Source organism: Acanthopagrus latus, chromosome 9, assembly GCF_904848185.1.
Source record: "Acanthopagrus latus isolate v.2019 chromosome 9, fAcaLat1.1, whole genome shotgun sequence".
Classification (NCBI taxonomy): Eukaryota; Metazoa; Chordata; class Actinopteri; order Spariformes; family Sparidae; genus Acanthopagrus; species Acanthopagrus latus.
The window spans coordinates 12,646,633-12,879,548 of record NC_051047.1 but is presented as its reverse complement, the minus strand read 5'-3'; the positions used below and the strand labels follow the sequence as shown (position 1 = coordinate 12,879,548).

The 232,916-nt window shown below is 43.4% G+C and overlaps 6 protein-coding genes and 2 long non-coding RNA genes across 12 annotated transcripts; 3 read left to right on the top strand and 5 right to left on the bottom strand.

Annotated features, from left to right (window-relative positions):
* Positions 1–29,053: 29,053 nt before the first annotated feature.
* On the bottom strand, positions 29,054–42,595 carry LOC119026297 (dentin sialophosphoprotein-like). Of its 3 annotated transcripts, XM_037110559.1 has the most exons (16): positions 41,875–42,590; positions 39,641–39,931; positions 37,604–37,867; positions 37,083–37,181; positions 36,716–36,745; positions 36,026–36,109; positions 35,259–35,333; positions 34,817–35,011; positions 33,274–33,540; positions 32,832–32,870; positions 32,661–32,744; positions 32,219–32,413; positions 31,463–31,558; positions 31,187–31,300; positions 30,813–31,035; positions 29,054–30,674 (listed from the first exon to the last, which is right to left on the bottom strand). In XM_037110559.1, exons 1-16 carry the CDS (start codon positions 41,933–41,935, stop codon positions 30,452–30,454), a joined length of 2,340 nt encoding a protein of 779 aa, XP_036966454.1. In that variant the 5' UTR covers positions 41,936–42,590; the 3' UTR covers positions 29,054–30,451. The 3 variants fall into 3 exon arrangements, with proteins under 3 accessions (XP_036966454.1, XP_036966452.1, XP_036966453.1); XM_037110557.1 differs by having other exon boundaries at positions 29,054–31,035; positions 41,875–42,595; XM_037110558.1 differs by lacking the exon at positions 35,259–35,333 and having other exon boundaries at positions 29,054–31,035; positions 41,875–42,594.
* Positions 42,596–43,225: 630 nt separating this feature from the next.
* On the bottom strand, positions 43,226–54,360 carry klhl6 (kelch-like family member 6). Of its 2 annotated transcripts, XR_005077170.1 has the most exons (8): positions 53,890–54,360; positions 53,645–53,810; positions 49,521–49,970; positions 48,132–48,369; positions 47,472–47,674; positions 46,462–46,675; positions 45,341–46,192; positions 43,226–43,417 (listed from the first exon to the last, which is right to left on the bottom strand). XR_005077170.1 is itself a non-coding variant. In XM_037110954.1 (7 exons), exons 1-7 carry the CDS (start codon positions 54,144–54,146, stop codon positions 45,894–45,896), a joined length of 1,827 nt encoding a protein of 608 aa, XP_036966849.1. In that variant the 5' UTR covers positions 54,147–54,360; the 3' UTR covers positions 44,825–45,893. The 2 variants fall into 2 exon arrangements, 1 of the variants encoding a protein (XP_036966849.1); XM_037110954.1 differs by lacking the exon at positions 43,226–43,417 and having other exon boundaries at positions 44,825–46,192.
* Positions 54,361–56,666: 2,306 nt separating this feature from the next.
* LOC119025481 (immunoglobulin superfamily member 2-like) lies at positions 56,667–65,596 on the top strand. Of its 2 annotated transcripts, none has more exons than XM_037109056.1 (10): positions 56,667–57,028; positions 57,324–57,487; positions 58,885–59,259; positions 59,370–59,786; positions 59,934–60,335; positions 60,914–61,279; positions 62,495–62,869; positions 62,992–63,384; positions 64,654–65,046; positions 65,136–65,596. In XM_037109056.1, exons 2-10 carry the CDS (start codon positions 57,415–57,417, stop codon positions 65,333–65,335), a joined length of 2,994 nt encoding a protein of 997 aa, XP_036964951.1. In that variant the 5' UTR covers positions 56,667–57,028; positions 57,324–57,414; the 3' UTR covers positions 65,336–65,596. The 2 variants fall into 2 exon arrangements, with proteins under 2 accessions (XP_036964951.1, XP_036964952.1); XM_037109057.1 differs by lacking the exon at positions 56,667–57,028 and adding an exon at positions 57,103–57,241.
* A 25,111-nt stretch (positions 65,597–90,707) lies between these two features.
* igsf3 (immunoglobulin superfamily, member 3) lies at positions 90,708–172,903 on the top strand. The gene is made up of 9 exons (XM_037109055.1): positions 90,708–91,872; positions 112,837–113,217; positions 141,872–142,291; positions 146,246–146,632; positions 150,169–150,576; positions 154,139–154,564; positions 165,094–165,504; positions 168,612–169,058; positions 170,102–172,903. Exons 1-9 carry the CDS (start codon positions 91,830–91,832, stop codon positions 170,350–170,352), a joined length of 3,174 nt encoding a protein of 1,057 aa, XP_036964950.1. The 5' UTR covers positions 90,708–91,829; the 3' UTR covers positions 170,353–172,903.
* Positions 172,904–179,601: 6,698 nt separating this feature from the next.
* On the bottom strand, positions 179,602–184,539 carry LOC119025294. The gene is made up of 3 exons (XR_005076770.1): positions 180,184–184,539; positions 179,987–180,039; positions 179,602–179,872 (listed from the first exon to the last, which is right to left on the bottom strand). It is a non-coding gene; the product is annotated as an uncharacterized LOC119025294 (long non-coding RNA).
* A 364-nt stretch (positions 184,540–184,903) lies between these two features.
* Positions 184,904–188,178, bottom strand: rpe (ribulose-5-phosphate-3-epimerase). Its single transcript, XM_037110911.1, has 6 exons — positions 187,976–188,178; positions 187,498–187,577; positions 187,240–187,379; positions 186,931–187,065; positions 185,660–185,746; positions 184,904–185,568 (listed from the first exon to the last, which is right to left on the bottom strand). The coding sequence occupies exons 1-6, from the start codon at positions 188,170–188,172 to the stop codon at positions 185,446–185,448; spliced, it is 762 nt and encodes a 253-aa protein (XP_036966806.1). The 5' UTR covers positions 188,173–188,178; the 3' UTR covers positions 184,904–185,445.
* A 19,728-nt stretch (positions 188,179–207,906) lies between these two features.
* Positions 207,907–210,457, top strand: LOC119025266. Its single transcript, XR_005076754.1, has 3 exons — positions 207,907–208,062; positions 209,032–209,163; positions 209,343–210,457. It is a non-coding gene; the product is annotated as an uncharacterized LOC119025266 (long non-coding RNA).
* Positions 210,458–219,459: 9,002 nt separating this feature from the next.
* On the bottom strand, positions 219,460–226,774 carry LOC119026430 (atypical chemokine receptor 3-like). Its single transcript, XM_037110821.1, has 2 exons — positions 226,578–226,774; positions 219,460–222,928 (listed from the first exon to the last, which is right to left on the bottom strand). The coding sequence occupies exon 2, from the start codon at positions 222,878–222,880 to the stop codon at positions 221,744–221,746; it is 1,137 nt and encodes a 378-aa protein (XP_036966716.1). The 5' UTR covers positions 222,881–222,928; positions 226,578–226,774; the 3' UTR covers positions 219,460–221,743.
* Positions 226,775–232,916: the final 6,142 nt, after the last annotated feature.

The window sequence follows — 232,916 nt, the reverse complement described above, 5'->3', positions numbered from 1 at the left end:
AGCATGAAATTGATTAGGCTGTAAAAGAACAGCTTAGACGTGCAATCACTGCAGCAACAGAGGCAAAAGGTTTTACATGGAACAGCAATTTGGCTCCACAGATGAATTAGCACCGGGATGATATGATATTTGTTGTTTTTTATTTTGTATGAAGGCGATGTGAATGCGTTAAAGGCAAAGCTGGCGCATGGCTCAGCAAAGCGCCATGTTTATGTAATTAATGTGGAGTATTTTATCCTGTGTGTGTGTGTGTGTGTGTGTGTGTGTGTGTGTGTGTGTGTGTGTGTGTGTGTGTGTGTGTGTGTGTGTGTGTGTGAGCGTGAGCGTGCATGTGTGCGTGCTCCAAGGCTAAGAGCTCATTTCCACCCTCGATGATCACAGGCACCATTGATTGTAATACTGACGAGCAGGCTCGCTCTGCCCGTGGCGCACAGAGGAATCTGGACATGTTTAAAGCACTAACTTTCATGTTTTTTCATGCTGGTATGAAGCTGAATTCTGATGTCGCGGGCAGCTGGCTCTCATTAAAAAAACATGATGTCAAACAGAGGGCCTGGCTGGCGAAAGTCAACCGCTCCGGCTCTCATGGTCGCCGTCGTCTCACGGCGGATGCCAGCCGCAAATGAGAAGGCCTCCAAAAAACGAGTTGCAAATTCAAAAATGGCCATCCAGTTAATGCCTACAGATGAACGACACGGTATTTATTAACCATTTACATTTAGGTATTTTAAACATTAGTACACTTTCACAATAAACAATTCATAATAAATTACTTATAAAGCATTTAATTGTCTGTTAGCTGTGAAATAACATTTATCTTAATTGCAAATCACAAATATAAATACGTGTAAATATAAATTGATTGTATTCCTCGCACTACACACCGTAATGTCTGGTAAGACTGATAAGAGGTTTGTACAAGTTGTTATAAATGGTTTTATTGAAGCTGCGTTCTGTAGAAATTGGCATTTTGTGAGATTTAGCGCCCACCACACCAACTATGTGGTAACTACACAAATCCAAGGTGTGTCACAGTCTGTCAGATGTAACGAAGGTGCTGACCACAAACAAAACTCATTCATTATAATGAGGTTATGTGTTGAAAACTTGCATTTTGACGTAAACATGTATGTAACATTGCGATCCTACCCTCTCACTCAAGTTACACAGTGCAGAAACAACTGACAGAGACACAATTCACCCTGTTACTAGACACTGTAGCATCAACATGGTTTCGACGCCGTTCTTTTCAGGTAAAAATTCACGTGATGTTGCTTTAATATATTGATTGCCTAAAGGTTTAAGGTGTCAGCCAGGAACTGCAAGAACAGACTCCAGTTTTCTTCTTTCTGGGGACATTCTGTAACTTGCACGTCAACCTACTTTCATCAGTCTGCGTAGAAATAACGAGACTTCAGACTTTCAGGTTGTGTGCACTGCTTGTGTCAAAGTGCAAGTCATACTCCAGTCCATTCCATAAAGCTCTGTGGAGAGGAAATCCATAGTCGGGTGATCTTCGTCGTGATGGTGACAAAAATACACATGTAACTTCGCAGCTTAGATAGGTTTAGGATAAAAAACGTAGGAGAAGATGATGTTACAGGACTGAAGTGAAATAATTCACCTCAGTTAACTGAGGACTGAAGGAGTTGATTTCTGAGTCTCACTCCCAGCTCATGAAATACTGCCGCTTTGTGATTGTAGGTCGGGTTGGCCGCCATCCCAAAGTGTCAGTATTTGACGAGTCGGGAAATCTTACAAATTGGACCTTTACTGACTTTTGGTTTCACACGGGTCACAGGCAGAAGGAGAGGCTGGTTATATTCACATCACACGGCAGGGAAATCGCATGACTGAAAAGGAGGTAACGCCTGCACGCTTGCTCCATTCCACAAAAGTGTAATAATGATTTGAGACATGATGAATTTGATGTAACATTTATTTGAATACAAGATGTAGGTTTGATGTTTTGATATTTGGCCTGGTGTTTCTCTTGCTCCTCGACTATTTACCGATTACCAAGTGGCTTTTGGATGCTTTTTGGACGTTGAGTGCTCAGGACAGTAACCACACCTGCCACTGTAGAGCTTGTAGGCCTATTGTTGTGCCATGATGTATAAACATGGGTGCGGCTTTTCCATTTCACAAACGGTTCGACCTGATGAAGCTCCAAGTGGGCTCGAAAGCGCCGTCTTTATTAAACGTCTGTGGCATGGAGTAAGTGTGCAGGCGTTAACCTTCTTTTCGCTCACACGGAGACACAAACACCAGTCTCCTTGGTGAAAGTCCTGTGATTGTTCGACCCGTCTATCGGCCCCAGTCTCCACTCCGCTCAGGCGCTCTCGCTCTGCATAACAGGTCACTCGAAAAGCTTTCATGCTCGGCCGCGCTCTTGCCATGCAAAATTGGACTTTGACAAATGCACTGCGCGCAGGTTCAAGTCTAAAATTGTATTATTTGTACGCCGATTGAGTTTCTAGATTTCTGTCATGTTCCAGCTGACCTCATAGAAAGACATTAAGAAAAGCACAAAAACACACCTGACTCTGGACGACTCTGACACTTGGGCCGTTGGAGTGGAATAACCCCAGTAAGCCCTCAGTGCAGAGTCACGTTACTACAGTTATACAAAAAAATTCACACTTTAGCAAAACCGTGCCGTTATTGATGTCTAAAGCACAATGATTACCCAAATGACCAACCATGACATTAAAAGGTACACCTTATCACTAAAAAAAGCACGGTTATTCCAACATGTAATACTTTCATGCCTCCAGTTTATGGCCTTCGGTGATGGCTGACTGTCTTCCTGTGCCTCAGAGCCTGGTCTTTGTTTGTCTCAGAGGGAGAGAGCGATGCTATATATGCCTCGGTCACACACCGCTGGAGCGTTTGTCAGAGTCCAGATTCTCACCGTAAATGACAGATTATTTGAGGGGTCGTACATCTGCAGAAGCTGACACAACAGAACATCCGCATCCTGGGACGGAGGGCGCGTCCAGCAACGCGAGGTGAAACAGTGACATCCTGGTCATAAATCCCTTGTCTAAGCGCAGCGCTGCGAGGGTGCTTTTTGGAGCCCGTTTGCGACATAAACAGTTCCGTTTGTGTCGAGGTGTTGAGTGGAGCCGAGATTTAGGTGAGCTGAGGGAATCCTGTGATTCAGTGTCAGGACAGGCCGCTGTGCCCGTGCAGCCTGTAACACGTTTACGGCACTCGGGAGGAGGAAAAAAACATATGGTATACATGTTAGGGAGGCTAAACGAGGGATGATCTGTCTTTTTCCACGCTTTGATGCTAAGTGGCTGTTAACCACGTCCCACCTTTGGGATAAATGACATTATCAGCTACTTATCTGATACTTTTTCTGGGACAATCTGCTTTTCATCTCTCATGACAGAAAACCTAGAGCGTATTTTCCAGGCTCAGTTCGCTCCCCCGTTTCTTTACACTGACATCTGACGACCGCTGCAACTTATTTTCGGGGTTATAATTGTTTGATGTTTGATTACTCTACACAAGAGAGCCTGTTTTAAGCAACATCAGCTGTCATTTGGCTGAAGCACCTCAAGATTCGCTGGGAAAAAAAGAAAAAAAAAACACACAGTTCCTACGAGATCCACATGTGCTAAACAAACATTTTTTTCTCTTCTCAATTCAGAAACAATTTACTGCTTCGTATGATTTGTGCCTTCTCCCTTCTCACGCCTGTGACTGCACGATGCTGCCAACGATCCCCCTCGACTCAGCTCATCCCTGTGATCATGTTCTTCTCATATTCAGAGTCCTTTAAAGTGCGGCTCAAAAGACAATGAAATATTGGGCCGATCTGATTGGAAACAGCTTTCCTAATGTGCAACTAGCAATCTCGCAGCCTTATGTCATTCCAGTTTGAAAACAGACTGTTTGAAACATCACAGTAATTTGATTAAAATGGATTGACAGCCCGGTGAGTTGCTGTCAGTGTGCCAGTGGGAAAAAGCGTGTTTCTGATTTCTCCTGAGGAGAATCCTTCACCTCCCCAGCAGCTCTTTTAATATCAGGGCGCCGCCTTTCATCTGCTCCTCCGAGCGAGGCTCTTAATGCGTTGCAGACTCTTTTCAGCTCTGACGATATTTCACCATCATCTCTTTAGTGGCGCTCTGAATAGCGTTTCAATTAATCTTAAGCAAAAGCAAAGTCATTACGCTTTGTTTTCGATGTTATATGAACAGTATGTGGAAAAGTGAGGCCATTACTAAGGGAGAGACTGCAGGATTTCAGATCATATACCTATAGGTTAAGCTCTTAACACACCAATACAGTATTTAATACAATTTCGACAGAGCACATCAGTCAGTTTCAGACTAATAACTCTACTGATGCTTTCTTGCAGAGAGTTAAATGCAACCTAATGATTAGGTTTATATGTATGTATGGCATTCCATCTCCCCCTGCCATTGCTATAACATCACTGTTGTTTGACTCATCTCAACACTGGACTGGAAATTCTACTTATGTCTGTTGGCAATCCCCAAAATGTCATTATGGTATATAGCCTGTGAAGCATACAAACGTCAGCATATCTGTAGTTTCCCGAAATGTTAACGGCAAATTTTCTATCCTGGCCACCAGGTTGGTCACGACACCATGCTAGATTTTGAGCAAGTGCCAGCTAGCTTCATGGCTTAGCTTAAAACCACCTGTGGAGGAAAAACACTTTGTAATTTTTTTTTTTTCATTGAGTTAGGACACGAGATACAACATGTTTTTTGGCAAGCCTCCGAGGTGCTTGTTGGCAGCTCTTATTATCTTTGGACACAGCCCGGCTAACAGTTACTCCCTTGTTTTCGTTTTTGGTTTTAAGCTAAGCTCACCGTCTCCTAGCTGTAGCTCAAGTTATTGCACGGTGGTATCGATCCTCCCATCCAACATTTTTACACGAAAAAGCCACATTTCCAAAACTGTCCAACCATTCTCTTAGCGAAACTGCTATGTTTAATTAGCGCAGCATCTCAGCGCTCTCACTGGTCATTCACTTCCTTGTTGTTTCATAAATGCCTCTAGGACCAAATCAACCATTTGCTGCAGGTAAAGTACAGTATGACCAAATCAGTATGACCAAATCAAGAACCGGAAGCTACAACGTGTAAAGTTAACACAAAAAGCAAACGTTAAATTAACTAACCACTGCAGTGGTTTGCTGCAAAATCCCCCTAGTAGTCCTCTGGCCTTGCTGCACGATCTGTCTCTCATAGACGACCAGCGCCGACTGCCAAGAATAGCACTCTGGCTGATGTGTCTGGCTCTTGTTAGTGGAGGATAGGTTTGTGTCAAGCACGACTTCTCCGCAGGCTGGGCCGTGTTGTTGTTGTGGTTTTAAAAGAGATCACGGGATCGTTGTGTGCAATCGCTCACTGACAGAGATGTCGGTGCTGCTAAATGACACACCTCCAATCAACTGATCCTCTGCCAGTGTGAGTCATCTCTTTCTCATGGCAGAGGCCCGCGAGAGCAGGCTTTGAACAGGTGTCCAAAGCCGTTGTTTTTCTTTCCCATCGCTCTTGTTCTCGTATATATATTATTTTTCTTTTTTCACTGTTTGTGTATCTGATCCCATCTCGGTGCACCCCTCCCGCTCTCTCTGACACACACACACACACACACACACACACACACACACCCACCCACACGCTCACTCTTTCTCGCTCTCTCTTGCTCTTCTCATACAAAAGAAATAGTGTTAGCCTCTGGCATTTATCAAGGATGAAATGTGTTCAGAGAGAGAATGTGCCTTTGAATTTGAGCCCATTCAACGCACTTTATGAGAAAGTATTGAATTGAGTTAAACTCACTGGCTGGGTTTTCTTTTTTTTTTTTTGTACCAAAAAAAGGGGGATAATATTTCTTTACTGCAAATTTTCTTCTGTATTCTGAGACGCTTTCATTTGACTAAAACTTCTTATGAATTTCCTCCAAGTGCAGTGTCACTGAATAAATATCCAGTGACTTTCCCTGTTGAAGGTCTGCCAGCTATTGAGGGGCTGCTTTTAATTGACTCATTGTCCGCATCACGAGCATTGCCACGGGCAGAATTTTCTTCTCATCAGAAGCTGCTGTTGGCTGAACATCTCAGATCTGAGGCCAGTAATTGAATAGATAGGGTTTTGATTGATGTTTAGAGGAAGTCCCTTTCCTATTTAAATATTCATGGGTCTGTAGCCTGCAGGGGTGAGACAGGAATCCAAAGCAAACCTGTGCACAACTGCTCAGAGTTCCTCCTGTCTGCTTCTCATTACAGTAAATACACCCTCAGAGCTACCATCGCCGCTGCATTCCTGCTCTCCGCTCCGCCTAACGGAGGGTATTTGGCCTCTGAAGACAAGCCTAAATGCACGGAATGAAAAGACAAATGTCCCGTCTTGTCACTGTTCTGGTAAATAAAGCTCACCAGAAACTCGGATGACAGAATGGATTTAGATTTCTCTGGACTGAACTGACCGCAGTGCTTACTTTTCTCGCAGGATTGAAAGTGACTGCAGTGCTGCTTTGTTTGAAACATGCAACTCATATTACAGGTGTTGCCTTTGGCGCCGTGTCTCCTCTCCTAATGCACTCACGGCCTTTCAATCCCACCAAATTCCACTTGAAATGTGTCAGTCAGGCCTGTTGCCGCTACTACAGAGCAGAGCGCCGTGGTGGACTCCCCTGTCCGCTGTGCGAAAACGATCCCAAGCCGTGAAACATGTGCGAGAGAGCAGCATTATGTATGATTTAGTCTGTGGCTTTCCACTCTTGGAACAAAACTCCCAGAATGATAATACAAGAGGAATGCCTTTAAAATTCATATCAAGTGGCTTTAAACAGTTATTCTAGGCTGGATTAGCATGTGATGACATCCAAACCATTAACAGTCACTTGAAAGCTAAATGTAAACTAAAACAGATGAAGTAACCTGCTCGAAAGACGAGAGAAGCCGCTTTGAAAGAGATTAGACCGTAATGTCCAGCAGGTGTCATGCAGAATAAGGCATCAGTTCAAGGTTGTCCACCATCACAACACCCCATAGTTTCATCTCAAGCAAGCCATCGATCCATCCATTTCCTTCTGCTAATCCGGGGTCGGGTTGCGATGGTGGCAGGCTAAGTAGGGTAATCCAGACGTCCCTGTCCCCAGCAACACTTTCCAGCTGCTCCTGGGGGATCCCGAGGCGTTCCCAGGCCAGATCAGATATGTAATCCCTCCAGCGACTTCTGGGTTTGCCCTTGGGTCTCTTCCCAGGTGGTCATGCCAAGAAGACCGCCAAAAGGAGGTACCCAAGAGGCATCTTGATCGGATGCCCGAACCACCTCAGCCGGCTCCTTTCGTGACGGAAGCAGCAGCGTCTCTTCTCCAAGCTCCCTCTAGATGTCCAGTCTCTAATGCTGAGCCAAGTTACCCCACAAAAGAAACTTATTTCAGCCCCTTTTATCTCTGATCTCATTATTTTCCTCAGTTCACGACAACAGATGAGAGTTGGGATTTTGATCAAACAGCCTGTCCTCATCAGAAAAACAACCACATAAAGTCGTAAATGAAAGAAACTCAGGATGACGAGTGTGAAACCAGAAGTCAACAACGAGTTCTTTAAACTTACCAGGATAGTGTTATGTCATGCACACTAAGTAACGTAACAGGTATGTTTGTAAAGGAAGTAGTTTTCTTCCTAACCCTAACCCAAGTTATATTCTTCCCCTAACCAAGTCTAATTCAAGTCTAAGACCATTGTCTAAACTCAACCAAATCGTTTCACTGTCTAAACCTAAACAAGTTGTTTTATTGTCTAAACTTCTTCCCCAAAACTAACCAAATCGTTTTCTTGCCTTAACCTAAACAAACTGAAAATCAACATCTTTTCCTTCTGGCTCAGCTGCTTTCTCACCCGAACAGCCTGTATTTCTGCTCTTTCAGCCCAAGCATACTCAATAGAAATTACAAATTTCATCCTAGCTCTCAAAAACAACCATTTTCAAGGCATGAATCAATAGAGGTGCTGACAGCTTCCAACAGACCAAGAATGCAGGCTTTTCCAAGGAAACATCTCCTGAGCAGATGCCTCATTAGTGATATAAAATCCACATTGTCAGATATGGAATCCTGGATGTGCTGAGTATTTTAATTGCTCGTATGACCCGGGTCTCCGTTTGACTGTCAGCTCAAAGCAGTGTAAAAAAAATCCACCACAGCCTCGCAAGAGCAGGAGCGAGGAGGGGGGAAAAAAGGCTGTTGGAAATAAATTCAGCCACTTATAAGCCAACAAACACAGACACAATCTGGGTTGGAGCGAGTGCAGCCGTCTTTGGGAAAACAAAGGGCCGTGAATTGTCTGCAAAAGTGTTTTCAGCACGGAATATCTCCTTTCTTTCCACAAACACATTTTCAATTGAGGATTTAATTAAGCGAGTGTGAGAGTTTGTTTGAGGAGTACCGGGAAGTGGCGCGATAATAAAAAGCCCTGTTACAGAGCCAGAGAGTCAAACAGCATGCTGCTGGATACACAGCTCACATTTCTCACCTCTAATTTTCCTTTCTTTTCTTTTTTTTTTAAAAATTGTAATTTGTCGACACATTTTAATTTATGAGGTCTGTAGGTGTGAAGCCAGCGTATTCCTGTTGATAGTGCTTGGCAGTGGTGAAATAGAGCTCCCTAAGTGGAATCAGAAATTGTGTTTTTTTTTGTTTTTTTGTTTTTTTTTATCACTGGCTGGTTTCTGGGGATTTGTTCCATCCTTTTGATAGAGAACACTTTACAAGTGTAAAATCATCCAGGGGTACTCCGACAAATATGTTATATAACCTCTTCGTTGCTGTGTTTTGCAGTTGTTCGCAGGACAAGCGAGCTCAGTGAAATATGCCAGTTGATTCCCAGCAGCGTCTTTGAAGTAAGAGACAAAGTGGAATGAAGCATAATATCCCCAGGGCCCCATTTAGCATTTGGGAAAATAAACATTTGCCAAGCCCGATCTTGTGTGACTGATTCTGTACGTATAGGTCCGGGAAAAGAGCCAGTTGTATTTCCACGATATAATTAAACTGATAGGTATTCAGGAGATGAGTAGTGATGATTTCATTACTCAGTCTCCAGAGACTCCAGAGACTGTACTGCAGTATGGTGAGTAATGCAGGCGCAGGCATTGGAATAAACACTGAGCTAGTTTAAATAAATATCATAATGTGATGGATTGTTTAAATGTTTTTCACCTTGTGGATTTTTCTCTTCAATTTCATGGATGGAAAATACAAAAAAAAAAAAACTTCTCATATTTGAAGAATGACGTCTGGAATTTGAGAAAACAATCACCATAAGGTCCATTTAATGGCTGGTTTGGAGCCCTCACTCATATCATATGATCTTCATCAGCAATCACAGCTGTTCAGATGTCCATTTTATTTCCACGAGAATAAAATTTGAATCCAAGGTGTGTGTATGGAAGAATAATCAGAGATAAAGCATCATAAAAAGATACGACGGCTCTCTTGTGTCGGAGAGGAAGCATTAGGATAATTACATCGGATCACTAAATGCAGATCTGAGGGGGGGGAGATGAAGTACGACGTTCCTGCCTCAAGAACTGACTCATCAAAGCTTATCTGCGCCTTTTTTTTTAATGACAAACTCGCTCCTTGGCATTCATTCAGGGGTCCTTTCCAAGAAAAGGAAAAATGAAAAAAGTTTCTTATGACTGAGCACATATTTTCTTTTTATCATTTTCCAAAGCCCACACTTCAACCGCTCATGAGATCCCTGCTAAACGTCCTGATTTATTACGTCTTCGAATTTCACAATCTGGGGACAAATTGGTCTCCTCAAAAATGCATGAACATGGCTGAGAAGCCCCATATTAGATGAAAATGCATTCCTGATGTTGCAACATGAGAGAATGCGGGCACGGTCGTGTCACTGCGGATTAAAGGAGATGCCATGTTTTACGACCTGCAATACTGTTACTAATTTGGGGACACTCGATACGGTGCGTTTTGCGAGAGGGAGACGCAAACGCAGGAAAGCCGCAGCGCTGGTTCCCTGAGCCCCGTCGCTCGCCGGGATCAAGGTGACAGGGACCCGCGGCCCACAGGGCGGTTGGGTTAAGCATCTCCTCTAACAAGAGGAACAAAAGCATTGTGAGGCGGAACAGGCCGTCATGCCAAAACACTCATAAAGAGGCATGAACTGGCAAGTCCTCCATCTCCACATCTTGAGAAATAATCACTCCCTTCTGGATGTGTTTATGAGGGCAGAGGGGCCTGTGCTATGACGCCTGTACAATATACCGAGGAAGAAGCGTACGATGCAGCTGATCTGAGCCTTGGACTCAACAAAGGGCATGCCTGAGGTGACATGGTGCCGGCGTCATCTTAACATGGCGGACGTGTTTTCCTTTTGGGAATCAATCGCGGAGGCTTTTTCAAAAATTGCAAAATTTGTCGCTTAAAATATGACACATCTATCTGCACTCACACACACACACACACACAAAAAACCCATCATGCATTGTTTGACTTTACAGCCACATTTTTATAATCATAGGTGCGCTCCACATGTGCTTCAGATCAAATCATAAAAGTCAAGCATACGTCCGCTTTTGCAAGAAAATCATTTATCCTCGCACAAGCTTATATAAGGTCTGCAGTTCTGGGGAATATTCGTCCCCTGGCACCGAGTTATTGTGAAGTCCAAGGAAAGAGAGCGGAGAGCTGAGTCCGGCTCGCTCTGCGACTACAACACCATCCAGTGAAAAGCTCTTTCTGATTCAAATGAATGGAGCCAAGGTCGGGGCCAAGGAGTCTGGACACGGCGCAGCATGCAATCACCTCTCAAAGCAGCACTGAACACATGTTTTTGTGAGAGACCAGGGCCCGGTTTAGAAATCTTTGAATGGAGGGGCCAGACTGGGGCACAGTTATGTAAAATTAGTAGAAATGTGATGAGACAGAAATCTTGGCGTAAACTGTCCATTATATACATGTACACTGTCGCTTCTATTTGTGGGCATTTCTGCCTCTTTTAATTTGTTTTGTGTCTTTTGGTATTCAATGTCTATGTTTTAGGGAGCACTTTGGACATTTTAGGTCTCTGTAGTCATTTTACTTTTCTTAAAATCATTTTCTTTCTCTAGACATTTTACGTCTCTGTTGTTAGATAGATAGATAGATAGATAGATAGATAGATACTTTATTGATCCCGGAGGAAATTCAAGCATCCAGTAGCAATAACATACATTGAACATACATGCAATATCAAAAAAAAACCCAGTAGAAATAAAAATATGGAATAAGAAATGTTATACATCTCTTCACTCACTTTACATCTATTCAAGCATTTTAGGTCTCTTTTCGTCGTCATTCGCTGTAGTTAATACCTATTTTTTAATCATGTCTCATCTCTTTTGTCATTATATGATATTAAAATACCATTTTGTCTGTGGAATATGCTGTATCCTGTGCACTGTGTTAAAACACTTTGAAGATATAGGTATAATACATTGACTGCAGCTGTGTCTTTAACACCATTGTAGCATCTAAAATGTTGTTCAAGCTTAGAGACCTTGGTCTTTTGTAACTCCATCTGTAGGCGGTTATGTGACTTTTTCAGAGGCAGACCTCAGACAGGGAGAGCGAATACCAGCTTTTCATCTGTAGTTCTCGACACAGAGGCAATGCAGTTTTTTTTTTGTTTTGTTTTGATTTTTTTGCCACAGACTCCAAATTTAACCATATTTCATAATAGCACTGTGACATTTGCAGGGCACCATATCGACTGTTCTGATTAATGACAACAATGACCGTAGGAGGGAGGTGAGGGACCCGTCTGTAGTTAAGTTATAATATCTCCCTAAATGTTGAGAAAACAAGGAAGATAATTGTTCATGGCACATCAATAGCGTCTCCTTTGAAATTGTAAAGAAGTTTAGATTTTTAAGCATTCAGGCCACAGACTCCCTCTCCTGGTCTCTAAACACCAGCCGACTATGCTTTCCGAGATGTCTTGAAAAAAAAATTCCATCTGCTGGTGCCGTTTGGCAACCTGACTGAACAAGAACACAAACAACTGTGAAGGACAGCAAAAAAAATGGCTTCAAAAGTCATAGGAACATCGCCACCGCCACAGCTCGAGGACGTTAGAGCCATCCCACTGCAGAAGGACACCAGCCGTCCAGCGCACAGTCCGTCCTCACTCCTTTCCTTCAGGGAGAAAACCCTTACAGAGTATCAAACCTGCTGCATGCTGGTACAAGTCAGTTTTTACACTTCGGTGCTCTGAATTATGAACAGTGGTCACCTCACATACCGCGCTGTGTTGTATTTCTTATTTATTGTTTTTATTACTTATTTATTTCCTTATTCTTCTTTATTTTAGTGCCCGAGATATCCAGGACACCAGTATTTCATTTGCTTTGATTGTGCATGGTTTCCTTTTAATCAACTCATTTCAGGCCAGCTCACCCAAAATCCTGAACTCTTTCCAGTTCATGTCATTGATGACTGATGATTTTCTTAAAGTAATTCATCTCGAAACTTCTTTTAAAATCCATGGCACCTTGCAAAATCATATAGTTGTATTTCAAATACCTTTTTAAGGCATGAATTCTTGAGCTAAATGTCAAGATTTTTAAAAATGTTCTTTGAGTGTGTATTCAAAGCCTCTCCAGTTGTTCATTTTACCCTGAATTTGGGTTACAGTAGTCAAATTAATACCTCTAAGTCATTTTTTTCATTAGAGCGAAGACTCTTTCCTTTTCAGAAATCTCCACCAGTTTTGACTTTCTTGCAACAACGTTATTCTTCTGTATTATATTATTTATAACATCTAGAAGTTATTTCGTCCTGCATAAAATAAAATGAGTGTCACAGATCTTGTTAAATATAGCTTCCCTGTAGATTGAAGGATTATTTTAATTTCCTTGAAACATTTTTTGTGAAAATGTTGATATTCATTGCATATAAAATCAAGGACCCTTCAACATTTATGTATTTTTTGAATGAGCATTTTTTTTTTGCTTCTTTTCACTGGCTGGTAGATGTTTGAACTGAGTCGATTTCAAGGTTTTTTCTATCTTTGTGTGACACCACCACAGCAATGTAGCAGCGCCTATAGCAACCACCATAGCAACGATATCTTACGTAACTGCCCCACCGTTTTCTGCCAAAATCCTGCAATAATCTTTGTGAAAACTAACAATCTAAAGACCACATACATTCAAGTGCATATTTCTTAATACAAAATGTCATCAAAACACATTTTAATGTAATACCTATCTTAAAATATTGCATGTTTCACTGGAATAAAAGGAATGGCTGCCATTTTCCCCCCCTCACAGCCAGAAAGTTGACGGTCATGTGATGTAGATGCAGGTAATAGAAAAGAATAGGCCTAAAAAAATACATTTAGATATTTTACGATTTGAGAGGCGTTGTTGTGAAACTACTACATTTTGCCCCACATTTTGGACCAACATAGCTATTACACATTTTCATGTGAGACTGGGTTGGTGACACCCATAGAGCCTATCACAGTTCAGGAAAGTTCAGGAAATGTTTCAAAGTGCAGCTTGTGATTGATGACTTGGTTTGTTGCAGACTGGATGATGTCACCCTGTTCACACAGTTTTAATCTTAGTTCCGTAGCTCTATTCAGATAGACCACATCACACATTTCACAACACTGACATATTACAGAAAAAACTTAACTTTTAAGTTGATAGAAAAAAAGTTGTCTTATTTCAACATCCAGCCGATATGGAGGAAGATTTGCATTCGTTTTAGAGTTGCGTCTTGGACACATAACTCCAATGTTAACTCATTCTTTTAGCTCTGTTTTGGTCTCCCCTTAATTCTGAGGGAAATGTCTGGCCGTTTAGCTATGGTCAGTGCACAGGGAGATTTTAGGGGTATTTTCTCTGTAAACTGTAGATGGAAATAAGCCCGATGAGAGTTGTGAACGTTTATCAAAAGGTTGCGAGGCGAAGAACCAAAACAAGCGCTGAAAGACACTAAACCGCTGCAGAGCTGAGGGGAACTGCAAGGACTGATCATAGCTCACAGTGGGTTCATCACTGTCAGCGAGCCCTTTCACAAACAAATCGACAGATATTGATTATAGCTGCGTCGACTGCTCAGTGTGATTTTGAAGTTCTTTGTTGTCGTCTACACCACACGTTAACAGTCCCGTCATTCAGTGGTTCTGGTCCATTGTCCGTTTGGTAGTACATCCATGAGACAATGAAACCCCTGTCCACCCCTCCGGCACCGTCCGTGTGAGAAACAACGGGACGGCACTGTAGAAAAACCACAATCTGTTGACTTTACATCGGAATTATGGGGAAGCAGATTTCAGAGGAATGACATAGATGACAAGAAAAGACGCTGAAACAGACTTGAGTGGGTATGAGGTTTGTCACGTGAGCAGCAGACTGTTTACAAGTCACCGCAGGATTAGGATAGGGTGGATTTATGCCCCTGCCGAGGTTCAAGTAATTCCACGTCAAATCCAAGGGATATGTATATTTTGTCCAGCCCTTTTAAAGCAGCTCTTTCAAGCTGATGGATATGGTGAGAGCACATGACATGGAGAGGATTTGCTATTCCCTTTCATGATCGCTGTCGCATTGTTTCTGTGTAAGCTTTGCGAGCCTCTGAGGACGTCTGGGGGAAGCCAGGCATGTGTTTGTTTGTCAGGAGCCCATTTATAATAGATCCATATTTCAAAACAAAAGCCAAACCATCAAAGTCTTTATCTTAATCATTACATCCTACTCAGGACAGCGTTTGTGAATTATGTTGCAATGAGGAAATGAGCCTCAGAGCATGAAGAGCAAAAGAAACTTCAGGACTTGGTGATATTTGATACGCTGGAGTACGAATTAGCATCCATTTAGTGGATAGTTGGTTCATAATCATAAGAAGGCTGCCTGGTTAGTCTGAACCCACACAGTTTGGAGACATTTAAAGTCTTTTCAAACCGCTCTACATGATACGCCGGTTACCTTATGATTTATTTTCCCTGCAGTCTGCATTTGCATTTGGGGGAGGAGAATTCCTCTGAGAGCCCTGCTCAGAAGAGTTGCATCAACCTTGTTCTCTGGATAGAAGAAGGGGCCTTTATGTGTCTCTGCGAGCTTGTTAAAAGGCAAAGGAGAATGTCAAGGAAAGGAACACGTGGATATACCATTCCCAGTAGAACGGCTCAGACTTTAAGAGAGAAATCTGCACCACGTCTTTTTTTTTTTCTTCCCCCCTTTTGCTATCAATATATTTTATTAAATATGAAAAGTTTAAGAACAAACTGTGCCAGTGACCTGAAATGTCATAAAACTTTCCTGGACTGCGACTCGGAAGTAAAATAAAAGTGTGTTTGTTATTGCTGGTTCCCAGCCTGCGCTATTGTTCGCGGTGTCATTGACTTTCGCTACCTCATCGGTACCCAACCGACGTTAAGATGATTTATTTCCTACAAATGACCTTCGCGTAGTATATTAAAAGGCCGTTACAAATAGATCCTCAAAGCCAAAGCTACGCAAGCGGAGCAACGGCACTGCCCAGATACTAAACAGTAACTGAGGCAGGAGGCCAGAGCATGTACTGTAATGGAATCCAGATTATGACCTATTTTTGTTTAGATTCACCTTCGTTTGCGTGTCATGTCCGCAGCAGTTTTTGTGCTGACAGTTACAAGGCCTGTGATGAATGTGAATAGCTGCTGCAGGCTTCATCTTCACATGAAGGCGGCAGGATAGGCCGTAACGTCAGCGTGTTCACGGAGCATCCTGACGGGTCTGTGTTGAAACCTAGTGACACGACATCCTGGATCTCGAGCTCCAGAGGTCTTGTAGCGCTGCGGGGTGACTTCCTTTAATTAGTTTCTTCATTTATCAATCAGAGCCAACGCCGCACACCGCTGTCTCAAACTAAGAGCTCTCTTTGATATGGGGGCAAAACAACTCGTCAACAGGCAGCTCGACTCAGACAAACGCCATTGATTGTAATGGTCGGCCACGTGAAGGTGCCCGCTCCTGTTACCTCTGATTTGACTTTAATCTGAATCTAAAGGTGTGATCGCAAACAGGCCGAGAATCAGCGGAGCGTTTCACGTGAACGCCCCTGGAACTCCTTTCTGCTGGTGTCTGGACCTCGCTGCGAGGTGTGGATAGGAAACAAGAGACAGCATTGTAGTGGCTACAGCTGAGAGGGGGATCTGTCACCCTGCCAACTGTCCTCTTCATACATCCCTCCTCGGCCTCAGATGAGAGCTTTAACCTGGAGGGCAAGGCAGCGGCGAACACATGCAAGTAATTTGTATGGAATAAATAACAGGATGGTCTTATGACAGTCAGCGCAGCTGCTCTGGGCTTTATTATTGGCCTAGAAGAGGCAGCTCTCCGGAGGCCACAGCCAGGCTTCGAGCTGTCACTGTGGAAACCTGGAGCCCTTTGGAAGATCGCTCAAGTTTAGTGGGGATTTACGCATCACTGAATCAAAACAGGTGGCACCATACAGGCTGGTTTTTACAGATCCTTAATATTTAGAGACTTAACATGGAGATGCTGTTGGTTAGCGAACAGGACTGAGTGACAAAGTTTACTTTTAGCCTGTTTGTGTGTGATGTTTCAACGGTGAGGAGTAAAAGAGATAATCTGGCTATTAATGAGAACTGATGGTTGATATCTGACCCAATGCTTGATAAACTGTTCAGTAAGTGTGTCAGTTAGATGGTGCTTGATATGATATGATACGATATGGATAAATGCTACTAACACAGATACACCTCCATGTTAATCATACAAAATAATAACTATTTGACAACGGATGAACATGTAAAGATATCATACGTAGGAGTTCTGCAGTTGTGCAGTGTGCCTACATCATCCTGAATGTGTTCAAACACCGAGAAATCTACAAGTTTACTCAGAGTAAGGTCCTGGGAAGCCAGCGAATGAGACTAACCTGAACGCGAATAAAAACTTTATTAACATTACCTCATCTGTGAACAAGTCAAGTCAAGTCAGATATATTTTTATTCGCAGTGGTGGTTGTTTAATGGTGTATTTACGACCAGTAAAACAAGTTTGATGGGATCTTTTCGCATTGTGTGTTTCAATTTCGGTCGACTCTCGCTGAACTCAGCACTCACCTGAAACTCTGGTTCTCTCTCCTCTCTCCCCCTCGCCTTTCCTGTAATGTCACATCCATGAAGTAAAGTTCATTACCCCTCAAGCTCCGGTTGGCAGTCGACGTTACAGTGCATAAACACAAAACAATAGATGTCACTGCTGCTGCAGTCAGGTTGATTAACAGGAGTGAAGATAAAACCACAATGCTGCGTTGCTTTCTTTTGTAAAGCTTCTTTGAGTATTTTGAGTGTGCTATGTAGGTTAAATGTCTTATTGTATGTATGTATAATCATTGAGCTTTCCTTCCATCTCCAAACAGCTCCAGGTCAGAGCAGATTCCAGTGTAACTGGTGTTTATTCCTCCAGAAGGTCTGGCTCTGCACTCAACCCTCTGCTGCAGAGTTAGCCAGCTCCTGCTCGGCCAAGCTCAGCCGCCCCCCTCAAACCACTTTGAATGTTGACCGGACATTCACACGTCTTCGTACTTTAACTTAAAGCAACATTATGTAACTTTCTCATACCTTAAAATAACTGCGTCAAAGCACATCATTTTCCTTTAAATAATGTATTCACAAGTATTCACCACTGGCCTGATGTAGGCACTAGATGGGCTTGAGGTCCTAGATATGACAGACCTGGCACATCTAGTACCTACACCAGTCTAAAGTATAGACTGAGACTGTTCCTGCACTCCTTTAATTAAACAGTCTAAGATGACAGAGTTATTATTAGATTAATACCCAGTTGAAATCCTCCATGGTGAAACCTGTCAGAAACTCTTCTTCTGCACTGCTGTGATCTTTGTTTTGATGTGAGGCAACTGATGTCCTAAGAGTTAAGTTTAATGTGGCAACCCCATTAAGTAAATCAGTAGTTTTCGAACCTATCAAGTTGTTGCTAATAATTACGGACTGTATGTGCCCTGCGAGCAGGGCCTTGGGATGGAGAGACATGAAATCTACGAAATGACCCAGACTGTACGTCATCCTCTCATCAAAGCTCATGCGTATCCTGCCACGCTTACCTTTTCTGTTGTGTATCATTGTTCTTTTTTCACTGAATATTTCATTGGCGCAGTTTGCCTGTTTGTAGACTTGGACGAGGGGAACAATACGATCCAGAGGGCCTCTATTGTACAAAGGGTAAAATCTAAGCGTGAAATTACTCACACACATAGTTAAACATGGCTTCAAATTCACACACCCTCACACGTGAAGGGTGGGGAACTACTTGGGAAATGTCTAACAGCTTGCGAGTAACGGATCATAAACTTTTGCGTCTGCGGCGGCATTTTTTTCCTCTCTCTCTCTTTTTTTGATCTTTGGTGATTCATGATATTGGAGAGCTCACAGATAGAAGAGGCAGACAGCTTTGCGAATGTTTTCTTTTAAAAAATGCTTCCAAAACCTTTTTTTGAGCACTGAGACATCTAAGCCAAACAAAAAAATCTCCTGGAAAGATAAGCCCTCACAGCAGATCGATCGCTGTCGTCACCACTGCAGATCAACTTGCCAGCTCAGGTAAAGATTATGGATCTACTCATTTCCTCCGTATGAGCCGCAGAGCAGATGGATTGCACATTAAAGGACTTCATCCGCGCCAGTGGCCATTTTTAAAGGCCGAACAAGTGGGAGAGAGGCGACATCCTCTCAGGAAGGGGAAAGGTTTAAAATGGCATGATGTTCCCAAGGCCTCAGTAACTGAGGAGCGGTTGGACAGAAGACTTGGAGTGAAATATCACCATCTTGATTTTGTGTGTATGGATTCATGACATTTCAGATGAATGAATACAGCTCAAGGTTTGGACACCCATCAAAAAGCATGGTTAAGGAGGATTAACAAATCACACCATGGGGATATTAAAGGTGCATTATGTAGTTTTGGGGAAGAATTTTTTTATCAGAAGAGAAAGATCTTCATTGACTGAATTATGACTAAAAAAAACTAAATAAACAAACTGTTTTGGTTTGTTTATATTTGGTGGACTCTTCCACCTTTCTGGCTTCAAACTTTGTTTTCTGCTGTGAAAGGCTTGTTTATTCAGTTATGGAGTGTCTGTTATGACCTCATTAATATCAATTTTATAAAATTTTAATTCTGTGTTTGAAATCCTTCCACAAAACAACACAGTGCCCCTTTAAATTAGGTGCAAAGGGATGGGTGCAACTCTGTTTATGGATAAATGTTAAGCCCACATGATGTATGGATGTTAATTCTTACCAGGACCTTATCCTGGCTCAGCTATCGGAAGGAAAACATTGCCTGGTGCTTTATAGAGATTAATAACAACCTTGGTCACACACTACATTTACATTAAATGGATGAGAGCAGAACATTTTATCAGACATCTGTTCATCCCAACTAATCTCAGAAAGTTGGAACCGGAGCTCGCCTGCAGAACCAAATAAAGCCGTGAACTGTTGCTAACACTGCGCAGTGACTGGTGGTGGACTGTCATCCAAGAATACCACATAAAACCAAATCATTCTTATAAAGCCCTGCTGTCCCCACGGCTTTGAGACGGAGCTTCAGGGCTTATAAAGGGGATACTAAATCCCTTTAAGAGACTTTGTGGCCTCGGGGTTAAGGTAACAGTTAATTGTTTCGCTTGTGTCCTGAAGATATTCGCAGTGAGCTCATGAATCAAGCATGTGACTTATGCATCAAGCCACATCCCCTCGTTCTCCTCGTGCAGCACGCAGCCAGTGATTTATGGCTGGACAGTGGCCTGCAGAGGTGTTGGATTCAATGAAATACAAGGGAGAACATCTGGGAAGCCTATTAGCTCCAAATCAGAGCGTGGGTTAGTTTGATAGCGATGGCTGGAACTGACGCGCCGAGGGGACGCTGCGTCTTTCTCATCGAACGGACACGTGTGAACCGTTCGTATTTTAAGCAGATCAATATTAATGGTCCTACTTAAAGCGCCAGGTGAGCTAACAAGAGCCTGAAATGAGCCTCTTCCATGTGTCTCTAATGTCTCCCAGATGTACTTCAGCCCTGCTGGCGTCCTTGGTTGGAAGCAAGAGAGACTCTTAATCTGAAAAATGAAAAGGCCTTGATAGGATAAAGCATCCATTCCAAAGCTGCGTGACACGGCCGGTGTTACACAAGTCATTCTAGTCAAGGATAATTGGGTAAGAAAGAGCATCGGCGGGGAGCGTCTGAACAAGGTACCCCTGCCTCCACTCATCTCAGCCCCGTAATAAGAGCACGGGGAGGTGTGTTGAAATACAACCCCGTCACTATTCATCCTCACCCCCTTGACGCAACAATGACTAGCATGCAGTCTGCTTTTCATTTAAGGGAATTACCTTCGGGAGGCCAGCAGACGTCTCCTGAGCTGCTCTGTGTGTGTTCTTCTCATCCCTGCAGAGCTGTCTCATTAACACACAACCCGGCATAGCATAGCCCCGTCTCTGTCCTGCTGAAACCTGCAGCGTGCTGCATGGAAGCTGAAAATAATGACTCACACACACATTACCGTACCGAGTCCCCCTGTGCACAGTCCCGAGCTCCAGCGCCGCTTCCCAGGTCGCTGCAGCTCAGACCTCAGGCTGTAATGTTGAGGCCAGTTAAGACTGTTAGAGCCGGGGGGGGGGGCTGGGTGTTATGTCGAAGCAAAAGAAGTAGCTTAATCTAATTTACGACTTTCACGAGAGGTTTTTTGACAGCTTGTGCAGCTTACCTAATGAGGGTTTGACATGGTACATGAGTTCTTATAGCTTTACAGCATGTAACATGACCTGTTGTCTTATTCCTTCATTTCCTCTGTAAAACACGTTTTACAGCCATCGAAAAGGCCTAATTATTCAATCATCAGGAGGGTGGCTACTTCCTCGAGAGCACTTATGAGTTTAGGCGTCATCTCACCGGGGTGTGGCTCATATCATTTACATTTCATTAGAGCACGCTGTGAGGCATCATTGATTTCTCAGTAAAACAGGAGTTTCCATGATGCAAGCGTATGGGTGGGGGGGCGGGAGTGGTGGATGTGTCACCCATCAGGAGCTGTCAGGAGCTGTCAGAGGACAGGATCCAGACCCTCGGCCAGGAGAGGCCAGGCCAGCCAGCTGTCACCTCTCTGACACTGGCTGAGACCATCCATCTGGCCGAGAGAGGCCCACCATGGGTGGAGAGGAACTCGCCAGATCCCAGACGACGTGCACAGGAAGGCAGGAATGCGCACACACCAGCAGACATGTTTCACGCGCACCAACATTTACGCACGACATACAAGCACCCCCTCTACGCATGTACAACACAGCATGCCAGGGCTATTTCGGGCAATCGGCAGCACAATCTGCGGCGCTGTCCACATGAATCACTCGCCCACAGACAGATCCGCGAATCAGAAGTGACACGCTGCCATCATGCCGAACAGACACAAATAAACAATCATACAATTTGGCGGCAGCACTCAGTTTCATATACAGTAGTACTCTATCTCGCAGTGAGCTTTAACAGCAGGACTTTTTTTTTTTCTCCATGTACCTATGCATCATTATAGAGTACATAAAAAGTCCTCTATAATGTTTGAATCAGTGGCAAAGCTTCCTCCAGTCCAAATTTAGACACGCTGCAGTAGTAGATCCATCTTGTTAGGTTTCACTGGCATTTTTACTGCTGCGATACTCGTGTGTAGTAAAACAGCAACATCATCGCACACTGGCCGAGCGAGGAGCACATCCACCCTGGCAGTGTTGAAGTAAGAGGGGTCAGTGGAGTTGCCAGACATATGGAGAGCATTTGGACAGATTCGGGCTGCGCATCGACCACAACACAGCCAGACAACAGTGTTGTACATCTTGTTTTGGTAACATCTCATTTTCACAAAAATCTTGAATGGCCACAATTGTCCGCAAAACTCTGGATCCGTTTTACTAGAATAAACATATTTAGCATTATTATTCATTTGCTGTTTTCTCTATTCTTTCACTGACGACTGTAATTCATTACGACTCAGTTTATTGTCATTTGGACATGTGCTTCAGATGAAAAGCATGTCACTCCCATAATAGCTGTTTGCAAATGAAAGGGGAATTTCTGTCTTTTGGGCCAGATCTTTGTTGCAATAAGGATTTATTCCATTAGTGAGGACTCTGATAAACCAATTAACTGAGGCACAGTTTAAATGTGGGTGACCTACAAGTCAAACCTTTGGTCTCTACCTGCTGTGCTGTAAAACATCTTGCCTCTTACTGAAAGGTTGTTGAAAGGCCTTGAATTCATCTGAGAACTGATTTAATACCAACGTTAATGCAACATTATGTAACTTTTGTACCTGACATAGCAGCTTCCAAATCATGTTGATGGTGTTTTGTAACGGGGTGAATGGTGTCTCTGTCGCTTGTTTCTGCCCTGAGAGGGTAGGATCACAGCATTACGTACATGTTTACTTCAACACATAACATTGTTGTGACAAACTGCACGTAATGCCAATTTCTACATAATGTTGCTTTAATATTAACCTAAATAAGGCACTGTTCCTGATCTGAAAGCTGCAAAAATGCACAGTGAAAAGCATAATATGTCAAACTGGCAGCCTCTTGAATTGCACTGCAAACAAATGCTAACCGTTGCTAGACTAGGAACTTGGAGTGGTATAATAGTAACACCACTAGTATACTATAACAGGCCAGGGCGAGCCGGTTAGCATGCTTACTTCAGTCGCTAATAATATTAGTGAGGCAACAAAAAGATTCTTATAAGTGACTTATTAGCCAGAGTTAAATGTGTTCATTATCTTTACCCATTTATTTCTATTGTTAATCAGCTTGATAAGTAGTCTATACTGTTCGCAAAGTATATTATGAGCAAATAATCAGTTAGTTAATGATGCTATTATTAACACCAATATAGTCTTATTAGTGTTGATACGCATCTTTTTAATTCTTATTACATATTAATTAATGCTTATTACAACCTTGATTAATGCCGTAGGGGAGAACATATGATATTTCATTATTTTAACAGTTACTTTATATACCTCAGGTTGTTGTGAACCCCTGGAAATTACAAGAAGTTCTCTAATTATGATTGCTTCAGAACAATGAACAATTAAAAAAAAAGTGATTGTACAACAGAACTTGCCCCAAGGTAGAGGGGCTAATTCAGATCCACGTTTCTACTCAGTTTCTGACCTTCTTTTGCAGCTTACGCTGAATTAAATGCACATGTAATAACATCTAACATAACTATTTTTATTCAATATACAGGACCGATAACTTGATGACAAGTCTCATTTTTCCTGCTCCATTTGCTCACCTTTCTCTCAGTGTGCTTCAGGCCAACATAAACTGAGTAATGTCAAGTGTGCTTTCTTAATTTGTGGTCAAATGACTACTTTTGTTTATGGTAACCCAGATACAGGGGGTGGCTCATTTTACCCACTGGCTCGACTTATCCTGTTGTCCCCTACTGATTTAATATTGCCTGCAATGCCCCTCGCTGTCAGTGAAAACACATGAATGCAGGGGGCTCTACGATTGTGCCATCAACAAAACAGCCATAAATACAAAACCAAACTGGCAACAGTTACCTACAGCTGTGTTCCCAGCACATCATTTCCTGCCATTATTAGCAGAGGATGTTAAGAATTAGAGCCATGTAAAGGAAATCATATTAAAAGCCCGCGACAAAAATGGTCAAGAGTGAATCTTAAGTGCACTCAAATATAGTATGAGGTCATCACGAGTTCTTATCACACTCAGGAGACGAGAGGCACAGGCGAGACATGAGAAATGTGAGTGAAAGCAGCACTGGGCAGGCTCAGGAAGGCAAAGACAGACAGAGGAGGAGAGCGGGAGACTGGGATCAATGATAATGTGATCTGATGACATAGTTGAGCGAGCTGTTCCCCTCTGGTGGTCTCTCCATCGACCAACCCCGACATGAAGAGAGTGAATTTTGTTTGGATTGGCTTTAATCTTCCCATCAGACAATACGAGGCAGGCGGTATGCTGCGAGTGTTTTCCATTTTGCCACAAGAGAATTGTGTCAGGTTCTGCAAGTGCACCAGCGCAGATACGTCAGCATGGCACACTGACAGGCAGCTTGTTCGAATAAAGAACTGACAAAGCTCTGAAGTGAGTGGCCCGAGTGTTGAGAAAAGTATTTACAGGAACACATGCACATGACAACAGCAAACAAAAAACAAAGTGATTTCCCTGTGCTGGTTCTCAGAGACTGTCTGTCCATGGTGCTGAAAGCATATATTTCAAATTGCTGAAAAGGGCCATGCATACTTTTTCCACTCCAAAGTTAATTACGAAATGGTTACAGAGTGGTTCAAAAAATGTGAACAAATGGAAAACATAAGCTTTTGTGACAGCTTCGCCTATGAAAAGTCAAGAGTGTTCAACGACTCGTGTGGAGCTAATCTTTGACAAATAGCGTCATATGGTGCTGGTTGTTTTTAGACACAAGAGCGTGAAACCAGATGATGAGTGGTGCTCACTGCAAGAGAAGCTGTATGTAAATCAAAATACTAATGTGTCTCTGTCAATTGTATTTGTCTTAAAGGACTCCACGCTCCGCAGGACTTTTTTTTTTTTTTTATCAATTTCACATAACTGACTTTCTTAACAAATGACAAAAGAATTCCAATGCAAATGACTGATTCTCTGTAACTGTTACATATGCTTATAGTCCTTAAGACTAGAGTGCGCAGCCATGTTTGCAGCTTTGCGCGGCTGTAGCTACGTACATGGGCAAAGTGGTGCTTTGTGCTGAATGCAAATATCAGCATGCCACTTTATAAGGATAAGGGTATCGTGTTTTTTGTTTTTTGCAAGCATTAACGTTTCCCTTGACCACCACCTTAAGCCCCTTCCACACCTGCAGTCCATCCCTGACCACCTCAAGACCGAGTACAGTAACATTGCGTGGGAAAAGTGCGCAGCAGCATACATCCGTCTGATGAATGACGCTTTCACGTGGAGCAAGTAGATCAATCACAAGACTCCACTGATGATGCACTTAAATACCCGACTTGTTTATGGTTGCTCTGCCAATGCGGTCGCCAACTTGTTACATACTTTACAAAAACGCTGGCACTAGATAAAAACAGCTCCTCAGACACCAAGTTAAGTCCAGTCGTCGGGACAAAACGTTGGCACTGCAAACCACTGTTAGGACCACATTTGTACAAGTCATAAGCTACGTACTACATTGACTTTTAATCAAAACATATATTATGTTCCATTACATGTTAATGACCTAACTTTCGTGTCTGGAAAGTGGAGGAGGTGGTGGTGGAGTTGCAGGCCAGAAGACTGCCAAACCAGTGACCACAGTTTGTGACAGCATTTCAACATTTGTAAGTGTGAGACCGCTAGACATCTTCCTCAAGGGACCTCTGCATTTCATCATTAGTATGTGGGCCAAAAATGTATGTTCTTAACAGGGAAGTCAGGATATCACCAGCTGTGTTTGTGGCAACCAAAAGAAGTATTTCAAGCCAAAACATGATCCAAACCAAGTGTTATTTTTGCGCTAAACCTAACCAGAGCACAAGTGCAGCGTTGTCACAACAGGAAATAGAAAATTGGACCTAGAAAAAGGCAAAGTGGCAACATAAAGAAATGTTAATCAGTTGTGTTGTAGAAATGTACATGGGGTTGCCAAATTCATGATGCAGCGTTTTCCATCGCGGACACGCACATCACAACCTTGCACAATTCTTCTTTTTCAGTCTGTGTTTGCAATATGTTTGACTGTCCCTTTCCAGCATTACCATAACCAAAAGTGCAAGACGCTCATGTTCCTGAATGTTGTATGTAGTTGTATTTGTGAACATCAGTAGCAATGACTAAAGGTTATCACTGTAGGAACTGTGTGTGAAAGAGGCTTTAGTTTAGCAATTAGCACTAAACACAAAGTATACCTAAGGCTGGTGGGACTGTGATTGTGGTAGTTTTGCAAGTAGGCCTGTAGTAAGAAGAGTAAATATAGCTGAGTGGCTTAACTATAATTTAAGGCAAACCATCCAATATTTTCTAAGAATTCTTTGAACGTTTTACCAAAAACCAACCTGCTGGTGAAGCTAGAAGAAAATCAAGACATCAATGAAGACATTAAGTTTCATGGGGACTGTAAATGACCAACCTTTCTTGACAATCTATCCATGTTGAGATACTTCAGTCTGGACCAGTCCTCCAGGTCACGGTCATTTTAAGTGCAGTTAAGGACACGTGTGAGCTCTGATGACTAGCGACTCTGAAACACACACACACGTCCTTAGCAACTCTGTAAGGACACTCCCACTTCAACAGCCTGCAACTCCCCTCTAGTTAGTTAGAACTTTAAGAAGCCTCTTAGATAAGAGGTGAAACATCTTCAAGAAACTGAAATGCATTCTACTGCTAAAGTCAAACTGATGTTTTCCAATGCTTGACAAATGAAAGACGCCTCCAAAGCAAATGCCTGAGAGAAACCAAAATCAAAACATGCAAATACTCCCACATTTCTCCTGCCCCTGCACAAGAAAATATTTACTCACTGACTAAACAATTCGTGTTTCGGATTGGAAATTATTCTGTTGTGTGACACGAGGATGTGACCAAACCCCAAATTCCAGTAAGGTTTCAAGGGGATGTCTGAGACTCTGTAATTAGCTTCGAGCCGTCCTGGTGTTGAGGAATCCGCCGCGGAATCTCACGCAAACATGGCTGCCACTGTGTACACCTTCGCTCAGCCTGGAGGTCTAATAACCAGTGTTTATATTGTGGTCACCAAATATGAACGTGGCAACAGGCGCTGCGTTTGATGGATGCTGTGTTGTTGAAACACAACTCAAACAGTAGATAACATCCTCTAATTAAGCTCCTTATTAGAGGCGTTGTGACAACATGATAGCTGTATAAATCTAACCGAGGATCTGATAAGGTGACATGAAGTATTCGGGACTGCTGAGATCATTTTTGGGTCAGAGAGTTTCTGTCTTCGACCCTACACCTACTTCATCTGTCCCTTTTGTCGCATTTAGGTATATAAGTAGTATATTAATAAGCATTTCCACTGTGTTGGTGGACCGCCATGGGGATAATAATCTTTTCCGCCTTGGGCACGGTTGAATTTTACATGATGACCAAATGTTAGCAGAAAAATAAGAGCGCAGAGGTTGTGTTGGAAGCCGACACGCAGTCATAAACATCATCACCCCAGAGGGAAACCTTGTTAAATATAGTATAATAATAACAATGACAAACAATGCTCTACTATCACCTCTCATAAAAGCCGAGTCCAAAGACAAATCAGGCCTTAATAGAGCTCTTTTATAGAGATAGGAAGGGCATATCATTTCATTATAATGTCTCCACCACACTTAACAATTTATCCACATAATTACCGCGGGCGCCCAGGTTGCAGTGTCACCGTAAAGTATGGCCCAGAAAAGAGCCAAGAACTTTTATTGAGCTGATATTAATTGATTTGTCCTGACCTACCCAGACCCGGCCTCCCCGGGCCTCGGCTTCCTCGGTGGAGCAGTGCCAAGGTCTGTCCTAACTGTGCATAAAAATAAATGAGAAGCTATGGGGCTAGTCTCTAAAGCCAGAGGATATTGTTCGATTTCACGTCAGCCCTCCAGGAGGCAATTTAAACAACCCAGCATGCTAATCAACCTGGTATAAAAGGCACTTCTGGAGGTTGGCCCATTCTCCTTTTATTCCCCCCACCCCCGCCTTTCTCTCCTATTGCAGCGAGGCCAAAAAGGACCTTAACAATCTCAGGAGAGGAGTGTAATTGGGCCCGTATCTGAGGGAACATTACACTCCAGTGTAATGTAACTCTATGATGTGGAAAAGGAAACAAGTACTCTTATGTTAAAAAGGCTTTCGCTAGCCATGCCGTCGTCATGTTTTTTTCCCTAAAATCTTGGAAAAACTCAAAAATAGTCTCAAGAAAAGAAAAACTGATGCTTACATGAAAAAAAAAAAAAAAAAGTTATATTGGCACCGAGAGACGGTTGCTCCACTGGAAGACTCCAGATGAGCCAGGACGACAGCGTCCCCCGCTGCCATCAACACATCAACAGCATCTCAGTGGAACCGCATCGTGACCCCTTGTCTGAGGAGCCTCGATCCCCACCAATAATTCAATACTCTAATATCCCCCTGGTATTTGTTGCGACCACAGAAATACGATAGCGTTCATTCCCTGCTTGTGCCCTGAACCCACGGGTCAGGTGGTAGCAGATCACAGGCTTCTCTGTGACTCAGAGGTTAAACTAATCATGCATGACTTTCCCACATGGCCCGAGCAGCACCCTCAGAAATCCACACCAGCTCGTCATGCAGCAGCGGGTGAACCTGCTTTAACATGCAATTACATTGAGTGAGCACTGAGCTCACCTCCAGTTATTCAGACCTGGATGTCCAGAATGCGATGCTGCTATTCAGTGTCTCTTTGAACGTGCACAGTCTCACACATTCCTGGATATCGCAATCACATAACATCACATACCTCCTCACAAACACCCTGCCTTGGACTCAAAGTAATATCCTTCATCGGTATGTTTTAGGCTGGAGATAAATGTTCTGCTATACATTCCTTTGAAACCACATTTGACCATCACATTTTTTCCACTGTGTATCAAAGCTCGCCTCTATAGCTGAAGATGTCCTCCAGCCACCTCCGTGTTAAGATCAGAGCTAAGAAGAACTAACAAACACTGCCCCCTATTGAGAAAAAGCTGTTCTTACAGTTATTTATAAAAGTGTATCACTCATTTCTCCCCTTGATTCATGGCTCGTCCCATTAGTACATTCTCTCTCCTTCGCTCAGCTTTACAGGGAATCTAAAAGAAAATACCACAACCATCAATAAATACTCTGGATGACTTTAAATGCAGTGGAATCTGTCTGCTAAATGCCCTAAATAGAATCTGAGCTTTTACTCTATAAGATAAAGAGAAGACAAAGGAATAAAACTGCTCACACTAGCATTGTCTTTATCAAAAACATTCATCACCGGTAAACAGAAGCTACACAAAATACAAATAAAATATAGCTTTAAAGGTTCTTGTTTGTAAGAAAAGCTGTTTTTTGAGTCTCATCCCCAACATGTCAGATGCTGACGCAGTGGGATGTCAGCCTACTTGTTTTACAATCCCAAAGCATCGGTATTTGATGATTTGAGAAATCAACTTGTCTTACAAATGGGACCTTTAGGTGTCACATTTCAAACACTGGCATATTAATTTGCAAAAACAAGCTTAATAAATGAGTACACAAAACACATTTCATAAACAAAGAACAACAAAAAATGGATCTTTCTCATCTCATATTCTCAGCGTGGTTATGATGGTTACTTTTCTATTGTAACATAATCACATGTGTGACATCACATGGATTATTCAGTCCTTAATTAATCCACAAGGATTATCTGACGTTTGTGATGATTTCACTCTCATGCAACACATTCAATAATTCTAAAAACTTTATACATCTGTTTTTGTCTTTGTCCCATGATGTCAGCATGATGTCTGCCTTTTGAGCAGAGATTTAATAGATTAGTGCTTCTTTCTGTTATACTGTCGGTGTCTCTTTCATGTAAAATTAAAAGTCAAAGCACGATATTCAAAGATTAATGCTATCACAGTTTTGACTGAATTAATTATACAATTTATATAAAATTAGTGATTATAAAACAAACAGACACATGTAGCTCCATAGATCAAAACTTTTTTGTATCATTTACAAAGGCAAGCGATAAAAAAACATAGTGTATAATGAATCTGTTACAGTGAACATGATAAATATCAAAAGTAGTGCAAAAGTTAAAAGTAGTAAAACCAGAGGAATCATAATCTCTGAGATTAATTTCTGATCACTTCCTTCAAATTATGAAGTGTGATTTCAGATTTACTCCACAGACCTATCTAGTTATCTAGTTAGCACAATGTTATTGCTGGTTTTAATGTCAACTTTTATAAAATGTTACTTTACATGAGAAACAGGCAAAGGAGATACGGCCATCTCTCCATAATATCCCTACAGCCATACAGCAAACACTTATCAGCCCTCAGACTATCTTAAACTGAAAGTCCTCCATATTCTATGAACTCTAAATGTACATGTTCTTATTGATCTGTTCGCTTTGTCTTTCTGCTATGTTGTATTTTCAACATCCGCCATACATACTCAGGCTGAGTCCTGATCTTATTATAAAGGTTAAAAAGCCCCAAATACTTGAATTTGTTCCTTTTAAAGTTTCTCTTTTCAGTTTGCCAATGCAACAACTTCATCATTCTTTTGTCCTCCTTTATGCTCACTAAGGCTCCATTTGACTTGGCTTTTTCTTCTTTTGGGCCACTGTGGGCATCATTTTTTATCTTGAACATTATCATCTTTACTCTCACCAGACTCCTCTGACTCTTTCGTGGTCTCACCCTCTCCTTGCTGACCTGGCTCTTCATGTGCAGCGTCAGGAGACTCTTGAAAGTTATCGCTGCTCCTGTTGTCTGGTTTTGTTGGCGTGGAGCTCTGAGGCTGATGGGAGGAGGCTGAATACAGATCTGGTTCTTCACTGTTACCTTCACTACCTGATTGTTTTTCAGCTGCAGAAACTGGTTTGTCCATTTCCTGCTGGTTATCTTCACTTGTGTGTGTTTCACTCTGTGTCAGGTTTGGATCCTGGTCATGTTGTGTCGTTTCTGAGGCTTTCTGTTCAGAAACAGGGGACAAATTTTCATCCTCACCAGAGGCACCCGATTCATTTGCTTCCCCGACACCTGATGTGTCAGTTTCTCCGTTGACCTGATTTGAGTTGGCATCTTCCTTTTGTCCACCAGTGATCCCCTCAGGAGCTATATTTGGAGAGTTCTGGGGTAACTGTGAACGTGGCTTTGGAACAGGAGTGACAACATCTGCAGGAGGAGACTTTCCTTCCTCATCCTTCTCTGAATCTGACACAGACAATAAAACAATGTATTAACAATGCACCTAACTGTTAAGAATTTGTTAAAGGATAATTGTTTCAGAGGCAGTCTTAGTTTAAAAACAGCTGCTTTTCTTGTGACTATTCTGAATCTAGCTCAGAGAGCGTAGAATCCAAACCTTGGTGTTCAGATGCAGTGGACGATTCCACGTCAGACATCGTATTTGCTGACACATCAGCTGGCTTTCGTTCAGATCCAGTTCCCTCATTCTCATCTTTGTTCTTTTCTAAACCTAAAAAATGGAAAACATTCAAAACAAAAAGAAAACTTCGAGAGATTAAACCAGAACAGCATTTTTATAAACAGTCCAGTGACGTTCCATGTGTAATGTCAACATAACATAGTACTAAACGATTGATTAATGAATTACAATGTGCTGTGCAGCAGTGGATACCTTTTACAGTGTCGGAGTCTCCCACATGGACAGGTGACTGAGGAGTGGGAGGTGTCACTGTTGTGTCAAGAAGAGACCACTCTTCATCATCCTCAGCTGTCAGAAAAAAAGAGACGACAGATAAAAGATCTGAGATGATATCATATCATCATTTAGCAAAACATCATTCATATCACTCATATAATTGATGTAACATATACAAGAGATTTAACAGTGAATGCTTCATGGTTCAGTCCATATATATCCAGCTACAAAGCAAGGAATCTCTGATTGTGTCTGTCTGTCCTTCTTGAGAATTTTTCATCTGATTTACTCCCCACTTAGCATGTTTGCTGATGACAACTGATGGACATGCAGTGTCAAATGTGGTGCAATTTGGATTTGGAGTTATTATAGCAGAGGGAGCAATGTGCCACCTCACATCAGAGGGATCACATGAAGTCATGGAGAACAGAAACTAAACTAAACATCTTGCTGTAGTAAAATACTGCAGTGAGAAAATAAAACAAAAGCAGCAGCAGTAAGTAGTAAGAGAAATTTCTGTCATTAGTATTATGCTAGTTAATGTTAGCCTCAAAGGCAGAATGTTTGCTGCTGAATGTAAAATGAACCACTTTCAATTTAATCTGAAATTTTCCAGTATTAAAAAGTTACCTCCATCTTGTTCTTGCATGTCTGTTTCTTTTGTATTCACCTGAGTTTTTTTTTGTGTGTGTGACTATTCTGAATCTAACTTGGAGAGGGTCATGTTCCAACCTGACTGTTCAGCAGCAGTTGAGGACATTGTGTCGGTTAATTCAGCAGCCGGCTCTGGTGTATTTTCACACTGTGGGACTTCTGTCTTTGCAGATTCTCTGAGCTTCTCTTCATCTGCATCACCTTTGTTGTTATTAGCAAGATGATTGAGATCCAGAGGAGGCCTCTTTTTCTTGTCTTTGTTCCTTTCTAAACCTGACAGAAAATATAAATGACAGGAAAACATTCTTTTGAGAAATGACAAACATTGCTGGTCAAATAAAACAAGCTCCTGCTTATAAAGGTGTCAGCTCCAGTTTTGGGAATGTCACATTATTTTTTCACATAGCTGAAAACATTATATACATTAAAGTGCAAATAATCCATGCATTGCGTGATAATGAAATCATTAGTTCTTGCTGTTAGTTAACAATTATTTTTTTCTTAACTAACAAGAAGGTACCTGCTGGAAATGATATGAACGGACTCTCGCCACGAAAGCTGGGCTCAAACAGTTTTATTGTGTTTCGGACTCTACCTGGAAAGACTAAACAGTGACAAAAAGCAAAATTAATCTATAACATCCTGAATACTATGTATAAGTTGTAACAAATAGCTTTCGTTTTAGACTTACCTTTTTTTGGCGTTTCATCCTGTGAATCTCCATCATGTTCTGTAAAAAAAGAAAGTGTTTAGACCAAGAATGTTCAGTGCTGCAGTTTATAATAGTTTATTTTACAATCTGAGACACAAATCGTTCCCTGAATTTTTCTCAATTTTATTACTCTGTAGTGTATACTCCCAAATAACAATATAAGCCATGGATATGTATCTACACCCAAAAGAGGTAAACTGAGAAGAAGAAAAAAATCTTAATATGAGTTATTATAATATAAGATTATTTAAATCCAACTGTTGTTACAATCTGAAACACACAGTAAAATAGTGTATTAACAATCCACCTACCTGTTAAGAATTTGTTAAAGGATAATAGTTTCAGAGGCAGTCTTGGTTTAAAAACAGTTGCTTTTCCTGTGACTATTCTGAATCTAGATCAGAGAGTGTAGTATCCAAACCTTGGTGTTCAGACGCAGAGGACAATTCCAGAGGAGACATCGTGTTTGTTGACACATCAGCTGGCTTTAGTTCATTTTCTTTCTCAGAATCTGAGGAGTCATGATGTTGGAGCACTTTCTCTGCAAGTTCGCTCAGCCGCTCTGCATCTGCATCACCATTGTCGTTACTAGCAGCATTACTTGGATCGAGAGGAGACTGTGACTCACTGTGTGGAGTGGAAGGAGGAGGTCCAGTTTCCTCATTCTCATCTTTGTTCTTTTCTAAAACTGAAACACAGAAAACATTTAAAACAAAAAGAAACACATTAAGAGATTAAACAAGAACAGTCCAATAAAGTTCTATCTACAATGTTAAACAGAATCAGAATCAGTCTCTGAATCTCCCACATGGTTACGTGGCTGAGCAGTGGGAGGTGTTGGTGTTGTTTCAAGAGGAGGCCTCTTTTCATCATCCTCAGCTGTCTCCTTATCTGACTCTAAAAATGATCGAAATTTTAAATTCAATGTAACTCACAAATCAGAAAAAAGAGACAGAAGTTAAAACATCTGAGATGATATCATATCATCTTTTAGCAAAACAATCCATTAAAGAGAAATGTGTGACGTCGATAACAAGCTGACATTTCACAAGAGAATGCATTGACTTCATCAATCGATATCACTCATCAATCATTGATATAAAATATGAAACAGATTTAACAGTGGATGCTTGATGGTTCAGCCCATCATCGATATCCAGCTATGAAGCAACACATCTCTGATTGTGTCTGTCCAACCTTCACATATCTTGAGAATCTTTCATCTGATTTACTCCCCACTTAGCATGTTTGTTGATGACAACCGATGGACATGCAGTGTCAAATGTGGTGCAATTTGGACACTCAATACACTCATATTAATAAATTCTCAATAAACAGAGAACACCACTCTGTGCTGCAGCAGGAGCATGTCTTCAGCGCTCTGGCTTTATGGCTCTGCAGACTGAAGCTGGGTAGCTGTAGCTCAAACTACAGGACTTTTACAATTCTAACCGATTTTGACATCCAGTTGTGTCACACATAAGGAGAACTGCAGATTTTCTTCACTCTGTTCTCTCTATAAAATGCACACACTACAAAGTTATTAGATATTGGCACATCACACTCTATAGATGAAGTTATTATGGCAGAGGGAGCAATGTGCCACCTCACATCAGAGGGATCACATGAGGTCATGGAGAACAGAAACTAAACATATGTTAGCATGGTGCAACATCTTGCTGTAGTAAAATACTGCAGTGAGAAAAAAAACAAAAGCAGCAGCAGTAAGTAGTATGAGAAATTTTAAGTTTCTGTCGTCAGTATTATGCTAGTTAATGTTAGCCTCAAAGGCAGAATGTTTGCTGCTGAATGTAAAATGAACCACTTTCAATTTTATTTGGAATTTTCCAGTATTAAAAAGTTACCTCCATCTTGTTCTTGCATGTCTGTTTCTTTTGTATTCACCTGAGTTTTTTTTTTTGTGTGACTATTCAGAATCTAACTTAAGAGTGTCATGTTCCAACCTGACTGTTCAGCAGCAGTTGAGGACATTGTGTCGGTTAATTCAGCAGCCGGCTCTGGTGTATTTTCACACTGTGGGACTTCTGTCTTTGCAGATTCTCTGAGCTTCTCTTCATCTGCATCACCTTTGTTGTTATTAGCAAGATGATTGAGATCCAGAGGAGGCCTCTTTTTCTTGTCTTTGTTCCTTTGTAAACCTGACAGAAAATATAAATGACAGGAAAACATTCTTATGAGAAATTACAAACATTGCTGGTCAAATAAAACAAGGCCGTGTTTATAAAGGCGTCAGCACCAGTTTTGGGAAGGTCACATTATTTTTTCACATAGCTGAAAACATTATTTACATTAAAGTGCAAATAATCCATGCATTGCGTGATAATGAAATCATTAGTGCTTGCTGTTAGTCAAGAATTATTTTTCTTTTAACTAATAAGAAGATACCTGCTGGAAATGATATGGGAAGACTCTCTCCATGAAAGCTGGACTCAAACAGTTCTACTTTGTTTCGGACACTACCTGGAAAGAGTAAACAGTGACATGAAGCAAAATTAATCTATAGCATCCAGAATACTATGTATAAGTAATAACAAATAGCTTTCGTTTTAGACTCACCTTTTTTTGGCGTTTCATCCTGTGAATCTCCATCATGTTCTGTAACAAAAAGAAAGTGTTTAGACCAAGAATGTTCAGTGCTGCAGTTTATAATAGTTTATTTTTACAATCTGAGACACAAATCGTTCCCCGAATTGTTATCAATTTCATTACTCTGTAGTGTATACTCCCAAATAACAATATAAGCCATGGATATGTATCTACACCCAAAAGAAGCAAACTGAGAAGAAGAAAAAAATGTTGATGAGTTATTATAATTATAATATAATATTTAAATCCAACTGTTGTTTTTTCAAGGGCTTTAGGATGGATGCCTGAGGAACAAGATAAACATTTGATCTTGTAAATAATAACATTAGACAGTCAGAGAAAAGGAGAAACAATGAAATTTCTTCATTTATTATCTATTTGTCGGACACAAGTTTTGAAACTATTTCAGCAACAGTGAGAAGATGTGATAAATCTGCACATAACTCAAAACAGGTACATGCAAGAAGCACAACAATCAGCATCCTTTATCTTTTATGATGTCCGGGTCTGAATTTGTGTCTTCTGTTAGACCTCTAGTATGACTTTGAGCTTCATATTCCTATTACCTTGGAAAAGTCGCTGAGTAGAGGGCATTGTGGGTGTTCTGTCAATAAGAACCTTACATTCTTCAGGTCTACCCTCATCTGACCCTGAAACAGATTGAAATGCAAATTATAATGTAATTCAGCAGTAAGGAAGAGAGACAAGAAAGTTTTTAAAAAGATGTTAAACAATATGAATTTTGATTAAAACAATCAGATAAAGAGCAGCATGTGATATTAATAAGAAGCTGATTAACTTTTTTTATTCATTTATTTTTTTAGAGAATCATCTACAGATCAAGTCATCAGTTTAGCAGTGGATGCTTTATAAATCAAGCAAAGCAATAGGTGTCACACAAGCCACTGCGCTTACATGAATTAATCTGTCACATATATCATATTAATTACTATCTCTATATGTTTTTCTTTTTGTGAAACTCAGGCTCCAGATGGATACACTAAGCATGTTCAAAACAGGCCTTATTATTATCTATTCACTGTATTAAAAGATTATTTAATGCTTTAAAATATCTTTACTCTCCACTATCTGTCTATTACTGTTTTAACTGACACCATTATTGTTTTGTATGTTTGTATTCATATCTTAATCTGGTTTGCTTTCTTTTTGTTCGCTTGATGTATCCCTCAAATGATTCTCCAAGTCTTTAAGAAAGGTTTCAATGAAAGGACAGACTGAAAATTACAGCATCATACCTTCTTGTCTGTTCCCTTTAGCAAAACACACTGGAAAAGAGAGCAAGAGGTCAGAAAAAGAAGGAGGAAACAGTATGTTTTAGTTTCATGCATTGTGAAGATCAGAGTACATACAATCAGCTGCTTATGTTTAACAATACTACACATATAGTTACAGTAAGAATGGAATGCAAGAATGTTTGATTTTTAAATGACCAGAATCTTGCCGCATGCACAACTTCTTACATTTGGTCGACTGTTATACAAAGAGTTGAGAATACTTTTACATTAGTGAACATATACTATGTATGTCAACTGGTAATCCTTAGTTGCTGAAAAATAAATCATCTTGGAGTGAATTTCTCTGGATAAGGTGTACCAACTGTACCTTTATTGTGTTGTTTGCAGCAGAATATACCCAGACCCATGACAAAGAGTGAGAGTACTGCGATGCCGACTAGAACGCCAATCAGCACTGAATTGTTCTCTGTGCAGAAACACAAATATCAAAATATGGCAGCCTCTGTTTCATCCATTACTAAACAACAATCAGTACTTTTACACTTGACATTTCAGTCTAGTTTTAACTCGGGAACTCTGTAATCTCTGTTGACACTTTAACCAAAGGATATATTCATTTTGAGGACATTTTTCAAACTCTGTTATTGAAAAGAGATCTATTAATACATGCAGTCTATTATCATTAATATCGTTGTTTATGTAAAGGAAACACCATTTGTGAATTGTATTAAAGTGCATGTTTCTTAATGAAACTTATGACTTATGTTGGATAAATTACAAAGATATGCTATGTAATTCAGTGTCTAACAGTACATTTGCTTGAAATGACAAATTCCACAACATGAACAATAAATATAAAGAGCAGCTGATGCCTGAGTGAAATCTTACCAGGGTAGCAATGCTTTGCTATGAATGAAGTTGTTTCTTCACTTAAAGGGTTTTGCACCCTGCAACTGTATTCTTCATCATCATATTCATCCCCAAGGGATATGGTTAAATTTGTGCCAGGCTGCACTTTTCCACGTGATCGCCACTCAAACTTCATTAAGGATCGAGGCTGTCTGGGCTCTGCAGAGCACAGCAGTGTTCCGGATTTGTTAGAGCCGCTGCCATCGTTCATCTCACAGGATATGTTGGGCTTTGCAACACGGTCTATATGAAGACACAGATGATCAAACAAATTAATACATATCTAAATGAATGATTCTATTATGTTACCTTTACAATATATATCATAACAAACATTACATTGATGCAGCTAAATTTTAAACATGAAGTTGGACAGTGGCTCTCAAAGTGGGGATACAGAGTCACTATGAGGAGGGGGAAAATCAAAGTGTCTCATTGATATCAAAAGCCATCATAAAAAGTGACTCACCATAAAATACATTTTATAGGTAACGTATTAAGAGTTAACAGGGGTCAATGTCTTGATCTCCTCACCACACTGAGTGTGTTAGAGTAGCACTGGTTGAATATCTCTCCTACAGTGACTGAAGGCCAATATGTGACTATGATAAATACATGAATTTAGGTACCAATTACGGTACGTCACCATGAAGAATGGCTGGGGAACATTTCAGGGAAGACAAAGCTCCTGGCTAGAAAATGAAACTGAAAACAACAGCGAGCAGCGTGTAGAAGTCAAAAGCTACAGCTGCTCAGGTTACAGCACACAAGGACTTATTTATTCTTTAAACTAACCAAGCAATACCCTTGATTGACAATGTTAATTGGAAATGTAAATCCAAAAACTTTAAGGAGTTGATTCAAAAGCAAAAAAGCCTCAACAAACCCTCGACCATGATGAAATGAACAACTTGAAAAAAACAGTGCCAAAGGTTGAGTGGCTCTAGAAATATTCCCCTACTACCCTGCCACACCCGTTCAGGTTTCAGTGCACTGGTGAGTGACAAACCTGTCTGATCAACAGTTCAGACTTGAGTAATGAAACCAAACCTGAAAAAACCCCTTTTGAACTGGGACACTTCTTGGGTCAATTCTAGCAGTAAAATGCCTTGATCCAGTATCATTATCAAACATCAGACAACATTTTCTCTGCTATATTTATATTTATTCAATGACTAAATAGTTTATATAAAACTCAGAAAGCATAAAGCGGTTTGCGGCTGATCTGGTCCATGTCACACTTTTCAAACCCAAACAATTTCCTGTTTGTAATGTACAGTAAAGTTCTGTGCTTGTTTGTTGTGCCTACAAGCCACATGGATGAAAGCAAAGTGCCATCCAAATGACAAAAAAAAATCACTGTCAAGTGTTTGATTGTGACACAACGGAATAAAGGATATGAAACAATATGCATTTACTTCTGTTATCACACGATAAACATCATCATATTGCATAACCATCGCCACCAATATGCTTCATGCTGCGTGTTTCTGCCACAATGTGGTGTGCATCCTTCATTTATTTATCTCCAATCTCTCCTGGAATACACAGCCGCACTATAATGCTGCAACAAGTAACCTAACGAAGCAGCAGCTGAATGCACTGTGGCTCTCATTGCAGGTCTGAGACTCTGACAATGAAGAACCAACATTTTTTGTTGTGTCAACAGAATCATTAACATCCAAACAATAAAAATGAAACGATCTAACGTTTCCTATTGAGACTGGCAGTCTGTTATGTGGTCTATTAACTATACGTATATATGTTTTCTTTATTGCCGGTAGTCTACTTTCTGTTTTATTGTGTGTTGCGTTTTTGTTGGTGCTGCACATTTATTCGACATCTTGAAACAACAAGTTGCAATATCCACAGCAGAGAAACAATTATATTATCAGTTATATGATCAATATATGATTTCCTCTAACCATACAATGCAGCCCTCAATTTAACCAAGTGCATTTACTAATGTTGATTAACTGTGCATAAACACTCAGAATGTAATAATTAAAAACTCACCTATGACCTCCAATTTATGAAGTGATATAGACAATTTTTTGTTCATGTATACTTCCAGTTCATAGTCTCCACTGTCTTCAAATCTGAGTTCAGTGATGTTGAGTTCTGCACTGTGCCAGTCAAGAGAGACCCTGTTTTCATACTGTCCGTACGCCTCTTGCTCCTGGCCGTTAAACTCCACCACCTTGTTGCCATTCCTCTTCCACAGAATATTTTCAGGGCGTCCAGGGATGTCTGGCTTCAAGCTGACCTTCTGACCCCTGAGTTCATATCTCGGAGACTGTCCAGCAACTAGACACACAGAATAGAGAGGGACAGAGAGAGGCAGCATAATGAGTTCAATCCATTTTAAACATCACAGTGGACAATGCCGACTGAAGCCTCCAACACAAATAAACCTGCAATAAATACTATTCACAATAAAACCTGCAGAGCGTTGCTGATTCAAATCCATTTCTGAGACTGTAGTTTGTTGTACTTGTCATCAGTTAAGATTACTGTTTCTTATATTTCATAACCTTAATGTATGTTAATGACGTCTGGCAAAATATCAGAAAGGCTTTTCATTAGAATTGTGAAAGATCATTCATGACCTTGAAAATGTGGTAGCCTGTAAATAAAATCTCAGTTTATCTTGTTTGCTTCTTGTGGAGCTTTTGAATGCACAGTATTTGACTCCAGATCAGATGGAGTTCTTAGGTTTCATGGGGACAGAAAAATTAGCTGGTTGTACCTGACTGACAGACTGAATGAAACTGGTGTTGTGATAAAATCTCCTCTTCCTTGGCCTGGCAGCTAGCACATTGTGAGCGCTCCTCTCTCTGCATATTTACTGTGGACTGTCTTATGACGGCAAACATGCCAAATAATTATCATAAAAATAGAATGATCAAAAATAGTAGCTTGCATGGTAGCTAAGCTTAGGTTATGGTAGATCTCACAGGGATGACTGGTGGAGAGGATTAGTCAATTAACTGTGATTCTTCAAGAAAAATGCAAAAATATTTAAATGTTTCAATAACTGACAATTTCTTTCTTTCTTTCTGCTGCATTATGTGATAAAAAAAACGGAATATCTGAACACTAAACAATTAGAGATCAAACATTAGATTAATCAGTGATTTAAATAACCATTAATACAGCCCTTGACTTGACCTGGGTTAATCCTAGGTTTAAAGTCCAACCGATACTCTACTTTTAAAACTGATATTGAAGAGGTTCAAAATTTCAGTAACAATACATTGGTCAATATACACATAATAATTGCAATGATCCTTCAAATTTGGTTATTGGTAACACAGACCTGCAATGGAGAAAGGATATTTTACAGATAAAGAACAAACTTACTGCACAGACACACTAACCTCATTCAGAATTTAATCATTTTTAAATTATCCCAAACATCTTTCCTTGCAATTTAACCTCTAAAAATAAAGTTTTCATATCGGACAACATATAAGTGATAGGCCAATATCAGAAGATAATATGGGGACCCTATATCCTATATCAGTCAGACTCTAGTTACCATTATGTTAAACATTGCATGAAAAAAACATGGTCGGGGGCTGAGTACATTAAACATCGAAAACTGACAACATTAGCTGTCAGAGCCAGCCAGAGGAGGTCCAACTGACCAGGAGTCATGCGGCACCACAGAGAGACCAACATATCATTCAAATATGATTCCAGGGACAGGTTGCAATCTGCTCCTAGGTATGTTCACCTTATCAACTGAATCTAGGTGCTGTATCGTGGGCAACTGCAGCCTTAAACAAGTAGCCTAGGAGCGTAGGAGCGTTCTCTGTCAACAAAATGATAACAGCTAGCAAACACATGGGAGAATAAATGCAGATCTGTTCCATTTGATGACTGCACAGGTGTAATTACAGATATTACATCCGTGTCGTTAAGAAAACTGTTACAACAACAACAACAACAACACATGTGTTATGATTACGTGGATTTCGTAGTATTCCCTAGTAATCAATATCTTTTATCCATAATAATCACATACTGACTAAAAATTAAACTTTAGGTCCGTTAATTGAGTTTTTTTAATCACAGGTGTTTAGAAACAACGTCAGTTCTAAGTCGTGCAATACAGGCCGCACACCTCAGAGACACCTTAACAGCTCTTACTCAACTCCAGATGATTCATTAACAGGCCTGTCAGCTCCTCACTGTACTTTACACTACACACAAGAGACAAGAACTACAATCTCAAATAAACTCACCGAGGCTGAAGAAGAGAATGTCGGACAGAATGACACAGCGCAGAAAATACCGACGAGCCATTTTTGAAGAGCGGGGGACAAGTCTCGGGAATTCTGCCTCCGACTACATTTACTTTCACTTCGACGTCGCGGCAGGTGTTGTGGGGAGAAACGATTGAACCGTCGTCGTAAAATCTCATAGGTTCTTCGAAATTCCTCGAACAAGCCGGAGCAGGATTGAAACCACAGTCTTTGATAGCAGGTACAACACCAGGAGGGTGTGTAATGGTTAGGAGGGAGGTGGATCTGGTACAGGTGAAAGTATCCCGTCCGAGGGGGAAAAAAAAGAAAAAAAAAAGAAAAAAAGGAGGTGCGCAGGTGACACCTGAGAGTTTCCGGTTTCCTTTAGTTCCTCTGCCCTTCACAGTAAGTTCAAAACCTGGTCATAATACAAGAACAACAACGAAGGTAGCCTGGGAGCTTTATTTAAAAAAAAAAGAAAGAAAAAAAAACAACTTATAATCTTTGTAAAATAGAACATGATATGAATAGAATATTTGTCTCACCAATTGTAGTGAAGCAAAAGTATATAGAGCCATGATGGAATGTAATATTGTGCATCTACTCAAGTGCTCTACTTAAATACAGTTTCGAGGTACTTGTACTTCATTTAAGTATTTAAATCATCTGCTACTTTGTACTCCACTTCACCACACTTTGGAGGCAAATCAGGCCCGGTTCTAGACTGCCTTGATTGGGGGGTGGGGGGAAGCCACAGTGAACAGTTATGAATTAGATGAGTGGACAGTTTTACTTAAATTGTGTTACTACTTTTAAATAAGTAACAGAGCAATCATTTTAAATAACCCTCACGATCCCCGTACAAGTAAACCAAATGTGTTCAGTCCTGAGAACATTTAGTGCTTTACAGACCAGTAATAAGTGCAGACAACAATGAGGCTGCATAATGATCATATTAACTACTGTAGCTGCTCAAAATGACCATTTATCTGTCTGCTTGGTGATATCACGGGCAGCACTTCAGGTATATTTCATATATATATTTCATATCAGCTGCTGGTAAAACGTTATAAACCTCTCACTGAGCTGCTGTTAGCTTCATTCATGTGATAAGAGATGGAGAGAGGCTAACTTACTCAGACATTATTAAACAACACATGGTTTCTAAATTCCCAGAATAGGAATAAATAATGAAGGTAATGGAAGCCCTGCTCTCCATTACAGGAAGAAAATGTATACATCAAATATAGTTAAAGCTTTGAAAATGCCACTGAGAGGAGACACTGGACTCCATCAAAAGACTCAACACGTGCTTTGAAAATCTATAAAAAAAAAAAAAAACACAGCAGAGTGTAATTCAAAAAAGGTTTTATTATATAAATAACCAGCAAAGACAACAGTGCTATCTGTCTGAGCAGGTAAAACCAGAGTCAACAAACAACTGCAGGACCCGAAGGAGTTTCATCAGAAGACAGATACTCAGTTTTCCTGCTTCAGGTCCTGTGGTGGCTCGTCTCATTCGTCTTAGCTGCTCGTCCGTCACCTGCAGGAAGAGAAAGAGGAGCAGTGGTAGTTTGATGTCTCTTTGTGGAGGTTTTGTGTTGTTCTATGTTTGTTTTTAGAGGTTTTGCGTCGTTTTAAGAGGTTTTGTGTGTTTGTTTTTAGAGGCTTTTGTGTTATTTTTAGAGGTTTTTGTGTTGTTTTTAGAAGTTTTTGTGTTGTTTTAGAGGTTTTTTGTGTTTGTTTTTAGAGTTTTTTGTGTTGTTTTTAGAGGTATTTGTGTTGTTTTTAGAGGTTTTGTGTGTTTATTTTTAGAGGTTTCTATTTGCTTTTAGAGGTTTTGGTTGGAAGAGGGTTTGTGTGTTTGTTTTTAGAGGTTTTTGTTTGCTTTTAGAGGTTTTGTTGGAAGAGGTTTTGTGTGTTTGTTTTCAGGGGTTTTTGTTTTTAGGGGTTTGTGTGTTTGTTTTTAGAGGTTTCTGTTTGTTTTTAGGGCTTTTGTGTGTTCGTTTTTAGAGGTTTTTGTTTGTTTTAGAGGTTTTGTTTATGTGTCAAGGTTTTGTTTTTGTGGTAGTTGTTTGTCCTCCACAAAGAGACGGAAGTAAATTTGAACATTTACAGGTTTTGTTTATACTGGGCTGAGACAACATGAAGCTAGTTATGTGGAGCTGCTGATATGTGAAGGAACATCACTCAGGCTTAATACCTGAGATCAATAAGTATTAACTATCTGTACACCTCCCACACAGACATGAATGCTCCTGTACTGAGCAGGTAACTGGACACACAAAGCAGATTCGTACAGAACAGTTTACTCACCATGTTCGTGTCCTCAGAGAAGAGACCAGAGTGAAGATCAGTCAGCTAAATATATACACGTCTAACTTTTTGGAAGGAAATGCACTAATTTCACGCGGGAAACGAGTGAGACCGCCCCTTTTGGCGCGCACCACATGGATGTGATTTATGTCATTTCAACCAGAGAATTCTCTAACACTTCAAAGTTGTTTATCTCTGTTGGTAGAGTGGGAGTTCTGTGTTCAGAGAATCTGCTTTTATCCTGAGTTCAAGTCCCTGCCGGAGAAACTCAACTGCATCATATTTACTGTAACTTCTCTTGTCAGATGTTAAGATAAAATTAATAGAACAAACACAGATAAACACTTGTTAACAGGATATACAAAAAGAGACTTTTTAAAAAAATGATATTTAATTTCTCTGGTCTTCATTTGTTATTAATCCAAAACTAACTGATTGTAATCAAGTTACATTACTTTAATATTGTAATCGGGTGCATACAGGTAATTTGGACACCTCAACTCAAGTGTTATTGATTTCTGTTCTGTACTTTTACCATAAAATGAATTAAATTAAATGTGAATGATGACTTCATGGGGATGATGTGCCCATGCCTACAACTGGACCTGAGGCAAATACTGTATTTTCACTCCACTACATTTACTTGATCACTTTAATTACATTTAAAAAAAAAAATAAAATAAAAATAAAAATGCTGACTGTTGGATCCAAGGCTGGTTATCAGACAACACATAGTGGATACATTATATACATATACACACCTGTAGGTAAATGGACATTAAATATAGATGATTTAAGTGTTTTACTCAAGTACATAGTCAGGTTATATTTTTATAAGTTATCTATACTTTTACTCAAATATGACTTTGGGGTATATTTTACAACACCGATATAAAGTAGCATAAATAGGAAGACAACAGTATGCAGCACAGGTACTTAGAACTTTTGCTTATTGTTTACTTTTGTAATTTATTGCTGACCTTCATATCAATATGTTTTATTTTGAAAATATACTGACTCAAAGATTTGTAAATTCTTTAACCAGATTTGGAGTGTGGACAAAAGGACAATCCAAGATTTGTTTTAGATGAAACTTCATATGTACATCTTCATATTTTTGAGTCTGCAGAATTGTTTGAAAAAAACAAACCTCAGAGTTATGTTGACCACTTGGTGGCAGTGTTCACTGGAAGATAGACGCACAGGCCTGCAGAATCACATTTGGCGTAAACACCAGGTGTTGTTGGGCTTTGGTTTGGTTCCTCCTTGAAAGTCACACATCATGTTGATGTGCATATTTTTAGTAATCAAAACGCATTTGATTATTTTACTCTGTCAGGATTGCTTAATTCCTCAGCATGATTAAAGTCGTCTCTCTGTGAACCATTTTTTACTGTAAAAGCCATGAAACAATGTATCCTGTTGTATTCATTCTACTAACATCCATCTGGTATTACTGTTTTAATTTGACTTATTTAATGTTTCACAGCTGCTACTGTTATATACCATTATATTACCAAAGATAAACATAGTAACTGACTCCTAGTATTTGAAAGTGACAAAAAAAACATGAAATTAACATACAATAACAATACCCTAAATAAAAAAAAAAAATAAAAAATCCTTTTTCATCGCTTTCTTGCACTCTTCCTTTTCCACCATCCTCTCAGCAACAATAATGTCCTGTTCACATGAAGTCTGTGTCATTGTGTCTCTGCAGCAGGTGTTATTCTGTGTATGTGCGTGTAGGACTTCATCAGTGTCACACTGCCATGGTGCGACACTCCCATGGGTAAAACACACTCCTCCGTCAACACCGCTCGGTCAACATCCCAGCACATCACCGTTGAGATGACTTGGTTCTTGTTATCCCGTCCACCGGTGATGAAGAGTTTGTTGTTACAGGCAGCGATGGCGCAGCTCGCCCTCTCCCCCAGCCGGGTCACCAGGGACCAGGAGTCTGACAGAGGAGAGTAGCAGTACATGGCATGCATGGCTCCACCTGGGTGCAGAAAGGTTAAGGTTGTGTGAGGTTGTACACAGTATACACATTGATTTCTTACACACTAAACCAGACACAGGTCAACAATTTCTTCAAAAACACTAATTGTTTGAGGTTTTCAGCCTTGAATAGGTGATATATGCCTATTTTAATGTTACGCTTTCACAGGGATGTATAAAGGAACATGAAATGAAAATACTCATGTAAAGTACATTTATGAGGGTACTTGAGTACATGTACTTAGTTACCACCCGCCACTGCCAACTTACCAACTATATAGATGCCGTTCTTGAATGTGACTGCATTAGTGCATTTGGTTTCGATGGGAATGGGCGCTCTTAGCTCCCAGCAGTCTGTCCCAGGCTCCCAGCACTGGACCTGGTCAGTCGCCAGCTTTCCATTTGGCCCTCCACCGATCACGTAGATCCATCTGTCAAAACTCGCAGCAGCAAAGGAGCTTACGCCAACTGCAAGAGGTGTCACCTGCCACAATCCAAGTAGATGTAATGAAGTTGAGCCAAACAAGTATATTGTGCTTTATGGAGCAGCAGATCTACTTTATAAATGTACCCAGTAACAGTACAGTAACTATAAAGGTTATCATATCCATATCAATGGCATCCATGGGCTAGTTAAAAAGCCATAGTGACATAAACGACTTGTGCAAGTGGGCAGATTGCAATAACATGTCAGTAATGAAACAAAAATCAAATCAGAGAAAATTATGTTATGTTAAACTGAATGTTGGAATAACTTTTTTTTAAATAATGAATTGTGTTGTGCTGATCTTTTTCGTTTAGGTGCACCAGCGCATCATTTAGGGGCATCTAATAATATATTTTCATTTCCTATTACTCTCTTCACGAAATTGCAATATCCCCAACAGTTAATGCTTAATTTCAGGCAGACTGGAGACACCAAGGAAACATCAAGTCACACCTGACACAGACAAACCAGATGCGTCACCCCTGCTGGCCATTAGAAAGCAATGCAGGTTTAAGGCTTTTCTGCGCTGGCTTTTCACTTTTCAGACCAAGAAACTCCAAACACTATTAATACAGTCGACTAACGTCACTAACTTTAGGCTCTTTACCTCCTAAATGTTCTACTTGTTCAGCACTTAGTCACTGACTTTGTCTGCTGCTTGGTGCTGGACAGGAATATTACTGTTGAAGCATTTAAGCTGGAATTACCTACATGGAAATGATGCTGATGAGAGCAATGAGACGGAACATTCAGTGTTAAGTTTCACAAAAGCACATTGATAAAGAGCACTTACCTGAGACCAGCGATTGTGAAAGGGGTCGTAGGCCTCTACACTAGCGAGTCTCTGAGCTCCATCAAATCCACCCAGCGCGTACACTTTCCCCCCGTGGACTGCCATCTTGTGCCTCCAGCGGCCAGTCATCAGGGCCTCAATCTGGATCCACTTGTCCAGGGCACCATTATATTTCCAAACATCATGCTGTGTCTCTTTACCTCCTGCAGTAATAGGAGCATCATAGAAAACTGTCACCAGTTGCACAGACTGCTTTCATCCCAAAACAGTGATGCTTCACTCAGTTTTTAGTAATGACTGTGTCTGTGTGCGCGAAGTTTAACATAGCTGCTGTAAAATGTCTCGATCCATTCTCAACTTTAACACGGTAGCTGAACAGTTAAAATAACCTTTGCTGAAGTGTCACTTCCTGAGATGCGAAACACCTAAAACCACAACAACTGTTGGTGCAGATGATGTCACCCCCTTCTTGTTGTTTTGTTCAGTTGCAGTCTATGGATTCACAGCTCAGGGCATTACAACATTTAAATAATAGAAGCCCTGAGACATGCACAACAAAAATGCACACTTGATAAAAAGGACCATAACTTGGCAGATGAATAATCAGCAGATTATGTGAACAATTTCACTTTCACAACTTGAACACGTGACTTCTCTCACCACAAATGTACACTTCATTGCGGAAGGTGATGCAGGCAAACTCCACCCATTTTCTGTTCTGGGATTCATCCTCCATCTCTGTGATCGGTAACCTGGCAACCTCCAGCCGGCTGCGTCTGAGGGGGTCCAGGCAGGTGACAGTGGAGATGAAGCGCTCATCTTTAGTGCAGCCTCCGATTATCAGGAACACCTCCGACAGAAAGTGATGCACACGGGGTTTGGTTCGTTCGGAGACAACCTGTTAAGATGTTAGCACCATAATGTAAGAAATCATGAAATACAGCGCAACATTTGTCACAAAATGAGGCCTCCACAAAAATGACTTTTCACTCTCACTCTCGTTCCAATTTATTACTCTAAAATTTTGGATGATTTTAATGGTGTTCCATGATTAAATGGTGACAAAATGGCTAAATAAATGTTTTTTTCAAGTTTTTACCTGTCAAAAAATATAACAGACCCCACCATGCCCAAACATCTGGGATTCTGAGAAGGTAGCTGCTTGATTGACAGCTCATTTGAGCAAATTGGAGTTTCTACATCCGCCATACTGCCTACAACAGACAATGAGTGGCTGTGCACTTCTTTCCCCTTTCTCCTGAGCCACTTACATGCCATCTTTGAATGAGATTTCAAACCCAGCAACATATAGTCTATTACATTTTTTAAAGTCCTAAACTTTGAAATTGTGCAAGTTTATATGATTTTATGCATTTTGCTCTTTGAATAGGCTGTTTCCCCATATTTTTCATATGCATGAGGTTAGTGTAAATAAACAAATGAAGATCTTTATGAGCTTTTGCCCCTGTTACTCTCAGGAAGGGGTATTTTGAAGTCACAAAATGGCTTCTTTTTTTGCCAGGAACCTGAATATTTACTCAGAAAAACAAGTGGCAAGTGTTCATTTTCAGTGATATTGGTTCAAAATTCTAACTTGGGCCATGTAAGACTATATGGTGTGGATATTTTCAAGCTAATAGAATCATACAGGTCATCTGCAGACTTGTTTTTTTTCATCCATCAATCTAGGCGAGAAAAATGAATAAATAATTCAGTGTGTTCAAACTCCCACAGATTAATGCCAGAAGCACTTATAGAGCTTGGGGGAAAAAAAATCAGCTTATAACATTTCAAAAGAGCTCAAACCATGCCTAACCCTCCACATCGTTTAACAATAGCTTTTGAATTTACTTTGGGCTAGACTACGGTAGGTGTTATAGGATACTTTTTCATTCATTTTCAGGAACAAGAGCCCTTAAAGGATAGTCGATAGCTTCTGCCAAGGATGGTCAAAGAGGTGCCTCCAAAATAGTGCACCAGAATATTACAAATGAACCTCACCTAATGTCAGATGTGACAACACATCTTTGGTCTTCCTTGCATACTGACCTCACTGCCGGAGAGGTGATACGTGCGGGCCTCTTGCAGCAAAGGAAAAGCCTCGCTGCATTGTCGAATCAGTTCATCCGACTCCACTTTTTCCACAAAGTACGCAGGTTCCAACAGTGGCAGTCGCACATGTGAAAGCAACCTGGCCAGTAGAGGAAAGCGCTCCTCCTGCTGGGCCCTCACCCAGCGCATGAGTGCCTCAAACACACTCTCCTCACACTTGACATCGAGGTCGTCCCTCTGCAGGACGGCCTCCAGTGACTCCGCCGGCAGCTCCAGGAAGTCCTGCTGCTGGACCAGCTGGGAGAACTGAGTGGTGATGTAGTCCTGAGCCCCGGTCTTCAGCGTAGTCAGGACGTGGCTTTCAGCAAGATTCAGGATCCCGATGCAGCTCTCCAGGTGAATGGACTTGCTCAGGAAGCCAGCGCATGCATCCACCACACGCAGGAACTGCAGGAGACAACATGGGCATTGTCATCACTGTTAACATCGAAATTGTGCAAGAACTCTGACTCAGGGTTTCACTGTGTCAAGCATGAGCGCATTATGCTACATGAGATTTCTAAGACCGTTTACTGGAATTTCAAGAGTGCAAAACTAAAACTGACAAGACAGCTTGGAAATTTGCTTTCAAAACCTTAAAAGATCATTTTCAAATTTTCAATGTTTAAGCTGTTTGTTTTACCATGAAGCACTTTGCACCTGTTTAGAAAAGTGCTGTAGAAATGATCACATGTATATCTTAAAACTGTACAACTAATCTTAATATGCCTGCAACTCATCATAGAGTTAAGTGGTGCTTTACTAATGCATGACTCACTATGTTTTAACGCGTTAATTAATGCAGGATGTATCATGACTTCCTGCAGAGGTGGCAAAAGTATCCAGATGCAGAGGGTCTCTGCAGAAACAAGACACTAACATGCCTTTTCTCCCCATTTCAGTCTCCCTCTCTGTCTATTTAGATCTTGTATGCAGTAGGTGGCTTACCGATTGGTTGACATCGCTCTTGTGATGATGGAAAAAGGCTGCATGTAATAAAACCTACATCAATTATTCCCCTCGAAACATTAAGACTAAAGTAATGTGCCTTTTTTTGAAAATATAAAGAGTAGAGAGTGCAAATATTTGTGTTGAAATATAGAGATAACATTTTAAAAGTCATGTAAAGTACAGATACCTGACAAATCTACTTTTGTTTTAGTACAGTTACGAAGTATTTGTGCTTTGTCATTTCCCAACACTGACTTCCTGTTAAAAATTCAGTTACTTTCTACATTCATATGTGACCAAATTAGCTTGATTACAGAAACATGAAACTTTAATTGAGACCCATGTGTTTGATGAGCCTGTTCTCAAATATCGAGCCTCCTTTTTTTTTTTTAATCAAACTGGTCATCAGATGCAAACATTTACATATTAAACATTAGTACATAAATACAGTTGTGTAAACTTTTATGGAACTGAGATCTAACGTGATGCACATCAGTTAATGCATGAAGTGCATGTGAATTAACATTCATTATCCGATCATCTATTAAGTGCAAACTAACAAAGAAATCATAGTGGCTTGATCATTTGTTAAAGGGTAAAGCCACCAATTTTACATCAAAGTGTGTTCACAGGTGTTGGGGAGAACGACCGCACGTGAGGGGGGGAAAAAAATATCATAAAGGCTTTTGTGGCTCCAGCTGAGGTAATCTGATAAACTGCCTCCAGTGATGTCACTCAGTGGATAACTTGCATTGTGGGTAATTCAGTTGCCAAGTTTTGAAAAGCAGTCCACTGGTCTGGCATTGAAGTTCTATAACACTGTTGGACTCATTATGGACAGTACAGAACCAGAGAACTCGCCTTTTTTATTCCACACGTTCTTTTCATAACATGGCACCTACATTACCCACAATACATTTTGCATTCATTAATGTTTAAATAAATCATGAATTTATGTCAATCATGAAGTTAATCTATACTATTTGTTCTCTCTCTCTGCCTGAACCTTCTCTATTTTTGATATCTAACTGTCACAAAAATAGAAGCCTAGGTACACAAACATCTGCCCACTCCGTTGACTCACACAGCTGTGTAGTTAATTTAAGCCTGTATGGAAAACTGATCCTGAGTGTAAACAACTGGCCAACTTTCACTTCCCTTTTACAACGACCAGTGAAATGTTTGTCACATGGGGGAAAGACAGTGTGTGACGAGAAGCACTGAACATTTGGGGGATTTTAAATGTAGTTCTACAGTACAGCAGGGCTGTATTACTGATTTCTGAGTGTAAATAAATCAAATATCAAGTTTTTGTTTTCTGCTGCATTCATTATGGCTTCTGCTGTGCGTTTGCTGCTCCATGGGAGCCAACTGACTGTTAATAATTCACTGACACTGACTTAAAATGCCATGATTATTAACTACATTACATAAACAGTAAGCTGTTAATGTTGGAGTTTGAACTTTATGACTATAATCTTATGACTCTAAATAAACCTTTTATGTCAAATCAGAAACATACCAAGCTAAAAGTAACAACTCTTTTATCATTTGTTGACCTATGTTTTTAAGGCCATTGGATTGTAGGTACTTTTCAGTTTAGCATTAGGTTTTTAGAGTCAGTGTCTTTGCATAAGAGAAGTGTTGAGGACTAGTGAACTACATGTAATTAATCTAGTAAAATTGTTTAATTTAGCAGGAGACTGCTGATAGTTCAACTACATGCTACAGTCAACTACAATGTAAACCAAGTAGTAAAATTGCCACTGAAGCTGCTAATAACTGGCAATAAGAGGCAAGAAGAAACCTAAATATATAAGGTGTCGCTGAGTCATAAGTATCGACTATTGGCAGATGATGTTGCTGCATGTTAGTTAGCTGACAGTAACCTGAGTAATCAGTGAACTGAGTCATCCTGCTGGGTATAATCCCCCCATCTGGACTAGTTTCTGGAAGGCAGGTGTCTCAGTGATGGCCAGTGTATACAAAACCAAAGCTGACAGCCTTCACACTTTCCCAAGAACGGTGGGGAATTTTATTTTTTTGGTTTATGCATGACCTGAAAGCACTTAGGTAGTTTTTTGCGATAAACTCAAATGAGGGGAATTTATTTCTGATGTGTGACCTTTTTAAATTATGTTTTGTTATAATGTGGCATCACATTGCCTTTTCTTTTGTTTTTGTTTTTTGCAAAACTAGTTGGAGCGAGGGTTGCCACAATATTTCAATATTCGCGATGATCGTTAGTAAGCAATTAAATACATAGTGTTAATAAAACACATGTGATAATATTGTGTGAATAATCCAGCGAAAATGTTCTGACTCGTGCATCTTTTGTTGATGAGTCCATCTACTTGACTTTTCATTAATGACAAAGCGCAATTGTTCTTTTTGTGCATTTTTTTTTTTTTTACAGTTATGTTTACATGCTCTCTCTTTCTTTGTCCATACACAATCAAATTTCTGTTGTTTTTTTTTTGTGAAACACAGTCCAAACTAGGATGGCTCTAAATAGAGTTCATACACCCAGCTGTCCCCTTTATTTCAGTTAAGCCTCATTCAGTATCAGACTTGACAGCCCTTTATCTAAATTGTAAACTACCCATAACTGCTTAACCATAATTTAAGATCATCAGATAGAGGATCTGTGTGAAATTTACTCATTCATTGAGACCAGCCACCTAAATACAACTGATTTTTTTTTTCATTAAGATGCATTCAAGCATTGTTCCTTGAAAAGGGAAAAAAAAAGCCCTATCGCAATCTTAAAGAAAGTAAGAAAACTTTGTGGATCCATCCCCTTTATCCAGATCTGCACCCAGACTTAACAGGGTCTATTCTGGGCTGAGACCCATTCTCCATCAAATTTTTGAGGAGATCCATCAAGTAGTTTCTGTGCTATCCAGGTGACAAACCAACCACTGAACAAATGGACACAAGTGAAAACATAAGCTACTTGGCAGAGAGAGTTATGTAGAACTTTTTGTCTTTCCCGGGGATCAGTTTGTGATTAAAAAAGAAAAAAAGAGATCGGGGCTGATCATGTGCTCAAGATTTACAGGGAACTCTGTGTGTACCAGATAAAGATTGTGCAACGTAAACTGATTCAGAGTAATACGCTGTCATTTTACCTGAAATTGACTGGCAGCTTCTAGTATTCTCTGGACATTTGAGTGTGTGATGAGAGCCCGACTGGTGTAGGTGTACTCCAGGAGCGATCTCATCGTCCCGCTGTCCAGCCCTTTTATTTCCACGCGCTCCTCGTGACTCTCCCTCAGGCCGCTGCAAAACATCGCCCTGCACAGAGAACACATTCGTTCAGTAAAACCAGCAGTGCCTTCACGATCCAGTTCGACGAGACTAGAATCAGCTTTACCTGAAGTAATGACTGGCAGCTGCGAGTATGGCTCTGTGGCAAGGGAAGTCATGTCCCTGAACACTGAGCACCACGTCAGTCAGCTCTCTGTTCACTCGCAAGGTCTCCATCCCCCTCTGAAGCTCCCCTGGCAGACCTCCATCTTCCCAGTGTAACTCACTCGAGGCGGTCAGGTTGTCTTTCTCCTCGTCTGGGCTTGAGGTGTCTCCAGGAAGTGGCAAGGGACAGTCTGTAGTCCTCTCCAGCGAGGCGCTCATCTTTAAAGTCACAAACTCTTCAGAAGCTCCTCTCAGAAGAACAGCGTACAGCTCCTCTAGGTGCACCTGCACCAGTAAAAAAGAGCCCTGTGGTCTACGCTCGCAACAGTTGAGCTGCGTCGAGATGTGGATTTGTTTTTTTCCTGTCCTCTTAATACTTCCTATTCCTGTGCTAAGAGGAACACACGTATCGAGCTTTGCTTTTTTCTAGACACTTCCCCTTCTTGTGTTTTGTTCCCCTAAGTTACCCAATTTTCCTCTTTGCTCAGAGAACCACAGACATCCGCTGTCCTCCCTCTGGTCACACCACGCAGAGAATCAAGCACAAATAACCGCCTGGGGAGTGTGAGAGTGTTTAATCTCTTACATATTTTTAGAAACTGCATGCTGTAATGAGTCTATCAATTCAACAGGAACTCACTTCTTGAAACTTCTTTAGATGTCCGACTCTGTCATTCAGACATCTAAGTGGGACATGACTTGTGATGTGGAGGTTGAGAGGACAGAGGAGGCAGATTTTCCCTTCACTCATCACCATAACCAAGGTGGTCCAGAGAAAGGTAGTTGATCACCATACGAAAGCCATTTAGGCTCGTGACCCTTCAGTGTGTCACTGTGTTTAATTGCAACACACACCTGTGGGTTGTGAGCAGTGGATGCAACTCTTTAATTGTTTAGTTTTGACCGTTTTTAGAGGGAAAGCAGCAGATTTTCTAGCATGTAGGATTTAGCGGCATCAAGCTGTGAGGTTGCAGGTCAGAACCAACTTGATCCCCCTCGTCTCACCCTCCCCTACAGTGGCACCCTCCCCATGAGGCCTGCTCCAGATCCAGTGTTTGGTTTTGTCCATCCTGGGCTACAGTAGAAACATGGCGGTGCAACATGACAAAGTCTGTAGAAAAGGTACCAATCCCTCTGTCGGCTCATTCTCAGGCAACAAAAACACGAAAATCATTCAGTTCATTCATCCAGTTCAATTCATATTCATTTTAATTATATTCTACTAATACTGAATGAAATTGCGATATTGAAAAATAAAACAACCTTGTAACAGGGGGGGAAAAAAAGGAAGGAACCTCAGGAAGAGACACGGAGGAAGGATCCCTCACCCAGGAAGAACAGGCATGCAATAGATGTCGCATTTACAGAACAGAGCAACAAAATCACACTTTACTTTAGATGATTATTATTGATACTTAACTCCCTGTAGCTACGCTTATGTTCTTGTAACCATGTTTCATGGTTCTCCAGGCCCTCTGGGCTGTGGACAGAAAGCAGGCAAACAATTTGTCTTTGGTTAATTTTCTTTAATCTTGTTTTAATTGACAAACCAACACGGCAGGATGGTGGACATCATACTTCACTCTTGGGGAGCACAACTCTTCTCTTCATCGTACATCTTACGACTCTAATACCTGTCCCTCCTCAAACAACAGCAGGAAGGAACAAATATTCACTCAGGCAAAGAGACATAAAGTGCAACTTGAATGTTACACATGGAAATACACAAATAAAATCATGGTTAAATAAATGATGATAAAACAATTGTTGTATTCCAACTTCATTTTGCAAGGCCAACATAATGCCATGGAATCATTCTTGCTAGAATAAAATAATTCATAATAATGTCCCGTTCAACTTAAAGGTACACTATGCAACTTCATTACAAGCCTATAAACACAAAAGAGACACAGCTCTTAGCTGTTTAACAGCAATTTGCACGAGCTGACATGAGCTTTAGATGTACTGTAAAGCCACATGTATATTGGTATTTATTGACATTAGAGCAACACCAGCTTGCATTTTGAGCTGTGGTGGGTTAAGAAGAGAAACAGCGCCAGCCATGTGGAAGTCCCAGTGTGCAAGAATACAGTACTTCACACCAACATTGTGCATTAAAAACACACACGACTTCAGTATGGGTCAAAATAATAAGCTGCAATCTCTATGGCCATTATTATTTTTTTGTGATGAGGAAGAGAGGAAAAAGTTACAAAGTGCACCTTTAAATAACAACAAACAACATGATGAAATGAACCCAAAGCAAATGTAAAGTGTACAACAACTGTTGTTATATCATAAAAATACTTCACACATTATGGCAGCCAGAGTTTCATCTCTGGAGTCTGGATTTCTTCTCCACAAATATTTGCACAATTCTCTTCCGTAGTCTGATGGTCATAATGTTAATTGTATAATATATTTTAGATGTTGCAGCCCTTCCTTTACCAATTTCCTATTTTATTTTTATTTATCTAGTTAGTCAGGTAGCTCCATCCCATCTCGTCTTGCATCATATACTGTAGTCTCCTCTCGTCTCATCTTGTCTTGTCTCATGTCATCTCATCTCATTTTATCTCATCTCACCTCATCTTCCTTCATCCAACATCTCTAGCAAAAAGAACAAAACAAAGACAGAAAAAATAAAGACTTCTATCCACTATTTGACCTATCTTTGTCCGACAGCACAGACATGTTCTCCAGCAGTCCTGTCAACGCTCAGCCGCAGCAGACCTGTTGCTCCCACACTGTCCACTGGGCGGCACTGTTGCCTCGTCGGTCCACACGTCGCCGCCGAGACACAATCACATCGAGCCCGCACTTGTTTCCTGTTTCAAATGCTTGTCTAAATAGGTCACGCATGGACCGAAGCTGTTAGCAAACAACGCAACCACAGGCTCTTCACCTCTGTCATCGTTTTTTTTCTTCTTGTTTGTTCATGGGAATGAATAAAAGCCGGAAGTCGCGCATGTTTTTTTATTCTGAAATCCAAGTAAAGTTGATGCTGTCAGGTATAAGGGGCAAAAACTCTCAGGCATGGAGGGATGTGGGTGTGTGAGGATCCTGCCCGCTGCAGAAAACGTCACCACACGTTATCTGAGGTATGGTAAAAAAAAAAAAAAAAAAAAGTCTAAATGAGCACTCACCCTGAGGACAGGTGCCCATGATAGCGTGCACATACAAAACCTGTATGTGGCACTGTGTTCTTATTTTTATTACCACTCCACCGCAGAACACCTGCACCTACCTGTACATGCTCTGAAACATGCATTATGTGACAGTGACAGATTTGCCATGCACAGCTTGTCGCGACTGTGAGTGTGCAGGAAACATTTCAGACTTCCTCTTGGTGTGCCTCCAGGAAGCATTCATAACGCTCTAATGTCTCTGTGACAGCGGACAGATTTGCACAGCGAGGCTGACCGAGGGCTCGGTCGCGACGTGAGGCTGGTGTGAACACTGTGTTGCTTCTAGAGGGGAGTTCAGGATGAGCCGTTCCCTGCAATCCTGCTCTTGGAGGACTAATTTGCTCCTCTGTCTGGGGCTTTTTCTGCACTGTGGTGAGTAGTACACTCAGTTCCTTCCTGCAGTTGGATTTGGATCCTGGTGAGTGATCTGTTGTTAAAATAAATAAATAAATAAAACAATAAAAAAAAAAAAAAAGACAAGGACACAGAGGAAAAAGTAATTATAATGTCAGCAGATTTGAGGGAAACTTGCTGTTGCCGAGTGCATTTTAAGTGGAACGTGTCTGTCTGTGCATCTGTAATTATGTCCATCTTAATTATCTTCATTTGATAAATAAAAAGAAATGATAATAACGCCTGAAATTGCATTTAGCCAGACTTCAGTGATTAAACCCAGTGAGTCATAACGGATGACTGATGTGTGTTCTTCCCTCTGACTTTCTTTTACCAACAATTTTAATTGATGTCAGCAAGCAAATGACTGAAAATCATTTTCACAAAATTGAAAAAAGGCAGCGATAATCTTCCTGTCTGTCAACGAAGATCAACGCTCTGCAGCAGTCCTGTTTGACTATTTACAGGGACTAGTTCTCTCAGATATTGACCTAATGACCTGTGATGTCATATAACTGAGTACATTTACTCAAGTACAATTTTGAAGTACATGTAGCGTACTTAGTATCCTGCTTTCTGCTCGTTATACTTACACTCCAAAAATATTGTATGTCTTACCACATTTATTTGATGACTTTATTAACTAGATACTTGCTTGTTCACATGGTGCATCATATCCAAAGTAGGTTTTTTTTTTAATTAGTATATTATATTATCAATTGAATAATAATAATGAAAAATTCCTAATCATCAGGAAAATGTTGAATATTGGATTGGATATAGTCTCACTGGCCAGTAATCAGTCATATATGTACATGTGAATTGTATGGTTTGCTATTCTTGTACTTACAGTACTGAAGTACATTTATTGCCAGATGTTTGCAGAGGAAACATTTATATCTATTGCAACGTGCTACACTGTGAAGTTGACTTTACTGGGAAAAAGTAATGGAGTAGCTCAGAATCACCAAGTAAAGAAGCCCACTGTGGTAACTTTAAATTGTACGTGCAATAAAACGTTTTAACAACTTAGAATTATCAGCCTATGTTTCTTGGTAATTTTGACTGTATTCTGGTAAAGTTACAGAAAAAAGAGGTAATTAGATCACAGATACATACAGTGAAAAGGGGGACCACTAATTACAAATTAAAAACACAGAATGATCACACGATTATTAACAGATAATGATTCACTGTATTGGAATAAATGTATGCAAGTAACCCTCCCAGCCCAGGTACAGAGTTATGCTTTACACGTCAATACTCAAACATAGTCTAGACACTGTTGTGTAGCACAATTATGAATGCCACTGAGTTTCTGTTCCCTAAATAAGTTGCGGTGGTCACTGTGTGTGTTTTGTCTGTTCTTCACTCAGGAGAGGCCAAGGTTCACACTGAAGTGCAGGCCGGGCCTCTGTATCGCGTGGTGGGCACTCCGCTCTCCATCTCCTGCAACGTGAGCGGCTTCATCAATCCCAACGCCAAGCAGGAGTTTGAATTCCGCGTGAAGAAGCCTGCGAATCCGATGTTTGAGATCAACATCATCAGCACTGGTGACAACGACTTTGGCTACGCCGTATATTTGGATCGCGTGAGGACCAAGGAAATCACTCTGACGCATGTATCTCCGACTGCTGTCGTGTTCGAGATACAAAGCCTGCAGAAAAACGACGAAGGGGAGTTTGAATGTAGTGTGAAAAACTCAGAAAACGTGTATCTAGGAACCTACAGCGCTCAGACAGTAGTGAAAGGTAATCCGCCTGCTTTAAGGCATTTTAATATGACTGCGTCGCTGTACGGTATGATGGTAAAAATGTGTGACTTTCTTGTCTTTGTGTCTGTCTGTCATGTGGCTCCACAGTGATTGACAACTCTCTAAGTGTTTCATCGCCTTCCTCCACCTCACTGAGTTATGACGAGGGTGATGCTCTCACTTTAACATGCCAAGCCTCCAGCAACACCGTCCAGCACACCCACCTGTCTATTGCCTGGTATCTCCGTAAAGACGGGGAGGGCGACCCTCGGCCCATCATCTCTCTGGACAGAGACTTCACGCTCAGCCCAGGCCCGGGGTTTGAAGGCCGTTACCAGGCTGGACTCGTTAGGTTAGATAAAATTGGAGAGGCCACATACAGGCTGAAGATGGACAAGCTGGAGGTGTCAGACCAAGGCCAGATCTACTGCCAGGCTCGGGAGTGGATTCAGGATCCCGACCGCTCTTGGTACGCTATCACACAGGCGGATGCGGCGGAGACTACCCTGATCGTCAGAGCCAGAGGTTAGACACATTCAAATGATTTTATCTATTATCAGTCACATCTTGATGAGCTGACACCTTCATTATCCCTCTTGTCGCTGTTGTGGTTTATTGGCAGGATGTGTGCATCTGTGTTTGACTCACTGTTACCTTTTTCTTTGCTTTAAGTGTTGCCAGACACGTCATCTGTGGCGGTGAGAATTTCGGCACAGCCGGCGACCCTGCAGGAGGGACAGGAGCTATCGCTGTCCTGTAACATAGACACGGAGAAGCTGGAGGAGAGGTTCTTCTCTGTGGCCTGGCGCAAGGGAGGTGTCGAGCTGGCCCGCATCGGCCCTACAGGCATTCTGTCCCTGGGGCCAGAGTACAGCGTGCGAGGAAAAGAAGGAGAGCTCAGGGCAGCCCGGGTAGGGAGCAAAGATTACCGTCTCATATTGCAGCCCGTCAGAACTGAAGACCACGGAGAGTATGTCTGCAGAGCATGGCCTCAGGACAGAGGCCAGGATGGTGCCTTCACACAGGGGGCAGCCCAAGACTCCAGCTCCCAGCTAGTCAGCATCTCAGCCGCAGGTCAGTCAGAGGATCCATAGTGCGTGAGACACAAACAAACAGATTATTATGGATTATTCATAGAGATATAGATTCATTCAGGGTTTCTTGTTCTCAGTTGTATCGTTTAAATGTTATCCTCTCAATGTTACCTGTTGTCTGGGGATACTGTTATCGTTAAAGGTGCAATATGTAATAATCTTAGTTGAATTAGTAAGAATTGACAGCTGGCCAATTCTTACATATTGCACCTTTAATATTAAAGGGGCTCTGTGAAACTTCTGTGCTTTGCTAGAAGCAGTTTATTAGTTTATGCTAGCAGAATCTGATGGATTTCTAGGCTAGTGTTAGCTACTGTTGATCTCTGCCAGTTAGGAGAGTCAGGCACTGAGATGAGGCTCGTATAGGCAGCTGAGAGGGATCAGTTCCAATGAGCACAGGTATGTCCAATAAAAAAGTGATAAATATCTGTAAATTGCTGCAAATAGTTACACAGAGCCGCTCTGATGAGACAGTTTATAGCATTTTTTCAAATACAGTGATTGTGATGTCTAATTTTATCCTCCCCAACATGTCCGTTGTCTGTTGTCTCATCACAGAAAGTGGGCTCTCACTTGAAATGCAAAACAGTGTGACAGTCAACGAAAGGGACAAGTTGGTGCTCACATGTAAGGTGCATGGGGTCAACGGTCAGCTCTCCGTCACCTGGCAACACAAAGCAACCTCCGCTGCCATCTTTACAAATGTCATCAGCCTGAGCCAGGAGGGTGTTATGGAAACTGCGGGGGAGTTCTCTAGACGCAGAGTGAGGGCGACGCGCCCGGCGACTGACACCTTCACCCTGGAGCTCGATGAGGTCACACCTTCAGATGCGGGTGTCTACCAGTGTGCTGTGTCTGAATGGAAAACCAACAGCAAGACCAACAGCCGGTCACAGACTGCCACTGTGACAGTGGCGCCTGTAGGTAAGTCGAGTATCTGTGTGTGTAGCAGAAGTGGTTGATGAGACACAGATGATGCAAGCTGCACGTTGACACAAAAGGTTCCTCTTATTACACAGATGGTTTGATGACTATCAAGGTTTCACAATGTCTTAGACGTCAAAGCATTTGACACTTTTGTCAAAACAGTGGCAAAACTAGGGATGTGCGTGTTGGTCAATCTGTCCGTCTTCGTCATAACAGTTTAGTCCAGAGAGAGATGCATCTGGACAGCTGCTGGCTGGATCGCCATGACATTTAGGCTGTGTCTTCATGGTTCTCAGAAGACAATTTCAAATGTTTCCCAGCCAGTGTTATCTTACCTGCAGAGCCGTCATCAGGCCAAAACCTGCACCTGAATGCAGGAAATATCTTACTGAGTGTGTTCATGCCCCACAGAAGATGAACCATTTCCTCTTCAGAATTTGAAGTTTGCACTCTTGACAATTCAAACCTTAAAGGAATTTATTATTCCCCCAAGATTAACCTTTTTTAAGATTTCAGTCAGCATAAACTAAGGACTTAAAACCTGACTATGAGTAAAGATTTTAGATTTAAGATTAATCTTTTTAAGTTGAATTCATTAAACTATTTTATGATAGATTTACTGGTTTGAGAATTTTTAGAAAAGGAAATCTCCAAATTCTCTGACTTCTGCTTCTTGAATGTCAATATTCTGCGGTTTCTTCCCTCCCCTATAACGGTAAACTGAACATCTCTGGGTTGTGGCGCAACCTTGGTCTCCGGGAGACACTGATCGACATTTTTCACAATTTTCAGACATTTTAAAGACCGAACAACTAAATTTCTAGTTTAACTATCAGCCTTGGTTCTGTCAGAAACTTTTGTTATGTACTTTAGGGTGTGATGAATATTGCAGAGAGGTTCTTTGTACATGTACATGTTGAAATGGGACAAACAAAAGTCTTTGGAAAGCCTCGCTGCATCATAAATGTATACAATGAGGAACATCTGATTCTCTTCAAAACATGTTTTTATGCTTTAATTAATAGATTTTACGTAAAGACAAGTATGTTGACTCGATGTCTGATGCATGAATGAACCCTTTGTTGTTTTAAAGTAGAAATGATGTTGAGAACAGACGTGCAAGTGTGAGAGAGTCATTTTTCTCATATCTGTTTTTATTTAAACTGCATAATAACTTCTCCTTTTCTAACTAACCAACCCTTTGTGTTACAGAATCATATGTGAAGGTGAACCTTATAAGTCGCAACAGCATAGTGACAGTAGGAGATGATGTGGCATTGATGTGCCGAGTCAAAGGGCCCCATGTGCCGATAACACTGACTTGGAGCCTCCAGCGGGACGCCACAAACCTCGATAACATCCTGACGCTGAACTACGACGGTGCCGTCAGCTGGTCTGCTGGAGTCGAGCAAAGCTACCAGCTCAAAGTGGAGAACACGGCGAGCGAAGTCCGTCACCATCTTCTCATCCACGGTGCGAGCCAACGGGAGGCGGGAAGCTACCAGTGTAGCGCATCGGTCTTCATTGAAAATGCGTACAAGAGGCTGCCTGCATCCAACCAGCTGGCTGTGAAAGTAAATAAACCAGGTAAACCCTGAGCTCTGTAAGGCAGCATGCTGTCTTTTGTACTATTTTTAGATGAAAGCTGCAGTGTGATCTATTGCTTTGTTTCTCAGCATATAGGACTCAACCTTCTCTCTTTCTCCTAGTGAGCAAGCTTGACCTGTCCTCCGCCCCCGCATTGACTAGTAACATCGACACCGACATAGAGATTAAATGCTCAGTCATCTCCAAAACCACTGCTTCCTCCCACTATGCCGTCACCTGGCTGCTCCAGCAACAGGCAGAGAAACAGATCTTCATAAGCTCGGACCGGGACGCCCTCCTAACTTTTGGACCCCAGGTAGAGCCGAGCCACAGACAGCGAATCAGCATGAAGCGCACTAAGGGCCCTAGCTTTGAGTTGAGCATTCGACAAGCTCAGATCTCAGACGGAGGCTCGTACACATGCGAGGTGGTGGAGTGGCTGCAGGATCCTCGCGGTGATTGGTATGAACTCTCGCCAGTGTCCAGGACTACAAACGTAACAGTACTTGAACCTGGTAAGTTGTCTCCAGATGAACACATGGAATTTAAAAGCCCTAAACCTATATTCTCAACAAGCTTGAAGTAGCTAGTTTGTCTTACAACCTGGACCTTAAAGGTAAAAAATTAAAAAAAAATTAAAAAATCTAGTACAAAACATTCAAATTAACTAAAATTATAAGAAGTAAAAGTTTTGATATTATGATGTCTATGAAGTTAGCATTCTAACCTGTCCCAATCCAAAAATCTGCTAGCTGCACGGCTCACTGAGCTAACTAGCTACTGGAAGCTACAGTTAACAGCAGTGAGCACTTTAGTTTAAGTTTGAGCGATGGGCAGTGGTGGCCTAAAAGTTAGAAAGGCGAACTTGTGACCTCTCCCTTGTTACCACCACTGTAGTGCCCTTGAGCAAAGCCCTGGACCTGAACTGTTGTTGATGTCAGGTGTGTGGATTTGATCAGGGCATTCCTGAAAACCCTCCCTAAATAGATAATGATTTATTTTTCTCCTAACCTAAGAGGAAGAGGTGGGGCCGACGCCGTTGCTGTGATTGACATTGTGTTTTTATGACTGAACCTACTTGTTAGGTGACCTGTCTGTTTCAGTGAAAGTGAAATTGAATGTTCATCAATGCAAAGTGGTTACTGGATTGTTTCGACTTAGTGAGCCAACTGAATCCTTTATAACTGGCCAGGTGCACTGTCTGTTCTGTTTTTACAGAACATTGGCAAGATGAGACATCTTACCTGAGGAACATAACTGACTGTGTGGTCTCAGTGACTTGGGAGTCAGGAGTTTTAATTGTTTTGTGAATATGGCCTCTAAACATTTTTTTTTCTAATTATTTCTTTCTGTTATCTTATTTATTAGATTTGCTAATTTCAGGGGCTATAAACTACTTAGTTTAGCTTAATGAATGTGGTTTGTACAAGGAGAATTTTCCAATGAAGTAAGTCATAGTCCAGTCATACTTTTATCATATGATGGCCTCTGTTTGTCTGCATACACTCGTCTCGCTTCACAACCATGCGTGGAAGCTGCTTCTCCGCAGAGTAACCACTTCCCTAATTTTGCTGCTATGTTTTTGCCAGTGGTGTTCCTTATGATTTTATGTATTTATGCACATCTGTCCTATTTGTTCAGCACTTTCAGTTGTTGCGACGTACTGTGGAATTTAATTTAAAGTAACATTGATCCTTTTTCCATGTTAAATTAAAGAGCATCTTTTTTACCACTGTGCTTATTTCTCCTTCTTTTTTTTTCTTCTTCTTTTTTTTTTCTTACAGAAAATAACCTGTCCATTGAAAAGAATGAGCTGGAGCTGAATAGGAGCCTGAGCCAGGATTTCACCATCCCCTGTCACATCACCAGTCGATCCAGCAATGACTCCGAGTTCCAGGTCACGTGGTTCTGGCAGGAAGTAGCAGAGACCAAACAACTCCCCATATTCATCGCTTACCGTGACGCCACCCTACACGACAGTTCTGGGATGGGTGATCGGCTAAGATTTAGGCACCCTTTGCCCAACCAGTTCAGCCTCACAGTCACGAAGTTAGATCTGGGAGATAGTGGTCTGTACTTCTGCGAGGTAGAGGAGTGGATCCCATCTCTGCCTCATGGCTGGAGGAAGGTTGCTGTGGAAAAGTCAGGAAATTTGACTGTTTATGTCAACGCGGAGGGTAAGTGTGTGATTTGCAGTTTCTCTCAGCAGTTTATCAGTGGTTAAAGGCCATGTTTAATCATCAGCGTTCGTCCTTTCCTTTTGCAGGAGATGCTAGAGCCGTCACTGAGCCTGCATGCAATTCGGGCATCTATATAGCGATTCTCGTGGCCTTTGCCCTCTGCGCACTGGTGGTCATAGTCGTACTGCTGCTGAAAATTTGTCGGAGCAACGGAGCAAAGAAGTCTGAAAAATCTCTGTGGACTGAGCAAGTCGCTCTAAACTCCAAACCCGGTGCGGAGGACTGAACATCGTAGACCCAGAGGAGAAGGGGAGAGGAAAATTGCGCTCAAATTTTTTTTGTTACATGTAATATTATGCAATAATGTTTTATAATTCCACTGTACATATTTTCCACTCATTTTTATCCAAAGTTCAGTCACTCTCGTTTTAACGAATGTGTTGATAATGTTCCGTTCCAAAATAATTGTTTCAGTGTTTTACTGTGCAGGCGGGAATAACTTTGCCTTCTATGAATTAATGAAATTCATTAAACCTTTAAAATTGAACAGGCACTTTTCATTTTACAGCCAAAAACTTCTTTGCATAATTGCCAGCTTCTTACCGCCTGCAACGGACAGTTGAGCGAGGCGGCGGATCGGCTCTGTGGCTTTGCACCTACAGAACAACGTGCTCTCGCTGACAGATTCCTTTTCATGTAGCAACATAGCAGGCAGCTCGATGCTGTGCCTTTGATGAGGAGAAGTCAAAGCATAGCATGTCTCAGGGAGCCGCTAAGCACGAAAGGTGGTAAAATGTAAAACTTCTCTTCATTAGTTACACAGGCGATGAATCAACCAGGAAGTGCTCTGCGGTTCTGTGCGAGCACAGGATGACTGTGTGGTCTGCTGAGACTTGAGTGTGACGAGCATATGTGCAGACAGAACGGTTTTAAGAGGTTACTTTTGGCCAACAGAAGTAGAAATGAGCAGAAAATCACTCATTACTCACTAGTCATGCTAAAGGTCGGTCATTGTTTCTGGTGAAAAGATCCTTAATGCAGATTAGAGGAGAGGAGAATATCACAGTGTCACAGTTTTAAAACAGAAGGTTTTCTCGGAGTTGAACAGACGCTATATTATCATTGCACAGGAGATCATGTCCTGGCATACGCATGAAACTTGAAATAACCTTGAAATATATGTACTTTTTATTCACACTAACACAATAGAATTCAATACCGTTGGTGAGAAAGTGAGCATGGTATGACAACTGGCAATTTTAATGTCACAGCATATCCTAAAACCAGAATTCCGCTGCAGTCCTACAGAGCCAGGACATTTTGGGCAAGAGAGATGGTCTTGAATAGCCAAGTCTATTTCCTATCATCATCTCAGCATGTGTTTCAAAAGAGTAAAGTTAAAAACCCATCCAAATATTCAAAGAGTTGGAATCCACTGGCAGTTGTCTGACAGTTTAGCTTCTGGGGGCTATGGACAGTTTGGGGGGGGGTAGAAGTGAAAATGTCATCAGAATAATAATGAAAATATATATCAAAGAATGTATTGAATTGTCTCGGGTAAGTATCAGCAGCATATATTGCACAGGAAATTATGGCTCATTCAGTTCTTTGATGGCACGTGAGTAAAAACTGTTCTGAAGTCTGGAGGTGTGGATCTTAAAAAGACCTGCAGCGCCTTCTAGAGGGCAGCAGACTGAAGAGGGGGTTTCCTACGTGAGATGAGTCCTGTTGCTGTGCCGTCTTCAACCAGAGAGATTAGGTTCCCTTGCCATGTGATTTTCTGGGCGATGTGTGCGCCCGGGAATTTGAAGGTTGTGACTCTCCACCATGTCTCCTTGTGTGAATAGAGAAGCAGGTTCATCTCTCTGTTTCCTGAAGCCAGTGATTGGTTCTTTTGTTTTGGAGGTGTTGATGGAGCACCGCTCTGTCAGTTTCTGGACTTCATCAGTCCCACAGCCGTAGTGTCATCGCCAGATTTAATGAAGACGTTTGTGCTGTGAGTTGGTGTGCAGTTGTGTAGTAGGGGAGAGGACTCAGGACGCAGCCCTGCGGAGCTCCAGTGCTGAGTGTGACAGACGAGGGGTGATGGGCGCCCATCCTGACAGCCTGTGACCGGTTTGTTCCGAGACTGCATCCCAGTCGCCAGGTTATAATGTTAGCCATCAACCTTTCTGCGAACCACAGACATGTTCAAGGTTGATTTTCGAATCAAACACGGCATATTTCAATAGCTGACTTTCATATTGGGAAATGGAAAGGATGCTGGAGGTGTTACTGAAGCCAACAAGGCTGCCAAACGGCCAACTGCAGTGTCACACCAGCAGATATTTTCAAAGACATCTGGGGAGATTTACAGCCATTATGTGGTTAAAATGTGGGGTGTTCTTTCAGGAGACCTGCAGACATCTCCATGCCTCTACGTGGCGACCAAAACATGCTACTTTCACAGGAAGTCAGATGATCTCCATCCATGATGCTGGTGACCAAAACAGGCATTTTAAGCCAACACATGTTTTCCTAACCCTAGCCAAGTGTTTGGGCTGTTTTTGTTTTTTTTTGCCTAAACCTAAGCAGTAGTGACAAGAGAGGATTAGAAAATTCAACCGAATCAAATGTAAAGTTGCAACACTAAGTCGGACCATATGTGTGGTTTTTCAGAAACGTATTTAAAACACAGTAGCCAAAATCAACCCAATGTTTGCTGCCTCTTTTGCTCTCCACAACTGCAACCAAAGCAGGTTAAAATACTCAGACTACAAATTTTTAACACTTTTGATACCATAATCATTTCCCCTTGCCTACAGATTTTTTTTTCATATGTAGATAAATGTTTAAAGAGATTAATCATCTTGTCATCGATTGCTAGTGATTTGCTACCAATCTGCATGTACTAAATTGTCCTTTTTTTTTTTATTTTGGTCGCCTTAAATTGGAACACTGCTCCCGAAGAAGATCTATAAATCCCACATGGTTTGCCTGATGTGGGTACAAACACCCTTAAAGAGATGAAACAGCCCCCACCGTACCTGCATGAGTTGTTTTGCACATGAATGCATGTAAGATTCTGAATCTCTGCCATCGTGCAGTTGCTGCCTTTTAACAGATGTTCCTACTCAACAAAATTGGATGCCGGAGAGTAATCAAGTTGAACCTAGAGGAAAAAAGAAAGTAGTGCCTCTCTGCCTCTCTCTCTCTCTCTCTCTCTCTCTCTCTCTCTCTCTCTCCCTTTCTCCCTGCATCAGCCCTATCAATGTTTAACACCCCATCTGTGTAAGAGACAAGAATAGAAGCCATTTCTTGCCTTCACTTTTGAGGAAACAAGCCTCAACATCACACAACTCCCGGACAGAGAAAGGCTCTTGTCCGGTGAGTGTATACTAGTTATGTAAAGCTTAAGGTAAAAGTAACAGCAGTTTCTAAAAGATGTGAGACTAAAAGAACAATGAGGAAGTTTGAGACAGGCTGTGGTCCTCTCGGCCCCCGAGAGATGCTCTAGCACTGCCTTTGGTCTTGAATTATACGAGCCCTTCACAGTCTGGTGGACGAGCTCCCTCTCGCAGCCTCCCTCTTAACTTTACTGTAATTCCACTCCCTTGTGTTTCCATGGCAATGCCTGTCAGAGCAAACAAAGAAACATTGAATTTGGGAGGGAAATCAATGCCTGTGCCTATGCAGCAAAGACTAGATGTAACAGGGACAAACTAGTGTCTACATCAGCAGCCATGCCAGACTCCCTCAGAAAGTCAAATCATTAGCTCTTCTCTTGACGTGCGATGCAGAGCATGAAGCGCAAAGTGGCAGTGATAAGACAGCATTCCTTGATCCTTCTCGTTCCAAATATCCGAAAGCTAATAGTTGTCAGAGGAGATTTTAGTTCTCAGTTTGCCAACACGTAGCTGGATTCTTGGAGCTGATTATCTCTGCCACTGTGATCTCATTCCAGATCTGATTTGGCATCAGCTCGATGCTCCGTCCTTCATGCGCCATGAACGGACTGGATTTATGGAAACCATGTAGCCATTGTCCCATAACATCTTTGAACTGCAGCTACTCGAACTGCAGGAACATTAAGGCTGCAAACACACGCACATATACCGCTCAGCCGCGACATGAAAAGGACTGACAGGTGAATTACAGCGATCATCCCGTTACGATGCAGTGCTCTGCTGGGAAACCTTGGCGTTCATGTCGATGCCACTTGACACGTAGCATCCACCCCAAACACTGTTGCAGGCCAAGAACATCCCTCGTGGCAACGGCATTCCCCAATGGCAGCGCTCGAGTTTGACCGCATGAATGATATTGGCACAGACCTGGCCCCCCAATTCCCAACGTCCCAGTCCAATTGAGTACCCGCGGGATGTGGCAGAACAAGTCCTGTCCATGGAGGCCCACTGTGCATCAGACTCGGCTCTGATCCATCGAGGTATGCACACAGGACCACAGTTGAGAATCCAACAAAAGCAGTCTTCTCTTATTCCCAAATGTCCAGTAGATCAATTTCAGTCAAATATTTAGTCTAAAACGTGGCAACAAGATAAAAAAAACAAAAAAACTCCACCATTTCGAAGCAAAACACCGTTAAACTGCAATACAGATTTGCCGACCTCTGACCTATTGATTGGCATCTCCTGTTAGAAGCATATATGCTCACCATGTGTCCTGCAACAGTGATACAACGATTTCAAGGACAGGAGACCCACTCCTTGTTCCATCCCCTGTCTCCTGAGCCACCTACACACCAATAACAACAACACATAATGTGTCAGCCATTGTGTAGTCAATGGCTGACACATTATGTGTTATAAAGCCCTTACTGTAGCTTGGAAATTATGTAAGTTTATGTCATTTAATGCAATTCTTTCTCTGTATAAGCTGTCCGACCACCTAAGAACTTGTATTTGACTATTTTATATGCGTAAAGATGGTTTAAATAAGAAAATAAAGAACTGTAATATGACAAGGGCAGTTACATGTCATATGCTGGCTTTTAAAAAAACATTTTCTTTGAAGAAAAATAAATATATAATTCAGTTTGTTCAAACTCCTATAGTAGCTGAGGAATTGACCGGGCTTCTGACCGTTTGGGGGGAAAAATCAGACTGTAACCTTTCAAAAGAGCCCCAAACCATATCTGTACTCCAAATGGCTTTGACTTTAGCCCGCAGTAGGCGTTTGATGATAATTTTACCTCAATTTCCCGGAATTACAGGAGTGAAAATGAAAGAAGGTCACTCATATGAAAACTAGAGCATGGCATGCTGTCCGGCTGGTTTATTGGCACACCTCAATGGCATGGGGCCGTCTTTCAAGTTTTTTTTATTTCACCTTTGTCTTGGGGAACAACTATTGGATCAATTTCTGCATTAGGTGCATTCATTCATGGAGGATTAATGATAATCGATTTGGTTATCTCTCGACTTTTACCAATTTTTATTTCAGATTGTGAAATATGTCAACATCCACAAGATGGATTGGCAAGCTTACGCACAAACATCTGTAGCTCCCAGGAGATAAATACACCAACCTTTGTCGTCAGCTGACTTCTCCTCTAGTGCCACCATGAGGCTGACAACCTTGGTACAAGTGAAACATCTCCGCTTTTGGATGGTTGAACTTTACACATGAACTTTGGTAAAGACATTAATGTCTCCCTCCGGAGGAACAGAAATAACTTTGGTGATCTCTCTATCAGCCGCTCAAAATGAATCCAATTATAATACTGAATGTTTGCAAGAAGAGACATTTCCATCAGTGCTGAACAGCAGCTAAAACTGTCACGGTCCTTAGATTCCATCGTCTTCTAGGGTTTGTTGCCCCATTTCCAGTGTTTCCCTGTTTCCTTCCTGTGCTTCTGCCCGGTCCGCCTTCCCTCCACACCTGCACTGCATCACCTGGACTAGACCTGTTCCTAGCGTTTTCCCACTCATCACCCTCACCTGTGTTTCTCCGAATCACTCCACCTGCACCTCATCTTTGTTTGTTTTTTAGCCCGGTCTTTGGCTAAATCTTTGTTGAGTCATCTGTTCTTTTCCCCTGATCCTGCTCCGTCTCCCCAATCCTGTTCCGTTCTTGCTGTTGTGTTTGCCTGTCCCATGTGTTCCATTGGTCTTTTCTAAAACTTCATCCATTGATCTTCCTCCTGCCTGCCGCCTGCTGCATCTGGGTCCGACTTACCTGCTCCGTTGTGACAAAAATAAGCTGCTGAACATTGTAAACATTATCTGTAAGAACATTTAGTGTGTCAGCGTCGCCACTGTAAGCCTGCGAGAACCTGACATATTTTTCTACCTTATTTTTTGGTTACAAGAAGTCAAATTGTCTTCTCTCGCACTCTTACCTGAAGCGTAAAGACTGAATTTGTGAAATCCGTGTGCATGTAACAGTGCCCTGAAGAAGCACACACATACACAAGGCAAAAAAAAAAAAAATCACAGCACAAGTGATCAAAGTTTTGCCTTAAAGCTCCCGAACAAGAGGATAATGTGTCCTGGCAGTGGTAGGGGCGACACGGAGGGGGGAGAGAGACACTCAAACTACCATCTGCACGAATTACGTAACGGCTCTCCTGAAATCTGAAAGTCTTCTCTGAAGCACTTTTTGATTCCTCTTACCTCAGCTCACTGAATCTCTTGGCTCATACCCTCAAGCCCCCTCTGCTCCCTCACGGCCCTGTCTCGCTTTTGATTTCCCCCCTCTCTTCCTCACAAGGAGAGGACACAGGCCAGACTTCTGCTCCTCACTCGCACCATAATCCTCACGCTTTCACTCCCCTCTGTCTGTCTCTCCACGTCAGTCTTATCACCTGTCAGCACTAGAGGGAGCTATTGTTAGCCATAAAGGACAGGCATACAGTGTAGGAGTCAACAGGTTAGCATAGAGGAGGATGAGTCAAGGTGCTTCAGAGCTCGCACACAATCTGAAAATAAACTTTGAAACTGTAGATTCTGCCTTCGCTTGCTGATGTGAGCTCTCTTGGTGCCCAGAGCCTGGTGAGTGTTTTTTTTTTATTTTTTATTTTTTATTGTGTGTGAGAAGGAGAATAAAGGGGGAAAAAAAACTGCCTACACAGTCGTGTGAAGACAAAGGTGGAGAGGCTGGAACTCATCTCAGACTACACACTGTCACCTCAGCGATAGCAGCCTTTGAGGAGGGAAAATCGAAAACCGAAGCCCGATGTGAGTGACAGCCGCGGTGTGCTCCACAGAGATGCAGAGAGGATTACCTCATTTATCCAACGCGCAAACACAAAGACGCGGCAAAATTGTAGACGACTCTCTAAACTGTTTGGAGCTGTCTGCCTTTTTCTTGCCGAGGCCTGATTGTTATCCCCAGAGATGACGCCGGCTGGCAGAAGGAGCTGGAGAGTCCAAAATAAAAACAGCTTAAATGGTGCAATATGAAGTAATAGCCTGTTCTGCTCCCTGTCAAGGGAGCTCTCAAGAAACTCAGCTCCCATTTCTTTTTTTTTTCTTCTTATTCTTTCACAGCTGTACTCTCATGTGCTGGAACTGCACAGATGAACACCCCCAAAGCTGCTCTATCTGCGCCTCTCCTGTTCTGACAATGTAACCCATATGCACGTGTCTTTCATGTGAGCGTGCGTCTACATGTGTATGTGCCGCCACCGCTCCCTTTAATCATATGTGTGGTCGCTGCAGATCTCCCCTGACAAGGGGGGGGGGATAGACAAAAAAATGGAGAGGATGATCATAGAGTCGGATTTCATTAGAGCAGCCCTGTGAAGCAGGTATTGATTCAGCCGTCACAATGAAATCAATCTCGCTTTTGTGTTTGGTTGTTGTTTTTTTAAGAATAATATTGCGCTGGTAGGCACATGAATAAAACAGTGAATCCTAACCGACTCTTGATTGAGCCTACTTTCCCCCTCGCCCATTCTCCACAGACAGCTCCATTTAACAGACAGCGAAGACGTTTCCATCTCTCCGACAAACAAGAAATAGATTTTTTTTCGTTCAGGGACTTGATTCAACATACTTTCGCGGCGCTGATAAAAATGAACAAACACACCGCTGGCGCTGACTTTATAGGACTGCAGGGGCTTCTTCCAGGAGACTGCCGCCTTCCTGTGGTGGGAGCCTCGCAGCGACTCTTGGTCGTTATCATAACTGTCATCATCCATAGCAGAGCCATTCAGAAATCCTCTTTAATAAATCATCAGGAGTTTATATCAAAGAACTTCCGGCGACAGCAACATGTGCCGAATGTGAATAACTGATGACATATACAACTAATCCCGTGCATCTGTTTGGCTTGCAGACGACGCGCTGGCGAGGGCAATCTGAGTTGAAAGTAGCATGGTGTCTGAGATGTCAGCTCGAGCGGGGAATTTTTAATTCAGCACAACTGTGATCCCCGACCGAAGCTGTTGGCGTGAACTTTTCCCGGGCGAGAAAATGGGAAAACAACAGTAAAGCCGGTCCAACGCTGTCTGTGTACAGTCTGGCGTTATCTGATTTTGGTACTGACAGAGCTGCCGCGGAGAAGAGGCCCTCTTAGCTGAGGGAAATGTCAGCCGCATCCAAAAACATCCATTCGCCGGTATCTCCGGAGCGGGGCAACAAATATAGCTCCTCGGCTATCAGGCAACTCTATCAGCAGAGGCCACGCAAGCCGCTAATCAGCCAATATATCAGCCCGTGGCACTGAAGGCTTTACTCACACACCCGGTGCCCGTCAGGGTCTCAAATCCACAAAATGTTTTCCTGGAGGGCAGAGAGGCGAGAAATGTCATGGTCAGTCCGACTCAATGGAATCAATGAAATGAGACCAAGAAAGAGATTTCTGCCACAGTTTGGCTGTTAGCTACGTGGAAAAACCGGAGTATGACCAATGTTTGCATCTTCTTCCATCTCCATCTCCATCGCCATCTTTGTTGGCATAGCTTTCATCTAATGTCACTCACTAAATGTCTGCTTTACCGCGTATATTTCTTATAACCAGATTGCCTTCTTTTCGCAGTTATAACTTACTAGTTTCTTCCATCATGTACAGCTACATCACTGTGAAACTTAACAGATAAATATTCTTTTTTCCATTATATTCATATTCAGCCTTCACACTGTCATGGTAACACCATAAATACAATGGGAGCCACCTGAAATCAAAAATGAATGAGGACTTTCAGTTGCCTTTGCTGCTTTAAGCCACTCAGTCCCCTCCCTGTGTGGATTACTGGTGTTTGCTTGTGTACCCAAACAATCCCAGCAAATACAGGAGGAAAGACGAGATCATATCAGACAGATCCATCAAACAGAGACAATCTGATAGTATTTGCTGTTTCCCTTAGTTTAGTTCTGCACATTTAACTAGCTATGCAGTGCCACCAGGACGCCATCGTCCCCACCGGAGGGAGATAATTGTGTGTTCACAGGCACAAATGCTTCAGCTCAGTGTGTGCATCTGACGATTCTTCTGTGCAATATATTCACGCCATAACGCCAGCTTTGATGGCTGGCAACGCCTGTGACTGAGCATATCTATGCGCGCGAGCTGATGTCTTCATTAGCAGTGGTTTGGTTGCTGTCACAGCCCCTCCTCTCCCTCAGTCACCAGCAACGACGCTCTGCTGCGCCCATCAGCTCCCATCAGCCTCTCTCTGCGTGTGAGGCGCTCCCCCAACTGCTGTCGCACTAACTCATGTTGCTAATTAGCTGACAAACACTGCACAGTCCGACCAAGGGCCTGGTGCACTTACAGCGCTCGTGTTTGCGTACAGCTGCAACTTACACACACAGATATCTTTGTGATGCACGTGCAGGGCCGTGAGAGGTTCACTTAAAGGTGCACTATGTAGTTTGGGGTAAGAATAGAAAGATTATTATCATCTGCTATTTTTCCGGACTGACTAAACTGGGTGAATAAACGAACCCTTACAGGACAACAACTTCATGCTGTTAGACTTTGTCTATGTGTGGCGGACCCTGCCACCTTTCCAGCTTCTAACAGAGTTCGTGGGACCTGAGAAAAGCTTGTTTATTTCTAAGTTTGTATTTCTACCTCGTTAATATTATAAATAATAAAATTCCGAGCTTAAATCTCTCCTCCAAAACTACACTTATACTAGCTATACTATTACTGTACTTGTAAATAGAAACATCCCCCCTTATCTTCCTCTCTTTTCACAGCACACAGGTAGCGATGTAGCATTCTGATGTATATCTGTGTGTGCACTCGCTTCAACAAGAGGATGTGGTGACCATCCTCCCATTGTATGTCACCATGTGGCTGCCATGGCAACCAGCTGCTTGAGAGTGTTAACTAAAAGTAAGGAGAAAAAAAGAAAAAAAACTTTTCGTAATTGTAAATGACCCCAGTTATGACTGACATTAATCTCTATTATATTAAATTTATGCTCCTTATTAGTGACATTTTTCCGTCCCGCTGGTCAAATCAGGTAAGTGGGAGGAGGAATATGCGGCTAAATGACTTTAAGTCAACATCCGTCAGTGTCTCTTTCTCTCTAGCTCATGCAGCCTCTCTCTTTCTGAGCAGCTGGCTGATGTGACACTGAGGCGGGCAGGCCTGTCACACATCATCAGGGTCTTACGGTGTGACACAGCAGACCTCGAGGGCACAGAAATGGTCTGGTCCAAGTCTACCTGTGGGTGTATCACTTTTTTTTTTATTCCTGCTCCAGAGCACAGACAGGCTCCGAGTCATGATGGAGGTAATGAGAAGTCCCATGATACTTTTATGCGACATTTTCTTTTATTCATCATCTGTCAGTCTCTGCCTAATTAAATACAGTACAGCCATCTCAGGAGCTGCTCTCTCGTTTTTAGTTTTTTTTTAGTTTTTTTTTTTAGTTCATTTATGATGTGCAGCCTTGAATTAGAAAATCACTTGGCAGGAACGTCCACAGGGTGCCTATTCGGTGTTCTTTTGCAGCATTTGAATTTCATGCTGCTAATGTAGTGCTGATGACTTGACTATTAAATAGATACATATATATATATATATATATATATATATATATATATATATATATATATATATATATATATATATATATATATATATATAATGTGAATACTGTTGTAAATCGGTTCTTTACTCTTAGTATCTTGCTTTTTAGTCAAAGGGAAAATCCACACTGATTCAAATAGGGCAGAAAATTGCAGGTTCAGAGACTCATCAGAATCACAAAATCACTTTAAGCCCCTGGCCACAATGCAATCACCAAAATAAAAGCCTGTGATTTTCTGTTTTGTAACTTTAAACAGCACTTTGATTGATTGACAGCGTTAGAAAGCTTTTCAGCCGCAGCTCTCTACCGATGAACTCATAAATTGTGGTTCTTTAGACGACCAAACTTTTTCAGGAGAGACTGATTTTTTTTCTCCCCCCGGACTTGTTTTCATGACCCAGTAAACTCAATACACAAACTGACCTTTAAAGGGGCACTATGTGACTTTGGATAACAAATTCAAAAATCAGAATCTTAATATATTGATAATATTAATGAGGTAATAATACAAAACATTAATTTGTTTCCTTATCTGAATAATTAATCTTCCAATTAAAATTGTCTTCGCCAAAACTACATAATGCACCTTTAAAGGACAACACAATTTCAGCTTGTTTATTCAGTTTGGGTGAAAATATAAATGTGTTTTACTACCTCATTAATATTGTAAATATTCATATTCAGAGTTTTTATTGTCTCTTCTCCAAAACCACAGTGTCCCTTCTAACAATAATAATTATAATAAAGGTGCCGGTATTTTCTACACTTTCAATAATCTGTTTACAGCAGAGACAGCCAGATCTGCTGCTGACACAGCTAACATGAAAGTAAAACCCATGGCAAACCTCAAACAGGAGACCAGTGTGTAGCCCGCTGGCACGTTTGTCACGCTCAGACTCACATTTCTCTGTGAAAGTGCGGTAGCTTATGCGAGTTTAGACCCCACTTTTTACGGTCACTTAACACCAGATGCTGTCCTTTTAATGAACCATACAGTAGTTTGTGAGCTGAGCGAGGGAAGCAATACAATTAGAAAGCTTTATCACATCATAATGTCAGCATTAGGCCCTTATAACCTGTACCGGTAGTCTGAAAACAAGCCGAAGCTGAGGGCTGAGATACAGGTTTACAGTAAGAGAACGTACAAGTCTTTCATCCTGAGAGTCTCTCTGCCACAGCAGGCCAATTATTCTTCATGATGCAGTGTGCAGTAATTGGTATTTCTGTTGGTAAGCAGCTACTTTATCCTGGAGCTGAGCCCCACGCTGTGCTGGAGACTGTCTGATATCAGAGCCGCAGAGAAGACATGACTGAACCTGTTCGTATCGCTCAGAATAACACCTCAGAGGACCAACAAACTTTACCAACAAAATTCAGCTAGATATTTTTGTTCGGAGAGATTTGGTTTGTCCTAAAAAAAAATTGCTCCCCTTCAATCTCGATTCTGATGAAGCAACAGTTCCTACCCAAAGGAATATCGGCGACTAGATATCCTGCCTGTAAATACTCAATAAGATGACCCTTTGCACAGCTAAAGGGGAAGTTCACAAATTAGCATTTTTTGTAAAATGCTCTGTGTCATCAAAATTGGTGGTTGGGTTTACGCAATTGGCAAGAGGGTGGTTGCCCCTTTGATGTGGTAATAAGCTGTTTTGATTTCTGTGTGTCAAGCATGTTTTAATGGTGAGAGGCATTCCCAACAGCTACTACTTCAAAATCAATTAAATCGCTTTTGCTAACAGCCCTGCCTGCTTCACAGAGAGAGCAAAACTAATTCTCCCCCCTCCTGCTCTCACACATATGCTCAACAGTCCGCTGGAGAATACGGACCAAGAGGAGTGAAGATACGGTGTCCTGAGGGATGGTGGGTGAGTCCCGGGTTCAGATTATCTTTAGCGCCTGTGTGCTGCTCACAGCATGCTTACAGTGAAGCTTGCGTGCGTGGGACACGGGCCAACTGGGCCAATACAGTGCCCCTTTTTATAATTATTTTTGCAGATGTTTGGATTTCTCTAATTCATGAGTGTATTTGCAATGTTGGGAGATGATGGCAAGTACAGGAGAGTTTGTTTTTGCCACAGCGGTGAATCTACAGTTTTCTGCTCAGACAAAAAGCTAAAAAAAACGGAAAAGTGAAGTGATTATGAATATAAATCCGCTCGTGACCGTTGTGAATCGCCCTGTTGCTAATCCTCATCAGCCGTGCGCTCCAAGCCAAAATGTGTTGACCCGAACCTGAATGCAGTTCTTTCCACGAAAACTATAAGTAGTAAGTATGGCAGAATGTGAACTCCAACCTCAAAAAAAATGAAACTCCTGGCCGCTAAACTTCAAACATGATTCCAGTGTTTCTCGTCTTCTAAACCCAAAAATCTCACCGATTAGCTCACTCTGCTCACCTGGAAAACGCTGCTCTTCTAAATGCCTCACCCTGATCACTGATTGGTCTCACTCACCTCCTACCTGTTTAAACTCAAGTATGAGAGAGGCCTCAGGTGAAAAAAAATGGAGCAGCACAGAGAAAAGAGAGAGGGATGAGGAGTTTGGGGGAGGAGGAAGCTGATCCATTATTGCTAATGATGTTTGTGCAGCTTTGGTTCAGACTCAAACAATGCTGCAGAATCAAAGTGGGTGTGTTAGCTTTGCTAGCTAAATTGCATCTTATCTATTCTAATACAATTATTACATCACTGCAACATTTATTCACAGTGTTCTATTACTACACTGCACTTATTTTCAATGCAGCAGCAGTCTTTATACCATATATATCAAAACATTTAACTTATTTTGGGACAAAAAAACCCCTAAATGTTTATAAAGGGAAACACTTTCTGCACAGTTTTATATGTCTGAACATGTGGTATAGCCTCATGAAGATACAAGCATGGTAAGTTTTAGAGGTGTTATTGATCACATTCAGCCACTAAATGGAGCTAATGGTGCAGATATCTGCCCTCTCAAGTGGTTGTCAGATTGTTGAACTAGCTAATGTTGCTAATGCTAGCTACCTAATGGTAACATTGCTAACGCTAGTTAACAGTTGCTAACGCCAGCTCATCAACATCGGAGCAGTGATGTTACAGTATTCTGGGCGCGTACTGTCGAGCTCAGCCATTTTTATTATGTTAATTACATTTTTTTTCCCCTCACAAACTGTTCACTACCAAGACTTTTCAATGCTACATACAGATACCACAACAGTGTTATATACTGGCTGACAAACCTTGTTATATGCTGGAACCAACTGTCAAAATTCTCACACAGAGAAGAACTAAATAATTATTTTTGACCCAGCAAAATCTTTAAAATGATTCATTCCCAGTCATGATCAGTGGTCAAGGGCAAGATATACTTTTATTCTGCTCCCTTTCTACAAGCTCTGCAGATGTATTCTGTTTTTTCAAAATGATTTGTCTGCGTAAAAGTGGCCTTTCAATTTTTCACACCGGTGATTGCTGACCTGTAAGTGATATTTATGTGAGAGCTTTGTGTATTGTTCCGGTGAAAAGAATCAGTTTGGAAAGAATCAGAGAGAACACAGCGTGTCATTTCACAAGCGATATGTCGAGTTTTCTCCAAATGGCTTATTGTTCTCATCTTCGGTGTTTGGAATTTTGAGTGACTGAACTTTACTTCCAGAAAACTTGTTTGAATAATAGAGAAAAAACTGTAGGCCAAAACTGTACGGCCTGTAGTCATGTGGGACCCGGAATAACACACGCTTGGACATTAAACACTCGCTAACCAATACCACCTTATTTTGACATTGTTGACTCCAAATATCCCGTTGATTTGAAATGATAATATCTCTTTCGCTTCTGAGAGTCTCATTACTGTGAACCAACTGTGATTATTTTTCTTCAACAGCTTTCGGTGCTAAAGGTCAAACCCCCAAAAATCAATACAGACCCACAAGAATTATTTCTGGCTTCATGCTGTTCGTTGAGAATGTCAGGACTTGCCGAATGCTGTATGTTATGATGGGATTGAGGGTCCCCGATTGCACAAGGGCCTCAAGGACGGAGAGCTCGGATTCTTTGAGGTGTGTCAAAGTTTGTTTGGGCAGGATCGGGTTTTGTGCGTCAACACACGTGAGCCGAGCGTGCGTGCGCAACGGTCTGCAAGTCCACACATGTTGGGTGAATGTGTACATTTTGCAGCTACAGATCAGTGTTTTTTTTTTCTTTTTCCAGCAAGACCAGCAGCAAAGATATAGCACTGTGCACCCCTTTTTATGGATGTTGAAGGACATGAAAAGCACATATAAGCGCTGCTGATGAATGCTGGTGCGATGAAAAAGAAGGAAAAGCAGGCTCAAAGGCATGCCGGAGAAAGTGTTTTGCATGGGGAGTGCTAGCATGGGATAGTGTTTGCATCAGAGGCGGTGTTTTTCCTGGCAGGTGTATGTGTGTTCTAAACTCTGTGTGTGCGTGTGTTTCTCTTTGTGTGTGTCTGCGGAGATGAATATGCAAGTGTGTTTGTTTAGGAGAGTGAAGTGCATGACTCAGCCCGAGGTAGGCAGGCAGGCAGCTCAGGTTTCTTCTGTTTGGCATGCAGTGCAGATAAGATCGGACTGAACTGTTCGTTTAAGAAGCCCTGGTTTTTACCTCTAGGAAAAAAAAACAAAACTCTGAAATCTTTATCGGTTGACTCCCATCTTAATGGTTTCAGTGCACAGATTGCCTGGATCTCATTTAAAACAGAGTATCGTCTTCTTGTGTAAACTTTATTCTTACCTGTTTAAACAAGGAGGCAGAGAGATTTAGATGGGATTTGGCGGTGACGTTGCCATAGCTCCCATAAGCGTCTATAATGACGGGCCCTTATCTGAGTCACTGTCTGTCCACCAAATTTGTTGTGTGACTTACTGTGTGTCTTCGTCATCAGTACCTCAATGTGACCTTAAACAGGTTTGAATACTTGTGTCCTGGAAACCGTGACACCCTCAGCAACGCCGTCTCAGATTTCACCCCTCAGTGGTGATGTCACGTAGTTTTTCTCCGTGCTGCCGCAGAGATAAAATCCGAATACGAGTTCACGGCCTCGCAATTTGTTGTAATTTTTCAGATTTCAGAGGTTTAAGAACATGCTCAAGGACACGTAAGTAATTGTGTTTCCCATTTCAATTTGCGGATGAATCCCCTCGAGATACTCCACTTTGTGTTCAACAGGGTTGTCAGGTGCAAGCACACGAGAGGTGGCAGATGTGAAAGGAAATGAATCCGTAAGAGGTAGTGTGATGCTCAGGTTTCAGGAGCGCGCGGCCCGCGAGCGTCCCGTGCAGCCATCCCCTCTCTCACATCCTGTTCCCTGTCACTCTTCAGCCGTTCTATACAATGAAGCCACACGAAAGGCAGAAAAATAAATAAAGAAGTAGTTGTTGTGGTTCTTGTCCGACCTGTGCCCCCTGTGCTGCATGTCATCCTCTCTCATTCGGTTTCCTGTCACTCTTCAGCTGTGCTATCCAATAAAGCCAGAAAAAGAAAAGGCAAACACACGCACAGAAAGAGTGGTGCAACTATTTTGGTCGTACCTGCTCCCAAAAATATTTTCATGATTCATGCAGGTGTACCTGAAATTTAGCAGTTTAAATATGTATCAGCTAAACATTTAAGGTTCTCTGCATTTTTTTGTAGTGTGTGCTGTGATTTTAATGACACAAATCATCAACATACTCAGATAAACTATAACACACTCATAAGGGGTTATAGTAATCCCAAACCACCGGCACTACATCGCTGTGGCAAGTGTCAGAATACTTTAACACTCTCAGATGCGATATCTTCACTGTGTCTACCTATAAACTAAAGATGGAGGTGAATACAGTCAAGATCTCTCTCCGTCCCTTGCTCCAGCCACATTCCCACTCAAACGCACCGCCATTCTCTTCCTGTTCGCCACCTTGGACTCTCCCTGCTTTCACAATCACCCGGCTGCACCACCCATCTAGTCATCTGTTCACACATCTCTAATCAGCGCTGTGATTGCCTGACTCTCAGAGCCACTGCTCAGTAGTGAGCTATGGATGTTTAGTTGCTTTTTTTTACCTTTTGTACATTAGTTGTTGCCTCATGTTTCCAGTCTTAAAGGAGACTTTTTATGCTTTTTTTGTTTTTACTTCCCTTCAGTGTTTTAGGTTCCGTGAATGTAAAAGATCTTAAAAGCTGAAAAGGCCAAACTCTGCGCCAACAGAAGCTCCTCTCTCCCACAGAAAACCCCGCCCCTGAAACGCCTCGTCAGTGGTCGCCCCTTTAATTCTGTGACTTTGTGACATCACCCTACATCAGCAAGTCACACATTTGGATATTTTAGGCCTAGCAGCTAGTTTGGCAGGTAGGATTTGATAAAGCACAGCTGCTCTGTTGCTGTCAGTGATGCTGGGTCAGGCATTTGTGAGCTGACCAATCGGAGGAGACTGGGTATTCAGGAGGCGTGGCCTTAAAGAGACAGGAGCTAAAACAGAGTGTTTCAGCCAGACGGGGGATACAGTGCTGCAGCACTGGGTTATATGAGATGTTTTTTTGAGCACTACAGCATGTAAACATGTAGTAGTAACCTGAAATAAAATTATGAGCTGAAAATTAGCATTTTATGTCTTCTCAGGGTGAGGGGTGATGTCAGTCTTTTTAACAAACTGTAAGAAAGTGTATGGCCACTGCAAAGACAATTACATCTTTAAATACAATGCTTAATTTCCAGACTCTGATTGTGATGGACTGGAGGTGTCCAGGGTGTTTCTGTGCCTCGCACGCCATTGAACAGTATGTCAGGATAGACTGCATCCTCCTCTTAACACTGACAAGCATCAGCAGGGAAATAATACTCACCTGTAAGCATTCATTTCACAGTTGCAAATTATCTGCGAGTTTGTTTTGAGTAATTGCTACTTAATGGCCCTGTGGCCAAATGAAATCCGTCCTTTCTGAGTTTTTTCCACTTTCACACAAAAACACCACATCTGACGCAAAGTAATGTCAACCTGCTCTGACCCATCTACCAGCTACACTTGAGTTAATACATCACCGCCAACTCAGAGCAGTATACTGACTCATATTTGACAAACAAAGCAGTAGACCTTCGATTGATTAATACCGGCTATTCAACAGCAACATCGGGCACAACTCAAGTGGTTTTTAAGGCACGCGATGCAATTTTAGGAAAGGAAATTTTATCAGAAGAGAAAGAACTTCATTGACCAATTTTTCCTTTATGCCTAAACAAACTAAACATAGAAAACTCTCTTTGTTTTCATGACTGAATAAACTGAATAAACAAACTGACCTTAAAGGACAACACAGTTTCAAACTGTTTCACTTTGTTAATATTTGGCAGACCCTGCCACTTTTCCAGCTTCAAACAGTGTTCTGAAGACCTTATTTTCCTCTGAGAACAACTTGTTTATTCAGTTATGGAAAAAGTTTTCATAGCAAATTCTTTCTCCAAAACTACATAGTGCCCCTCTAAATGTTTTTCCCCTTCATTTTACTGACCAATTGCCTTCAGTTTTCATGTGAATTAGTTTCTTTTGATCATAGTACACAGATGCAGCCTATAATAATGTCAAATTGAGCGGGACATATAATGGTTTAAAGGACTAGATGTTGACACCAAAATCTATTTGAGGTTTAAGTAATCCAATAATAAAAGCATACGGTAATCATGTAATTATTGCTTAATGCCTGTCATACAAAGTGAAACAGTGTCATCCCTGTGTTCAACTTTGTTCAGGAACAGGGTTGTGAACCCAGTTTGGAATTATACATGTTGTGTTGGTCTGAAGGGGGAAGGGTAGGGTGAACCTGAGATCATCTGGTGGCAGAAACCCCTTCAGATGCTACAATTACTGCTGCAACTACCCTGTAATTCTCTAGACCTCACTGCCGCCTCAGTTAAATGAACTTGTACTGGAGCCAACCAACCACAATAATGTGATATTCATCAGTTTAATGCTTGAATTAACGAAATTATGAAGAGAAACACACAATGTAAAAGATTATTGTGAATTGTAAAAGAAAACAGCAGCACTCAGCGTGATCCAGGCTCACTATTGAAATTACTAAAATCTCACATGCAGTGCCCCTCTTTTGTTCCCAGCCTGGATAATGCTGTGATTCAGTAATCTGGTGGTGTATTAACCGGGCCTCCAGAAGCCTTTTTTTTTTTTTTTTTTGCCCACATACATCCTCTTGCAGCCATGAGTCATGTCAGGTTTTGTAAAGGAGTGTGTGGTGAGAAGGACTTACCTTGTTCTGCATGCACAAAGCAAAAGCTCCAGTAAGTGTGACCATGGAAAGAACAAATTGTGTTTTTTTTTTTTTTTTCTTTTTTTCCCTGCCTGGAGAAGACAGATAGCATCTGCTTTGTAGTTGTTACCCAACAGCATAAAGGACAAGCCTGTACCTGCGAGGGATGATGATGAAATGCGCGTGTTGTGTAATGCGGTTGGTGTTTTGGGGCGTAAAGGCAGAACAATCTCCACAGCGTGTCTAGGCTCACCTTGCCATCATGAGCTATTCCCTGAGAGTACAGTGTGTGTGTGTGTGTGTGTGTGTGTGTGTGTGTGTGTGTGTGTGTGTGTGTGTGTGTGTGTGTGCGTGCGTGTGTCACTTGTGTCCAGTACGCCACAAATGAATAATGTATGACATTCAGCTGTGTTTGCACGTTGGGCAACACCCACATAATCAGGATGAGAGAGGAAGACAGACAGACGGAGTGAAGGGGGGAGAGATGAATGCGAAAACAAACACATGAAGATTATTTTTAATGAAGATCCCAGAAAATTAGTTCTGCTGCTTGCAACAAAAGAACAAGTGGACACAGATGTCCTTCTTAATGACACAGGAGGATTTCATCCACACTGCTGCCAGAGAGCAGGCATAATTGAATCTTGACTCGCTCTTGCTATGTGGCCTGATGGCTCTACTGCTGACGACGTGTGTAGGCCTCTATTAAAGGAGACCTATTATGCTTTCTAGTTGTTTTCCCTCCTTTCCCTTAAGTGTTTTATATAGGCCGGTGTAAAGGAGCTTGAACGTTAAAGGCCATACTGTGACTACAATATTACAGTATGAGAAAACCAATGCGTTTTTTGAGCGTTAAGGCATGTAGACCTATTCTAGTAGTAACCCAAAATAAAATTCTGACGCTGAAAATGAGCGCGATATGTCTCCTTTAACTCTTGCAGTGTAATAATACCTACAGCAAGCCTACCCAGACTACTCAGCCTACTCAGATGTTAAGGTATTTGCTCACGTCAATCAACGGGCTTTAATTGTCACATTCAGCGACAGTAATCATTTTCCATTGACTGGGATATTTCTTGCAACCACCTGTCAGCTAATGATTATGAAAATTACATGTGACGTTGGTTCCTGCTGCAGCATCAGCCCTGCTGTCATTTAAAAACAAAGGAGACATAATAAACACATATTAACCAACCAACAGCTGTATAAGAAAAAAAGAGTGGATGCTTTCGCTCATGTAGTAATTGCTGCAGCACCTGTGTTTGCTATGCGTTCGCGAAGCCCTGCGCGCATGCCTACATGCGTGTAAACACACATCTACGGCAACGTTTTTATAAGAATACAGTGCAAACACGTGCGTGAGCATACAAAGACCAACGTTTAGACTCATACACAAGCACCGGTACATATAATTATGAAGCAATCATGGCAATTAGAGCTTTCAAGTGGAATGAAAAACAAAAAAGACAGGAAGTCTGAGTAGCGCTTCTGTACAGTAGTAGTGACAAAGAAAGGGAGAGAGAAAAGCTATCAGAGGTGAGGGACGGAAAAGGAGACAGAGACAGATAGAAGGGGGGGAAAATGGTAGTCTGACAGTCATTTCATATTAATACTCTACATTAAGAACCCCAATGATTAATTATTAATCTGCTGGAAAATGTAGCGATTTGTGCTCCCGGCAGGCTAAAGTAATGTAAAATACAACCCTGTGACTGTGGCTGTGAATGCACACAGCACAAGTTTGATGTGCAGCGCTGTTAGTTTTGATAACTGAGCTTTTAAAACAAAACAGCTTGTGCAAGACACTCTGTTTATAACATAAAGGCAGGAATTACATATTTGACTGCGCCAGGCTCAGCTGTAGATAATCAAAGGTTATCTGACAATGCAGAGTGTAATCTCCCGAGCCGATGTGAAGTCTGGCGTGAGAAATTGGACTGTATTACTTCGACTGTGTTGTGACTCAGCGCACATTAAATCCTAGATAGAAGAGTGGCACTCTTGAATCTGGTTGGTCCCAGCTGGAGAGCTCAGGCCTTCTGCCTGCTGCCAGTCAGTCTGCTTAATGTCAAAACCCACAGTATATACAATATGTCTGGTCGCTTCGTGCGACAACACACTCTACACGTAGTCCTGTTACATAGGCTGTGTGAAATCAGAGTGTGACAACCTGTCACTAGTGTATGGATAAGAATGTTTGATTGTGAATGTCGATTTACCCCCACCATGTTTTTGCCCATATCTGTTAGTTGGTTAGTTGGTTGGTTGGTTTGTTGGTGGGTTGGATGGATGGATGGATGGATGGATGGATGCATGGATGGATGGATGGATGGATGGATGGATGGTGGGTTTTTTGGATGAATGGTGGGTTGGTTTGCTGGTTGGTTGGTCATCAGGATTACACAAAAACTACCAAGCAGAAACTTGACACCATTAACTTTGGGTATGGATCAGGATAAAGGGACAGATCCAGGATTCATTTTTTCACTTTCATGGTTGACAATTCTTTGATTGCCTGGAAATTATTCATGGACCTTGATAAACAAAATCAGGCATATTTAGGTGGCTGGGTATCAGTAGCTGTGTTTACATGAAGCCTCATATTCAGATTGTAATTGTTTTAAAAGCCCAGACAGAGTGAAAATGCTCCATATACACACCTCAATCAGAATAAACAGACTAAAACCAAAGTAAGTTTCTGGTTGCAGGGGGTAATTTAAACCTTTTCATAAAGCAATCAAAATAAAAAATTGTCCCATTTGGATGATGTAATTTTCTGTCTGCTTTCTTTCTCGGTGGCTACTAAGGTGAACTGGTCGACTGCAGAGAACACATGCAAAAGAGGTGAAATATCCGAGGATGACACAACATTACTCCTGTGCATGTCACACAGCTGTTAGGATTATATCAGCTGTTACATGCAAACACCAGACCCCATAAATCTCATCCTATGTAAACAGCTGACTCGAAAGTGAGTGCAATTTCATGCGGATTCAAATAAAAATCCAGATGTGATGGATTTGAATATGTTTTATTTGATATTGGAGTAGTCTCGATTGAATTAAAGGGGACTGCTTGGCTTTGGTGGAGGTCCGCCTTTCTAATTGTCTTATGGATTTGTGGTTCGACGCGATAGCTGTTCTTTCTATAAGCAAATGTCCAAATCCTTTATCTCATAACCCCTCATGTATAATTCAGGTGAGCCACACATTGCAACATTACTTTCTCTTTTCTCTGTTTATCTTTCCCCGCCTGGATTATTTCCCCATCCCACCCACTCCTCTCAGGGAAGTCTTGAAGAATAAATACGGCCAGAAGTTGGTTCAATAGGTTTTTTTTTTTTTTCTACTCTTTGTGACTTTTTGAACAGAGCGCTTTTGTTTACTTATTTATAATTATCTCTTTGTTTCAGATCATTTATACAACGGGGCTCGCTGATCATCAGTGCACCACGGCTTACAGACATGGCCTCACATGTGATCGCTTGTTTGCGTGGTGTGTTTTTTCACATGTGTGCTTTTTTTTTGTCTCACTGAAGAACACCCGTCTGTTATTTGAAGTGACGCCTGCATCTGCGGGTGCACGTTTGCACTGATAAATGCATCTTATCTTGCACGTGCACGCTTTTTATTTGTGCGCGTGAACTGCCTCCCCACACTCCTCCTGTGTCAAGCTGACACAGAGGCATGATGTGCATGTGAGACTGGAGAAGAAGAAAAAAATGCACAGAGAAATCCAATAAATCATTCATATACTTTTGGGATGTACTATGAAAATGTGTGTATGATGAAATAAAATGAGCAAATGTCTCTCCTTCTCCACACCGAGCCTCATGCAGTTATCCCGTGTAACCTCGCTGACACCAGCGCAATACATAGTGCTGTAAGGGTACTGAAATATTAAGATTTAAAAAAAAAAGAACAACAAAACAAAAAAAAAACAAACAAGTGGGCCTGCACAATTCTCAAACAGTGCTGAACAATAACGCAAGATGCTGGCAAACAAGGCTGTGGCTATCAAGACTTCTTCTTAGGTGACGGACCCTGTGATGAAGTGCACACAATTCAGACTCCTCTGTTTCCATGGAGACCTATTGTGATCCCCAGCACCCACTATATACTTGCAAACATTCCTCTGAAGCCTTTTTCCTCTCTCTCTCTCTCTCTCTCTCTCTCTCTCTCTCTCTCTCTCTCTCTCTTTCTCTCTCTGTGCAAAACGTACTCATGGATGGTCACCAAATTCAGTGTGTGTGTGTGTGTGTGTGTGTGCGTGTGTGTGTGTGTGTGTGGGGGGGGGGGCAAAGGTGATCTGGTCTTCGCCGCCAACATGATGCTTGGCTCCGAAGACGTTCCAGCTGCCTTTTTAGCTGCCTGCCTGTTCAAACTGTGCCATCACTCGGCCGTGCAATAAGGAGTCTGTGGAGAACGGAGCTAAATTTAGGCTGCAGCGATATGTAGACCAGGTGTAATGCACATGGCCTACCTAGCCGGCTCTGTGTGGCTGCGTATTAATTCAGCTACGTTGGACCTGGATAGACCTTTTCGGAGGAGCTGCACCAATAGCCCACGTGCCTCGCACCAGTGTCTAATCCCACTCTGGCTTACTTCTCCTTGGCAGCGATGTCTGCTAAAGCCTTTGTTTTCTCTATATAAACATGCTTAAAAGCTGTCTCTCCTTTCCGTTAATACCATGACACAGTTTTAGACAGAGGGAAGGACAAAAAGATCTGCTTTTTTCTCCATTAAACTGTTTGGTTAAACTGTTATTCAGATGCGAGGTTACGCTTTATTAAGTCGCCGCATTCTGTAAACATCTCTCGCGGCGCCTCGGGGGCCCAGACACATTTCACCGGTTTGTTCAGGAAGTTTTTTTTTTTTTCTATCGGCGCTGAATTCCAGCAAAGCGAAAAAAGAATCACTTTAACCGCTTCCAAAAAAAAAAACAACAAAAAACTGGTATTCATGTCGCATTCGGGCAGCGTTCGGAACTTGCAATTCCCAGCTGATAAAGAGAATACCAGATGGGTCCATTGCAATTACTTCTTTGTGTGCCCATGCAAAGGCCTGCTCATTTATTTATGTATTACACAGGAGGGAGCTTTTTGGGTTTTCACTAAGTTGGAGCTTCTTGGATTCTACATCTCTGTCCTTTTTTTTTTTTTTTTCCAGACAGCAACGCTTCTCTTCACCAGCTTCACACCAAAGCAGCGTTATCTCATTGTGCTATTTTCTGGTTTTCCTCTGCAAACTCCCATTCACCCTGTCTATTTTGAGACCCTGCTAATATCGCGGCAGCCGAGTCGTGCAAATAAATAAATCCGAGCATGTGTCAAAGTAATGTTTGCTTTAGCTGCTCCTGATCGGAATCAAAGAAGGGTGGCATCTGCAACTTGCAATCTCTGAAAGACGAACTGTATCGTGTTGGAGGTGGTGGTGGTGGTGGGGGATAAAGTGTTTGCTCTGATATTCCCAACAGAGTGACATCTCATTACGTTGATTGCCAGTTGTGTGTGCGGGAGGGGGATCGGGAGTGACATTGTGCCTATAACACGCAGACTGCGCGGTAGGTTATGTATGAGAAGGTGACTTTTGTTATCAGCACAAGACAGGTAAACACCGCATATGAATAGTCTAGCTCTTCTCTTTGAAAGCCCTCATTAATGTAACTCCAGTTTAAAAGGGGCACTGTGCAGTTTTGGAGAAGAAATTCAAACTCAGAATTCTACTACTGCCAGTATCAATGGGGTAACAATACAAACTCAAACATTGATTTTTTTTTCGGTAACTACATGATGAGGCAGTTCTCAGAGGAAAACACTGTTTGAAGCTGGACGGTGGCAGGGTCCACCACATATAAAGACATGTGTGTTCTGTGTTCTCCTCTAAGGTCAATTTGTTTACTGAGTCACGAAAAAGAATACAGTTTGTCTATTTAGTTTGCTGAGGCACTAAAGATAAAAAAAATAATCAGCCAATGAAGACTGAATTTCCTTTAGTTAGACATTTAAGTCATGCCCTCTGTTGCTGTTGAATGGCTTGTATCAACCAATCAATCAATCAATCAATCAATCCTTCTCTTCTGATTAAAATATTTTCTCCAAAATGACAGAGCGCACCTTTAATATGCAGCGTCATGTCACTCAGGTCAGCCACAGTAAGGTGGTCAAACTCCCAGGTCACCTTGCAAAACAAAGAAAAGCTGCGGGAGTAGCTGGCTCCGGGGGCTTCATTACCACCCACTCCACTTAACCCATTCACAGCATAAACACTCTGGCCTGGAATTTCAAATTCGGATATGCAAATGTGGCCTCACCCACAGAGGACGGCGGTGCCCCGCACGGGCGGGGCGTGGTCTGCCCCCATGCTGGGTGTGTTGGGTCGGTGGGGCAGACAAGCACGCTGGCAAGTTTTCCCAATCAAAAGTGGCTTGCAGGAGAGAGGGAGCGCGGGACAGGGAAGGGAGCACGGCGGAGCGTTTCATTTCTCTGCGGGACAGACAGAATATAATGAGGCAGGAGTCAAGGAGGCTTTTTGTGTTTTTTTTTTTCTTTTTCTTGGAGAATTAGGACACACGAACCGGCGTCAGGTGCATTTGCGGCACGAGTTGGTGGGGCCGGTGTTCCGGGAGTGAAAGTGTTTGATTAATCTGATGTATTGTGTCAGAGCACAAAGACCTGTCTGCCTCATCTCGAGCGCCCGCCCATTGGGCTTTCTGCGGGAGCGATGGTAGGAGATTGATTATAGTCTCCGGGATTTCCGTAGAGAAAGCCAGAGCCTGCTGCTGCTGCTGCCGCCGCCTGGACCGAGATCTGCTCTCCCACATCGGGGGAGAAGGAAGAAGGAAGGAAGAAGAATACAGCAAAGGACTTATTCCACACTCCGGCTCCCTCATATTCAGCCCGGTAGCTCTCCAAGTCACGCTGGACTTTCTTTCTATTTTTTTCTTTTTTTGGTGTGTGTGAGAGAGAGGGAGAGAGAGAGAGAGAGAGAGAGAGAGAGTGTGTCTTCTAACCGAGGAGGAGGGCTGTGTGAGTGTGAATCGCCTCCGCAGTCTCGGATGCGTAGTAAAACCGGGGAGTGGGTTGGGTCGCCCGGGCGCCTGGCACATACGCGCGCGTCGTCAGCGATAAAAGCGCATAGGTGAGGGCGACAGCGCGGAGGGAAGCGGCACCCGAGGATTTTTTTTGTTTGTTTTTTTTTGTTTATTTTTTTCCCCCCCTCGGAGCAAGGAGGACACCGGAGAAGAGAGAGCATCTCACTGGCAAAACAAACAAAAAAAAAACCAACAACAACACACACAAAAAAAACCAACCCGCCGGACTCACCGGCTGTGTGGATTTCGTCCCCCCCTCCTCCCTCTCCTCCTTCTCCTCCTCCTCCTCCGGCTGCTTCTGCACGCTCGGGAATCATAGACCTCCCTCTTCTATTTCTTCCTCCTATTCTTCTTCTTCTTCTTCTTTCTAAATCAGGGAAAAAAAAAACCTCGACACAGACATCACGACCTCATCCAAACGGAGGGTACTGGAAGTGGATCTGCGGGACGACACAATGGCAACCGGTGCGCTGCTTCTTCTCGCCTGTGCGCTGCTCGGTAAGTCACCAGGGGAGGATTTCAGCCCCGCACAGATTTTGTGATTTTTTTTTTTCCCCCCCCTCCGCTCTTGTTGTGAAAATCCGCATCCACTGCTGTGTCAGCCGCGGCACACCTGTATGACACATGTGCACTGAGTTTGGGAGAGCAAACGTCAGCCTGCGTGAGTCAGGTGGAAGTAGGCTACATCGATAATCACCGCAATAATGACAGATGCCTGTGAACAGCTGTGTGTTTGTGAGTGTGTGTGTGTGTGTGTGCTGAACTAGGTTAATGTGATATTTGGACTTTAGTCACAGATTAACCCTGTGCAGTCTGACCTCCTGCGTTCAAGGGGCTACGCATCACAACCTGCTGTGGTCTGTAATTAACACACACACACAGACACACACTCACATCTAAGAATCACACTGACACCTGCATCTCACACACACACACACACACACCCCAGGGTATGAAGTCATCCGAGTTTTGTTGTACAGTAAGTCAGCCACTGTGTCACACTCACCTGCAATTTATTGGATTTTTTTCCGCAGACAAATGCGAGTCCAAGCATGACACGCTTACACTGACACACACAGGCACACTCAGTACAGGCATGACTGCTGACACACACAACACAGTACATCCTGCCTGCGAACTGTCCCAAACAAACACCAGATGGCTTTTCTGTTCCTGGATGGGGAGGCCTGTCAGTGCTGCCGGGCGGTGGGTGGGTGGGGGAGACAGAGATGGAGGTGGGAGGTAGAGGGGGAGTGGGAGTGGAAGCTGGAGGCCCCCACGACTTGGCCAAGAGGATTACCAGTCTGCAGCCTCGCTTCACCTCCCCCTTTCTGAAGTCACTTTCACTGGGAGGAGATGGGACAGGATGGGATGAGGGGCTGTTTTGGGTTTTTTTTTTTTTTTTCCCTCTCCCCCAGTGGGAATGTGAAATCTTTTGTTCGGCGTACAGTAGAGGAGTCTGCACGCACGTCTACAGTGTAGGCTGGATGATGCCAGGGTGTTCATATTACATAACACTCATGAATCATGTGGTTAAATGGGAAGCAGTGTGCTGGCGATGAACATGTCAGGTGTTGGGAAAGAGCAGGTTCGGGTTTTGTGTGGTGTGTCAGCGTGAATCACTGGCACAGATTTAAGGGGACTCGTGATATTCGATCTCAGTGCGAGGGATCGTATCATATTCAGTCATCAAAAGGCCGATGGAAGCAGGGGCGAGTGAGTTCTCGCGTCGATTGGTCCTGCATCTTGGCAGAATGTGTCAGCGGCCAGACGGCAGCAACATGAAGTCTTTGGACAGAGGGTGGCCCGGATCAGTGGTCTTCAAATAGTTGATTTTCCTGAGCCAACAGTCCAAAGCTACGAAGAGAAAACGTCAAAATTCTCTGATTCCATCCTCTTTAGTGTGAATATTTTCTGTTTTCTTTCCTCATCTATGGCAGTAAACTGAATATCTTTGAGGTGTGTGTATGCGGGGATGACAACTTGGGCCTTGGGAAACACTGATTGACCGTTTTTCAGTTTTCTTACATTTCATAGACCAAACAAGTATCGATCAATCGAGAAAGTACTCACCAGATTAACTGCCATGTTCTGCTGGATGTGATCAGTCGAGAACCTGACAATCGTTTAAGTCTTAAAAATGGCCGAATGATCTTCTAACATTAGAATATTTCCAGGTTATCCGAGTCTTTCATGATAGCGAACTGAATGTGTCCGGGGCTCGACGGTTGGTCAGACAAACTGAGATAATGGACGGTGTCACATTGAGCTTTGGGGAAACGCTGGCAGGCAGTTTTCTTACATTGTACAGACCAACTAATAATCTATCAATCGAGAGAGAAATCAACAAATTGATCAGGCTATTGTGCGTTATTTAAGATGCCGCGGTAAGATCCCCTCCAGCTGAAAAATGCAGTTGCTTGACAGTGAATTGGCTCCGGCTCATTTTGTAACGAGAAATGGCCAAATTTCGCCTCTCAAATGTGAATATTTTCTGCCTTTTCTGAGTCTTTCATGAGAGCAAACAGAACATCTCGGGGCCTGGACCGCCGGTCAGACGAGCCAAGACATTTGAAGACGTCACATCGGGCCCCTGGAACTTTTGATGTTGTGTTTCTCACTATTTATGGATCAAACAATGACTCAGTAGAATGAACGATACTGCAGTTAATCAATAGCCCTGCAGCCACGAAATGATCGACTGTGCTGCACTAGACTAAAAAAAAAGCTTACATTTTGAAGTGTTACACAACTGCATGAATCTCAACCTGTATTTAACACACACGGCTCCATGCACCCATGTATGTGCCGCCTTAATATACTGTTAAACCCCCATATAACCCTGCAAAATGGCTTTTTACACTTCTGAAGTAAGAATTCAACTACGCCCAAGTGATTCATTATTGCTGCTAGTGTATTAATAACACACAGTAACAGACTAGCGGTTATTTTATTGTGGATTTAATTTGCAGATTATTTTCCCCGATTGATGGATTAGTTGTTTGGTCTACAACACATCAAAAATGGTGAAATGTTGATCAAGATGATGTCCTCAGTCGTTGTGTTTTGTCCGCAACCCTATAAGATTATTTAGCTCCCATAAAGGAGTAAAGAAACCCAGAAATGCTCACATTCAAGGAGCTGGGATGGATTCAGATCATTTTGTTTGACTTTTGCCTTCTTAAAAGAAAGAAAGAAAAATCCTTCAAAGCCATTAATCCGCTATCAAAACAGTTGGCGATTAATTGAATAGCTGATAACCTAATCAGTTACTCATGGGACCTCTGTAACTCTGTCGCCACACAGACGGTGTTTGTCACTCTCCGGGTGTGCATGCTCACGCATCAGTGTTGAGTGTGTGTGTGTGTGTGTGTGTGTGTGTGTGTGTGTGTGTGTGTGTGTGTGTGTGTGTGTGTGTGTGTGTGTGTGTGTGTGTGATCAGCTGTCTGATTCCGCCACACGTGAGCCGCCGCACTTTATGTGTTTGCACTCGCAAGAAACGAGAGAATAAAGGTGGATGACAGCTGTGTAAGACAGAGACTAGATCAGTCAAGTTAAACCCAGAGGTGCCTCTCGCTCAGGTTTTTTTTTTTTTTTGCCATGCAAATCTCATATCGGGGGGGGGGGGAGAGTTATTTATGCTGTGTGCGGATGAGCATGCGCGAGTGTGCTTATGCGTGGCACCGGGATTTTATGATATAAAACGTATAAAAAGAGTTGCCCGAAGGAAGGAATGTTTATTAGCTTTGCAAACAGGATGTCTTCCTTCTTCCCCACAGAGAGTGGGAACGATGTCGTGCTTTTTGTGTGTGTGTGTGTGCTGAGTTGTGTGCTTCTGTTTGTGCAAGAGTGTGTTTTGAAACGAGGAGCCAACCGCAAGTACTCAAGACGTCCCAGTTTATATAACTAAATTGAAATGTAATATGTGCGAGGTCGGCTGGTTTAACTGTGAAATGCCTGAGCGGTTTCCATTTACCGGGCTGACAGGAGAGCAGCCGCAGGTTCAGACGAGCTGCCACCAGCCCCGCTCATCAGCTGGTCTCAGAGCAGCTTCACATCGTACAGGGGGAGATTTTTCAGAGCTTATGTCTGACAGGATGCACATTCTGCCTCCTGCACTTATTCACACATTTATATATACATCGCCTGTAGGACAGGTGCTTCCGCCCTGTTCACACAGCATCCGAACATGTTATGAATGAATTTGCACAATCTTATGTCAGATGGTTGGTGCCGATTGGGAAATGTGTTAAATTATTCATAAATGTTGGCTGAAAGCAGGGTGTGGCAGTGGGCGTGGCCTCTTTTCATGCAATCACACTCTCGGCCTCATCTTTGTGTCGTGATAATCAGTGCGTGTCAGACAATTAAAGGTTCATTTTGGGTTTTTAATCTCAGTTGCTGCAAAGCAATGATTCCACAAATCACTGCCAAGAACTTCCTCAATCCTGCGTCAGACTTCAGCCAACTTTATTAATCAGCTCGACACAAAAAAAAAATACTCAGTGAATCAAATAGGATCTGATACTGAGCATTTCAGATTTAAAAGAAATGTACACAAATGTTTTCATGGTGAATTTGAATGAAGAAAAGAACATTTATCTGCACCCTCTTTCCCTGTAAACAAGCCTTTACATAATTTTAGAAATGGGATTCACGCACGTTATTGGTTACACTTTAATTTCGTGCCAGAGTGAAAAAAATGTTCAGAGCGCAGTATTTATTTTCATATTTTTCTCTTCCATCTGTTGGTTTTCATTTATTTCTGTAGGGTGTGAGGAATACGACCGCAGGCTTTAAACATGCGCCGACTGCATCAGCACACAATAATGGAACTGAAGTGAAACTAAGGAAATTCACTGCAGACTTGAAGTTCAGTGAGATGGAATACACGTTCAAGGCTCCACACAGAAATAGATGAAATCCTGTAGCTGCCCGTGGAGTGAAAAAAACAATACATTCGAGAAGTCAAAATGTTCCTCTTTTCTAAAAGGGTCAGCAGCCGCAGGGAAGTAAAACCCGCAGGAGCAGTTGGTGTGATCCACCGTCCGCCTCCTTTTCTGTCATGTGCTGCGCGTTTGTTTTCTCCTCACTCATCCTTATCATTCGCCGAGAGATTTGATGCTATTTTTGATCGGTGGTTTTCGTCTGACGAGATGCCGAAACAATAGCTTGTTATCCCGGCTCATTACAGCGCTATTGATTGAGACGAGAAAAGTTTTTAAGTAGTTGTGGTGACACCGTCAAACTTTGTGCTTATCCGGAGTATAAAGCTGGCCCTCCGTAATTGGCCCAATCAAACGACATGAAAGTGCTTAAGAGCTAATTTCCATTTTAGGCTGCTTGTGTTGTTTGTTTTTTTTTACTACAGGGGAAGAAGGGCAGCACTTATAGCCACTTAAGTATAGGTTCGATTGTCGTGAGGTGCTGTGACAACTGTCACGAACGCTTGAAGGCAGTTAGAGAATGTAGAGTCTCATTTTCCATTTCAGACCTGCTCGTTCAAGTGTGCGCCATTGTGTATGTGGAGAAAGTTTGTAATTTAAAAGAGAAGAAACGGGATATCTGGACAGTTTCCTGAATATCAAGCACACAACACGTGCTCCCAATGAAAATACTAAGTCGCACCCTGGAGCTCTGCCTTATCTCGATATGTACATCTAACTAACTAAGACGATGAATATCTCGATAATAATATGTTGATACATTGTCCATGAATGACAAAGAAAAGCAGCAAATCTGTAAATTTAAGAAGCTGGAGTCATCATGATGTTTGCCGTGAAATTAACTTAAATGATTTGTTTGTTATCAAATTAATTGGTGTTTGATTTTGAATTTGGATGATTCATTTCACAGACTTCTTAAGGTCTTATGGTGATGGGAACGTTGAGGTCAACTCTCAGGCGTTTCAGTCTTTGTCAGGATTGAGCTCTTGCCCTGCCACACCCTGACGTCCACCCCGGCCTCTCCCGTGTACCAGAATAAGACTGACAGCTGGGATTTTTCCCCCCCCGCCACCACCCCAGGGACAGAGACATTTCAGCTCGTGTGTGGTCAAGCCTCGGCGTCTTTTTGCCGTGCATCTCGAGTCAGCTGTTCGCACACTGTGAATTCTTTTCCATGTGTTTGCGAGCCTCAGCCGACACGAGAAGACAGTGCTGTCTAGACAGGGAGGCCAAACGCGGTAACTCACTGCGACGCTGTTTTTGTAGCTGATGAAGTGAAGCGGTGGAAAAGTTTGGCGTGTGTGCGCGTGTGACCGTCCCAAGTTTTGTTAGTCATTATTTTTTTGCCTGTTGCCTGCCACCAGGAACAAAAGGGCCCGCTTCTTCTCTCTGTTCAGGGAAATACGGGCTCGTGCAGCTGTCTGTTTGTGGTGCTGTTTGCTCCCCTTGTTATTCTCCGCGCACGCTTGTTTGCATCATAAGCACCAGTCTCACGTCTCTGTGTGTAAACCCATGACAAGATGCCTTTTGTGCTATTGTTTTTTCATATCATAACATTGTTGGCTCAACTGACAAAAAAAAAAAAAAAAAAAAAAAAAACAATGGAGAAGCAGAGGCAAGACTGTCAGCTTGGCTTTCATCCACCGGCTGTTTGGTGGGGCTTCAGCAAATATTTCTTTGCGATGCGTGATGAAGCTGCAGGCCTTTCGCAGGTCAGTGTCAGGGCCGAGATGCCTTATTAGTCACGGATCAATAGCGCTGGGCGAGGGGTGTGCGGTGAGTTCTAACATGGGCGTGTTTCTTTTGCTGCACCCAAAGGCAGGTCGATGCTGGTTACTAGTGTCGTCTACCCAGGGGGCAAGTAATTGCCCTGTAATACAGACTTCACAGTCGGCTTCAGAAACTCACACCCAACTATCATGGCAGTTTACAACCCACCACTGTCCTCTGTTATCCGGTTTCCTCCTCTCAAAAGTGAAATTCAGTGTGAAGGAATAAAGGCGCTCCCAGAAGAGATCAAGGACAACCTTGGATTGAACTGACCGAACTTTATTGCTATCAGAGCAATAAAAGGAAATCCAAAAGCTGGTTGTGGGTAATCAAAGTCTTCTCATGCAGTGTCTGTTTTATTGTCTTTTAATGATGATCCTCCCCCGTGACCCAGATCCAAGCTGTAGTCTCTCTCTCTCTCTCTCCGGTTCACATGGGGAGAGGAGTGACTGTGTGAAGTGAAGCAAAGTTCTTGAGGGAGACTTCCTGCCTGCCACAGTGGATCAGGGAAGTGGCTGGAGCAGAGGCAGCGTCTGCTTTGTGTCTGATTCTTGACTGGAGCAGCGGCGGCTGCGGCAGCACCTCTGGTTAACTGTCAGGACTCTCGCACATCACAAGTCCCTGCCAGGACCGCACGCTCGTGCTCGCGTGTCTCACAGCGCCCGAGATTGTATCTCTTGTTTTGTGATAACAGCCCAACAACGACCCTTTAGCTGTTGAGTTTGCAAACCTTTTAAGTGGCCTCCTGGGCCGATTTGCATGTATCTCTGCCTCTGCTCACTCAAATGGTACTCCAGCTGCCTCCTCCTCCTCCAGTGAATAGCCCCTGACCTCCCTCCCCCACTCTTTTTTTCCTCAACAATACAACGCCAGCCCACCTCTTCTTCAAAGAGCGCTAATTAGAATCTCCCCTCCAGTGTGATCCAGACCAGAGATTTTCCTCTTCCTTACAGTATCAGAGGAATGATCTGTGTTTAACAGCCAGATCTACCTTTGGACTGTTTACGAGCACCTCAAACACCAACCCAGCCCTTTTCCCCGTTGGGATTTTGTCTGCTCCTCCCCACCCCCCTCTGCTGCTCTGTGTTGGGTGTGATGATGACTGGCCCGGCGAGAGAATACCACTCTCCACCCACAGCGCTCTGAGCTGCTGTCCTACGGTTCTGCCACACTCCCCTGCTCCCTGCATGATCCTCCACCCGAGCAGATCCCACGCTGGTGGGATACACACCAGGCGGCGTAACTATGGCGACTGCTCCCCCACCTGCGTGCAGCTGATCCACACACTCGGGTTTCACGTCCAAAGGTGTGTGTGCACATGAATAAATGTCAACACGCACGATCGATTCCCCCCCCACACACACACTTTTTTGAAAAACCCTCTTGCGCAATGATGGAGAGCACTTCACTCACTTTGCCATTATGTTCCGCTAATGTGCTCCTTTTCCGCTTTACACCTAAAAACCAAAGAGATGCACGATGTGTGTTTGTGTCTAATTGCTTATGCATAAATGCATGAATTTACAAGCGCGTGTCTTTTACTGCCTGAGAGGGAAAATGACTGACAATGGCAAAAAAAGTCTGTTTGAAGTAGACTAATTAATAGTTAATTAGTTTCCTTTCCAATCTACAGCCTAATGCGCAAACGTGGGAACTGATAGCAGGCTGCCAGTCATACAAAAACTAACCACTGTACATAAAGTAGATACAGCTGTCAGGCTTAATTGTGCACAAGCACAAGATGGATAATGACCAAAGATAGCTGAGTGTTTTTCTATAGCCCTGCATTCTTTTACAACAATTAACACAGATATTCAGTTGACTTGTGACAGGATATTATGAAGCTTTGTTTTGTTTTTTTCACATAATCTATGTGTGTGTGAGAGTTTTGTTCATTTCTTTGTCATTCATCAGACAGGGTGGGGGATGTGTGTGTGTGTGGGGGTTTGAGGGAAAGGTTGTGGTTGGTTGGGGGATGGGGGAAATGAGGTTAGCGGGGGAGCAGGTGTCCTCATGGAGTTAATGGATTTGGGGAAGGGAGTAGATTGAGGCACTTAATATTGTGGAGGTGGAGAAGCAGTGTGCATGAGCTGATGCGGATCAACCAGTCTGAAAACCCTGCCTCTGTTTCCTGTCTCGACATTTCTGTCTTACACACTGTTCAGAACAGAAATAAACAGGAGTTGTGATAATGATTGGCACCTCTAACTACCAACTCAAACACTTCCATGTGGCTCACACACAGTCCACAGTCTTCTACTCGTCGCATACTGATGATCTGTAACCATCTGTCACGCTGTAAATGTTTACCAGGCTCTCAGTGACCCACAGAATTGTAAATTTGACAAGGCGGCATTGACTCCACACAATATGCAAACTACGGCGTAGAGACTGTCATATAATTATGTTTGTCTTCCTCAACTTGGTGTAGGCTTGCTGCGGTAGTCAGTGTTCGGTTCATACACTGATTACATTACTTGTCCACATTTTGCTTTTTTTAATTTTGCTTATTGTTTAAAAAGTATTGCCTTTTTTGGTAATACATCATATGTAAACATAGTAGAAATAGGGAAACCTGATAACAGTAACGAGAGAAAGGAGTAGGTTACTTCACTGAGAAGTTGGAGGTGTGCAGCCTGGCGCCCGAAGCACTTTCTCTTATAAGTCCTTATTATATTATAATATATACATATTTAAAACTGATCCGTTGTCATGAAAAATGTCAAAAACTAACATTGTTTCGCTCTGTATCTGCATTTTGGATGAACAATAGTGGTGCTAATCTGCACTGTCTGTAACTAGGCTACTTCAAAGTAAAATTCAACTCGTGTCATGCGTTAAATGCTTTATGTGTGGAAAAAAAATCTGTAAAAATAAGTAATGTATTTATAAATTGACTCCGGTGTTAACGGTGTTGTGACGAGCTTATCGAGGAACATTTTGTAGCCGTGGCAACCGCTCCTTAAATTCAAAGCTTTAACTAATTGATTTTGTTGACAGAATTTCAAAAGTAAGTTTTTGAGGACAGACGTTAGAGCGTATGATTAGTTCTTGTATACTGTTCTTGATTTTTCTTTATGTACAGCTGGTGATTGATTGTTCGCAGTGTAAGTGCTGTGTTTAGTAAAGCATGAATGAATTTTCTGTCCATATAGCGCAGTACCGTGTTGCCTAATATCCGAGCTTCATTTTGAAGTGCTGTAGCTTGTGTGTGTGTGTGTGTGTGTGTGTGTGTGTGTGTGTGTGTGTGTGTGTGTGTGTGTGTCCTGGTTGAGCCTGGCATCGCTCAGCCATTGGACTGTGCGCATATTACAGTCCAGTGAGTTAATCTGAAACACTCCATTTTTTAAACAGTTTTCTTTTGGATTGAGGCAAAAAATAACAATAATAAAAAAAGGGGGACATTGCCACCCAGCTGCATTTTCTTTGAATAATTTAATAACAATAGGGTCAGTAAGGAAATGTCTCCAGACACACACACACACACACACAGTTTTTTTTTTTAACTTTAATTGTGTGTATACGTCAAGATGTCACTGGAGCTGGGCCATATGTGAACTGAGTCACAGCTCCACACAGGCTCTCCTTCTTGACTGCACTGCTGCAAAACTATCGTCATTTGATAATTCTTTGATTAAGTAATCATTCCCTCGCCTTCAGTGTTGACGGACAGAGAGATAAAGTGGCACATTGCACTCAGATAAACAACAGCTTGATGGGTTGAGCAGGAAAACATTTAGTCTGACATCACAGATGAGAATTTAGCTTGAAACTGTTTGACCAGAAATGCTATTTAAAAGCTTCAGAGAGGCATTGCCGCTCGGTGATTATGTGTTTCGAATGATCACTCAGGATGAAACAGTGAAACTCAGAAGCTATTTTTCCTCCTCGTGGTCAAACAGGAAGGAGAGGCAGCTGAGGGTGTAGGAGGGAGGATGAAGAGGCAGCTGTTCAGCCAGAGAAGGATAGATTGTGATCTGCTCCACGTTGTTGACACTATCCACAAATATCGCCGGCATCGGAAAATATGAATCAGCCCACATAGAGAAATGACTTAACGGCTGTAAGCAAGCCGTAGCCCCTACATTCACTCATAATTACAGTGTAGTGGCCAGAGACGGAGGCAGTGTACGGTAACACATCGACACAGAGGTATGAATTAGCCTTAAAAACCCCCACTGTTTCAATCCTGGTCTCACCAGCTGTTGTGAGCAACAGTGCAGGTGGGGTCATGACTGTTGTAGCCCAGGGGGCCCATAAATTAGGACTAGTTAGCATAGTGAGAGCAGAGGACAGCATGACCCAGGTGTGACACAAAGTGGGAGTCCCGGTTTTGAGGTTTGAGTCACAAAAGTGGAAAGAAACAAGGAAAACAAAAGAGGTATTTTGATGATATAGGACCGTGGGATCGGTTGTCTTCTTTGTTAAAACCAAAACAGCAGCACACCAATACCAATGAAAATCTGAAGTGACTCGGGCAGAAATGATCAAGCAGGCAACATAAACTTTAACACTATCAAAGTTTTATTCTTGATATGTTTAGTTACGTTCAATGACTTCCTCAGTCTCTAACGTACAATCTGATGTTATAGGGTGAAGTTATAGCCACAGGCAACCGAGTGAAGTGCAGCAGAGGTGAGAGGTTTGGTGATGCACAGGCAGGAAAGACGAGCGCAAGAAAAAGCGAGCTTTAATGATAAGCTGATACACAAAACCGAAAATCCAAGAAACAAAAGTTGGCAACAAAATGGTAACAAGGAAAATCTAAGAAGACTGAAGAGGATTACAAGAATGGAGGACAAACGATAAAGCCATGGGGAACAAATCACTAACAGGAAACACACAGGGAAACGGGAACAGATGCAGGAAAACAGGAGACGCAGGATGAAAACAGATCAGTTAGGGAGCAAAAGACTTGAATACACAAGGGCTAACGAACAACGAAACGCAGGCGTACACAAAAAAAGGTGGAAAAGGGACAAAGAGGAAGTGGAAAGATAAATCTACGAAATAAAACAGGAAATGACTAAATAAGCCAAACCATGTAGCGCAGTTTAGCTCAGTTGGTAGAGCAGGCGTCCCATGTACAGAGGCTTTGTCCTCACTGCAGCGGACCAGGGTTCGACTCCGGGCCTGGGGACCATTTGCTGCGTGTCACTTCCCCTCTCTCTGTCACCCTGTTTCCTGTCACCTTCTTCAGCTGTGCTATCAATAAAGCCATAAAGGCCAAAAAAACATGAAATAACTCAACACATATCACAAAAGTCATTTTAATGCAACACTTTCATGGACTTGACCACATCAAGACTTGACCTAACATGAAAGTTTAAAGAAAAAAAAATTTAATCAATCATGATTCAGCATTGTCAAGTGATTGTGAACAGTTGGCAGCTGGTTGGCTTAGCTGAGCGTAAAAAGACTCAAAATAACCTCTAGAATGGTTCTGTCTGAAGCTGACACAATCATTTCTCTGCTGCGAGCAACTTCCTGAGGTTGTTAGCTGGGTTAACAGTAAAGCCGAGAAATATTTGTAATTGACATTCACCCTTCAATTTATATCAATTATTGAGGATCAGAGGTGATTTTGTTCGCTCTTGGACAGAGCCGAACTAACTGTGTCCCCCCTCTCTCCAGTCTTTATGCTAAGCTAGGCTAAGCAAACTGCTTGCTGCTTCATATCTGGTGCACACTCATTATCAATCTCCTCATCTAACTCTTGGTAAGAAAGTGAGCATGGTTATTTTGTGAAACACCTCCCTATCTCTATAAAAACAGCTCGGTCGTCATTGTGATTCAGATGGCAAGAGAGGAGCAAGATACAGAATTTGCAATAAACTCTTTTAACCCCAGCCAGAGATAGCGGGAGTCTCCATGGTAGCCTAAATACGTCTGCTTCTTCGTGTTTGGTTTTTCTCTCTGCCCTCTGGCTGTTTTTCTGGCTTTCCAAGGCTATGAAAAGTCTGACTGGGAGTCCTCCATGACACTGCTAGCTTACAAAAACTCCCTCAGCAAAGTTTTCTCTCCATGTTGCTGTCCTGCTCTCGAAATCCTTACTCTTTACCGCCGATGCCACCTGGCTCTCTTTATTTGAGCCATACAAGGATGAAATAGTGACGTGCGGCATATCCGCTTCATCCTCCCACTCTCTGAACGCTCTTGTTCTCCCTCTGATTAGAGCTGCGTGGATGTGATGGCCAGTTTGTTGTAAGTGTTTGTCAGCTGTTAGAGAGGCCTGCTGGCCCGTCTAACCGGCCCTCTAATGGAAGTTGGAACGCTCGTTCTCCCTTTTCTCGCTGTATTTCTCAAAGTCAAACGCTCTCGCAGCATCGCACCTTTTTCCCAGCTGACAGCCTGCCGAATCTTTTCCCGTGAACGCTGAAAACCATTTAGCTTTCTCCTCAGTCGCCTCTCGAACATCCCGGTTAATAAATCAGGCGGTGGATGTGGGATTTGTTGAAGGTTCGGAAGCTGGCATGAGGGTCAGAGGTTGTTAACGACAAGCCCTGCTACAGTGATTTTTACACCCTGACTCAGATGATGATTATCTCCGCTGGAAGGACGAAGAATGGGGAAAAGAGCAAAAGCATGAGGGCTGAATTGTAATATTCGATGCTGCCCTGAGCCCATCCATCACAGATAGAAGAATCATAGAATGCCATTGGGGATGAAGGACTGTGGGTTCTCATCACTCCATTACATGGTTTACATGAGGAGGACATGCTTACCCAGCGCCATGCAATGTAAGCTTTTACGCTATCACCAGCATCAGCAGAGGCTCAATTCACTCATGTCAAATTTAGACGATTAAGAGCTTAGGAACTGAAAGAAACAAATGTCATCGCTTAGGCTGTAACACAATGAAGCACACACAGCTGTATTTCATTGCCCGATTTCAGGACGCGGGCGTGATTTGTTTGGAACTGTGCCCGTATCCGCTCTAAACGTTAGCGTTTCCCTCGCATGGAAACGTCTCCTCTTCCTCCAGCTTTCATGTTTCTCCCTCCAGTATTCCCTCATCTTGGAATCTCTCTGTCTCCCTCGCACTTGTTGCTCTCTCTGGTAATGATGTTAACAGGGTCAGATGCTTTCGGGGGGCCTAGAGGGAGAAAGACTCAGAGTGATTTTTGGGAAAGTGGTTAACCAGCACTGAGAAGTGTGGAGAGGAAAATCCTCTTCATTTTTCTCAGGCATTTATCACACATACATGCATCACATCAGTCAGCGGCACGTACGCCGCTATATCCACTGAGTTTGGTGTGTGTTTTCCGTGGTGTTCAGCACCATGGAGGCAGCTGTCGTCTTTAGCTTCCTCCCTCTTCCTCGTTTTCCTCTCCCCTCCGTTTCCTTTTCTCCTCGCTACCTTGCTTGTCTGAGTATCTTCACAAGATTTCAGATCTGTGGGATGAGTCTGAACCCCCCTTAGGGAGATGGGACATTGACTGGCTAGCAAGCATGTTCATAATTAATTCATATTTCACTGGTTATTTGAGCTATTTGAGTTTTCTCGCTCTTCAACTTTCTCCAAAGTTTTTTTTTTTTTTTTTAAAGTTTAAAGAGGACTTGGACTAGTATTGAGTGTGTGTGTGTGTGTGTGTGTGTGTGTGTGTGTGTGTGTGTGTGTGAATATAAAACCCCTTAAAACTTGTTTACAGGGCTTAATTATGTCTTTATCTCATGAAATATTCACAAGAAGTAACATTAAGCAACGTATTAATATAAAGTTTAATTCCCCAATAAGAACAGCTAATTTGCTGGTTTATTGAGATTTGATTGACAGTGGCCTGGCAACACTGGCAAACATCAACTGCTCTCAGAACCTAATAAAAAAAAAAAAAAACATTGGTAAATTCTGATTGATGCATGGAAATGAGTGACATCACACAAAAAATATACAAATATTTTATTTGAATACACAAAACTGTTGCAAATGACATAGTGTCTCATAAGACGCTGATTGACATGACAGGTTTTCAGTGCCTTCATTAAAACATCTCACCTACTGCCACATAAGCCAGAGCACTGTGTTGGTGTTGTTCAGGTTATGCATCACTAATTGGCCTCTTCTGTACAGTCCCCTCTGGGAAGCGGGGTGTATGCACTGAGAAGTGTGTGCATGGAATGTCACACTCTCGTTGAAAGGTGATAATGAAACCTTGTTGTATGAGACAGTTTTTTTTTTTTTGTATTTTCTTCCCCATCCTGTTGTTGCCATAGAAGGTAGCCAGTGGAGACAGTAACCCTCCATTCTTTCCAATAGACCACATTCACATAGTGAACATATTTGCTCTGCTTTGCAGGTGATAGAAGTCGTATAAAATATGGGAATCTTACAACATGTTGTAATTTCACCACTTGTACAATGGATAGTGAAAATCTGGAGAGACCTGGGACATATTCCAAGGTTATGTGATGACTAATGTTATCTTTCAGTCACATCCGAGCTAACATTACCACTTGATAACACATATTTCACTTCCGGGCTTAAATAAATGTGTCCAAGACGTGTGTTGATGTAGAATTAATGAACACATTTCCCATTGTATCATGTAACAATTCCTAGTTAACATTACTTCCTAATGTTAAATATTTACTCACAAAAGTTAACTGGATATCAAATATATGACCTGCAACCAGGAACACAGCAGTACTGCATTTGATTTTTTTTTTTTCCTGTGACATCAGAGAAAAATGGCCACCATCTGAATATGGTCCATTGCCAGCAGGGTGTTAATCCACTGGTTGCATAAAGACGACCAATAGTATGAAACCTTATGAGAAAATAATGACCCCACTTCTCACTCGATTTATTACGTCAGTTAATGCTTCCATTAGGAGTTTGTGGTCTCAGTTGCTTGTGTAAAGTTCATTTTGTAGACTTTGATCCCATTTTTAAGGTTTGCTTCAGCGTGTGGCTTCCTTGTGATGGAGAGTCCAGTGTTTCCCACACATATACTTAACTTGGGTGGTCCATCCAGGTATATTAAAAGTCCAGAATCTCATCCAAGTGTGGTCACCTCTGGCTCAAAGGCAGTAATGCTAGACTCATGACTTCAGTAATTGTTGTCCACAAACAAATGGGTGACGTCATGTTGGGTTAAACTTTTCGTTGTTGTCGCTGGTATGAAGACGAGTGCTGTACTCGATACTTGAGTTGTTGCTATCACATTGAGGTGAGGGATCTGCTCACCCTTTTCTGGTTGCTCATCGCAGATTTCTTCTGCTTTAATCTGTGTGTGTGTCTGTGTGTGTGTTTGTGAGTTTGTAATTAGGAATGAAAGCAAAGTGAGATGAGGTGATCGACAGCTCAACTCTCCACATTAGCACTTCTCGACACAGCTGCGAATGTCCTCTATATTATTTACACCCTGCAGGGTTTTTATTATACACCTTTTCTAGGTGTATAATTATCCAATGTCAGTGACGATGTGACTGTTGGACGCAAATTCTAGTGGCCTCACTGCCATTTCCACTGAGAATAAGACACTGGCCACAAATGATTGGATTAGTGTTTAACCCCCCTTCCACTTAGCATAATCCTCTTTGCAGCTTTCCCTGTGTGTGTGTGTGTGTGTGTGTGTGTGTGTGCGTGTGTGTGTGTGTGTGTGTGTTTATGTGTGCGTTCGGAGTACTCTGGGTCCATTGCTGTGCGCGCTCCAGCTGACGATCAGCAAGGTCACTTGGAGAGCTCATCCGCGGTCATCCACCATCGTCTGGCAGGCGCAGGTCGCATGTTTCCGGCGTCCAGTCAACGAGCTGTGTGGGAAGCACCCGGCAGCGAAGATGAGAGATGAGACACAGGAAAGAGTGAAGCCAGAGTGGGTTAGGGCGGGAGGAGGATGAGGAGAGGGGTAGCGAGACATCCGCGGTATGCGGAGATGGAGATGAGCGTTAATAATAGAAAAATCTGAGGCCTTGTTGAGAAAATATGGGCACTAGACATCGAGACAGCGCAGCCAGAGGTGAAGAGATGGGGGAGGTTGCGGGCAAAGGATTATTGCGGGGAAAGGTTGGTGGAATTGAGCGATCAGTTGAAGGTCTGCAGGGTTTGGTATGTCATTGTCAGCCTTTCTAAACAGCCTCCAGAGCGATGGGCACTTTGAAGTTTCACAGAGCTGCTTAAATCCTGCCTGAAAAGACGCAGAGAACCGCGAGGCACAGAGAAGAGACAGGAATATACTGAGAGGGAAAGAGAGAGAGGGGGGGGGAAGAGAGGACGAAGGGAAGGATTGATGATGGGAGGAAGGGAGTGAGAGTAATCAGAAGTAAGGAGGCAGCTTGTTTCAGGGGGATGACAGGAGACAGGCGAGCGGAGGAAAGCTCCGGGTGCGCCAACACAGTATGAGTAGTAAGGCTTTTTTTTGGGGGGGGGTGCATGAGTAATATGTTTCCAGCAGTTCGAGATGAGTAGCTGCAACATGAGAAGCAGTGATGCAGCAGTACAGCCCTGACATGATCTGAGCCGAATGTGGGTAGACTGGGTGCCGCCAGATTAGCACACTGACGAAAAGCAGGGAACCGAGGCCTGAGTCAGAATGGATGGCTTCTTCGTACTAAATGCGTCCCATCACTTCCTCGGCAAGATGCAGTCAGCGCGCTCCACTATAGACTTTCTGTCAGTCTCAGGTTTAGAGTGCTGGGAGGGTATTTCATGTGTTCGCTGACTTTTAAAATGCTAGTAGCCAAATCTTTAGCAGGTCAAAGGTGCAACACGTAAGACAGTCGATCGCAGAGTCTCATTCTCAGGTCCTTGAATACCAGCGACTTGGGTTGTTGCCCACCAGCCCATAGCACTGGTAGTTGACACACTAGGAATGAGACTTGACAATCAATTTTCTTTCTCCAGGGTATGACAGTATGTTCAGAGTGACTAGAATGTTGTCAGCCATATCAGACACTAAAGTGGTGTGAGCATCCTCCTGGTTTAAAGGATACATTCAAACGAAAATGAAAATTCACTCATCATCTTGATACGGCAGCGTTGGATAGAAAGTTGGGTGAAGTTTCATCGTCCACAAAACATTTCTGGAGCAGAACAGCATTGCCATCTCTTCAACAACTGAAGAAGATGGGGGACCTGTCTTAAAATGCACAAAAACAACCAAAACGTGGCTTCTTACAGGTCATCCAGTAGTTGAGTTCTCCTGGAGTCCTGATATCTCAGAAATGTGTCCTCAGTTTTGAACTGCTAAACGCATTTGTAGACGCTAGGCTAAAAGCAATACACCCTATCTGGAGAGGGTGCAAAAACTCAACCGCACATTGAGGATGTAAATACTGTCTTTTAAAATCAATTTGGGATCCCAAGGCTTGCAGAGATTTTTGATTACATCAGAATAGCTGTATGGGCACATGTTTTTTTCAATACAAGTCTACTTCAGTTGTGTAGGAGAAAGCTGCAACAGAGTTTTGCTGTGGAGCTCCAGAAATGTTTAGTAGACTAAGAAACTTCACCCGACTTTCCATCCACCTGAGGGGGGGAAGGTGAGATGATGACTGAATTTTCCTTAGTGGGTGAACTTATCCTTTAACAGATCTGGATAATCTAAAGATACAAACAAGTAATGTTGTTCTACAGCTAGAAATCTGAGGAGGAACATGCAGCCAATCGTCTTCTTTTCTCTTTTCAAGGGAAATATTTATTGTGTTTCTTCAAAGGGCTTCTTCAGTTCCATTTCCACGTGCTAACAACACAAGCCTTAATGATTAGTTGACTGTGATGTTTGTTTTCTCTTGGTTTTTTAAAAAAAGCATCAGGAGATGTGTTTTATTATTCAGCAGGACTGCATGAAAAATGTAACATGAGCAGAGTGCGTGTGGGAAATATTAATAAGTACAGAATTATTAAAAAATTATTCTGAGTGGGGCTGATTTCACCATGCCAAGCCTTGTATGGCAGTCCTATGATATCCCTATAGGAACTTATCTGGTAGGATCCAGTGACATCACTGGGAGCTTAACACACTTTATATTCGTTTACGTTATTTCTGCTGTCACTTTGATAATTTACATCATATATTTTCCTTAGAGGCAGCTGATAGGCAGATGATTGCACCACTTGGCCAAATAAAACTTTCCCCTTTCCATTTTCTATAAGAGCGAGCTTAACAAGTTTGAATTTAAATGCAATGCTATTCATGAGCGGAGTTTCATAGTTCATGTGATGACTGGTCCTGTGGGAGTCCCATAAGAGAAATCAAGCCATAAGAAACCATTGATTTAAGCATTTTTTTTTAATTTTGCTGTGCCAAGAGAGGGACTCTGAAAGAAAATCATGGATCTGTGAAGATTTTCATCAACTCACAAGTGGAAAGTGTCTCAAATAGTGACAAAAGACCTGAGGCTCAAACCGCAGGAAGGAAGTAAGACGCGCGATCCACACAAACGAACACGCGTAGAGTCATGCGTGGCCATACACATGCATGGGCGTGAATGCACTCGCATTAATAGCAGTGAATGAAAGCTGGGGGTGTAGTGGAAGTGTAAGGGAAAGTTACTATGAGAGGAGAGAGAGGATGTTGAAGTTAAAAAGCTGTTCTGGTGAATTATTAATGCCAAGAATTGTGCCCACAGACACAGCATCTTACAGACTTTCTCTCTCTCTCTCCCACACACACACACACACACACACACACACACACACACACACACACACACACACTCGCAAACACAGCTGCAATCCCCAGTTGCTTGTGCAGACAGGAAACGGCGTACTTGTCGCTCTGTCTGGATTTGGGGGGGGGGGGGCGGGTGTGTGTAAGTGCTCTGTTGTTGGCCCCAATGAGAGGGATGTTTGTAGTTGTTCCCTGAATGGTGAATACTGTGTGTGTGTGTGCGATTGGTGTGTGTGTCTGTGTGTGGGTGTGTGTGTGTGTGGGTGTGCATTTGGTGTGTGTGAGTGAGAGTGTGTATGAGTGAGGATGCAAAGGGTTGAGGCAAGATTCCCATATGTTGTTTGCCTAAATATAGGCTACAAAGCGACGTACAGATTAGCAATAGTCGGTCTTCTGTGGGGGCTTAACGCTGAAGTCTGGCCTCAGTTGGCAGCTCACAGTTCGTGGATCAGTCCACCAGCTACATGTTTTGTTTTAATGAGATCAACGTCGTACAATCGGAGATTCTTATTTATTCATTAACAATATAAAAAATGCAAAAGCAGTGTTTGTAAGTTTAACCTTCTTAGATTCCTGCTGCTTTAGTTTTTATTTAGAAGAAGACGGCGCTGGTAACAGCGGAACTTCTAAAAAATGCTGACATGGAGCAATTGTCTCATTTTTGTAGGCATAGAACAGAGGAGGTATTACATAAATCAGGATGGTCATTGTTGTTTTTTTTTTTAGGTAGCAGTTTTGACCTCTCACTAGACCGTGTTGTAATGGTTGTAATTAAAGTGCGCCTTCTGCAAACCTGCCAACACGAGGCTGTGAAAAAAGAGTCTTTCTGGCATGCGCAAATGGCCAACCCTTAACCACCCCTCCATATATAACACCACACCACAGATTAATAGGCTAAATGCAAGGGATTTTTCAATAAAATCACTTTATGTGAGTCTCAAATGCATAGCTCACAGGAAAAATAATGTACAGGAAGGCATTCTAAAGTCATTTTTCTTATTGTGAGACAGTTTCTGTGTGTGGAGGAGCCATGGTTGCCAGGTAGATCCTCAAAAAGAAGAAGAGGAAGGATGAAATGATGCAGCACTACAGTCTGCAGAGTACTTGTGCTGCTTGTAAGCCAGTGAGACAAGTCAGGAGCACTTTCAGCGTCAGACTGAGCTGAACGAAGGGTTTGAGCAAGCACAGGAACATCAACACATGTGAGGCAGGGTCGTTAAGATACAATTGAGCTATTAGCTGGATTACGTTAGCTTCCGGGTTGCCAGTGCTGTCTTCGCTGTCGTCAAACTGACAGCAGTCGGTCTTAGATGCTGCGTTTAGGTCCCTGTCTGGTCATGTCTGACCAGCACTCTCATCAATTAATGTGGTCGCTGGCAGCTCGGCTTCTTTAAATCGAAGCTGCATGGCGGGGTTGCAGCCAACATCCATGCTAATGCTATCAGCTACAAGAAATTCCAATCAATGTCCTTGAAAAATCTCTCCCTTCCACACCTTTTTTTTACAAGAAACATGTAAATATGCGGACGCCGATAACATTCACTTTCATTCCACGGGGAAGAAATCAAGAAAGAATTCCCGGATCCGTCCCTGTAGTGCACAGTCTTGCTCGGGAACAATGAAAATGGACCCATCAGACATAACAGTAGCCTTTTTACTATCCATTTCAAAAATATGACACACTTAGCACACCATGCTGACTTGTGTTTTTCCAGCTCACGCTCACCTCAGCTCCTCTCACCTCAGAGCAGCACAGCTGCGGTACCGTCCCAAGTGGTGGAAGGTTAACATGGGAGTGCGTGTAATAGCAGTGAGCGTGATTGGATCTCAGCTGTTAAAAGGAGCTGCTGTGTATGTTTCAAGCGGTTAGTGGTGTTCAAAAACTGTGTGCGCGCGTGTTCGGATGAGTGTGTCTGTGTGCACACCTCAACCTCAGTTGGCACTCTCCATAATGCTCAGCTGCACACGCCACGTTGTTTCTGTATTTCCTGGGAGATGCTGGGTGCATAAACTCTGCCAGTGCTAAATAATTAAACCACAGTTTTGTAACCCGTGTTCTCTCTTTCTTTCTCTCCCCCCACCCTCACCCCACCATCCACTCTTTTCTCTTCTCTCACCTCCACCTCCTTCTGTAGCTGGTGTTACCGTGGCCCAGAGAGTGGTAATGGTGCAAGGTGGCCCGCTGATACGGACGGAGGGCTCTCACGTGACCATCTGGTGCAACGTGACGGGCTACAAAGAGGGGGTGGAACAGGACTTTGAGTGGTCCATGTATCTGCCAACGGCGGCGGACAGGGAGATCCGCATCGTCAGCACGGCTGAGCCCAGCTATGCCTACGCCGTTTATGCCCAGAGGGTGAACAGCAAAGAGATCTACGTGGAGAGGCTGAGCGGCGACTCGGCCGTGCTGCACATCACCAAAGTGCAGGCCAAGGACCAGGGTCTGTTCGAGTGTTACACACCCAACACAGACGGCCGGTACCTGGGATCCTACAGCGCACGCACAAACCTCACTGGTGAGACTCTAAGCGCAGACACACACACACACACACACACACACACACACACACACACACACACACACAGATAAACTGTGACTAACCACGTGCTACCAAGCATGTAAACCTGTCCAAGTAGCCGCTCCCAAAATAAAACAATCAACCTGAAAATGAGCATGATTTGTCTCCTTTCAGACAAACTGATCCCAGCCTTTTTAGCATTCAGATGACATGATACACATATGCAATACACTTTGGCAAACGTGACTGGAATTCAATACATCAAATTAACATCCAACAAAGCAAGTTCATTTGTATTCTGGAGCCACCTTCAGACACAGAGGTAATAAAAGTGCTAGGGATAATGTAATATGACCACCTCTGTAGCAGTGTTGTGATTATATTAGTTCAGAAATTTAAGATTTAAGTTACTAGAGTTGCCAGGATGAATCAGTTGATGTCGGCTATTAAAGGAGACGTATGATCATTTTCAGGTACATCATTCTACTAGAATAGGTTTACATGCTTTAATGCTTAAAAGAGACATCAGTTTGCTCATATTGTCCAGTGCTGCAGCTCTGAATCCCCCTTCTGAACATGGTTTTAGCTCCTGTCTCTTTAAGGCCACTCCTCCAGATTCCCCAGTCTGCTCTGATTGGTCAGCTCACACATGCCTGACCCGGCACCGCTAACAATAACGGCGCAACTGTGCGAAGTCAATTTTCACATGCCAGACTAGCCGCTGGGAATACATTATGCAAATGTCTGACATGGTGATGTAGTGTGTCACAGAGGGACAGAAATGAAGGTGAGACTATCGAGGAGGAGTTCAGGAGCAGTGTTTTCTGTGGGACAGAGGAGCCTCTGTTGGTGTGAAAGATCTTTTACATGCATCTTTTACTGAACCTACGCATATAACACACTGAGGGAATTGGAAAAAACCAAACAAGCAGAATAATTCCCCCTTAAATCAAATAGCAAGTATTTTGATAATCGATTAATCAGTTTGAGTCATTTTTTGATTGAACGAATGATCTGATTACAGCTTTTTAAAAGTGAATGTTTTCTTTCTTTCTTTTTACTTCTCTTCAACAATAGCTGAATATTTGCCCTCACCATGTTGTGGACAAAACAAGACATTTGAGGACATTACCCTTTCTGTGAATCTCGCCTTTCTGTACCCATCAGATGTAGTGTACATGATGGACCACACATGGCAGCTTCATTACTTACTTTGGCCTCACGAAATACTGCAGGGATTTGATTAAACGTCCATTTATTTCGACCTGTGCAACATATATGCACAATATCAATGAAATTCGAAGTGGATCAAAACTAGGTTTTTGCACAGGACCCCCTATGCAAATCAGGGCCCCGTGGTTGAAAAGAATGCGAGATCTGCTTTGAGTCATTCCAGTGCATATTGTGCCACAGCGCCGCTTACTCTAAACAAATTTACATAAACCTCTCCGACCTGGGGCCTCGAGCGGCGTGCCTAATAGTATGTGCTGTCAACCCTGAATGTGATGTTCTTGGAGGCTTTTTGGTAAAATACAGAATAATCTGTATCGCAAGCAGATCAGTGACAGCCAGGCTGATCACAAATAAAGCGAACCAGAGCCTGATGTCCAAAAACTAGCTGTGAACCGCGCGCCCTTGTTGAGGGGGTGTGAGAGGAAGTGCTGCAATCCAGCATCACACAATGTCCCATCTGTTCTGACCGGGGAAAAAAAAACTGAGCACTTCCCTATCTCACTCACACGCCCACACAAGCTCTCACACCTCCTTCTCATCTACTGTATTCTTTCCTTGCCCTGAGCAGTTTCAGTACAGAGCGGTGTGTCGGAGTGATGTGTCAAACAGCAGCGCTAGTTCCCGTCTTCCGCTCCTTCCTCTCTGCCAGGGACATGTTCGGATCAACCCAACAGGCATGCGGTGCTGAAGCCACAGCTGTCATAGTTTGAATTTCCATTCCCGTCATAACTTCGTGCCTCCGTCCCCGTCGAGGCTGACCTTCCTCCTGAGGTCAAAGTGCATACCAAGTGCTCAGTGGCAGAGTTGCGCTATGTGCGTGTCCCGGTGTGTCCCTGTGAACGGAGAACTTCTCGGTCAGAAAGTCATGTTCGCTTAACAGATCAATGGGCCCGGCTTTTCGTTGAATAAGTATTATCATCAGCGCCTCAGCGGTTGTATTATCTCGTACGAGCAGTGCGATGTGAATTTGGGTCAGGGCTCAGGCGAGGGGCACTTTAAAAACAGCACTGCTGATAGCGCGCAGTATTTATAGAAATGCGTGTGAGAGAGCGAGGCCAAGGGTGCGAGCCGAGGTGTTGAGGGACTTTGTTATCTGAGCCTTTCTGTGTCTTTAACCTCTTAACCCAGTTTCAGAGGTCAGGGGTACACGGCGGGGTCCTTCCCGTCTTCGGCCCCTCTGTGATTGCTCAGCAGCTGCACGCCTCCTGGGCTGTCGGCGGACAAACAATACCTTGTACTCCCTTCCCCTCCCCCTCCTCCGCCGCCTCCTCCTCCTCCCCATGTCCATCTTCTCTTCCTCATTCTCCCGTCTTTCATTCTGTCATCTGTCCGTCTCCATTCATCAGCCCCCTGGCCCCTTTCTTTAATTTGCTCTTGCCCTTAAAAAACCTCCGCTGAGCTGCCTCTGAGAATATGTGATTCAAGGGTGATGTCAGAGAACAGCCGCAACCAGGGGAGTGTTATGGAGGAAATATGGGGAGGAAGGATATGAGATAGGAGGTGTGTGTCTGTCTGTGTGAGTTTCTGTGTATCTGGGCTGTTTGGGTTTGATGTAAGAGTCGAAGGCCGCGCAGTAATCTGTGCCCTGAGTGGTGCATTAAGGCTTACTCACTCGCAGGGATGTGTTTCACCCACTGTCGACACTCCGCACAAAGGGCAGAGGAGGGTTTCAATGTGCAACTTGATGCCTGATCCCTGAGGGGGAGAGGAGCGGTTTCTGTTATGCACCTGGACGGCGTTCTCCATGATACTGTGACTGTTCCCCTGTGTTTTCAGGTCTTGTATTGTCCGTCACACAGAATCAGACACCCCACTCAAGCACGTGGATGATTGCCTGGAAACCTGATCTTTGCCTTTTGGGGTTTTTTTGTACGCATGTCTCTTTGTATGGGACTGAGTAGACAGAAATTGTGTTTTTTTTTGTGTGTGCGTGTCTTTTCTTCCCCCTCTGTGAAACTAAACTTAGATTAATCAAAATATAGCTCTGCTCAGCCCCTAAGTGTCAATACTGCCCGAGGCAGTGCAGTAATATTACACATGTGAAATGAATCATTTGGCAGCACGGCACAAATACAAGATGATGTCCTCTAAATCATGGTGTGACTCAGATAAACAGAGAAGTCATTATTCTTTGTGAAGAGAAAGGTTAGGTTTGACAGTTCCTTTTGTTATTTTCCTCCACGATTTTGAAGGGGAAAGACAGACTGGCGTACTAGCAAGTGAGGAAATAATCTCCGCTGTGGCCGTATCTGTAAATGAATTATTGGCCCGTGTACTTAAAGCGTCCATAACTGCTATGTTTATATTAAGAATAAATATGAAATCGCCCAGCGATAAAACCCACAGAGAATTATCGCCCGGCTCCGCATTTCCCCCCCTGCACTCAGCTTCACAGCTTCATTTTTCACTTTGTGGTTTTTACGGCTCACAACTGAACTGTTTTGGCTCAAGTCTCACCGGGCTCATCAACCTTGTTTCCAGCAGCTGCAGGCAGTTAAAAAACTCTAAAATCCCCCTCTGTACACCCGTACCTGCTCAGCACCAAAACAGCAGACAGATAGTTAGTGACTAGCTGGTGAACATTTAGCAGCTAATGAGCGTGATATTTCCCTCAAGAGTTGGTGGAGACCAAAAACGGAGCCAATGGTGAGGTGAATGTTGGACTTCATCTGGTAGTGCACAACTTCACAAATGCTTATCTTGGTCAGTATCTGGTGGTGTGTGTGAACAGGAAACCGTTTGCTAACACCCCCACCGCATCGCCCATTAAAGGTGATAACATGTCGGCGTATTTTTGTTCCTCCAGGTGAAGTAATGATATGAACGAGCATGATAGGCCTTCAAGTGACAGGCAACCTGAGAGGAGTAAACCGACCTCGACGTGCTCATCATGAATATGAATATGTCTCTCAAATGCAACATTAATGCTCCGGTGTGGCATCTTTTCTGGATTGTTTGTGTTTCTAGTTTGACAGTGCACTAAAAACATCAAGGCATGAGCTATGCTGTGTCTACAGGAAACACTTGGATGCTTTTGTTTGCTTTTGCCTTTTTGATCATAGTAAGATAACACAGTGGCAATGTTATCCATTAACCTTTATCTGCAGCTGAGGCCCGACAGTCTTGCCGGCGGTGTGACCTGCATAGAAACAAGAGTGTCCTCTTTGTGAATGAAGCGACTTTATTTCTTGTTTGTTAGAGCTGCTATTTCTCACAGATTGTGTGTTTTTATATGGATGCAGGTATCGTTGTTTGTGCCAAAATGTTGTGCAAGACATGTGTTTAACCTGGGCGATGTGAAGCACTCTGAGGTCGAAGGTCACACGTGGCTCCTCTCGGCACTCCTCCACACTCTGATCTTGAAGCCTGACTAAGCTCCATGTGTTGCATTTGAGTGTGAGTTACTGTGTGCTTGTGCATGTACGTGTGTGTGTGTGTGCACGCGTGCTTGACTTCCTCCTACACATCAGATTGCAGAAGAAAAGGACAACAGCCTGACATGGCCATCACGTTTGTCCTTATCCTACGCACCAGCCTTCGTGCGAGCGATTCGAACCACTAGCAGAACAGCAAGCCCTCGCTGAAACAAGTATCATGCTGCTTTTACTTACGAGGCTCCCATATACCCTCGCTGTCCTAGAAAGCACATAGGAGTCGCCATGCTGGCAGATATACAGATTCTAGCCTCCGCACTTGGCAGCAGTCATCCATTCCCAGTGCTGTAGTAATATAGTAATAGACCCGCAGAATGGGAGGCCGTGGTGAGTTTTCGAATGGAGGCATTCGCACTTCTTTCTGTTATTCACTGCCACCGCACAAGAGAAAGGGAAGAAAAGGTTCATCATCAGATGTGTGACACCAGAAAAAATCAACTTTGGCAGTGAGTGCTTCTGAAGAGAAGAAAGTGAGATGGATGGCGAGAAGAGTCGGAGACAAGGAAATTGGAAAAGAGAGGAATGGGGACAGAAGCGGCAGTATTGGAGATGGGTAGCGGGGCGATGCTGAATAGAGTGTGTGACCAATGAATGATGAGCTCTTCCCCCCGACTCCTATGTGATTGGTTACACCTCCCTGAGGCATTACCCACAATACAGCTGGCGCTATAGGGGTGTGTTTTAAATAGTCCCTGCCTGATGTGACTCCTAAGGTTAATACAGTTACTAACCATACGAGCTGTGAATGCAATTACCCAGCACAAATTGAGGAGGCTGAGAAAGAAAGGGGAAGAAGTAAAAGGCTACAGATGAGACCCAGGCATTTCAATTAAAGAAGAAGAAAACGTTGCGCGGGTCGATTTCCAAACGAGCCACGGCAAAACACTACATCCCTCCAGTCAAACTTGTCGTTTTCATTACATTTATGGCCTCTGTTTTTATTCTCTTCCAGTGGAATTCCTTCACATGATTGAATGGCTTTCCTTTGAGCTAGAGACACATACACAGTAGTCTGCCATAGGTTGACCGTCAAGAATGCATGATATGGATCTTTTTGGTTATGGATAGTTACCTGCTTGTCATGGCTGATACCGATAAGATAAAAGATCCTTTCACATTTTTAAAAAAAAAATTGAAAAGAAGTTGATAATCTGCTGCTCCTCAGTGGACATGCTCGACGTGTGGTGGAGGTAGTAAACAAAGTAAATAAACATCTTGGCAAGGAAGAGGTGACAAAGTGTCATGACTGTGCTGATGCATGCTTTATTAGAGCTTCACAAAACTGGTCAGCCACAGTTGTTTTGAGCAGAAGTGAACCTGGAACAGAGCGGGTCAGCTTGCTTTCATTGCTTAATGCTATAGCGCCCGCAGGCATGCACACACGTTTGTGTACGAGTTTTTAAGTACCGCACTTGAGAACTCGACTGCGTGTGAAATCAGTCCCTCAGTGCATTAGCATATGGACAGTGTGCTCTTCTTCTTTGTCTTTTTCTCCTCCTCTTTCCTTTCCTTCATTCCTTCATTCCTTCATTCCTTCATTCCCTCCGTCCTTCCTTCCTTCCTCCTCTCTTCTTCTGTGTGTTCATTGGCAGATAGCAAACTTTAAAGTTGAACATACTGTATCAGAGTGTTTAGATGCTGCGATTTATAAGTTAGTGAAAGCAATTGGGCTTCCTATTATCAGCTCTAGTTACTGGCTATAAGTTCTATATTGGCCTGTAGCTGATTGTATAAATTTCCCATCATCGGGACAATCATTTATTTGCCCAATATACATCATGCATCCCTCGTTTCTGTTGCTGAAGATGGCAAAGACGCGGAGTATTGATGTTTCTGAACATAGCTGAGCCTGTGCACTGCTGAACATACAGCACATACAGAGCAAGACGGGCTGAATCCTGCTCCTGCTGAGCTCAGCGTTGTGTCTGATTTGCGTCTCCCCCGCCCTCGCTCTTTCTTTTTCACGAGGGAGCCGGCGCTGCCAACTTGCACTCCTCCACTTCACTTAATGAGATGTGGAGATGTCATCTCACATACTGTCTGTTGCACTGAGTGACACTGAGACTCCGCCTCCCGTATCCCTTGCTCTCCACACTGTTTTCTCTCCTCAGCCGAATCCCGCTCCCTCCCATCAATCCAGAAGCTCCAGAGTCGATTCAGTCTGGTCCACCGCCTCGGCCCCCAGCTGGTGTTGGTCATGCAGGTATATGGTTTTGTCAATACGGCTGTTAGTTGAGCTTCATCACAGGAGAAAGGCACGAGGGTGATTGAAGCACACAGAGTAAGGCCGTGTGGGCAGCCGGTGATTGAATCAGGACAAGAGGAGGGTTTTTAAAGAAGGCAAATATACGGGTGAAGCCTTGTGTTGACAAAGAAGAATAAAGCGAGAGGTACTAAAGGGAAAAGGTGAATAGAGAAGAGAAAGCGTAGATGAATAGGCGAGAGAAGTTGTATCTCCTACGTCGGTTGGTATTGATTGCGAGCAGCGGCCTGAGTGCGACCGGAGCTTTTTATCTTCCTCATCTCTCCTTGCAGTGACACTCTCTGCTCCTCCTCTCTCTGGCCTTAACCATCACCTCTCAGTTTCATTTACATCCCCAATCTGGCTTTTGTTTGTGTGTGTATATCTGACTTTGTGTTTGTGCGTGTGTGTGTAAGCACATACTGGCTCTAAGCCGCGGACCAGGCAGGACTCCAAATGGAAAGCGATTTTATCACCATGTCTGGCTTGCCATTTCCTTGCACATCTCATCTACTTGAGCGGACAAGGCTTCCTGCTCAATAACATTACTGCCACTCGGACCCGCCGAGCACAGACACAAGCATGTATACATATACACACACACACACACACACACCCACACGGCAAACAGAAAACATAGCCGCAGACACACAGTGTAGCGGGCTGTCAGTCAGGACAGATGTCGCACCCATAATTGAGTCTGAGAGAGACAGTGCCGTGGTGCTCCCATCGGAAGATATCCTTTCTACTGAACACCACTGAAGAGGGCTTTAACAACCTGGCAGATCACTGTGGTAGACAGCACCACTGCTGAATGTAACATGTAGTATTGTGAATAAAACAGTGCTCTTGAATGGGGGAAAAAAAAAAACCAGACTGCTTGATACTTTGTAGTCCAGTCGGGCAAGCTGTACTATGATGTTTGTACATGTGTATTTTGGTGACAACTGTAGAGTTTTTTGGTTTAAAGAAGACCCATTATGCTTTATCTGCTGCTTTTTTATTTTGCCTTGCCTTCGGTGTTTTATATTTATTCTTGTGAATGTAAAAGATGATGAAAGTTACAGAGGTCAGTAGAGTTCCTCTCTTCCACAGAAAACACAGCTCCTGAAACACCTCGCCAGCAGACCATGCCTTAACACGACATTGTGACATCACACTGTGGCACCATAAAACTAAAACAGAGCAATTCAGACAGAGGGGGGATACACAGCCGCAGCACTGGACAGAATGAGAAAACTGATTTGTGTTTTGGCCATCAAAGCATATAAACCTGTTCTAGTAGTAACACAAAATGATATTAAGAACCTGGAAACGAGCACAAAATGTCTCCTTTAAGTATTGTTGGGAAAATGAAAGACATGTTTGAAAGTTTCACACTACTCCTCTTGAAGGCCGCAGTCAGAGTTACTAATCTCATCACAAAATGGTCTGAATCACCCCGTCACTTGATATTCTAAGTCTCTGAGGTGGTTGTTGCCCATCACCTGTCGCTTGCAGCTGCATGGAACCACCGAACAGACTCATTCAGGCACATAGCCATGTTTGTATACTGGAGAAGTTAACCGTGTACATTGCCATAGTGACAGAGGGCCAAAATGATGAAGCTACAGGTCTCCGCATTTCCAAATTTTTACATCCAATCCCAAATGGACCTGTGGGACACCAACCAAAACCTGACATCCAAAATAAGGGCCAAGAGAACAGTCAGGCGCATAATTAGACCTGATCCAAAAACACTTTTTCTTCCAAACAGACCAATAAAACAAGCAAATGGAGATAGAACACCAATACTGGCAGAGGCATGACTCACCACCAATTAACAAATGGTCTCGGCCAAAATGAGGCGCTTTGCGTGTCATTTTTCCTGCACGCAACAGTTCACACAAAAACAAATCACACATTTGTCCTGTGAGGACAGCATGCATCCACTCACATTCACTCATCTAACAGACGCACAGTCTCTGCCCTACCTGATGATACTGAACATAATTTAAACCTGGCCTGACCCAGGTTCTAGATCAGGCCTTGAATACTAGTAACCCGGTGCATCCTTGAAGAACTCTGGATGAGGACAGTGCTTTAGCTTTGCCTCTTGCTCAAAATTTGGCTTGCTGAGAGTGGTCTGTGGGGCCAATTAAGAGGCTGCTGCCATTAAACATGAATTTAAATGCTCTCGTAGCCTACAGACACACTTTCAAGCATACACTGCCTTGGAAATTTTGGTTGTTACCCTTGCGAAACTATAAATGATGTCAGCGCTGCTCTGCATTTAGTCCATCACCCACGCTATTGAGCTAGGCTAATGAGAAAGGATTTAATATGCTAACAAACGCATGTGTGTGTGTGTGTGTGTGCAGGCGTGTGCATGTGTAGCTGTGTGGTGCGTGTATATGTTTATTAATGTGATATAATGGGCTAAAGATGCGCCACTGTTTCTGTAGTCGATTTGATTAGCTTAGCTAAGCGCTAACCCCCGGGGGCCTGCTGCCTCTTCTGCGTGAGATTAACAGAACACAGCCACGGTTTGAATATGCATTTCGGCATTAATATGGATGTGAATGGATATGCTAACGAGTGTTTGTGTTCATGTCATTAAAATGTGTGTCAGCAAAGAGTGGAACTTGCACTTTAATAGCCTCCAGGACGCACGCAAGTGTGGTCCAGGACACTCAGGCTGCTGCTGCTGCTGCTGCTGCTGCTGCTGCTGCCATTGTTTGATGTTTGCAGCTGCTTTGAAGCCTTATCTGAGCGCACATGAAGGGGCAGGTTCCTCTTGGTTAAAGCCATACATCTGGTAACCCCTTTTGACATGGACACAAATGCACACACAGGCATCAGAATCCATTTCACACACATTCATATATCCAAGAACACGCAGAGATCTTGGCACTCAGGCACACACTCTTTCCAGTGATGTGTCGTGCGCGTGGAGAGGTAGAGAGCTGGCATTGTTGAAGCATAGCTGCACCCAGGCAACTAGTGGTTGGCAGTGATGGAGCTGATTGTGCAAAGCAGCTGGCTTCGGTCACTAGCACATAAGCTGCACTCTGTTCGGCCGTGCCAGCGTGCCGACTGCTACGTCGCTGAAAAGGCGGGGAGACCCGATTAAAAGAAGAGCAAGCCAACACGCGAAGCAGCAAGTATGACGTTAAACGGTATCAGCTGACGAACACCAGCGCTTCATGAAACTGATACAGACGATCTGCGTTGGCAGGGACATTGTTTGTTTTTTTTGTTTTTTTCCATTCGGATTTAGCCAAAATATGACATTGTTGAAGCACATTGCGTTTTGTTTTGCCTGCTTCACAAGTTTGGAGTGCCAGAGTCAAATGGAGTTGAAACCGCCGTTTTGCTCATCTCAAAACGGCACTGCACACTGTCCAGTTAGATCGTGGACGTGGTCAGAGCTTCAACAGGTATATCTTTAATCCCACAGGAGTCAGTTGCGAAGTGCAGCACTGCTTTTCATCACCTCGTTTAGTGGGGGGTGGGCGATGTGGACAAAATCTTTCATCGCGCTGTATTTAATCTCATACATTTCAGACATCACAATACAGTAATTGTTCTGTAAAATTCAATGAAGACGTTTCATTCTATGCTTCAACACATTTGATTGCTTTCTCTTCTTGCATTTTGAACTCCATACAAACCAAAACAACACTTAAGAGACGCAAAGCGGTGAAATTAACATTCTGGAAGCCTAAGGTTCCAAATGAGAACGACGGAGTTGTAACGGAGGTCCATTACCATCACAAACGTTCTCACATCGAAAAGATTAGCAGTCCTGCTGCCAAAAATCACATTCCCTCGTGAAGCAGCTGCATTCATCAACTGCACCCGTTTGCTCCACAGACCTTCTTCACATTGCAGCCATTTTCCTCCGGAGTCGGAACCAGGGTGATAAACTTGAAAGCTGGGGATTATGTAATGCAGCTGTGTTCCAGGTTGCAAGCGGCATTAACTTAGTTAATCCGACAAATTGTTGTGTTTTAACAGCTTCCCAATTGATCAGGAAGTGAAAAGGTGATGGATAGAACTCTCGAGCAGATGTTGTCATTCAACAACTTTATAGCCAATGTTACCGTTTGATTACAATCCAGTGTGTTTTCACTTCCAGTTTCAAAAAATGGGTCCGAGATCTGTGTTTTTATATCTCTAGAACTAATGTATGGCTTTCCTTACCGCGTCGAAACAAACGGTAACATTAGCGAGACTGTGGTTTGAATGCTAACGTAAGCTGTTATTTAATGAAAGCTTATCGGATATCGGACCTGTTGTATCTTGAAATGTGGTCCGACGTCCCATCCGGATTAAACCATCCGTTGTTCTTTACAGTTGCTCATCAATCAGGAAGCAGTGAAATGACAACAATTTGTCAGGTTCCCTACGTTTTAATGCGATTTGCACACTGGGACACAGCAGCGAGGCATTTAGCTTGAGTATGTTGTCAGAGGAAAATGCCCGCCACGTGAACATGTTCTGTGACCTGCCCCGATTGTTTAGCAGAGACACTAAAGCCTGTCTCTCATTGGGTATGGACATTCTACAGAGTTGTCCTTTTACACATAGGACACAGCAGGAGATTTTCCATGTCATATGTGTTCCCACCTGCAGGAAATGCTGCGTTTGGTTTTGTAAGTGCTGGTTCCTTCGCAATGAGTGCAGGCGGTCGAGGACGACTAATCTGTATAACGATACCAATGCTAGATGTATTTGGACATAATCTGCAATGTCAGCGAAAGGGTGGAAAGCAATATGCTTGCAAGCATGTAAGAGTATGAAGCAGCTAAACTCATCTTCATCGTCACCAACGTGCCCACTCTCTTGCTTTGAGGATTGCTCTCGCTGTGGGAACAGGAAGGCCAAATCTCTACCGGTGGACACATTTCTACCATCATATGATATTTAGCGTCACATTGCCCAACCCTAATCTCCTCGTCCCTTACTTGTCAGTAAGGACTGCTGATACCAGTTTAAAGATTAGCATCGCACCCACCTCATTAGCATGCTAATCACAGCCTCGTTATTTGCAATGGGAAACAGAGGTTTAGTTAAAACGTCTGATGTAATGGATTTGAGTGTGGGCTGCGGAGACAGCCGCGGGCTGGCTTTCGAGTGCTGTTGTTGAAGGGAAAAGTAAAAGTGGAGAAGCCTGGGAGTCGAAACTCATTTTGGTTAAAGCACCATGGCAAGCAAACTGATGACCCTCAAGCGCCGTCTCAGGGACACGCCGCTATCTAAAATCTGCAGCGCTGAATCTAATAACGACACTTGGAGATATCTCAAAGCTTCAGGAAGGACTTTTGACTGCGTGTAAAGACAATACTGCACACACAAACAGACAGAGGCATGACCGCTCCCTCCCGCTCAGTTGGCTCAGGGGGTAGACGGCAAACATATGCTGCCACCTGTGCCCCCGTGCCAGGGCGGTCATCACAGGATGTGGGTAGAGAGTTGGGTGTGTGTGTGTGTGTGTGTGTGTGTGTGGGTGTCTCTGTGTGTATGAATGAGAGGGGTGGGGTGGGGTTGGCATATGCCTAATTCCCCTCAGTGCTGGCAGCTCAGACAGACAGTTGCTCCCTCATCTGCTGCCCTGCTGGATGGGTGCCTGGTGATTGAGTGCTGCCCACCTCCCTCAGCCACACTTGTTTTTTTTGTTTTTTTCTCCCCCCCCCTCAAAGACCCTGTTTTTCATACACCCACACAGAGCACACCTGCTCGCACTCTGCACCCCTGGCTAGCTTCCACGCTCCGCTCAGCTCCGGTCCCTGCTCTGCTCTGCGCTGCGCTCTAAGGAAGTGATACTCCAGATCTTGTCACGGTGTGCCTATGCATAATACAAGAAGGCTTTAGATACGACTGTATTCCTCTGCTCTTGTGCCAAATGTACCTTTTTAAGGGGAACTGGCCCAAAGACAAGGCTTTGTACACTGATTAAAACACACTGATATGTTTTGTGAGGTTTACATACACACACGCACACACACACACACACTCTCCCGCGCACACAGATATGGTCAGATGGCTGGGGCTATAACTGGTTCTATCCTCAGGGAAGTCTTTAATTGGTCACAGTGCTTTACCATCTGGGGCTGGAGCGACGGATGGAGGGAGGGATGAAGCGAGGTGGTGGGAGCTCCTGTAAGGGGTATGGGGGGGGAAGGGAGGGAGGCAGTAAAGTGCAGCATGGAGAGGGGACGGAGCTTATTAGTTTTAATACTCGTACCTCCAGTGATATTAGAATCACAATGTACTTGATAAATGCTGTTTATAGTGTGCCTGTGTGCATCCATGTGTGCCTGTAGGTAGTCCAGTTATTGCGTGACACTGTATGTGTGTGTGTGTGTCTGTGTGTGTGTGTGTGTGTGTGTAGAAGTGGTAATGACTCTGGGGTGTGCGTTTGTGCTGATGCTGGCAGACGGAGCAAAACCCTGCACATGTGCTAACAACCTCCAGGACAGCAGAGACGGAGAAGACAAACAGACACACAGAGGGGCGGCGTCTGTGTGTGTGTGTGTGTTTTTCATCTTTTCTCAAGCTCAGAGCGTTTCGCTGTAATTGTTATTTGGAAAAAAAAAGGGGCGAAGAAATGTACACAACAGATGATGAAGGAGGGACGGTGGAGAAAGTGAGCTTGAAGGTAGCGAAGAAGAAGAACGTAAGGAAAGAGAATAGGGGAGGGGGGGAGGTGGATGGAATATTTCATGTGTTTGGGCATGATGAGCAAATCTTTGATGCTGTAAAGGATTTCAGTCAACGATAGCTTTGCACACAGCCCTTCTCAAATGCTCTTAGGAAGATTTGTCTTTCATACTCCCACCTCTCTTCAGACTACCCCTCCTCTCACGCCTTGCCTTTTAATCTCCTGCTTACTCTCCATCTTCCCCAACGCACTCACTCAGGCTCATTTTTCCTGGCTGGGCCTCACTGAGAGGTTGTGTCATATTTTTTAAAATGCGTGTGTGTGTGTTGGTGTGTGTGTGTGCGTGCGTGCGCGCCTCAGTTAGTGTTAAATCCTCCTCGTCCGCCTTTGTGTAAACAGCGTCTCTCATTTGAAAGCTTCCTCTCACCGCGGATCCCTCTCTTATCGCAACATTCAGCCCTTTAAACACCACGTCACCATTCTCCTGTGACAATAACAAAGCCTACTCCTTCACTCACTGCCCATCTTCCTTTTTCTTTTGCTTCTCCCACTTTATCCCTTTGTTGTTCCTCTCCCTCTCTGTTTCTGCCGTCCGGTGAGGAAAAAAAAAAAACATGTGCATACAAGATGAACGAAAAGACGAAGTGGTGAAACGTGCATCAGATGTATTTCTATGCAGTTCTTTATCCTCATTTACCGTTTTATATAGCTTATTATATTGGTAAGGCTTTATTGGCACGGTAATTGTCTGGAAGAGAGCTGCTATGTCGCTGTTAAATCTTCCGAAAAGGGCTATGTCATTTGGTAACATGCTAATATGTGAGAATTGGCCGCGTGTCACCACCATATGACAAGCGCCATTTCCTTGAATAAAAACCCAGATTTCTTTGGGTTGAATACACAACTCGACAAAATGTATAACAAAGGTCTATTGGTTTCAACGCAGAAACGCAGAACCAGCTGGTTGTCACGGTTAATTTGTCACATCCTTCGCTGAAATGACAGTTTGTCATAGTCTTTGTGTCGTTTTCTGTGTCCTCAAAGGAACTTTGGCTTATATGATTCCGAAAATTGCCAGGAAATGATTAGGAAAAATAAAGGACCCGTGAAATGGAGTGGTATGAAAACACATTTTTTTCAAAAATAAAATGAAGGGTATCGGCTTGAAACCCGCTGTCGTAATGTAATTGGAGCGCCATGATGGAATTATTAATCTAAATTCGCGCGTTTTGCAACTCTGCACATATCCAGTGAGCTCTGATGTTTGAGCCTACTGTATGCTCCTCTGAAAAATAATGTTAATAAGCAGCACGCCCGTGCACCGCCTGTGATCCGCTGACCGAGGAACCGAGCTGAGTCACGGCACTGGGGGAAGCGTTTGGGCCGAGCACAGGGGAGTACCTCAGTCCCTTTTGTGTGTCAGAGAGCAGCTGTCCCCTCGGGCTTTACTATCTGTGTGTGTGTGTGTGTGTGTTTGGGTGTTTGGGTGGGTGTTTAAGAGAGAGAAAGGAGAGAGACCGCCTGATTTTGATGTGCCTGTCCTACAACCTTTAGGTATAATGAGCTGTAATAGCCGCGGGGGAACCCAGCTCTGTTTCTCTCTCCGTCTCCCACAGAGCAGATGTTACTCCCTTTGCTAGTTCCATGACCCCCCCGGGACTGAATAAATAAAAAAAAAAAAAAGAAGTGCAATAGGATCATCGCCTGACTGACACGTAGAGCGCGAGTCAGTTAGGGGGGGATCAGCACTCTATAAAACGTGCCAACCCGTGCTTTCAAGACAGCCATGAAGAGAACGAGCTGGAGGAGGGAGGGAGGAGGCTGAGAAAAACAGAATAAGTGATAATTGGGTGCTGACAAGCAACTAGTCAAACGACAAGGAAACTCGCTAGATAATATGGTAGAGGGGTGGGTGGGATGGAGGGGGGGGGGGGTTCAGCAGTTCGAGCGAGGAGAAAATTGTGTGGAGGAAAAATGGGACAGAGCCTGGAGAAGAATGACAGTGTAAGGAGACAGGGAAGAATGCTTCAGAGACCCCTTTATTAAATGAAGAGGCCTGTTTTTTTTTTTTCCTTTTCTTTTCTTTCTCCCAGTCATCGTGACCTCTGCGTTATAGCACAGGACACACACTTTCACTCACGCACACACCCACTCAGACTGATGTTCCATTAGCAGGAGACCTCACAGCTCCTCTAACTGAAAATCTCATAACAGCATCTGTAAGATCTCTCATATCCTCTCGCCCCTTTCCTCCATCCACCCACATTTCTATTTTATCTCCCTCCCCATTTTCTCAGAAGATTGGACGTGCCGTGTTATGATAGGACGGTGCGGAGGGGCTTCTTGATTAGACGGGGACGGCGCGATAGCCGTCAAGCTGATACAGGCTCATTAAAGAAGCAGATTACGGGCAGATCTGCTTTAATTTCTGCCAGTTTGTCGTCCAAACATCTCAAGATAAAGCAGTTTGAGTTATGAGGTTATCGGGGGGGGGGGGCTATTCTCCGTTAATGGTCTGTGATCCTCATAATAAACAACTGGTAATGCATTCATAATGTATAAGGAGTTTATTTATTCTGCACACACTCAGCTCGGAGAGGGAAAAAACTTTGCATCCGGCCTGTTTTGGCACGGAACGCGATTTGTTTACAGACCGCAGCAAATGTACTGTCGAAATCTCTGCTCTTTCCTATTTGCATGATGGTTTCTGCAGTTGTCTCTCTGCAGCGTTTGAGCCTGTAGTCATTATAGTTAAAGAGACTGACAACTCCGGCTAATATTCACAGATGCGCTTTGACCCTTTTTGTGTGTGTGTGTGTGTGTGTGTGTGTGTGTGTGTGTGTGTGTGTGTGTGTGTTTTGCCTCTTGGATGGCGGCTGACAGAGAACACATACAGCAAAAGTGAAGGGAGAGACGAAATCAAAACTGCCTCAGCCCTCTAACACAATCACGACTTTGACCTATGCGTGGCTGCGTTCATCCGCCGAGAGAAAATAACATTTAAGACGACTAATTGATTATTCTGACTGCTGAGAATTTATGTAATCAGGCTCCTGCTTCCTGCATTAATCACGCGCCGGCGAAAAAAAGTCCTAGATCCTGCGCGAATGTGATGTGTTAATGAAACATTTATCCGTTATGCCAGAACGTATTTAGCATTATGAAAATCATCCACCCCCCCCCACCCTCCGACCAAGACTTTAAGTGTGTTAACGTCAAAATTATTTGACAGCCTTGCAAACTGACAGCTGTCAGCGAGTTGCAAATCACAGCCAGTGAGTCCACAGTGCCATCCACACGCAGCCCTGATGAATGGGCTGTCATGCTGCTCGATGTTTTCCCTTGTTAAATAGGCAAAACACAACAGACCTCATCGGCCATCAAAACTTTGCAGAATGGACTACAATTAAAACAAACAAACAAAAAAATTAAAATTAAAATTAAATTTGTATTTATCAAGATTGTCATGACTTGAAGGAAAAATTGGATTAAATCAATAACACGATATCATTGACAGTTTGCAAAAAAGCAATCGTCCAATCACCGCTCAGCGAAAATAATGAGGCGCAGCAGTCCTGTCAAGCTGTGAATTGAGCATTTATAATGCCGTTTGAAAAGGATGGCGTCTTGGAGGTATGTTTTTTTTTTTTTTTTTGCAAAATCTCTTCCAAAAACAAGAGAACGAATTTGAAAGGAGAAATGAATTAAACATTGCGTTCATCCGCACAAGCATCGCTGCAATTGTTGCCATTTCCAGTTCCTATCTAACGTTAGTTCACACGCCAACTTAGCTTAATTAGATGGCTGCCAATCAGGCGAACCCGAAAACATAACATCGCGTTCGTCAGATCAGCCATCAGACGGCTGCAGTGGAAGATAGAATCTGCTTGGGATAGTCGACCGCTGGAATGGAAAAAACATGCTTTCTGTCTCTGAAATCAAGGACCGGTTACTTGAAATAAATAACTAAAGCTGCTGTAAGTGATATATTCTGATTTTAAAATAAGTGTTAAATAGCTCTATAATGGAAATAGCCATCTGCTGCTGTGTCTGGGGACTGCGACAGCATGTAGGGACTGCTAACTGCAAAACAGGCAGGAGGTTACCTGAGCCTTTAGCTAATGGCTAAATCTTGTAGTTGCAGTCGTAGCAGTACAGTTTAGTTGAGCTCCATTGTGTTGACTCTGAACCCATGTTCTTTCACACTAACTTTAACTAAACCCCCCCCCCCAACTTTGCTCTCACTGCAAGATGTTCTTTCTTTCACGGCAGAACACAATATTAATAAAGACAACACTCTGACATAAGAACTGAATGAATATATAACGGCTTCCTTTGGTCCATACAATGCATTACAGCTTTTAGTTCTGTATTACATAACACATAAATAATGAGGAGGCAGAATCAGACGGATTGGAGGAGTGTTACTCTGTATCTTCAGCTCGATAAGGTGTCGGGCTCATCTGATCGTGTGCGTTTGTTGTATTATGGATGCCCCCCCTGCTGTGGACCCAGATCCCACAACACAGCCTTCAACTCCAGTCTCAGCCCTTTCTTCTCTGTTAAAGAGCAATCCCACACGTCTTTCTTTTCTGGCTCTGAGGCATGATCTTGACTCTGCCCTTTTTTTTTCTTCTTTTACTCCCGTATCCTGTCCTTATTATCAGTACACGCTCCTGGGGATGGTGTGTAGACCTCAGTTCGTCACAGTTTGCTTTACTGGTTGCTCACGGTGTTTTGTTTGAAGACCTGCTTGATTTTTTTTTCCCCGGTCTCCTGAGAAAGTGTTTTTCGCTCTGTGTGTTGTTCAGCAACATTTTTGTTTGGGCTCGTGTGAGTTTTAGGGTGTAAAGGGAAGAGTGACAAGTACACTATCTATATATAGGCTACAAACAGAATAATAGTCACCGATCTGCAGTAGGTTTTTGCACTCTTCCTGCGCAGGAATCATTGTTCGCAGTTGGCGTGAGCGTGTCATGGGTCGTGGGATGAGAGCGCTGCCTCTTTGTTCTTCGTCTTTGCTCTTTTCTCCCTTTTCCTCTTTGTCTTCATCCTCACTTTTTTTTTTTTTTTCGCGCTCCCTCCTACTTTACCCTCCTCTCTCCGCTCACCCAATTTCCCAGTTGAACCTCTTCATCCCTCATTCTGACTCATCAACAGCTCTCACAGAGGAGAACAAAGGAGTGGAGGATGTGAACAGGCTGGATAATGGATAATAAGTATGAGAAAGACAGGTGTAGGCACCGTTTCTGTATTTATCTCTACTTCCTGACCCAACACGCCTGTGTGCGTTGCGAGCATCCTGGGTCAGTAAGTGACGTCTGTTTAGTGTCGAGGCTGGACTCACATGAAGTGGAGCTGAAGATCGCCCACTCGCTCTGTTTCCCTCTCAGCAGCACTCTCAGTTTCACAGAGTAATTAACAATAATTACCCTACTGGCTTTGCCAAATGGCCATTTGCTTTGCAACACGCGCGCACACACACACACACACAAACACAGACACTTAAGGCCAATACACGTTGAAAAGTGGTAAGCACTTCAGCGGTGGATGAACATGTGCGGCGTTCTGCTGTAATGATGTGAATGTCATACCCTGTGCTGACAGAAGTATGTGGACGCACTGTCCATGCACCCCTGCTGGTTAAGTATAGCTGCAAAATGAATACAAGTGGAAACTGCATTTGATAAAGAAAAACGTGGGAAAAATCAGCAGTATAATGAAGTACTGTAGTGCTACAGAGATACCCTGGTAAACAAACTTGTTTGGTCCAGACCCCGTCAAGTGTTACATCACCATAATACGGTAATACTGGTGAGCTAACGCAATCTGATTTGGGAAAATCCAGTTGGATAATAGATTCAGATGTTTAAAGGCTTATCAGTCACCAAAGTGTTGCACAACCAGTTGCAATATTAACAGGACATGATTTTACAACTCAAGAAAGTTGGCGACTATTTTGTCTGTTCAGCGCAAAATAACCGTCTGTCCGTCAGCAATATGAACTTGCACAGCAAACCCCCAGGAAGAGCGCCAGGATTTGAAGCCAACTTTTGTAGTGGCCAAACCGTGTTATTACATTCTCATGTGATGCACTGGGGTCCAGAAATACTTTTCCCCATAAGCTTACATTGTGAAAGGCACAGCTGTAGAAGGATACATTTTTTGAGCATCACAAACCCTGTGATAAGACAATTTCTCAATTTGAGCCATTCGGACTGGAGAGTAGAGGAGCCGCATGATTAAATCATTTTGTGTCTGGTTCGACCTTTTTGCCCGTCAGCCTTGCATTGTTTTGCCTCAAATTTACTCCATTTAAATATTACATGGTGCTGGAGATGGTCTGAGTGTAGCCTCAGGGTTTTCATGTTTGGTGAGGAACAACCTGAGTGACCTGCGCAGAACCCTAAACCTCAACCCAATCAAAGACCTTTGGGATGAATTGTAATGCTGTCTGTAAGCCGAGTCTTATCACCCAACACTGGTGCCTGACCTTAAGTAGAGCAAATCCCTGCAGCCAAAATCTGGGAACACCTTCCTAACGCGGCCTGATAAATCCTGATATATTTTCACATCTCCTCCAAAAGCACTAGCTGAAAAAAAAAAAAAAAAAAAAAAAATCTGTGTATTCATATATTACATATTTCAACAATGATGTATGGGTGACTGTTGGCACTTTCATGAAATATTGAGATTATTGATAAATAAAATGTACTAATCACACTGTAACCATATCCAAAACCCAAGACCATGTATAGTCACATATTGTGATAACAATGTATATTGTTGGCCAGTGCCAGTACTAAGGCAGAAGATTAACGGCCATAGTTGTGGAGTTAGATATACAACAGTCTCACTCGGTAGGGATTTCTACCTACTTTGTTCAGGTGTCCGCATACTTTTGGCAACATATAGCCAGTAGGGTCAGCCGACCAGCTCTCGTGGGAGTTCCCATTGACCGCCCCGCCGTGCGGTTTGTTGCAGTATTTGCCAGCAGGCATAAATGAATTAAAATATATGTCAGCTCCATCATGGAGAGTGCCACCGCTACACACCTCTGACATCGACTCCATCCTGACTGGCCGGCAGCCAGTGGCAATAGTTTGACATTTTCCCAACTGAGGCCGAGCTCCTACACTCTCAATGAAATAAAAAAAACAAAAACTCAGAAGCCAGGAACTTGCTGCCTTTTTTCGCTTACAGTTAACCTTTAAATAGGCACACAGACACATATAGAGATATATATTCGAAATCCGATGCAGAGAAACATAATGGTTTGACATCTGTGTGGGTGTATACATGTGTTCTGTTTTGTGTTTTTTAAATGACAGAACGCGTGTGCGCGTGTGCCAGAACATTTGTAGCTGTGGTAACATCCGGAGGGCAGCGTGGATCTCTCCAGTTCCTCCTGTCAGCGTCTTCTCCCATGACAAGGCCACAGCGAGGGTCCCGAACAAATACTACTATCTGATTTCTTGTTGCTCCTACTCCCTTTTTCTGTGAGGAATCTTTTTTGTGCCGCTGCGACTTCAAAAGCCGTCGCGCGCACGCAGCAGAGAGATTTTTAAAGTTTAGGCGCATGCAAAAAATGTACAGATCAGACTTCATAAATTACCATCTTTTTCTCCTCGTGTCGTCTTTGTGAAATCCTTTTTCCCTCCGTTTTTGTGTCCTCGTGTCCCCCACATTTCTATCCCTGTGTGACTGGACTTAAAAGGCCAGCTTGAGGGATGACAACTGTCGCTCACTTCACACGGCTGAGAGAGTACGGGAAGATCTGGAATGGAGCGAGATGAAAGCAGAAATTGCAGATGAGGTAGAGCAGGAAGAGAGTAGTTTTAAAGATTTATAAAGGATTGACGGCATCTGTGTCAGTCAAAGGGGGGGAGGAAAAAAAAAGCAGATGAACACACAGGCATGTTTCTCTTCACATCCACACACGAGGAGCTCTTCGTTAAAATGCGATCACCTGATTCATCAGTGACAGATGTCTTAATCGTTTCCCACTTTGAGATTCCAGTCTCTGCGTATGTGATCCGAAGGAGCAAAATTAGCTTAAATCTCATCCCCTATAAAGTCCTGAAATTGTTGATCCGTTTCATGCTCATAAAGACGGGCTCATTAAGCGGTACATGCACAGCTTTCTGCAAAGGTGACTGTGCCAAATGTTATGAATATTTTGCACTGGAATAAGGCATTCACATCAACCTCAGCACACTTTCCCTGGCAGTTTTACCGGGGTAAGGGAGGAAAATTAAATGAGTTTATTGAAAACCTCCGAAGGTATGAATAATATCCGGTATTTGCTAACAGGAACAAATTTTCCTGACTGTGTTTACTCTGAGGTAAAATGAAAATAACCCTCAGATGAGCCGGGAGCTGGATGTTCCACCTGCACAGCTTTTGCTTCGCCACATTGGCTTCACCTTCTGTAGCGGTTTCGCATGCACACATGCAGTTTGGGATGATTCTGTTAAAGGATGAATTCACCCAAATATGAAAAGTTGTCATTGTCATTCTCTGCTCATCCCCGTGCTGATTTCGGGCGTCATAGTTCACAAATTTCTTGAGCTTCACCACAAAACTCACTTTGGCATTCTCCTAAACAACTGAAATAGACAGAGACTTGTTTTAAAGCAATAACGAATGACTAAAAAAAAAAGATAAAATGCCTCATCCTAATCCAAGTCTATGGCAGCCCTAAAATCCAAAATTGATTTGAGAAGATGTTGTTTATACCCTTTTTTGAGCTGAGATCTTCACTGTAGCTGCTATGCTTATAGCGTTGGCGCGCACCCTGTCTGAGGTGGGTGGAAATAATGTCTTTACAATCAGTTTTGGATCTCGGGGATTCAGGAAACTTGGATTATGCCAGGCACATCTGTTCAACCACCCAAAGTAACCCAGTCCATGTTGAGCTGACTAAAGTTTTTAACTTATCCCTGAACTTGATATGGGTCGATCACAGGTTTCTATATTTATCATTCATGAGAAAAGTATTTGCAGAACAGCCTCAGAGTTGAGCTTCAGATCAATGTTTCGATCAAAAGAATAACTATTTAGAGAACAAGGTTTTTATAGCCTTGAATTAATTAACTTCAGTCAACTGCTTAATTAAGGATTTTCCTTCATCATAAGTACAGATATTGACACACTTTACTTTGATGATACACCCCGATCCTCGTAAAAAGCGCTTTTTAAGGGACTATTTTCAGTGTGTTGCTGCATATTTGGTGTGTGAGTATATATCTGCTGCAGCAGGTACAGCGCATATGGCTGACTGAGGCGTTTGTAATAGTTTTTGTACATCAACCGAGGTCTTTCCCTACTCTGTATCTGCCCTTCTAGGAAGTTCCTGTCGGCAATCCCTGTGAATTTTGCACGGCGGTGAATCTTGATGCCGTGTTTGCACAAAATTGCAAGGTCGCGGAGCATATCAGGTTCTAGCTCCACTTAATCCCAGGATAAATTAGTAGTTTGTTTTGGTCTTTTTGTAGGCTTTGTTGACTGCAAAATAATATATTTTTCTGAGATTTGTCCTCTAAGGTTATTGTAGTGTTTGTAAATAGACACACAGCAGCTCCGCTTTAGATTCTCACAAGTGGTAAAAGTGGGTGTGTGTGTGTGCCAGAGAATGCCATCTCATGCTGCTCCTAATCCCTCCCAGATTGGGGTCAGTGGGGCTGTTGGAGGATCTCGGCATGTTTTCAACCTCAGCCCAGCCCTCGGAAATGCTAAGACTGACTGCTGCTATCTGATTGGTTCTGCCACCCAGACATGTCTGTGTGTGGGGATGTTACTGGCCCAGAGGACTTGAGATGAAGTCGGAGTGTTAAGTACCCGCTGTAAGAAGCGGGCCGAGGGATGTGAAGAGTCTCCCCGCTGTTGTCACGCACTGTCCCCTCCCGGCGGGTCCGCAGAGGGGACGCGAATTGAACTGTCACAACTGGTGTTAGGGATGCGGTTGTTATAGTAACTACCGGCTGTTCTCAGAGGCCCTCAGCATCATGTGGGAGGGTTGCTATGGCGATGGCAGGTTGTAGCGTAGGTGTGTTGTTGTGGTAACTGTTTGTCTATGCGAGCTCAGCTGCCGCTCACTCAGTGTTGACTGGAGAAGTCGGGAGTGAGAGGACCTGGCAACAGCAGGCCCTTCAGGGAGCAGGGCACGTGTTATTAAAACGATCTGGTCTCGACGGAGCACCTCGTAGTTTTGTGACAAATACGTATCACGACGAAGATGCAAACAACTGATCCACTAACGCGATTCCACCCAGAACATGTCTGCAAAGCTCCCACGTCTTGTTTATTTTGAATGACTCATTTATTTCTGTGGACACTGTCACGAGATCACATCGTCACGTTATGATTCCTCTGCAAGCAGCTGAATGATGCGACTTGAAAATTATGATCGCCGGGCAGTTTCCGCCATTAACATGAGCAGATTGCTGAGCCTAAACCTGCAATAAATAAAGCGGCTGAACGTAAACACTAATGCGGGCCCGCTAAGATTCCCATGTTAGTCATTTTATCATACAACAAACAAACACATATATCAGCCCAATAGTTTTATCGCAGCCCCTGACTACTGTTTGCCTCCCTCAATGCTCGGCTGTTTATCAAGCACTCAAGGTAATGGAGAAGAGGATTAGAGGACATATTTCAGTCAGGCCTCGTCAGTATTTTAGGGATTGCTTTGAACTGTCGCGAGGAAACTGTTTATTTTCGTCTGGACTTATATCTCCATCTCATTAAAATGCCGCCCTGTCCGACCCACCTGATTACTCCCTTTCTTTCCCTGCCACTTCTGCTTCATCGTCGCTTTCTTTCTTTGAGTGTCTTGTTAAACTCCAGTAACCAGATGTCAAGCCTCTTCTCTCCGCCTCCTCTATCTTTTTTCTCTGATCTCTCTGCCTTTGTTCCCCCCCCGTTTGTTTCATTAGCGGTGTCTATTTCTCTGTTCTTGCAATCCCCCCATCTCTCAATTTTACTCATGTTTGCACACACGGACTCGTGAGCGCACACACGCTCAGAAACATGCCTGCGTGGTAGGAATGCAGTCTGTACGTACACGCTTCCATGACTGGTGGATCAAGCTTTTTTTTTTTTTCTTGCATCTATGAGCCACCTGAGATTTTAGGACCCTTTGACAGAATATAACACCGGGCCCCAACAGATCATCCATGTGGGCTGCATTTCTGTGACAAGCCACAGCCGCTAAACACATTTCATGACCTCGATTATTAATAGTAAATGGACCTTTTCAGGCTGGAATCTCTACCATAGTCTGATCTGAATTACCTCTACATCATCGTTTCAACCACCTTTTTCACCAAGCAGGAAAGTAGCCTCCTACAATGTGTAAACAGGAACGCGATTTTAGCATCTGGGAAATCCTCACTTCGGGAGAAAGTAGGAAGTAAAGTAAGTGTTAAGTTAAAAACATTATTATTCTTCTATGAGACTATAAGTTATTTGTTTTAAACAATCTCTGCCCTGGGAGAAGTAGAGGAGGGTATATACATTTTATCCCAAAAACCGGTTTATCCGTCATTAGCTCCATGGATTTTTCTTGCAGGATGAGCTAGGTACAACACAATACTTCTCACCTTGTTCTCCTTCAACTGAGAGTTGGTTGGACAAAGGAAAATGCATGTTGGTTTGTGAGCAGGATTACACAAGAACTACTGAGCAGATTTCCATGAAACTTGGAGAGAGGATGGGTCAGATAGCCCCCTGTAGCTTTTGGATCCAGAAAAAGTGGAGGATCCAGAATTTTTTTTTCTCACTTTAACACTGTGAGATAGGGTGTTTGTTTTTGTTTTTTGACATTTTGGTTAATTGATAGTGAATAATGCATCAATCTTGATGAGCAAAATTCAACCCTATTTGGGTGGCTGGTACAACAGCCTGATCAAACTGTCTGACATGTTCAGATCTCCAAACATAAGAGCTGCTGGTTATGTAGAGACCCATTAGTTTAAGTGGATGTGTTTAAAGAAAGAAAAACCATGAAAAGCAAACTGAATTTTAAAGCATCCTGCTGAAAAACGAGCACCCCCGCCCCCCACCCTCCTCCAACGCACACCGCTTCTAGGCATTCAACAAGCGTAGCTCTTCTAGTCCCATAAATGCATAAATAAACAACTCTTAAAACAGTTAGCCTACTGTTTACTGCTGTAGGTGTGTGTTTTGTGCTAATGTTAGCTGCTGAAGGAATCACTGCCGCTCAGCTCTGTTCTTTGGCTCAGAGGCTGTTAGCTTAGTGATACTGAGTTAGCGATAGCTGCTGACTGTGAACGCAGCACATTGTTGTCATTGCAAATCACATCCACATACTTCATGTCTCACTCACATGTGAAATGCTTTGAGAATGACTTACCATGAATTCTACCTTTATTCTATCTTTCAATTCTTTTCTGCCTTTTCTGTCCTTTTTTTTGCCAGCCTTGATTTGGTCTTGAATTATTGTTTGACTGTCTGCACAGACAGCACCGGCTGGGCGCTGAGCACACAGACCAGGACGGACTGTCAGCTAGTTTCCACTGTTCCGAGTAGTGAGCACAGCTAGGTAGCACTCAACCGTTCAATGTTTGTACTGAGGAGTTTGATATGACAGGGCACCTGGATGGTTTGAGCAAAAAGGAACGGACAAATACACCATAAAATGTCCTGCATGTTTCCCTGCCCCTGCACACCCGACCCAAATGTGGAGCAATCTTATTTTGGATGCCTTAAATCATTTCTTTGGTTAATTTTTGTTCTGTTTTCACATAGCAAGGGCCCCATTTCTGTAGGGCAGCAACTAATTATTTTAATGATTGATTTTTCTATGAATGATTATCATGAATAAAGGTGCAATATGTAGATAAAGAATTGGCTACCTGTCAAATAAACACTCATATCAAACAGGGGGCAGCGTTTCGCCATAGCAACTGCTAACTGCTGCAAACTATAGCTGCCTTTAGCAAGTAGTCTTGGTTAATTGTTCATCTGACGGTCCGGATTGGGAGCTCAAATCACCAGAAGAGCGCTGGTGTCACCACTAGCACAAAAGCCTTCAACTGAGTTAGGTCAGGGCAAACTTCACTAGGTATTTCACCTGTAGTGATGAACTGTTATTCTTTAAAATGTAAAAAAAAAAAAAAGTGAATAATGCTCCAAAAACAATCACTATTACTATCACAGATGACAAGAAAAAGTAGCAAATCCTTCCATTTGAGAAGCTAAAATCGGCCAACGTTTGACATTTTTGTTTGGGAAATGTCCGAAACAATTGTTCCATTATCACAATAGCTGGAAATGAATTTCTATTCACTCAACTCAGTCATTTGACTTGACAGCCTGGGCCCCCCGGACTCATCCTCGCGTCCCACCCCCGTTTTTGCTACGCTCCTGATGTTTCCCCATAGCAGGTGACTTGAGGAGAGGAACAGACCTCAAACACGCTGATTTGTAGTCTTCACAATGACAATCCCTTAAGAGCCTGAATAGCCAAACATCTTGACAAAGCACTCCACTAGCATAAGCTCTCACAAAGCACTTCCATTTTCAGGCTTCTTAGAAGGGCTCACAGTCACCACATGGTAATACAAGAAAGCTTCCCTCGGCATTTATTCGCTCAATTCATTTCATTCCAGCCTGGCTTAAATGGTTGACTGCTGTCCATTGTGAACAGCGACGACTTTGTATATACTGTTATCAGGCGTTGTGTACAGTGTGTGTGTGCACGTGCATGTGTTTGTGCGTGCAGTAACACCGTCCCTGTGCTTGCAGCCTACAGCCGTGAGGCCGTGCATTAAATGATGATAGGAGGACAAACAGGAGAGCGTCCAAACACAGCCTTTTGTTATCACAACCTCGCGACTTTTCCTCCTCTTTCGTCACCATTAATCTGTTATGGTTTTGGAGTCATGGGGTCCAGTGCTTTCTATCCCTCCCACAATCTTTTCTTCTCTTCAGCACCCACTCATGTACAGTGGCACATATCCAGAAATACTCCCTTCAGCTCCTTTTTTTAAAAGCTATACGTGTTTATTTCTGTCGATGTGTGGCGCGTTCACAGCCCGTTTTCTTAAATTATCACATCTTGATGTCTGTGTTGCTTACTAGCACTTGACTGTCCTCCCTCTCTCATCTCCGTCGCTCTCAACCATCTGGCTTGAAGTCCGTCTTCTCTTCTCGGTTGTGTTGTCGATAGAAGAGCTTGGATGAATTTATTACCGCATTTTTTTTTTCAACTCACTGTTTGTATATTCAGTGTGTGTGATCAAAAAATACTCAAAAGGTTTACTGAGAGGAAGAGCGGCTGTAAAGATGCCCAGCTTGGAGCTGTTGTGTTTTGCTATAGCCGAGCATATAGGATAGAATCAGTCTGAAAGAAGTGACGGAGTGCCCCCTGAGGCATCCGGCTGATTGAGATTTAGAAAACACCATCAACGCACGGTGACATGTGTAACTCATGTATGGAAGCGGAAATAGAGGGCAGTCACCTCAGAACAAAAGCTCGGTTGTATTAACACCTTTCGCTCACGCTCGGGACTCAATCAGATGCTGCACCGCTCCCAGCAGAAGGCTTGTTTATTTTCACTTCCGTAATAGTAATAGTCTGCTTTGTTGTGAAAAGGCCTACACATTTAACAATATCTTTGTACGGCCTTTAAGGGGAAAAACTTTTCTACACTGACTCAGGATGTTTGAGGGGCAGGTGCGAGGAAAATGAATAGGGCACTAGCTGTACCGGAGTGCTTCCTCGAACACGGGGGGCACCAGCTACAAATGTTGGGGCACTGGTGCATGAACTAGCACCCTAAGGGGCAATTTATCAGGTTTTATCTGCCATAGGGGCATCCAAGTGAGCACTTTCGCGGTGTTTTTTTTCAAACACAGGGGGACCAGCTGTATGTGATAGGGCACCAGTGCACAAAAAGGGTGCCATGAATGGCACTTCACCACATTTTCTCCACTGAAGGGGGGTTTATCATGTTTTATCCAAGAGGGCACTATGCATATTGGGTGCTTACATCCCAAACAGCCTCCATGTTTCTTCACTCTGACTTACTTCTCTCTCTTCTTTTTTATTTCCCTTTTTTACTTCAGTCATCGCCGACTCGTTGACAGTGACAGCTCCAGCCCAGACCCTCTCCAAGGTGGAAGGCGACACGCTTCAGCTCACCTGCGAGGTGTCTCGGACCACGCTGCAGCACACTCACTTATCGGTGGGCTGGTACCTGCGGTCCCCGGAGGACGCGGCGGCCCCGCCTCAGGAGCTCGTCACCTTGTCGAGGGACTTCGTTCTGCGCTCTGGTGGACCTTACCGGCAGAGGATGGCGGCGGGGGACCTCAGGCTGGACAAGACCAGCGCCACCGCCTACAGGCTGACCATTCACAAGCTGCAGCCCGTGGACCAGGGCCTGCTCTACTGCCAAGCCGCCGAGTGGATCCAGGACGCAGACGGCAGCTGGTTCGCCATGACCCGCAAGCAGAGTGAGAAGACGCAGCTCCGCGTTCAGCCCACTGGTGAGTGAAGGGAGGAGAAGGAGGGAGGCTGGGGGTTGGGGGATAAAAGATGCTGGTCTACTCTTGGGTCCCCTTTGACAGACACACGCACACAAGCATGTGGGCCGGCTTCCTCTGATTGCTGATCAGTATCTCGCACTAAGCTCATTAGCTCACTAAAAAGGGCTTAACCAAACCTCCACAGACAGCCCACTTTTGTACTTGTGTCTGTGTGACGGGCAACATTACAAGCACGTCCAAGAATAACTTAACCAGCTTCGAACAGCGCGGGCGCCTGACACGGGAGGCCTATGGATTCCTACACATATACATACAGTCTCCGAGGCAACAGGTAGCCGAGAGATCAGGAGCCAAAAATGTTGTTTTCAATCACTCATTCCTCGCCAACAATGGCACCAGTCTGGTCCGTAGCTGAGTGCATTAGTGGAAGAAACCTCTCTGGTTTGGCATGGTTGCCAACTCTGAAGGAGGAGATTGTTTAAATGATGGGAGGGAGAGGGGAAAGTTTAGAGCGGGGTGCATGATGTATGATGTCAGTAAGTGGGAGAAACAAAGAGTGTGTTGGGGCGACTGATGGACGAGCGGGCCTCAAATTATGATGACCTAATAAGCTGTCAGAGACAAAGGCATCTTTATGACTCCTCGCATGTGCTCGTACCCTCCCACCCGAGGCGACCCCTGTTGCACCCACCGCGTTGTATTCCTCACCCATAAAGAATCTCTTTGTATGCTTCCAAGAAAGGGCGACAGAGATGGGTGATAAACCGCTCTCGACATTAGCTCAATTAACAAGGCGGCACGCGGTGGCAAGTGGTCTCATGCCAGTAAATCATTTCAAAGTGGAGTCGCTCCTCCGTTAAGTGTCAGATCTGCTCTGGACCGATACAACTTGATGGTGCCCCAGATAGTGCCGGCTGGGTGGATGAGGGGGAGAGAGCTGGCAACGGGATGTAAAGCAGGTTTGTCAGATGAGTTCCTGCTCCTTCAGGGAGGAGACACAAAAGAGCCCCCTCCAACCCGAGCACCCGTCATCACTCTCTGTCTGCTCTGTAATCTATAATGGATGGAGGTGTTGTTGCGTGACAGAGAGAATACAGCAGGGTTGTGTATGGGGCTCGAACTTGAGTATATGTGTGGTTTCGTTTTGATTTCTCCTTGTGTACTTTACTGCTCAGGGAGGGCACAACTTGCACACCTTCAGGCTGGACTTATGTATTTGGTGTTGCACCTGTCCGCGTGCATATTTTTACAGAGAGAGGGATTTAGAAAGGAGAGGGAGCCGCTCCTCCATTAGGCTCCTATTATAAAAGATGGAGTGGATCTCAAGACAGCCCCATCACTAGCTAATCACCCACAGCTTCAGCATCAGAGAGGGGAGCGACGGACAGAATCCTAATGTACCTTTCGCTCACACTTTTTACCATCTCATTCTTTCTTTTCTCGCTTTTTTTTTTTCCTTCTCCCACCTCCTTCCTCCCTCTCACATCACCTCTCATTTTCTGCAGTCATGTCTCATCACTGCACTTTTCTTCTTCTTCTTCTTCTTCTTCTTCTTCTTCTTCTTCTTCTTCTTCTTCTTCTTCTTCTTCACCCACTCCTTCTCCTTCCAATCCTTCTGACTCCTCCTGCCAGCTGCACTTAATACTCTTCTTTTTCCCTTATTAGCTCTAAACGCTATCACATTCTGGACCTGGGAGGTTTTTTTTTTTCCTACCCTGTGTCTCAGTCTGCATCCTGCTGAACCCTCCCTGTAAAACACGGCACTAATAGAGCTCCATGCTGAGTGGTGTCAAGGTCTTGTCAAAGCAGGTCATGGCCCTTTTAGATTCACTCCCTCTTCCTTCAAAATTAATCACACTCAAATGTCATAATACAATGCTCTCGCTGCTCTTTTTTAGCATCTGTGGGACTTTTTCATCATCCCTGTGCTGTTGTTTGCGAGTACGCGTGCACTCCTGCTGCAAGCGGTCATTATTTTCGCCATCAATTATCATCATTTAGACTGCAAAATATCAAATGTAGTGGAAAAACTCCATCCAAATGAGACAGATGCAATGATATGACTGTAATTGACAGCACTATAGAACCTGTACGTGTAAACAATACCGCTCTCACTCCCACCATAATGTTCCCCTGCGTAACGAGCTCCACACTGACGACAGGCTTTGAACTTTTCCACATGAGTGTGTTTCTCAGGAAGTCTGTTTAAAGTCTTTGTAATTACAGCTCGGGGCAGCCACCTCACTGAGAGGCAAAGCAGCCGTCTCTGATACACACTGTGCTCATCATCTCGAAATTAATACGGCAAATACTACTGCGCACACGCGGCCCGTACACGCACGTGCAAACACGGGCGCACATGCGCAGACAGCCAGCATAATATGGCTCAACACTGGCAGTATTTACTTTCTCTGCTCTGTCTTAGAGAAGGAGGAGGAGGAGGAGGAGAGCGCCTGACTCTGTTTCAGACTGCTGAAGAGAATTTTAATTAGATGTGTTTTTTATTGCAGAGGTGAAACCAAGGGGGGCAAGAGAAGAGCGCTCTGAAAGATCAGCGTTTTGCAGGAGCGATGCACTGCGTGACCTCAAGCTTCTCTAGTTTCTACTCTCTCTCTCTCTCTCTCTCTCTCTCTCTAACCAATAACCGATGCTATTTTATAGCCCGGTCCATCCTTGACCACCTCTAACAGCCACCCCCACAATCCTCTTCCCCTCCCTCTCTCTCTCTCTCTCTCTCGCTCTCTCGCTCTCTCTTGCATATTAAGAAAAAACCGCAGCAGTGTCATGCATTTCAGCTGCGGCCCATATTTAGACATCAGCCTTGTTTTAGGCATCAGGAGCAAGTTGTTGTGGGAACGTAACAAGTATCACTCTCTTGAAGCGATCGCCCACACACCTACGCTCTTTCATTTCTGCAGCTTTATTTAAGATCCAGTGCTGTATTCAAGGGTTTTGTTCTTTTTACCTGGATTGTATAAAATTCTTATCTGACAAAGACACAACGATGTGCAGCATTCAAAAGGAGGATTTTCTTTTTTGTTTCACACATCACAGAGTTGTATCGCGCAGTGTTTCCCTTGGAGTATGCAACTTTTTGCAGCCATCTCACATTTCTGAGTGTTCTACTAAACATTCCTTTTAAAATATGTGATATATAATATTTCTGCATTTAAATGACCTAAAACGACGAGATCTTTGTTACACATCAAGTTGGGTTGTGTAAATATAGCAGTTCCTGCGGAATGGCTATTCCCAGGAGAGGGAAGGCGGGTGGGGGTGCCAGTACTTGACAACCTGAGATGAGACTCAAGAATCAACATTTTTCCATCTGAATCACTTTGGGAGTTTGCCTACATAACATAGTATTGCTTTAATCCTCCTCTTTAATTGTCTCTCTATCTTCAATTTTTCTCTCTCCGAGCATCGTTATCTGCTTTTTCCGTCAGCAAAGGTAAAAGGTCATCCCCAAAAACCACACCTCGCTTTTAGGGTTTGTTTGAACCTGCGATTCCACATGTGGAAGAAGCTTGTTAATTATGCAGCTGATCAAAAACCCACCGAATGACCTCTCGACAATTGGTTGCACTCACAACACAACCGCATAAGTAGCCTTGTAATAAATAGGAGAGGTCGCATCGGAAGTAAAGTGAATGTGAGGGAAACACTAGCATTCTTATCCTTAAATGTAACAGTGGTTTCATTTGGTCAGCTGCTACTATAACTCCCTGGGAGACATCAGATGATACGTCAGAGAGTGAATATATGAATAGAGTTTCAAGACATTACCTCATCCATGAACATCTATTACTGAATAATTCTCATTAGCAACGGTGGTGGTTTAACAAGGTAGACTAAAACTCCCATGATCATGTGCTACATACATGTGTTGTTTCGAGACCCCAAGTGTTAACACATTATTTTTCCTTCTCTTTCCCTTCTGTCTTTCTCACTCAGATCGGGACTTCAGCATCCAGGTGAGCACGGAGCGACGGTCCTTCACGGCCGGTGAGCCGCTGGAGCTTCGCTGCACCATCGAGGCCCAGAATGTGCCGGAGCGTTTCTTCTCGGTGTCGTGGGTCTTCAGCAGCTCACCGGTGGCCGTGGTGGGCCCCAGTGCCGTGCCTGTCCTGGGCCCCGATTACGTCGCCCGCGAGGCCGCCGGTCACATGACCGTGCGCAAAGAGAGCCCCAACGTGCACCTCCTCAAGCTGCAGCACCTGCGCCCCGAAGACGCCGGGAAATATATCTGTCGCGTGACGGAGCGGGAGAAGACGCCCACTGGAGACTTCATCGACCGCAGCAAGAGGTCGCGCAACGTCCAGATCACAGTCCAGCCACTTAGTGAGTAATAATCTGTTCATGAGGCCACTGGCTTAGTTGTCCTTAGTTGTCAATTACACTAAGAATGATGAGCTTTCCATAATAACAGTTTTATCTTCATGTTGGCAGTATGGGATGTCATGCTGTGCTCCTCTCCAGCTTCTCCCTCTATCTGTCTGCCTCTGTCTCGCCCTCTTCCTCTCTCCCTCTCTCTCTCTTCAAGGTGGCCTATAAGAGATAGTCGCACAACCTCTATTGTCAGCTGTGAGTAAGAGGGGAAAGGATAATGCTACTCTTATTCCTGATGTATTTTCTGTTTGAGTGGATTGCTAAGGATTGGTAATGCAGCATTATGGTCCTTTCCATTTCCTTGGCTTAGCTGGGAGGGGAGGGTAACACTATAGCAGGATAATGGAGAGCAGAGGAGTCCAGACTCAAGGAGTCTGTGCTAACAGCCATGAAATTAAAGCGTGGAGAAAGAAAAGCAGCAGAGAAAGGCGCCCAGCTCTCCAGGGCCCTCTAAGTGGTTCCCCCGGCTAAATTAATGTGTTCTGCTGGGGCTAGACCTCTTCAGCTGGGTTAAGCAGGGCTGGCCGATGGGGGCTGTGTCGGGCTCGCAGCTGAGCGGATGCAAATTTACAGTCCAGCCTTTTTAAAACCCTGCTCACAATCCTCTCATCACTCACTGAGACTCCTCTTCATCTCGGTGGCAGCAGGAAAACGCCCCTCTCGCCGGTTTCCCCCTCTCTTCTCCCGCTTACCTCCACGTCTCAGAGGACTGGAACAGTGTGCGGAGACAGCTGCTCACAGCATAATAAAACATAATAACCACAGAGTAATATCTCCTCCCAAGCAGCCAACGCTACCTTATCCTGACCGTTCCGTACCCCCTGCTAAATCAGCCCAAAACAATGGCCCTAAGCTTCGCAGCAGTCTCCAGGGAACCACTCTGTATGGGAGGTTTTGTTTTTCCAACAAAAGACCTTAATGGCCCATAAAGGATGTTTATGGGGTTTACACAGGATAATGGCCACGGTTATTGGGAGAGAACTTCCGCGAAAAACACAGCAGTGGTGGTCAGGGTGGACATGTATTTCATGCACAAACTATCCTCGCACACCTGGAAACAAACTCGCACGTGACTCCAAGATGCGCTTCATCACTCTAATTGGGGGAACTGGGGGAGAGTCGGTAATGAGGTGCGACAGGGGTTAAAGTTGATGAGTCGGAGGCAGGCAGAGGTGACAGCAGAGGAAAAGCAGAGGTAAACACTTGTGACAAATCAGTGTTGATGGATGAGTTTACCTTTGCAATGAGAAAGGGAGAGAGAGCTTACATGCCACACCGAATCTCGATCAAACGGTAGAAAGGACAAGTGCAAGGAGGGGGGGGGGGGCATGGACTGTAGGCAGTATGGTGGTACAGTGGTTAGCACTGTTGCCTCACAGCAAGAAGGCCCAGGGTCCTGCCTTCCCGTGAGGAGATGAAGTCGCATGTTACTCCTCCGGGTCCTGGGTATGATCTGGAATCCTTCAGGATGGGTTGAATTCAGAAGTGTATGTGGTATATAAAGATTCTACTTCTTCTTGTAATAGGGATAAAAAGTCGTTTGCGATTGGGGAAAATGTGAACATTTAACCTGTACTTATTCCTGGACACTGATGTTATATAAAATGCTCCTAAAGTGAGTATCCCAGTCTAGTCCAAATTAAATTCAAATCTTGTTCAACCATTTGGAGGACAGGCATGATTTTGGGCTCCTTTCGAAAGGTTATAAGGCTGAATTTCCTCCCCAAGCTGTCATACTAATGTATCTAGAGGAGTTTGAACACACTGAATTATTTATGTATTTTTCCTGCCTACATTTTTATAATGCAAATATAAGCCTGAAGATGACCTGTAACTGCCCCCATTAGCCAGAAAACCCAATGGGTCCACATTATATAGTCTTACAAATGTAATAACAATATCACTGAAAATGGACACTTAACTATCGTTTCTCTGAGGGAATATCCAGGTGCCTGGCAAAATAAGCCATTTTATTACCTCAAAATACTTCTGCCCAAGAGTAACAAGGGCACAAATAAAGTTCTTATTTACAGTAAGTTTGTGCATGTAGAATAGTAAAAATAAACAAGTGCTCCAATGGAAGAACAGCTTACTGAAAGAGAAAAATGAATGAAATGACGTCAACTTGCATTTCTAGTGCTAGGTCTGGCTTTGAAATCTCATTCGCTACATGATGCATCAAACATCAAGCGCGAGTGGGGGAAAAAAAGAGAGTAGGTCACTTGTCTACATGATCACTCATTGGCTGTTATAAGTTCTAGGGCGGGCATAGAAGCTCATATCTGCTCAAATGAGCTGTCAATCCAAAGGCTTTCGTATCAGGATCAACAGTTTAGAGAGCTAACGCAGTCTGCTGTGAAATGACAATGTTCTTTTCATCTGAGATTGCAGTTTTTTGCCGTTGTGTCACAAATTCAATCGTGGAATACTGTGTTCTGTACTGAATGTGTAACTGAAATGAATCTGCTGGACATCTAGAACAAAAAAAAAAACAAAACACAGATTTGACGCACTGCTGAAACAAAGGACAGAATAGTTTGAGAAAGACAAAACTGTCCAGACACCAGACAATTTAATGGGAAGAAGGTGGTGCGTATCTGCTCGCATAACTGTCTAACAGTCCTCTCTTCCTGTCTCTCTGTAAAAAAAAAAATAGAGATGGAATACAATACGCTCTTGGGCCATGGAGACAAAAGTATGAAGCTGTTACAATGGAAAAAGAAGAGGAAAAGGATGAAGGGTTTTCCCTTTGTTCATTTGAGTGTGATAGAAGCGAGCAGCAAGTTTATTCCATATTCACAGAGAGCTCATGCTTATTAAGAGGGCCGGTGAGCTGAGAGGGAAGCGGCAGAGCTTGGCCTGAGGGGAGAAGGGGGAAAAAAAAAAAAAAAAAGAAATGAGAGACTTTAAGCCACACCCCCACAAGACAGCAGCACCGGCCCCTGCTGAGCCGAGAGAGCTTTTGGGTCAACCAGAGCTCGGCTGTGTTTGATGGACGTTGAAGTGATGAGAGTCGAGATAAAGCAGAAAAACAGAGCAGAGGAGCCAGTAAAGACTTTTATCCCCTCTCTTCTTCTGAAGTGCTGCTGAGCCCTGTGATCTGAGCCTTTCCTCCTGTTCCCGCCTGGAACTGGTCAACACGGGGTTCAGAGGGACAACCTTGGCACACAAACTCACCAGGGCCTCTTCTTCTAGCTGGCACTCGGATGTGCCTGAGGCCGGTTACCAAACCGCTCCATTGTCCTCTCACATTCACACACTCGCCGAGGTCAGATGGTGTGATGCTCAGGGGAAAACAGGCTTGGCAATTTGTTTTATTGCCCCTGGCCTCCTGTACTCTGTGAATGTTTTAACCCAGGAAGTGTGATTCTTGTTGTCTCTGTGATTCATCCTGAGATGGAGCTGAGATTTTGAGGATTTTTTTTCTCCAGTACGCGCCTCATGCTCACCTCCCTGCTCTCTCTCCGTTTTCTCTCCCCCCTTTTTAGAGAGCAACATCACAGTGGCGTTATCCAGCAACTCCTCGGAGGTCCTCGAGGGCGATGTGATCCAGCTGACCTGCTCGGTCTACACCACCACAGGCCCCCTGTCTGTTGTGTGGCAGTGGACGGACAAGCAGGCGACTGGAGCGGTGCAGGAGGTGGCCTCCGTGGATCGGGAAGGCACCGTGTGGCACGGTGCGGCCTACAAGGAGCGCTCCAGCTATGGGGAGATCCGCGTGGAGAAGATGCAGAGCGACACGTTCTCTCTGTCCCTGTACAACGCCTTGCCTGGAGACGAGGGCCAGTACAGCTGCACAGCCACCGAGTGGCTTCAGACCGGCACTGAGCCGGAGCTGACCTGGGAGAAGATCGGAGAGAAGTCAGCCACCAAGATGGTCACTGTGAAGACTGTTGGTAAGTTCCAGCCGTCCTGATCCAACCCCCGGTGATACAGCCAGGGCAGTAAGGCACAGCAGGAGAGAGGGGGAGTAAAACACAGAGAACATGAAAATCATTTGTAATGACTGCCTCCAGTGATGTCACTCAGTGAATAAGTTGCATTATGAGTAATGTAGGCGCCAGGTTTTGCAAAGCAGTCTTCTGGCCTTGGACTGGAGTATAAAACTGATTACAACTGTCCATAATGAGTCCAGCAATCAATAAAGCAGAACCAGAAGAGACCAGAATAGCCTCTTCCAGCACTGCAGTCTATCCACAGGGAGATCATGCAAATGTTAAAATACTGGTCAATGGTCACACTTGAATCTTATTTGGAATCATAATTTTAAAATCCTAACTTAACTAACATCACCAAAGGCTTTTCACTACTCTGGTTGAGTAACCCTGTTAGTGTCATATCTGCATGACTCAGCTTTAAGTGTAGAGGGCTGACTTAAATATAAACATAGAACATAAATAGCATGTCTCTTTATTTAAATTAGTCAAAAAACATGTAGACAATAGGTTATGTGCAAAAAAAACCCCAAAAAACTGAGATTATTGAGAGTAGGGAGAAGATACAGAGTATATTTTTGAGTCAGCTGCAGCTTGTCGCAGGTTTAAATGTCCTCAATCATATGGATCATTTTCTTTATCCTGCTGTATTATTATTTCCATGCCAGGTTTGGATGTAACTACAGAAAAAAATGCACTGTGTCTTACAGTTTTTTTTTTTTTCATCTAAACATTCATATGTGCGCACTTCATATCCAGAGCACTTCCTGTCCCCCATTAGAAATGCAGAAATCCCTGCATTGCACAGTAAGATGTGTAAAGACAGCGTGTCTTCACAGATGCGTCACTCAAAAACGAGGCATGTGGTTTGTGATTCGCTAACGACTGATGAATGGCACGGGCAGAACATGCTGTCCACATCGTCGAATACACCATGGTTTATTCATGCGTCGCTCAGGGGAAGGAGCTATTATGACACACACACACACACACACACACACACACACACACTCACACCACCTGCCACACGTCACGAGAGGTGCTACCGTGACACCCATCATAGATGCACACACAGACACACAGACACACACAGACACACGCTCGAACAAACGGCCATATGGATTAGCCGGAATTATTAGAATGGAAATGCAGCGGCAATGTGTTTCACAGTCTGTGGGTCTCCTCTGTCAGCGCTGAGTTAAGCTGAACATCCTCGGTACAGGCCGAGGAAGCCACTGGAGCGGAGCAGTGAGGAGTTGGCAGGCCAGGAACACTGTGCTCAGTGTACACACATACATACACACACACAGTCGACGGATTAGCTCCCCGCAGCAGCACACAGCGGTGCTGCAGAGAGGAGATGTCAGTTTTTAAGTGGCCATTTGTTAAGTTCGGGCAACAACAGAAACATTAGTTTGAGGAACAAGGGACGCATTATGCAAATCAGGGTAAAGAAGTCCGAAGCCGCTCGTCTTTCTCCAGTCTTCAACGTCTCCTCTCCCTCTCGTCCTCCTCCTCGCTTGTTGATCAAAGGATTTTTCTAAATGTGCGCTGTTGTGTGACGGTCAGTGCGTGTGTTTTACCTCGTCTCAGATTTGTTTTGGAGCTCGTTTTTCTCACTTTAACTTCCAAGCTATGGTGTTATTGGACATAAACCCGCCATGCGGAAAGAGCATTTTTTCCTGTGTTTCAACTTTCTTCTATCCTACCACTCTCGCCTCGCTCCTTTAGTTCTTGCACCTAATAAATAAAAAAAAAAAGAAAAGTTGTACTTCCCTCTGAGCCCAGATTAGGATTCATACTGGCATGTCCTCTGAGTGAACCGAACCAGAGACTGAAGCTCAGGAGATATTATAATATGTGGTCACTGTACAATAATTTAGTTCATAGCCTCCTCCTTTTATGGACTCTCCCTGCGCTTGCTGACAAGACCTGGAGGGGATGGAAGAGGGATGTCCTCTGGGAGCCTCGCTAGGCACGCCGAAGACAAAGGTGCTTCGTGGAGAGAATCTCCTTTCCAGCTGATCAGCTTAAGGGGCCCTCAGGGTGTCTGGGGTGGCAAGTGTGTAAAAGTGAGAAGCCAACACACACACACACAGGAGTCTCCCACTCAACCACACGCACTTTGTGCAGCGAAAAGGGGACTCATTCATTTTTATTCACACAAACAAAAAGAGGCGAGTTGTATGGGAAGAAATGGATTGGCGTGAAATCTTTTTTTCAGTCACAGAAACGAGCAGACGGTGAGGGACACGGAGGGATGGATGGATGGATGGATGGATGGATGGAGGAGGGGGAGCATGCAAGGAGATGAGAGACAGAGCGTGAGAGGGGAGAGTTATTGTCTATTAAAGAATTATGGCCCCAGGCGGCTGTCCCAGCAGTAGCCAAGTCTGGACAGAAAGCCATTGATTACACACCCTGAAGGACACCGGGGTTGATGGCTGACGGAGGAAGAGGGTGAGGGACGGATAGAGAGTGACGGCGGCTGTTGACAAGAGCATAATGGAGAAATCTGCAAAGTCTCAAGGAAATGAATTGTCTGCTCTGGCAAAGATCCAGACCAGATCAACACGTCCTTCTGTCTTTTTAAATTTTTTTTTTTATCTCCCTTGTACTCATGCTCAATCATTCTAGCTCCCTCCTCGAAATGACCCAAAAATAGGCCGTCGGAGCCGGGTTATTAAAAGGCCATAGAGAGGAAAAAAGGGATTTTTCTTTATCAACTGTATCTTACTCTCTATTTCTCCCTCTGGATTCCCTAGCTTTCCAGTGTAGATGTATCCTGGCAATAACATATGGAGTTGGGTGAATGTTTCAGCTTAATGAGGATAGTTTAGACTTGGCAAGGAGCGGGGCGTGGATCGAACATCGGCGCTTAGAGGAAATCTCTCCCCTGGGTTTTCTTTGTTGCATCACCCATTCATTTTAAAGCGCGCTCTCGCCGCCGAGCACACACACTCCGAGTAGTACATACATACATACACACACATTCATAACCTTAATGGCTAGGCTTTTGGCCGTAATAACAGAGGAAAAAGCTTTTGGAGATTGAGAACTGCTTTACCCAAGTCAGTGCACTTAAAGTAAATACTTTCTGTATTTTGTTCCAGCAGGGGGCTTTGTTCCTCTTGGTAGCCATGCCTAAAAGGAAAGTTTCTTCCTGGAAAAAACGATTACAAAACATTATTTTGAGCTTTGACAGAACAGAATCGATCAGAGTCGACTACTCTTTTTAAGCTCTCATCATAAAAAACATTATGTAAAGGGGCACTATGAAGAAATTCAAACTCAGAATTTTCCGATATCCAACATCAGTGAGGAGATTATACAAACACAGAAATGTTTATTCCTTCAATATGATACAATGAAGAGAGTTTGTTTATTTAGTTTGTTTAGGAATGTTAAAACTCAGTCATGAGGACCTTTCTCTCCTGATTAACATTTCTTCCTCAAAACTACCTATTGCAACTTTAACAAACTGACATCCTGACATCATCTCTCCTTTCCCTCCATTTTCTAGAATCCTCCTTCATGGTGTCGGCCTCATCGCGGACGCCGTCCGTCACCTTCGGAGACTCCTTCGACCTCCTGTGCCTGGTGAAGCCTCGTCACAACCCCCGCGTCCCCACGTCTGTCACGTGGCGCTTCATGCCAGCCAGCAAGGAAGCTGACGGCGAGGATCAGGGAGAGTTCAAAGACCTGGTGACTTTCACGCGTGAGGGCACGCTGCAGTGGGGGGAGCAGCTGCTGGGGCTGGGCACCCGTACCACTGTGGACCGCTCCCACTCCAACACCAACTTCCGGCTGTCTGTGACCCGCGCGGGGCGTCGCGAGGCGGGCAAGTACCAGTGCACCGCCGTCCTGTGGAGGAGGAACTACAACAACACCTGGAGCAGAGTGGCCAACCGCACCTCCAACCTGCTTGGCATCAGCGTCCTGCAGCCAGGTAAAGCTGCGTGGCCGCTTGCCAGGCAGACACACACCTAATTGGAAGGGACACAGAGCAGCACACAAACAGGGACAAACACAGATCCAGACACACAGTCACACACACACACACACACACACATCAAGTGAATTCAGCAGAGCTTAGAGGATTTCTGCCGGCTCTAATTGCTCTTAGTCTCTGGTTTAGCCTCTAATTGGAGTGTGCGTGGACATGTCTGTGTGTCTGCGTGCGCCGAGCAGGGTGGGGTCTCCTAATGGAGCGCAGTGAATGGATTGCTGAATATCCCACAGGAAGAGAGAGCCGAGTGAAAGAGGTAGAAGAGAGGAAAGCGAAGGGATGGAGACGGAGGGAGCGAGAATGAGTGATAAAGAGAGCGAGCGATCCGTCCTTGAACCTTTTTCCTCAGCGGAGGCATTAAACTGTCTCCGCCGCCCTCATTGGCCCTCTGTGCTCCACACAGATACACACACACACACACACACACACAAAAAACACACACACAGTCAGACACAGCCCAATTAGTGGCTGAGCACAAGCAACAAACGCACACAGACACACAAAAACACACACCCTCCCAATTTAGCCCAGCCTGGTGTGCCGCTGCAGCATGATGCTTCATTTATTCAGGTGAAGGTGCCTTAGGCAAACACTCATCCTGCTGATAAATAAAATAAAAAAAGCACCGTCTGGCTTTCAAAGCGGTCCAGCATGGTGTCTGAAGTACCAACAGGGTCCAGATTTGGTCGATTTTGAATGATGAATATGAGCGATGCGGGACAAGAAGTAGGTCTTTACAACTTGAGAAAGGCCAAATGTCCGTCTGCGATGTTATATATGTGATTGTGAAAGTCTGAATAGAAGTGCTCAAGCTCGCGTTGCTGCCCGGCCCGCGGGTCTCTTCGATGCTCAGGTGAGGTTAACTAAGACGGTGTATTGAGTTCAGAGGCAGACTGCGCTGATCAATAACCCTTTCAAAGCGAGCCAGTGGAATGTAGTCCCGTGTACAGTACAGAGAGTCTTTAATTCCCCGCTTCCATCGATTCAGCCACACACACACACACACACACAGATGCAAACCCATGCAAACAAACTCACCCTCACACATTCTTGCGCACAGAAGCAGCTCGGCGGCAGTGGCACCTCGCTCGCTCGACTGAATGCGCTCTGACCTTAACCGTTCGCGCAGAACACCCGGCGTCCCCTGGCCCTTCAGCAGTTATTTGGAAATCGACTTATCATCCTGAAGGCTCGTTTAGCTCCCCCCCCGCCATTGTCTGCCCTTAACCAGAAATCTTAACCACGCACAAAGATAAACATTCTGCGGGGTTATAAATACTGGGTCCTCCTCCCACTCCTGTTTTCTAGCAGCGTCTCCATGACAAAGTGATCAGTTACCTTGGTAATGCCATCAGTATCTGTGACGATGTGATCAGTTGCAGACCGAAAAAGCCAATCAGTAACCATAACAGCGTGATCACTCTGTGTGTGAGGGCACTGTCTCACGGAGGGGGGAAGGCGAGTGAGTAATTCCTTTATCTCACTGGCTGTTGCTCAGTCCCCGGTCATGCTGCACTCGTCTCCTCCACCTCCTGTCCCTTTTTTATTTTTTTTATTTTTTTTATCTTTTTGGGTTTGTGCACGAGTCAGACCTTCATTTAGACCGATGATTCATCAGTCAGAATGTAGGACGTCTCTCTCTCTCTGCCTCACGCCTCTCCTCCCCATCTGCTTTATTCCCCCCCCCACTCTCTGCATTTTCCTAAATGTTAACCACTCCTGGCTAAATGAGCGGCTGGCATTTTCGTCCCCTCCCTCTGAAAAGGGAGCGGGATAAAGGGGTAGTGCGTGTAATGAGGTGTGAGCGAACGCAGCAGCTGAGCAGATTCATAATTGAGAGACTTTAAATCATGCCTCCATAGGTTACCTGCTCAATATGCATGAGCCGCCTCCGCCAGCGTTATGTGCGCACATACATGCTAGTGTGCATGAATGAGCCCCTCGCATGTGGAGCGCCTCTGAGAGCTTTCATACGCTTACTTTGCATATGTACTGAAGCCTACCTCACCCCCCGATCCCCGGCGACACAACAGCGGACCTGTTTCTCGGAAGCTTTCCAACGGTCCGTTGCACCATCGTCTTGTTGTCGGTGCAGACATGAGGAGGTTTTGCGAATGCGGGACCACGCTCCTCATTAAATCATTGCAGAACTTCAAAAGCGAAGAGTACAAAAAACTAGCACCATAAATGGCGGCCGTGATCCTACATCCATGCATCTCAGATCAGCAGTTGGGAGAAGTCAGATGTTGATAAAAGCCAGAACCGAAAACTAACACGGAGGTAGTCAGCCGGTCAGCGTGACACTCTCACTGGTGCAAGTTGAGGGGTTGCCTGTAGCCCGGGCCCAGGCCTGGGCCCACTTCCTGCTCCAGACTGTCCTCATGGGTGACATCAGGGGAGTTCACACACACACACACACGCATGTACATACAACATTTTTTATGTTCCTAGTGAGGGCAGCTCGCCTCGCATCAGCCACCACAGGAGCACACACACCATCATACACACCGGTGGGGGGTTTACCTCCCAGAGCAAGAGTGTAATTATCTTACAGTAGAACACGATTCAATATTAGCCCCCACAGCAGAGGATCTCCACACGCACGCACACAAAAACATAAACACACGGTATACAGCTCGCCATACAGTGATATTAGATTTCACCTGATTGAGTTTTCTCTTTGTCTCCTCCTGAAACGCAATAATGGCGAACACATGTTCAGCATGGCAGATCACCAGGGAAGCCTCAGCCTCTACGACACAATCTAATATCATCCGCTCATAACTCGCGCGCACGTGAGCGCGCACACGCACGCTCCTCATCCCTCCCACACACACGCGGCGAAAACACCCAAAAACTAATTATGCCGAATCTTCCCTAATGGAACGGAAGTTTAGATTAATGATGGTTTTGGGAGTTCAATACGTTCTCTTTCTCATCACTGGAGTGTGCGCACGTGCACGTTTTGCGCGCGCAAGGAGCGAGGGATATTAAGGACGTCTGGTTATTGGCTGAGCTGGAAACGATGATGGTGATGATGATGGGGACGGGAGGGGGGTAGAGGGGAAGGAAGGAAGGGAGGGGAGGGAGCAGGGGGTGGGGGGTGTCCCACTTAGAGTTTCTCCCTCATCTCTCCTTGCACACCTACGCTCGCCTGGCTACCTTTCACTCACACGATCAAACATCATGGAGACGAAGAAAAATGGGAGCCTTCACTATTTTTTTTTTTTCCTTTTTGCTTATTCTCATCCTTCTTTTTGTTTTGCTCCCTCATGGTTGGGCTTTGAGTTAGACGATATGTGCCTCCTACTTTATCTTGTCCCACTCTCTCTCTCTCGCTCTGCGTCTCTCTCTGATAGTTCTTGAGGGTGTATTCCCATTTAATATGGGCTGGCACCAGCAGATGCCGCATGTGCCGCTCTCTTTTCATGCCAGCGAAGTACTTGCCACCCAGCCGTTATTGATAGCAGCGGCGTCGCTGCGGCGGTGATTGGAGATTCCTGCTTATCAGGGCATGGATAGGAGCTGTCTGTCTTCATTAGGGCCCGGCCTGTCGCACTCATGTCCTCCTTTCTCACTCTCGCTTCCATCTCTTGTCTCTCCACATTTTGTTCTCACTCTCCCCATAAGTCTCTTTTAATGTCTTCTTTCCCCTTCACTCGCACTTAGCTGCATGTTCCCCTCCACGCACGCCCCCAGTTTCTTCCTCACTCTTGTGATTTTTCAATATTTTATAATTCCCTGCTCCCCTCCTCCTCCTCCTCCTCCCCCTACTCCTCCTCCTCCTCTTCGTAATTCTCTCCATTATGTTTACATTTTTCTTCAAACAGCCACTTCACCATTGTCAGTTTCATAAATAATGAGGAGGTGGCAATGTGTATGTGTGCAACACACAATCTGTTTCTCCCACAGTTTAGACAAACAATCGGAGTGCACGCGCTGCGCACATACGCTCACACGCACACACACGCGTGCGCGAAGCCGCAGCGTCATAATGGGTGATAAATGAAGAGCCTTTGAGGGGTGCACTGAAACAGAAAATAATTTCATAAGAGACTTTTGATTAATCACACCGGTTTCAGACACTCAAGGTCAGGTTCCTTCCTTCCCCGTGTCTTCCTCCTCACAAGAGCTCACCCTTGCGCCCTCCCCTCTCACGCAGGCACATTTTTCTGTCAAATCCAATCCAATCTAGGCCTCATTTCCTAGTTCACTCAAATCTGCAGACACAATGAGATTCCCTGTGTTGTGTCCTCCTTCCATCCCTCTTAAGCACCTGTGTGTGTGCGTGTGTGTGTGTCCTGCTGGTGCTATAATTGAAGTCGTAACTCAGAGCTAGCTACAGTGCTGCTGCTCCCCATGTAAATCAGAAGCTAATAGTAGGAGCGGTTCTGAATACACATACACACACACACACACATACTCCAGCCTGAATGACCACTGTTCTCTGAGGTTTAATGAGCATTATGTGTTTTATGCTTATTGGCAGACCTGTTTCAAACACACACACACACGCACGGTTCAGTCTGACACGTCTTCATGCTCTCCGCTCTGTGCCAGCTTCTTTTTGGCCCATTAATCTCCCAGAGTTCCCCTGCCATGACCCCCCCATCTCACCCCTCCCTCTTGCGCATCCATTTTCCCGTCGGGCAGGCCTGCGTCCAGCAGTCACTCTCTTAGACAGGCAGGAGGAGGGAAAGTGCAGTCAGCGCGTCAGTGTGCTCGTACTGATGGTGGAGAATAGGAGTGTGTGTGTGTGTGTGCGCGCGCGCGCGTGTGTGTGTGTGTTTGGCTCTGTCTGGGTGTGTTCAAGGCTTCCGCTACGTGCGCAGACCTCCGTAATTAGCCCAGTCTTAATGATATTATAAGGGGAGCTGGAAAGGGGAGGAACGAGGAGTGGTAATATCCCTGTGACACAATGGGATCATGGATACATCGCAGTCATTAGCATAGAAATTAGTCCCCCAGTTCGGCAGAGGAGCCGCTTCTCAGTCAGGGGAACCCCAGCCATCCCTCACTGGCTGTGACTGGCAGCCCGCTCTGATCCACGCCCACAGTGACAGAGGTCCAGACGCGGCCGGGCAGCGCAGCATTCTGTGTGTGTTTTCGTGTTTGTAGTCACAGAGGTTTGTCGAGGAGCAACAAGCCAAAGTGAGCTGTTCCACTGGGGGGGTCTAAAGCCCTCAGTCCTCCTGACACGCTCGGGGTCCTGGCTGTGGATTAGCCTGTGGCTGTGCTAATGCTAATGCTAAAGGAGGAGCAGGCAGCCATTAAGACTTTAAGTCCTCTGGCGTGGAGCTTGAGAGACTGCCTGCTGCTTTTCTGAAAATCCCCCCAGGAGCATGTTCACACTTTCTGTCTTTTACATCTCTCTCATTTTTTTTTTTTTTCTCCCAGGCTCTCACTCCTCCGCTCTCTGTTGTGAATATATCTGCACAGTTTGGTGATACGTATCCCTAAACTCTCCTTCTTTTTCTCTCATCCTATCTTCTTTCAGAAAAAATTTCCCATCTATCTACTTTAATTCATCCCTCTCATCTCTTTATGTTTCTTTCTCTGGCCCACTCTGGCCTCGTTCAGCTAAGTGGAAGCATTGCATCTGTGGCCCAGTGGATGAGTTGTCAGCTCAGTGGTCATTACGCACATATTAGACTATATTTAAAAAGAGCCAAAATGTTAGTCGGAGACCCCACCGGCACCTCTGCCGTTCGCACTTCATTTAGCTGCCATGAATATTCAAGAACCCACAGGTGAGGCCGATGAATATTCATGTTAGTGTCAGGTGATTAGGCGGAGTGCGATCAGGAGGGACGTGGATCATGCTAACACAGAACGAGGGGGAAGAGGTGATGACTGGCCCAAACAGAGGCTGCGATGTTATCAGTGACAGCAGCAGTGGCAGAATCAAGAAGTTTGAGGTGCAATGGGCAGAAAATTATCTATAATATCACATTTTCTCCACTGTTCGGCCACCCCACGGGGCACTTCATCGTGTTTTATCAACCGTGGCGTGCACTTTCACCCCTCTCCGTTGAGTCCAGCAGCGCAGATGTTCGAAGCGGAGATCTCAACTTTGACGCTGAGGGCCGGCGTTGTGTTAAAAGACTTCACCTGGAGCGTAAAACAGAGATGTGTAAAATGAATCGAATTTCCTCTGTAGCCGGAGAATAAAGGGTAACACTCTTTGATTTACAATTTCAGGCTGCACTCTCCTCCTCTGAACATTCGGCCAAGCCGTTTCCAAGCTCCTTTGATGTTATTCTAAAAAGTGTTGTTACAAGCGCGCGCGTGTGTATGTACGCGCGTGTGTATGGGTGTGTGTGGGAGAGAGCTGTGGTTAGTGTGTGCTGACCTGCCACAGTGGCATCCTTAGCCGTATACTTCTCCTCCCCCCGGACTCAAACTTGTTTTCATCTGCTCTGCTTCGTAGTTGTGCAGCGTGTCTTTTGGGGGTTGTGGGGGTTTGGGGGGGGGGGGGTTCACTCCACTGTCTTTTCTGTCTTATCAAAACCAGGCTGCTGTTTGTAGCCTTTGTGTACTTACCTCCGCTGATAAATAAAGGGAACGAAGACAGCTTTGTCTCAACGCTGCGCTTCCTGTAGCTATTAAACGAGACAAATTGGGCAAACACGGGTAAGGGGTGAGACGAGGGTTCAATGAGCCAATTAGCGACTTCACAGATTTGTGTGCGCCGTAATGACGCTACATGCCCGGCGAAACTGCTGAAACACACAAGTATCTGTGAGAGGCACTCCGTCTGCATACTGCTCATATCATTAGATCTCTACTCTGCCGCCCAATAAAATATTTTTCAGACACGTTGCAGGGCAAGAATCCCACTTTTAATTAAGTTTGATTTAATCAAGCTGTAAACAAGCGGCAGTGGCCTTGTTCAGAGCAGATTTTTGTTACTGGAAGATAAGCTCAATGAGGTCCTTGAAAGTATCGCAGCGATACCTCAGTGTTCATTGGAGATGGGGTTGCCCTGGTAACCGCAGAGGCAGGTGAAGTGTCGGAGAAGCTGTCGACTTTCATGCTTAAGGTTTACTTTAGAATTAGGAGCTTTTTTTTTTTCATATCTGTGCCTGATTATACAGGCAGTTATTACCTCCTTCTTTTCCTCGTGGAGAAAATAAATTTAAAAAGACAGCAAAACAAAACAAAACCAAAAAAAGGAGGAGAGGGGAAGAGAGCATGTAAAATGAGCCTGCATGCACTTTCCCTCTCGCTGAGGCCAGGTTTGACTGGCACATGAACTAATGCGGAGCAGTGAGAACAAGTGTTTCCAATAATGGATTTGTCTTACTTTGTGGATGCACCCGTGAGGCTCATTAAAGAAACACAGCGGCGGAGAACATGCGATCGCGCTTAAAATATGTATCGACAGGCTGACTGCGCTCACTGTTGAGGGAATGCTCATACATGGCGCGTGTGGCCTTGTTAACAACGTACCCCGCAGCACAGTGAATCCGCCCCTCATCAATACAACACGTATACAAACACTGCATATTTAATGGAAGTCATAAAGACATTTTTTTTTTTTAGCTCGTTTTCCCCTGCTTGCGTCAGCAGATGCATTGATGTAACCGTGGTGGGCTGGCTGTGCCATAGTTGAAGGAAAAAAACTCGCGCTCGCCGTGGGAATTGACACGTGTCCGAGGATGTGACAGGCCGGTCTGTGATGTCGCTGTTCTCTTACTGAGACATTTCACAGCAAGAAGGATTTCTGCAAGGAATGCAGACTTTAAGGTTGTTTTGGGACATGAAAGGACAGTGTTTCTCTTCCATTTATTTCCCTTCTGCCTTTCTGCCCATTGCATCTCCATTTTATTAGTCTCTCTGTCTCTGCTTGAGCGCGTGCTTAGTTATTATAACTTGTAATAGCTCATGATTCTACCTAATAGGGCTTGAATAATTAGCCTGTTTTCACTTTGAAAAGGCATTCCTGTAAACACTGATGTGCGGCAGCAGGCCCTCAGCCCCCAGTTTTACTCCTGGCTGCGGATTCAAACTTCAAATGGGAATCGGCAGAGAATTGCTTTGTCCTGTGCCAATCCAATCCTGCATGGTTCCACTTCAGGAGGTTCGGAGGTAATTCTCCTGCAAAAAAAAAAAAAAATGATTGCCAGGATTCTGCGGGGCTCGGCAGTAATTCCGGATGGGAAGATTGTCAGGCTTCCTACCAAGTCTCTAGTGGGTACAGAGGCAATGATGATGACTAATTTGAGATACTAGCTCGAAATGCCGTTGCACAACTGGGTGGTCTGATGATGCCTCGCAGCCAAGCATCTTTTGACGTTTGCAGACGAAAGTGTGCATTTGTGCAGTGCAAATATACAGGATCACAAACAGCCATCACACGCACAGCAATCTGTGGATAAGGGTGAGGCTGTCTGGGCAGATGGCTGCGACCCCAGGCAGTCAATCAGTCAGTCAGTCATAGAAGAGCTTAGCATGAGCTAGGAGGATGAAACAGAGATGCAGGGGCTTGTTTAAGAATGCAAGCAAATCATAAAGATGACGAGTTATTAACAAAACCTGGTTAATTACAAGCCACAAATGGGGACAGTGTTTTCACTTTGTGGGCAGCTGTGGCCAGCTGTGGCCATCGTAAGATGGTCTCTAGGACAAATATCAGCTCCTGTTTTCATTTGATAAAAGAGGCAAATTTTAAATGTTAAAGGAGACCTGTCATGCTTTTTCATATTTTTCCGGACCTTTAGTGTAATAGCTGATCTAGTCTGTGTAAAAGACCTTGAGAGCTAAAAAGTCCACCAACAAAATGTCTTCTCTCCCACAGAAAATACTGCCTCCGAAACGCCTTGACAGAAGTCCCACTTTTAATTATGTGACTTTGTGACATCACACTGTGTCATCAAGCCACACACATGCATAGTGTACGCCTTTATTTTTTTTTTAATCTAACTGGAAGTGGAAAACTTGACAGAGCCGACAGGACTCAGGATTAGCTGTCCTGGCTCAGGTGTGTGTGAGCTGGCCAAAACAGAGCGTCTCAGACATTATGAAAACACTTGAGATTTTTAAGCATTAAAGCATGTATACCTTTTCTTGTAGTAACCTAAAATGAAATAATGAACCTGAAAATTAGTATTATATGTCTCCTTTAAAGGCTGTATAAATGCAGTAATTGCATGAGCCACTGTGATTAACACGCTTCTTGTGCAAATACATACCCACAAAGAGTCCTTTGTACTTGTAGGTTGTCGTGCGCATTCACAAATCACCTGATATGTGTGTTATTTTGACAATTCTGGCAGCCATCGATCCTCTGATCCAAAAGTAGGTATTCCACTCTCATTTTGCTGGGAAGAGGTGGCAAAGCGACAGTCTGCAGCTGCACGCCTGCTGCTCAAATCAATTAGGGGAATTTGTTTCCCCAAATTGGCCTCAGCCAAGAAACGACTGTTGGCTCACTGTCAGTGTACCAACACTTGAAAAATTCCTACCAATCAAATTGTTATTGCAGAGGTTAAAAATTGTTAAAGTTGCTGATAGAGATCCTCTTTGCCAAGTCTGCCAGTTCCAGTTATAGATGCTTGAAACTTCACATTGTGAATACACATAAATGGGGAATAGTCAGTCAGGCGTTAATCATTCAGGCTGCGGGGTATTTGTCGAGTGCAGATAAATACTTAAGGCCATGATTTCTTAAGGCAAATCTTAATTTTCTAATGTTACACTTGTTTCTCCCAAAGAGTGCACAGTGGTCTAGCTCAAGTCATGTAATGCTGAATGTAAAGTCCAGCTGCTCCCATGGCATGCAAAATGAATAATCCTCCCCTCAAGCATTTGACAGCGAGTGAGTCCCTGGTAGCGGTCACACCTGATGTACCTTGCAGCTAATCCCATCCCACAACCGGCGTCACCGTAACCAATCCTGTCGGAGCACTCGGGGCAGCCTCAGCTCCTTCCTGACATCTCAGTCACACCTCTACATCATCTCCACCCTCTCCTGTCTGCTCTCTCTCTCCTGTCCTCGCTCGGCTTTGTAACCACATTCCTTCCTCCCTCGCTTTGCTTCTCCGTCTGGCAGACTGACAGACCCCCTGCCCTGCTTTTGTCTTGTACCTTACCTAATTATATCCACAGCCCTGCGTTCCGACCCAACCCCCCCCCCCCAACTCTCTCTGTCACCCTTGTCTCTTTACTGCTCTGCATCTTATCTTACATTTATACTGTGATACCAACAGACCTCCCGTCCTCTTAGCTTTGATTTGCCTGACATTTCCTCCTTCCTCCTTCATTCGCTTTTGTCACCTGCCTCACCCGCCCACGCGCGCCACTATCTTTCCCTGCCCTGATGCCACCAGAAATAAACCCAGCTACAGGTCGTCTGTCACGAAACAGAAATTGCATTGTGTACCTGTCGCCAGCGCACGCATATTCCTGCACCCAAAGGAATGACTGTCTTCTCTTTCCCTTCTTCTCTACCCTCTCCTTCTCTGCAGAGAGCAAGCTGCGAGTGCAAAAGACCAACCAGTCTCGGGTGTACCTGGAGGACAGTCGCGTCAGGATCAACTGCTCCATCTCCTCCCAGACCAACCAGGACTCCCAGCATGCCGTGCTGTGGTACGTGAGGCGAGCAACCGGGTCAGAGGCCGATGAGCTCCTGCTGAGGATCGAACGCTCGGGGGCCTTCGAGTACGGCGCCTACGCAGACGAGGAGAGACTGCGGCGCCGAGTGCAGGCCGAGAGACTGTCACCTCGACTCTACGTGCTGACGCTGAACAGGGCAGAGACCAGTGACTCGGGGACATACTACTGCCTGGTGGAGGAGTGGATGAGCGACCCAGACGGAGCCTGGTATCGACTCTCCAGGGACTCCTCAGGGTTCACACAGGTTTCGGTCAGACAACCAGGTGAGCAAGCGATCAGGTGTGCTGTTTTCTTGAACAAAATGCTTATTTATTCCCCCAGCAGGGAAGCAGCTGCTGCCATTTTGGCCCCACACGCTGCTCTGCTTAAGACCAGTTGAATTTCGTTCACCCTCCTCCAAATCCCCCTCACCCCGCCTCCCACATGCTACGCTAAGGGCATCGAGGACGTCTGGCTCTCATGACCTTACACCGGCCCTTGGCTTAGCTCAGGTGGCAAAAAATGGGTTGAAGCCGTGCCAGCCGTCATACGTCGTGCCCGAGGGCCGAGCCTGGCTTCGACAGAGAACCTAATCCTCTTGTCCGGCACACAAAAACATCCAAAGTGCTAGAAGCCATGAGGTACCTGCTGCCGCCCACATCCTGTGGTCCCCTCTCCTTACAGTCATCTTAGAGACCCAATGTGTCTGATTTACAGGGATTTAGAGGCAGAAATTGAATATACTGTCTGTAATTAAGGCGTATAATCATCTACAACTAAGAATTGTTGAGCTTGCCTTACTTTAGAATCAGACTATTATATCCAAGAGAGAGCGGGTGCTCTTCTAAAATGTCCACTATGTTTCTACAGAGGCCCAGAATGGACAAACTAAACACTGAATCGAGAGACGTCCTTTCACATTTTTCATGTACACAGAGTTCACTAAGAAGAACGTTTTTGAATACCTCACGTTAGCAGATGCTTGTTCCGCTATCCGCTGTCCTGCCAGTCGAGAAGTTTTGTCGTTTTGTTGTTAGCGAAAAACAATATGGACCTTGAAGTTGAAAAAGGAGCCTCATATAAGAAACAATACTAAAATAAAAAGCCAGAAAAGTCATGTGAGATATCGCGTGGATAGCTCTTGCGGGAAGACAGTAACATTATACCTTAACTCTCCTCCATGTTACGTCACATTCAGAAATTGACGCTCTTCTGCTGGCAGGACGGCAGCGAGTAGAACAAGCATCTGCTAACATGAGTTGTTCTTCTTTTTAGTAAACTCTGTGTACACAATCAATGTTCTCAATGCTGGTGTTCATGTGTAGAGGTGCTGGTGATACTACGAGCAAAGTTTCATGTTGTGTCGAGCCTTCTTAGTGTTTTAAAAATAGAGATTTTGATGCTATCGCTAAAGTGCCCATAGCACTACATTGAAAATGGGTTTGACCCAAAAACAAAAATACTGTAAATCTTAAAAGTGCCTTTTTCGTCACAATTATGCTTGTATATGAAGATTTGATTCATATTGTACATTCACAAAAAAAGCCGAAGTTGCATTTTAGCGAGAGTTTCGCTTTAATTACAATAATTTGAGTAGATGTAATTAGTTACTTCCACCCTTGCCACAGGGGAGGGTGAAACAGGCAGTGTTCAGTCGTTTGTAATCTGCAACCTCGACATTTTGATCTACAAGTCGTACAGTTAGAGCTAGAATAATGTGCAACTTAACTCCACCTGTAAAGACGAACAAGCGAGTGGATAAGTTTCAATGCTCAGTGTGATGACATTTAATGTCTATAGTCTCACTAAGCCACTTTTTTAAGACACATAAACACTAAAAATTCAGTATGTTTTTTATGTTGTACAACAAAATGTGCCTGTGCCTGTGTTACTCACAGACCTTATATCAGGCATTTAACCGAAAACCTATTCAAAAACACCCATTGACTTCAAGAGGAGGGACCCAGAAGTGCAGAAATGCCAACTCATTTCAGGTTTATTCTACCTCATATCTGTTTGTCTCCTTGACTGAATTTCCCCTCACCTCATTTCATCTCAACACAACCTCGCCTCTACAATCGAACTCAGTGCCCCCAAATGCAAATAAATAAAAGCTACCCATCCATCCTTGTCATACCCTTATTTGTATGAATCAATTCGACACACCAGCTGAAGGTGACTTTCTGAGCTTCTTCTGCCAGGCGTCCTGTTTATAATGCAGAGTGAAATCCCTCATATGGCGTCAGTCCAACTGGAACGTGAGGATCAAAATGTCTGGTCGTAAGCCAATAGGGCATGGAAAATGTTTTTTTGTGTAGACAGTGAAGCTGACACCGCTTCAACAATTAATTGAGGAGCAGCAAACATACTAATCAAATTTTCTGCAATTACGGGAACCTTATATTTTGTTTGTATACAGCACTGATTCCTTTCACGAGTAAGTTGAGCTGATTAACACAAAGTTGTGTGTGGGAGCTTGCCCAAGTATATTATTCATAACCATATTGGTTTTTACGTCTAATGATACATAGGATGAGTCAAATATGCAGTATAAACATCGTGGATATTCATTAAGGAGCTAAAAAATACATTCACCAAGGACGTCGTCCAGAAATCTGTTTGTCAGGGAGGAAAGATGAGGGGAGATGAGTGCCAGCACTCAGTGGTTTTTTTCCCTGCCCTCCTGCTGTCCTTTCTGCTTCTCATTTTGCTTTAACAAGAAGACTGTTCCAATCTGTGTGTGTGAGAGGAGCCCAAGAGAGCTGAGTCTTTACTGCCATTTTTAAAAAAAAAAAAAAAGACTGCAGTGGAACTGGGTCATTGTACCATCCCTTAAGGGTTGTAACATACCCACACAGACAGCCAGACAGACAGACACGCTAGCCTTGGGGTAGGATCTAACCTGGCTGGAGAGCTGAAAGACTGCTGATAGCTGTGGGCAGCACAGTGGGATTTATTTACTTTGGCCTTTTGTGTGCACATTTTGAAAGTTTGGTGTTCCAGTTACCAGAACAATTTGAATTTGAAGTCCAGATCAGGGCTGCAAACGGCGTTAGATGATTTTGATGATCTGATGATTATTACAACTGTTTCCAGCCAGGCCGGCGTCTTTAAATTGCTAATTTCTTCTGATCAGCAGCAGATATTTAGGTTTGTGTTTATGCAATCATTTGAGAAAAAAATTGGGGAAAAAGGGAAATTTATCGATTTTTGAATCCATTAAACATCATCACATCAGTGGTTTGAATAGATCCTTGAAAAGCTTTAGTTTTAGCATCATTGAAACGAGTGTATTCTGCTGCCAGGCCCTAACAAATACTGCACAATTCAGATCCTACCGACTTTTTATGCCCTTGTCTGTTCCTCTTTCCTATCTTCTTCCACCTCTCAGAGATTCGATTGCAGGTGGAGGAACAGGAGTCAAACGTGACCGTGGAAGAGTCCGGCTCCATCCGACTGGGCTGTAGCATCCCGTCCCAGTCGTCCCGAGACTCCCGCTTCTCCGTCTCCTGGTACGTGGAGCGCCCTGAGGACGAGGACGATGGCGACCAGCCGGCCGAGGAGGACAGAGAGCGGGAGTGCGTGTTCTCCATCGGCCATGACGCCGTCTTCGGCAATGGAAACTGCAGCCCCAGAGACGAGATGGGGCCAAATTCCCGCCTGCAGTTTGAGAGAACGACCTCGGAGCTGTACAGCCTGACCATTCAGGGCGCGCGGCCGACAGACGCAGGCCGATACTACTGCCACGTGGAGGAGTGGCTCCTCAACCCCCGCAATGCGTGGTACCGCCTGACGACCAACAACTCTGGGTTCACTTTCGTCAACGTGCTGCAACAAGGCAAGTCCTTAATTAACTGAATCCTTTGAGCTTCTCTGAATGTAGGTGAAAATGAACACAGTGACAAACCTATACTTGCATCAAAGGCAGTCTTCTGATATTACACTGCCGGCTGAAGACAGGTGATGCTCTTCACAGATAGCACACGCTGTAATTAACCGCAGCTTCTGTGGATGCTTCATCCCATAGCATATATATTGTCATATTGCCCAACCCTAATATGCTCTTTTTGTTACAGTACATATTATGAGAGGATATTATAGGCCAATTACGGAGCTATATGTGTCATCCGTGCCTTGGATCATCTGGCGTCCCCACTTGCAGCGTTTGTTTTGAAGACAGGAGGAAGCCCAGTTAAAAGCAGAGCCACAGATTGCCTCCCACTGTTTAACATTAAAGTCGAGTGTATAACTGTGTCAGCAGCAGTGCTTGGATCTCAGGATGTCAAATAGATTCATTCAGCAGTCTCAACAACTAGATACATTTAATTAATCCACATAATGAAAGAGTCAGGAAAAACAGGGGGCCTCATTTCTGAGGAAAAAAAAATAAAAATCCAAACTGTTCGTCCTATCTTGCATTACAAAGATGGTAAGAATCCTTATCTCAGACCTCGTGTCTTATCTTCAGAAATCCTAACTTGAACTGTAAACTCGGGTCCTCAGCAGGCACTCAGCCCGTCATGCCTGTATCTATGTTTAGAATGTACAACAGACTGTCTGTATCCATGACAACAGCTGTCTCACCTCACGTGTCACTGGCTAGACAGATGTTCAGTTTTAGTCAGGGATAAAAATCATGTCTGTGCAGGATGAGATATATACCCAATAATCCACAGTCTTGGGAATTTAACAGGCTAACGCTGTGGTAAGCTTCTGCATTAGGGTAACAACTTTATTAGCTTTACCAACAGGCTGGCAATGGTGTAAAAACATTAAGTAAGACAGTCATGTTTTTTTTTTTTGTTTTTTTTTTCCGTGAAGGCTTTGCATCTGCGAAAAGCTTTGTCACTCTTTGAAAACGTGTCCCTTCTCTGTCCACAGTGTCCACCGTCCAGTCAGTGGTGTGCGCCAACGAATCCCTCTTTTACTTCGTCTTCTTCTACCCTTTCCCAATCTTCGGCATCCTCCTCATCGCCGTGCTGCTGGTGCGCTACAAGGGCCGCAACAACAGCAAGAGCCAAGAGGGCAAGAACGGCGCCCCCCTGCTGTGGATTAAAGAACCTCACCTCAGTTACTCGCCCACCTGTCTGGACCCGCCTGCGCTCAGCCTACACCCCGGCTCCGTCGACTAAGCGAGGTCCCCTCCTACCTAATGCCCTCGCGCACATTGCGGATTTCAGCCAACACAATGCCAGGGAGCAGATCTGGACTCCACTTTCAGACCTTACTGTCGTTCACTGCTGTGTTGAATTAGTCAATCAGTTTCCTACCCTGGTGGCTGCCTGTTTTATGTTAACAACGGTGTGTGTTTTGGTGTGTGTGTGTGGATGTGTGTGTGTGTGTGTGTGTGTGTGTGGGTTAGAATGGGTGTGCCACGTTAGCACAACTAATCGAGTGTGATGGTCAAGAGAGTATCACGAGCCTCTCTCTCATTTTTGTTTTTGTTTTGTTTTTTGTTTTCCGTGAAACTTAATCTCATAGCTGCATTTTGATTTTAATTGCTCCGAATACTTGTCTATTTTTCAAAAGAGAGAAAAAAAAGAAAAAAAAAAAAGACGCGCACATTGAGATCACCGGCCAATCCCGGGAAGGACATTTAAGAGAGGGAACTCTATAATCGACTCCGGCGCTGAATGGATGCCAAAAAAAGTCTCCGCACTGATCCAAGAGCAGCCACAGCCTGGCCCACTATGTTGGTTGCCATAGTGATTCTCTGCGCCCACTGACTCCGTAGCTGACGATTTGGTTGCCAGCCTGCATAGAGACAAAGGCAAGGACACACAAGTCTGTGTCCCGACTGAGGATGTGTGTATGTGTGTTTGGCCCACCTGCCTCCACAATGAATTTGCCTTGGCAGACAGAAACAGGTCCTCGTGCGCCACTTAAACACTGCCAGACACTCTGGCCTTAGTGAGAGACTGCCCCGCTCTTCTCCTCGCTTCTCCTCCATCTCTGAAAAAGAGGCAGCCAGACAGAGAGAGAGAGAGAGAGAGAGAGGGAGGAACGTGGAAACGATGGAGATTGAATGAACAGTCCTCTCCTTCTGAACATATACATACATTGACATGTAGGATTTTTTTTGTTTTTGGTTTTTTTTTCCTGTGCCAAGACCTCCTCGTTCCCACTCTGTCCTCTGCAGCTAATGTGTGAAGTTTTAACTGGGGAGGTGGGATTGGTTCTGAGGCAGATTGTAAATAATGTCTGCCCACTTCCTGCTGTGGGTTTTATGGGCCTTGTGGGCAAAATGGGCAATTTCTACACTCACGTTGAATCAGTTGAATTGTCCTGCTTAAATCACACAGTGGAGGCTATTGACTGACCTTTTTCTGCACATTGCTTTATGTTGCCCAGTATGACCACCCCTGTCCTGTCTTCAAAAAGATGATCAGCAGATTAATTTAAAAGCGATGATTTGTTAAGATTACCAATGCGTGGATGTGTCGTGAAACACTCTAAAAATATAATCTGCACATTATAAGAAAACAATTTGACGGGCGCGGGCACATGTTTGACTTTTGTGTTTATTTTAAAGATTTTTCTATTTATTGTTTTATACTACTTTGCATAGCTTTGTAAGAATTTTTTTTTCCCTCTTTTGCTTTGAAATTCTCTAAGAACACTGCTGCTTGTGTTGCCAGGCAACTGCACCAAGCAGATTATGTCAATAGCCTGTGTGTTGGCAATGTGGTAGATGTAGAAATGCTAGATTTGTCCTGCGCATTGCAGTCCGTAGCATTTCATACCAGATTGTCAAGTTTGGTCAGTGTCAGAACACTGTATATCTATACCTATAATGAAAATTACCTGTGGCTTTACATGTACAATAGTTGAACAGACGAGTCACACAAATCAATTCACTTAATGCTTTTCGCTTGAGTCGCGTTTATTTAGTGAAATGTGATGTAACACCTAGGTAGGATGTTTGATCAAAGGCAACCGACGCCGAAACTGTCTTCTAATCGTGGGTTCCAGCTGAAGGCCGTCTTCCTCGGCTCCCCTGACGCGAGGCAGAAGGGTTGAAAAATCTGTGTCACCTTCCCTGGAATGCAGCTGCCAGGAGAGAGGTGTGAAATCCTCCCGCCGACCTGGTCCGAACCCTTTCACTGCCAGACTGGACATGGAAACTCTTGGACAAACTTGACATCGTTGTCTCAATCGTGTCAACATGTATATTGCATGACAATACTGAAGGAGGAATTTTGATGTTTTGTAAACTTTGAACTCTTTGAGCATTGTGTTTGTGTGACAGAGCAGTGCCCAAAACCCCCTCCCACCTACACCCCGACATCCTGAACTGAGAGTCGACACAAAGCCCCCCTCCCCCACCCCCACCCACCCCCCTTTCGTCATTTATAATATCTGACTGCCAATTCCAGATGCCCTTTGAACCTGTGAAGTAATCTATTTCAAGAATGGGTGTTGTGGAGATTGTGTTTGATATTATTGCTCATATTTGTCTTTTTAATGCTTTGCTTTTATGCAGCACTTCATTAAACAGATTTATGTCAAAAAGAGAAGCCAAACGTTATGTAAGCTGATGCTGACACAAGCTTCCGAGTCCTGAGATTTCAGCCTCCTTTGCTTCAAGGTAAATAGTCCATTTCAAGTGGACGACATTATTCCAGGTGGTGATTTTTAGTTGACCGATTTACACATTCAGCAAAAAAAAAAAAAAAAAAAAAAGGCCCATTGATTAGCTGCCCGACTGGTCGTTATAACCCCTGTGTTTACAAGTGTTCCACGAAAGTGATATCGATGTGAATAAAGTAACCTTTAGCAGAGAACTGGGATAGTGTGCGCATCGAACCTCAGCTGGGTTCAAGGTGTCGGATAAAAGCAGCTCACAATGGAAAAAGATGAGTGGTCCACACACTGAATATTGCGAGCTCTCAAGGGGTTGATGAGGCAACGCTTTGGCCATGTGAGAGAAAAACGGAAAATGACAACTCCAGAATAAGAACACATGATTTATAAAACTGCATAAAGAGGAAGAAGAAACAATCCACCGTGTATAAAAGATTAGCTCACATGTTTCACAAGCCTTAAACGATCATGGGCCAAACAAATGGTTTCTTCCAATTTCCCCCGATAACAAGTTATTTATGTCAACACCACGGTATAATGTGTTTTCCTGAGAAATCAAAATCATTTGCCGCGCCAAAATGACTTTATTAGATTTATAAGAATGGACCACACGCTGCTCTGTCGGGTGGGTTTTGGGACTTTTTTAAGCAAACCAAATGAGCTTTATACTATTAATAATGGATATTCCTCGACGTGACATTTTCAGCTTTACTCTCAGTTGCTACACTTGATCCCATGTAGGAATGCCAGCATGGCGTCGCTGATCTATAAACATTAGGCTACAAGTAATAAGAGGGATAATTTGTGATAACGCATTCATTTATCTCGCTATCACAGGATTACAAAACCAATTTTCTCGAGATCTTGAGGAAATAATCTTGTTATCTTTGGGATAACAAAAGCTTGTTTTCTCGAGATGTGAGGAAAGTGTTATTGTTGTTTCCGGGAAACATTTATTATTTTGTGAAAATAAGTAACTTTGATCTCAAGAAAACAACCAGAATTAGACTTGTCCCGGGAAAACGGGGAAATTAAATGGGGCTTCCGAGCAAATGGCAACTATGATAACACTGGCTAATATAGCCCATGATGAATACATACTGTGTACTGTATAATACACATTTTTTACAAATGTACAATAATGTGATTGGGCACAAAGAAAAGTATGTAAATAGTCTGTTGGGGGAGCAGTCATGATCTCTGTAAATATGGCCGCTGTTCCTCACACATGGGCGTTTGCCTAACACACCTGTGGTCAACATGTTGTCTCATTAATATTTAGTGTGCAGACTACCTCTCGTTTATCATAAACAGCCTCTGTCTCTGCTATTGATATTTGCTGTGGCCTGCTACTGCAAGTCTGAGGTGTGAGATGTGTGTATATATATATATATATATATATATATATATATATATATATATATATATATATATATATATATATATATATATATATATATATATATATATATTATATCAAAGACTGCAAGAAAGCCCTTCTGTAAGATCACCAGGAATAATTGATGGAACCGCTGGAAATGTCTTATGCGCTTTGACAGTAATGGCTGCATATCTTATTGACTCGCATTTGCATTGGCAGTAAACGCTAATAGGGAGCTGATTTTCAGTTTTTTTTTTTCACTCGCAAAACTACCGGAGCTTGTTTTGTTGGTTGAATGATTGCCTTTTATAAATCTTGAACATTCCCAGAGATGAAGGTTGTGTAAACGGTGCCGCTGAACAGCTGCTCCAGCTTCAGCGTGTAAATCACATTATCCGAGGGAAAAAAAAAAAAAAAATGAATTTACTCTTTTCTAGACTTGAGCCAGGAAGTGTGCAGGGCGAAGTCGCGGCGCGTGACGTCACTGCGCCGCCGTCGCCATCGGAGCAGTGCAGTTGAGCTGTGAACGGTGTGCTCTGTGGTGTTAAATGAATGCCATCCACAGCCGCCTCCCGAGATTCCTCCAGACGATCTCACAGTGTTGTCGCTGCGTTTTCTTTTTCGAGGGCTGCATGTGTTGGCTGTGTGCTGGCTCCTGACTTTAGCTGTATAATAGTTTGTGGTGATGTTTTCAGTTCAGCCAGTGATGCTTTATTTTCAGTGATGTATTTTTCTATGACCATGTTTTTTTGTTTGTTTCTTCTTTTTTTTTTTCCTTTTTGTCACTCTTATCAACTAGTTGCCATCGTGACCATTTAAAAAAAAAAGGCACTTTGCTATTGTCAGTCTATTGCAATAAAATACATTCAGTGCATCCTCCTGTTTTCCTTTCAGCCACATGCGTTTTTGCACTCAATTATTCGCACCCTTGGGCGAAAATGAGCAAGAAGCGGATGCAAATAAAATGTCATGATTGTTTATCCTCAAGATCGTGCATTTAATATATTCACGAGAGTCGAGCCTTTTTAAGTGAAGGGCTGCAACTGACAGAAACACTCTTCTCATATGTGTGGCCACGATTATTCACAGCCCTAATTGAATATTTTTTCTGCAGCCTTCCTTTGCCATAATAACACCTTCAAGTCTCCTCCTTTAATGCGCGATGAGGTACATGGCACAGGATCTGAGACCTTCCCTCTACAAAGAATCTTCAGATCCCGAGGTAAGCGCCCGTGGACTCCTCATTAGCTTATCCTGCGGGTTTTTCTATGGCGCTTATGTCGGGGGACTGTGATGGCCATGGCACTACCTTTATTCTGTGGTCTCTGGAAGTTCTTTTGTGTAGATTTTGAGGTCCGCCTCAGATCCTCGTCCTGCTGGAAAATCCAACCGTGGCTCATTTTAACCTTCCTTGTTGCGTTGTGTTTAATGTCTGCCACTATTTGGTGGAGGCCACGATACCGCGGCTGCAGCCCAGCAGTCAAAAGACAACCACCTCCTGTCTTTCACCCGACGATTTTTTTCCTTGACCTCGAAAAACATCATGAGGTTGAGGTCGAGCTCAACGCACAGTCTGCCATTCTGTCAGTGAGCTGACAAATGTGCGTATTCGCCCGACACACCGTGACATACGTCACGTAACTGCCGCTGCGCAGAGGACTGCGGGTCAGAATAGCCAGAAAAGCAGCTGGCTGGCTTGTATACTGCAAAGTGCAACCAGATGTTGTAGGGCATCCTGGTACTTTTTACATAATGCATTTCACATACTTCACATTGGGACATGCTAAAACCTGTATTCTAATACAGGATGTCTAAGGGAACTGGTCCCCCACTGTCATCCCATATTTATACCCCAGTGAAACAGGAAGTCACGGTAGATCAATGAGGAGTTTGATGTAACGATGATGTAAATATCCTTCAGTAGATTTTAATGACACGATTTTTTTTCAACAATTGTGCCAGAAGCATTTCGAGAGAGAAGTGTTTGACTTTTAATTTGTTTTTTTTCTTCCGTTAATTTCACTCCAATAACATTTTTGTGAATATTCTGAGTGAAAGACCGAGAGGCTGAAGCCCAAAGAGGTGTTTTCACAGCCTGCTTTGCTCATGTTCACCAAGGGTGGCAATAATTCCAGAGGGCAGCATTGGAAATGAAAACAACATATCGATACCAGCGCCTTTACCGACCACCTAGTTCTGCTCCAACCATAAAGTCAAGGTCAATGCCCTGTGGGCAGCGGGGTCTTGTAGAGTCGGCGTGGGCTTTCAACCTCTGAGCCCCTCGACAGCGTAAAGGTTTATTTACCCTGCATGTTCAGTTGTGTGGGGGTGTGGGTTTGTGTGTGTGTGTCTGAGTTAGGAAAAGAGAAGCAGCAGGTCAGCATGTCAGAGGATAAATGATGCTCAGAGGGCCTCCTGCAAGTTAACCAGGCACTTTTTTGACAGCCTCAGCAAATCACATCTCACCATTCATAAGTCATCCAATGCAGATGGACTTTCTCTCTCTCTATCACACACACACACAAACATAACTCCTAGGCTGTAAACTGCCGTCCTCCACCGGTCCATGCCATTCGTAAACTTCTCTCCAGCTCCTTCTCCCATGAATTCATATTAATGCACACATACCCAATGAAGCCAGGAACAAATGCTGCCACCCGTGCCATAAATCACGGTGACAAAAAGGGAAAACAGCATTCACTGCGACGAAAATCATAGTCCATCACTGGATGGTTTTCAGGCCGCTCTGATGCGTGCAGGTTCACCCTGCGAGAGCTTCTGGTCGCCTCTTGACAAAACAATCAGTCTCGAATGTGAGAGCCCCCACATCCAGAGATCTATTGATGCTCCCGGCGCTGATGGCAGGCACACTGATATTGCTGATGTTATTGTCAGCCAGCTCGGTTGCAGCTTCACAGGATGCAACAACACTGAATCCTCCCCCTTTGAGCACTATCTCCCTGTCCCACTTTCCCCCTTAATTTTTGGTTCTCCGTCTCCATTTTGCTCAAGTGCACATACGCCCTATGAGGAAAGATCTGTTTTGCATAAAAGTAAGTAAAAAGGCGACGCTCACAAATCCAGAGTCCTCACCGAGGATGCAGACACCGGAGGGCACACATGGACAGACAGTACTTAACGATCCAGAGCGGCGGGGCAGCATTCAGGCAAATAGATTATGATTTATCGCCAGTGAGGGAGGAAGCGCTGAAGAGAATGCAAAGACGGGACATTTCTTCTCATGCATGTCATTGGATTCATCGTGGCCAAGGACAGAGAGAGAGAACCATGAAGACCGGTGCAGATGAACATCATACAGGTGTGAATAACCGAAGGGAAAGCTCAGCATCCACTATCTATATGCAGGACGGATGTGTTGGTCTATTCCGAGAAGTGAAGACATAAGGAGCCACAGTATCAACAGCTTGCAGAGTGTGACTGGTCTTCTGAGGCATGTGCACAGCTTGTTGCAGTCACCTTTGTATACCACTCCGTTTCACGCGGTGTGACTCACTGTGATGCGAGTGTGAGTCAGAACAGTGAGAAATCTCGGTAATACAAGAACTCGTGATGGCGTGTGGAGGTTTAGCCCCCCGTTTGTTTCGAGTAAAGAGGAAACGTGGCTGCGAACGGTCGGAGGAGATGGGCGCACTACCTGCACCGCTAAAAACAGCACTACAGTTTGTTATTGATGTATCAGCAGCAGCCGGCGGTCTCTAACGGCGGTGTAAATTCTGCTTGAAAAATTAAACAGTGTGGTCCATCGGAGGAGATGTGAAGACGCTGCTCGCGATCGTCGCGGGCCGATCACATGACTCACATGCCGCACAAAACACACAAGACACCTACAGACAGCCAAACAACAAAAACACAGAGGGTCCCACATCATTCATTATGGATTAAAAACATGCACAAATTTACAAACACGCAAACTGACACGCACGCTGGAATATTCTCATCTCATCCATAATTGATAAGCACTAAAACCGTGTGTGCACTTCCACTGGCTCTGCCTGAGAAGGAGTAAACTCATGCTAAGTTTGCTACCAGGCAGCGTTCCCCTGGGACCGCTGCATTTAGTCTCTCTATTCTCTGAGGGCCCGTGGAAGCCCGGAGAATCAGCTGCGGAGCTAATTAACTGTTCCAGGCATTCGTTGTTTTATTTGTTTTGTTCAGAATTTAAATGAGCATTTAAATACCTGGTAGGTGGGATGACCTTGCGAGTAAGCCTGTTTTAGAATTTATGAGGAAATTGTTCCCTGGGCCTATTTCTCTTGACCTTTCCTACTCAAGCTAATCTCATGATTGGTCGCATGCAGGACTTTTCACTATTGTGAAAGGGTAAACAGGAGTGGATGGAGGAGACATACTAGTCCTGAAGCATTTTTTTAAACAAGTCTTGGGAGTTGACAGCCATGTTTGCAGCTCTGTGAGGCTGGTGCAGTGAGTTAAAATAAAGTCACCGTATTAGTCGATTGATTTAGCACACCAATGGACGCCAACCACAATGTACGGCTGAGGCTGATGGGAAATACATTAGTACGCGCTTATAGTTGTGCTGTATCAGGGCCTCTCAAAGCTTTGATGACTGGGCAAAACACAATGAACTTGTCAAAGGCTTTTCATGACTGCTCTCGAAATGGCATTAGACATTACATTTCAGGCAGGCCACTTTAACCGTCACCCGAGGTCCGACAAAATAAGAGTCGATACATTTTTCCTGAATTTTCCTCAACCACTTTCCACCCCAGCTTCACATTTAATAGCCGAGTCGTCTAGCAACACCACTTACTTTAACTGACAGAATACTCATGAGGGCCACTATTTGCAATGCAATCAGTATCATCCCAGACAACCTGACTAGCAATAGCCAGTCAGCTAGCCTAGCTGGCTACTCGAAGGAAGAGACGCACCATCATACGTAAGCACTGATGCTGCTCACTTTGTCGAGACCGTTTACGTCAATTCGTTGGCTCTTCAAAGCATTGAGTGTAAAGAGTGAGTGACCTATCATTAGCAAAGCTCTGGAAATCATGTTAACACTGGTGCTATAAGTGACTAGCTAACATCGCTAACAGTTATCTGAGACACTGAGTAGCTTAGCAAAAAAATTTAAAAATCTCTGGAAATCAGGCTTAAGTCGATGCTCTTTTAAGTGACTACCTTAATAGTTACTAAGAGCTGACTATCAAAACAGACTTAACCAATACAGTGTTGATGAGATTAAGCTAACGTTAGCTACTGCAGGGCTGATAATAGTGTTGCCAACTTGGTGACACGGTTGCCACCTTTCAGACCCTTTTGTGACTGTATTTCTTAAAAGCGACTAGCGGCAAATTATTTGTGACTTATTGCGACCATCAGGGACAAGCGGAGAGACATATATTCAAATGATATTGTAATTCATTACCCATGCATGCTGCTCAGAGTAAGCAGAGAGAGAGCAGTCAGCAGCTCCTCTGCCAGCAGCGCCGGGGTCGCTCTCCTCTCCTTCCTCGCCATGTGCGAGCTGTCAGTTGGTGAGGCGTGCGGGGCAGGCAGGACGACGCCACTCGCTGCTGGAGTGGGAGTTCAGTTTGTGACTTCTGTGGATGTGTGATGATCTCACTCCGAAACTTTCCCAGTCGCTGAGCCCGTAAATAGGCCATGTTAATAGTTCGAACGTCTCCCTCACTTTCTCATTCTCTCTGAATCAAACATTTAAGTAGTTTAGTTTCATCGTCTCGCTCCTCCAGCAGATTTGCATTTACTTTACAAATATGTTGTTCCAGTGTGCAAACTGCAAAAAGTTTTTTGCTTACCTCGGGATCTTTTTTCCTCTCCCTGTGTTCCCGGTGCTGGTGTGTTCATACCACTATAAGGTGATCTTTAAACAGTAAAATGTCTAGAAGTATAAAACTAGTACACTAACAGCATATCTAAGTTATCTTGTACTATAGCTCACAGCAGGTGCACTAAAAAATAAAACTTAGATTTACAAGGTACCCTGATAGCTCACCTGGCCTTGAGGCATATTCCCAGCAGCGGCTTTGATTTCGATTTCGATTCCTGCCTTTAAAGGAAACAAACTTTAAACTTTTAGAAATTATGTGCCGGATAAGTGGTGACCAAAGTTGTCACGGTCCAGGATTAGAGGGACATACATGGATGTCTGCGGCAAATCCAAAAGCAGTCCTTCTGATAGCTGTTGACACATTTCACTTAAAACCACAAAACTGCGCAAGAGGAGAAGTCAAAGGATCTACGTCATTAGAATAACACTAACAGTCTGGCCAACATCTTGTCTGCACAGCACATTAATTGCAATCCAATAGTTGTTGAGATACTTTAGTCTGGACCAAAGTGATGGACCCACCAGATAACCTTACACGGTGTCAGCGTGTGGAAAACCTCTCTCTGATCTATTGTACTGACTTTCATTTCCTTGATTCCATCACGGACCAACTATGTAGAGTTGTGGCTATAAAAAGAGATCTATACAGGGAAATGTGTAATTATCATCTGTAAGAAAAGAAAAGGTTCATAATGCAACCACCACAGTGAAACCATTATTTCTTCAGGCGCTTTTACACAGTTGTATAGCAAACTGGGGGCGGAGGAGCAGCAAGGGCAAATAGGTTCCTTGTGACCCACGCCTCTGTAAATCAGGAATCCCTCATCTACTGTAGCCTACCATGCTGCAGGGCAAATAGATCTTTTGTAATATTATTCCAAGCAAATTGTTTTTTAATTGTTAATAAGACTATGCACACTCAATCAGATGAGGCCTCTTCTGCATAAGTAAAGGTGGTAACAACAGCGAGCTAATCAGCGATGTGCATCTTGTTCTCCTGTGGGACGCCAAGTAATTATGAATGAGCAGGAGCAGGCAGAGCGAGTTCACTAATGTGCCTTTAGTGCTGGAGATGAGGAGAGAGGCAGAAAGATATAATTCTACTATATAATGATCCCGGAACGGGGGGAAGGGTGAATCACGGAGGCAAAGAGAATACAGCAGGGGAAAAGATACAACAAAAATATATGGCAGCTGAAAGTGCAAGAGCAGAAAAAACAAGGGGGAAGGAAATGTAAAAACCATGTTCCCGCGGGACGAGCAGCTACTTCAAACAGGACCTTTGGATGAGCCTGTTGAATATTTGACAGCGTATAATATACAAGGGGCTGCTCATTCACTGATTTATCTTGCATGATTATGAATATGGTTAAAGATACTGGTTTCAGTATGTATGAGGCACAGCTGGTTTGAAATTTCGACATGTGAATTTTACACCGACTCAAAGTGGATGTAGCGGCTCCCTGTGGTGGTGGTGGTGTGTTCCTGTGGGTGTGAGCGGTAGGCCCTGCAACCTTTGGTGGGAACTTGGCAGTGGCGGACTCAGGATGTTTGAGGGGCAGGGGCAAAAAATAAATAAATAAATAAAAGGACACCAGTGCACAGAAAGTCCTGGTAGATTTATAGTGAAGAGAGGTCCTTCACTGCATTTTCTCCACTAGACGAGCACAATTGAGGGTACTTTATCACCTTGTCTGCACTAGAAGGGCACCGTAAAGGGCACTTTTTTTCACATTTTCTCGACAGGGGAGGCCACCCTTGAGGGCACTTTATCGTGTTTTCTCCACTGGGAGGGCGGCGAAGAGGGCGCTCTCTCAGGCCGATCGCCCCCACCTGCACCCTCCCTGAGTTCCACCCATGCTGCGCACTGTGGCACTCAGCTGAAGTCTGCTCACATCTCTGCCGGAGACAGAAACACTCACAGCAGTCCTCTAAAGATCAAAAGCTATACATGATGGCTTTCTGACTTATTTTTGGTGTAAAATCTTTTTTGAACTTTAAATATCTGCTCTCTCTCTTTGTCTCTCTCCTTCCCTTTTTTACCTTTTTCCCTGTGTTTGTTCTGCCATGAAAGATGTGGGCAATTCACACATGCGACCCGGAGGGGAAGTAATTATTACTCTATGCCCCTGACTGTCATCGGCCACATCTATGACTGCTTTTAATTATTAGTGATGGTGCCTGTCCATGTGGTTGTCATGGCACCGGAGTGAACAGTCTCTCATGAGTGGCTTTGATGTATAAGTTCAGGCCCATCCATGTCTGAATCCTTCTGGCTCCACCACAGCCGCTTCTCACATTTGCCCTTCTGCATTAACAATTCCCACCAACAAACAGTGTGTAAACAGTGCAAGATAATCCGGGGCGGGGAGACAGCGTCAATTAACTGATTGTGAGACTTCAACACGGCTTAAGGAGTGTGGAGCACGTGTAGGTGCCGACTACTCCCTCACTCGGAATTGTGTTGCTGTCTTTGCGAGGCGGCAGTTGACACACAGGCGTACAAAACGGCTGTCATCACCCATTAGAAGAGAAATCGGTCACAGGAGATTTCCCTGGTGATGCACCAAACGCATGCATTATACACGACCTCCGCGGTCACGTGCGCGCGCTCCTTACGCGAACCTTTATGTACACACACGCAACAATCCGATGGGCAGAGATGATGACATTATCATCCGCCACTACGTGTGATGTTGAAATGGAAATACAGATTTTGAGGCATCAATATTTCAGCCGGTCTGCGAATTGCCTCCAAGACATGTGCTGCATTATTGAGAGTGAGCTGCTTGCAGTTTGAAGTATGTCATGGGTGATTCTCATTGACAGGAGGAATTCTTTCGGCAGACAAAAAGATGAGCGATCCTGTCGACGTGGCTTTATTCTTTCAGGGTGTCCTAAGGAAAAAAAAAAAAAAAAAAAAAGGGCTCCAAGTTCAACAGATGAAATGTTACATTTTTGATTCCTCAAAAAAAATAAATAAATAAATAAATCCAGCTCACAGGCTTGAATTTCTGCCCACTCTGGCTAAATGGTCAGTGGCAGCACTTCTACACAGGATTGACTAACAACCACACGTCTTTAGTAATGCATTGATTTAAACCGAGTGGGTGGTTGTTAATGTTAAAGCAGTGCTGTATGCATGCACACTGAGACACACACAGTACACTTCATTTTCAAGTCATTTTGCCTTAACCACTCTCCCAGCAGACAACCACTCCACAGTGAGTAGCTGTGTGAACACCTACTGATGTTGAATGCATTATAAATAACAGCACTGTGTTTCTAATCGAGAGCAGTGTAAAAATATGTGTTCGTGCTGATAAATCAATGATATGTTTACAATTGAATATATGCTCGCTTGCACTGACAAGGAATCCCCCCTGAATATGAGGGACTTTTGCCCAAAGTCGCCATCTAGTGTATGAAAACAGAGACAGCAGTAAAAGCCAGAAGGACAGCTAGGTTTTTATAAATTCATTCCAAGTGTTTAAACATTGAGAGTCTTTAAAAAAAGACCCAGAGAATAAAGAGCAAAAAAAGAAACCCTAAAACTTGGCATTAAAAGTAAAAGCTCCAATTATGCCTGGGAGTGTTATATTACAGATTATATTATTGGAGTAGTTATTACTGATCATGTGTAGTTAGCCTTGCATAGATGTATATGCTCAAGTGGAGCTCATTTTTTTAAGGTTTTAATATCTGAGATTTCAACATTAATACAGCAGCAGCAGCTATTTGCTATATAGAGGTATAGTGGCGTGCCTGTGACAGTGTACTGAGCAGATTATAACCTCACACTTCTTACGAGCGTGTTGAGATCTGAGCTTCTCTGTTCCTCTGTAGCCGTGTCAGCTGAGCGTGCATGGCAGCGCACGCAAGTCCCTCTCTGTCCTCAGCGCACGGCAGCCTCGTATCAAACTTTCTCATATTACTGCTGAACAGTACAAGTTCAGTAAAATATGTTTCTGAAAACATTTTAGGCCAGAAGTGGCAATTTTCGGTAGTGTAAAGAACTGTAAACTCTGGTGTTCTCTATATCTCAATCTGCTGAATTATTAATGACTGGCAACAAATGTAGTTCAGTAAAACTACAATATTTCCCTTTCTGATGTAGTGGAGTGGAAATAATCTGGTAAAGTACCAAGACTTGCACCCTGTATTTAAGTTCAATACTCAAGTAAAGTTACATTTCGCCACTATATTAATTCCGTATTAATTATACTTACTGTTTTCTTAAATAGGGTTTCAGTTAAGCTTGTCTTGAAATTTAAAGGTGCACTATGTAGTTACGTAGTTTTAGCAACCTCAGAAAAGACTGCACATTAATAATACATTGTAGTGTGGTGCAGCAAGAAACCACCATCAGAAAGCCACAAATAATGCGCAGAACAGCACCACTCTGCAACAACAGTACAAATAGGATCTCAGCACAAAGCTCGAGGCATCAAACCTCCGCTAGCTTAGCCGGATTTCTATTGTAAAGTGAACACAACTCATCACTCTCCAGCTGCAGTTTCCTGTTGTGGGGAAGACTCAGCGAGTCGATTACCGAGTGCAGTTAGAAATGCTCAATTCCGTTCTTTTCCTTTTACGCTCTTGACTGGTAGGCAAGACACATATGAACTTTGATTGCATTAACAAGGGGTAATAATCATTCATTTTCATCCTTGAGCCGCAGAACTCTACTGCACTCAGTAATCGACTCAAGAGTGGTGAGAATATAAACAATATCCTGTACTGCATCTGCCAATCCAAAGGTAAAACATCAATGGTTCATTCATTAGGTTGCTTTATATTCATGAAGATTCAACAGGTCTGCCATCTCTCTACTCAAATTTAATAGTAGGGACCACATTTGAAGTCAAACTGCAAAGAATCCACACTTCATTGATGACTTTTAATCTGCAAAACCAAATCTGAATTGAGCAATATCTGAAAGGTACATTATTTCTATTCCGTAGTGTATCCTGTGGGTAGTCCATTTTTAGCAAAACAGAAATGAGAGAAAACTGTCAATGAGGTATGAAACATTGCAGAACTAAAAAATCTATTTAACACAGTGCTCCTTGGGCCTTTTATTTCCATTATTAATGTATGCTTCAAACGTACAGTGTAAATCAAACAATATTGAGGAATGTTTACAGATGTGAAATCAGCGTCACCTCAGCTCCAGTCGAGTAATAATCGTCTCAATGCCCCAGGAGACTCGCTTTAAGTTATCTGTTCACGGAGGAGATTGCTGCAGGACAGGATGAAGTCCAGAGAGTTTTGTGGAGGCACTGTGCAGCTTCACTCACATCAAAATTGATATGGATTTGGCTGTCAGACTGTGACCCCTGACCTCTACCACATAAATGTCTCTTCCACTGGCTGCTGTGTTGTGTTGCTGGGACGGGCAGGTAGAGTGTCAACCAGGCAGATGTCTCAGCGGTCCAGCGAACGTTTCTGGATTGCCTCGGCCACTGCGGTGCGCAGGAGTGCGATGACGGAACGGGGGTCGTCGCTGCCGATCACAGCACTGCCTGATACGATCATGTTGGCCCCAGCCTGAAGCAGACAGGAGCGTTCACTTCAAGAACCTGATGTGAACTTTAGGCTCTTAGTCTACTAGACACATAAGTGCGTTTGTATTGCTTACCTCTGCACACTTGTGAATGGTGTCAGGGCCGACCCCTCCGTCTACTTCAATGTCTAGCGAAGGGAACTGACTCCTCAACCAGCTCACCTGGGAACGCAGAGCAATAACAGACGGAGCTTGAAATCTGCATAACTCCATTTCTGCAACACGATTTTCAAGTGTTAGCAGGACCGCCAAAAAAAGACACAGCTGTGAATCAAATCAAAAGCCTTCCTGTGGACCAAATTTGAATTCTAGTCAGACAGAAATACTGCGCTTTGGTGAACAAGTTCTTCTATCTGGGCTGAGAGCTGATGTAGACATTTAAGAGTGGCAAGCACTGGAACTGACACTCATCTTTATTTAGGGCTTACGCAACACCAGTTTGTGTAGTTCTGTAGTTTGGCAGAGACTTATTTCAGTTAACAATGACAGTGAAAAACTTTATTTTGTACTTGTGATGTCAGTCTGTGTTTTCCAGTCCAGACACTACAGCTACTTTTCATTTTACATACGTCTCCTCCTGAGTTAAACAGGAACATAATAACCACCCTGCTGTTTACAGATCCTGCCCTTTCTCAGCTGAGTGTGTCATATCTTGGTTGCAGATTACCTAACAAGTGTCTAAGCACCGTGGTCTCCCCTAACAACAACCTGTTCAAGATGCGAGAACGCATCTGTAATTGCAGTGGCTCGGAGAGGATTGGCACTGCACATTTAGTATGTAATTTCAGGGTATGGTATTCATAGGGGAAAGGCAAAACATCATTCTCCCAACTAGCATCGTTATATCTGCCTTTAAAAATCAGACAACCTCTAAAAGCGTAGACAGTATGGTAACTGGTGATGGACCGATTATCTATCTGGCCAACTATTTGAGTCAACACTCAGCATTTTTCTGATTATCTGTATTGGTGTCTTTTGTGTCTGATTGCCATTCGAATAAATACATTCTGTCAACCCCCAATGATGCTCATCAGTTTTCAATTTACTGATTTTAACAACGGTGGTTAACTATCATGTCTTGGATTTAGTAGGGCCATGAGATGTTTTATTTGACAATTTCAAAAGTTACAGATTAACTTGGGATAATTTTTGTCTTTTTCTCAGTGTTTTCTTACTTTCAGAGTACTCCATGAGTGGTAACAGCAATTAAAACAACAGGGAACTTAGCTGTGAGGACATTAGGAACATCCCTAATTGCATCAAAGGGGGTGTTAATAATTGTAAAGTTTTGAGGCCTACTTTGTGTTACTGTGGTTGCTACGGGGTCCTTGACGTTCTGTCCTCACCTTGGGCATCATGTCCTCCATGAACTTCTGCCCGCCAAAGCCAGGTTCAACGGTCATGACCAGGGCCATGTCGATCTGGTTGGCCCAGGGTGCTAGCTCTTCAACAGTAGTGCCAGGCTTAATGGCCAAACCCACCTGCGAAACACAGGCAGGCAAACACAGTTACCTCAGCTCGTACATGTTTGTACTTTGGCTGCTGCGAATACTTCCCAACATCAGTTCCTAGAAATAGCAATACGAGTTTCTCAAGAGTGGCGTTCTACTCCGTGTACATTAGAGCTTCGATGCATTGCAGCACTGCGGTCTCACCTTCATGCCACTCTCTCTTATCTCCTTGATGAGGTTTCCAGGGTTGGTGGTGGCCTCTAAGTGGAATGTGTACTGGTTGGCTCCTGCCGCAGCCATGGGCTTCACCCACTGCTCCGGCCGAGACACCATCATGTGCATGTCTGCAACGGTAACCACTGTCACTATAATGCTGCACTCCCAACCACACAGCAGAGGCATTCATGACTCAATGGCATAACTGGGTTAGTGTTTGTTAAAGTCTAGCGTGCTTTCTCTCACCAAAGAAAGGGTCCTGGCCTACTGACTTCCTGAGGCACTCCACCATGGGATGGCCAAATGTGAGGTTAGGGACAAAGTGGCTTCATGGGGAAACAAAAGCAGACATTTTTAACTTTGAGTCGTGATGGCAATCTCTCATCTTGCAAAAACAGCCTCTAACCAATGTCTTATGCAAGTTAAGTGTGGAGGAAGACAGAAAATGTCCAAACAAGCAGGAAGGAGGAAGAAGCATGATGTCAAGACTTGGAAGAAAGAAAATGTTTGACACTCTGAGGTCTTGAGAGCCTCTTCACTGACAGACTTAAGCCAGATAAAGTCAGTTACATAAACACTGGCTTCCCCTGCTTAACTTCTGGCATGCTAGCTTAGCTTGTTGACGTTAGCCAACTTGAGCTCCCACGCACTGACTGAACTTGCTCGCTAGCCGTTAGCATGCTAGCTTATGTTATCTGACTGGCTGGCTGGCTGATAAACTGACCCGTCCATAACGTCGAGGTGCAGGTAGTCTGCCCCGCACTCCATCATCCGCACACACTCGCTGCCCAGACAGGACAGGTCGCTGCTCAGGATGGACGGACCGATCTTCGCACTGTAAGCCATGCTCCTGCTGCTGGAAGTGCCTGCATGCAGCCTGGCTGCTAACAACCCCAACACACTTCTCTTCAACACATTCATAGCTAACGGCAGCTCAAGTTAGCCACGACGGAAAGAGCAGCTTCCGGCAACAACCTTCAAAATAAAACCATCACATCTAATGCCACTGTGTAGTCAGTAATTGACTGATGTTTATAATTTTAATCATCATTTTACCCTGTATTATTATGTTTTCACTTGTATTTACATATTATTTTGCTGTATGCATTCCCCTTTTTTGGCATTCATGACTCCATAGATATGTGGCCATTTAAAAAAAAATAGGATTCAATGGTGGACTTTCCAGAAAGGCATTTGCATTCTATATCTTAGTTTTGTAAAATTAAGTAAGTGAAACTGACAGTACTGAAATAAGCATAGCCCATATACTGTACAATCTACAGCATAGCCTGTTGTTTGATTATATTCTGCGGTAAAATATATCATCTTTAAACGTGTAGGATCACTAATTACTAATTATTTTCATAATCTGGGTATTATGATACACTTGGTGCTTGCTTTTGGCCCATAGCCCACCATTAATTTGCGATTTTGGCCCTTCAAGGTTGAAACATTTTTGCAAAATTCCATTCTGTCGTGTGTGTGTGTGTGTGTGTGTGTGTGTGTGTGTGTTTTGGTTTTGTTTTGTTTTGTTTTGTTATTTTTTGTGCACCTACTAATTATTTTGATGGAAAAACTCCTTACTTCCGGTCGCACTCGACCTGTCAGCGTGTAACTTGATGCATCCATCCGGCCCACGTTCTGGCTTTAAACTTCCGCCTTCAAAATAAGACATTGATTAGGTTACTTTTTGACGCTAGATGGCGCAAATCTCATACAGGTGATGAACTCTCGTCTCAGCCCAGCGCTGCGGGTTTACTGCGGACGTCTGGTTGATGAGTGAGGAGAAGATTGTTGTTTTGCTATCTGACTTTATCTTCCCCTGAATACTTTTCTGCCCTGTTTGTTTCATTTCCTGCCCTGTCTTAATGTTTTAACTCACCGTATACGAGGCGTCCTTGTTTTTAGCTTGTCTGTTGAGTGTTTATTCTGAAATATTGTCTTGATTTTGGTTGTTTGTCAAAGTATAAATTAAGTGTATTATAATGGTTAGCTGCAACATGTTTCTGCAAAAATGCATTTTTTTATGTGTCTGTACTATGAACAATAGTAATTGAAAATGAATTATCTGAGAAGTAAATTTCTGTGAAAATTCTGTGAATGCAACTTTAAAAACAGATTTACTTTGGGTTGTTTTGAGTAATAGTTTGTTGTGTAATATGGGAGACAGCTTTATAATCAGTCTATTGTTAAGTAATGTGGGACACAGTTCATGAGGCTAACAGTTGTAATAAGTGCAACATTTCAAAATCTTTTGAATCATTTCTCAATTCGAATCATCCAACATGCTCCCTGTTTCTATTTTCTCTCAGTATTTGGCCACAGCCCTCAAGTCTTAATGTCTCTATGAGATACACAGACTTCCTCTTGTCAGCCACCACCCTCCATCTGTCTCTGTCACTCTGCTGTGCCATCTCTTCAAATATAAGTTGTGCACCAGTATGACTAAAAAGGCCTAGAAATGGCCACACAGAGGACAACATTTGTCATACTTGGTGCTGTAAGGACACAGACATTTAATTATATTAAGCGTCTGGGCTTTAGAAAAGTAGGTTTTATTGATTCAAGCAGCTGGGTTGATGGAGGACAGGCAGTGTAGCCTGCAGAGTTACTGATGTCTGCCAAAGACCTGTGATGAATCTATTCCTCAAAAGAAAGAAAAGCATTTACAGAAATGAAAAAAAAAAAAAAAAGATGAGTGCTTTTGGGGCAGGTGAAACACTCCACAGTCCTGAATGATTCAACAATGCCACAACTGTGAAATCATACCAGTTTCATCATGTGTTGTCAGGTTAGTTGATAAGGAATACGCACGTTTGAATTAGTACCAGATGTCCCATAATACCTGCATAATCCTGTTTTATCTCCCACAGTTAGGCCCCATAAATCTCCAGATATTAAACTTTCAGTATCTTCTCTGCACATCAGGCCTCATTATACACTGTATGATTTGTTCGTCACCTCTATCGTCTTTGGACACAATCCACTGAAATGCTATGAATGCTCCTCCGATGAGCGTGGAAGTTGTTGTGATTTATAAGAAGCAGATGGCTGAGGTTTTTTAAAAAGCCTCTGCTGCGCTCTGCTGAGGCTCAGCCCACAAAGAGCCACACTCATACACCCAGATTGGCTAAACAGAATTTGACATTTATGAGTTTCACCCACGTTTTGCATTACTGCGGCAATGATGGAAACACTGGTGGCACGGCGCGCACCGGCCGACAGGGCCCGTGATATATGTGATTTTTGAGCGGGGTTGAGGCAGAGCAAGCTGGCGTCACAAAGAGCCGGGGCCTCAAAAGTCTCTGAGGAAGGTAGTAAAAAAAAAAAAAAGCTTCGTTTTGTGGAGTGGTGCCATAGCTGCAACAGTTTTATAAGTCTGGACACACGAAAGTCCTTCAGGGTGTCTCCTGAGTCTTGAGAGCGTCTGATGAAGATTCACTGCTGCTCATTTAATGACAATTATCTCCTTAACTAGGACAATTAAACGAGTTTTTTTCAGTTAGATGAGCATTTTGGAGCGGCTCATTTCCACAGAGGTCGCACTCAAGGTTGATGCATTGCACCGGCCTGCTTGATGCAAGTGTGTTTTGTCTTTAAATGGGGTCATTCTTTGTCCTGCAGCTGCCACTACGACACATTCTTCACACTTACTGTAAACAGCTCTAACGCCGAGCACATTATTTCAGTCAACCAGCGGCTTCTGCTCACTGGAGGTCTCCATTAAAGACACCTTTTTTGTTTTAGTAGAGGGAGGTCAGGAATGTGACTCGCAGTCATTTTCGGGATGGTGTCAAGCTGTTCTCTGTTGCTCACTGTTGACATGCTCTCAAAAGACACACATACTCACATTCTCATCTCCTCCTGACAATATTTACGACACCTTGAATATTCTGAAAATAAATGCTCACGATGACATAATCATTCTCAGTGGTGTGAATCCCTTTGTATATTCTGCACATGCTCTTTATTTGTACAGATGAATAAAGTTATTGCTAATTTGTTTAAAGGAAGCCCTATCATTCTTAAAATGTATTTCCTTTCCTTCAGCACGTTACGTAGGTTCTTGTGCATGTTAAAGATCTGGAAAGTTAAAAAGGTCCAAGTTCGCATCAACAGAAGCTCCTCTCTCCCACAGAGAACACAGCTTCTGAAACGCCTCATCAGTTTGTATTCCATGTCTTTGTGACATCACTCCTCATGTCACCGTGTCACAGATTTGCATAAATTTCAGGCGAGCGGATAGTTTGGCATGCAGGAATTGATTTACCTCAGCCGCTCTGATGTTGTTAGCAGTGCTGGGTCAGGCATGTGCGGACTGACCAATCAGAAGGGACTGGGTATTCAGGAGAGGGGAGCTTAAAGGGACAGGAGCTGAAACAGAGCGTTTGCAGCTGCAGCACCGGATAGCATGAGAAGACCGATGTGGTTTTTGAGCAAACATATAAACATATTCTGCAAGTAACCCAAAGTAAAGTTATGACCCCGAAAATGAGCACAGTATGTCTCCTTTAAGTCTTTCTTCTCCATACATTCTCGTCTTAAAAAGTGTACAGGGTGGGTCCTTCCAGATTTAATGGCGAGACTTTCTGAATTTATTTGGATGATCAAAATCCTTAAGTGTGGGAACGTAACTGTACATATTGTACTTCTTCACAGTCTTCGTGTATGGTCGGTTGTCCTAATGAGCTTGCGGATGAAAACGTTCTCGTTTCACGCGTTCCTGAATCTCAGTCAGCTGTGAAGACAATTAAAAAAAGTGTCTTTTGTTGGAAAGTGGAAGACTAATCAGTACCATTCCTGGCCTCGTATGTATTAGGTGTTACCCTTTTTTCCGAGTTTCTGGCTGTTGAACTGTTAATTAATGTGATTGTTTATTTTTCAGTCAGACTGTTCTTTCACTTATTAATTTATTTTCATCTCAGAGTGTTCCCACGAGGTATTAGCGCTTTTCAATAAGTTGGCATGCAGCTTCATCAGCACTTTCAATTGTGTCGCTGGAGGTTTAAATTTAGCCCCTACAGTTGGCTAATTACCAGCTTCACAGCGGCGTGTTTTTGAACGTGTTTGGACTTGATCAACAGTCTTTTGAAGTGCGTCGTTTACGGGCTGTGAAATAATTACCTGCTGAATCCACTGGCGAGCTCAGTCACAATGAAGAACCGACTGGAAACAACAGCCTGATATTTTACAATTGCTAACCTGCAAAGGAAACACTGCGTTGATTAGTTATAGGAAAGAATTCCAGTGTGTGCTTTAAGTGCTCTTCAAGATGTGTAGACTTGCATTCAGCAGTGTGCGAGCTGTACGCTTGGATAAGTCGGGTTTATGTGACCTTTGACCCCTGCAGTAGAAGGCAGGGACAGGAGCGGAGGCAGAGCTGCTCCAAGTTTTGTTTTTTTTTTTTCTTTTTCCAGTGCAGTGGTCGATTATTAAAGACTTGGTACACATCCAAACTTTTCATGTATTATCTTGATTGAAACCTTCCTCCTGCTTCCCTCCAGCAGTTGACACTAGCCTCCTGAGCAAACACGCAGCGATAAACCTCTTTCTTGTGATGGTCGGAAGGAGAGCGTGGAACATGTGTCCTCGCAGCCTCTCCCTTCCTGTACTTTATGTCACCGTGGTCGGGGTCCGTGAGTGGAAAGGGAAGCGTGGGGAGGGTGCTCCCTCCTCCCTCCCATTATAGGTTAATGCTCCCAATCAAGTTTGTTTTCCTGCCACAGGGGGGGTCACATGGAGCATGTTTCAGTACGGTTGCTCGGCACGCAAACTTGCATCGGGTGAGTTTTCGATGGCGAGATATGAGGAGACAAGAAGAAAAGGGTGGAGGCTGAGCCTGTCCGTATCAGAATAAAGGACCACATGGGCGTATCACAAGTTAAGATTGTTTATTGTTAAGGGGTGCCCTCTAGCGGTTGGAGTAATATTATGGCAGCAAAGGAGGATGTCATTGGACAGGGAGGAAGATTTGGTCAAAGAATTTTCACACAGGAGACTGCTGTTCCTGTCCAGTGTGAAACCAAAAGTCAGCTGTGTTATCTCAACTTAGTAATATAGTCAACTTAAATCATAGTCACTGGCAGTCGACCTAGTCAGCTGTCAAAGTATGAGAACGTGTTGTAGGATTCACTAGAACTTGTGAATGTCAGGTGAAATGTCAGCCTCCCCCTTCATACCTGTCAATGCTCACCAGATGTTGTGGAGAAGCTTTTCATGGTGCGCTCACAGGGAATGCACCAGCCACAAGGGCTCACTGTGTTCACCCGACCTGTAATCATTAACCTTGTTAAATTTAAACTTTGGAAATGCGAAATCTTAAAGCTGTGGACTTTATTCGATTTGCTTTTCATGTGATGGCAGGATTTGGGGTGTTCAGGTGTGTAGTATATATATATCATATTGTATGTCACACCATCACACAAAAGTAAAACTGGAAACCAGTTAAGCTGTATTTTAATTGTCCTACAAGGAAACTGTACCTGGCAGTGAAACAGTCTCACTTTGAACTGATGAACTTAAGCAAAGAGCTGCAGACAAGAAGACAAACTTTACAGTTATTCTTAATGCAAGTCGCCAGGCTGGATAGTGAAAATGACATCTTATGGCAGATACCTGAGGATGAATTGAAGAGCATCACAGCCTGAGAAAAGAAGCTGCTCTGTAGCCTGGTGGTCTGGCAGAGGATACTTCTGTATTGCCAGATAGCAATAACAGTTTTACATTGGCCTCGTTACTTTCCTATATATTACTGTTGGCTTATTAGATGAAGATATAACATTACAAGGGAATATTAATTACTTAAGCTCAACAAATCGGGCAAGTTGAGTAAGAAGATCTGTTAGCTGAAGCATCATGTAACCTAGATGTCTTAAATGTTACTAACACATTGTTTACGTATCATCATTACTTTTGCTGACCATCGTCACACCACAGTTATTTATCGTGCAGAGCCACAAATACACACATGCACATACACATACATTTCCTCACTGGGATGCATCCTGCAAACGACTGTGTTTGCGTTGCATGCAGTGTGGTTAGTTGTCGTCTTGCTAGGTGACCATATCAGCTACTGTCATCACAATAATTAGCTTTATGTCAAATATTCAATAAGCATTAAATCTGTTTGTGTCATGGTGTGTATTCCCTGACATGACCTCAGCTTTATGTAGCCTGACCACAGCACACTTCAGAGCACCGGTGGCCTGCATATAACAGTAATTGCCTCTGAAAAAAAAAAAAAAAAAAAAAACCCTCCAGGGAGAAATGGACCCTTCCACCAGTCGTAATTCAGTGCTTTATGGAGGACAGAATGTCGCTTCAAAGGGCCAGAACTGAAACCGCAGCGGCACCGCTGACATTTCAAAATGACAGCATGTGGTTATGAAAGAAGAAAAAACAGATTTATTTAGATTTTTTTTTTATCCTCAGATTTAATACCAGTAGCCCACCGAGGAGGTTTCTGGGAGCAGAACTTACCTCCCCGATTTCATAAAAAATCTAATCCACCTGGTTTAATCTTTAATATTTGGAGATTGTGGATGCAAGGGAGCCGCTGAACAAAACACAGCAGGCTTTAATATTTTCTCACAACATGTGCTCCGAGAGTGCAGGGGTTCGGTTTAATAACATTTCCTTTTTGAGATCGGACAGAGAAATCTTTATATTTATCCCTTTTTTGTACTTTCGTTTGCTGTCTCATGCTTGAAACTAAAATTAAATATATTCATTTGATGTGTTTTTACGCTGATACTTTGAACAAATGTGAAAGTAAAAAAGCATTTGTCCTAGCTCTACAGAGAGCACCCTGGTTTTTATCCATAGTTTGCAGGCTGCATTGTGAATCATGAGGCTTCACTCCTCTGCTGAGTTTAATGTGCTGCTGGTGCTACGAATACAAGACGAACATCTGCTGCAGAGCATTACTCAGCTGTGGAGAAAAAAAAAAGAAATTTATGCAACTCTTTGGCACAGAATGTCCATCTCCTTTGGAGAAAAATAACTCTGTTATTTAAAAAAAAAAGTGAAAAATATCACCATCACTATCACATGGTCCAAGTGGGAGTGTGGATCCTGACCCCATCTGGTGTTTGCAACAGCTGCTGGACCCACTGTGGAGAGAGAGAGCTAAGAAATCGAAAAATTCTCCCAAACCCCTGTCCTCAGCGAAGACTCATTGAGGGATTTCAACCGCAGCACAGATAGGTAACCAGGATGCACATCTCCATATTGAAACTTATGCACTTGTTGAATAAACACAAAGACTAACTTTCCATGACATTCTCTCTTCCTGCCTTTGAGGTCAAACAGTCTCCTGACAGGGTTGGACCTGGATGGCTCTCCAGGGAGTAGAGCAGTCAGTGAACCACGATGACTGACTGCAGGCAAAAGTAACATTTAGACTTTGAAATGTGTTTAATTCGCCGACGCAAACCATCAGTTTAACTGGCAAAAGGGAAAAATGCTCCAGGATACAAACAATTCCTGTCAAAATCATAGTTTTAGAATAATCAGAGGGTGGAAGTCACACACGTGGTTGTCACTACTGAGGAAGTTCAAACTTCCTACAGCTACTAAAACAAACAATTTTGTGAATTGCACCAATGTGTACTTTTGTGTAGACTTCAGAGGACAATGCTCCGCATATATTAGCATCTGTGGCTGTGAGTGGGTGCAGATGTTTTGGCCATGTTCAGACCTCGTATCAACATCCATCGTGAGTACAGTACGGACTGATTTAAGACACATTCAAAATGTTTTAAGAGACCTGATCACTGAGAACTCATTAGAAGATGATCTGGGCAGCATGCCACCACGGCCTTTTAGCAGTGTGTACGCACATGTGTTCGAGGCCACATTAAAGGATGCCCATTCAACTGACATCAAAAGAAGAGAGCACTACAACGAGCAGCATTGATGAAACGTCCTCTGATTTACATGTGATTCATTGTTGCATAAATGACGTGTTTGTGGCCTTTGAACCTGCCAGTGTTAGAGGCAGATGATTGTGAACTCACCGCCTGTTTCAAATGATCTATCAGTGAGCTAGTAACTGCAATATCCCAAGATTCCCTAAACAGATCACACAATTTTGAGAGATGTGGCTCGAGGAGAAACTTCAAAAACCAAAAAGACTTTGCTCAGCGGCAAATTCTAAGATATTATAGCCTTTCGGTATTCAGTGCAATACATGAAATTGTTTGCTCCCTTGTAAAAGTGTCAGTTTGTCACAGATGCTTTACCAGCCTGTAGCAGCTGTTTGAACTCTCCATTTCAACAGATTCATTAATTTACACCAAATTTATGGAAGATGACATTTTATTGATGGTGAACAACAAAGTAAATATAGAAACCAATATAGGTTACATCTTATCACCTGTGGATGAGGGTGCCCCAGATTCCTTTGAAAAAATCGAACAAAATAAAGGTTGTTGATGTCGGAGAAAACCTATAAGCATTGTTTAAAGACAAATTAATGAAATTAACTTGGGTCTTCTGGTAGATTCAGCAAATGTTTTACATTAAGGTCTTTTCTCTCTTTGTGTAAAAAACATTGTGTCTGTTTGTCCCATTCAAGTGAGAGCAGATCACCTGTGGTCAACTGAGAATCATGTCAAGATCCACGTAAATGTCAAGTGTGAGCGCTTGTGATCGGACCACTCAGGATGGATGTTGATACAAGGTGTGAACAGGGTCACTGGAAAAACAGCTAAAAGCCCAAAACACAAGGAAAAATTACAGGAAAAAAAAACAACAACAAAAAAGTTGCAAAACATAAAAGCAAAAGCCTTCTAATCTTATTATTCGGATGACTCAACAAAGGAAGATGTCGCTTAATGTCAGGGTAGTTCTGATGCATCGCATGCTCAAGCACATCAGTCATCGACTAGCAGCGAATGGTTTTCAAAATGAAAGGGCAGTGGTAATCCCTCCAGTTTCACCTTTGTTCATTGCAACATTCATTTAATCAGGTAATCTCACTGAGATCAAGATTTCTATCGCAAGTGAGCCCACGATTCAACAGCCACACACGGAGAAATTCAGTAAAGGAAGGGAGCATCCAAGCATCGATATTTCATAATGCAATAAAACCACAGCTTGCGTGATATGATACACCAGAGTATTGCTCTCTTCCTGCTGTTTATCGAGGACCAAACCGCACAAATCCCGACCGTTATCGCTCTATGTACACTCAGCACGCCAAGGGGAAGTCCAAAGTCACTTTTTGAGCAAAGTGTTCAAACAACAACTTTATGACTCCTCTCACTAGCTCGGATTCCTGCTGACTTTATTCTGCTTCGGACTCTTCAATCCTGTCAGTGAAACAAGCCCAGCGCTGTTATCAGGGGAAAGTGCTTGTTCCATTTTTTTTTTAAAAAGGCCAGTGTGAGTGACTCTAAAGACTTGCGCACACATCCTGACATGGTGTCGTCCAATTAACCTCGCTCAGAGAATGGACGGAAGTGCGATGGGTTACAGCCCCGTGGAGACACGCAGACCTGAGGGAGCACTTAGCCAAACTCTAGGTTTTATTGTGGCGGCATTCCTACTATCTTAAGTGTTTTCATTCAGCCTTTAGATATGCTTTGCTCCTTTTACTCTGCTTTTCCTGCTGCTGGTTGGCAGCGCAAAAAGGCTAATATTGACTTTGCTGATGTGCTTTTGTTTGGCATGGGAACGCTTCAGGCCTTTTGGCTGGCTGAAGGCCTCTTTGAGTGGCTTAGCAGAGGGGCCTGGCAGATAGCCAGCATGTATGGCAGCTAATAATGGACTCTGCTATACAGTACTACTCCACTCATCACGTGAGAGAGGAGGGGAGACAAAGAGCTATATTGGTGCAAGCTGCTGTAATTTGGGTTAGTGTGTATGAACAGCATTCCATTAAAATATTATTGGAGTTATCCATAGTGCTATCCATGAAAGGCAAATGAAAGAGTTTAATAGGTTTCAGAGATTAATAGGGTATTTAACCTGGCCCCTGCTGGTTTCCTGAAGCCCGAGCTTGAGAATAGCTCCATAGAGGAAGGCACTTGTGTTTTATCTTCCTAACCAGGAAACATCCCATGGCACTGAGAAAGAAGAATAGAATACAAAAAAATATGGATCACAGTTGAGGTGCAGGGATCAGCGGGCCCTCTGCCAACAGACTTCACGAGCTGATCCATCAGTGGGAACACAGCCACGATGGGGAGCTCTGCAGCGCAAAGTGAAGCACAAATCAACACGAGCCATGACAAATCTCTTTTCTCGCTAATGCAGAAACAATCCGAGAGACAAACAGAAACGCTGGCAGTCTTGGAGGAGATCCACCCAGCGATGAAGTTCAGCAATGAAACAAATCAATGTTGTTTTTCAGGCGGTGGCAGGGTGTTCCCTCACCGGGTTATGTAAGGCCTGACGCTGGAAAACGAAAGCTGTTCACTAGGGTGGATTTCTCCTGAGGAAAATAACCAGTCCTGTGGGTAACTCATTACGGTAACTGTAAGATTAAGTCTCACTCTTTCTATGACCGATTGTTAAACAACTGGTCTTCTTCGCAATAAAATAAATATAAATACAACGATGTCAAAATGTGTATGTATGTATACTGGGTTGTTTTTAAATGGAAATGTTAACATAAAATTCAGCTGAGCACTGAAATGATTAAAATCTTCATAATGGAATGAATAGACTGGCTGTTAGTTTCTCTTAGTCATATTTCCAGTGAAGCAGCTGGCAGATGGTTACATGACTCCACATATTTACATCAGTCCTGTTAAACGGGAAGCCAGGGAGGTACTTGTCCCTCCCACATCGCTCTTACCTTGCCAAGCAGCTGGTGAACGAGGCTGAACCGGGACAGAACTCAGCCTCTGAGGAGACAGAGGCAGCTACCATCAGTAGCGGTTAGCGGTTACTTTAAGAACAAGTAAAGCTATCTGTCCATTGGAAAGTGGCTGGAGGAAAACCAGAAAATATTTTCTCTCATAAAATATGATTCAGGTTCACCCAGTAAACATTCCACTGCAGCACTGTCATTAAAAACGTTTAACTGGACGCCAAACTAGTATACGCCCAAGAGGTCAGGGTGAGTCATCAACTTTTTTTTTTTGTTTTTACAGTTTCCCAGGAAATGACACTCTCTAGTATAGCTACGTCTGATACCAATCAGAATTCCTACAAAGCAACTTTTTTTGTCATTGTTCAGCCAGATAATGATGTATGACAATCAGACGTAAGTGATTCCGAAATACGTCTTTCTGCTCACTTGGTGACATTAGATGAGAATTTTCAAGCCTTTATGTTAAATATGAAGCTACTGCTACATGTAGTTAGCTTACCTTAGTTTAGCTTAGCTTAGCTTAGTTTTAGCTTAGCTTAGAGCAAAGACTGGACACAGGGCAAAAAGAAAGCTAGCATAGCTGCCTCTAGCTCTCTCCAAATATAACAACATTTGTTAACCAGCACTCATAAAGCTCATTGACAATAAGTCCTGATAGCCTCTATCCTACTCTCGGAGAGAAGCGAATAAGCAAATTTGGCATTTTCCTGTCACTGGAATTCCCCACCTGTCCTGTAGTTGCCCTCGCTGTGTACCCAGCATTCCCAGTCACCTGATCCCCTCACTCACCAGTCAGCAGCACACCTGCTCCCCATTCCCCGCATAATATACCAGCCCTCGCTTCCCAGTCTTTTGCCAGTCTGTGTAATGTCCTACCCAATCTTAATGACCCAGCATGTGTTCTTGACCACAGCATGTTCCTGGTTCCACCAGCCTGCCCCTTGCCTGCTTTTCCCCTCCGTGCTGACTCATTACCTGTCACCAAAATCTGTTCTGAGCTTTTTACCAAGTAAACAACTATTTGCCTTCAACTGCCATGTCTCTGAGTTCCGCTGTTCCACATCTCTATGAGCGGGGCCTTTACAGGGCTACTAATATTACACTTTGTCCTTGTGTGAACCTCAGTCACTGAAATATTCGTTATGGAATGAATTTTGTTATCTAAAGAAATGCTCCTTTGTTTGGGAAAACGCTTGTTTGTTATTTGATTGCTATCACTTTCATTTAGTTTTGAGCTCTCTATGTATGTCAGCATAATGTAAGTCTAGTTACCAGACCACACACATTCTGTAATGACGAGGTGAAGATTGAAAAGCCGAAAAAACAAACAAACACATTGTATTCAACATCAGCAATTAAACTGAGAACAAACACAGCCTGCTGATTTGATGGCAGCTATTCACAAACAAATAAGAACAAACAGTAACGATCGTGATGCTGGTTGGAGCACTGGGTTTATCTGTAGTTGCCATGGCAGTCATGTCAATTTGGCTCGTGCATTCCTGTGGTATTAAGACACTCATGGATCCCTGGCAGGAATTTCCCCTGGCCCGCTCCCTGTTTTTTCTGCTGTGTCCCTGCCCTGCCTCTGGAGGTGAGGGAAAGTTCATCCACACTAAATCTGGAATCTGAAAGAGCATCTCTTGTTTTCAACACACATTGTTCCTCTGCACTGTTCTTGGCACTTTCGCTGGAAATAAATGTCCAAATCTCTGATATTCAAAACGTTCAGCTCACAAGCATTTTCCACCCTTTTGGGAAGTTCCTGGATTCATAATGAAAGTAAAAGCGATACGGGCGTGTGTTTGTGTCTTCATGCTTGTTTCATATTGTGCTCCGTGCTATGTTGAATCCTTTGTGTGATACAAAGGTAGAATATAATGTTCACCTAAAACCCGTTAAAACATAAAGAATAGGATAACTGTTGCCATGATTATGGTAGTGACCGGTGGGAGTATCACTTTACTTGGAGACAAAGGAGAAGAGCAACCTGTGAAAAGCATCTTCAACTATAATACCAGAAAAACAAAAAGTGACTCATGTCATTGCCTTGGCAACATCTCAATGTTCTGTCCTGGATGTTTTTTTATTACTGTTTTTTTTATATATAGCAGAGAGCAGCTCATTGCCATCAGGGGCTACTTTTCAGCGTTCTGTCCAGAGCTGTCTCTGAGTTTTGTTCCCCAAGTGATTTATGGGTAAATGTGGACTATAATCTGTATCACCTTGAATTGCTTAAGGTTGTGTCAAGTCCTCCATGAGGGTTTGACATGTTCTGTGATGGCAAAGATCAGGAAAATGCACACATGGGCTGCAAGGGTGGGACTGTTGGTTTTCCTGTTGCGTCATTACTGAGAAGAGGCAGCAGATATCATGTCCAGATGTCCTTGCAGGTTGGAGTGGACAGTGTGATAGCAACTCCCCTCTGCCCCTCAGCTCTCCTGCCATCTGTCTTGCACAATATAACATCTGGAAAAAGACAACTCAACTCAGTGATTCTTCACTCTATAAAGAAAGCTTTACGGAATGTTTTTTAACATAATTGTAGATTAAAGGTGTGATATGTAAGAATTGCCCACATGTTGAATTCATCTTCAAAATAAATAGGGGTCATCATATCAGATTAACCTTTAACTGCTGCCAACTGTAGCTGCAGTTAGCTAAGCTAGCCGCTAATGGTTTGGAGTGGGAGCTCAGAGCAACGGGGAGCGTTGGTGCTTGTACCGCCACCAAGGGGGGCTTTATTCCAACGGGCCGTGGCTAGCTGGTTAGCATGCTGACTTCCACAGATATTTCTTCAACACAATACACTGACAACACAAATTCAAAAAAGCTATTTTTGTACATTCTATACACTATTTGTTTTATCAAAAAACATAAATTCCTACATATTGCACCTTTAAATGATTGCATTGTGTAATGTGCAAGGGTTAGTCTGCCTCCTGGATATAGTTATTGATCACGTTATCATGTTTCAGTTTTCAAAATCCTCAGTACTACGGGAAACAGCAACAACGTCCGAGCAACCAATAAGCTGAACATGGAATGTTCCCCTCATACTAACAGGTTTGCTAACAATACAAAGAACCTAGTAGCTCTTACTTTTTATATTACTGAGACTTAAGTATATCAGTGCCACAATCACTGTATCCTGGGTATAGTGCTGACCAAAATGTTTGAATGTGATTGGTTTAAACATACAATTTGTCACAGATTCTGCACTGCTCCAGAGCCTTTTACAGATGGGGGGAGAGCTAAGAGATTGCTTTGTAACTTTTGGATTAAAAAGTGGATTTATCTTTGCTCCTGTTTATCAACCTAACTGCAGCAGCGATCTGCGGAGGTGACCTCCATTGTCAGGTGTTTCATTTATGTTTATTTTCCTTGTAAAAGTCCCAGAAGTAGCAACAAGCGACCAGATGGAACACAACATTACCTCGAGTGAACTCTTGGATTTCTCAGGGTTTGGACATTTTTAGAAACATTGGGATAATGGCAGTACACAGCTCAACTGAATATATAACAAAGGTCCAGTTGTTTTGGGGCATTTAATGCAGAACTCCTACATATTAAGTATTTCAGAATACAAACAAATCAGAGCGTTTTCCACAATAGGAATTGGTGCAGGCAGACCTTTCTCCAGTGCTGACACAGCACTGTGGAGATGTGGGTCTGGCTGTGCGACAGAGGTTGCTTGTAACAAACCCACCGATAATTGTCACCAGACTTCGCAATCCCCCTCAGCTCTACATAGTGTTTTATGATCTTTTCGCCGCAACTTTACAGTTTCAGTTCACTTTCAGCGCACTAATAGTGTCATTTTTGCCTGCAACCAGCAGCTGTTTCCAGCTAAAAAGCTATATAAAAAAACCCACCTACTGTATAGTACTTGCACAAGACAGAAGTTAGTTAGTAGCTTAGTGAACAAAGTAGAACGTTTAGCTTCTAAAGAGTCTGAGCTGAAGATATTTCCGCTCAGGAATTAGAGGAGTCTGGGTCTGAATAAATGAGGCTGATGTGGAATCGCCTCGACCCACATGATATTTGATGGCCAGCAGGGCAGATCTTTGCCATTCCAGTGGTCGCAAAAAGAATTCAGGGTCAGGGTAAGATTATGAGAAAATTACCACATTGACCATATTGATATATTACCTCAGTGAACAGTTTATTTTCTCAATTGCTAGTGTCAATTCTCCTTAATGTAGCTTGATGTTAGTTTAGCAAATTATGGTCCCATTTAGAGAAAAAAAAAAAAGATGATAAAACGGGGGAACGCTCTCATGTAGGGCTACTTTGTGATTGACAAGTTGTTACCACGGCATATCCTTCAGTTCCCAGTCAGATCCAATCAGGATATCCTCCCGAGCTCCACCTTCTCGCCTAATTGTGGTCACTTCTGGCTCAACAAACACCTAAATGGTGACTAGAAGGCCAAACTTGGTTTCAAAGCTGTAGTCCATAAACCAGCGGGTGGGTCGTGACGTGTTTCTACTTGGTCTAAAGGAGCAAGGAGCTACAAGGAGAGTGAATATTCATTAATCTGGCAGCAAGAAAAACAACCCCAAATGAATGCCAGTGTTGCTTTGTGTCTGTGTGTTATGTAATAGGCGAATGTTTGCAACCAAGTGTGCTGTAGAAACTCATCAGATATCAATGTTGTTTTTGCAGCTTGTATCCGAAGCCCTAAACTTTCCCAAAAAGTCAGATAATTTAGGTTTAAAAGTTCCAAGCCAACTGTCAAACTACTGTCAGATATCAAAAAACAACAAATATACATTTCAAATGTGAAATCCTCTGTGAGGCTTCCATGTGTGTGAGCAATGTTATGACTGTCCTTGGGCTGCTGTGGTGTCCTTTTACTTGAGTTTTGACTTCCATTCAACTCCAGAGGCCGATTTGGGTTATGCGCACACTTCTGCTTCTATTTTACAAGTCACTGTGTGCACACCACAGCTCTGACACCGCTTTCATCACCATGGCATTCAAGTTAAGACATTTATATCTGCAACTGTGACTCTCTCACTCGACTCTGACTCACACTGCACAGTAACTAAATCACAAAACATGATGTAACCAGGCGGATGTTTCTGCATTACTAATGGTGACATTTATGTGAATATGACTTATTTGTGAAGTAATGATACTCAGTACTTCTTGCATAGAGGAGTAAGTTTTTAGGACCCTTCTCGCTCCCTGGCGATGAAAGAAATGAGGTAATGCTGAAGCTCACTGTTACCACAGCGACACCTCATTCCTGAACCCGAGCCATCAACCCCTTTATCTCACCTTCATCATAGCTGACACCTCAACAGAGACACGCTCAGATACAAGATCATACCCCCATCAATCATTTTACACCAAATGCTGGAGCCTTCCACAAGCCCTGGAGGTAAGACAGAAGACAAGAATCTACAACGCAGTGCTGTAAAAGGCTTGTTGGAAAGGTGAGAGCCGACCTGGAACGCGCACAAGGCTTGTTGAATGATGCTGATCACTCTTGCTCTGGGCTGACAGGCACTGATAGCACTTAAATGCTCTTTAATTTGAACACAGAAGCCATTTTACCCCACTGCCGAGGGGGAAAGCTCAAATGCTGGGATGACATTATGCTGCTGCAAACCAGATTGCAAATTGCAAAACAGACAAAAAAAAAAAAAAAACCTAGGGAATCTGACCAATTGCTATTAATTCACTTCTTCCAGAATTGATCAGCAACTCAAAATATGATTTCCACTATAGAGCGATAATCTGGAGGGACATCAGGACTACATACAGTATGTTTCACTTCCAGGGTTAGATGTGTGTGTGTAGAGAAGTGTCCAAGCTGTGCGTTGATAATTTGACTTGAATTTACACCCTTTGTATTGTATCGTGTAACACAATCAAATGTACTGCCAGGTTGGAAGTGGTTGAATGCTCACATTAGCTGTTGTCTATCAGAAGCTATGTTATGAATTATATTTTTTTTACCCTCCAATAGGAACCAGTGTCCCTCCCAACTTTCACTATCTGTTGTCATTTCTCTTGGTGATCAATCAGGCAGCAATGAAATGATCAAACTTTCCAGATCTGGAACACAGCAGTACTTAATATCAGAGGAATATGGTCACAGTGTGACCATGGTCTGTCACCTCCGGGGTTAAAATAAAACTTCATGTATAACAATGTGTAACAACAGAAAAAGAAATAGCTAACATTGTAAAAATAGCAGGGGAAAAACAAACCTAGTAGCTACTTTAGACCCTTATGTTTGTCTAACTAAAACTCTTTATGATGATACTGAGAGTAAATAAACTTGTTCTCTCTGCAAGATAAGACAGTGCTCTCTACCACTTGAGAAGAACCAGGTCATGGGAATAGGATAAGGGAAGAGGAACTAAATGTACTCTAAAGTACACTAAGCGTCTCATGACTGATGCTAATGGAAGCGCAAAGTCGATAATGTTACTCAGAAGTGTGTGTCACGAACACCTTTACCTCTGTACTGGGTTACATTCTCATTTTCTTTTTAGTCATTACACTCCAGCTTGTGAATGAAACAGGCTGAAGATGTCGCACGGAGGCACAAATCCGTGCAGGATTGAGCTGTTCGTTTAAACATCTTTAAGCCTAACTGAAGGCTTTTACTGAGCCCGTCTTTGTGAGAAAGTGTAAACTGTGCTGCCATATGTTCTCACGTATATGCACGCAGTTCCAGACAGCCGTGCACGGGGGCTAATACCTCGTCTTTACAGCAGCGCACACATGTGCTCAGTCACATCTGCGAAACACAAGTCTTGATTAATGTGCACAGAATTTGAAAGAAGGGGGCTGAGCCTTTGATATCTGTATATCTGTGTTTCCATTACAAGGCCACCTACTCAGCACTATTTATACGCCGTATTGCAAACATAATCCGCATAGCGGGAGAAGCAGGAGGAGGGGAAGAGTCTGGTGAGAATGGGGGGGAAAGAAGTGGAAAAATGTTGGAGGATTTAATTAAGAATGTGGATTAAGGACTGAAAATAATTACACTGTGTAATGACAGCGAGGGAGGTGAAATGTTTTCGAAGCTCAGAGCAATGTAAAAGGGCACCTGTGTGCGCTTGTAGGTGAACTGGGTTTTATGTGTGTTTGTGTTTGTCCAGCCCCAGAGGTATGTCTGTGTGTGTCCAGTCTGTGGCCTGGTGTGGATCAGGTTCGCTGCCTGTGTGTGTCCCAGCCATGGACACCCCCCCACCCCCCGGTGGGCCGAGGTGATGGACGATGCCTGGAAGCTCTGGAGCTGTTCAAATGAGTGCTGTCTGAGCGGCTACTAGACAGTCATGGATGATGGATGCATTTGAGTGAGCGTGCATGTGCAGATAAGTGCGGGTGCGCGTGAGTGACAGGTTACTGATGGCTGTTGTGTTTCAGGTGTTATTCTAGCATTATTGATTACAAGTTGACAGGTATGCGAAGGAGAGCTATTTAATACTGTAGCTGAGAGTGGTGAAACACACACCTACGCACGCCTCCTCTCTCCAACTTGTGTTTGTTCAAACCCCCCCCACTTCCCCTATAGAATTACAAACTATATACCGAGTGTAAGGCTGGGATGGAAAGCCCAGTTTGGGTTGCAGCTTTTACTTGTGACATTTCGACCTCAATGAAAATGTTCATCCATCAATCTACATCACAGACAGGTATGAGTTTACAGACCAGGCTAAAAACCTTTACCACTTTGCATCTGGTGAGACCTATGATGCATGAAGGGCAAAAATGTGATTCCTGCCAAAACCAGTCCGTCCACTGAGAATACTTCTGCATGAATAAACAATGAGTCTTTGTTTTATACAGGTAAGTGCTCTAACATGCGTCTTAACCTCATTGTTTTTACTGATTTCATTATTATTATTACTATGTGCAGAGCCCTCTTGAATATTTGGCAACTTGTGAGCTGTGTCCAGCCGTATAGCCGCCTGAGATCAATGTTAAAACATGAACATTTCATAGCCATGCTAGCAACTGTGTGAGGCTGTAAGTAGTCATCATAGTTCGGTGTGTTAGCATGCTTACAACTGCTGCTTTGGGCAAAACACAAAGTACTCTACAGCTGAGGCTGATGGGAATGTCATAACCCTGCTGAAAAAATCGGCATAGACCAGCACCAAAACCAGCACCAAAACACAACATACATGAAGACAGCATAGAACAACTAACATGACCAGCATATGTGATCAACCGAATTAGATGAAGAGTTAAGGGCAGAGGTGCAGCCCGAATTTGTGGATCCAGTTGTATAAAATTCCTTTTATGCAGGTCTTACCGCTCGGCAGCCATCTTGGCAACGCCCCCATGCTTTTATTTTAGGCATAGACAAACTGTGCCATTCGATTTCCAGAGTTAGTGACTTTGGCCAAAAATAAGGTTTATGTAATGCTTTTTCTACACCCTTAAGCAGAGTTTAGCTTGAATCTTTTGCATTTCACACAAACTCCAGTGTAAGCTCATGGTGCCCCTTGTCTGTGACAAGCAAATCAAAAAGCCTCAAGAAAGTGCACTGAAATAAATTATGCTCCTTCGTAAATTTTTGTCGTTTGATGCTTTTTGTCTATTTCAAAGGGTCTTCATTTTCATTACGGGAGTTTCCACTCAGATTAGAAAATCAGACACAATAACAGACTAACATTCCATCCATTGCTCACTCCCTCCATCTTTCCTGTCATCTTTTCTGGCATTTTTTGGCTTCAGGCCCCAAATTATGGTCCTTTGATGTTTTTGTGTTACTATGGTAACTTAATTGGACATTCCCGTAAATGACCAAGATGAAATATTTTGTTTTTAAATGAGATGAAAGCTGTAAAAGACACGCCGCTGCAGGGTTGCACATGTTGAATGAACCTGAACTCGGCTGCTGACAGTGGTTTTCTGTTATTATCTGGCTTTTCAGCCAAAATATATCAAAATAACCTCAATTCTGAGTGACAGCTGAAGATGAAATGAAGATCACTGTAAATGAATGAAAAGTGATTATTTGAATAATTAATGAATAATGAGTTATGTAAAGTCTACATACATTTCCACAACATATGTCTGAATTACAGATTTATTCATTTTATGTTCTACTGTTCACCAAACCTCAGTATAACAGTCTATATTATAGTTCTTGTTGATATATCTTTGTTTTTTTACGTTATTTTTCTGAGCATTGTTATAAATGTTTGTGGAAATGACAAATAAAGAATGTATACATCAGAAAAATGGCTTTCTACAACAATAATGATATTATTTATGCATATAGCACCTTTCTTAGCTAGGCTACATGGTGCTTGTAATGTAATAACATTACATTCTGTACAGATTAGCAGGGAAATTAAAACAATAAAAAATAAACACCAAAGCCAGAAAATTAAAAACATTAAACCATTTATACTAAAACAATGACAGTGACGATGGCAATGAGAGTGGTGCTAATCGCTGCATTAGTTATTTTAGTGTATCTACTGGCCACCTCCCGAATTTTTTTGGCCACCCCAAGGTGTCCAGGGGCCCCATCTGGACCCCCCCTTTAAAAAAATGTATAGGGGTGCCCCGACTGCATTTCCTACAGCTCCCTATTTCAATATCTTTGTTCTTGAACAATGAAATAGCTGCAGCTGTGACAACAACGATGGCTTGGTGTGGATAAGACAGGTCATAGATACATGTGGGCGACTTAAAACCACTGCCGGGGTGAAAGGGGGACAGAGAAAGAACAAACCAGTTCAGCCTCTGAAAATCTCCTATTCATAACTATTGGCCAGAGGGGAAATACAATCTGAGGCATGTTTTCATTTGGTCAATTGTGCTGGTGAATGCTGAGATTTGGTGTCATACACATACAGACACTGGGCGTGTCAGATCTCAGCCTCCCCACCCAAACCACCCTCATCCACACCCGGAAACTACGACTTCCTCTCCCATTCATCTCCCTGCGATTTTGTTTTATTTCTCAGGAGCCGTTTCACAAACTCATTTGTCAAGCCACACAAAAGTTTATTGAGCCCTGTGAAACCAAGCTTAGGAAAACAGTGGCGAGGAAACTCTCCTTTTCATACACAGAGAAGGATTACAGAAACAGCAATCAGGTCGGTTTTGAGGTTATTGTTTTATTCCTACTGCAGGAAACCTCAGCCACAATCAGATACAGGCATCTCAGTTTTGAATCAAAGTTGTTGTTTTTTTTTAATTGAAGCAGTCAAATGTAGTTCATCTTGTTTGTACGGATTGCGTGTGCGTGCTCATAATGTGTTCCCTCTTTTTGCAGCGGGGTTCGTGATGTGCATCAGAGGTTGTACAAGCCAAAGTGAGCCTGCAACCAGGACAGCATAATGGAAGAAGAGTTGAGTGAGTTCCAGGGAAGCAGTGGAAGTTTCACTCCTGCGGGGGAAAGTTAACTGCGGTGTTATGGAGGATGACGAGCTCCTCTTGTTAAAGCCAAGACACCACGAGGTGGTTGCTGAATGACACACAGACATTTGTTTTCACCTCAGGCTGTGAATTGTGTGTATGTGTCACTGTGAGAGAAACTCCCTGTAAAGTGATACCAACCAGGCTCGATCTGTGCCGCTATCCAGAAAAGAAAAGGCGGCAGAGAGGGAAAGAGACACATATGTTTTCTTTTCTTTTTAATGACAGACAGACATAAACACTGACTCATCATGAGTGACAATAATTGTTGAACTAACGTTCTGTGTATACAATGGAGTTCTGTATGAGCAATGTGATTTGCTGATGTAAAGATGGAGAAATGCAATGTCACCACAGCTATGAAGTCTAAACACGAAAAGCTGAAGGTGCTGTCATGGTTTAGTCGAACAGAAAATACATTCTGAAGGAAACCCAAATGCCACCCAGGTTATGTTTTCTGTTAAAGAGGCAATTTGTAAGATAAGGCAAGAATTACAATTCTTATTTTTATTCAAATGAACTAACATTGTCAAAAGAATGTGAGGAAAGAACAGTGTTGATGTTACACAAAAGACGTATGTATTGTGTTGCAGTGATGTCTACTGAACTAAGCTTGCTAACAAGCTTGCCTCAGCCTGTCTTGACCTGTCATACCACTTTTCCACCTTAAGAGGCGATAGTATGGTACCCTGCTTTAGTTTCAGCTGGGTGTTCACTCAGTGGTAAGTTTGCCAAGTTCCACCAGCTCTCTTAGCTTTGAGTATAAGAAATGGACTAAAAAGCCTCACAAAATGTCAAGAAAATCAAAACTTTTCCTTTCCAAACTGAAAAATATAACAGTACAACTTCTGAATTCAAGTTTCTCTCTAACCCACTGAAACACAGAATGGTTTGTCTTTCAACAATCAGCCCCTGTTTCGCAGAAATAAATAAAGAGTAAGATGTGAAAATATTCTGGCTACAAAGATGTAGTCCTGGTAAGAGCCAGTGTAAATCACCTCCATACTATTCCCAGTCGTCAAACTCACCTTCGTCCATATTGACAGGCTGTGTTAAGTCCCAGTCGACTGTACATCTGCGTTCACTAAGAGATAGCTGAGTGCACAGGGACCAATTGCTTGATGACTATCCATTCTAATTAGCTGGCGAAGCTAGCTATAGCCAAGGTAGCAAAGAGCAGTCGTTGTCGGTTAATCTGGTGACAAGCTGCCTTTGAATTATGGCCATATTCTACAAATTACACCTTTAACATAAAGAGGAAACATTGTCTAATAAGCAAAGCTTCAAATATATGCCGAATGTATCAGTACAATTATTTTTTCAACACTACAACTACCTTTCCCTAACATTAGGATTGACTAACATAAATTTAACATTTCCTACAATGGAAAAACCTACACCAGGTAATTATTATGGTTCCTTACTAAACTTAAAAGACCAAATTCAAATATGAATGCAATGTAATTTTGAGGTGACTGTTGGCAAGAGAGAATAGAGTTTGACTATGGATCGTATGGAATGAAAAGCTCTCCATGGCTCTCACAAGAATAGAGCAGGCTCACCCCTGACCCGGTAATGTCATCAGCAGGTGTTGAGAATGAGCACCCATACACAGTCAAATGACAATTATCATTCCATGTAATCTCTTTTTCATTGCTTCCCCGATGATTCTGTTGGGAGATGAGTGACTTGGGGATATTGCTTTACATGGAGGATTTTGAAGAACTCAGGCGTTCTAATGACATTTAATAATTCCCAGGCAAAAGTGAAATAAGATGAGGTACATCTTTGGCAGACATACAGTTTACTCTGTGTGGTTATGTTCTGTGTTGAATGAGCCAGTATTGGCAGGTGTTCAAGTGGTACATTTCACACTGGGTAAGAAACGCTCAGCGATTGTAATGTGAACATCAGAATGCAGAGAAACAGAATTGCCATTGTGTACGCTGCATTCATTTGTGAAAGCAAAGTCTGCTGAGTGTAGTTTGGGGATTTCCATGTTTTCACCTTCGTTGTAGAATTTCATGCTTCACTGTTGTGAAAAAAGGGGCCCAGACCTTCATTTTATATACATTTCAAAGCCAGTGGATATGAGGAAGACTCCTGAAAAGTCCCTAAAGAGAGTAACATTTCAGGGCTGTAATTGTCTCACACAGACAATGTCCTCAGGAAGAATCTCATAAATGTGGCATGTCTTGTGAAGAAGAAACTGCCACAAAGTTTATGAAGCTTATTAAACAAGGTTCTGGTCCAGTGATGTCATGCAGACTTGAGTGGGACGCCCTGTTTTTGTCTGAATAAACAACTGTGTTTTTTCAGTGGAATGCCAGAGTCTGACCCCAGACAGGAACCAGCGGAGGACGTTGTGACGTCTGTGACGGTGCTCGAGCGCCATCACAGACAAAACATCACGTGCAGCCAAAAGTTTGCTGTTTTTCTTTTGCCCCTTCAGAGACACACATAAACACTACTTGTGATTTTAGCTGTCACTGTCAACACTTACTGTCAGCTGAGATAAAAGTGCGTCGACACCTTTGCATTCTGTCGTTCTCTCTCCGGAGCCAGAATAAGCTATCATTACCTGCAGGCAGCCTCAAAGTGCTGTAGTTAAGTCATTCATTATGCATCTAAGGATGAGAGGGGTGATTTGATGGGGTGAAAAACTGTGGTGAACATACCAAAACTGTGTACTTACTGTGTTTCTGAGCTTAGTATATAGTAGTACTTTGGTTATAGCAGTTCTTTGTGTTGTCGTGCTTTGTTTGAGAATCCATTCTATCAACTGCAATTTGTATCCTTTGGCTCTGTGTGTGTCTGTGCCATTAAGCAGGATGAGGTTGTGAAACTTATGATAAATATTGCATTAAAACTGGCAGCAAGTATACAGTTAGGTGCACTCTTTGTAAATCTACTAAAATATATCTATAATAGAGTTAAATTATCGTATACTGACAAAGTATTCAGTTTAAAAAGAAATACTGACAGTGTATTACAAAGGGCATGACAACAGCATACCCTCTATAAGTACACTAAATTGATACTTTTAATTATTTGCAATTGATAATACTTTTTATTATAGTATATGTAATATACTTACAACAAAGTGCGCTTAAAAACACACTTAAAGTATTTTCAATTAGTACATTTGTTTTTAGTACAGTGAAGTTAAACATAATTACATCTATTCTAAAGTACTATTTTTAAAAATATATTCTAAATACACTTAAATTAAGCCCAAAAAGTAAAAGTATACTTTATATTTTCTATACCTAATGTATATTTTTAATACAATAAAGTATACTATTTGTTCAAGGGGGTACTTAACATGCTATGGTAAGTAGAAAGATATGTTGAATAAACAGTAGTTGAATAAAAGTCACGCGACATGACGTTATAATAAACCTCCCTCTAACATCCAACACATTAATGGGTGCTTATGAAATGTATGAAAGATAACTGTATAATAACACAGGCAAATGGTCTGTGTGGATTTGTGTGCCGCTATAAGCTGCACAGCAGCTGCCTTCTCTTCTCCGACACGTCTCTGAAGTTTCATCATGGGCCCTGACACCAGCGTGCAGCCGAGCTGATCGAGTGCGCGGTGAACTTCAAGCTGCACATAAAGGCTGAGCAAAAGCCGGCGGGATGGCGGATGAATTAGGTGATGTCTAAACACCGGATCCGTAGCTTGGGCACGGACTGTGGTATAAATCAGCTTCCCAAATATCAGCCTTCACAGACATGTGTGTCCTGCCTATACAGTTACATTTGTGGTTCTGGAAGAGATTAGAGCTTTCACACTAACAATAAGCTGTGGGATGGTTTATGAGGGGCCGAGCATTATCGGGCATGGGGTGGTAGGTAACAGGAGAGAGCATCACCACCCATTACTCACGGGACATGCGAAGCTTATTTTGGAGCACTCTGTGTCTAATCTTTGTTTGGACCATAAATAACAGTAAGAGGCACCGATGGATGTTTTTAGCCAAGAATTCTGACTGGGAGTTTAAGAAACATAGAGCTTTTATGGGTTTAAGCCAAACATGGTTATACTGTTTTAGAGACATTATTCTTGTACACGTTTTGACAGCATGAGCGACTATAGCTGTGGACATAGTGGACCACTTGGCAGCTGAATAGCCAGATATTTTGTTAAAGAGCTGACAGAGACCAAACCAGAGCTAAAAGGAGAATAACTAGGACCTTATTCAAATTCCAACTGTGCTTCAGGGGAGCCATATTTTTCAAGGATGGAGGCTGGGAGGGTACTGTAATAGTATCACTCCCCTCCAAGAAAATAGCAACAAACACTGGATCCTAACACAATGTACAATGCATAACAGGAGTGCCACTGTTTGGATGGCGACAGCAGGAATAGAGAGCATTGAGTCTTTTGGACACAATTTATTGAAAATATTATGCTCAGATGATTAGACATGCCACCAAGTGCTTTACTATCATCCTGTAATGTATTTCAGAAAACTAAATATACAGTAAAATGGAGGATTTAGAGAGGTAAAAATGATGATAAGTGAAACCTTTACTGAGTGGCTTTGTAGCTCACCGTAGCTTCCCTCCAGTTCAAGTTACGTTTCTGCTGGTCAAGTTCATTTGCAACTGTTTGTAGTGATAGTGTAAGTACCCGTCAATGTACACGTCGGGTGCTCTCTTCAATGTGAATCTCCCAATAATTGTGTCCAGTAATAATAAAGGGTTACAAACTATGAAAACATCATATTTCCCATACTTCACTCTCACTGCCAGCCTCTCGAAGAGCTTTCTTTATATGCCCTGGTTTTGAGAAAACTGTCTTGGAGGTTTTTCTGCCTCCACACCCACGTCACAAATGAAATGTTAATTATTATGGTGCTAGCAGCAATGAAAGATGACACTTAAAAAATTCAACAGCAACATTTTTCCAGAAACAGAAACCAGATAATCCACAGAACCCACTGTATAAATTTAAATTCCGCTTCATTGTATTGTTGTTCAGGCAGAAATCTCAGATGTCTCAAGACATGGACAAGTATACCAGTAAAGGCGAGTAAAAAAATATGTTTTTTGGAATTGAGTTGACTCTTTAAATATCTCCCTTTGGGTCCCTCAGCTGCTGGGCTTTTCACTCTGTTTCTCCTTGTCCACAATGGAAAATATATCGTGCATGGGCCATTGGCTCGTAAAGACCCTAACAGTATCATCATTAGTCCTGAACACAGCAAAATAAACTCCAGCTTTGGTCAGACCTCAAGTTTTCTGTTGATGAATTCCAGCGCTCACAAAGAACCCGCCCTCCTCTTCATGTTATCAGGCCTTCGCTCGGAAGGTTAAATAAGCCGTGACTTTGTAAATTGACGTGTGCCATTGGTGTTGTTTGATCCAGATTCAGGTTGGTCGTTTAACTCTAATTTTTCTTTCCCCTTTGACTAAACATCTGCCCAACATCTGGCCACGGCACTTGTCCTCCTCTGCTGACGGGAGTGGAGTCATGGAGTGCCAAACTAACCCTATCCTCTTTCTTGACTTTCTTTATATTCACACCAAAAACTCCCTGTGAGCACAAGCAGCTGCCGCTTGCTTCTTCATTAATAATTCAAGAGTCTTTATTCACTGTAAGTCCTCATGCGGAATTCCTGCCAGACCGAGCGGAGCGAGCTCAGACTTGATTGGGAATTGAACTTGCTTGGAACTGGGCCAGAAAAAATGTAAGTTGCATCTACAGCTGCACGCTGGGGGATTGTTTTCAAAATGCGCTCCTCCTGCAGAGAGCATAAAAATATCCAGTTGTTCTAAATTACTCTCCACCCTGCACCTCCTGCCTGTTTCATCATTCATTTATGTTATCTTTCCGCAGCATAAGGTATAGACTACCATCATGCAAAGCAACACTCCCTTAATTGACTTCATCTCTGGCCCGTACCCTCTGCCTTTTGAAGCAAATTAAACAGAGAGCTCCATTAAGAATGTGCTGTAACTCACACATGAACTATTTATTGGAAAATCCAGGACTGAGCTGGACATCAGATGATTCCATTATCCAGTTTTTAACCACTTGCTGCAAATCTTCTCCTTGGTTGGGAGAGGACAGCTTTATTGCATGTGACAACAGAGACCTGCACACAGTGAGACTGGGTCTTAGAAGTTAAGTGTTATAAGGAGGAGAACTTTTCAGACTTTGTTCCAGTTTTACGCTTTTTTTTACAAACAGTACAGTGTTTGGGTTTGCGGAGATGACTGGCTGCGTAATGTGTTTGACACGTCCTGTATAAGCAACTTGTAATGGGAACAGAGGAGAATCATAACTGGCAAACTGTAAAAGGAAGCAAAACACTTCTTAGCGTATGTGCATGCCAAGTAAAACACAGGCTGCTCAGTGGTGGAAGAACAGACGTGTGTGTTACAATCTGTTCCGCCCGAGTGTATTCAGACATGACTGCAACACCTAAACATCTACTGTATGAGTGGGATGCTTTGGAATAACAGGACTTGCTCTGAAATACAGGACAGCACAAGCTCTGGAATTATATATAGTTTATTCAGTATATGTGCGTGCGTGCGTGCGTGCGTGCGTGCGTGCGTGACATAAAGTACCTGACTTGAGATATTTAAAGCTTTTTGTGTTGTCAAAATGGCTGTGTTGTTCTTCCATAGCCTATCATTAGCATTTTACTTGCTTTATGTCCATTGCTTTATGTTTCCACCTTTATGTGGAATCATAAAATTGTGCTCACCACAGAGCTAACAGAGCGGTAATCCAAAAATCAACTGAAAAATCCCACTGGCTTTTTAATCGGGGGAACTAGGGCGAAACTAACTTCTGGGTTGGAGTTGAAAATGTGCCATTGCTACACTACTCCATTAGTCCCTTGGCTTTTAAAACAAGTGATTAGTATTTAAACGTTGCCTCGTATGAGATTCTCTGGTCCTTTCCTTTGCTCTTGCGGATAGAGGTTCGAGGCTACATTAGCAGCAACTAGCATAACACACCTCCAAGCTCACTTCTGGTTGTCAGATTGCGTTAAGGGCAGTGTAAGCACCACATTTTGCAGAGGAATGTGTAGGACTGCCATGCAGTCTTTTATAGGGCTTCAGTCTCCACACTGACTATTATTAACTTGAATACCTAAGTTGATATTATACTCACATGATGCGTATATGAATATTATCAAATTCACATTTGATCAGCTTATAACCATAACAAGTTGGGTAACACACAGGGATCAGCAGTGGCTCACAGTTCATTCTTTTGCTTAAGGGCATACCGCCAGGTTAATCCGGCTCTCACAAAAGCAAAGAAATCTGCATTCCAGCATCTACTTAGCCAACTTGTTTACACACTGCATTTGCTTAGTGACTGAGTTGTTGGAAGTTCACTGACCTGGAGTGAACCATCAGCAGGTGGCAACATCAGGAAGATATTGACAGGGTTCAGGTCAGACGAGGGGGAAATCATTCACACAATGGTTGTGACAGAGGTGAGCCACAGGGAGATCAAGGCAGTGTCAGAGGGAAGAAGGAAGCTGGATCAGCTCATCAGCAGATCACTCAGTTGGCTTGAACTTTGGAAATCCCTCTCACGGCTTCCTCCTCGGGCTAACCTATGACACTCTGGCACCAGGGCTGCCCTTCTGTTGCCAGTCCAACCTACAATACATCCTGTCAGCAAGATTATACTGTCTCAAGGGCACTACAGCTGGTGACGTGATCAAATGCGGGAAAAATGGGCTGAGCTCATGGCTCTGTGGTTAAGAGGTGAACTACTCCAAATCAAGAGAGGATGTGCAAGTCCCAAATTATTTTCAGATGTTAGAAAGAAGAGGCCTGCAAACATAAATAATATGAAAAAATACTGCAGCTGGAGTTTTATTGTTAACACTTTTTTTTTTTTTTTATTTTAGGCAGACAACCGATCATGACTCAGTGAAAAAAGAAAAGAAAACCTCATTAATTTCCCCAGGAGAGGAGGGAACACTGGAAGGAACTGCATCAGCACTACTCTCCTCAGGCAAAAACGATGGTTATCCTTGGCAGGGAGATCACCACATCCCTCCACCCAGATGTGTGGTCCTTGGCCACCAAGATGGTCCTCCTCACCAAACACATCCCATGGGGGGAGAGGGTTTTGCCTGAAGAGGCTGAAGTTCTCACAAACGGCAGCTGGTTGCAAGAAGGCAGACTGGAGGGTTGTCATGAGGATAACAGTGGCAGGATGTCGTCCCTCCCACAGCGGAGCGGGTCAAGTACTGGGGTTAAAGGAGCAAAACACTGATGAGTTGTTGCCCTCAGTTCTGCAGGAGAACAGTTGGAGGTGCAACAGGCAGCAAAGACAAAGGTAGCACCAGGGACCAGGCCTGCAGATAGAGATTATTATTTCAGTTCACCCCTGTTTGTTTGTGGGTCTCAGGGAATATCACATGCATCTTGATGGAAAAAATCAGGCATAATTAGGTGGCTGGAATCTATGATTGAGTATAATTTGATGTGGATTCTTGATCTGGTTAACTGAGATTATGGTCCAGCAGCTGTGGGCACTGGGTGATACAGGGTGTTTGTGTTTGATGTAGGCTTCAATTAAATAAATGGGACTGCTGAGGCCTCGGCTGAGGTATGCTCTCTACTGAGAGCAATTTCAGTTTTGTTTGTTTTCATTAGTTATGTTGAGCATTTTCAAAGTAGGATTTTGGGAAGCATGTCATGTTTCTAAGCTATGCTACTTTTTGATGATAGCTGAGCACGAGCAATGTCAATGTCAGCAAATGAATTTCTTTATTTTAATTAAGTGGATGAAAGCAGATTTTTAAACTCAGCAAGTAGTCACACATTAAAAGAAGAATAATAATGATAATGTATAAAATAAAAAAATAAAAATTGGCCCTCTGAATTAAAATCAAATTGACTCATGAATTAAATGTGAAGTTCCCCCCAGCAGTTATGGAGGCCATGATGGGACTTTCAAGGGGCCAAAATGTCTCATTACTGTGTTGCTAAATGTCTCACCAGTATTTGTATTGCATGCGAATGAACACAATTATTTAAATCTTTTCACCCAAGCCTGCTGGTTAAAAGCAAAAGTCACACCCTGTCTTTAACTTGGCTTGAGTAACATCCAAGTGTAAAGCAACTGTGATGACTCCCATTGGTTTGTGTACTACCATTTTTAAGCCTTGAGTTTGGCATTATGGCTGTCAACATCTTAGTTTTATGGAGCCAGAAGTGACTATATTTAGATGTGAGGGTGGTGCTTGGGAGGATATCCTGATTACATTTGACTGAAAACCCAAGGACACGCCATGGTAGGGCCCTGTCAATCACGAAGTAGCCACACCCTAAAGCATACCCACCTTTAATAGGATGATAATTTAAGAAATTAACATCATGCTGTATTGAAAAAGAGTTGATAGAAGTGATTGAGACCATACACTCATGAGGAAACTGTTTACTGAGATAATAAATCAAGTGAGAAGTGGGATCATTCTCTCATAAGCTTACATACAATCATACTTTTTTTTTTTTTGTAAAACCTGTGGAGCCACCCCCTGCTGGAGTATAGGAAGAATGCGGGTTCAATGCTCTATTCTGTTGGCTTCACTTCACAGAACCAGAAGCTCCTTCCATATTTTATGCAGTCAGTGGTAAAATATTTCTATTATATCTTAAAGACAGTTGGTGTACCAGTGTTTGTGTATAAAAATGTGTGTTGTCTGTCAGGCATTAGCCCACTGTACAGTGCAACAAGTCACGCGCGACAGCTGTGATAAACCACCCAAAGTGATGCTGTTGCAGTGTTTTCGCAATGTCTGGATGAGTTTGATTGCTGTGTTTATAAATCCGATGCCTCAAATGGGGCAGTGAAAGCATTTACGAACCTCGTTCCACCAGAGCTTCCCATAAAACACATTACTTTAGTCATCTCGAAGCATGGAGGATATTAAGCTGTGAGATTATTGTGACAAGAACCAAAGAAATCACTAAGGCGGAACATTTTCTATGGATTTAATATAACAAAACACACACATTGCACACATGTTACACGTTACAATACCAAAGGAATGCCTCTGTTCTTGTAGACACATGTTCGTGTCTCCAGTCTTTGCAAATCGCAACATGAAATCTTTTCAGTGTAAAAGCATACATGTGTAACCATTCACATGACACAATGTGCTCTATGTCAGACGATTAAAGGAATACGTTTTTTTTCCTACAACGGACAGAGAGTAAAGTGTATAACTCAATGTGTGTGACATGAAAAAAATGTCGTCTCTTGGTGTCAAGCAGTGGTGCACACAATCACACACACACACACACACACACACACACACACACACACACACACACACACACACACACACACACACACACACACACTTTCCCTCTCTTTCTCTCTCTAAAGTGATGCTATGATGTCTCATGTTATTTGGTCCCTAATAAACACTTGGTTGTTGTACACCACAGCTGCTGCCTCCATAAGAGTAGTGAAGCTATTCACTCGTGCTATTTGGTCATAATAAAAGTCTTAGCCATCTGTGGCCTGTGTGCTGACACAGCAGGATTATTACCACATGGAAATGTGCATTCTTGCCACTATTAGCACTGATGCAAAATATGGTGACAGTCAAGTATATTATGTAATACTTTTCAGGAGAGACAGGAGCTACATCTATCTGCTCCTCTGGCTCAGTAGGCCTGAACGAAGCCTCCGGACAATGTACAGATATACTGTTAAGATTTTCTTGAGAGGAAGTTTGGGAAATAAGTTTGATTTCTTGCTGAGATCTGTGTGAACAGCTTGATGTATGAGAGAGTGTACGGTAAATATGAAGCCAAAGCCAGCATGTTTGACATTCCTGGACTTTTTGATTACGATCAGCTGAGGCAGGCGCTTCAACTGCCTTTTTGAAATTATTTTACACCCACAAGGTTTTTTCAACAGTTAGAACTCATCAGCAGAACGAAAAACTCACAAAACTGAAACGTCTGGTCTAAAAACTGCTCTCAACATAGCCACAAGCTCACAAATTAACAAGCGACAATGCTAATGTTAGCACCTAGATGGCGAGCGGGATGGTGGGAAAAAACTGAATCTGTAGAAGTTATATTAAAGTCACCTATGTATTGATGATGCCAATCAGCTAGCCCCAGCCAGTCCTGTCTCATAATACCACTATGAGCTCAAAGTCTGGATCGCTAACTGCTACCTAGCTCAGCAGTTTGCAGCATGCCTCCCTCCCGTTTGTTTGTGCTAAGTATTCAAAAACTGTTACACATTGCACCTTTAAAGCATGTAGATTAGCTTAGCACAAACGCTCAGATACAAGAGGAAGTCACTGCACCCTGCCAAGAAATGGTCAAACACATTATCATCTATGGTGTTCACACAGATTAAACAAGACATTTTCTATTGATTAATGAGCTTTGGAGGTTCTTGTGGGTGGATATTTTTTGTCGTCAGCAGACAGACTAGCAGTTTCAAGTCTTCATACTGAGCCGAGCTGTCGACTCCGATCGACTCCAAAAAAGTTTATTTCCAAAACAATGAAACACAGAACACACACTTTCTTCTCTCTTTTTTTTTGAAAACTTACAAATGCAAGTTGCTTGAAAGAACTCAAAATTGAGTTATTCGTCTGAAGGGTTCAGCTCATGTGACATGAGGTTATGATCACCAACGAGGCAGCAGGACGACAACACTGAGCCAGTCAGTGGCTCGACGAACACGATGAGGCAGCGCTGCATGAAGGGGAGCACTGAGCAGACATCAGCGTGTGAGGACTTAGAATTACAATATAAAAGAGGCACATGTACAGAATATAAATACAACGTGATACAAAAAGATTAACAATATAACTATGATACTATCAGTATTCAATGCCCGGCAGATTGTGCACACTCACACACACACACACACACAACACACACGCACACAACACACTCCTACACACACAGTACAGGCAATGATGTTACACATTTACTGTCACTGTTTTGGGCTTTACAAATGAGCGACGATATTCATGCGATTTCAGTATCAGTTTCTAACAAAACTGCTTTCTAAGTGCTTTTAAATTCAGTCCATCAAAGCTGAGCCTGTCTTCACGCTTCTCTACATGACTCAAGTAGATTCCTGTAAAAAAAGGATGCTGGATCGGCTTGTGTTCTAATGTCATATGTGAGGCTGAGAGCGGACAGATTCTGATGAAAACAAATCAGCTGAAACGGAAGTTTACATTAGCCATTTAGATTTAGAAACAGTGTTCGAGGAATGTTTCAGATCTGTGGTGGGTTGTCTACAGCTACAGCAGAGTACTCGGCCTCGGACATGTTGGAAGCCTCGATGAGGCGCGCCAAGCCCGTCCTCGTGGAGTATTTAAAGATGAACGCCTTCATGAGGTCGTAGCGGTAGTTTCTGTTGAGGAAGTTGTAGAGGATGGGGTTGAAACAGCAGTGAAGCAGGGACAGACACTGGGTGAGTTGTAAGGCCACGTAGATGAAATTCTCAAGGCCGCAGGTCTGCGGCACCACACCCAGCTGAATCAGGGAATCAGCGAAGAGGACGGCGTGATAGGGCCCCCAGCAGCCTAGAAACACCACGATGTAGGCCAGGATCACCCTGCGGCTCACGTGGCGCTCCTGCTCCACTGCAGATGATGATGAAGAGGAAGAGGAGCGCTTGAAAGCCCTGGCGAGCAGAGCGTAGAACACTGCAATGACGGGGAAGGGGAGAACAAAGCCCAGCAGGATGAAGCTCAGCTGCATTCCCCCCACCCAGTCACTGTGGTTCTCCCCCGGGTACACCGGCCTGCACAGCATTACGTCCCCGTGTGTCGACTTCACAGCACGCAGGAAGTAGGTATCAGGAAGGGAGGCGACCAGAGCAAGAAGCCACACCCCTACGCACGCTCCGCGACGGATCAACTTCCTGCGCGCGCCTCCCTCGCTGTCCCTTTGCCTTGTCACGCTGAGGTAGCGGTCCACGCTCATGCAGGCCAGGAAGAAGATGCTGCCAAAGAGGTTGACGGAGAAGAGCCAGTGCGTGAGCTTGCACGCCACCTCGCCGAAGGGCCAGTGGCCGTGCTGGGCCAGCGAGCTCACCCACACGGGCAGGGTGACGCACATGCACAGGTCTGCGACCGCCAGGTGGGCGATGTACATGTGCGTCTCGTGGCGAGGGGTGGAGTCTCTCTGAGCGCGGATGTTCACCCAGAGGACCAGAGCGTTGGCAGCCAACCCAACAATGAAGATGAAGGTGTAGAGGATGCACATGGAGTAGAGCAGGGCGCTGCGGTTGAACGCCATGTCACACACCACCGCTTCCACACTCGATATGTTGCTGAAGGCTTTGGAGATGTTGGGGTCTCCAAACCACTGCAGCAGGTCATCCAGATCGCTGGGGCTCAGACTCATTTTTCAGCCTTGGGAGAAGACGCACAGCACTTCTGACTGGGACAGATCCTGGAAAAACAAGACATTAAATCATCAGTCCTCGCAGCGTACATCTATCCAGATAAAGACCCCAATGCGTCACGTTCTGGTCCCATATTTAAGAAGCAATTTTCTGTGACATAAAGCAAGGTTTATTTTACCCATGTGGACCCAAACTGCATGAGCTAATAAAACATAAAGCCGCTTGCGGTGTGCCACCGGATCCTGAAGAATCTTAATGTGGTTAAGTTGTTAAAACACTGCTTTCATGAGTTTTGATAGAGGCTCTCTGTTGCCATGTCACAGACGTAAGGGGCTCTCTGTGATTGATGTGCAGTCGAGGGGGGACGGTACAATAAATGTTTACATTAGCTCCACTAGCACAGAGCGCAGATTAGACATAAGGAAATGGGATCGCGAAGTCCAAACAGGGTGTATTTCCGGAACGTTCCGGGCATTCCAAGATAAAGCATTTGGGCAGGGTGGGAAACCTGATGCCATTTTGAAGAATGTTTACTCTGACATCAAAATCCCCATGTTTTCTCTTCTGCTCCTGAAGGAGAGGGTGAGAGAGGAGCTGTCACCACCCCATGATCAAGGAAAAAGCTGCTCAAGACTGCGAATACGTCATTTTCACAACATCTGAATCTTATAACAGGGGAACACATGCTCACAATTTCAAATACGGGCCGCATTAAGGTTCTGAGTAAGGTGACTGCAGCAATATGGAAGATCACAGAGGCGGTAGTCTAGAGCAGCTTTGCATGCCAATAACCCGGCCTGTGATGTCTCTCTCAGCTCCCCTGACTGGCAGCCTGCCGCAGCGTGAGAGATCAGAGGTGAGAGGTAATAGATCAAAACCAGAACACGCACGGCTTAAACCCGCCGTGCCTCGCACCCCCATCCCCATCCCCCACTCCACCGACTCGTACGCCCACAGAGTGAATTGTGCGCAGGGATCAGCGGGAGGCTTGACGCCTGCGAGATGGTCCGAGCGAGGTTAAAAAGAGGGTCACTGACCACTGGGTGACACAGCACGGCGGAAAGCAGTGAAATGTGACCGCGTCAGACATCTGTCTGTCTGTGTGTGTGGGAGAGTCGTGCTGCACACGGGATAATTGGCACAGAGTCACAGAGGAGGATGAAAGAAGAGGCCAAAGTGAAAATAAGTATACACAAGGACACCTGGAATGTATTAGGATGTGCAGCTGTCTGGTGTGCCGTAGGTCTGTCTTTGTTATCTGTCCTTAGTTAGCTTGTGTGTTTCCACTTTTTTACTGTTTAATACTTCTGCTCCACCACATTTCAGCTCCATTTCCATTTCTTTTTTAAGCATTCTCTCAGCCTTTACTTGACAGCACAGCTTAACAGAGACAGGAAACAGGATGGGGGGTGATACGCAGCAAAGGGCCACTTACTGGGTTTGAACCCTGGGCCACTGTGGCAAGGACACAGCCTCTGTACATGTGGCACAGGCTCCAGCTCTAAACTGCATGTTAAAGCTCCGTATTTCAAATATACAAAACATATGATCAGCATGTTACATATTAAAATGCTTAACAGTATGCAAAGTACGCTCCTCCTACACCAGCTGTGACATTAATGCTACTTACATGTTAGTGCACCAGTGATAATAATGAAATAATCTAACAGATAATAATGTAACATGTGGAAGGGGTTTACTAGATTATTGTGGGAAATGCTGGAAATTATTGATTATGCAAATACAAGATTTATGGCTATTTAAATCTCTTGATTAGTCAAAAACACATTTGGTATAGCAATTCATAAAAGTAATAGATCTTAATAATATGGACAGAATGTAACATTTAGTGATGTACTATACACTGTGTAACTTTCTGCAGAAAGATAGTTAAGTCTCTTTCGATTCATCCATTACTGTAGCCACTTATCCTTCGTAGGGATGCGGGGAGCTGGAGTGGATCCAAGCTATACAAGGTACACCAGCCTCATGCCCAGACAGTCAAGGACCAATCAAAATCAAATACCAAGTTGGGTGTTCAGACCTGAACCATTAACCCAAAGCGTATTTGACAACCTGGGGGTGAAACTCATCAATCAACCATCTTTCTCCAGAATTACTTCAAAGTTACTTAGTGTTGCTTTAAGTACAATTTATTTATTGTCTTTCCTCCATTACTTATTATTTTCTAACATTAGTTTCTACTGACAGATTGCATGCTGCATCAGAGTCAAAGAGGCGCATTTTTAAATTAATGTATTTTATCAGCAGTCCAATAACAATCAGTGATTCCAATCATTGAAGTGCTTGGTATCAGACGCGATAATCAGCAAGGTCGATGAATAGTGGACCCATAGCATACAGTATAAACATACACATGTATGTATCTGAATGTGTAATTTAAATACTGTAAGACTTCTACTCAAGCATTACTTGAATGAGTGACTTTCTTTTTTTCCCCAAAGTAACATTTAACACTATCTCTTTGCTTTAAGTATTACTGTTGGATACTTTACTCATCGCTGCTTTGGTTCTTGGACTGCTGCCTCGGATAAAGCACTTTGGGAGAAAAGTCAAAGTCCTGACGTTTAGTTATTTTACTTTCAGTTATTTTTAAACGCTGGAGAGTGCTAGTCATTCTAACAGTGGAGGGATTTTCTATGCAGAGATAATCCCTCACAATGATCTCTGTCTAATTCCCTCATATTATATGGAAACTACCTGGAGGTGCCAGGTAGCCCCACAGGCTTCAAGCTAATTAACCTTTTAACACCCACACCATCAGATAACAGAGGCAGCACACGAAGCAAGCCACCTCTCTCTCTCTCTCTCTCTCTCTCTCTCTCTCTCTCTCTCTCTCTCTCTCTCTCGGTGTGTGTGTGTGTGTCCGTGTGTGTGTCCGTGTGTGTGCGTGGGTGTGTTTCTGGCCTTTCTCCCCCGCGAGCATCCAGTTACAAATTAGCCGAAAACGCCTTTTGTTACTCAATACACACAATATAAAAGCGATTGAAGGCTATTTTCATGTGCTAATGCAGCCGGGAAGAATAGTGCAGGTGCAGCATGCTGCTCAGAAGTTTCTCCTGTCACTCTATTTACATGCTTCAGTGTGGGAGAAACTCTTTTCAAGACAGCTTTCCGCACAGATAAAAGTGTTTGTAAAGAAGGGAGAAAAAAAAAGAGTTTTGCCTTGTGCGTCATTACGCACGAAAAGTACCGAATCCATGAAAGGACACAGACTCCTGCTGACGGCAGACACATACAATGTCACATTGTTGTCATTGTTGATGTGTATCAGCTCAGGCTGGAAACAAACTCCTCTTATCAGATGTCAGCTTGGCACACAGTAGCCTGACTCCGTGTTTCAACCGGGAGGCAGATAAACGGCGCACAGACGCGCTGAGAAGATGGAGAAGTAAATACAAACGCGAAAATTGCATTGACATATTTCCATAGGGTCTTTCTTTTTTTAAAAAAAAAAATAATATATATATATATATATTCATGAAATAATTTTGTCCTCGTTTGGTGTCCATAATTCCAGTTAATAAAATCGTTAAATACCTTTAAACCAGTTAGTTCATATCAATGCAGGACTATTTGCGCGCGCATTAAACCAACGTTGGAGCTTCAAGTGTTGTTTAAAAGCCGTCCACTACCTGTACACACGCTCCGTGTGAGCTCAGTCAATCAGCTTACCTGTTTTTAATAATTCCTCCTCCCTCCGCTGAAGTCTCGTCTTTTAAAAGAGCGGATCGGTTTTACGCTCAGTTTTGCCGCTGAAAGATAACTCGGGCTCCTCTGCAGGGAAGGGAACTTGTGTGCGCTACCCTCCACCTCCTTCAATGAATCTGAGCCTGTTCCCTGTTCTACACTTGCTGATACTCTGAAGAGCTACGCCTCCAAGGCTGGTCCTAACAGCTATGCGTATTGACATGGCATCGCCTCAGGCGCTCAGTAAACACCAGCCAGCTCGCCGGTTTCGGCCAAGAGGAGGTGAAGAAGAAGAAGGGGGAAAAAAAAAAAAAAGCACGCGGAATTTCCTGCTTGAGACGCATCAGATAAAATACACAACACATTTTCACAGTACTGAACGTTAGATGTGTTGCTTCATGCACGTTTTTTATACGACACACAGGCCTATACGTGTCTATAAGATGGCATGCACTGCACCTTAAATATAGGAGGTCTATGTAATCATTATCATTATGTTATACAGGGCGTCTGACGTGGAGTTTGAACTTTTATTATGTGTAAGAAAAAGTACATCTTGGCTTTTTTAAATGACCCAGTTCAGATGCTGTACATGATAAAAATGTCTGGCAACATTCAACAAGTTTGTTTTTTAATCTGGCGTACAGGTCTACACGCGGCCATATTTTATCATTCTCTAAAGTATGTACGGAATCATATTCTGTACTAGTACTATCATGATGATTTTTGTCAGGAAAGTGAGATCTCATATGCAACACTTTTGTAAAACCCCATGGAAACTGAAGCAGTTGTACATTTCTAATGCTGCGTGTTTTCATTCTGCATGCATTTTTGTTGTAGTTGTTGCTGTTTAGTTGTTGGACTGCTATATTTTTGCCAATAACAAATAGTTCATACAACATTTAAAGGTGCAACACATGAGAAGTGGCCACCTTGAATTAACACTCCCAAACGAACAGGGGCAGCGTTTCACCAGATTTACTCCCAACTGCTGCTGCCTGTTTGCCTGTTGGCTCAGTCAGCCGTGCAGCTAGCTGGACTACCAGGGGGAGTGTTGGTGCTCACAGTGTTAGCACAGGAGCTTTGGACAGCTGGGAGAAAGATGGTTTCAGGCCCAGGGCTAGCATGTTGGCATGCTAACTTCAAACGTCAACACGACACTTGGACGTCTCTCACATGACATCAGCACAGTTGTGACTTTTAGTTAAAACCACAGTTTTTTTTTTTACATTGCACCTTTATTTTTAAACCGCATGCAGGTATATGTTGTTCTATCTTCCTCAGTCATGTCAATCCTGTAAAGTGTGACTAAATAATTTACATTATATAGCCTGATATTATATACTATATTATCAATGTACAAGGCATATAGATTGATGCATGGCTGCCCATAGTGGGGCTCATGGGAGAAAGCTGGCCTGACATTAAGGACAGTTTGGTCCACCAGACATTTTGAGCTAAAAATATAATAATTAAATTAAAATGCTGTTATGCTCTTTCATATTTTTAGGGTAGTCTTTGGGCAGAGCTCACAGGAACACAGCAAGTGGAGGGAACTCTGTGGAACTTCTGTGTTGCGCTGTAGGCAGGTTATTAGTTTACGTTAGTGAACTCCATTTCTAAACTGACCTTAGCTACTGCTGATATCTGTTAGCGGAGCAGAGAGAAGCACTGAGACGAGGCACTCCAGAGTGTTCATAAAGTTGAAGACAATCCGACATGTTAACTGCTTCCATGAGCCCCTTTAATAAAGTGATACTACAGGAGCTTACTTTTGGCATTTGAACTAGCATTTAGTTTCAGTTTTGGCCCTCCAAAGGAAAATGTTTGAGCACGCCTGATTTAATGTATGAAATCAGTAGAAAGTGGGCTGTAAAGCAGATTTTACAAATTCAAGTCGCTACATACAACATACTACATACAACCTAATCTCATAGCTTTTAAACATTGCACTAGATTTGTCTCATCATTTAGTGACTGCTATGCAAAAAACGTTGTAACCACAGTATGTTGTGTACAGTGGAACTCTGACCTATAGTAAACATACTGCACGATACACATTAACCACATGAAACCGTGTTACAGGGGAACCTCCTTGTCCTCCCTGCAGAGCCCCGCCCCGGTTACCTAAATATGAAACCAGAGCTGCAGACAGTCGGTAAACCACATCTGTCTCCTGTTTCCACCCAAAACCCACAAACAGGTTAAACCCAACATCCAGCCCCAGAGAGGTAACTGAAAACGCCCTCCAAGTAACGAACAAAAAAAAAAACGGAAATCATGTTCAAGATTGAATTTTAATCGGATGCCAGTTTCTGTTATTCAGCATCAGGTGCAAAGGGGTTGATTTTGTTTTGTGTGTGTTAATACAATGCTCGTCCTGAAACTATTAACAGAAGCGTCAGCTGCGGGAGACCTTATCGTTTCATTGTTGTTTGAGTCTCATTCAGACTCATTTCAGTCACATCCTTTGGAAGTAGCACAAAGCCGTGTGGGAGGCTCATGTGTTTACTGAGAGCCGCTGAAAGCTCACCTGCAACTCTGGTGGCCTCGCAGCTGCTCCCACCGAGGCAATTAACCCCACAAGTCCAACGCCGGGACGGAGTCGCGGAGAAGGAACGGTGGGATTTTTAAGCGTATGCACATTAATGATGTTTGAATTTTTCAAATGGTGATAACTTTCTTTGAAATGGCTCATGAGTGAAAGTAGTTTCTTTTGAAGTCGGGCCCAATGATTGAAGTATTGATATGACCTGGTGCAGTGTGACCTGCATGTTTTCTCAGGAAAAAGATATCGTTTACCCGCGCAGGTCACCCCACCGAAGTTTATTATGACTGTATGGCCTGTATTCAGTGATGAAATGCAGCCAGCAGGCTACTCTGACCTCATTAAAGAGCGGAGAAGTGAAGTGGGTTTCAATGAGGCTTTAAAGAAAAGCTCCCACTACGCACGCACACCCATTGTCCTCCATATCAGGAGCATCAGGGGGGATTTGTAAGCCTCTCTGATAAGCATCCGTAGTTCTGCAGACCGCTGCCAACCTCTGTTCTGGAGTCCTCATTCACAGGGAGGCTGGACTGGGAACAGCAGGGGTGTTTGCGTGTGTTCGAAGTGTTTGGGTGAGAAAAAGCCATCCAGCTTTCCCAAACCTTTTGCAAGAGGAACATTTCCTGTTAAGAATCTAGTTAGAATAGGATGGAAAAGATGACTTAAAGATGCATTTTAAGTGATGCAATGGCTCATCAGCAAACACAAACATGCCGCAGTGAGGAAACAGCAAGTAGATTTTAATGCATATAGCAAAATTCATTAAATTACTGTTTGCATGCATTTTTTCAAAGTTAGTTTTTCAATAAAACACGCTGCAAGGAATTTTGTACTGGTTATGAAATAGTCTCATACGCTCTCATGCAGTTTTGGGAAGAAATTTCAATCAGAAGACAAAGATCTTCATTTACAGCTTTTGTTATGCCTACACACTTATCAAATAAACGGTCTTTGTTTTCAAGACTGAATAAACTGTATAAACAAACTGACCTTAAAGGACGACACAGTTTCATACTGTTTAACTTTGTTTATATTTGTTGGACCCTGCCACCTGTCTAGCTTCAAACAGTGATCTGGGGACTTTATTTTCCTCTGAGAACAGCTTGTTTATTCACTTATGAAAAAAATGATATGAGATTGTATTATTACCTCATTGGTATTGTAATCATTAAAATTCTGAGCTCAAATTTCTTGTCTAAAGCTGCGTAGTGCCCCTTTAATACTGATGCCTCAGTAGGATATACATAAGTAAACAAGACCTTCAGCAAGAAGATTTGTTGCCATGTTGACATACCGTGTTTGTCCACAGGAGCCAGGTGAATAAAAAAGAGAGACAGTCCGCTGTAGGTGCTTTAATGTCATGTTACAGTCTTTATCTAACCGAGCTGAAGATCCAGATATAAACCTCAGAGGTCGGTGGAGACCAAAAGCAGAGCTAAAAGAGAGTGAATATTGGACTTATATAAGAACATGACTCCTAATGACTGCTGATGTTGCTGCATCCCCACTAGATGTCTAAATAAGCTAACTGCTAATAATTTCGCCACATCAACCTAAACAGCTTGAGCTTTGCAACACAAGTACAAAAACATCACATTCTGTTTGTAATTTTAATGAAGTCACTAACAGTAATTTCGTTATTCTACTACTTGTACGTCTGTTTATGATATAATACGGCACATAATGCGTGCCTGCAAGTTCTGGGAGAAGGTTCTCTCCTTGTAAATCCCTCTAAGACATATTTGTTATTCGACCTGACCTGACTTGACCCAGCACAAGTTTTGAAGAAGACAACCTTGCGGGGACGCAGAGTTCTACTGTATTTGTGTGTTCATGCTCAAAACAGCATCCAGGGTTTTGTTTATCCACTCAAGTGTTCGCCTTTTTTCAGAGTGCATGTACACAGTATGGCTTCTTTCAGCTACTCCTCAGGCGTTCTGGTTACGGTCTAGTTCATCGTACATGGTTTCACAAACAGGATAAACAGATCAAGAGATTGGGAGGATGGAAAAGGGTAGGAGACTGCAGGAGGGAAACAGGGTGGCGGTGACGTAGAAGTTCGAGGAGGAGGATGGTGGATGAGGGAGTGTGGGAGAAAAAAGTTGAGGAAAACAGAGGAAGAAAGATTGAGAGAGTTATTGCTAATGACTGCTGTTTCTATTGTCGTCTGGCCCTGCGTCGCAGCGGGGGGTCTGACAGACACAGTCTATTTTCGTGCAAATCCCCTTTCAGAGGGTCCCTCTCAAGCTCACTCTCGACCGCATCTTTACCGTCAACAGTCGACCTCCCTCGCGCTCTGAGGCTCCCTCTTGCATTTCTCCCCTCCCTCACATTCCTGCTCTCCTAACCTCACTCATCTTTTTCGCTTAATTACTTATTCATTTACAATTATCTTTCAGCAGCAGAAGGGCCCGTGTGAGTGAAGCTGAATGCGGCGTTCACAGGGAGGGGATGGAGCTCGTGAAGGAGTGTGTGTGTGTGTGATCGTGAGGAAGGAAAAGACCTTTTTGAAATTCAAAGGACAAAAGATTGGCAGCTATTTTGTTCAATTGGACTTTGTCTTGGGTTTTCACAGCCAGCGTTTTGTCAGCGGTGATATTCTGCGAGCTCGTGATGAGGTGATCTTTTGTGTTTTTTCAGGGATGTGTCCGTGCAGGTGCGTGTTTGGCAGGAAGGCTGCGTCCCTGGCGGGAAATGTAGCAATCAAGGCATTCCTCGCATTGACAGAGCATCCCTCACACCAGCACATGAATAGGCCGGTGAAACCTGAGAACTGCTCGAATGTCAAACATGCAAAGAGATGAGAAAATACACAGAGGCCTTGTGTTATGTATGCAGGCATGTGAAATAAATTATTTACCAAACCGGATTTTTTTGCAAGCCACTCGACGACAGCAGAAACAAGCTGCTGATATGGTGAATTTATTGGCAAACACTGTCATATTTATACACAGAGCAACATTAGCATTCATTGGGAGTTGGGTTTCTCCTGGCGGAAACAATCCAACTCTTGAGCTGCTAATTGCTGTACTATGTGTATTAGCTTGTTGCTATCATACCATGTTTGCCATTTATTCTTGGCAGGTATGCAGTGGGCTTTTTAGACCTTTTACACTGAAAACAAATGCTGCCTGTGGCCAGGATCAGCGCTGATGACAGCATCGAGAGTGAACCGAAACTGCAAAGGTACAGGCTGTAAAACCAACAATGAGCTGAAAGGCTCTGAAGCGGGAAGCTGCGGAGTCAGAAGAATACACTCTGTGGGTCCATCACTACGTGCAACACCTTTCATGTACATGTGATCATTTGATGCATCGCTACAAAAGAGTTGACAGCCAAGCTAGTGGTACTGTGAGGCTGTGCTTGAGCTACATGTTAACATCAGCATGCTAACATCAGCATGCTAACATCAGCATGCTAACATCAGCATGCTAACATCAGCATGCTAACGATTATGTTAGCATGTTGATAGGCAGGTTATTACATTTACCATGTGTGTTGGTTCAGCGTGTTAGCATGCTAACATTTGCTCTAATTTGCACTAAATACAAAGTAAAGCTGAGCTCATTAGTTTTGCACAGACAAAATTACCTCTAGATCAGATGGTGGCACTTTAAATGTTGCACTGTTTTTTTATATCTGAACTAAGCTTTGCAAGTGTAAAGGTAGAATATCGACTGTCAATCCTTTGACCACCACTCATGATCAGTGCATCATTCATGACACACCTAAAATCTCTGCCACGCTGTCCTGATGTGCAGAATCAAACCAAGCCA

Bases quoted from the DNA above. Each gene is read 5' to 3' on its own strand.
- LOC119025481 (XM_037109056.1), top strand. From the start codon at position 57,415: ATGAGCCGTTCCCTGCAATCCTGCTCTTGGAGGACTAATTTGCTCCTC. The intron at 59,260-59,369 runs GTAATCCGCCTG...GTGGCTCCACAG, and splicing joins CGCTCAGACAGTAGTGAAAG to TGATTGACAACTCTCTAAGT. The intron at 59,787-59,933 runs GTTAGACACATT...CTTTGCTTTAAG, and splicing joins CCTGATCGTCAGAGCCAGAG to TGTTGCCAGACACGTCATCT.
- klhl6 (XM_037110954.1), bottom strand. From the start codon at position 54,146: ATGAGCGCCTCGCTGGAGAGGACTACAGACTGTCCCTTGCCACTTCCT. The intron at 53,811-53,889 runs GTAAAGCTGATT...TTCTCTGTGCAG, and splicing joins GCTGCCAGTCATTACTTCAG to GGCGATGTTTTGCAGCGGCC. The intron at 46,676-47,471 runs GTAAGTGCTCTT...GGATTGTGGCAG, and splicing joins TTCACAATCGCTGGTCTCAG to GTGACACCTCTTGCAGTTGG.
- igsf3 (XM_037109055.1), top strand. From the start codon at position 91,830: ATGGCAACCGGTGCGCTGCTTCTTCTCGCCTGTGCGCTGCTCG. The intron at 154,565-165,093 runs GTAAAGCTGCGT...CCTTCTCTGCAG, and splicing joins CATCAGCGTCCTGCAGCCAG to AGAGCAAGCTGCGAGTGCAA. The intron at 165,505-168,611 runs GTGAGCAAGCGA...TCCACCTCTCAG, and splicing joins GGTTTCGGTCAGACAACCAG to AGATTCGATTGCAGGTGGAG.
- LOC119026430 (XM_037110821.1), bottom strand. From the start codon at position 222,880: ATGAGTCTGAGCCCCAGCGATCTGGATGACCTGCTGCAGTGGTTTGGA.
- LOC119026297 (XM_037110557.1), bottom strand. From the start codon at position 41,935: ATGGCTCGTCGGTATTTTCTGCGCTGTGTCATTCTGTCCGACATTCTC. The intron at 36,746-37,082 runs GTACAGTTGGTA...TCTCTTTTCCAG, and splicing joins CTGCAAACAACACAATAAAG to TGTGTTTTGCTAAAGGGAAC. The intron at 31,036-31,186 runs GTTTGGATTCTA...TGTCTGTGTCAG, and splicing joins CACTGCATCTGAACACCAAG to ATTCAGAGAAGGATGAGGAA.
- rpe (XM_037110911.1), bottom strand. From the start codon at position 188,172: ATGAATGTGTTGAAGAGAAGTGTGTTGGGGTTGTTAGCAGCCAGGCTG. The intron at 187,380-187,497 runs GTGAGAGAAAGC...TTACCGTTGCAG, and splicing joins AGGCCAGGACCCTTTCTTTG to ACATGCACATGATGGTGTCT. The intron at 185,569-185,659 runs GTAAGCAATACA...TGTCTGCTTCAG, and splicing joins CCATTCACAAGTGTGCAGAG to GCTGGGGCCAACATGATCGT.